Source organism: Tauraco erythrolophus, chromosome 2 (assembly GCF_009769465.1).
Source record: "Tauraco erythrolophus isolate bTauEry1 chromosome 2, bTauEry1.pri, whole genome shotgun sequence".
NCBI classification, from domain to species: domain Eukaryota; kingdom Metazoa; phylum Chordata; class Aves; order Musophagiformes; family Musophagidae; genus Tauraco; species Tauraco erythrolophus.
The window spans coordinates 43893889-44145539 of NC_141466.1; the positions used below are offsets into that span (position 1 = coordinate 43893889).

The following is a 251651-nucleotide window of genomic DNA, read 5'->3' on the forward strand; positions in this document are numbered from 1 at the left end:
AACACCAATTAGAGTCAAGATGCAGAAAAAAATTGTTCTCTTCCAGGAAGAAGATGACTTTTCATTGTAGTTGAATCCTCATGTATTCATAAGACGCCAGGAGCAAAGAGGATTTTTTTAACTTTATAGAAAAAGTATATCTGCATTTTGAGTTTGTTTATTTGCTTGTTTTCAAGACAAAACACATTAAAGCTGTTTAAAAATAATACAAGTTTAACCTTACAAAACAGCACTTTGATATTCTTTGATATTTGATTCTAATTTGTAAAGGAAATTGATTAATTCATAGGTTTTGTTGAAATGTAATGTATGTTCAAATACTCTCAGTTTAGTACATGAACTGAATAGCTTTATACTTCCAGATAATTATATCAGTAATTCTGATACCAGTAACTGAAATAGCTAATGGCAATTACAATATAACATCTACCAGGCTTTGTTGTAGACAGACGTAGGTTCCATAAGAATCAAGGACAAAATATAGGTGTTGCTTTTTCAACAGAATACTAGCTACACATGTAGTGTTTCCAGTTAAATTCCAGTCTTAGTGACTTGTCTTATTGTAGCATCACTAAAAAAAGTATGAATGAAAATTTTTACTAGCATATAATAAAGAATATATACTGATTTTAAAAATTAGAAGAAACAGTTTAAATCAATTCTCCTCATGAATGGCAGGATCTGGTAGTGCAGCTTTTGTTACAGTTCTGAGAGGTAGTGATAACAGTAAGGTTTAGCTAACTGGAAATGACAGACAAGAATCCCATAATCAGCTTACCATGATTAAATATTCATATAAGTAAACAAATTCTCCTCTTTAAGAACAACTTTAAATTGGATACACTACAGATCTCACAGCATCTGGAATTCTTCATTGATAAATGAAGCACTAAGCATATCCATAAAACATGTTCTTTTGATTAATTCAGATGCACTTAATGCATCTCAGTACTCTGCTTTTATTTGAAGGAACAAAATAGCAGAAACTTGCTGCTTTGTCATGGGCAAGTTACGCAGTCCCAAAGAGACTAAAATATAGTATACAGAAATGCAAAACAAGTGGCTCCAGTGGCAGCTACCTACATTTTCCTACTTGAGTAGAAAAAGAAAGGTCTGATATTATGGCAAGGACATGATTGTAAGGATTTTTTTGTTGCTGTTTTAACTGCTGTTAAAAAAATGAGGTAACCAGTAGGTGAAATATGGTACTGAACAATCAGATCCAGAGGCTCCATAGAGTATTCCCATGATTCAAATTGCTCTTTCTTACAACGGGTGGGGAACTGATGCAGAAACCCTTCATAGGCTTTGAATATCACACGATCTGGAGCTTTTGAAGAGACACAGCTCTATTTTCTAGCTGGTTTGTTGCAAGACAAATTCTAGCATCTGAAAGGAAGTGTCTTTGGTATTTTGTCCACACAAAAGTACGTACAGCTCTTGATTGGGTGCTTTTAAAGGCCCCTGAGAAAGTGGTTAATCTTAGTCAAAGCTCTCAAGCATTAGCAGCTATTAGAGGCCGGTGAGTATTGCGGAGAGTAGTTATTAGTCTCCTTGTGATCCAGTAACAAGTTTTTCACAGCAGCTGGCTTCTTCTAGCAAGTTCTTCTGTAAGAAAGTGTATTATTTATAGGCAGAAACTCTACAAAGTGCCGTAGCATCTGAAGGCTAGAGTGGGCTGACATCACCCGGTCCTGACAACAGGCAAGGGAGAATTCCAACACCATATGCCTTCATCTGCAAAACGCCTACTTCTGAGTGTAAGTGCCCCATAAAATTAAAATTATCTTCTTGCCGAATTCAGAGTCATTTGCAAATCTGCTTCTGTTAAACAAGTGCAGAAATGAGATTAATGAAGTAATGAAATTAACTCTGCTCCAAACCAGTTTTATCTTCTGACTCTTTCAGCAGGTTCTGAATTTTTGTGACTCCTTCGCAATCATATATTCACAGGACCCTAGTCAAAACCGTTTATCATCTTTCCTGTAGCAAACACAAGTTCTCTTTTGCTGTAGAAGCATTGTTCTTTTTACGACATCTGGAGATAAGACAAAGTCAAACATCATTTAAAAAAAAAAACATATAATGCTTAGCTTCGTTCTTTTTTCATTGTTTCTTTAACTACTTCATGTCAACTAGTTTGAAGATGTGAAACATATCCTAAAAAATTCACAATACCTTGGAAAAGTGATGCTTTCATGTTGTATCCCCAGGTTTTGTTATTAGCATCATTCTTGTTCTAATTATCAAATGTACATGCTGTAGACAGACTGAGATCCTCCGCAGTGTCTAGAGGTGATACTACAGGAGAGACACAACTCACTTTTACAGAATGCTCACATGATCTTTTATCGCTCCTCTGGTAATGAAGAATCAGCGGTAAGTCAATTAAAAGTGTTAAAGCTATTGGCAGACTAACAAGTAAATACTGACAGCGTGGCAAGTTAAGAACCTCATCTTGGTATCAAAGCAAGAAGGATGGTTCAATGGAGGTGTAACAGAGGACTGAAAGTTACCGTGGAGATAGCCAAGGACAAAGCCACCCTGTCAGCGCAGCCCACAGGGATGTTAATTCTCACTCTTGTGAGAATCCAAAAAAGGAAACACAACAAGAATGTGCTGCATTTCTCTAGCTGAGGTATGGACAGTGCAAATGCAGATTTCTGAGATGCGATGATATGCATATATACACACATATAAATGTTTCTTGCTGTATTTTTCACTACAGGGAGGGTCGAACATCAATTACGTAGATTTTTTTTTAAATGGGTTTGCTTAAAAGCTTGCAGCATCTGAAAAAGCTATGGAAACTTTTCGTTCAAGCTGTGTCATCCAGGACATTTTGTAGCTTTCCAAAATGGTATAAACAGGACAATACAAAGCCAGGGACAGATTGTTATTCCTTTTCTCTGACTGACACAAAAGACTTGCAGGAGGAAGGAAATTGTGCTGTGACTCATGCACCATCAAGTGACTATTCGTGGCACACAATGGGTTCCATATATCCCTGGGAAAAAGAGAACAGCAATATTTAAAACAAACAAATTTCATGGCATTATCAGCCCATCGGGAAGTCATTCAGCTCCAGAAAGTTCATTTTGATTTTGAAATCATAATTCTCTGCCAAATCCTGGTCAGGTTCATCTTTCTTTTCCATTGCAGCAGGCTCAGATGCCTGCAATGTGTTACACAACTGTTTCCCTTAAACCCAACGACTGAGCTTTGTTATCAGAGCAATGTTCAGAAACACTACTTCAGCCTAAAATTGAATGAAAATCTATTTTCACCTTTTATATTGAGTACATTTGCTTCTCCACCAGGGTAAGAAGACTATCAGAGGCACACAGCGCTTAAAAGTATTATTGATTTTTAGAAATTAAAGCCAGTTTCACATAGCTCTGGGCTTCGATGAGTCACAAAACCCCATCAACAGTTTGTTCAGATGTTTTTTGTTCCTGGAAGACAGTGACAGGTTCCTGTGAACTGACAGGTGCAAATGTATTCAGTGTGAAAACTTCTGAAGGAATTTTTGAAGGGGAACTCAGCAGAAAGAGGCTGATTTTAACTAACCCACAACCAGCTGAGTACAGAGACCAATTTGTAGTGAAATGGGGTCATCACATGAGGGAAGTCTGAGATTTAAACCTGCAGATGTTTGTGCTGGATGCTTATCTGAACCTCTGGAGTCTTAAAGGAGTGCTTTAAGAAAGGTATTTCATAAGAACAGAAATTTTTCTTTTCTTATGACACTTCCACCTCATAGAAATGCAAAAAAATTCCCAGAGCGCAATCCCCAGGTCAGCACTTTTTCATCTTGCTTGTTTCAGAATATGTAAAGATGACTAAAGTGGAAACACAATTTAAAAATGAAAGAAAAAACAACTTAGAGAAATAAAGCCCTGCTTGAAATCAGACACGTTCAGATATGGAAAATATCTGGTTTCATACTATATCAGTAAGCAAAATGCTATCATTACAGGCTACCACCAAAATAATGAAGTTATTACTCAGACATAGGCCACTGATTCTCAGTGCCCCACCCTATATCAAGAAATCATCAGGCATTCTGAAAATAGTGAAGTGCACAAAGCTACGCAGCAAAGAGCGAGGAAGAACACCACAAATGTTTCCTCCTAGAATTCTTCATAGATATCTCTCACTGCCAACCAAACTGTGTGGGACTACTTGCAGGATCTACAGTTATATCTGGAGGACTTCCTATCTGGCATGAGTTAATTAAGGCATGTCTCCTGCCCAACTCTAACGTGTAACTCTTCCCCTTTTCCACTTAGAGACTGTCCATAAAATCTTAAAAATTTAGTGAGTTTTGCTTTTCCCTCATTGTAATATTTGTTCTCGTCATCATTATTGTCATCACGAGATCCAGATTGCAAGGCATTCTCTTCTCAGCATACAAACTCTCACCAGCATTTCATACAAGTGGGTGCTTTGTGTGGTTTGGGCTGCTGTTAGTAGCCTATTGGGACATCCCAGCAGATAGCAGTATCATAGGATAGTTAAGATGTGGAGGAATCTCTGGAAGTCCCTAGTCTGGCTCCGTGCTCAAAGGAGGATCAGTTACGGGGTTCCTCAGGGCTTTATCCGGTTGGGTCTTGAAAATCTCCAGGGACAGAGACTGCATCATCTTTCTGAGCAGCCTAGTCTCCCACTTAGCTGTTCTCATGGTGAAAAATCTTCTCTTTTTATTTATATGTATTGATTTTTAATTCTTATTTTATTTTTTTTTTAATTTATTTATTTATTTATTGCTAGTCTAGCTCTCTCATTTCATCTTATGCCTGCTGTCTCATATCTTATTGCCACACAGCACCGTGAGGAGCCTGTCTCCATCTTCTACTACTCTGCACCAGCCTTCAGCCTTCGGACTTCTGAACCTTCTGCCATTTCTCTATAAAGCTCTATTTAGGATTCACTCCTCTCTCATTACATCTTTCTAAAGGCTATTTGCCTTTTACTGTTGATCAAAGGAGGATGTTTTTTTCCTTTCCCTTGCTGCACATATCTGTAAGTTATCTAAGTAGTTCTTCTTGGGTTTAGGAAACTACATTCTTCCCATCTGGGAAAGTAAATTCATAAAAACTCATAAGAGTGTCCTCTCCAGCATCAAAGTAAGAATTTTAATTCTGAGTACCGAGCAACTTTGGAGAAATGCTGAGAAATCCCAGGCTCTATAAGTTGAGGCAGGACGTATTCCTGTACCAAGTAGCAGGGTGCAATGGGTGTGCCTCACTTCACAATGCAGATGTAGGAGAGCAGCTGATGAGTTGAAGTATGAATATGGGAGTGGTCTTCATGCTTCATGTAAAGATGATGTTACTGGAGTTCTTTCATTTGCAAACTTTACGTGGTAACAGCATTGTTATACATTTCAGTATAGGATTCAGGCATCTATCTGAAGCTAGCACTGTTTACCTTTCAGATGGGCTGAAACTGCAGTTGGACTTCATTGATAGTTTGTCTGAGATTCGGTAAGCTACTCACCTCATTTCTAAGATGTTTCTTACCCTCAGTTTTGTGCTCCAGTTCCAGGCCTCAAAATCATACCATTTAAAAGCTTTAAAGCAAGCAATTACAATTTAATACTTAAATAATCTGTATAAAAAAATGGATCTAAGATCATCTATAAAATGGCACTCAAGGGACAGCAGGTCCAGGTTATACACACTGTTTTCAAAAGCTCTCTTTCAGACCATATGAGTGATTTGCACACCAGCATAAATCATTGCTTTCTCAGCAAGTACATTCCTTTAAACTGGTATTAATGTCAAATTTATACTCATAAAAGCATGCAGACTGAAAGAATAAGTGACAGGCATTGATTTAATTTCTTGTCATGCATATATTTGCATAGTATTTACAGATTAATAAGTGAGACATACCTTGTGTAAATCAATAGCTACCCTCCCTGTATAGTATAAACTTCATTAGTCATGGTCTTACACTATGTTGAATGAAACATTAAAGATACAAGTAAAATGACTATGGATTGCTTTGAAGGACATAGGGAAGGTCATTGTCTTAGAAAGATAGAACAGAGACGTACAGGATTTCACAAACTTCACTCTCTGTCTTTTTCACCATTATTTCACATTCTCTTACCTGTTTCCCATTCTGTCAAACACAGATGACAGTATCTCAGAGGGTCATTGTGAGGTGTTCGTAAATGTTTGAGGAAAGGATAATTACTTTACAGGAATGGATGCCTTCTAGTTTACAGTGTCATTAGGCCACTTCCTCACCTTGTAGATCCATATGAAGTGATTACCTACGTTTCAAGGAAAGTAGGCTTCATAATAAACAAAGGACAGCATTTGCTTCCCATTGCCCCAGAGGATTTTATCACAATACCTTGATATCACGATTCATTTGTGATTACTGTTATAGATCAAGACAACATAACTTTAGACTGATTCTGCTTTCTTTACTCAAACAAGCCTTTCTGTGGAAAACACTCACCATATGGGGAAACATCGAGAAGCCCTGTAATTTCATTTCTGCAAAGCATATTGAGGACAAACAGGGTAAGGAGGCAGGGAGATGGAAGACTTGTGTTGCACTCAGCAAAACACAGCACCTGCTTTGTCCCAGGGGAACGCTGCCAGCAACAAGAAGTTTGGTCAATCTGGAGGTCATGTTGGCATGACTGCCACTGACTACCACTGGCCAGCTGTGTGATATAATGAACACTGGACTAAGGCTATCCCAGCTAACACATAGCACAGAATTTTTGCTTTTTCATAACCGAACAAAGCCAAAGTTGACAAAACCTTGGGGTTGAATTCCAGTAAAGAAAAGACAACCAGGAGAGGTCATAGAGCTCTATGTTTTTGAGAACTTGTCTTTCACCTGAAAATGTGAACTTGGAAACAGGAGAAAGATACTGAAAGGGTATCTAGGCTGTTCTGCTCCTAGAGAGAATGCAGTGGAAGCTGTGAGCCCTCATTTCTCAAGTTGAGCACAGAAAGCCGATGAATTCATGAAGATAAAATTTGACCAGAAAAAAAACCTCACCATGCCCTGCCTGATCCTATAAACCCTGGCACATTGCACCACAAGATCTAATCTTTTATAGTTGACAGCACTATTGGTGCTTCATAATATGAAAGAAAATAAATCCTCAAGGAAAAAAATAAAGCTCATATAAAAGCATGGTTTAACTTTTGTTTTACTTCTCAAACACCTTTTGCTCACCCTGACTGATCTTAGCCAGATCAAATGGAAAACAAATCTCCACAGAAATAACACAGCTGTCTTTCTGGGCTCTCAGATCCTTTGGAGGGGTGGAGAGGGCACTCAGAATTTAAAAGTGTTATTTTCTGCTCCTCTCTTCCCTCCTTCTCAATATCCAAAAAAAAACAGAGCGTAGAAATGAGGTTGAAACCCTTAAAACTAAGAAAGGTAAAACTTCCAAGTTTCTTAGCAAAACGGAGAAGTAAAAAGAATAGTAGCGCTAATGGCAGCAGGAAAATTCAAACACGGAGCTTTCTAAAAGGGCTTAAATATAAACTTGCAAGCATGCCCAGTCTTAATATTGAGTCCTCAAAGAAGATTCTGAGGACATGAGAGGGGGAATAAACACAACAAAAGAGGTCAGAGGTCTTCTGTCATCTTTTATCCAGGAGAGAAACATGGATGGAAAACAAATAGAGCAAGAGACGGGCTGTCTGGCAGCCATAAGCATCTACAGCTACACTAATGTAGGAAGCTGAGCAATGGATGGGGAAACAGGATGGCAAGACTGGCCATTGGATCTTACCGCATTTGTCACACTATGTGAATGAAAACAGCAAAAGCAAATGGAAAATCTCTCCTCTGGGGGAAATACCAGACTGTGCATTGACAGAAACCTAATACAGGAATTTGGAAATAATTTGGAAATACATCGCTAGAAAACAAGGGGCCAAGAGGAGAATAGCACAGCACTGCAGGTACTAAACTAAAAGCAAAGTCAGAACCTAGGCACCTGAAGCAATAAGGAACATTAACTCACTCTGGTCTACACACATGCACAACTACGCTTCCAGGAACCCACCAGTACTCAAATAAGCCACAACCGTAACACAGAAATGAATAGTTAGGTACCCAGCCTGACTGATGCCATTCCAGGTGAGGCATCATAAGTCTCTAAGGGGGAAGATTTCTTTTCATATCATGTTTCTAATGGCTATTTTTGTTATTGTTGTTCAACATCTACAACAAAAACACCAGAAAGTTGTACTGAACAGCAAACTGAAACATGCCTACAGCAAGAGACACCTTTTTAAACTTCCATCTCACTCATGTCTGTCTACGTGAATAATGTCACCATGTCACTGCCTATCCTGCATTCTATTACAGCATATTCTTCCCTCACTTTTATTATGCTATTCCATTTCAACTTGATGAATTATCTATATTACTTTTTTTGAGAAACATTCCCTCTAGGGATGGACATACTTAGTTTAGAAAGTTTCCAATAGAAAGAGGAAAATAAAAGGGGAAGAGAAAAAGAAACTTCCACAGTTACGCTTTTTTTAAGATGCTCTTGGGAGCAGGACATAATTATCCATGTTCTACGATTGCCAGCCAACTCTTAGCAGAAGTAATGTATTTAGGGCAATGAAATTTAGTGGTACCAAGAAGCAATGCTCAGGCAAGACCAGACAGAAGGAAAAAGGAGTCTGTAAGCAAGAGCAAGAGAGGGAAGCTGAAAACACAAGATGAGGTCCCAGGTAAGTAGTTTTCATTGGCGCTGAGTTTTTTCTAGTCTTTTCTCAGCTGTTCCACAAATGACACGCTTATTCAACCAAAGATAAGATGCTCAATAGCATTCTCTTTGAAAGTGGTGCAAAATATCAAAATAACTTGCTGCACAGCAGCCATTAGCAGAAACATAAACGGATATGCTCTGAGTTACGTAGTAAAGCATGTTTCCTGTCTGATAGAGACCAATCTGTGACTCTATGGATATAGTTTTCACTTTTTCTTCCTCTCTAGCCTGAGAAAAGAAAAGAACAAATAACCCATGCTAAGTCACCTTCTCTTTGTGGGTATAGTTATCGACAGATTTTGTTTTATTTCTGCATTCCAGCAGACTTTAACAACCCTTGGTGGTAAGACCTTTTTTCCCTTCTGCAGTGCTAAGAACTGAGAATTCCACAGGCCAGGCATGCATGGTTTAGCTTGTTTGCTGTTGTTACAGCAGCCTATACTTATATGTGGATATGGAAACCCATTCCCATAGCGTCAGCCTTCAATAAAATTTTAATGCTGAACATAGAAGCTTCTGCTCTGTTGGGTTACTGCAGACATGCTTTTATGCACAGAGATCTGTTTTGTCACCATAGTAATTTTGGACAAGGAGACCCTACAGACATTTTTTGTTTAAAAGTAAAAACAAAAAAGTTATTTTGGGAAAATAAGTTCCACCAGCTGAGCTGAGTTTCAAATAAATCTGTGACTAATAATACGTGTGTTCTGCTACTGTGAAAATCTTTATAGGACTAATCAGTCCTTGAGGAACCATAAGCCAACTTTGCCAAGTAGGATGATTGCAATACAAAACCTCCTATTTACCCTTTCTTCATACTTGTTTGTTTTAATTCAGTTTACCACTAATTAGTTTTTAATAATTGTTAATACTTAAAATTCAAGAGTGTCTATTTGTTTAGAATTAGAAAAAATTTTCCTACGCATTCAGTTAGAATGTAAACCAATCTGTGCCCAAGCTTCAAAATTCAGTATGTATCACAAAAGTTTTACTTTTTTAATGCCAATTTTTTTTCCTTTTCAAAGGTATGGATCATTGCTATATGCTTCCTTACTTAAAGGGAATGATCCACTTAGACAGCGTGGTAGCTTCCCATTGCTAAAGAAGTCTGCAAGGCTTAAACTGGATCAAGGTAGTATGAACAGTCCTGCGCACTGCAACAACAGCTCTTACTGAAGACTCAATACGATAAGTTCTAGACTCATAGTTGTCCCATCCCACTCAGTGGGATCGGGGTGGTGATCTTTTTTAATCCTCTGAGCAGTATCCAGGAGTCATGACAATGACCCAAGAGGTTAGGCTAAAAATAAAGCTTTACTTAGGATGCAGCAAAATTGCAAAAGATGGTAACTCTGAATGACATAACTTTTAACGCAGTGAGGTTACAACGGATATTAACTTGGCAAAATTTACAACAATGTAATGTCTGTTGCTAAATTACAAAACATAGCAGATTGACAAAACTTACGACAGCGTTGCCATTATGTGCTTATAGATCAAGCCAAAGATAGAGAAGGAAGTGTATGAAAACAGATGGAGAGATAAGAGAAAAGAGAAAAGATATCATCACCCTTGGATCCAGTGGCGTCTCTGCTGGCGGTCGGGTTCCTCTGGTGATGGATGCGCACTGAGAGGCTTACCCATACTCCTTTTATCTTTGGGTGCCTGTCATCCCTCCTCAGGGGAGGAGTATTGTTGTGAATGCACAGTTGTTCTTCACAAAAGTTCTTGAAATGGGTCTCGAAGATGTGAGGGGTCCTGGTGGTCAACTCATCTCCCTTTATCGCCATGACCATGGTATGACATTTTCAGGCATACGTGCAGTCATTTCTCATGAAAGTTCTTGAAATAAGTCTGGGGGATGCAGGGGGTTCTGGTGGTCAGTTCACACACACATCCCCCTTTATTGCCATGACTACTGGGCACATGTGCCCTTAGCCTCAGGTCAAGACAGGGAGTCAATGGAGAAGGTGGCACTGCCCTGCCTGTACAAGACATGCTGTTATCTGCCGCTCCCTCACTTCTGTGGGGCTGCAAAAACTGTTTAAGGCATTCCCCATATATCCCTCATTGAGTGAGAAAAGTACAAAGCATTCAAGTGTCTCTGTCTCGGTTTCTCAAGATGGATGTTTGTGACCACCACTCACTCCGACCTGGAGTCTCCTCATTTGTTTTGAGCCTGCAGACATTTCTTTGTGTTTTTCATTCTCCATGATCTTATAAGGAAATTGTATGTGTTTCCATTCATCTCAGAACATATTGGCTGAGTTCTCTGTGGATATGGGACATTCACAGATGTGTTTCTGCAGTGGCCATATGATCTTGTTGCCCAGTTGCAACTTGGCTACAATAAGGCTGAGACAAACACCACTTCTCCAATGACTTTTCTCTAAAAAGCAGAGAGCATAGAGGTTCATTATTGCCTCATTGAGAGAAGTTGCTTGTGAGTGCACAAGCTAGATCTGTCGCTTCTTTCTAATTGTAGATGCAGATCAGTTTAAAGACATTATGATGGATCTCAGAGAGCTCTAAAGTGGGGAAAAATACTTTTTCCTTTTCCAAGGCTTCCTCTCCAGGAGATGTGTCCTCAATTTTCATTGCTCAGCACACTACATTTTATCAAGGGACAGCACAAAGAAGCTCATCAGCACTTTGACCCTTGTCTTGCAGGGCTTCAAAAATCTGAAACACTCTCACAATCAGAAAAAAAGATTTAGAAGTTGGTTTGGTAAAAAATATCTCTTTGGTCCATGTTATTTATCAACACTCATGACCTAGAAAAGCCATTTGTTAAGAAGAGGACTTTACTGTTTGACTCAAGAATTTATTTGATGTAATTCCATCCATTCCACACTGCCTTTCTCCCCCCAAAAAAATCCTATTTCACTGAACACTGGAAAAATAAACTGTGAACAGGCTATTTCCTTAGAGAAACCCTGATGTTTATCTCAACAGTGAGTTCATTGACTACAAATCTCTACCTCTTTTATTTCAAAGTCACATTTTGAACTTCTTTTTTCTGGTCTTTAACTACATCTGCTGTACATAGGACATCAGGGCACAGGAGCACTTTTACCCACTGCACAGAGCTCATGTCGTGGTTTAGGCCACTCCGGCAACTAAACGTCACACATCCACTCACTCACTCACCCTCACCCCCAGGGGATGAGGAAGAGGATTAAAGGGGAAAAGGGAAAGAGACCCGTGGGTTGAGATAAGAACAATTTAATACTACTACTAATTTAATATACAAATATATACATATACAATGATAATAATATATGCAAACAAGTGATGCACGGTGTAATTGCTCACCAGCCCTTGACCAAAGCCCTCCCATCCTGGACTAATGACCCTAAAGCACATAAGTCCCGACACCACAATCCCGGATGAGCAAGAGGCCGGGGCGGGGGGGGGGGGGGTGCGCATGGAGAGAGAGAGGGGGGGCGGAGAGAGAGAGAGAGAGCATTCCGCGAGTCTGAGAGTGAGAGCCCTAGAAGAGCAAAGGCCCTTCTTTCCGGCTGACCCTCATTTTATACTGGACATGATGCTGCATGATATGGAATATTTCATTGCCCAGTTTGGCCCTCAATCCTAAATTTAAGTAAAAATCACAAGGAGAGTCATGGACCCTCTGTCCCAGCCGTGCTCCCCCCTATCCTGTTGTGCTCCTGCACACTGGCAAGAACATGGCAGCTGAAAAGTCCTTGATGTCTCAGCACCAACTATAAACATCAGTGCACTATCAACACTCTTCTCACAATGAGTCCCAGACTAAAACTAAAACACAGAGCTCTTCTAGTGGTTAAAAAGAAGAACTAACTCTGTCCCAGCTGAAACCAGGACATCTCACCATGCAATTCAATAAACTAGGCAGTAGTCCCCACTATGTACAGCTGTCTCATGGCAAAAAGTTCAGTCACCTTCATTAAATTCAACAGGAGTGCTTATCGCATTCCTTACTTTTAAGAAAACCTCCCATAGTTTGAGAGCAAAGACTTCTTTTATAGTGACCATTAGCACCTTCCAGCACATTAAAAGAGAGGCTGCTCCCAAGCATTCATACCCCTTTCAGAGAGCCACACTCACACCACTCAAGACTTTAACTTCGAGGACTAAAGTCCCTTCGCAGCAGGTGACCCCAGTGAGCTGATGGGTGCCCTTTTTGACTCCTCGCTCACACACGCACTTACTCTTGGGCTCTTCCATTTCCTTTGGACTCGACCTGTAGCAGAGTCTCAGGCTTCAAATCTTAAAAATTTCAGTTGGTACAGCTGGAAAAAACAGCTCGAGCTGGGTGCCTCCAGAGAGAGACCCCAGACAAAGAAAACTCTGGACAATTATACCCTTACAACCTATGCACTCGCCCCTCAGGGTTCTTCATGTGCCCTTTTGGTCCAATGGTGGTTTCTGGTCTGGAGTCTTTTAGCATTTTACTGGATTCTTTCTCTGTCCTCAGGCAGGCAGGTGTCCTGATTTCGGCTGGGACAGAGTTGGTTTCTCTTTCCAGCAGCTAGAAGAGCTCTGTGTTTTGGTTTTAGTCTGGAACTCATTATGAGAAGAATGTTGGTAGCACACTGATGTTTATAGTTGGCTCCCCTTGTGATTTGAATTTAGGTTTAGGACTGAGGGCCAAATTGGCCAATGAAGTATTCCATATCATGCAGCGTCATGTCCAGTATAAGAATGAGGGTCAGCCAGAAAGAAGGGTCTTTGCTCTTCCAGGGCTATCACTCTTGGACTCACGGAATGCTCTTTCTCTCTCTCTTTTTCTTCTCGGGCCTCTCCCTCATCCGGGATTGCGGTGTCAGGACTTATCTACCTGGAGATTGTTAGTCTGAGATGGGCTGAGCCTTGTCACCAGGTTGTGAGCAATTACACTGTGCATCACTTGTTTGTATGTATTATTATCATTATACCTATACCTATTATTATTATTATACCTGTTGTTATACCTATTATTATTATTAATTGTTGTTGTTGTTGTGGTTGGTTGTTGTTGTTGTTATTATTATTATTATTATTTTCTTCTTATCCCAATCCACAAGTATCCTTCCCTTTTTCTCTTTATTTCTTGTCCCCATCCTCTGGGGGTCGGGGAGGGTGAGCAACAGGGAGGGTGAGCAAGCAGCTGTGCGGCATTTAGTTGTCAACCAGACAGCAGGTCATCAACTGTTCTTATCTTGCTGAGTTGTGTTGTCAACATTATTCTCATGCTAAATCCAAAGCGAAGCACTGTACCAGCTACTAAGAAGAAAATTAACTCTATACCAGCCGAAAGCCTATCTAGGAGAAAGTTCACAGCTTGTGGCATCAGAATCCATTATCACATTTCCGTAAGTTTCCGCGCATATTCTCTTGGGATGACAAATTATTACACCATTTAATATGCTTACTCTTTGCTCCATAAAAAGGATTATCATATTCTTAGTTGGGAGTTTAATTACTTATAATCTTGACTTTTTTGGTCTAAGTACCCTTATGTTTCACACAGGGGAAAAAGAAATTCTGGAGGTGCCTTGTAACTTCATTACTTTTTCCGGCTGGATGTCTTCTTACAGATTAGAAGTCAACTTTTGTTTTAACTCTGACTGGAATGAGTCTGTTCTTAGGTAGAAGGCTACCCACTTGAGTACTGACAGTCTTTACATTTCTACCTTTCCTCTCAAAATGAGTCTTGCAATTATTGGGAAAGAATGGTAAAGCATTGTTATACATAGAGTCATTATAATTACACCTAGCCAAAAGCAAAAACAGTGGAGGTGGAATAGCCTAGAGGTAGGGCTTTGCATTTGGCTAGGTTAAGTTAGATACTCAAATTAATTGCCAGCTGTACGCTTACTTGAGGAGACTCTGTTCTCTGAGGCCACCTTTGCTCACTTAGAATTAGTAGGGGGATTCAGACTGGAGCTTTATAGACTGAAACTAAAAGAGGATGCTGCAGCCCATTCTTAGTGGGGGTTCCATGCCTTTGAAATTCATACTTTTCTCTTTGCTTGAAACCGCCTCACTCTGATGACCTCCAGATTACATTGCACAATCTCATTTTTTCCAGAACTTTGTACACAGTAGGAGAGAGGACACTAAAAATGTTCAAAGGAATTATTTTTCAGCAGGGATGTCTTTCAGTGCTGCACTTAGGATATGTTATATATTATGTCAAAAGTTTTGGGTGCGCATGCAGAAAACGTCCTTTTAGTGTTCCAGAAATCTACATAAACACATAAATTTAGACTGTATAATGAACTGCAACTTTCAAAATAAATGTACATTTTCAAAGTTACATTTATATTTCAAGTAATGACCATTTCACTAAAATCTGAGTAACGATCAGGTAATGACTATTTCACTGCATTGAAACAGTAGAAACTGAAAAAATCAGAGATTGTATTTACAGGTTCCTAGAACTTTTTTTTTTTTTAAGCATTATCATCTTAGCAAGAAATTTCATCCACAGCGAATGAGAAAATGGTAAAATGAATAGCTTTATATACAGGGCACTTTTTTGTAGTCTGATTACTCAACAGTTCCTTGGTCAAAAGAAATTAGAGGCACTAAATTTTATGAATTTCTTGAGAGCCTTTAACACGTAGTTCCAATTATTAAAGGTGCTAGGCCGAGATAATGTAGATTATTTCTGTCTTTTAAAGGTCCCTGAATAACATTCAAGTACCTGGTACAGTCTTGAAGAAGCTAAGGTATGACTGTCTTCCGTAACCAAATCTGTCCCCTCTCGACCCTATATTCGATAGGTACATCTGTTCTCTTTTGACCCATGATAAGGTAATAAACTTTCAGATCTCAGTGTGGCCTGTGCTGGCTGAAACGATCGCAGTTCTGTAGAAGAGTAATTTTTCTAGAGAAACAACGCTGCAGACTTAAAACACACAGAGCATATAAACCAAGTTAATTGGGCACATAATGATTCTTGAGCCATAAGGTTAAGTATCGAGAAACACGGAGATAAACAAATCCCATACACCAGACTACAGTTCATGCCATGTTGTAATTGATGTAATACACTGCCTAGCTTTTCTTCAGAGAGAAAGAAGTGTTAGGAAGGGAAGTGAAGCAAATCATGCGGTACGTTAACTGAAACAATAGTCATCGTATTAATTTGATAAAGTGCTGTATCAGAGCACTCCCTCTAACCTTGCAAGAATTTATCACATAACTATTTCACAGTTCAAATCTACTGGATTTAGCTCCTAATAAGAAGAGACATTAAGCCCTGTGAAAAAAACTGACCAAGCTCTCTGTAGAAATAACACATTTTGCAACTATGATATTGCACTGCTGATTTTGATTTTTAAGAAATTAGTGGTAACAGAGGCTCTGTCTGAATATAACAGTATTTCCAGAACCAGCTATTCTGAATGCAGGACCACAGTCTATTGTTAATAGGTCAGAGTCTCACAGTTTTGGAGGATTTTTGTCTGTCAATAGCTGTTTACTTGTCATATTTAGGTCTTTATACAATACCAGAACAGTCAAACAAGTCCAATCTATTTTATTAGTTTTAGTTGTTTTTCCAAGGCATTTCCAGTTTCCCTTTCTTCTGCTATAGCTATTCTTTTGATTTAAAACTGGAAGCTGTTCTTTAAACACTGAAAATTTTTACTGCTTCTTAGTAATATATGTTTAGGCTTCCCATTCATTTTATTTAGTATGTATTGTAGGTATACATTTTCTAAACATCTAAAGATCTAAAATCTGCTTTCAGAGGTTAAAGCATCTGGTTCACAGATACCTCCTTTCACCCACCTGCCATCCAGGATTGTTCAGTTTGAAACAGAAAACAGCTCCTTACACTATTAATAGGCTTTCTTGTCAATTAGAACAATATAGCAATTGTTATAAACTCAACTATAACAATAATGAACATTTCTTCAGCACAATCAAAACCAGGAATTTTACAGTAACAGAAGATAAAATAACAGCTTGAATCCAGGATTAAAATATTTATTTCATGCCACATACAAGTGATGCTTATGAAACACTCACTAAACTTGAAAATTTAAGCAAAGCTCGGAATGCTTTCTAGGGCTCTAGGATAGGTCGTTTAAGGCTATAGACTGAGTGTTTTATACTTTTCTACAAAAGGCTGCTTGTAGTTGTGTCATGGTTGTTCTGATGGCCCTGATTGCTCTTCTTCATTTAGTTGTTGTGATGGCCCTGATTGCTCTTCTTCATCTTCTAACTTTTGTATATATTTTCTTTTCCTTACGGGGGCAACTGATACCGTTGTAGTCTGAGTAGCTATAGTGCTTGTCGAGATGGTAAGCACAATAACGCAAGAAATAAACTGATATACACCCCTAAATGGCCGATTGACTTTGAGTATATATATAATTAAACATATATTCAGGAGACCTTGCAGCAAAATCAAACTGGTTAAATTATTCCAATGATGTTCAGCGTCATCAAAATTGACATAAGCTTTTGTGAATGAAAAGTCACCGGTATAATTGGCGATGATATCCGCCAGGTGACTCTCAAAATTAATAAACGAGTTCCACATCACCATCCCCCTCTGCACCGCCGAATACAAAGACTGAGCCGGTCCCAGCACCAATGATCTTATCAGAGTTACACCGTACAGTATAGCAAAACCCTTAATTACCGATAACATACTTTTCGTGCCGGTCCAACACCCAGAGCCAGAAAACCGCAAAAACATTCCACCTAGCATCATATAAGGTAAATAAGGCAATAAATTATACATGTCCAGTAACATGTACGCAAGCATAACAAACAGCATTCCAGTCAGCAACATCGTTATCTCAACCCCTTCGAGCCCCATGTTGGGTGCCAAAAGAACTGTCGTGGTTTTAGGCTGATCCAGCAACTAAAACTCACACAGTCGCTCCTTCTCCAGTAAAGTGGAGAGGAGAAAAATATAATAAAGGAACTGAGGGTCGAAACAAGAACAGAGGGAGAACCCACCAACCATGGCCCCGGGCAACACAGACTGGGCTTTCTTACAAGCAAAACAATTTATTAATGGTTACTTAAAAGGACAAAGGGAAACAAAACCGGTTACTTGAGAGGATAAAAAGAAACAAAACCAGATCTCAAAACTGACACCTTCCTTCCCCCCCCACCCCCCTTTCCTTTTCCTCCCGGCTCTACCTCCTCCCCCCAGCGGCACAGGGGACAGGGACCAGGGGAGTGCAGGTCAGTTCATTCCGTGCTGTTACTGCTGCTTCTTTCTTAAAGGAAGAGGAGTCCTTTCACCCTTTCCCCACTCCAGTGGATCCCCTACTCACGAGGAAAAATCCACAAACTTCTCCAGTATGAGTCCAGCCCACAGGAAACAATCCTTCCCCATGGATTGCTCCAGTGTGGGTTTTACCACAGTCTCGGATTCTTACGGAGTTGTAGCCACTCGCTCCAGCGTGGGTCGTCACGCAGACTCCAGATGCCTCTCTACCTTGTCCTGTGTCCCAACACGACCGTCCTCAGGCTCAGGCATCTTCTCTCCACGGGCTGCGAGTGGGTCTCTGCTCCACCGAGGCCGTCCTGGTTGCAGGGGGGCCGCCTGCCATCTCACCACCAGCTTCAGGGGAAACTCAGCTCCGGCACACCTCCTCCCGCTCCATCCTCACTGACCTGGTGTCAATGCGGCTGTTTCTCTCAGATCTCAGTCCTCTCCAGGTGAACTCAGCCCAGTGGGCACCCCGGGAGCGGGGCGCTTCCCAAGTTCCCCAGCCAGCTCTGCCGCCGCCATCCTCAATGGGCAGCGCCGGCCCGATGCAGGCAGCTGCCTGGCCGGGAGCCAGGGAGCGGGGGCAGTGCCCTCCTCCCTTCTCTCCTTGCTCCTGGGCAAAGCACCTTTTCTGGTTCCTTTGTCCCAACTTAAATAGGGCAATTCGCAGAGGCACCGATTGGCTCAACCCCGAGGGGGATGGGAGTCCGATCTGGTGGCCAGAACCAAGTCTAACCCGGTTCCAAAACCAGGGGGTCACAGGGAGCAAAGCCCCTCTCCTGCCACCAGAAACCCCACCCCCCCACACATCAAACCATGACAAGTTGTCACCTTACTTTCTCTGCACAATACATTTATGCAGCTTGACACAGGGTGACGTTAAGTACTACATTCTAGAAATGTGGGTATATGCGTGCTACTAAATAAACGTGAGAAAAGAGAAAATGCAAACAGCCCTTAGCTTGCAGACATGAGCAGGCATTCCACATAAAATGGCAGAGGAGATTTCTTTGCTGCTGCAAAGTACAGAAAATAAAAGAAATCAGTAAGGGTGTCATCTAAAGTATAATTTGTATACCTGAAATGTCATAAACACCTCAAGTTTCCTGACTACAGTCGTGCACACAAATGCCCACTTTTTCGCTGCTTAGAAATTCTGTCATTGTGGCTGATCTGGCTATTCAACTGAACTGAAGTCTGTCTCCTTTTAAGGGAATTTCTTCCAAAGTTAGTAATATCTTTGAATCCAAGCTCAAAAGGGACTTGATCTAATAAGTATTCAGCAAGTTTATCCCACATTGTCCTGCAGAATGCCTATTAAAAATAGGGAAATAGTGAAAGAAAAGGAGTGGTACCTTCCTTTTGCCTTGCTGCAGCTTCATGATTGGGATACCTCCCCAAAGCAGAGTGAAGAGATGCCCCTGTGACAGTCGTCAACATAAAGGGGTGCTGACCATTGCTCCCCTCCCTTACAGAGAAGTTGCACGCATTTCTATAAAAAAGCCTAAATAAAATTAAAGGGGTTTTTTCTTGTATCATTTGCAGCAAAACGCAAAGAGCTGATTCTGGAAGACACACAGGGGAAGCGATCCTGCTTTCAACCTTGCCTCCAGAACTACTCATCCTGGGATGAGAAACAGGAGTCATTCAGCTGGAGAGGACTGAGGCGGTGTTTCTCAAAAATAAATTGGGACTCTAAAGAGCTCATCCAATGCTGGGATCCTCATCTTTGCACTTTTAGATGCAGCGGGTTGTTTTTGTAAGTTGTTTGATATCATTTTCTAATTTTAAAGTTACAGATCGTAACTATAAATAGCAGACAGTCAAAATCGTAAGAACGGAGGACTGGAAAGCCTCTAAGCACAGTCAGATATTTTGAAGCATTCCTGGACCATCCCTAGCAAGTGTTTGTTTCAGCTGTTCTTGAAAATCTCTGACGTCACCAGCTCCTTAACACAGTCTCTTCTGAACTTTCACAATTTTAACAATAAGAAAGGTTTTCTTAATATACACCTTAAGCCATCTGTTCTTCAAATTCAATGGCTTTCTTCTTTTCTTTTTTCCCAGAGACTATGTGAAATAGTTGATTACAGGTATCTTTATAAGAACCTTTAACATCTTAGAATATTACTCCAGTCCCTCCTTAGTTTTCCATACTTTCAAAAAAACAACTGCAGTTCTTTCAACTTTTTTTGTTGCATAAATCTCTCATAATTACTAATGCTCTTTCCTGGATGTTCTCCAATTTGTTTACATATTTCCTGAGGTTTGGTACACAATGCTGGACACAGTTCTCCAGATAACCTCACTAGCACCAAGTGAAGTGAAATAATTACCTCCCCTGTCTGACATAACCTCATCCTTATAATAGTAATTGCAGAATGAGGTTACGTTGCTGGCAACAGCATTGTTTCTTGGCCTTATTTACATGCATCTCATATTGCAGTCCCCTGCCATTATCAGCAGCACTGTTGTCTACTTATTTCCACCTTGCAGTATTTGTGTTTGATACTGCCCTCTGAAGAACAGTGCTTTGTGTTTGACCTTATTTCGTATTGTTGATATCAGAGCATTACTTCACACCATGAGCTCAAATGAAGGATTTTGCAGATGCTGTTTAGATGCCTTTTCCTTATAACACTTTGGGTGAAGATTACATGCATTTCTGTGATTTTCTATTTATTATTGGTGTGATCAAGATCTAATCATCACCATATTTTCGTACTCCCTTCACACTTTTCATCCAGCCACCCGCATTTTCATTCTCTCAGTATTTTATTTTTTTTTTTAGTTCTTGTTCTCTTTCACTTGGAGGAAAACAGAGAAACATTAATATTTTTTCTTAGCATGGTAGAATAAAGGTCACCCTTGACAACATGAAAGTATTATGAAATGCACCTGAACTAAGAAAGAAAATAACAGTTTGCACAGAAAATGGAAAAATATACAAATTGAGACTGAAGCTCTGAAGCTGATTCCATTGACATCTATCATTTAACTTAAATAAGAGATTTTGTGAGTTAATTCATATCACAGGACTATTTAATATAATGTGGAAGTTGTTATCTTGTCATCGAGGAAGAGGTGAAGGAGAATATGTTACCTCTTCTAGTTCACTAAAACACCTGACCTGTTGGAAAGTGTCTTTCAAAGGGAAAAAGACCAAAGATGCTGTTAACAGTGGATCTTTACCTACAAAGCCAAGCCAAAAGGAACAAGTAGAAAATTTCTCCTGAGAATTTGCATAATGATTATTCTTTTGACAGCTGTTTTGTGATTAAATAGCACAGAAAACCATTAGGAGTTTCCAACCAACAGGTGAAAATTGTTGTGAATACCAAGGGAAAGAGCATCTGGAAAAAAGCAAGAATGAAATGACATGTTTAGAAGAAAGGAGAACAAGTAAATAAAAACAGTGGTATTTAGGAAGATAGATTTTTAACGTATTGAGGAAATTTCAAGATACAGGCTCCTGAAAGGCTAATCAGGGTGGAAATCTGTTAAAGAGTTCCTTGAAGAAAGTATATTAAATGTATATATCACAGCAGAAAGAAAAGTGTAGCCAACAGACTGATGTGGCTAAATCACGAGTGCTTTATGGACTTCAAATGCAAGGAGGAGATATGCTGCAATGATAACAAGGTCAGCTTAAAAGATACAAAGACAAAAATTAACATTACAAGTAGAGAGAAAAAACAAGATACAAACCAGAGTGAAACTAACAAAAAACATGAAGAATGGGAGTCTGTGTGTCCCCCTGTGTTTGTGTTTTAAAAGTTTTTCTCACCTGGAAGTTATCCATACTCACCTTGACCTCCCTTAATGCAATTTTGTATGTTTTTCTTGTTCTGTCATCCTGACATAAAGAACAGGTTTTTTCATCAGTCTTTTACGTATCTAAAAAATACAGTATGCTTTCATTTGACCTTTTCTTCTAATCATAGAACCATAGAACCATAGAATCATAGAGTCATAGAATGGTTTGGGTTGGAAGGAAACTTAAAGATAAACTAGTTCCAACCCCCCCTGACATGGGCAGGGACAACTTCCACTACACCAGGTTGCCCAAAGCCTCATCCAACCTGGCCTTGAAGAATTCCAGGAATGGGGCATTCACAACATCTCTGGCAACCTGTTCCAGTGCCTCACCACTCTCAGAGGGAAGAATTTCTTCCTTATATCTAATCTAAATCTACCCTCTTTCAGTTTAAAGCCATTATCTCTTGTCCTATCACTACATGCCCCTGTAAAAAGTACCTCTCCAGCTTTCCTGTAGGCCCCCTTTAGGTACTGGAAAGCTGCTATAAGATCACCCCAGAGCCTTCTCTTCTCCAGGCTGAACAGACCCAACTCTCTCAGCCTGTCTTCAGAGGAGAGGTGCTCCAGCCCTCGGATCATCTTCGTGGCCCTCCTCTGGACTCACTCCAGTAGCTCCATGTCCTTCTTGTGTTGGAGACTCCAGAGCTGAACGCAGTATTCCAGATGGGGTCACACAAGAGTAGAGGAGAGGGGCAGAATCACCTCCCTCGACCTGCTGGCCACTCTTCTTTTGATGCAGCCCAGGATACAGTTGGCTTTCTGGTCTGCAAGTGCACATTGCCGGCTCATGTTGAGCTTCTCATCAACCAACACACACGAGTCCTTCTCCTCCGAGCTGCTCTCAATCCATTCTCCGCCCAGCCTGTATTTGTGCTTTGGATTTCCCCCACCCATGTGCAGAACCTTGCACTTGGCCTTGTTGAACTTCACGAGGTTCTCACAGGTCCATCTCTCCAGCCTGTCAAGGTCCCTCTGGATGATATCCCTTCCCTCCAGCATGTCCACAACACCACACAGCTTGGTGTCATCAGTAAACTTGCTGAGGGTCCTCTCAATCCCACTGTCCATGTCGCCAACAAAGATGTTAAACAGCACTGGCCGCAATACCGAACCCTGAGGAAAACATTTTGTTACCAGTCTCCACTTGGACATTGAACCGTTGACCGCAACTCTTTGAGTTCGACCATCCAGCCAATTCCTTATCCACCAAGTGATCCATCCATCAAATCTCTGTGTCTCCAATTTAGAGACAACTATGTTGCATGGGACATTGTCGAATGCTTTGGACAAGTCCAGGTAGATGACGTCAGTAGCTCTTCCCTTATCCACCAACACCGTAACCCCATCGTAGAAGGCCACCAAATTTGTCAGGCAGGATTTGCCCTTAGTGAAGCCATGTTGACTGTCACCAGTCATCTTCTTATTTTCCACAGGCCTTAGCATAGTTTCCAGGAGCATCTGCTCCATGATCTTGCTGGGCCCAGAGGTGAGACTGAATGGTCCGTAGTTCCCTAGGTCTTCCTTTTTTCCCCTTTTTAAAAACGGGGGCTATGTTTCCCCTTTTCCAATCAGTGGGAACTTCACCAGACTGCCATGACTTCTCAGATATGATGGATAGTGGCTTAGCAACATCGTCTGCCCATTCCCTCAGGACCTTCGGATGCACCTCATATAGAAGCTTTTCTTGTTGCCCTTGATGTCCCCGGTCACATTTAACTCTATCAGGGCTTTAGCTTTCCTATCCTGATCCCTGGCTGCTCAGATGATTTCTCTGTATTCCTCCCAGGCTACCTGTCCTTGCTTGCACCCTCTGTAGGCTTCCCATTTGCACTTTAGTTTCTCCAGGAGCTCCTTGTTCATCCATGCAGGCCTCCTGGTGTTTTTGCCTGAATTCCTCTTTGCTGGGATACACTGGTCCTGAGCTTGGAAGAGGTGATCCTTGATCCTTTGGTTGGACTGGATGATCTCTAAGGTCTTTTCCAACCTAGAAAATCTATGAATTTTCTAATTGGGCTAAATTAGAAGGGCTAAAGGGCTGGAGCACCTTTCCTATGAGGACAGGCTGTTCAGCCTGGAGAAGAGGAGGCTCCGGGGTGACCTTATAGCGGTCTTCCAGTACCTCAAGGGGGCCTACAGGAAAGATGGGGAGAGGCTATTCAGGAGGGCCAGTTGTGATAGGACAAGGGTAATGGTTTTAAAATAGAGGGAGGTAGATTCAGATTGGATATTAGGAAAAAATTTTTTACCATGAGAGTTGTAGAACACTGGAACAGGTTGCCCAGAGAGGTGGTGGATGCTCCATCCCTGGAGACGTTCAAGGCCAGATTGGATGAGGCCCTGAGCAACCTGATCTAGTTGGAGATATCCCTGTTCCTTGCAGGGGGGTTGGACTAGATGACCTTTGAAGGTCCCTTCCAGCCCTAACCATTCTATGATTCTATGAATATTATTCAGCTTTCTTGGGCCCCTTTTCCCTCCAGGGTTTTATCCCATTGTAATCTTCTAAGCAGATCCTTGAAAAGGCTAAAGTCTACTTACCTGAAATCCAGGGTAGTGAGTTTGCTAAGCACCCTCCTTGCCTCCCTAAGTATCTTGAACTCCATCCTTTCGTGGTCGCTACAACCAAGGCTGCCCTTGAGCTTCACATTCCCCACCAGGCCCTCCTTGTTGGTGAGAACAAGGTCCAGCATAACATCTCTCCTCTTTGGTTCCTCTATTGTTTAATTAATCCCTAATTACATTATCAATTTGCATTTTCTCCATGGGATCATAACTTCATTCAGTACAGGAGTTGTTATTCAGTATTTTGTTTTAACCTTCTTGTTCAGTTTCTGATTCAGATTTTTTCTTCTTTTCCTTTTTTTTTTATTAAACTCATATACGAAAGCTTTGCCGAGATCAGAAAATTATTTATTTATTCCCTCCTGGTTTTTTCCTTTGAGATGTACTGCATTTGAGCGTTTTAGAAGCATTAATTAATTTCTCTCCACAATACAGTTGTTGTGAGATAAATGCTATTCTTTTTTCACAGAATAGTTGGGAAGCTGAGGCACAGATATCCAAGTTAAAATTGTTAAATGCTTTTATTAGTTGCTGATTCCCAAGTTTAACCAAATAGAATCATGATTGTTCATATTTTATGCAAGCTTAAAGCACAGTTCCAGCAGGCATAGCTGGACATGTCAAGCACTATCCACTCTAGCAAATATGTCACTTGGTGTGACATACTGGGAACACATTCCTGGCCTAACAATTGTAACTGACTTACCCAGTGCCGCGCAGTAGCTCTCTGACAGAGGCAGGAATAAATCATAGTTTTACAAAACAGCACTCTACTCCCTTAAGCATCAATCAATGATTATGTAATAAAGATCATATCACTATGTATAGGAGACTAAAAGTTGTATGATTAACCATATCCCTGGTGTGCTGTATCCTGATTCCGTAACTTCCACAGTATTCTTCTAAAGAACGGTCAGACGTTCTCAGGAGAGATGTGGGGAACACAGAGGAAGAAGTCTTGCTCTGCTCACTTCTGATATTTGATATTACAGTAACCCCATGAAAAGGAGACCCTCCAGGGAAAATTTCAGTAATTTCAGACTGAGTTGTATCTTGTCCAAATCTGCCAATTGACACAAAACACTAATAAGCTCTGGACTATAGGAATAGATTCCTACATTCAGGAAAATATTTGCCTGCACTGGGATCTGCTCACTAAATATTTTACCTAATGTCAAGACTTCCTGTAAAAATAGGGAATTCATGGTCTTTTTGAAAAATATTAATAAAATAAACAAGTCGTACATAAATTACAATTTAAAAAACTGAGCAAAATGTAGATTATAGTTTGAATTTAGGTTTCTGATTTTGGTTTAAACATAAGGTATCCTGAGAAATCTCTCTGTTGTCAACAACAGACAACATTCTCAAGCTCCTCATTTGTATTGTGTCCGGACCAGATGAGATTCAGTGTTGGCCTGGTGTCAGACTTTTCTTGATGTAAAATTTCCATGCTGCTCATATACCACGATGCCAGATGCAGCCAGATTAGTAATAGAAACAGTGTGTCGTTGGAAAGTAGATTCCTGACTCCGGAGTCAGAAAAAATAATTTGCTCGTGGCTATGGAATGGCACATTTGTTCCTACCAGGAAATTTTAACACAGCTGGATGGATTCACAAAATCTGCTTATCACATGTGATTTGCAGGTCATCCAACACAATCATCTGTGAGTTTGTTTCTTCCACACCATCCTAGATGGCAAAAATCAAAACACAATGGATTTAGCAAACCCATCCTACCTACGCAGCACAACAGAGAAGAAGGCTGTACAGGATGAGTAGGCATGTTATATGGGACAGACCATGGTCCCCCATTCTGGCTGGTTACCTGACCTGAAGGCAGATGCTGTGGCCAGGCGCCCAGACCCAGTCAGCAGCCTAGAAGACACAACACATGACAGGTCAAGGCAAATTCCTTTTTATGAGAGCATGTAGTGATAGTACAAAGGGCAATGGCCTTAAACTGAAAGAGGCCATTTGATTAGACCTAAAGAAGAAATTCTTCCCTCTGAGAGCAGTGAGGCACTGGAACAGGGTGTCCAGAGAAGCTGTGGAAGCCCCATCCCTGGAAATGTTCAAGGCCAGGTTGGATGAGGCTTTGAGCAAGCTGATCAAGTGGATGGTGTCCCTGCCCATGGCAGGGGGGGTGGAACTAGATGATCTTTGAGGTCCCTTCCAACCCAAACCGTTCTATGATTCTATGATAAAAAAATCAGGCCTGGCCAAAGCTCAAGAAGTTCCGATTTGTCTACAGTAAGCAAAGGTACCATGCAAAAGATGAGTGTTTCTTGGCAGGTCAGGAATCATAGTCAAAAAGTGAGTTTTTAAGATGGAAGAGCAGCAAGGCTTAGGGAGTTGGGCTGGAGATGAGGTCAACAGCAGGACTTGAGACATCCCTCACAGTCTGAGGGTGTCTGCTTCACACAAACACGCCTACCTGCCATCCACATGCTGCCTACAGCAGCACACAAGAACCGATAGCCAGGAGTCACATCCAGAGGACATCTCTCCCTGAGGCAAGCTGTGACTCTTGACAGGCAGGACCTCCCACCAACAGGAAAGCAGCTTCTGAAGTCGCCCACGCTTGATGGTTTCCATTTCATGACATCCCAGTACCCAGCATCGCACAGAGAGGAAAACATCTATCTAATCAGGTCCTAGGTCCAAACACAAAAACGATCCACTGGAGCAGTGTGATGCACGCATAACTCAAACACTTCAAAAGCAAAAAATGTCATAAATATGAGAATAGTCATTTCAATAGTTATGGATTTACAGTTCTATTTGGCTTTAAATAAGAATTAGTTCCCTCATTCTTTTACCTTTTAAATGTCAAAACTGACACAGTGAGAGTGTTATTGAATCCTGACAAAAATATCAGAAAAATAATGAAAAATGAGTAGAACTTTGATAGCTGCATCTGATCCCCAACATCACAAGAGACTTAGGAAAGTAGCTACAGTGTTAGAATGATCTTTTATATGAAAATAGTATAATTTTATTTTTTGGATCTAAGACTTGCAACATCACACAGAAGGAAATAATCTGTGCATGGTAAGGAAGCCTGTGTGGATGACAGAAACACGTCTTCATACATATTCCCAGCTAAATTCCAGCCAGAGCGGACAAACTCTATGTAAACCATGAACAGAGTACAAATAAGCAATCTAGGACCACAGTGAGCAAAACAACCTAAACTCAGAGCTACCAAACTGTTCCAGAAAATATATGCAGGCATTCAGTTATCTCTGCGGGAGTTGTTGGAACTGGCACAGATCTGGCCTCTGCTCCCAGACAATTTCTGGGCTTAATCAGGAATTAGCACAGGCCAAAAATGATGCTCACTGGGCACGCCAGGTAGTGAAGGAAATATTTTAATAGTGAGTTGTTAGAAGGTCACTTCCAGTTAGTCATTCTCAGTGCCAGACGACAGTCTTGAACACATCTAATTTACCAGTATGGACACAGCTGAAGCGTCTGTAAACTGTTCTGATGTAGAATCATAGGAAGCTGTCGTTAACAAGTCTGTAATCAAGCAGCCACTGGCAACTTCAGCATGAGTAGCTTGCAGCGTTGCCCAGGTGCCTGTCTCCACAGAAGGACGTGCCAAAGCAAACCGTGACAGGGTTAATAGTCCTTTTCAGGACAAAGTCATCCGGATCCTTTTCAACTGCCTTCACTCATAAATTAAACTAATCCTGTTAGATTTAAACTCATCCGGATTAGGAATAAAGGCCACCATGGGCATTGACATTCTCTGCAACAGAAAATAAACCCCAGAGGACAGATTTAAAAGGCAGCACAGGGACAGAAGTTTCTGACTCTTTTAACTATGTGCAGAGGACACCTAACTGCACTTGAACATGGATCTATCCAATGGCCAGAATAGGACAGCAATACATCTGTTCCTAATTTTAGATAAAACGTTTTCTTCACTATAAAGAATTAAGCCAAAGTAGAGTGTGACAAAATTGAATGTTCCTGTATCATTTGGCATCCAATGATAGGACAAGGGGAAATGGATATAAGCTGGAACACAGGAGGTTCCGCTTACATAGGGAAGAACTTCTTCCCAGTAAGGGTAACAGAACACTGGAACAGGCTGCCCAGAGAGGTTGTGGAGTCTCCTTCTCTGGAGATGTTCAAAACCCACCTGAACGCGTTCTTGTGTGATCTGATCTAGGTGGTCCTGCTCCAGCAGGGGGATTGGACTAGATGATCGTTTGAGGTCCCTTTCAATCCCTAACATTCTGTGATTCTGTATTTTTGTGCTGTAGTTGCAGAGTGAGTAAGGTAAGCAGAAGAGAAACAAAACCAGAAATTATCACATTGCCTTTGGATAAGTAAATGACCTGCATCTTCCTTTCCAACTTGATCATATCTACTAGGAGATTTGAAAAACAGCATTTTAATATTTTTGCTAATTATTCAGTCCTTCCCATGATTCTAGGTATAAGCCAGCAGTAACTGAAAATAACAGAAATCCAAGATACGTTATTTTTAAGTTATGTATCTAGATCATGCTGAACAATTAATATAGAAAGCTTTACAGGCTTTCTTGCACTGATTCTATTTCAATTCTCCCTGGGACACCACTGAGAAATAAAATCTCCTGTTATGACAAAATGAGTGTGCAGATCTACTGACCTCATTTAGACGTCTTTTAAAAATGCCAGGGGAAAATTAGACACATCATCTGTTTTCTCCAGCACCATTTTCAGTCAGATGTTTTCAACCTGTGAAGCCCTAAAAGCATTTCAGAGAAATGCAGAGACCCTTGTAGAGCAAATTTAAGCCTATTCCAGCTTGGTTTTCATGACTGTCTTTTTCAGACCCTTTTAGACATAGGCAATTTACCATCAAACTTTAAGTTGCAAATCAGTGTTCAAATAGAAACAAAAATATGTCACCTTTCCATTTTACCATAAAAGAATATTTTTCAGGAAAATTACAGCTGCCAAAATAGGCAGTGACTTCCATCTCCATGTGATCCAACCCATTCATTGCTTTGCAATGCTTCTGAATGACCAAAAGGTCGAGATGTTCACATGAGATACTATAGATTTATGTCAATGAGGAGCCATGTTCAGAAGCAAACGTGCAGGCCACTCCTGTCCACCCTAGTATGATAGCACCTTAGAGTTTACTCAGCAGAGCTGGGAAGGAAGCATCAGTATTGCTCTTAAGCCTTGTGCTACTTCGACTTTATGAATCAGAAACCGGCTGATATTTCTGTAATGCAGTCCGTATAAGGCATTGCTGTTTCATATATCACTCAATCCTACAACCAGTTTCTACATTAAAAGATGACTTCCCCCTCCATTCATCTCTTCTCCCAAGAAATTATCATTCTTTCAGAGGTTTTTAGTTCTGCTGGATGTTTTTCTTGGGACTAGAAAAATTACTATGCCTCTCTCTGTTCATATATGTGTCCTATCCACTCCTACTCAAAATCAAGGGAGGTTTATTTCACAGAACCACAGAAAAGAGATTCTGAAAAGCTGTCTGATCTCCTCTTTACTCCAAACCATGGTATTGCATCCAGTTCAGACCATTTCATCCTTTCATTCCTGACATGTATCCTCCTCTATACAGGGAAATACTACCTTCCCTACAAATGTGGTATATTCTTATCATCCCTTGGACAAGCAGTTCTTTGCGTGGTCTTCCACATCATTAACTCAGCCCCACTCTGCGTCACTCCTTGGTAGACAGCCATAGCTGACCCTGCACCTGCTTGCTACCTGCCTTGTTCTTCAGGTTGCTTTCTGCTCCTCATATCTTTGCACTGAAGAGTATCGCCATCATCTTCCACAAACAGATGTACCCAGTTCACCTTCTACAGGATCCACCCACACTTGTTATGACTTTCTCCAGAGTTCTCTATAAATATAATCCAAAATAATAAAAAAAAAAAAAAGTACACTGCACATTTACTGCAATATATAATTTGCAAGGAGAGGCACGATCAGCACATTGTTTTAAATATAGAATCTGATTTTCTCCTCATCTACAGAATACATTAATCCTGCAGAACAGCAGGTAACACTGTAGGAAATAATGTCGCAATATTGTAGCAGTCACATAGGAAATCACAATGCAGGACCTTACAGACGGAGGTCATTTTATTTTTAAACAAAACCAATTTCATTCATTCATCCTCTTCTTCTCATATCCACATACTCACAATACCAAAATGTGTGAGCTCAAGTCATCTGTCCAGCACCCAGGCAAGAGGCCATGTATATGCAGGTGCTGTGCTTAGGAGTCCTTGAAATGACATGGGGAACAAGGAATATGTCCTGGTTTTGGCTGGGATAGAGTTAGTTTTCTTCTTAGTAGCTAGAATAGTGTGATGTTTTGATTTAGTATGGGATTTGGTATGAGAAGAATGCTGACAACATACCGATGGTTTTAGTTGTTGCTAAGGAAATCAAGAACTTTTCAGCTTCCCATGTTTTGCCAGCATGCAGGTGCACAACGAGCTGGGAGGGACCACAGCCAGAACAAAGGAACTTTAGCTCCTAGTGAGGATTTGAGTTAAGGCTTAGAACTGACGCCCAAATTTGCCAATGGAATATTCCATATGATGCAACATGATGATCAGTGTGTAGATGAGGGTTGGCCGGGGGACTTGGGCTCTCCAAAATGCTCTTTCGGGCTCTCTCTTCTTCAGGGTTGCAGTTTCAGGATCTCTATTCTTTGGGATCACTAGCCAGGGACAGGATAGGCATTGGTCAGCTGGTGGTGAGCAGTTGCCCAGTGCATCACTCATTTGTATATATTATTATATACAATAATGAAGGTGCACAAGTCCATGGGACTGATGAGATCCATCCACGGGTCCTGAAGGAACTGGCGGATGAAGTTGCCAAGCCACTGGCCATTGTATTTGAGAAGTCGTGGTGGTCTGGCGAGGTCCCCGATGACTGGAAGAGAGGGAACATAACCCCCATATTTAAAAAGGGGAACAAGGAGGACCCGGGCAACTACAGGCCGGTCAGCCTCACCTCTGTGCCTGGCAAGGTCATGGAGCAGATTCTCCTGGGAACCATGCTAAGGCACATGGAGACCAAGGAGGTGGTGGGTGACAGCCAACATGGCTTCACCAAAGGCAGATCGTGCCTGACCAACTTGGTAGCCTTTTATGATGGGGTGACTGCATCAGTGGACAAGGGTCGACCAATGGATATCATCTACCTGGACTTGTGCAAAGCTTTTGACACTGTCCCGCACGACATTCTTCTCTCTAAACTAGAGAGGCATGGGTTTGATGGATGGACCACTCGGTAGATAAGGAATTGGCTCAATGGCCGCACTCAGAGAGTAGTGGTCAACGGCTCGATGTCCAAGTGGAGACCGGTCACGAGTGGCGTCCCTCAGGGGTCCGTGTTGGGCCCGGCCCTCTTCAACATCTTTGTCGGTGACGTGGACAGTGGCATGGAGTGCACCCTCAGCAAGTTCGCCGATGACACCAAGCTGTGTGGTGCCGTCGACACGCTGGAAGGGAGGGATGCCATCCAGAGGGACCTCGACAGGCTGGAGAGGTGGGCCCGTGTCAACCTCATGAAGTTCACCCAGGCCAAATGCAAGGTCCTACATCTGGGTCGTGGCAATCCCAGGCACAAATACAGACTGGGTGGTGAATGGATCGAGAGCAGCCCTGAGGAGAAGGACTTGGGAGTACTGGTGGACGAGAACCTCAATATGAGCCGGCAATGTGCTCTTGCGGCCCAGAAGGCCAACCGCGTCCTGGGCTGCATCAAGAGGAGCGTGGCCAGCAGGTCGAGAGAGGTGATTCTTCCCCTCTACTCTGCCCTCATGAGACCTCACCTGGAGTACTGCATCCAGTTCTGGAGCCCCCAACATAAGAAGGACATGGACCAGTTGGAGAGGGTCCAGAGGAGGGCCACGAAGATGATAAGAGGGCTGGAGCACCTTTCCTATGAGGACAGGCTGAAAGAGTTGGGGCTGTTCAGCCTGGAGAAGAGGAGGCTCCGGGGTGACCTTATAGCGGTCTTCCAGTACCTCAAGGGGGCCTACAGGAAAGATGGGGAGAGGCTGTTCAGGAGGGCCTGTTGTGATAGGACAAGGGGTAATAGTTTTAAAATAGAGGGAGGTAGATTCAGATTGGATATTAGGAAAAAATTTTTACCACGAGAGTTGTAGAACACTGGAACAGGTTGCCCAGAGAGGTGGTGGATGCTCCATCCCTGGAGACGTTCAAGGCCAGGTTGGACGAGGCCCTGAGCAACCTGATCTAGTTGGAGATATCCCTGTTCCTTGCAGGGGGGTTGGACTAGATGACCTTTGAAGGTCCCTTCCAGCCCTAACCATTCTATGATTCTATGATTCTATGATTATCAGTTTAATTTTTATTTTTATAATTGTTACTTTTAATTTTATTTTATTTCAATCATTAATTTTTTCTTATCTCAACCCACAAGACTCCTTCCCTTCTCCCCTTCGATTCTGTCCCCCATTCACCAGGGCTGAGGGATGGTGAGCGAGTGACTGCGTGGTGTTCAGTTGCCAATGGGGTTAAATCACAATAGAACACCAGCTGTCAAGTCCTCCTCACATCTTCTGGGTTCATCTTATGCTAGCGATGTGCTGGTTTAAGATATAACTTTTTGTACCCATTACGAACTGATAGTTTCTCCGTCTCCTTCATCCACCTCTGTGAGTCATCAGGATTTGCTCATTGTCCTGTATCTCCCTGTGTTGGTGGGAAGTTGCAGGTAGATGGCTTGCCAGTCATCAATATGCTTCCTTCTCACAGCCCTTCTCCTGACTTTCTCTCATTGTTTCTATGCCCAGACATTCCCATTTCTGCAACGACTATAACATCATCTAGACAAGAAAGTTTCCAGGCCTCCAGGTTGTACTATACATTTGGAATATGTATAGTATACATACATATATGAGAGTTCAATAATGGTTATTTCTTGAGAAGAGGGTGCCTAAAATAACTGTTGGGCATGTAAGGTGGTTTGAATGTGTACCCAAAGATGACATTAGTCATCTTGGAGTATTGCGTCCAGTTCTGGAGTCCCCAACATAAGAAGGACATGGACCAGTTGGAGAGGGTCCAGAGGAGGGCCACGAAGATGATAAGAGGGCTGGAGCACCTTTCCTATGAGGACAGGCTGAAAGAGTTGGGGCTGTTCAGCCTGGAGAAGAGGAGGCTCCGGGGTGACCTTATAGCGGTCTTCCAGTACCTCAAGGGGGCCTACAAGAAAGATGGGGAGAGGCTGTTCAGGAGGGCCAGTTGTGATAGGACAAGGGGTAATGGTTTTAAAATAGAGGGAGGTAGATTCAGATTGGATATTAGGAAAAAATTTTTTACCATGAGAGTTGTAGAACACTGGAACAGGTTGCCCAGAGAGGTGGTGGATGCTCCATCCCTGGAGACGTTCAAGGCCCGGTTGGATGAGGCCCTGAGCAACCTGATCTAGTTGGAGATATCCCTGTTCCTTGCAGGGGGGTTGGACTAGATGACCTTTGAAGGTCCCTTCCAGCCCTAACGATTCTATGATTACTCGTGACTCCATCCTATGACAAGGACATGCTTATTCCACCGGTGCAAACAGCCCACTATGAGTAGCAGGAAATTACAGGAATGCAAATTGAGTTTTTTTCGCTTGCTGCTCTCAAGGTTCATTTATATTTTTCAGAGCCAGTGAAAAATTCCATCTAGGGCAATGCATTACTCTTAAGTAAATCGATTGTTAGGAAGTTTCCAGCAATAATCATAATTACTTTAGCACTGAATAAGACAAAAACATACCCATAAAAATACTTTCAGGCAATTATTTCCACAGAAGATCACACACATTGGCAAATAAAAAACTATTGATAGGAAACTGGTATACTTACAGGTTTCTCTACGTGCTTACAGCATTCGAGCTAACACATAGAAATTGTGAGCTGAATAGGAAATAGTCTTCTGCATTAACCATTCAAAATCTAGAAATAAAAGTTAACAGACAACAGATTACTCACTTTATATATTTCTTGCTTGCTTCAGATCCTTTGCACTTCCCCACTCTCAAAACTCAGTGTCTCTGAGCATCAAGCCACCCGATGCTGCCTAAACACTACTATGGGATGTCTTCCACTCAGTACCTCCTAATTCTTAACACCTAACCTTCTCTTCCAAGTATTAGCAATAGCCCTGCCATAAAGTTGAAGTTTATTGTACTGGGCACTACACATACCATATTACTCAGCTCAAACCCTGCTTCTTACAAGAAAAGACCACAGACAATAACTTTCCCCTTCAGCAACTCACCAAACTCGTATTATGTCTCCAACTTTCAAAAAAAAAAAGTTACTTCTCTGCCACAGAGTAGCTAGAGCTCAGGCTTCTTATAACTCCAAGCTACCATGGCTGCATACAGTATCAATGCAGTAACAATATCTTTTTTAACAAATTAAAATAAAAAAAAAATAATGAGAGTATAGGTACTTGTATGCATGTCCTTCTGGGTGAATAAAATATTAAAACAATATGTGGGCGATGTTTACTCACCCTTCCTATTCTAGCCTAGCCTAGCCTAGCCTAGCCTAGCCTAGCCTAGCCTACCCTACCCTACCCTACCCTACCCTATGCTACTCTTTTTAGTAGGGTCTGCTGCAATAGGACAAGGGGTAATGATTTTAAACTAAAAGAGGGTAGATTTAGACTGCACATAAGGAAGAAATTTTTACAGTGAGGGTGGTGAGGCACTGGAACAGGTTGCCCAAAGAGGTGGTAGATGTCCTATCCCTGGAAGTGTTCAAGGCCAGGTTGGATGAGGCTTTGAGCAACCTGATCTAGTGGAAGGTTCCCTGCCCATGGCAGGAGGTTTGGAACTAGATGATCTGAAAGGTCCCTTCCAATCCAGACAATTCTATGATTCTACAATGTAATGACAGCAGATCTTCTGCTGTCATGTCTCCAGATTACAAGCTGAGAATCTGTGTCATGGAAGTGGCTGTGATTAACAATTTGCACTGTATCAGAGTAGTGACAGCCAACAGCAAGTTGCAGTCCCGCTATGGAAAATCAGAAGCCTGTGCACATGGAGGGAGACTAGAAGAAACAGCCCTTCAATCTCCTCTTGAATAAATAACTTACATTATTGTGCAGCTAATCATACACCACCTTGCAAAAGAAAACATCTGCAATATTCACTTCATAAACACTGTGCACATGAAGTTTTTGTCTGGTTTGTTGTTTTGGCTTTTTTCACATGTTTCATAAAAGTGCAGTAATGGAAGCGAAGACTTTTTTCTTTTTGCATAAAACAAGACTGCAGAGCAAGATTACATCTGCCAGAAATGATGTATCTTTGCCTCCACGCAATGCACTGACTGCTTGACAAACAAAAACCATCCTGATAGTGTCACAACTCCATACAGTTGTGATGGAGTGCTGCTTTTCAAGCAGAGCTCTGATTTATCTCAGTCTATGAAAAAAGCCATGCAGAGCAGGGCAATTTCAGAGCGAACACTCCTCTGCAGACACAGAAGAACACACATCATGAATTTCTGCATATGGCACTGCCACTCCTCTAGCTGTTGTAGGGCTTGTTCCCACCGTGCTCACATCCTGCTCACTCAGATGGAGGTGAAGAAGAGCCTGACGGGAAGCAGATTTCACTCTTTATGGATATAGGCGAACATTTCATTGTGTATGTCCTGGATACAAAATTATCATTCAGCCCAAGTAGTTGTGTTTCTCATGTGTACAAACAATAATAAATGTTTGTATGGATCTGAAGATGATCACTTTTAAAGGAAGGTGTTTTATCAGAGCATCCTTACTATGGAGAGAATCCTACTTAAGGCATTGAATATTTTAATAATGTCATCTTAGGGAGAAAAATATTATAGAGCTGATATTACTATGTGGGCCAGCCAGAAGCGGGGTTTCAGGGCTGGAAAATTCCGCCATGTTATTCACTGAGGCAATAAAAGTGACAGCAGCAAAAGTCACCTTTTTGCTGTACACTCCTGGCTGAGCTTTGTCAGAACACATGATTAGAGAGATATAACAATTCAGCATTGCAAAGATCAGATGAAAGAAAAATGGGGTGGATCTGCTCGCTTTAAGCTGCTTGCAGTGAAATGACAGCAACTATAAGAAAGAAATTTCAGGAGCACTTGAGACACTTCAAACTTGACGTAGATATAACTGCAGAATTTCTCCTTTTTCCTCTGAACTCAGTGGGCATTAAGGGTGCTCAGCACCTTGCAGGAGCAAATCCTTTTGTTCCCCTGCTTGTCATGCATGTCTGCCTTTCAGATATTCTTTGCTGCCTCCATGGTGTCTCCCTGCTACCCTCTTATTCCATAAATGTGCTCTATTTAGAAATATGTTCCCGTGCATGTCATAGGCAGGTCTGCACACACTCTAGCTGTTGGTTTTCTTGTCAAAATCTGTACACTTCACACTTTCTGTTGTTTTTGTCTAAGCACAGCAGTGCTTCCGTGTTCAAGTGCCTAAATATAGCCTTTCCTGTGACCCTCTTCAGCTGTGAGAGAAAACAGGCAGCTGTCCTGGTGGGGACAGAAGAGCTCGGGAGCATGGGGCTCCAAACACTCGCTGCTGGCTGTACTATCTACTGCACTTTGTCAGCCCACCAAAGACCAAGAAGTGGGCATATGTCCAGCAGGAAGCATTTGTAGGATGATTGCCCTGCTCTGTGTCAGTTCTCTTCAGTAACCATCCCGTGTTACATGATGGGCAGGTCTACTTTTACCCGAGCTTTTGGTTTGTGTGTCAAGACATATATACTTCTGCTTTTTGTGTCTGAATAAAGAATATGGAAAGAAATACAGGCTTCCATGGCTTAGCCTAGCACACTTTTTTCAACGCATATAATATTATCAGAGAAATATCATTAAGGTGTTAAAACCTCTGTGCAACGACATAAAGTTCAGGGTGTCAAGAACCATGCACCAGACACCATTTGCTCCAGAGCTGCCACCTTGCTTTAGGAGAGCAAAGTCTCTTAAAACAATCGGCAGCAGGATTATTTTTGGTCTTGAGCAAGGCCACCTGCATGTCCTCTAAACTAGGAGGGCAAAAATGATCCTGTGTCTCCCCGTGGCACTGGAAACGGTGCGGTCCACTGGAGTGAGCGCAGGGTTGGCAGCAAGGAAGTCCTGAGCTGTAACTAATCGGACACAAGCGACTGATTCATTATGTGGCCTTAGGCAAACCCCTTCACTCCACTGCTTTCCTTTCCCCATCTGTAAAGTGAGAACAGCAACATGCACTTTGTGGGGATGCTGCGACTGTGGGCTGCAGTGATGTCAGTGCCTCCCAGCCACCCTTTCCAATGAAACCTTAGCCTGCCCACACAGAAAGCAAAGCCAGTTCATTCCCATAGTGCAGGCTCAATGGAGCAAAAACAGAACTGTGCAGAGGAAATTACCAAATTAGAAAGAAGAAAGCAGAGCCTGGAAAACAGAGGCTGAAAAGGCATTGCATTCAAAGAGGCATCGACTCCTTTGGGATTTACTAAGCCTCCTCTGGCAGATCATAAATTCTGCTTTTTCTACCCCTATTTAAAAGTTTTGGCAAAGCCCATGTGGTGAATAATTTACCTGAGGTGGAACTTAAAAGCCATTTGATGTGACTGTGATTCTGACAAAAATCAGAAGGGAATTTTTTTGCAGACGTTTGAGCCAACATTATCAAATCCATAAACAATATCAATTTTCTGTATATGTCATGTTTCTCTTCTGACTGGTTCTTACTATCAGCAAGCAGCCTTCATTTTTTACAGAGTACTGCAAAATGCAATAGGTATTATCAAGAAAAGAAAACATAACAATGACTGAGGCAGTCCATCAAAGCCTGTCATGTTTTAACTGAGTCTCAACCACAGCAAACAGCAAAATGCGCCAACACCAGCAACTGAAGGAAGATGCATTTACAAGATAAAACTTGCCTTCTCCATGCTAAAGTACTCACTAGAGCAGATGAAGGGTGTACACAATCATTGCTGGGAGCATGTGGCTGGCGATGAGGTGTTCCTACAGCCACAATATTGGGGAGTAAGGGACGTTTCTGTCCCATTCTCCGTCCCTATGCGACAAGATATCTGTGATATGTCTTCTGACTCTGCCATTCTCTGCCAAGTCAATCCTCTCATTTGCTTCCTTAAAAACCACCTCTCTATGCTGAGAAATGTTGCGTTCTAAAGCAGCAACATCAGCGTGTTAAACTCTACTCTTACGAAGAAGCTGGCTGCAAGCGTCACAGATGTACAAGCAAGGTGCGCAGCCTGAACATGTCCACCTGTTTTGGCCATTCCCTTGTCTTTAGTAGACTGATCACATAAAATTAAAACTAACTGCAGGTTATTGGAGGGAATGCTGAAATGCATTGTGGTGAACTATTCTAAGCAGATAGTCCACAACTTATAGAGCCACAGATTTAACCAGGGGAGGAAGGAATTTTCAGACAAATGTTTTACACATAACTGTGCACTTAATTGAGTGTAGTTGTACTGAAACTTCTCTTTGATTGAATCCATTTTTCTCCTTTTTGGACACTTCTTTACAGGCTACCTGGATCCCTGTCAATGGCTTAGGAATGATCTTCTGCACTTACCTGACAGATACTGTCATTACTCAACTGATTCACATAGAATTATGATAATTACATCTATTAATCTGCCAGTACCTCTACAACCCATGTTCCTCTCTTCAGTATAATTAATTTTGTCTATTTACAGACTCCTCACCTATTTTTGCTCCTAGCTGAGTCACCAGTCCCAATACAGTGACATTTAGAGTTTCTTTAAACTCTCTTGTTGACATCTATTCTGTACCTGTTGTATGAATTTCAAGAGGAGGTCTGCTGTGACTTTCTCTGGAGATCTATGGAAACCCCTCTGATTCTTCTTTCAACCAAAACTGATACATTGGGAAAGCAAGGTGGAGGGCACACTCCTTGTATGTCTGGCTCATATATGATCATTGCACAGAATAAGCCTTTGGAGTAACCCTACCAAATAAAAATTACTTTCTTGCAGCAGAGAATGGTATAGCAAGTGTCCCAAATCATGCAACTCTCTGACTGGGCACTGCAGTTGCCTGACAACGTTAGAAGACAATTACTATGCAAAGCAGGGAAATGTAATCTGACAGCACAAAGGTTTAACTGGAAACAGAACTATCTGCATTACAACAGATTGCCCTGCATCACACACCGTGATATTTGCATACACAAACCCCTGTCTAGGTTAAACAGTCCTGCTGTAGTTTTGCCCATAGTGGGAACTCCATGCTAAATTGTGACAGGAACAAGAGAAAAAGCGTGAAGAAAGGAGATGGCTATTTTCATTCCATCTTATTTGATGCATTAAGTGTAGTTTTTCCTGTTCTGCGTCAATAATTTATAGTAATTCTATGCAGTGCCTTCAAGATCCATTTGCAGGAAGTTTGGTGCCAGATCACTCCCTTTCAGCTGTACAGCAAATTCCCCTTAGAGTCCTCAACACTGATTTTCCAATCGCTACGTGGAGGGCTAAGGATGAACCAGCAGGTCACCAGGACATCAGCCACAAAAAGGGCCCAGAGGTATTTGGAAGTATCACAGAGGATGAGATTGAATCGTTGGAGGCCTTTGTGCACAGCCATTGCAAATCCAGCAGTCTCAAACCACAGAAAGGGCTTCTTCATCTGCTTCAAACTAGGGTCTGAGGCAAGCCACTGCGGCACATGAGGCTCTTCTGAAAGGTTAAGCAATTTATTTTTCATGTCCATGAATGTACATGGGCCTTGGGAACAAATTCCATCTCCCTCTCCACTTCTGTTCAGCCCTGATACATGTTAAACTACATAATACATGGCTAAAGCCATTGCCAGGCTGCCTCACAGCTCTCTGCCTGTTTTTCCAGTTTCAAAACATTAATCATATAGGAAAAATATGCAGAAGAAATATTTGGCACATATTCAAAAACAAATAGTCAAAGGAATAAAGGGGTGGGTATGTTGGGACTACTTATCACAGTCTCTCCTACAAAAAGCCTAGAAAACAAAGATTAGAGTTGCTGAGCAATTATTTCAAAAATAAGGTGCAAAAGGAGGTGAGGAAACTGGTGCGATCATTAAAACTATGCAGATAATAGCAGGCTGTTGTCAGCACCTTAATCATAATCTATAGTACAGCAACAAATAGTGGCTTCATTTTGTCACAAGGTCACAATCAACGGCAAGGTGCTGTCGTACCAGCATGAAGACTGTGGGATAGATGCTGTGGTTCAGGAGACCATTGTTCCTTCCTAGCTCCCAGAGGAAAGGATTTTGCTGCTGGAGTGTGTTTGTGCTAAATTATCACACTCACATTAGCCAGTGGAAGAGCAGTGTGATTTTACCCACTCCCCTTCTCTTGCCCATTTGCTCCCAAATGATGGGAACAAAGTAAAATATTTTCCCAAATATCCCTGCCTGGCCAGACCCAATTTCCTAAATAACACCATATGAGGCCAGCAAGACAGGTAGCTCATAGGCACAAGACCCAGGTCTCTCCAATGCCTGAGTTGTCTAACACTGTTCTGAAAGAAGAGTCTTGCAACTCTGGTATGATGCTGATGAAATATTACCATCATTCCTCCTGAAAGTGAATCAATTTATCACTCTGTTGTTGGCTTTTATTCCAGAAATTCCAGATACGAAGTGAAAAATAACATGGTGCTAAATATTTTGCAGTAATAAATTAATATAATTACAGATTTAATACTACCTATAAAATGTTCTTTCTCGGGAGAAAACAGGTATTTTTCTACTGTTGTGATATTCCTGGCAGTTGATAGAAATGCAAAGTTAAACAATAGAACCTCCTTTAATTTCACAGTCTGTGATTCTTTCATAAAACTTTTAAAGATCAATTATGTCCCATCAATGCAGAAGTCAGGCTGAACTAAGTGATTTATGTATAAATAGCCTTATACAGTGAACTACTGTAGAACGAGCAATTCATTTGTTAAAATGTGCATTCAAAGAACTGTTCTTTTTGGCACTGTATTACACTTTACCATTACATTAATCTTTCTAATTCTTCATATTTTCTGTCGTGGAGGCATGTCTTTGTACACATAGCTCTGTCTGACTTTCATAAAACTTGTGAAACTGAATAAAATAGAAATTGAAATCAGAGGGCAATTGTTTACTGATGGGCCTTTGCAATATCCCAAACACAAAACGAAAACAGTGAATTAATGCTTTTCAAAGCCACTCTCATTTTTTAGGTTTATCTCACAGTCAGTTTGTTTAAGATGACAAAAAAAAAAAAAAAAAAAAAAAAAAAAAAGATTAATCTGCTTTCTTTTCCCCTGCAAAAAGAGAGAAAATGTTTGCATCCCAGTAGAAACTGGAAGCATGACTGGGTGTGAATTTTGAAGAAATGAGATTGCAATAGTTCGCTGGGCCTTTCAAACTAAATTGAAGGCTTGCTTAAAAACTGAAGGCACTTTTCCTCATCTGGAGCAGAGATGAGTGCCCACTATCCTGCTGGCGACTCTCAGGCAAGTTTCTGAAAACCCATTCTCCAGCTTGGAGAAGCTGGAAATATCAAGTAACCAACATCTGGTGGTAGAGCTCGTGTGCTCTGGTGAGAGCTGGAGAGAATTTTATCTGCCTTATTTTCAGCTCTACAGTCCATAGTAATCAGTCATTTTCGCCAGGTGCCTCAATGCGTTGCAACAAGGCAGGCAGTCCCCACAGCTAACGGAGAGTGGGGAGGAACAGGGAGCCCTTCTGGATCCAGCATTTCTCTCCTGTTGCAAGGCAGCTGCCAAGCTGTCACGCTGCAAAGGTGAGGTCAGGAGAAGAGCTGAAGGGCAGGATACATCCCAGCAAGTGTTACAGCAGAGCCCTGTCCCAGTTGTCTATTCAAAGAAGTCACAAAGTGTCAGCACAAGACTTCATGAATCAGAAATGGTCTACAAAGTCAGTATCCAACCAGATCTTCAGAAGTATTTTTGGACTAGCTTATAAAGTATACACGCATACCAGTAAAACTGGTTTTATTTCACATTTTCAACTGAAGAATTATATTCATAATGGCTCTTTAATCAGGCAGGTATTTTGATTTTGCTGTTGACGAGTCCTGCAAGTCCAGACTCAAAACTATACACGATCCAAATGCTAAAGTAACAAAGAAATCCTATTGCAGAGGAAAGAAATGGGCAGTATCTATTCAGTTAATATCTAACAGAGCAAAGCATCAACATTTGCAAATCCTTTTTGTATTCTTAAATCTATGATCCAGTGGAGTAAACGAGTTGAGATATATCTTTAAAATCTCCCTGTGAAGTAAAGGGTTGGAGCATATTGCAGCAATACAAAGCTTATTGCACATCTAAAGCTATTACCTACAAGAAGCAGTCACAACACAGTCATACCCAACAAAACCTCACTAGAAAACCAAAAAAGAGTAGGTTTTTCCACCAGCAGTAGGATGACCATGGTGGAGAGCATGAGAGAAACTAGAAAACATGTTTCTCTCTGGGTCTGTTTCGTTGCTGTTTGTCTACCAGTGGTGTGGTTGAGCCCCTCAGCACTGCAGAAAAGAGACCCTTCAGGCTGCTTCGTGCTGTGCCGATGGACAGTGGACGGATCACCCTATACTTGGTCCAGCTCAGCCCCCTCTCTCTTTCACAATGGTGCCGTGGGGGGTGGAGACCAGAATGTGCCTATCTCAGTGCATTGCAAGAAGTTACAATCAAAAACAAGAAAAAACCCAACCATAAAGGCTTAGAGCCCTGTATCCAGCAACCATCAGCTCTTAGCAGAATGAAAGAATTGGAACTTTTTTCTTATGAGACCAGTATTTTTACGAAAACCCTCATCTTTTCCAACCTAAACAATTCTATGATTCTATCATAAGAACAGTCTTTTATCAGAGGCACTTCCACTGCTATGTCCTTACATGCTCTGAGCACTAGGTACTTACAGAAATTCATGTTTTATTGATCAGCCCGTACTTAAGTCTAGCTAATTGATGGTACCAGTTATTCAACCAGTTGGTAGAGGAGAAATTTTAAATCATGCTGAAACACAAACATGACTCACAAGACCATACTCTTTCCAGATACTATGGAAGTGCTAGAGCATCACAACCTACAGTTCAAATACAGAAAAAAAAAAAAGAAAAACCAAGCAGAACGGCTCTGACTACATACTGCTCTGCATCCTGTAATCATTTACATATGTACAAAATGTAATGAGCCGAACGAAAGCGATGTTTTTCATCCACTTTCCAGTGACACCATGTGAGGTACCCATCCAGGCAGGTCACTTAGGAGCACATATCACTTCCAGCATACAAGCAATGTAATTCTACTTCAACCCAACAGGGTAGTGAGACTGGGGCCTAAATAACCACTTGCCATACAAGACAAAGCAAAAGACAGCATTTTCTATTAGATAACCATTTTAACCTCTTCTTTAAGCAAACAGAGCGCAAACTGAAGGTTCAGTCTAGCTGGCAGAAAAGCTCATTTCATTACTAACGGGAATTTAACCTGTAGGAAACAGGAGGGGAGGCAAATTAATTTTGAACATGCCTATCTGAACACATGGTCGCAGCACTCGGAGAGGCACCTCACTTAGAGGTCCCTGGCGACAATGAGAAAAGTTTTACTAATTTCCCTTGAAGAATAGCAGAGGCGGGAAGGAAATGACTCCCTGCTACTCTCCAGTCTGAAAGGGGCTGCAACACAGATACAGGCAGTGACAGCAGAGTAACCCTTAACAGAGGCTGCTTCTTTCCCATAAGCAGCCTGGAGGTGGAAAGGAGTTTCTGCAATGCTGCCTCCATGGGGCTGGTCCCTCCTGCCCCCATACGAAGGCAAGGCTCTCCTTGAGGACTTCTTGTACTGAGAGGTTTCCCACCCCATCTCGGATGCAGGGGAGCTGAGTGACCAGCGCTATCCCTAGACAAGACACAGCCAAACACACTTCCGAGGGCAGAGATGGCAGGAAAGGGTATTAACCCTCTTTCTTCCTGGGGAAAGGGTATTAACCCTCTTTCTTCCTGGAAGGACTGAGGTTGGATGGTGCGTGAGGATGGCCAGTAACCTCCCTATGGTAAAGAGAGGGTGAGAGTCTCCATAACTGCTGCATTACTTGTGCTACTGTATAGTAACGTAACAGGTAGGGAGGTTTTGTCCTCTTTTCTCTGCTATGCTGAGCTTCTTCCTGAGCTGTTCCTTTGTACTGCTGCAGTTTTGCTTGTCTTCGCAAAGCAGAGGAGTACCAGCATCTCTTGTGGCTTAGGAAGAACCGTAAAAATCCTGGTTTGAAAGGACCTCTGGGCCTGCTGCCTGGCTGCTTCAGGCAGCAAAGGATTCGCAGGCTATTGAATTACGGTCTTCTGTGGCTGAGGGGAGCAGCAAGGGAATGTCACGGTCGCTGGCTGATAGCGCAGCTGCTGAAGCATCTTTTTACAGATTTTAAACTTCAGCTGTCTCTCCTGTAGTAGCTGTGTTGCATAAACAGCACAGGCGGTGTCTTACCTTTCAAACTAGCATCCGAATACTGAAAGCAACTCAGCCTCATGTCTGCTGGTGTTAGTCTAAAGGTATATATAAATGTATATATACTCCTGCACTACGGAATTATGTTAAGCACACATACAAAAATGTGATCATGCCTTATATAAGGCAAGCACGTTTACAAAAGGTATCACAACACATATACCTCTAAAGTCCTATGGAATCGTCCATATCAACATTATAGACTATAGAACAGAAATAGGGGGTTGATTATTTGAATACAAAATATTTATAGCTTTTGATTTTAAAATTATATATGTCTAGTCTTTAGAAAATGATGCAGGTATGCACAAAAATGTGAGTCTATGTGTATATACCTAAAATATCACATGTGTATATGTACTGTACATATAAAATCACACACAGTATGTATATATATAGATACGTACCACTCTCTGTAATATGCATGTGTTTTTATGCGAGAAGAGAACCTAACAGCCTGTTTCCAGGGAAATTACAGCTAAGGTCCTTAAGCACATCTCTCCTCTGTGCACAGGAAGAATGTTTGAGGGGGGACAGGGGAGTGTGGAAATACGGCTGTAGTATGATCTCACACTTGCATGCAAGACGCAAGTTTGCAAGACTATGAAGAAGGCAAGGATATACTTTTTCCTCCAGCTTCCAGTGGCTGCTGAGATCAGATTCTGTGAACCAGGAGACGTTTCCTCTCATAGACACAAGACGTCACCAAGTTGCTGGTGACTCCCATCTTGCTCCTCAGCAAAGTCTTCCACCAAATTGAAGAACTAGCACCATTTTGAAGGTAGCAATGAAAACGTTTCTAAAAGCAGCAGTGAAGTGGAAATGAACCTACTTCCTCTCTTCCCCCTTTGACAACCTGACGTACCACACAGTCATATATATGCATATTATCTCCCATTATATTTATGAATCTGTATATAAACACCCAACATAGAGTGGTTCCACAGGAGTTTAGGACAAAGAGTTAAAAGCATGTAAAAACAAACACACTTCTACAGATGCACAGATTATCTAGGGCTCTGCTACTCACGAGCACAACAAATGCAAATGAATGGAGAAAACTGCACAAAGCTGTGCCTTTTACCTATTTTATTTATTTATAACATTTATGGAGGGTTTTGCAAAGCTAATTCTCAATTGTTACTTGCCATTTTACAAGCATGTTTAACATCTGCCGCGTCAGGTAAATGTGTAGCTATTTACTCTTCTGTAGAGATGGTTCTGATTACATAAAGGAGCAGGTGTATTTCTTGGGTAATGCAGCTGAAACAGAAATATTTTGTCCCAGGGGAAACCAGCCATGATCTATGAAATGTGCTGAGGATACAGGATGCAGTGCTTACTAAGAAAGTCTCAACAAATTCCCTTGCAAGGTGTGCAACCTCTGTACGTCGGGAGCATCACCACCAGGTACCTGAACATGCTGCAATGAAATTATTGCACTGACAATTGCAGACTGTTCTTTCAATGCGGAGGCCAACATCAATTTTCCTTCTCAGCAAGAGAGACTAACTAAGTCCTTTTTTTTTTCTCTCTCCCTCTGTCTCACAGAAACGCACACACTTTGCATACAACAGCCTTTTATAGGCTCTTCTGTCTTTTGGGGACGATAGATGCCCTGACTCTGCAGCTGGCCAGGACCCTGCTGTGCAGCTTTGTTACTGTAATGGTTATGAACTGTGCCCAAAACCTTCGCTTTCTGCTCCTGTGCCAATACCGTCTTTTGCTCTGAGTGCTCTTCTCCATGTTTAACCTCAAATTACAGCCCATATCCATCACTGTCTGCCCTGATGATGTTCTCCTCCTCCATGATCAGTGTTCAGCTCCCTGATCGTACTCACAGCCACCTGTTGCACCTTTCTCCATTTCAGTTTAGCTTAGCTTTCCTTTTATCCAGCCAAAATACATCACCTCCAAGCCATATCACACACATAGGCAGCCTGTCTTTGGATGAAGTTACCTTAGAGTATTTAATACATAATTTGGTAGCTCAGTCCTTAATGGGCTCTACTCTGGCTTCAGGCGGATCTAGTCAAGGTATGTTAATTAGCAAGCAGTCAGATCTATGAAATATTGGCCCGCTAATTATCCACTGAAAATTTTCATCTTACTGAACCATTTTTGAGCCCATCTAAATTGCTTCTCGTCAGCCCAGTAGGGTTGTTTCAAAGGTAGAGATCGGTAAGTACAAGGAGGGTGAACCTCACTAATGAAAAACCCTCCCTGAGAGTAGTATGCAAATAGGATTTGTTTCATCCTTTATAGTCAGCAACACAAAATGTTGTATGGCTGCCCCACTCGTTAGAGCAAAGGCATCATGCTGGATACACACGCTGCCCTCGATCCCTGTTGCTTTGCTCCTCAGTAAAATTCATGCTCTGGAAGAACTGTGTGGTCAATATAGCTCACTGAGCAACACGGCACAGAGGAACAAGGTTTTTGCAGAGCATATAGAGTCACGCTGCAGCCTTCTCACTTCTGAAAGCCCGAGCAGTTTCCAAACGTTGTACCTTTCCTTGTACACTCTGCTCACAATCTGGGAATTCATAAAAGGGTTTTAGTTCAGAATCACGCAGAAAGGGCAATGAAATACTGCCCTGCTGGCACAGTTCAGTGCTAGGTGCTCTGACTTAATAAATTGTGAGAAACCACAGGCTCCTGCCTGATGGAGAACTTCCTCGGTGGATTTTTAACAGCCCTTTGATCCGAGGCTTCACGGTGTGATGCACAGATTGACTGAAAGACACAATGATGTTACTGAAGTTTGAGTGTTGTTTGATTGGTACAGAATTGTACTAGCTCCCCTTGTCTCCTGTGCCATTTAATTTAGTCTTTCTTGAGCTTCTTGCCTGGTATTTCTGATCATGCAGCAGATTTTTGTAAAGGCCAGGGGGCTGGAAGGGGATGCAGGACATAGGATTGTTCTCAATCTTTTGCAAATGCAGTGGCCCACCACTGTATTTCTTTTGTGGTGGTGCTTTCCTGGAGTTTTCCTCCATTCTTCCATCACATTTGTACAAGTACATTCAGAGATGAGAATTCAGAAAAAAATAAATATATGAGCACAGACCTTGCAGGAGGTGAGTTTGTCATTATTCTCTTTAATGGCATTGATTTCCTTTTCATTTTCACTGCTGAAGAGAAAGGAAGAACTGTAAATAAGAGAATAATGCTACTGTCACACTGATATACTGTAATGAACAGCACAATACGCCCTGAATGAAAGCAGCTCTGCAAAACTACCATTTCCAGGGTCATAGGTGATGTATTTATGGAGTTTTACTTTTTTCCTGGCTTATTGTGTAATGGAATCATTGAAATGCAGAAGCAGAAGGTGCTGAAGGGGTCACATAGGATGGCCCTCAGTGAGATGTTTAACTTTCTCCTCCGAGGATGGAGGAGTTTGTCATCCCACCACACCTCCCCTGGTGTTTGAGGACCAAGGCTGTGGGTGCAGAAAGCCCAGTTTGTCAGAGTGCAGTTTGAGCCGCACTTACCCAGCATGTTCCTACTGCTCTGAGAGCAGCCCTGGACTCACGTGGTGAGGGCCAGCTGAGGAAGACTTTGGCCCAGAGTAGACCACTGCTGCACCAGAATAACTGACCCCCAGAATGAGCTTTAGGGCAAGCCAGATACAGACACCAGGCTGAAAACTTCTCATCTACCTTATCTCTCCTTATAACAAGATACAGTCTCTGTCTCCAGACCCCCACACATCCAATTTGCTTGCATGAACTTAACCCAAGAAGCTCTATAACTGTGCATGTTGCATTTACTCTAGAGAGAAAGATTTTCCTAATACCTAAAACAATATTCTCTTGATGTAAATTATACTAATTTATTCTGGTCTCTCAGCAGAAAGTAAACCACGGCATAAATTATTAGTTCCAGAGAGATCCTTTTTCGTGCTCCAAGATAAAGTCTGACCGTAAGCAATCTGAGACTTACACTTTTCAAGTGGGACTGTCATAAACATAATCCAGCAAGAAGGCAAGGAGAGAAAACTTTGCCATTTCTCAATGAGAAAGATGCTTGGAAACACCTCTTTTTAGGGTGATGCTGAGACACAAGTGAGTAACTTCCAGCAATCCCACATGATAGGGTCAGAGACAGTCTGAGAAGATGACCTCGAAAACTTGGTCTGGAGACAATCTGTGACAACAGAAAGTAAATATGAACAGAAATATTTCCTAACATAACTGTTTGGAGATACTTGAGGTCATCAGTGAGTTAGACTCAAAAGGCATAAAGCTATTTGCACTTATTCAACCAAATCCCATCTAAAAATACCTCTATGAAAAAGGGGACTAGAGGAGGGGCAGGGGGGTAACCACCAGGTTAAGCTAATTAACAGGGTTAAAAAAAAAAAAAAAAGCCACAGAGGCATTTGTTTTGTCATTGCAACGGAAGCCCAGAGGATATTGTGAATTCTTCTCGACTTCAGCAGAGTACCACTCATAGGAATTTTGCCCGTGTCCTGTCTAGCAATCATATGCTCACATTTGACTTGATCCTGGTCACAGTTCTTTAATCCTTCTTATAGACCAGACTTTACTGAAAGAGATTATTGTACAGCAAGGTCTTTTCTATTCCCCTTGCTGTATTTATCTCTCCGGAGACTTGTGCAGGAAACCAATCAGAGCATCAGCTTGTTTCCGTCTGTGTGCAGAAACATGAAAGGTTATGAGTTTCACTGCTCAAGACTGCCTTATAGGCCAGTATTTTAAATAAAGTCATTTGAAAGAGAACTAAACATCAGTAAACGTCATAAACTTCCTTGAAGAGAATGTATTCTTCTGCAACTTAAACTTAGTTACAAGGCTGAATATACAGTTAACTTTATTATAGACTTGCAACAGAGGGAAGAAGTAAATGCCATGATGTCATGTTGAGATAGACCTTTATGTGAAAGAAAAAAATACATATGTGAAATTCTGAAGTACTTGGAGGCAGTGAACCCAAGCATTAGTGTCCTGACAGGGAATTTATGTGATACCCAGGTTTATCTGTCCTTATGGGGTCAAAGCTTTTATACTGGTGGCTTAAAAGTATGGGTTTAGTTTTCGTTCTCACAAGAGTTTTATAATGCTGCCTTCCTGAATATTTCTTTGCCTATCAAGCATTCACAGACAGAGTAGGAATAAAGATCAATGTATTTTCAACTTACATGGTACATTTGTTACAGATTATGCCGTTTTGAAGACAGACAACAAGCCTCAGAGCATGACTGTGAAGCAGACCTTCAGCCAGAAGGTGAGTTCTGCCTATAGAAGATGTACAAGAAAATATATTTAGATGAAGAATTGTTGCATGTCAGACATTAAACAACAGACAGAAGGAAAGCCATGAGGAGAAATAGCAATGAGTTAACTGTACACCAAGAAATGCAAGCTGGGTCTACTTGAAGATCATCTGAGGACAACTCGAAGAGCTGATACACCAGGAAACCACTGACTCTTCAGTATCAGTTCTCCTCAGCTCGTACCTGTCAGTGTGACTGTAAGTTGCTGGCCATATTTCTGTAGAATAAGCTCTACAAGTAGTTGGAGGGGTTTTGTACATGTATATTAGTTACCAAAGAAAGACAAGGGCAGAAAAGAGGAAAGTAGCAGTCGAGCAGAAGGAAAAGATGTTGAGGGTAGTAGGGTAGGCAGGAGACACGAGAGCTGCAAGAGTAGGAGCCTTGGGCTCTGGGCCATGCTAAGCATGCAGAACACAAATGAGAAATGCTTCAAAAACATGATCATCACCTAGAAGTCTAAGGCGAGGCAGATATCGTCTGAAGCCACAGCAGCAAACTAAGGGCTTGATAGACTGGCTGGGCCTGGAGCAGCAGCCCAGCAAGGGCCAAGGAGCTGTGAGATGGTCGTGGATAAAATGGGCTTTGAATCTTCCAGGGCAAGTCTGTAATATGGATATGTTTGGATTACTGAAGGTGAGTAAAAGATCATGCTGGTCTGGATTACATCGACTTGAAACACTGCTTCACTGGGTAAAATGGGCTCCACAGAGCCTCCAGGTCCTATGGGAACATATGAATGCAGCGAGGTACAAAGGAAATACCACCACCTTTCCCAGGCAATGCAATTCAAACTGACGTACATCACTCTGAACCCCTCTCCCAAAAAATTTGCATTTACAAAATGAGCAACTCGCACTTGCAGTTCATATCTTTATTGCCTGATCTGAACATTGGTTGCTTAATCTCTAATGCTTTTCTTAGAAAGTTTCTAGATACCAATGCTGTCATCCTGCAGAAGAGGAAATGGATACCTGGAAGGCTGCGTAATGTGGTTTAGAAGCAGAAGGAAGACCAAAGTCCAGCTCTCCCTCACAGCAGCACAATATTTGCAGGTAGCTTCAGTGACATGAAATTTAACTGACATGATAATGTAACCGAATGCTGCTAGCTTGTGCGCGCCTGCCAAAATCAAACTGTCTCTCACGTCGATGTGCTCAGTGGCATCACGCAGCTCTTGAACGAGAGGAGTACATCAGCACCACCTCCTGGCAGCTGCCGAGCTCCAGAGATTCATGAACAGCAGAAGAGGAAAAAATCTGACCTCTGCATAGGAAAAACACAACCATGCTGTCCATGCACTAGCGTTAACATCTCAAATTCCTACAATAGTCTTTTGATCCCAAGGTAACAGGGTATATCTCTGCTAATTGGGAGTGATGGTTTAAAAGACAGGCAATACCTTAAATGAATGCGGGGCACTATGGTAGGGAGCAGGATGAGACATGAACACATCAAGACGCACATCCTTGACACATAAGGACTAGAGTGAAGCAAGCCCGAAAGCTCTCCACACATCACACATTGTCATCTGAAAATCAAAACACTCTGAAACTTTAGTGCAACGGCCTGAGAGAGGTTTCAAAATGTGTATAAGCAGTCTTTACAGTAAGAAATTCTGAGTACATCCATGCTTTGCTTGCTCCTCAGATCAGCATAGCCAAGACTGTGGTCTCCTTACAAAAGCCAGAAAAGCAATGTCAATATTTGTCTGGAGCAGAGAGAAAAAGCAATTCAAAGATAAGTGCCGGCAGTTTCCTTCAGACAGTGTTGGATCCTGTACTTGAACATGACGGCCTCGCAAAGGGCAGCACGTTGATTATCAGCACTACGAAAAGCACCAAGACAGCTTCCTTCCTCTTTCTTTGCACACTTGACAGTGCAAAATGATGATGTAGGAGGGAAATCACTGAGCATAAAATACTCGCTGCCTCTCAAAACTTAAATAGAGAAAAAAAGAAAGAAACTCTTGCAATAACAAATGAAATTATATGATACTCATGCCAGTGTTTCAAGCTGTGATATTACTCAAACAGAACTGCTGGTAACCAGGAGGAGGGCCAGCTGGCAAACTGAAACCTGTTTATGCCTATGGGAAAGATTAAAGTCCTAAAACAGGGAAAACAAAACTTATCATTTTTAACTAAAACTGGAAAAAAAAAAAAAAAAAAAAAAAGGAGAAATCCTGAGTTTAATATCTCAGAAGGAAGCTGCTGCAAACTTCAGCATTTCATGAAAGCTGAACAGCGAACTCTCAGGATCTGCATAGAGGGCTTCTAATTTGAAGGTTAGAAAATTAATTTTCTCACTTCCAAATTTCAGTGAAAAGGTTCTCAAGAGCCCTTTTCTTTTTCTGGTTTATATAGCTCTCTTCACTTTCTTGTTGCCAATTACAACTTCTAATATGCATCAATAGAAGAGATATGTGCACACATATTAGCAAGGGCTAGCGTCTTTTTTTCCTGACAAAAACACAAAGCCTTTATTTTTATAATGACTTAATTTATTAGTAATTTTCAAAAGTTATTTAAGAATGACTTCTGCTCATTTACTAAAAAAAATGTCACGAGTGAACTTGGTTTCTGTGGGAGTACAGAATGACACTCTAAGGACAGACTTGGTCCCTCTGCAATTCAGCCTTTGAAGAAGAGTCGCCTGGGCAAATCCCACTGTGGTGCTGCAATAGGCAAGCGCTTTATGTTCCGTTAAACCTGGGGAGATAAATGTTTTTCCCTGGTTCAAAGCTAAATCTCCCAGATCCTAGTCTAAAAGTTAAGCTGATCAGGGAATAAATCAATATCTAAATCTGCCTGGAATCAGGAGGAGGGAATATTAGCAAGATATGTCACAAGTTCTATGTCTCACCTACCACTTCTCAAGCATATTAAATACAAGGTATACCATCTTTACCCAAAAATCAGTTGTTTTTCTAGTCAGGAAGAATGACAGTCAGAGACTACACAGCACACATACATGATAAAAAGACAGATAAGTAGGTCAACCTCTACTTGAGTGTACGATATTTCTTTACCTTCCATCTCAAAAGAATAACAAGTCGACTTCCTGACTGGATGTCCAACCCTATTTCAAGCCCCAGACTTTCCTGAGTGGTTGATACTGAACCTTAAAATTAAGGAAGAGGGGATGGATCAGTCCCAGAGCTGTCCATGGCTCCATCTCAGGTGTATACATGTTGTTGGTGGCACTGAAGACCATAAGGTAGAAAATACTTGTCTTTATCATTCATACCCAACTTTCTGTCTAATTACTCAATGCTTTCAAAAGCTAAGAATGAAGTTTTGCTTCAGTTTGTGCAGTAAGCTGTTGTGCAAAATCAGAGGTTTTATGAGAGAGAGGTGAGACAACCTTCTTCACTAAGACGCTTAAAGCAAACAACCATCTGAAGACATCGGGCACCTCATTGTAGCAGATGCATCTTTTCTACGTGTATATTTAAACATATGATAAAGTACAGCATAAGTTTGAAGAGTGAGACAGTAAGCATTCGTGTTCCCAGGCTTGGCAACACTTGTTCAAGTCTGTTATAAACAGCAGGATACAAGCATTGGTTTTATTTATCAGTCCTATAAAGAAGAATAATTGCCATTATTAAAAGGCCTAAGTAGCTGGAAATGAATTCAGGGCAAATACTGACGAACAAAAGCACAGCCCCTAAATGTTGTGCTTACAACACTTTGGTAAATTAGAAATAAATAAACAATTTCTTAATGACAAACAGACATATAAATACAATAGCTGTTTTCTCTTAAAAGAGGCCTAAAGATCAACTGCGAAGTTTGACTTACTAAAACATACTCCTGTTTTGCCATGAAATGAAATAATTCAAGTTAGAAACTTTTAATTAAAAGTGCTTTATAAATTGCATTCATTATGTACATTTGCAGTGATATATTTCTTTGCTCTCTAAAGCAATCTGTTTTCCTTGGTTCCTCTTTTTTTCCACTTAATAAATTATCCTCATTTACACAAAATGTTGATGCTAAACTCTTTATTAATAGGATAAATACAGACTTCAGTAACAACAAATTATGTGGTGTCACTATTAAATGATCTGCCCCTTCCCAGCTTAAGTTCACTGTTCAACACCAAGCCTGCCAATGGTTCAGCAACTGCTTTTTGCAGCAAAGCACAAGAAACATTTAAAGCAAAGCTTTCAAGAATTACTCCTTTGGGGTGGTCTAGCACAATCTGAAGTTTCCTGTGCCTTATTTCAAAACAGGACTGTGAGCACTTCCCCTCGCTGCACTGACCTTTCTCCCACTATGCTGCAGGGGATTAGGATGGTGACAGGCTGAAATGACTCTGTGTTTTAGCTGATTTCAACAGTTTGACATTTAAACACATTTAAGATGTGAGCCCCCAAATAATATATTATGTTTTGTCACAGATTTCGCTACTACACCAGATGCCACATCCTTACAGAGGCCACACAGAGATAGCTCAACAGAAAGGGGAAAAGACTGCTTCCATTGTAGCATTAACAAGCTGCAATGCACATGCAAAACTAGCAGAGTATCTTGCTTTTCTTATAAAAAAAAATATTTTTTTCCTGTTAAATACATCATGGCTCTACCAATAATTGTAGTCCAGCTACTATGCCACACAGCTTCAAATCGGTGTACTACAAGTGAGGTACTTAAGTCTGTGTGTGGGCACCTAAACACAGCTGTTTTGGTTTGGTACTGCACACAGTGACTCAGAAAGTCAAGGGAAATTAACTGCTTGGCAGAAAAGTGCACTCATCTGTAGTTAGTGAAGCACAGAACTCCCCTGGATAAGTCTATGTGAACTACTGTAGTCCTAAAGGAATTTTTTACCTGAAACCACGGTATCAAAAAAAAAAGTTTGAATTTTTCGGCCATTATCTCACGGGCTCTGCCTTGTCTTTTATTATGCCACTGATAACTTGATCACTGTAAAGACCCACACTTTGACACAGATTAGAAATCACCCTTAAGCAACAGCCCAGTCCAGCCTTCTCAAGACTAATTCCGGCTTTCAAGTGTTCTCGGTTTATTCACAGGACTGATCTCAAGCCAGCTGGTGGCAATGTCCACGCATTTCCCCTGTACCATCATCAACCCTTGCACACCTTGTTCCTATTTCTGGGAGCATGCCAGAGAAGAGCCTGCAAACGACCAAGAAGTTAAGCATGCCAGGCATCCACTTGTTGAAGATTGGGAACAACTGCAAGGTTTCCCTCTCCCTGGAGAGTTGCTGATTTTTTCAAAACAACTGCAGCAGCCTGCCTGCAGCTATCACATTTTTCCACAGCAGATGAGAACAATCCTTTCCAAACTTGCACCTTTCTCTGCCACTGTTCCTCCCAGCTATCAGTTGGACATTGCAAAACAAGAATAAAACCTCAGGACATGGCCTTCAATAGCCTCAAACACTCCCAGCTCTGACATCTGGGGGGATAAAGAGAAAACTGCTACCTTATGCAAAAAACAGGGGACAAGGAGGAAGAAATGGAAGGACTAGGTTAGGACAAGAAATGGCTAAAGACCTGGTAAGAAGACAAAAGAAGCTAAAAAGACTGAAATTAGCCGAGAAAGAGGACTGACTTCAGAGGACTGAGGAAGAGATCGTGATAGACATAGTCAAGAAGGATCTCTAATCACCAAATTTCAAAATGCAGAGCTAACTCCAGCTTCCTAAACCTCACCACTCCCCTGAGGGCACTTTTCGTTCTCCTTTACTTCTGGTAAACACAGGTGACGACAATCTGCTATCAGTTATTCTACTGCTCAAGTGACAAAGATCTGTGTGATAGAAGGCTCCAGTTCTGTCCATGGACAATTTCTCAAGTGAAAATTTCTGGGTATTTTTGTTTGACTCCTAAAAACCCAAGAACACACAGACATTTCTTCTGAAGAATCAGTAAGGCTGAAAAGTCAAGGATTTAAAAGTTTAAAAACGGTAGAATTAAGATTTTACAGAGCACCACTTTGTGCAAATTCACTATGATACAGTTAGTAAATACAGGGTTATATGACATCATGTTTTTTACAGGCTCTACCACACCATTTAGTGAATAAAATAAACAGTACTCTACTAAACAAACACATTATGTTTCCATTGTTCAGTGTGATGTCCTGTTCAGTTGTATGCTGCAACATTGTTTAACAACAGACACAGTGGGGCTGGGACTCATGTAGGCATGATGAGTCTACATCTGCACTTGGTGTAGGCATCCATTCCGGAGCTGGCCACCTACCTTCTTTTTAAGGCAATGAAGAGGAAATAGGCAGTTTTAGGAAGCAATTCTTGAGACCCTCAATTGAAACGGATACATTCAACTTGGATATTGGGGAGACGGGCTTTTTACAAGGGTGTGTAGTGATAGGACAAGGGGCAATGGCTTTAAACTGAAAGAGGAGAGATTTTGATTAGATATAAGGAACACATTTTTTACAATGACAGTGGTGAAACACTGGAACAGATTGCCTAGAGATGTTGGGGATGCCCCATCCCTGGAAGTGTTCAAGGCCAGGTTGGACGAGGCTTTGAGCAACCCGGTGTAGTGGAGGGTGTCCCTGCCCATGGCAGGGGGGTTGAAACTAGCTGATCTTTAAGATCCCTTCCAACACAAGCCATTTTATGATTCTATGATATATCCAGTCAGGTGCTAAAAAATTATACTTTTAGAGCCAGTGGTCATCTGAGAAAAGTCAGCGGAGAAGCAATCACCAGCAGTTTTGTGATAGAGTCCAGGAAAGACTGTCTCCTTCCAGGGCAATATTATTCCCTCACCTAAGAATACATTCTTTCTCTAATTTACAGTTCTCTCTCCTTCAGTTTTGGCATTTCCTATTTTTAGGCGATTTTGCAACTCAATGACCCTCAGGATGCAGGCCGTGCGTGTGCATAACAAAGGTATGAGGGCGAAGACGAAGGCTGCTTCATTGCTATTACATGCAAAGGCACTCCCCATTGCTTTAGGACTGCTGCAGCTGACCTCCGAAGGGTCATCAAACAGGCAAAGCTTATTTGCTCTGCATGGGCAGTGGAGGTTTTATAGCAATTTCAAAGGTGTTTACCATCTTCATCCTAACAGAGAAAAAGCAGACTGGAGAGCTGATCAAATTGTAGCCTGAGAAAACAGAGAGGCTGTCAAGAAAGGGGTCAAGATCTCCAGAAAAATCACATGCTTAGTTTCATTAAGGAATAGGGAAGTCCACCACTTGACAGGACTCTCTTTTTCTGTCCCTGGCCTGTCCCACACCAAAAAAGCAATTTTTTCTCCCTTTACAGATATTCATTTTAATGTAATATATATTTAATTCTATTAGCACCCTGAAATTCCCTCCTGAAACGCCCTGCCCTCTGCCACCCTGCAGGCAGGAGCCCTGGCAAAGGCTGGGCTTTGTCATGTCAGACTATGAAGAAATCATAAAGTGCAGGAAGCGTAAAAAAAAAAAGAGTGGCCTGGCTTGCAACAATCTTTTAGCAAAACGCCAGCATCTTCAGACTGAAGATGAGTTCAGCCACAGAGCTCAGCAGAGCCAGTTACATGTGCTTGAAAATGAGGTACTTGGTGGGCATACCTAGATACAGAAAATGAACTGCCTGACGAGGAAAATTAATGTAACCACAAAGCTAATGAGTACTATCACCATCTGTTTCTTCATATTTCTTGATGACATTTTTGACATGAAGCTTAGCCTGGAATGGAAGATATATAAATATATATTTCATTTGGCAGCCTGACCTACTTAAACAGCGTATTACTTTCATGGATACAGGATTTACAAATGTCTCTGGAGACTAGAAACTCTTGATAATCCTCAGCGCTGTAATTGATCTTACTTGCTGGCCTTTTGCATTCGTATCACTTCAGTCTCTCATATGTCAAATAATTCAACCTTCTTATTTTCTGATTGCAAAGAATTAGGCTTGACTCACGTTTTTTTCAGTAGCATGAGCCTGCAGAGCAAAGAAATGGTAACAGCAGGCTCCTGTGTGGTAGATCACTTTTGTGACAGCGTTTTGTTCTTGCTGTGAGTGTTACTACACTAGTGCCTATTTATATTTTATTGAATAAGCCAAAGTGTGAATTCCAAAAATAAAAGCACAAATGTTTCTTTTATGGGGAAAAATAGTGGTTGTCAAATACATGTACTTATTTTTGAGGGCATGAGTGAGTTAATAGCATGTCTAACCTTTAATAAGGAAGAGTATCTGTGCTATTCAAATACTCCAGAAGGGCAGGTATCTCTTCTTATGCAAGAGCTTGACACAACATAAAAAGAATTTAACCACTAAACATGGACTCATTGACTGTTTTCCCAGGAGAAGCTGTACTTGCAGTATGTTTTACATCTGTAGTATGTTAGCCCCTGTCAAACAAAATATTCCTCATAAACACATGGAAAGGTCGTTTTAATTTCCCTGTAAGTAGATCGACTTGAAAGTACTTGGCAGAGGAACGCTGGTGACAACCTGTCAGCACTAACCACATTTTCAAGATTTCTCTGATTAGCCTTTCAAATCTATATGAGCTATTCTAGAGTAAATCTGTAGAAAATACAACTGGAAGAGATCCTGAAATATCCCTCAGCTTGAGTTAAATGAGAGGTCCCCTGGCTCTTGCCCCTAGAAGGGAGAAATTGCTGTACAGTATTACACCCACCAGGCAGACTTTCCCTGAAGTCATCCTTCCTACTCGCCAAGGAGAGCAGTGAGGCCACAAGACTGGACACAATGGTGGCAGCTGTGGGCTCTGTGCCCCATTCCTGCTGCTCTCCTCCATCCCAGTCAGTGGTGGCCATGTGCCCCTGTTTCTCAAGGTCTTTCTCACCTCTCTACACCCTAAGGGAATTTCATGCTCCAAACCAGTACCAGTGGCTGTGTACACTGGAGTTAAGACCAAACAAGCAATGATCACGTATGGCCTAATACTTAATAGCCCACTACAAGATATCAAATATTCCTAATGCTGCCCTACATTTCCAGACTCGATTGCCAACATAAGCAAGCTAATCTTTGTGTTTTACAAAAGATGGCTGTTCCAAACATACATCATACAAAAAACATGGCAGAAGGTGTTATTTTTAATATTTTTACAAGTTGGGGGTTTTTTGCTAGCATGTTTGTGTTTGAGATACAGAGAACAGTATATATCACAGTGTTCAAAGGGCACGTTCAGCTTGTGGTTTGGCAAAAACCCTGCTTGGAGACATACTCAAGGTTTTCTGCCTTTGACAGCTTTATGCTCTTGTTATCAGCATGTTCATCTTCTCTTGGGGTTTTAGCATTCTGAATGTTCCTGCTACGGTGTCTTCAAATCAAAATAATGAGACACAAACAGGCACTATCTTACATATGTCATTGTCGGTAATTGACAGGGGCTGCTTACTTGTAGACCCTCATGGCTGTAACCCAGGCAAAGAGCTTAAACTCTGTATTGAACCATAACTCTAAATTTAGAACCATTACGGTCCTTTATTAATAATAGTAATACTCAGCACTTGCATATAGCAGTGCCTTTTATAGTACAATCTTGAATGTGCAGTGAAAGCACTAAATAAGCCACAAAACACCCTTGGGTAGTTCAGAATTATTATTACCCCTTAATTTTACAAAGGAGCTTCAAGAAGTCTTTTTCTTTTTTTTTTTTTCAATAGCAACCATTACTGCTTCATCTAAATGTTTGCAAGGAAAACCAGGTCTGCCTAGCTAAGTTGTTAGTAGGTTTTGTGGACCACTCTGCTTTGATTCATAAATTCTAATGCCATGAAGAATTACTGTGATCGCCTAGTCTAACCTCACGGGTAATACAAGACTATTCTTTCTGGCTGGAATATAGAAATTACACAGGTCTGTAGAGCAGTATTATATCTATACCATTACTACACGCATTATACGCTCTACAAACATGTCACACACACCGTCTAAGTAAATCAGTCCTGTTAGAATCAAATGAGATTATTGTGACCTGTCAATCTCTCTTATAAATTCATTTCACAGTTGACCTTCCTCAACTGAGTACATGTTATTGCCAGCACCCACACCGCAGCACGATGGTTTATTGAGAGTGGACTCTATTCATGCACCACCATGGCTAAACACTGCAGAGGTTTGTTGCAATTAGAGTAGCATGAAGCTTGGTGTCTCATTGCCCAGATTGAATTATGTCTTTACTGGGAGCAGAATATTTACTGTTCGACAATAAAAGATGATAGATGTCTGCAAGGAATATTTTGTAACAATTACCCTGTGCCACGTGCTCCCCATTAGCATAGCAATGAACTACTCTCTTCTGAGATAATGTGAAGGAAAATCTACCACAGAGATTTTCTCTCTCCTTTTATATTTGACTCATTTCAAACATACAAGATGTGAGAATAAAACAGAGTGGGCAAGACAAAGCCATTATGACAATGCGTGAGTACATGCATAAATTCACCGGAGAACAATAGGATGAGGGAAAATCAATGAATGTAAACAGTGGAGGTACAGGTCCACTAGAAGGATGTATATATACCACAGCAAATTGAAACTGTTCTTTTTATTGGTTTGCTTAATTCTATAGAGGGATAATTCTGTTCATACTCGCTTCAAGGGAGATACGCCACATGGAAATCACCAAGCACTGTATTTTTACTATTCAGAAGTGTTTTCCATTAGACATATATACAGGATTTTTCCTATTCAAAAACCTTTTCCTGGGAGCCTTTTTATCCATTGTTGAAGCAGTGGCTGATGACATATCAGTGGGAAGACCCACTGTGGACACCAGATTGGGCTTCTAAATGTATTTCTTTTTCATCAGAACATGGAGGTTCTGATGAATAGCAGCAGTGTAACAGCAGCATTCCAGATTTTGAGAGAACATACTGTCAAACTGCTTGCAAATAAACCCCAGGAAATGAAAAGAGAAGATACAAAGAAATGGTGGGGGAAAAGACTTTTCCTACTCACAGCTTCTTGCCAACAAATAGAAATGCTTGGGGAAGGTTATTGTACTCAATGGTAGAGATATAACTGGAATGTGACTTCGTAACATTTTTTTCTTTTGCTTTCAGTAGAAACGAAGCAGACCTTTCAGGGTCTCACATACAGAGAACAAAAAAAATACATGTCTTAACTCCCAATCTGCCTTCCAATAAACCCTGGAACAAGAAAAGAAACACACACAGGGCATGTGTTAAATCGATACTTTCAATGTTCAGCAGAAAGGAAAGATGTTAAAAATTTTGTTGCTGTTAAACTAGCTGTAATTACAATAACAAGGAAAGAGAGAAGACAGGGAAAAGAGAGTACTAAATTAAAAGAACATAGAAACTAGGGTTCTGAATAGAACTATAGAAACTAGAAACATAGAAACATAGAAACAAAATAGAACATAGAAACTACTGAATTCTTCCTGCCTAGTATGTGAAAAGGTTCTTTTTGCTGGGAATAGTCTAGTACTCCTTCTCAGTCAATGGTGCTAGTTGCAGAACTTGCTCTGTCCCTCAAGAAGAGGGTAAAAAAGATATTGGAAGACTGCAAGCATTTATGGGATCTCTGAAAGAAGCTAGTGCTCAGCATGGTTTTAATCATAGCATCCTCCACATGAGGATTCATGTGTTAAGTATATGTACTTGACATCTCTGGACAGAAGGGCTCAGGCAACAGGACTTAGAGTTATAGAATTATAGAATAATTCTTGCTTATATGTAGTATGAATCTACCCTCTTTTAGTTTAAAATCCTTACCTCTTGTCCTATCACAACAGGCCCTGCTAAAAGTTTGTCCCCATCTTTCTTCTAGGCCCCGCTTTAGGTTCTGGAAGGCTGCAATAAGGTCTGTCTGGAGCCTTTCTTCTCCAAACTGAACAACACCAGCTCTCTCAGCCTATCTTCAGAGGAGAGGTGTTACATCCCTCTGATCATTTTTGTGGCACTTGTCTGGACCCGCTCCATGTCTTTCCTATGCTGAGGACTCCAGAGCTGGACACAGCACTCCAGATGAGATCTCATGAGAGCAAAGTAGAGGGGGCAGAATCATCTCCCTTGACCTGCTGGCCACACTTTTTTTGGTGTAGCCCAGGATACGGTTGGCTTTCTGAGCTGCAAGTGCTCACTGTCAGCTCATATCCGGCTTTTCATCCACCAGTACCCCTAAATCCTTTTTAGTAGGGCTGCTCTCAATCCCTTAATCCTCTAGCCTGTTTTGATATCAAGAATTGTCCTGATCCTCATGCAGGATCTTGCACTTGGCCTTGTCGAACCTCATGAGATTCACATGGGCCCACCTCTCGAGCTTGTCAGGTCCCTCTGGATAGCATCCTGTCTCTCAGACATGTCAACTGCACCACTCAGCTTGGTATTGTCTACAAAACTTGCGGAGAGTGTGCTTAATCCCACTATGTCATTGATTAAGATATTAAATAGTACTGGTCTGAATACAGTCCCCTGAGGGACACCACTCATCACCGATCTCTATCTGGACATCGTCAGTGGACCATTAGCCTCTGGATGAGACCATCCAAACAATTCCTCATTCACCGAACAGTTCATCTATTAAATCCATATCTTTCCAATTTAGAGAGAAGGATATTGTGGGGAAACATGCCAAAGGCCTTACGGAATTCCAGATAGACAACATGCACAGCTCTTTCTTTTTCCACTGATGTAGTCATACATCATAGAAGGCCACTAGGTTGATCAGGCAGGACTTACCCTTGGTGAAGCCAGGCTAGCTGTCTCAAATCACTTCCCTGTCCTCTATGTGCCTTAGCATAGCTTCTAGGAGAATCTGTTCCATGATCTTCCCCGGAACAGAGGTGAGTCTGGCAGGTCAGTAGCTCCCAGGGTCCTCCTTTCCACCCTTTTTAAAAATAGGTACAATGTTTCCCTTTTTCCAGTCAGCTGGCATTTAACCTGACTGCCATGACTTTTCAAATATCATGGAGAGCGGCTTGACAACTACATCAGTGAATTTGCTCAGGACTCTGGGATGCATTTCATCAGGTCCCATAGACTTATGTGTATTCAGGTTCCTCATCTTCACAAACCTGATCTTCACTTGCAGTGGGAAAGTTTCTCCCCCAGTCCCTGCGTTGTGGTCCATCCAACTGAGAGGTGTGGGAAGACAGATTGCCAGTGAAGATTCGAGAAAAAAAGTTGTTGAATACCTCAGCCTTCTCATCATCCATTGTTACCAGTTTGACAGTCTTGCTCAGCAGGGAGGATTCACTTTCTTTGACCTTCCTTTTCTGGCTGACATACCTGTGGAAGCCCTTCTTATTATTCTTTGCATCTCTTGCCAAGTTCAGCTCCATCCACACCTTGGCCTTCCTGACCCCATCCCTACACAGCCAGGCAGTGTCCTTATACTCTTTCCTGCTCTTCCCAGGCTATCTGTCCCTGTTTCCACTGCCTGTACATTTCCTTCTTGCCCTTTAGTTCGACCAGCAGGTCTTGACTCTGCCATGCTGGTCTCTTGTCTTCTTTACCTGATTTCTTACATGTGGGGATCCAAAGCTCTTGTGCTGTATGGAAAAGTGTCCTTAAAGATCTTCTGGGGGGATGAGGGGCAGCTGTCCAGGGAGTCCTATTGACTAATTCCTTCAACAGTGAAAGTTGACTTTCCTAAAATTCAGGGTCCTGACCCAAATCCCTCAAGACTGCGAACTCCACCAGTGCGTGATCACTGCAGCCCAGGCTGCCTCCAATCATGACATCACCGATTAGCTCACTTGCATTGGTGACAATCAGGTCCAGCATCACATTCCCTCTGGCAGGGTTGTCTATTACCTGGCTTAAGAAGTTATCCCCAATACACTCCAGGAGTCTCCTGGATTGCCTACAGCTCGCCGTGTTAATTTTCCAGCAGATGCTGGGGTGGTTGAAGTCTCCAGCAGGATGAGATCCTGTGAGTATGATGCTTCCTGTAGCTGGAGTAAGAAGGCTTTGTCAATAGGGTCCCCTTGATGGGGCAGCCTCTAGTAGACACCAACCACAAGGTTTCCTTTTGTTGCCTTGTTCTCTAATTCTCACCCATAAGATTTCAATCTGCTTGTGGCTACTCTTCAGACACAGCTCTTCACATTCAAACCATTTCTTGATGTAGAGGGCAATGCCTCCGCTCTGCCTTCCTCACCCGTCCCTTCCTAACAGCTTGTAGCTATCGCTAGTTGCACTCCAGTCATGGGATTTGTCACATCAAGCTTCAGTAATGGCAACTAGGTCACAGTTTTCTAGCAACACAGTGGCTTCCAACTCGCCCTTTTTGTTGCCCATGTTGCATCCAGTGGTGTAAAGGCATTTCAGCTGGGCTGTCAGACCTGTCACCTTAGAGGAACATCCCTTAATTCCTTTGAAGTGTTTCACTGGTGTTTCCCTCTTGGCTCCTGTTACCTCAGGAGTCCCTGGCTCATCTCCATAAGACTTGAAGTGTGCTCCAGTGTAGCCAGCACCCCTCAGATCAACAGATTGAAGGCCCTTGCTAGCATCCAGTCCCTCTAACCTTGGTGTGTCATCCCACAGCTTGTCATGGGCAAGCCTGATACTATTTCCTTCCCACTTGAAGTCTAGTTTAAAGCTGTGTCAATGAGCCCCACTAGCTCATGAATAAAGACTGACTTACCAAATGAGCAAAAAGACTTGCCGAATGAAAGGCTAAGACCACAAATTATTCCACTCTGTGAAATCAAAGTCTTGACAGTTATTTGTCAGAACTGCTGAGTGCCTTTTCTGACAGGACTCTTTAGGACATACTGTCTTGAGAGTAATGGAGGGTGCATTAACTTTTGAAGGTGGCAGAAGTGCGAGTACAAGAATAAAGGAGCTTCTACAGAGACAGCACTGCAATACAATTGCAACGGAAAGGGGAAAAAATCAATCCTACAAAGTACCGTGGACTTTGATGTTTCGATCTCTGCTTTTCCTGCATAGAAGCATGTGAGGTTTTTTTCTTTTGATGCATTTTCAGTTAAAATGTCACTCTTTTTTTTCAGGTAGAGAAAACACCAGGTTTTATGCTCTTCAGAACGTATATGACCAAAAAGCAAATCATCTGTAATACAAGACATATGTCTTATTACCTCTGACACACATGGACACAATTCTTACACTTATAGCTAGAAGACTTTGTCATTGATTTGTTACTGAGAGCTCCCATGAGGTCAATGAAAGCCTGGAAAACATGGACATATGTTTCAGTCTTGCCCTTGGTTGGGTAGTTACCGACACCTTCCTTATCCAAGATTAAAGCTTCTTTATCACATTTTGTGTTTCAAAGATATAAGTTATTTTAAAGTAATTGACAGAGATAGTGATCTCTGGAATTAAGATAGGTGTGATTTGCATGCACATCTGCTTTGCTATAAATTGTTGGCAAGGAAATGCAGTATCTGATCATCCTTGTGTTATATTTAATATACTTACAGGGAGAAATATGTGAATAATAAACTAATTTAATAGAGAAGAGGGAGGGAAGGAGGGAAGGAAGGAGGGAAGGAGGGAAGGAGGGAAGGAAGGAAGGAAGGAAGGAAGGAAGGAAGGAAGGAAGGAAGGAAGGAAGGAAGGAAGGAAGGAAGGAAGGAAGGAAGGAAGGAAGGAAGGAAGGAAGGAAGGAAGGAAGGAAGGAAGGAAGGAAGGAAGGAAGGAAGGAAGGAAGGAAGGAAGGAAGGAAGGGAGGAAGGGAGGAAGGGAGGAAGGGAGGGAGGAAGGAAGGGAGGAAGGAAGGAAGGAAGGAAGGGAGGAAGGAAGGGAGGAAGGAAGGGAGGGAGGAAGGAAGGAAGGAAGGGAGGAAGGGAGGAAGGGAGGAAGGAGAGAAGGTTGGCCTAGCCTCTAAAAAAAGACAGAATGACACTATCAGAACTTGTACAAAAGCTCTTAGTGATTTTCTTCTGTATTGAAAGGTTTGATCTTTTGGATGATAATACCAGTGCAACTGCAGCAGTATTTCCAGACATCTAAGGATGTTTCTAAGACACAATTTTTGGGTTTAGTTAGGTGTTGCTGAGATAGAATTTAAATCAAAGCTCTCACATGTCTATTATTTCACATACGTACACCTTCAACTTAGAAAAATACATTGCCTGAACTGCATAGCATGACTCCTTTAACTTTTTCTTGTGTAAGACTCACTCAAGGTGAGTTAAATTCAACATTCATAAAAGTTTCAGGCAAGTCCTACTTTTCTCAATGCAGTTCAAACTGGAATGCACTCTGGCCAATTTAAGACATTTCTGTTGTAAATGAAGCTAAAATTATTGATCTATAAGGTCCTGCAAGGTCCTGCACGTGTGTCAAGGCAATCCCAAGCACAAATACAGGCTGGGTGGAGAATGGATTGAGAGCAGCCCTGAGGAAAAGGACTTGGGAGTGCTGGTTGATGAGAACCTCAACATGAGCCGGCAATGTGCGCTTGCAGCCCAGAAAGCCAACTGTATCCTGGGCTGCATCCAAAGAAGCGTGGCCAGCAGGTCGAGGGAGGTGATTGTGCCCCTCTACTCAGCTCTCATTGAGACCCCACCTGGAATACCACATTCAGCTCTGGAGTCCCCAACACAAGAAGGACATGGAGCTGCTGGAGCGAGTCCAGAGGAGGGCCACGAAGATGATCTGAGGGCTGGAGCACCTCTCCTGTGAAGACAGGCTGAGAGAGTTGGGATTGTTCAGCCTGGAGAAGCGAAGGCTCCGGGGTCATCTTATTGCAGCCTTCCAGTAATTAAAGGGGGCCTACAGGAAAGCTGGAGAGGTGCTTTTTACAAGGGCATATAGTGATAGGACAAGGAGCAATGGCTTTAAACTGAAAGAGGGCAGATATAGATTAGATATAAGGAAGAAATTTTTCACTCTGAGGGTGGTGAGGCACTGGAACAGATTGCCTAGAGAAGCTGTGTCTGCCCCATCCCTGGAAGTGTTCAAGGTCAGGTTGGATGAGGCTTTGGGCAACCTGGTGTAGTGGAGAGTTTCCCTGCCCGTGGCAGGGGGTTGGAATTATATGATTTTGAGGTCCCTTCCAACCCTAACCATTCTATGATTCTATGTTTTTGCACAGTCAAATATAACATAATGGTTTGTAATAATGAGGAATATTCTTTAAGGATAGGATACAGACAGGATACATACTCTTTAAGGATAGGCACACCCTCCTTTGGGTTAAAAACTGGCTGGATGGCCGGGCCCAAAGAGTGGTGGTAAATGGGGCTAAATCCAGCTGGAGGCCGGTCACCAGTGGGGTTCCCCAGGGCTCAGTGCTGGGTCCAGTTCTGTTTAACGTCTTTATCAATGACCTGGATGAGGGGATTGAATGTACCCTCAGTAAATTTGCGGACGACACCAAGCTGGGAGGCTGTGTCGATCTGCTCGAGGATAGGGAGGCCCTTCAGAGGGATTTGAACAGACTGGATCGTTGGGCTGAGGCCAATGGCATGAGCTTTAATAAGGCCAAGTGCAGAGTCCTTCACTTGGGGTATAAAAACCCCAAGCATCGCTATAGGCTCGGGGAAGAGTGGCTGGAAAGCTGCCTGGCAGAGAAGGACCTGGGGGTCTTGGTTGACTACCGGCTTGATATGAGCCAGCAGTGTGCCCAGGTGGCCAAAAAGGCCAATGGGATACTGGCGTGTATCAAAAATAGTGTAACCAGCAGGAATAGGGAAGTGATTCTGCCCCTGTACTTGGCACTGGTGAGGCCGCACCTGGAATATTGTGTCCAGTTTTGGGCCCCTCGCTTTAAGAGAGATATTGAGCTCCTGGAGCGAGTCCAAAGAAGGGCGACTAAACTGGTCAAGGGGCTGGAAAATAAAACTTATGAGGAGCGGCTGAGGGAGTTGGGGTTGTTTAGCCTGGAGAAGAGGAGGCTGAGGGGAGACCTGATTACAGCCTACAAATACTTGAGAAAAGATGGTGGGGAGGTAGGGGAAGGGCTCTTTACATTAGTGTTGGGTGATAGAACAAGAGGAAATGGGTATAAGCATAGTCAGGGGAGATTCAGGTTGGATGTTAGGAAGTATTTCTTCTCTGAAAGGGTTGTCAGCCTCTGGAATAGGCTGCCCAGGGAGGTGGTTGAGTCCCCATCCCTGGATGTGTTTAAGAATAGGGTGGATGATCTACCTGGGGATATGGTTTAATGGGGATTAGGGACGGTTGGACTTGATGATCTCTAAGGTCTTTTCCAACCTAGAAATCTATGAATCTATGAATTAAATTTTTATCCAACATCCAGCAAAATTAGAATATTTCTTTTACTATCCCCTCCATCAAGAAAAGCCCATATTCATTTGCAGCAAGTTTTCAGTTTGATTGCTGTGTATTCAAAATCAAAAACTTTCTAGTGATTCTATTTTTAGTATTAATTGACAAAGGATTATAATAGACATCTAGGTGCCAACACTTTTAAAACTTATTTTAGTAGGCGCTGCAAAAAATCCCAATCTCTGCCACAAGAATCGTAAACTAAAAGACATAAAAGGCAGCCAAGGAAAACAAGGATGTTACAAACAAAAACGCGAGGGGGCACGATGGAAGGTTAACAGTGATTATTTCCTGTAACAGCTGTTTGAAATGTCGGGCATTTAACTTTGGCAAAGCAAAACTGAGAACGATATGAATATCAGAGGAAAATAGTAAAAAGGCCACAGGGAGGTATGAAGATGGTTTAGGAAGAAATGGAAAGGTCCGGAAAGGAAATTAAAGGCTATGAAGATTCCTCTGAAGAAAGGAGAAGGCCTGAGGGATAAGAAAATCTGAAACTCACTGTTGAAAGCAGTCATAGCCCAAGGTTAAGCAGAAGCTGAGAGGGCAGAAGACAGTCTGTAACCACTGCTGTCAGGTTAATTGTACAAAATCATCTGTGCTACACTGCCCACCACCTGCTTGTCAAGTCCTTCCACTGGCTTAAAACATAGATTGTAAACCATTCAGAAAAAAGACCATCTTTTACATGAAGATTTTGTAATTTTGTAGTTAGCAGAATGGAACAGTGATTTCTAATTCGAGTCTTCTGCAACACGAGGTCCATTATTAATCACAAAATTGTACAGCCCTCTGCAGCCGTTTGTTTACACTGCATGGTTAATGCAGTGATTTTCCTCCTATGGCTTACAGACTCCTAGGAAATTCATATTTCTAGGTCCACAAAAAGTAACTAAAACCAGCATTCTGTTATAAACAGAGTAGTAAGTAGACTATGCAGGAATTCGTAGCTCTCCTAGCAAGTGCTGAAGAATTAATACATTGAAAAAAAACATCAAAATTACTGGGTGTGCATCATTTTTCAATAGCCAGCGAAAGAAAAAGAGAGACTGTGCCTTTATGGACAGGACATGTCTGTGCCTTGTTAGGACACTGAGGAGTGGAGGAGATCCCATGAGCTCCTGTCACCTCATGCCAGGACCCTGCCTGCTGCTGTTTTTTCTCTGCAGGTAGCAGAGGTGTGTCCCTGCAGGCGACAGTGCACAGATTGGATTAAGTCTTCACAATTTGCATAATCTCTATATTTTTGTTGCATGCCTGTAATTGGAGAAACAATACCCTTTGTCTAATCAAACATACACTGAAGATGGTTCTCTTGGCAGAGTGGGTTTTTGACTACCACTTCAGATGTATCAAGGGCTTAAGAACAGGGAAAGAGAAGAAACAGTTGTGCAATCTCTTATATTTGGATGAATATCTTTCATTTTAAGAAATGCAGCCCTTGGAAAGTTGTTAAGCAGAGCAGGTCAGAGTGTTACCAGCTCATCCTTCCTGACCCACTGTACATTCATACTGTCCATGTTCATTTTATAGACTCAGACAGAGACACTATAGTAGGCAAAAATGCTAGCTACGTATTCATTAGAAACACGCCTTTGATTGTTGGCCTGTTTTCATTACTGATTATTCTTGTTTCTACATGGTTTATAAGACCCTCCTGTCTAGTAACACATTTCAGTGGTTTTTTCCCCTGTATGTTTTAGGAAGATCTTCATTGGGTTTTTTAATGTTGCTTATTTTTAATCATTCAAAGGAGGCATTCCCACAATGTTTTTGTGTGTTTTCATATGATATGAGGAAAACCCAAGTTGTCGTTTTAAAAAGGTCTGGTTTTCAAATAGGTAATATCAGATGTGAAAATACAACAGAGAGTTCAGCTGTAAGAGTTTCTATATATTCGTAAATAACAGTAGGTATAGGGTCACCAAAACCAGATTTTTAATAATGACATTATAAAAAATAAGCATCTAACCTGAAAGGAACCTTGAGAGACAATGTAATCCATTTGTTACTTTTAAGTAGGCTCAAATGTACCTACAATATTCCTGACAGATGCTTGTCTAACCTAATCTTAACAATGCACCGCAATGGAACTCTCAAAACCTTTCTGAGTAACCTGTTTCCATGAATAAGTACCCCTTTAACATCAGAAAGTTTTAGAGGATTTTTTTGTTTTACCGTTTCATCCAAACTTGCCTTGCTGCACTGGAAGTCCATTTCTTTTTGTCCTATCCAGAAAGAACAAAAATTAATATTCTTAGGAACTGTTTTTCTCTTCTTCAGAATAAGAATAAAAACCTCCTCTCCCTAGGAAGATAAAGATAGGTACTAAGTTTTAGTTCCTTTAGAATTTCATTTACCCTCCACAAATTCCCAAAGATTAATAATGACTCTTGATTAATTTGCCAGTTCTTCCAATATCTTGGCACAGATATCATGATCGAGATAACCTGTTAAACTGCTTTAAGTGTTCTTCCATCTGTCTTCCCACTGGTCTAACATAAGCCTTCATCCACTTATTCCCAATTTAAATAGCAGTTGGCCAAGTGATGATCTCATGAACGAAGCTAAGAAAGCTTTAAATATTTCTATATTTTAGGTTTCATCTGTCTATAACTTTCTGTCTTTACTGAGTGGAAGGTTTTTCTTCCTGCCATTGAACATATATAATTATATATTTTACACTGCATGTTCTTGGTTTGCTTATCTTTGCATGCCTTGTTTTTTCTGAATTTTTTCTCTTATTCCTATTTTATTCTTTACAATTCATCCTTAGTAACTTGATCAAATCTCCACATCCACTCTTTTTAGACTTAGAATTTGCTTTTAGCTAACCTTTTTTTATAGCACTTTCTATTCTTCCTCCTCATTGAAATGATTCATACCTGAACATTTAATATAACTTCTCAGGGAACTGCCAACTATTCCTAACTCCTTTTTCCATCTCAGACTCGCCTCCTGTGATTAGCAGTACCACCGCAGCTGTAAATCTGAAACCGCATGCAGAAACCTAACACAACCTTTGCACATAGCAGGGAATGAATTTCAGAAGTGAGAAATGACTTGCAGAACAAATATGAACTCTGTCTATATATATGAACTGGGGAAAGTCTCCTTTCAAATGGTACATGAATTTGTCAGGTTTTGAAACGTGTAATGATGGGTTAATGTTACCGCACTGAATCCCAGCAGGCAATGCTGAAGAATATAGACTTTCATAAAATATATTACTACAATTCAGGCAGCTGCATGGAGAATTAGAAGCAATTTTAAAGTTTAAGACAGCTTCTCTGAATGGCAAGAGTCAGCTTAATAAAAGTTTCCCTTGTTGGGACATAGTATCTGCTAGATGTCAGGATGACATGCTTTCACTTTAAATAGTAAATGTTAATTATGAATTTACTTAACAGATAACAGACAAAGGTATTTCCAACTTACCTTTGTCATACAGAAGTTTGGACATTGCCATCGGGACAGAAGTGAGGCTCACTGAAATCTGTGCAAAGCCTCAGAGTTACCTCAATGGGCTCTAGATCCACCTTTAATGTGTACAAGAGAATGTGAAGTGAAAAACTTGAAGGTAAATATCATCAAAGCACTACTGAAGAGCTCTGCAGTCACACAGACTTGTTAACCAAGCAGAGGTACATGGCATAGCTGCTCAGACACAGAGAAATAAATAAAGTCTATCCCATGAGTCAAGTCTGAGAAAAGAATAAATAGGCGATGATGTAGAAAGATCTATGGAGTTGTTTATCCTGTTGGTGTTGAGCCAAGTTATGACTATTGGAGAACATATCATTCAAGTGACTTTTATACTGCTGTATAATGGACTGATTAAATAGGTTTATAAAACATTAAAGAATGTAGAAAAACTGCTACAGATTAACAAAAAAGGTTTGACAAAGCTTTGGGAAAGAGGAAAAAAGATCTGAAAAGATATAGAGAACTCTGTAGGCATGCAGGAAGTTACACTCCTCAAGTCCTTGACATCCTCACTACAAGAGACTTACAAGTGTGTACATGCCACTTGCTCAAAAAATTGAAAATCCAGAAAGGTAAGTTGAAATTTGTCAGGAATCTTCATAAAAGCACACAGATTTGCAGGCTGTATGATAAGACATGAATATGCATTTTTTAAAAATGAAATTACAATATCTTTTCTACTTGAAATATAAAAAGGTGATATTTAGAGCACATCTTGTCTTCTGGAGACCATCATGATTCCAGACAGAAACAGATTTCGGTTTAATAGCATCACATCTGTTTTCAGATAAAGCCAGTTAGTCCTACCCATACCAGCCAAGCAAAGAGTTTAGTGCCTTTAACAAATAACTTAATGCAACCCAAAAAGTAAATAGTAACAAGACAACAGTGCTCTGAGAGAAGAGAAAATAAATAACTGCATCCAACAGCAGCTCAGCATTCCCCCATTAAAGTAACTGCCAAAATATATTATTCTCTTAAAAGACATGATATTGTGAAGTGCCAAACTGAGCCAGACACCTGAGCCACGTATAGATTTCCCTTCTGCCAAAAGTTTCATACACTGCTCTCCCTTTTAAGGGAGCACTAGATTATTCAAAACTCAAAGAGAACACAATGCTAGAAAAAGCTGGTGAGAAACAAGTAGATATTTCTTGGCATTATTGCGGTTCACACATTTTGTTCTTAGGTACTTAGAAATAACTGAATCAACATTAAAGATATTGAGAGAGCACTGGGGTTTTACACAAGTTCAGGGCATAAAGGTAACTTTAAAGGAAATATCTAAAGAATGACAGCTTAAAGGTTTCATCTTTTTTTTTTTTTTAAGGTCACACAGGTTTTTAGTTACTTGAAGAAAAAATCATTTTGAAGCCATTTCTGTGGCACCAGAGGATTGCAGTGTGAGGCTTGAGCCCAGCAGCGTCAGGAATTTCCTACCCCATGGCACGATGAAGGCCAAGCTCCTTTTACTAGCGTGGAAGCTGAACTTACATCTAATGATCAGCAGCTTATAAACATGTATAAAATATCTACACTTCAACCCGGGCATTGCTTTGAGCTTTGCTATACGTACTTCTGGAACAGAGAGATGACCTTCAGGGTACCTACTGTCCTTGGAAGAGTCAGAGAGGGAATCATTTGGCCCAACGGGTTTAATTAGTGCTTCTACAAGAAAAATGAAAGGACTGAAACTGCCTTTTCCTATTCAAGAGCATTCTCTATTACCCTATCTGTCCACACAAAAGTCATGGTCTACTTTTTATTCTTCTCTTAGATCTATCCCTTCCAAAACAAACACTTTTGGACTTAGCTGTACAAAATGCTTATGTTCAGTCCTCGGTCTATAAGTGCCAGTAGCAATACCACAAGATGGATGAACCCAGACCTTGGTCATATGTTATTGTAAATATTTACAGTACAAAGAGTTATGCTACTGCATTTGGAAAATGAGATATTCTGATAGCATCATGGTACTTACACAACCAGATGTTTATGATCAAATTAGGAAAAGGTTATGCAGCCTGTGGGAATGACTCAAGAGGAGCTCGAGGTACTCCCAGAGAGTAAAAAGCTGCAGGTTACCTCTTCCCAGCTGACATTTGGCAACAGACCACATACACTTCCAGTCATTTGCATTGCAAAGTGAACAACAGGCATATAAATCACCTAAAATCTCCGACGTTCACCTGACAGTGCTATAAAGAGTAGATGATTAACAGCACTTAGCTATGACTAAGATAGAAGTGACATGAGGTTTACTCCATGTTATACAGTTGAAATTTCATTTTTGTTTTGCTTCAGGAAATGGTTAGAGTTTACAGGCTGCCTGGAAATTGGGATGTTTTAAGAGAATGTACCGAAGCGCATTGATCCGAAGGATATCGAACCTATTCTTTCCCAGCGGTGCATAGCAAGTGACCTTACCTGATTGCACAAGTCTACTGCTCTTCTATTAATACTTTACAACTCATGGTTCCAGTTTTCATCTGTATTAAATATATCATGAATCTTTAACTTGAGAAGCAGCCAGCTGATATACAGGACTCTGTAATGTATTGAAACTCCTCTGTTGTTTGAAATTGTGGTTAGCTCCTGGGCAAGCAAGGGCTCTCTGCTGGAATATGCAGTTAGAAAAAGCAGTGACAGGTAGATTTCTTAGTTAAAAAAAAAAAAACAAACCACACTCAAATACACTTTAGGCAAGTCATCATGAATATATGAACATATGAACCGACCAGCAGCCTTTATTGATGGCAAATTATTCCCCTAAATATCCCAGAAGCACAGGACATTCTCAGCACCTAGCTCTGTCTTTTAGCATTTAGTGAGTGAGATTATGTCATGACCAGCTGCTTCACAGAGTATATACAACATTTTAACTAAAAATTACATTACTTTTTTTCTTTGTTCCTTAGCCAATGATCTCAAACCCCTACACGACCTAGTGCTTGACGGAACACCTATGCGTTCTCTGCAGTAAGATGTGAAACAGAGACCCAGACTCAGAATTGTCCTTTAGCACTGAACTTTTGTCTGAGAAATATATATTTAATTATTTGGTGGGGTTTCATCTGTCATATCCATCATTATTGTGTTAGTATAACTAACAAGAATTTTCAGAAGATCCAATAACCTAAGCAGCAAAAGTTCTGTTAATTATTTGATGCAAACGCTGTCCATAGCATGAGGGCAATTTTTGTCCTTGTTATTCCAATCACTGGAAACAGGTATGGAAAATTTGATATTTTAGCTTCTCATTTTGTTTTTGAAGCAGCAAAGTGTCAGCCATTATTAACTATGTGCAAGGTACCTGAATACAAATGAGAAAGGAAACGTCAAGAAAACCTTATCTATAGCAGTGCTAACAGATATCCATATGGACAAGAATAGCCAGAACAGTGTCTACCACTCCTTTTCAACAAGATAAAGTCCCTGTAGTTTAAACTTTAAAAAAAAATAAAAAAATCTTTTTCTAACAAAGTTGTAGTGACAACTTGTAGCCAATTTATAGTTAATACAGATAAATATAGATTTATCTACTTCAGTTCTCCATCGATGAAAATTGACGAGAGGATAGTGATTGTTAAAGCAGGTGTTATGCTGAAGAAAAATGGATTAGTATTGTAATCTTCAAAGAAGGGCTTTATGTTTCCTTCACAAAACTTGTGCCTGGAAATGTCCATGGGGCTGCAATGCTTTGCACACAGGTTTGTCAAGTTCAACTTGGGATGGGCAGGACAAGGAAAATTAATCCATGCCCTGGTTTTTCTCTTCTTGAGAAATAGTTATGAGAACTTCAGCATGTCCTGCCAGAAATACAGCTATTGAGTATGCAGCCGAAACCATCCCGTGCCCGCTGGCAGGAGAAGGAACGAGTGCCTGCGGCCACACCGGGGCAGACAGGGCAGCCCAAATCCCAGCCTGAGGGAGGGGGGATGCACAGAGTCCTCTCCCACCTTCCCTCCTCCCTTGTTTCCACTATACTTTCTGTTGTAAAAGAACAACAGAAGATCAGCCTGCAGTTTCTCCGTAAATTGCTCTCCCCTGTCTGCAGCCTGTCTGGGCTGGACAAGAGTGGGACAGGGAAGAACAGCTTTGCTGTGCTGCAGCTGGCAGCTGAGCAAAACTGCGCCTGAGCATCCTCTGAGCCTGGCTGGATTAATGAGCCCTGGCCTGCTGGGTGGAGGATGTTTATTGCTAAAATAATCTGGGGCCCTGAGAAGCCAGTGTTTCCCCCAGGCACAGGAGTCTGCTGCAACTATTTCAGTTTTCCAATACCGATTTTTTTCATAAGTAAGTCTCATAAATAAATTTCTCCATAAAAAAACACAGGAGTTTTGCTTTTCTCATGGATGCTTTGAAAGCTCGCAGGTAAGCCTGGAAAGGTTTACAAATTCCCATTTTTCAGTTCCAATACCTGCAATGGGATATGATTTTACATGGGAACTTAAACAACATGTTTTACATTTTTTTAAGGGATCTTTAAATATGCCTGAACATACACTCTCCTGGCTAACAAAATCCACATTTGTGGTATTTTGCATACCTGGTTTCTGATGCTGTGGCACAAACTAGTTGTTTGCTGAGGGAATTAGACACTAACAAAACTTCCTAATAAATCTGTGCTGTTCAAAAACCCAAAATAAACCAAAACTCCAGAGGTTTACACAGATTTAATTTCCTTTCACAGTAACCTTGCCAAGTAATTCCTTTTCTGTAGTGATCCCTGCACACCACCAAACTTTGTGTGAAGACCAGAGGTCTACTTTATGGCAATAGCACTGCTTTACTGTTTCATTCCCTGAAAGAGTGAAACTAGAGCAGTGGAGGCTCATCTTTGCCCATTGGAGTAACGGCATTGCATTGACATGAATTATATTAAACCTTACCATTAAAAGAAAAGGGTATTTGGTGTATACAAAGGAACACTCACTGTCTTTGCCTTCACACCTCTTACCCAGAAACTATGGCCCTGTGACCATGAGAGCTGGACTCAAGGGGAAATGTGCTGTCCCCTGTGTTACCTCTTACTGATGGATGCTATTCACAATATAGTTATAAAATGTTTAAAACTGACCCTAACTTCTACAATGAAACATTATTTCATGCTGCGGAGGAAATGGTCATACATGAAGTAGTGTCATCCACATGCCTGAAAGTTTCATTCATCTTCAAGGTGGGGTCTCAGTGATATGTCTCTAACAGAACCTTGTTTCAAAAACCACTCAGCTTTGCAAACCCACTCTGTACAAACAGCATCAAAGGGTTTGCCATTTCTTCATGATTTACTTGAGAGTTTTTAATTTCACAAATAAGGAGATGGGTATTTCTGACTTCAGCTCCTTCTATGTTACTCCTAAGTCATACACAACCTCCATCACTGAAGTTTTCACAGGCTATGTCCTTTCTCTGTGCCTTTCGTGTCCTTCCACAGATGTAAGTGGGGGACTCAACTTGGCACCACAAACCAGAACTTATTTAAGTTTTGTAACTTTATTCTTTTGTGTTGGGAAAGTCAGAAGAAAATCCATTTCAGTCCTTTCCAGATGCAGCTGCAGGGCCAAGAGTAAGAAGAAAATAAGCAGAAAAAATTTAGGACATTCATCCGCAATGGGCAAAACTAAATCCAAATCTGTATACACACAGAAAGTGAAATTGTTCCATAAGAATGTACCACTTCTATATATTAGCTCTCTAGAGATAAACTGCCCTTTAAGACATGAATTCTGGACATTGCGGGTAAGCAAGGAGAGAATGAAATTCCAATTACTCACCTTGAGCACTAAGAGAAAAACTCAGAAAATAAACATACCACTTCTACTGTCCCTATCACCCTACCAATACACAAGGGGCAGAGAGAGTCTGTGATAAAGGGGATCCCCTTCAAGGTCATGTCACCATAATAGGGATGTTTTGTATTTTTGTTCTCTTTTATCCTGAGGCTACTACCCCTCTAGTCACTGCAGAAAAGAGTATGTTGCTACTTACAAATGAAGAGTAACCTAATACAGTTTTATTACCAGGCTCTGGTAAACTGGGAAACAGATAAACAATGACTCAAGAAAAAAAGCTCTTATCTACTTAATGTAGACAAGTGAGCATATGAACAAGAGGCCAAGGGGAGTCTCTGGTGGAAAGCAACCAGCTCTGAACTTTGAACCAATGCAATGGTCACAAGAGACTTTCATGAGGATTGCAGCATGCTGGAAGACAAAGAAAAAAGAGGATGTTGTATGGGAGAAAAACACACTGGAAAAAATATTTGCCTGTTTGATAGAAATACATTAAGAAAAAAATAGAAAAAACAAGTTCAATTCCTCAGAGTGTAAAGACAGGACATCATCAAAAACTACAGAGTAAATGTTAAACTGTGAAAAGCATACCAGATAGGGAAGTTCTATGTTTAACTAGGTTAGAGGGTACTATATGTTTTTAGCCAACCTTCATTTTATCTCACATACTAACACACACTCACCTGTGAAAAGTATGGGTTTGACCATTTACAATGATTCCAAGGATCAGCTGCAGATCATTTCCCACCACCAAACAGGTCCCCAGAAGTCCCCACCAGGCTGGGGAAGAGCCTCTGACGCCGGGTCACTCAGCACAGCACCTCTGGTGACAAGGAGAGGCGAAGGCCATCCCTCCTCTCCATTGCTCCTGCCCTTCCACCTGCGTGGCACAGCTGCTCATGGAACTGTGCTCAGAAACGAACTGCTCGGAAATTAAATGCTCCAGACTGAAATAACCCTCCCAGATGAATTACCTGAAAGGCCGCAAGCTTTACCTCCAGTGGTCTGTTAAAAACATCCTTTTATCTTTTCTCCAACTAGAGCTGTAATCACTGCTTAGGCGTGCTACTGTTAGAAAACAAAATTTGTGGATTTTACGCTTTTTATGGAGATTTGCATATTTTTTCTGGACCTCCTGGGAATTTTGCTATGGCCATATAGAGCAGAGCCCATACCAGGCAGGACCATAAAGCAGCATCTGAAGGAATCAGCTACAAAGAACAAGCTAGAGGAGTCTATGAAGTGCCGATCACCCCAAGACTGAAAAAATAGCTTTATGTGCAAATTAGAAATATTCCTGGAAGCATGTTTGCTCTGCAACACTAAAAGCTTAATTCACTTGATGACTTTGAATAAGAATAAACAGAACTGTTCTCATTTTTAAATACAAAAGATACAACTGCATTGCATTATCTTCCAGTTAGTAACGCTTGCTGAATAATTATATTTTATTGTATCTCATTCTTTTAATATCCTTTTTCTGGAGAAATAAGCAGCATGCATGATTATAGGCAAGCAACCATGTCCGCTCCGGTGTATTCCATAAAGAAGCATAATTTGTGATCACTATTAATTATTTACCAGATTAGTTACTGGACAGTAAGAGGAGAGCTCCTTCTTTTCCTTCTCAGTGGCAGAGGATGAAGAAATGAGGAGCGGCAAGTGTTAGAGCAGCATCACATTGCACAACAGAAATGCCAGTGCTGCCCCACAGAGTCTGCAGTCCAACACTAGAATTCTTCTAAAATATTTTTGGCATTTTACCTGTAAACACACAATATTTTTGAGCAGTAGGGAGCAGGGAAAGGGGTAAGGAAGAGGTTTCCACCTGACGTGAGATAGAGGTGACCCGAGAGTCACCATGCCAGGCCCAGTCAGAAGAGGACACCTCCAGCATTGACAGAAATGATTTACAGCTCTCGTTTGCTTCTTCCCTTCCCTCGTAAATAAGATAACCGGCACATCATTGCTGGGACACTCCTAGACCTCTTGAAAACTGCTGGCATTTCACAGCTAAAGACAGGAATTACATGATGAAATGGGTCATTAAATACAGCAGCTGCTTTTATTGTAGCACATTAACTTCTGTGTTATTCTGGAAAAAATGCTTACGCTTGGGCTGAGTCCATGCTCCATTCCTCCCAAGCCAGCTGCTGAGCTTAAACCATTTGTCAAACATTAGGGAGTCAGATCCACACTATCAGAGGTCACTGACTGCCTCATACATTCATTTGCTATAATATTATTTTTTTTTAAGCATTCAAGGCACTTCTTTACACAAATCCGCGCAGGGTACCTGGCTCCATTTCTTGTAATGTCATACAGCACTTATGGCACCTGTCAACATCTGTAGCTGCTCCCCAGGTAATCTGGGAGGTGACCCTCAAGGAATAATAGTCCTGCTGAGGGAGTAGCTTCTTAGATTTGGAGCTTCGGGTTTTAGGTTTAAGGTAAACATACTGCACTTGTATCTGTCAGCCCAGCTGATTTTTCCAACACACGTTGAAAGACCTTGTGGGATTCACAGAGCAGGTGGTGCACATGGGGGTCTGGGAAATGAGACTGGGGCTTTTGTTTTCCAGAAAAGACACAGCACACATTTTATGGAAGGACAACAGAGCACAACTGAGAAAGTATAAAAGGAGGTAAAGGGGGGAGGAGGAGACAGACATCCTAAAAGTCCACCTCACAGCATGCTCAGTGGTAAAATCAGATCCTTTAACTTCTGATCAGATGGATGCTTGGAGCTTACCTTTTTGTTTCTGCTTGAGGAAACTCTGTGCTGATGCTCAGATGAATAGTCTCACATCTAACGTGAACTTTCAGTTTATGGAAATACAACTATTAACATTTCAACTGCTTTTATCAAGAGTAATTTTGATGCCAGATAAGAGCTGTTCAGCATTATTTCATTGGAAGGTTTTCTTTTCCCACAACTGCAATAGGTTTTCATATCAAAGGAAAAAATAATGCAACAAAGATAGAAAGAGAGTAACTCCACAGAACAGATGTGCGCCGGGATTCTTCAGAATAACCTTATTAAAAGGATTTTGTACTGGGATGTCCTCCATCTTCTTTTTCAGATTTTTTCTGAGTGTGAGTCTAGATATTGGCATTGCAATGGGACAGTCATCCATTGCACCTACCTCTACATGATCAAGTGCTACAGTCCAAGGAGGAGACTTTTAAAGATAAAGGTGCAACAGCTTCGTACACCACAGCATTGTCCTACAGCCTAGAGTGCCCTCAGCAGGTGTTGTCAGGGCCATGTACACACCTCCTCCTCCTTTGGCACAGACACTACAGACACAGGCTGGAAGAGCCACTGCCAGGTCAGAATGTAACTCCCCACAGCATCCCCCTTGCACCAGAGAGGGCTGGGTAGTGAGGGAAAGCTTCCCTTGGAAACGGGAAGAAGATGAAAAAAGAAAAGGATCTGCAGAAACCAGCAGTCCAGCTTCTCTTAAGCATCGGTAAGCCAGGAAGCGATTTCCATCCCCATTACAGTAATTTGTTTTTTCACTCTGTCTGACAGACCCATTTCCTCACCACAGCATAACCTCTCGCAGCTGCCGGGGCAGCAGACAGGACAGGATGCCTCATGCCACCCGTGCTGGGAACGCATCTCAGTATTTTCCACCAGCTGCTACATCTTCTCTTGACCTAACCTCAGCATAAACCACACTGTTTAAGGTTTTCAAAGCCATCAAAAGCATGGAGCCATCTTGCTTCCTCTTGGCAATGTGGACAACACAGCCGTATAGGACAGAGGACTAACCAAAGACAGGGCAGGAAGATGGAAGGGGACTGGCGACGAGATGGAGGGCCAGCACAGCAGCAGCCTTGGAGAGCTTCCTGCACTTTTGGTAGAGGGATGGAGGACGAGGGAGTTGCAGGGAGAGGAAGGACCAGCCAGGGCCACCCCTCTCACACACAGCACGGCAGCTGCTGCAGCGGCTCTGCCAGGGACAGAGCTTGGCAACAAGGCCATGGTCATGTCCCTGATTTCCTAGGCACCTGCCTCCTCCGTTTATGCATGAAACTACACTTCTTGATCTTCTTTGGCCCCCTTTCTTTGGCTCCAGTGAGTTAATGAATCGGATGAGGTCACACAAGCCTGCTCCTCCCATGTCACTCACCAGCTGAGGTGGCAGCAATTAAAAGCTGGGGGTTGATACTTTTTAAACCCGTCTAACAGAGGGGCAGAGCTCCTGTGCTCATACTCTTCCACAGCAAAGGAAATTATACCTTAACCCTCGAAGTTAAACACCTATTTCTCCCCAGTTTCAAAAACCTTAGCGATGAACCAGAATCTGAAGCTTACTCCAACAAGGAGATTTACTAACTGCTACTTTGGGCTACTGAAATGTAAATTAAAATCTCTTAGGGCTGCGTTCTTGCAATTTAATTTTAGGCTGTGCAGAGCTGTGGAGGAATGCCAGGGAACAATCTCCCTCCCCTTGTAGGAAAGTCAGATTAAAATACGGAGGCTGGTTTACAGTCTTTCGTGCTGCCATTCACCCCACACCACCTGTGTCAAACAAATGGCTGGGAATCAGGTGGTCATCAATGACTCTCAGAAACGTCAATGAATTTTACATGCAGACTTCATACCTTGTACTGGGTACCAAAATCACTTCTCTGCATGAGTCCTCTATGGTGGAGCTGAAGAGAACCGGTGATTTATACCTGTGAACCACCAACCATGCAAGTATCCGCATCGGAGCAAAACAAGTGAAGCTTCCTGCAGAAAGTCTATGTGGGTGGGAAGAAAACATATTTCATCTAGAGCTGCTGAAATTGCCAGATCCGGGGTTTGTGGACTGTGTGGTGGGAATTCGGAATTTAGAGTTCCTCTGCTAAACACGATGATATGAGATGAGAGAATTAATGCTAAATTATCACCAAATTATTTCCCATTGTAAATCAGAAAAGAAATTTAAAAATCAGTCTTTTCCCCTCACCACAATAGAAGTGAAGCAAGGGAAGAAGCCTGGAAGGAGCAAATGTTCTTCAGAAGCCATTAGAATAAAACACAGAATAATTTCAAAGACCAAACATTTGTCCCCTCTTCTGCCTACCCCACTCCGTTGCCAGTGTGCAGGATCATTTCCACAGAGTCAGAGCAAGCACGTGGGGCAAAAGCATGATCTCATCGGTCTGTGACAGCCCTGCACATCAGGCCTCTTTTCCCAAAATTGCTACTGAACAAATACTCCCCAAACACAGTATTATGAGCGAGAGGCTGCTCCCAGCACCCCAACTCCAGTATCCCGCTAGCCTAGAAACATGGAGACATCATCATTCACTGTTAGCTCAGTCTGTGGCAAAATCAATACCTGAGGCTACAAATGAGCCTACATGTTGGTCCACTCCAGGAAAAAAAAAAAAAAAAAAGGCAGTCAGCACCTAGGTTTCTTACTCATTTTTGGAGACCCCACCATCACCAGTGTTACAGAGACACCAGAACTATTTCATCACTCTCCATGCAAGTCATATTTGCCAGCCACAACCACAAGAAGACTGCACCATGTGAGTGTCTTGTACAATGTCCTTGCAGACTCCCTCCAGATCAGATTAGGGAATGCCATAAAAAGGCCATTGCCAAAGGAAGAAAGCAAATCCATATAACCTGACTGTTATCAAAGAAATGTGTCCAGCCTACATTAGTAAAACTAGGAAAAAGTACCATATTGCATCCCAAAAAGAAAAATCCATGCAACAAAATGTTCGTTTAACACTGCTGACTGTACCAGAGCAGTAATCCATCCTCAGAAATTAGGACCAGAGAAACAGAATTTCTCCGGTGCTTCAGTCTTGTCACTCCTCAAACCCTCTCCATCCCTCCGTGACCACGAACCTGCTCCATTTCCCACCTCTCCTTATCGCAAGTCTCTCCTCATTGCTTTTTGGGTCCCAAAGGGCAGCACTGGGACATCTGGGAGGAATTTTGGAGGGTTTTGAAAGCAAGGTCACTAGAGGTGCGTTTCACCACCGCCACCTTCGACAGCAAAAATAAGTCTGTGATCACAATGAGTTTGTCTGATTATGGGTGTCTATTAAATATGCTGAAAGTACAGGGAGCAACAAATACTCTGATTTATTGTAACAGGCACTGGTCTCCATTTATAAAAACTTGAATTTGTGCTGTACAGTGGTTCGATAAAAAGCCTCGGTAAGTCATTCGCTATCCAATAGTTACATTGAGTTATCACATGAGCAGCCATTACTCAAGGTGACAGTCTCAGCACAACAAGCCCCTATTGAGAGCACTTGAGTTTATGTCAACATGAAACAGATGAACCTAATGGATATCCGCCTGGATGAACCCGGAGTCTGCACGTAGACACAAGCCCGACTGTAAACAGTGGGACAAATCGACCGAGCAGTGCATCTCTCCAACATTGCACTCTGCACAATAAGACTGACATCTTTCTGCATTTATTTAGATAAGCCTGAGATTCAGTTGATTTTTTTTTTTGAGGGATTGGGAAGCAAAAATAACTCCTAATTAACAGCCACCAGTCACATTTAGCAATGTTTAGCATTGGAGGCAGCAGTACCCTTTCAAAAGTGATGGAAGAAAGCTTGGCTTTGATTTTCTCCATCTGACCTGATCTGCCTGGCACATCGGGACATGAAAATACTCAAAATCAGCAGCCCACTTTTGGGGAAGAAAGGGTCTCTGCCCAGTTCTGGTTCAGGTTAGATCAATCTTAGAGAGTATTCTAACATAAAATCTATAATCTTCTTCAGCTAATATAGTAAGCTTATCTATTTTATCAAAGATCATGAAAGGTAAGATTTTTAAAGCTGCTAGCTGAGAAAGATCAGGATTTCCTCTGTGGTTCTCTCTTGGTTAGGAGATCATAAAACCACAGAATCTTAGAATGGTTAGAGCTGGAAGGGACCTCAAAGATCATCTACTTCCAACCCCTCTGCCATAGGCAGGGGCACCCTCCACTACACCAGGTTGCTCAAAGCCTCATCCAACCTGGCCTTGAACACTTCCAGGGATGGGGCATCCACAGCTTCTCTGGGCAACCTGTTCCAGTGCCTCACCACCCTCGAGTGAGGAATTTCTTCCTTATATCTAATCTAAATCTGCCCTCTTTCAGTTTAAATCCATTGCCCCTTGTCCTATCACTACACACCCTTGTAAAAAGTCCCTCTCCAGCTTTCCTGTAGGCCCCCTTTAAGTACTGGAAGGCTGCCCAGAGCCTTCTCTTCTCCAGGCTGAACAGCCCCAACTTTCTCAGAACTTTCTTCAAAAGAGAGGTGCTCCAGCCCTCGGATCATCTTTGTGGCCCTCCTCTGGACCCGCTCCAGTAGCTCCATGTCCTTCTTGTGTTGGGGACTCCAGAGCTGAACGCAGTATTCCGGGTGGGGTCTCACGAAAGCAGAGTAGAGGGGCAGAATCACCTCCCTTGGCCTGCTGGCCACACTGCTTTGGATGCAGCCCAGGATACAGTTGGCTATGTGGGCTGCAAGCGCACATTGCCGGCTCATGTTTAGCTTCTCATCCACCAGCACTCCCAGGTCCTTTCCCTCTGGGCTGCTCTCAATCCATTCTCCGCCCAGCCTGTATTTGTGCTTGGAATTGCCCTGACATCACTTTTTCTGAGCTGATCTCAAATTATTTTTATTAAAACCTATGGCTGAGCCTCATGGTGCAAAGAGAAGATTCATTCCTAAACCAAGAATAGTAGAGAACAAATAAATGCACATCAGTTATTTTTGTACTGCCAAAGTTATTTCATTGTCATTTTCTAGCACACAATTCTCTAAATTACATACAGAAATTTCCTCCTCCTTCTAAAAAAAGTAGTGAAACTCAATGCCTGAAAGCAGAGTATTCATCTTCTGACTTCTTTTACTGCAGTTTTAGGCTTTTATATCTTCACTGCATATTAGAAGGGGGGGGGGGTGGGGAACAGTAAGTAGCTAGTGAGATTGATTTCTGGAGCTGTTATTTAGTCTGTGGGGGTTTTTCAGCAATTAGTACAACGTAGCCATTAGGGAACAGTCACATTTTGTGTTCGCTTCATAGTGCCATGTGTTCGGCGAGGGATTAGCCAAATTACCACAATCTGTGTTGTCAGGGCCACAACCACTTTCCATCCGTCTTGGCACAGCCCTTCAAGCGGGGGGCTGCATGGCATGGCCCTGCACCACTGCACCCCCAGCCTCTGCCGTGCCACTGCCCCCAGAGCAGGGTCCAGCCAAGGCCAGCCCCAGCCTCTGCCAGCTCCTCTGGCCCCACGGCCAGCGCTGCTCTGGCAGAGTCAGGAGGCAGCAAGAGGCTGAGAAAGTCCACTTCGCCACAGGCACGGAGGAAACATCAGCACAGACAAGTCGGAGGAAAATTACATCTATCTGGAGTGGTTTATTTGGAGCTTTGTTTAAAAGGAACGTGAGGCAGGTGGGGAAAGAGTAAATCCGCGGTGAGAAGCGAACTGAGATAACAAATAAGAAGACAATACTGAACTCTCTTCTTCAGGGAGCACATTAATACTCTTATCTAACAGTATGTCCCTTTAGCGATAACACACTGGAAACAATTCAAAATTATATTAGTATAAATAAGAGGTAGCTGTTACCAGAGCTCTGTTTAAATGACAAAGCTCTCTATTAACATGAATTCATTAGTATCCTCTTCCCTGGATGTGTATATCTAATTTGCAACTGAATTATTTGGAGGGTTTATGCTATATGCGACCTCAACCTGATGCTGCAGTACTTTCACTGCCAGCGAACCAGGTGGTGGGAGGGTTGAGGAGCAGGCTCCCCTCTGAACCATCACCAAGCACCCTGGTACAGCAACTTCGGTATTTGATCAGGCAAAACTCCTTTAAAAGGCGATGGTCATTTGCAGAGAGAGTAAAGAGCAGGAGATTAGAGCCCTGCTGTGCGCCACAGCCACGAGAAATTACACCGTTTCTCTCTGTCCAAAGATGGAGAACGGCACTTAGAGAAACAAGCAAGAAACAAGAGCAAAATTGGTCGAGTCATCCTCCATCCGTCACAATGTCTGCAGCTTCCTTCTCAAGGCAGGCAAGATGATGATAAATACAGCGTGGGCATATTACACTGTGTCTTTTTCCTGAGCCGCAGATAAAGCTGCCTGCAGGGTCTGCCTCCCGGGAAGCAAATGCCAAGGAGAAACCCAGGGAAAACAAAGGCAGCCGGTTAATTGAGTGATGTCCATGTCCCTCACCAGACATGATCCTACAGAATGGAGCATGCAGACCCAATCTGGCACTGTTTACAAACACGATGCAACTGGCATCATTTGAATATCGCTGTAGCAGGTGAGCACACGTATAGGCTGGGAAGGAAATAGCGTTTTTATTGACTGACAGATTGCAGTACTACGTTACATTGAACATCCCATTAAAAACGGAGTGAGCCCTGCCTAAAATATGGCACTGTGCAAAGGTAGCAGTACAGTGGTCATTTTATCAAGGTTAAGGCTACTTAGTAAAGCTTTGCTGGAACAGCTATGTTGGTTATGAGTGTTAAATAGATAAATAAATAAATACAAATCGTATCTCAAAGCCAGCTTAGCTCTGCCAGGGGAACCCCTAGAGTAGGTACAGATAGGCTTTTATCAGCTTAGTTGGGCTGTTCGAGGAAATTGTGTAACAAAAGTGGCATCTGTACCTGCACCTTTACTGCAGGGCTCAGTAGACAAGTGACACCAGCACAGCCGCTGCATGTGTGCACGTACCTATAGATAACGTGTCTGTATGTACATATCCTGACTCTCAAGTCCTGGTTCCAGCCACAGCCACAGCCTTTGACTGATTCTGGGGCACGCACATCCCCAGCAGCTCCTGACAGCAGTGACAGTCACTCCACTGCCCACTGCCACCTCCCTTTGCTCTGCGCTTCCAGCCTGCCTAAAACCAGATCAATAAAGTACAACAGGCATAAAAAGTTATTATGCATGCAAAAAATCAACACTTTGGTCCTGAAGATTTTGTGGGGTTCTGAATTACATCTCTGCTAATTATACATCTAGTTTTCCTCACTCTGACAGCTTCACGACTGGCATTTGTTTGCCCCTGATTTCTGCACTGAGCTTCCATCTCTACAGAAACCAGTGCTCAAGTACTCATAGAATACCAAATAGTCACCAAATACCATAAAGAGTAACTGTTCTGTGTTGTCAAAAACAAAGGCTGAAGAAGGCCCCATGAAAGATGATATCACTTAAAGACTTTCAAGGGATATTGTAGAATGGCCAAATGAGTCTGTATGGGATGACTTTTCCGTCTTGCAAAGATTTTTCAGTCTTTGGGTTTGTTTTTTTTCATCCTGATGAAAAGGGATTTGAAAAAAAACCTGGAGATCATGTATTTCTCCAAAATGACTACTATACCAACCAGAACATGTATCCCAAATGAGAAAAACGTGAATTAAATCCCCCCTCTGTCTCTTTCAAACCAAGAATTTCCCTTCAAAAACTCATTCCCTCTAAAAAATATGTTTCATAAGTAAGTAAAAAAAAAAAATTTCAGGAGCTTCTTTACCTTACCTCCGACATAAAAATTCTGCTCTGGACTATCAGTCAAGGAGTAAAATGATAGCAACTCATATTTAGAGTAGAAGCATCAACGCTCATGTCAGCTTCTGGTCCTGAGGAGCTCTGAGCCAGTGCTTGGGTTACGTTGGCTCAGCCATCCCAGCCGCCCAGGAGGAGCTTTACTGAAACAATATATAATGAGAAACTGGAGATATTTTTTCTATTTGTTACGTCAGGTGGGCACTGCATAGGCTGAAGAGCAATGAGGAAACATCTGCAGAGCATTCACACATATGACACTCCACATTTTTAGACACCACAAGCTAACAGTGCTAGCAGAAGCTTTACATTCTCCTCTAGTTTCATAAATCTGAGGGCCTATATAACTCTCAGTATCCCTTAAATTCTACCTTACGTTTGGACAGAACCAGCACAGTGTTTTTTCATTGACTAAATGTTACAGAGAGCCATAAGACTCCTTGGATGGAGCGCGGTTGGGAATGCACTTTGGAGAAGTAAATATATTACCGGTAATTATGACACTGCCCATGAACATGTACAGAGAACACCAACGTTTAGATGACTAACAAAAACTTATTTACTGCACACGGACACCCTTGTTCAGTTATAGCCAGGCGTTTCTCAAGCACTCCTGAGCTTGAGGCTTTGATAGCAAATGGACGAGTTGAGGGAGAGATTGGAAAGTGGACAACTATCTGAGAAGAAGTTCTGTTAAGCAGAAGGTATTGATATTTCTTACAGGAGAGAGAAATGCTTTCTTGGCTTCTCCTTCAACACAGCTAAATCTGGCGGGAGCAACCAGCAGAAGGAGGACCCTGCCCCAGGTGTTGTGCTGTGCCAGGCAGCTCATGCTCCATCCGTGGTCATCGTTGATGTTGGTTTTCAGAAGCTTGCTCATTCTTGCAGAAGTAGGCTGCTCTTTAAAAACAAACAAACAAACAAACAAACAAACAAACAAAAGAAACAACAAACAAAAAACCCACCTCCAATGCACAGAACAGATGGAAAGCATGAAATTTTGCATGGAAAAGTGAGGGGAGGATTACCAAAAAGTCACTTTTCAGTTATTAACTTCTTCCAAAGTCTGAAGAAAAGTTAACATAATATTTCTGCAGTTGCTTCAGCCAGCTCACATTCTTAGAATTCCTAGAAATTATAATTTTCAAAACAGTGTTTAAAGGCCACACCGGATTCCAGTCTTTTTTAATCATGAGACAGAATAATCACAGCAGATAAGGCTAGAAAGAGGCCAAACCCCACTGAAGTTGAAAGATATCTCCAAAAGCTCGGGTAGGATTTGGTCCAGTGTGTGCCTTGTACTCCAGCCATCCCAAAGGCTGCTGGTAACAACACGGTACGATTGTTCTTTTTTAATAGCGAGAGTCACACGAATTGATAAATGCTGCCTCATTCGAAAGCCGGGTGCTTAGTCCCTGACTCTAATAACACTCTGCAGATTGAGACTGATTAACTGACAGGCATTTTTGGGATATCTAGTGATGAATACCAACAACAAAGTGAAATGTCAGCAAGTGAGTGAAATATATTGCAAGGCTTACGTGGATTATGAGAAGTTGTATTACCAAACAAAAGCATGAAGTCAAGGGATAAGCAAGTGTAGAATCAGAGCATCCAGCAGGATGGTGACAATCAAGTCCAGGGAGATAATTTTATAAACATAGTTTTAATAGCTTTGCTTGGATTCTCATCTTTTCTTGTACAACCAGTAGCTTTTTCAGAGATCGTGTTAGTAATCAACTCGAGTAGAAGTGGCAACGTGAGCAGAAAAGAGGCTGTGCAGAGGAATAGTAAGATTGAAGAAAAGCAAAATTAGAATTTCCCTGCTGCCTGCTAATGACTTAATGACCTCAAATGTGATCCATGGGGGGCTGGAAAAGGAAGCTCTCTTTTGAAATTCAAGCAGAAGCTGCGTATCTGTTATGCTAATTTCCAGACACTAATGTGATCAATTTTATATATAAACAACAATTTCATTTGTCATTTCATACTCAAGTTGCAATCCTTTTCTGTAAAAAAAAATACCGGCAAGTAAATAATAATGTCCTTTAAGCTAGAATTGTGCCTCTGGTGTCATCCAGAAAACAAGTTGTGTTAATTGCCCAGCTGCAATGACATGAAAATAAACACATCTGTTCATGAGCAATTGCCTGTTCTTATGTACCTGTTACTGAGCTCATCATATGCACCATCTTACATTTATAATGAGGCTGGACAGAAAAGGAAAAACTCTGCTTAACAAAATGGTTCGTATTTCACCGCTGAGATTTATAGAATCATAGAATGGTTGGGGTTGGAAAGGACCTCAAACATCATCTAGTTCCAACCCCCCTGCCATGGGCAGGGACACCCTCCACTACACCAGGTTGCCCAAAGCCTCATCCAACCTGGCCTTGAACACTTCCAGGGATGAGGCATCTACAACTTCTCTGGGCAACCTGTTCCAGTGCCTCACCACTCTCGGAGTGAGGAATTTCTTCCTTATATCTAATCTAAATCTATCCTCTTTCAGTTTAAAGCCATTAACCCTTGTCTTATCACTACATACCCTTGTAAAATAATCCCTGTCGAGCTTTCCTGTAGGCCTCCTTTAAGTACTGGAAAGCTGCAATAAGATCACCCTGGAGCCTTCTCTCCTCCAGGCTGAATAGCCCCAACTCTCTCAGCCTGTCTTCAGAGGAGAGGAGTTCCAGCCCTCGGATCATCTTTGTGGCCCTCCTCTGGACTCGCTCCAGCAGCTCCATGTCCTTCTTGTGTTGGGGACTCCAGAGCTGAAGGCCATATTCCAGATGGGGTCTCACAAGAGTAGAGTAGAGGGGCACAATCATCTCCCTCGACCTGCTGGCCAAGCTTCTTTGGATGCCGCTCAGGACACGTTTGGCTTTCTGGGCTGCCAGCACACATTGCCGGCTCATGTTGAGGTTCTCATCAACCAGCACTCCCAAGTCCTTTTCCTCAGGGCTGCTCTCAAACCATTTCCCGCCAGTTGTAAGGATGAGTTGAAACAACTGTGCACGACTTTGGGAAGGGACAGGAGAAAAACACAGTGGTGAGATAATTTCTGCAGATATCCAGTGTTAAATCACCATTCCTTGAGACGTCTGATTTCTCAGCAGTTCCCCAGCCATGATAGTGTGCAATCAATATTCCACCTTCCACGTATAAATGAAATGACTGGCTTCCAATTTGCAGCCTCTAAACCCCTAAGGAGCACATAGAGTGATTTTACGTTGACCAAGAAAGGGGATTACAAAAGCAAGCTCTTGTACTCTACATATGGTTGGGTTGGGAGGATTTTTGGTGTCTACAAATAGCTAGAAATTGAAGTTTTCTAAATGAAGTTTTAAACAGGCTAATGGGAGTGGTAACCACTCAAAATTGTGAGGCTTGACCTGCAGTCCCATAAAACCAGTGCAAGCACCACTGCCTCAAAGGCTCCCTCAACCTTTTGGCTGCACATACCAAGCCAGAAGCTGAGGAGCTTTTTAACAGACATCTCCTTGAAACATTTGTCCAAAACTTTCAATTTCAACAGATGAGAATTTCCCTGCATCAAAAAACTTCTAATCACGTGTAATAAAACACAGGCATACGTAGTTTGCACAAAGCACTTCAATGCTTGGGTTTTGTAAGTTTAAAATCAACAATTCAAGCAGAAAATTGAAAAAAGCATCAGTGTAGTGAAAGATTACAACCAAGTAGAACGATCATAGATTATTATGAGAATAAATATATATTCTTTTTAAACATGGTAAAGTCTGATTTCACATTTAAGCAATCGTTTCATTATAACAGCGCTTAAATACCTGTAATTACAGGTTGATTTCTAATGTTCAGACCATTTTATATGCACATGTAAGGTAAACATCAGATATAAATCCCAGGCAGCGATTATTTTTAATAGTGCAATTATTTTCTTATTGTAATCACTAGGGTATAATTCCTGTTAAACTATTCAGCATTCCTTGAGAAAGTTAAGTAAAAATCAATGTGATTTACTTGAAGATAAGGGCTTCCCAGTTCTGCTCTCTCCCTTTTCTCCCTATCGCTGCTCAAGCAAACATAAATGTGTATTAGCTTAGGGGAGAATCAATGAAATTATATTAAGTTTGCAATTCAGCCAAGTATCTGCAAATTCAACTAATTATTTATATTTTGAGTCCTGTTGATGCTGGTGTTATTGAAAGGCTCAACAGTCCATCTCTTTAATGTAAGTAACATCTGAGGTTTTTACACTCCCGTTTCATTAAAGCTGAAACATTTTGAGGCCGAGTTAAGTGGCTTATGGTTTTCTAATTATTTACTGGAAATTGTGAAAAAAAGTTTGGTCTCCTGAAATACATTTTATAAAGTAGTACATTTTCAGCAAGTGCCAATGGCCTAGTACACACGCTGTATAAAAACATTTAGATGTTTAGACCTTATAAAATCATGAATGACTGCATTTATTTCCCACAGGGCTTCTCTGACCTCTTGGTGGAGGTGAGAAAGCAGTGGTTCCCTCCAGACCCCGCACAGTTAGTCCTGCTCCAGGAAGTAAAAAAAAAACCCAAACATCAAAACCCATCATTCTCTCTATGCCAGTAGTAAGAACACAATTAGCCTGATGTTAGTAAACACGAATAGGGATGAGGAAAGCCTGCCCAAAGACTGTAGAGCAAGGAATTTCAACTTGTAATATGACAAACACTGGTGCAAATACCTCAAAATCAATTTGAATTCACAAGGATGAGTTGACCGCAAAGACCTACCCTCCCACAGTTGCTAAACACCCTGCGACATTTATCAGAGGAGTGCAGGTAATGACCTCACTTCTGCTTGGCAGATTACATTCTGCCTCCATGAACTCACCTTTAAAATTTCAAAGGGATTGCACATTATTCATTTCCTGTTTCAAAATATCCATTATTAGCAAAAATGACATTTCGGTAGAGAGAGAAACGATTTCAATGTAATCTGCAAATCAATTTGTAAGGATTTCAGCAAAGCAATTAGGGGAATTTCTGGACTACAAACACTGTGTAATGTGAGATTTCATCTTGACTGATAGACCTGTCAGGATTTCCATCCAAAAATACAGCTGCGTTTCCCTCCCCTCCATCCTACCTTTTCATAAGTTATATCTGAAAGTTTTGTTCTTTCCTGTATTTATTATTGGCGTCTTGGCACTTTACCCAATTTTAATCCATTTTAAACCTCCTGTTGTCCCACCGAAACAGATGCCAAGCAGGACTGGAGAAAAAGGACAAATTGATGCCATATGTACAGTGCTCAGGAGCCACCGAAAAGAAACGCAAATCCAATTAAACCTCCAAGACGTACAGAGAGCTCGTTGGGCAGGGGAAAGCACGGCTGACCAAAGCTGACTTTGGGTACATCATGCAGTCTGCAGGATGACAACCAATCTCAACGTTTCCTAAGAAAATAGGCAAAATGCAGGACCACAAGTTACAGGTTCTGCCAAAAGGCCCCAGGGCATAATTTTAGGAAGCTATATGTTTTTTCGGGGCCGGGGGTGGGGGGGAGTTAACTTTTTTTTTTGCCTCTTTTCCTCCAAGTGCTGTGAATTCATAGTTGTGTTCCAGTTTCTTTCGAACTATGCACCAGAGATATCATAAATACCAACCTTGCTGCGAACTCATTAAGACTCGGATATTTTCCAGCCTTTAAAAAAATGAATTCCTTTCACATTTGTAGGTTGTGCTGTCTCGCTAGCAGCTCCCTCTGAAAGATTCTCTGACATCCCAAGCTGAGTGCAAATAAAATCGAAACCTTAATTCATCCTCTGTCTTCTCCTCCAGTTCTTTGTTAGAAGAATATCATATCCACAATGCTGTATGTTTGGCCCCATACCTCAAGGGTCATCTCCAGCTCCCTCCTCCCTCTCTTACAGCCCACATCAGTCAAATCTGTTAAGATCTATTATTTTTCTTTTCCTCCTTGGAGGCAGTCATGTCCTGGTTTGATTATAGCACTTTTCTTTCCAGGGCCCTTCATCACTATAACTTTTTCTAGTCCATATAAAACCAATCTTCCTTTCTGCCTTGTGAATCCTCTCAAACCTAGCTGGTAGGTTAGTTTAGTTAGATAAACTAAACTTAGTTTAAGTAATTAAACCTTGAAACCTTGATAAAGAAATGTCTTATGAGGAGCTGGCATCCACACACCAAGCCTAGCTCTTGTTTTGACCTGTACGCCTTTGCATCGTATCGCTAGGGTAGGAGAGAAATTCATGAAGCATTTAAACAATTTCCAGAGCTTTTGTGTTGGAAACAGAAATAAACAGAACAGCTGAGCTGGTCAAAAGCATCCAGCTGGGATCCTTTTCCCTAAGCTTCAGACACAGCCATGCTGGCTGCATTGGGAGGGAACGCAAGCACAGATAAACAGAACATTCAAAATAATTAGATACCCGCAACACTGCAAATCACTTAAATAGGGGCTTCCACAGTCTGAGAGTCAGATGGAGCTGTTCATGACAGATTTTTTTGTGGCTCCATCTGAACTGACTATTAAATCGAACAACGGAGCAGAAGAGTGAACTCAAGGCAACAGCAGCCTCCACCATCCATGCAGTCAGAAGGAAGTTTTCATTTCCTACTCTATGTACACCATGTTGCAGCCCTTACACACAGACAGTACACGGCCCTTAGGAGCAAAGTAAAGGATATGTTATGATATGGGAGCGGGAACAGTTCCAGGAGAAGTGGAAGTACAGGACATTTGAAGGTAATATCAAATGGCAGATAGAAGTTTAGCATCCACGGACCAATGTGAAATCCAAAGCATTACTGAATCAGCAACTAGGAGTGCCCCAAACATCCAGAATTTTTAGCCTCAAGATGTTAGAAGAGACCACCTGGAATATTTGTTTCTATTTTAATCCAAAGTTATTGCTCAAGTAAAATACACCTTTACACATTAAGTGCTCGGAAAGAGAACTTTTATCATTGCAGGCAAGCTTAAAGAATTCAGCTGAGACAATCTTCTCAATACGCTACACAAATTGGGAGATGCAATCCACATGGTATAGACTGGTACAAATGGGCCAGAACTAGGGCTAAAGAGGGATGGTTCCCTCTGCCTTGCAGGTGAGGTGGGTAGGCAATTTGCCACAGATCACCAGGGAAATCCATGGCCACATCTGAAATTGAATGCAAACTCTCTTGAGCCCTGCAGCATGGTCTCAGAGTGGCAAGAAAGGTGATGGTTGGTGTATCGGAGCTAACAGCAGCTTTAGATAGAAAATTGTGTATTTGCACCCTTCCCCACAACTTTCCAGAGAGAGCACACTATTTTAGAGGTATGACCAGAGAAGTCTAGATATAGGCTCAGCCTCACCAAAATATCACTATAAATGGCTAGAGGGTTTTGTAATCAGGTCGAAATTCTGGAAATATTTGGCCTTAAGCTCACATCTGGAATTAAATTCTGGCAGTTTCTGGTAAGCAGGCAAGACAATGTTTTTCTTATCATATCTTAATAGTCTTCCTATCACCTCCCAGTTCACCAAGGCAAAACCCTATTCCATCTGCCTCTGATGTCACGTGAACCTTTTTTTCTTGGCAGGATTACCCACCTAGCCCCCACTTACTGGACTTCATCACGCAAGCTGAATACTGTGCCTGCTTACACAGCCTGAAGATGTGACTCTGCAGATTTTCAATATTCTCTTTGCAAACCATTCTGTACCCTTTTGTAACAGCAGTAGACAAAACTGTTTTCCCCTCCAGGCCCTGGAGTATTTTCATTTCTTAAATATTGAGTAAAACAAATAAAAAATCATGTTTAGTGACTGCTTTTACATATACTTATGCCTAAGAGATGCCATTTTGTGGTGCATTAATGAGAAATTATATGTGTATGTCAGAAGACAGAAGCAGTAAGTTTTGCCCGCAGCCTGTTGTGACAAAGCATTTATTTCTGAATGTATTCATCCACCATCCGCAGCTCACCGTGCAACCTGACAGCTGCCACGGGTGGTGTGACCTCCTGAGCAATCCTCGTTAGTACAGCTTCTTACCCTATCATTTAAGAAAAAGAAAGGACTACAGAATAGCTCCCAAATGTGCACCTTTCCCTACAGCTAAAATTCAAGGGAGGAGGCAAGAGACAGAACATCTGGCAAAGAACAGTATATTTTGTATGTTAATTGGCAGTGGAGAGCAAATAAAACATGTTCTGGAAAATAGAAAATTGACTTCTTCCAAATCAGCAGAGATTGTAGGAATATATGCCTACCCTGGAAAGGAAAAACAAGTGACTGACTGCATACAAGAGTGTACCCAGCCAAAGGCAAGGCAGCTCCCCAGCCTGGACACTGTTGAGCAGGCAGAGGAAGCACTCCATCCTCCAAAAAGGCTGGGGTTCCTGGATAAGGGAAGCACCTTCCCTTCGGTATAGACTTCAGGCGTTATTTAAGGGACTAAAGGCAAAAAAATATTTTGCCTTTTCGACTTTTTTGTTTGGTAGCTTTTTAGGCTCTTTGATGCTGTGTCCTTGGAACTGAAAGCTCAAAACGCAACTACAGGAAACTGAATTTTTATTCTTCGCCAGTCTTTTGTCAGGAAGAAAAGCATTTGCTTACTGAACTACCTGTGGAGAAACACAATGTAACAGTTCAATCACTCATTCCAAATCAGAAATACAAGGTAAAAGTCAAACAACCGGGAGCATGTTCAAGGATCATAAATTTCCTTATGCAACTCCATTTCTCTAACAAGCTTCTGTTCCTGAAAGTACTACTGGAAAAAAAAAAAAAAAAAGTTCTCCTTTGAAGTAAATTCTAGAAGAATTTCTGGCAGAAGGAAAGTGATAAAATGACCAGAGAACTGTTTTGAGCATGTTTTCAGTGCTCATGAAATATATTGAACGTATTTAACTGACAGTTCTGTAAAATAAAAAATCCTATGGCTAGGAAGAGCTGAACAGGAGACAGAATATGCTTCTTGCTTAGCTCCAGGCATGTCTCTTTAACCCAAAGTCATTATGTCAGAAATCAATCAATTACCCATTTTGGATATTCAAGTGTCCAAAAATTGCCAGTCATAAATGATCAGGTTGCATTTAAACCATTAACAGGAACAGGAGTTTTCCTATTCCTTAGTCAATCAAATCCGCCAAGCAAAAGATATTTTTGTTGCTTTGTTTGGCTGAGTAATAATTTACCTATTACAAATGCTGAATAGTTACTTAACGATTATAAAATAATAATTAGAATATGAAATAGACCAGTTTTATGGCATCAATCCAGAAATCATTTGCTGCAGCACATAAGCTAGTGTATGAAATTTGCTGAAGCCAGAGTTTCGCTTCGGCTGTAAAATCACGAGACTAGAATACAAAACAGTGTTCAAATACAAAGACATGTATGAACCTTAAATACCTGTGTTTAGAGACTATGAGATCTGTGATGCTCAGGACAAGAGAAAGTGTTTACAAAGTCTACACAATCCCATTCTTTGGTCGACCGGCAATTATAAAAATAATTTATATTTGGGGCGTTTCATTTCATCTTCAAGATCTCCTGCAGAGGAGTATGGTGATAAAACATGGGACTTGCTTTGCCTTTCACAGCACTGAAATCCATCAAGTATCTGTATACAGTCCAAAGGGACGATAAATCGTGTTTGTCACACCTACAACCAATCTTCTGAAAACAAAAGTAATAGTTCACAGAACCTCAGATGCCCTATATTTATCCTTTCTCTGAGAGCTAGAAGTGAAGACAGAACCCACCCTTTTTTTTTTTCCAATGAACATATTTTTTAATAGACCAGGTTTTTTTAATAGTAGATTTCTTACTACAGCTGAAGCTTTTGTTTGAGGCAGATGATATTTGAAGTGTTTTAAACAGAGCACTCTGGGCTCCATGGAGTGGCCTCAACTACACTTCTTATAAATGAAGTTATTATATTAATCTCAACATTCATCATGAAGCATGACAAAGTTTAAAATGCCTTAGATTTGTTATGAAAAACAGTATTATGAAAAATCCTTCCTATTATATCTGTTTAATTTACTACCTCCTTCTACACACACATTCTAGTTACAAGACATATTTGTTTTCTTCATCCGTAAATATTAGAATATGAGAACTTAAATTAGAAAAAATATGTGCTGTTGCAAACTCTTAGTTACAGAATTACTTGCTTCCACCGCATTGCCTAGATAATTCACTGATCTATATACCCTAATAAATACTCACAAGGGTCAGTCTCAAGCACAGATCCTTATCAGGCAGATGTATTTGAGGCATCTCAGTTTCTGGAGCCAAGAAAACACAAGAGAGTCATTTTCTCTGCATCACGTCCAGCCACCTTTCATTATTCCCAGCCAAAATTACCAGGTACTCAATTACAGCTGAGTTAGCTGGCAGCAGCAGCTTTCACGAAGGTTCACCATGAGATGTGAACTCGTGCCTCTGGATGTGTACTGAGACTCATTAGCCACTCTGCAAGAGTGACTGAGTAAGTCTCTGGAGCACCAGGACTGAAAACACAACTTGAAGTCTGGGGTAGAGATAAACCACATACAAAAAAGACATAGGAAGAAGTACCAGAGAACATCCACGTGCAGAAATATTAAACACAGGAGGACTCTCTAGTTTAGCAAAGCAATAACTGGGGAAGGGTACTGCTAGGACCTGTTATACTCAGAAGATGAAAAAAACAGTTAGTTGCTGTTGCTCATCATGCAACACAACGATACGGTCAGGCACCGAGCGTAAAATAATAAAAAGGAAGCGTTTTTTTCACATAATACACACTCACATTACAGGAACTACTGTTACGCAAGCATGCAAAGCTAAAAAATATAAATTACTTCAAAAATTGCTTTAAAAATTCATGGACTGCCTAGAGAAGAATCATTGCCTGCTTGTCCCCTTCCTTTTCCTAAGCATCTGGCCAGTTACAGTTGCCAGGGATGAGATACGAACTAAGAAGCTATAGGACTCACTCACTTAGCTTCATTAGGTAGAAAGCACTCATCTCAGTTCAAAAAGCTCAGGGGGTTCAAAGGAGCAGCAATAACAATGAAAATTTAAGATTTGCTGGTCAGAATAAATAATATACTGAATAGGCAATGAGTATACATCAAATTTGTTACTGCCATTCTATGCTACGAGAATTAGACCTGGGATTGAGAGATTGCAAGCAGCTCCAGTATTTCTCACCTGAATTACAGAGCTTCTTTCAAACAGCAGGCCTTTCAAAACAGAAGGAATCATGACTAGTTTGTGTGCCTAATATTTTTATTTGGATTGAAATGAGCAAAGAAATCCAGGCTCTAGTTGTCCTTGCGATCACACATAAATGCAACTTAGTGCACCAAAACCCAATACATTAAAACAATCTTTACAAATAATTATGAACTGACAACTAAGAGCTAACATAGCTGAAATGACAAATTAGAAATGTCATCTCATTATGTGTTTTAGCCAGTGTCACTCAAAGCCAATGTAGCTTTATTCACATCAAATTAGAATTGCGAGCTACCATGGAATTTTTTTCCTTGAACAAGGCAGAGCTGAAAGCTCTGCAAAGCTTTCCATAAACTATCTGTACGTGCCATTAATGTTGGCCATGGGAGCAGGGCTGCTGTGTGTCAAAATGCTCACATGACGGAAGCGTGTCTTTGGAAAACAAACATCAAGGCTGATATAAAGGCCTTTTCTACTCTGACTAAAAGATTACAAAGCTGAATGAAGGAGACTTGGGCGCCAATAAAACGAAGACCTGGGCTCTTCTTTCTCCAGAAGACCCAGGCAAGAGAACGAGTAGAGCTTTCTGCACTCTGAGGAAAGAGCAACATCATGAATGGAGGTCTTGTCAGGCACCAAAGCATCCTTCTCAAGTAGGTATATGTGAAACAGAAGTGTAGTACATGGAACAGTATGTTTCAAAATGATCCTTATGAACCTTGAGGGGAACAAAAAAAAAAAAGAATTCTCACTTGGTTCTACTTTCTGTTCCATCAGCGGTCAATATTTGCTGCTGGCTGTACCTCCTTCTCAGCTAACTGTCTTAAACTCCTCCTTTCTGCTTTCTTCGAGCAGGTATCACTGAATCTGCATTGTTTTTGCAGATGTAGAAATGTTCATACAGCTTTCCTGGGCAGTGGCTTTTGAACTGCTGTCACTCAGAGACTTCTGCATTCAACACAATTAGTGACCGGATCAGCAAGAGGGACAACAGCTCCTCTCCTTTAGCTTGGACATTGCTAGTTGAGACCAAGTCTATGAAACGGTACCGTGCACGACAGACCCAAGCTGTTGGATCCATTTTCATTTACGTGCATCAGTAAAACCTTAAAATGAATGTCCTTAAGGTGTTATCACCACCTGGGAAGGTGCAGACAGTTTGTAATTCAGCCTGCACACCTGCCTAAAATTCAGGAGCATCCAGCTGGTTTCGAGGAATGGCTGGGATTCCTGTGCCTTTTGTTACTGCTGCTATGTCACATCAATAACGTAAGACGAGAAGTGAGGGCCCCTATTCAAACAAGAGCTTTTGCATCGTTAAGGATCTTGAAAAGTTTGTGGACAGCAAGAGAACTCAGGCAGTAAGAGAGGCACAGGCTTCAGCTCAGGGTTATTTAGCATGTAATTTGATTTCATGTGTTTTCCTGCTTTGTATGCATTGATTTCAAATCCTTCCTCAGTACCCATTTCTGCCACAATAGCTATGGTAAATTGCCAGCTCATATTGGATAGGCGAGTGGCCAGCTGAGACTATGGATATAATTAACGTGTCTATTTTAACAACCCACCTCAAACCTTCAATTTATACAACAATGCATCTATGTAAAAACTCCTTTTCATTTTTTTTTTTTATCATCTGCCCATCATATTCGTTACATTCGCTCATCACAACACTTCATAATTTAAATTGTAAGCTGTTGAGGACAAAAAACATATTCTGTCTTGCTATATTCTTGTGCAGTGAGACCACGAACAATGAGACCTTGCCACAATAGCTCCTCTGGAAATTAATAAACATAACATTATTATAACATTCCAACCATTTCCTTATCATTTTGAAGTATCTTTTTTCCTCTATTTTTTAAGCAGGGCAATGGAAGCCGCGGTCTGATTTGCATTCAAACGTGAATAGAATCATAGAATGGCTAGGGTTGGAAGGGACCTTAAAGATCATCTAGTTCCAACCCCCCTGCCACAGGCAGGGAAATCCTCCACTACACCAGGTTGCCCAAAGCCTCATCTAACCTGGCCTTGAACAATTCCAGGGATGGGGCATCCACAACTTCTCTGGGCAACCTGTTCCAGTGCTTCACCACCCTCAATGTAAAAAATTTCTTCCTTATATCTAATCAAAATCTCCCCTCTTTCAGTTTGAATCCATTGCCCCTTGTCCTATCACTACACGCCCTTGTAAAAAGTCCCTCTCCAGCTTTCCTGTAGGCCCCCTTTAGGTACTGGAAAGCTGTTATAAGATCACCCTGGAATAAGGTGCCAAGTGCTGCACGTCTCTGCACTTTGCACCGTGTGCTCCTTACAGCATGCAGCTTCCATAGAGAAGAGCAGTTGTGGCAGTAGCAGAGTAAATGAATCCAGACAGTTTTTGTCCTTCAGGGAAAGACACCTTGTTTTTCTCATGCTCCAGTCTGCTGATGCTCCAAAGTCAGAGGATAGCAATCCGCACTACACGGCTTCTCAGTATAGTGATGGAGATCAGAAGTGGAAATTGTAGTGTTCTTCGGGAAAAAACGATCTTTCATACAACATTCATTGAGCAAAACACTGCAACTGTGGTGAGTAGTTGTCTTTTAAGCAACCTTTGGCTTCCCACAGGCCAATGAAGGAAGCAGACAGGTCTTTACGCATTCCTGGTGCATAAGTTCCCTCCTCCCGATTCCCTGAACACAGAACACACAAAATGAGAAAATGACAACAGGAAGTTCATCTGAATGTTTCCATTCAGCCAAACATGTTTCAAAGAGCAAACCTGACATCAAAAACCCATCTAGGGAGTGTTTTCCACCAAAACCTGCTCAGAGAAAGCACACACAAACGGAAAAAAGCCTGCTGCCTGCCAAAGGGAAAAAGCTCTTGGGGTTAAATCACCCATCCATTAGCAGCTGTGAATGGTACCAACAGCCTGTAATCATGAGTGCTATGCCCTGACATGATTATTTCACAGAGACTAGTTTAGAAGTATATCTGTATTAGACTTCAGTCTTCCACCTGGCAGAACAAACAGGCGCAGAGTGACCCAGGGCTTTCATCATTCTCCCTCCACAGGCACAATTCGGTGATCCAGCTAATTCATGCTGCAGATTCTGCTCAGCAAAGCGCTGCAAATTATCCACATAAGCAAAAAAAAAAAAAAAAAAAAAATCACTTCCAGAGAGTAGATTTAGGTTAAGCATCATTCAAGGATTTGCATGCAAGACTCTCACCACAGTGAACCACGAAGACATTAATACCGTGACACATTGAAAAGAGATGCCAAACGTGTTTGTTTGTTTATTTATTTAGAGGACAGAGAAGAGCCAACTTTAATTCCCTAAACAATCGTTCGGTGACAACTGAAAATCAAAACTCTTAAAAAAAGTACCCAGGAATAGCATGTGGTGCTGACGTTTGTTTGGTTTTAATTAAAATGTTTAGACATCTGGACTTGAAGAGAACGCCAACAACCTTCAACTTACTGGTAGAGAGAGGAAATATCGTGCCTCTAGTATATTCCTACCACTTAATTTTAGTTTACATGATTAAAAACATTAGTCCCAATCAACTTGATTATCTCATTACGTAGCTATATATCGAGCATTCAGCATTGCGCAAGATCTCTGAGTTTTCTAAGCAGCGGGTCAGGGTACTGGCATGGTCCACCTGCCTGGCAGACCTGAGTTCATAACCCTCAGCTGAAAAAAGTCACGAAGAACAACTACTTTAGTCTGCTCCTCTGAATCGCAGCTCTGTTAAGACATCAGCTGATACCGATTGCAGTATAAATCTTGCTCAGTAGAGTAGAAAGGGCCTATTCACTTCTTTATAATGTCAGTTTAACGACATCTGTTAGAAATGGTCTTTACTAAAGCTTGGGATGCACTCATTTAGACATTTCTTCCAGGTTTATCGACAACATCAGGTCTAAGTAATTAAATGTTCTCTATAGTTATGATGATTAAGAAGGTGACAATCAAATGACTAACACTACATACAGGAGTACTACTTTCTTTTCTGTTTTAAGATATTGTTCTTGCAGGCTACAGAAACACTTCTCAGGTAATTTTGGTTAAAAAAAATGGTTCTCACAGCCATTCCCAATGAGGAAGAATAGTGACTTGGTCAGATTTACGCCTACTAACATGAAGGGAAGAAAGTAACTTATTAGGAACACACTTCATCACTGGCAATAAGCTCCAACTGACTTTAAGAAACTTTAACAAGAGACTGTAATTAAGAAGTGCAGCACTTTTTCAAACAGTTTAAATGTGATTAAAAACTTTTTAAAAAATTCTTTTAACATTATCCAGAAATACAGGATTATTACAGCTGAAGAGTGGAAGTAAAATTTTTCAAGTAAATTCTAATAAGGAAAAAAAAGCATTTCTAGAGTTTGTTGCACATTCAAAAACAAGATCAACTACTAACTAGCCTTTTGAGAAACTGGATCTGAACTCAGAAGAGAGAGTGTTGGTGGCTGGGACTACTGCAGAGATTTGAACAGCATTCCTGGAGAACTGGGCTTAGTGTGTTTTAAATTCTGCAGAACAGATAATTTAATAACTATTGAACCTATCATGTAATGAAATAATCATGTGGCAAGAACAGTCCTTGCAAAAATATGAAAGATCTGTTACCACTACAGCTATTGTTTTTTCAGATATAAAACCCATTTATCAAAAGCACTTTACCAGAACCAGTTATACAGCTTTATGGTACACAGAGATATGATTTTTCCCTGCCAGATCTGTATTTAAGCACCTTAAGTAAGTGTCACACAGGTGAACTGCTTTAAAATAGTCTTCAGCTACCTACAGGAAACAAGCAGCTCTTCTCTTCTCGTCCATCTAACTTGATATGTGCTGGGAGCCTGCAGTTAAAAAGAGTGACCATCTCATCAAATCTGCTTGATAATCGATTTGGAAATGCCAGTTTGGTGGCTGTGCTTCAGATTAGCTTTGGCCTTCAGTTTGGAAGTAATTAAGCAGGCTGAATCTCCTACTGTTCTTATTTCTGATAAGGATAGTGAGCTTGGTTTGGTTTTCCCTCAGAAGTGAAGTCCCATTTGCACATGCTCCCAAAACAATTTGGAGACTAAAAGAAAAACATTTCATCTAGAACTGGCATAAATGTATCATCATGAGGCCTCCTGAGGGTAAGAGGGGAAGTTCTAAAGAAAGTTGGTCAAACGTATTTAGAAGAAAACTCAGATTTTTTTTAATCTATATGCACGCATTTCATTTGGTGGGAACTTTAGAAGGGCAAAGGGAGGAGTTAATTTCATATGGCCTACGAAAGTCTTTAAAACTTTTATTGTGCAGGAATTTTTTTCTGGCTGATGCCTGAAGAGAAAATGAAGTGGCACTCTTCAAACCAAAATTGCAAAATCCTGAGGTTTCAAGGTAAGGCCTTACATATCTCATGCAAGTCAGTTTAAGCCAAAATATAGAAGCAATAGACAGAAAGTCCACAAAAATCAGTGATTAAATTAAGAAGGACATTCAAATATATTTTTCCATTGCCTCACATATTTTAAATGTTTACAATAAAAAATTCTAATAGTCTTTAATTTTTTAAATGTGAGAATTATTTTTTCAAGGATCATTGCTAAAATTACTGAGTAGAAATAGGGAGAAAGAGTACTGCACTTCTGTCATATATCCTTGCACTCAGCAAATTACTATATCTGCGCTACCAATACATTCAACTATTATACCTCTTATTACACATTCTACAACTGATTTGAAACATATATTCAAATAACACAATTTACTTTTCCTATTCGTATGTTGATTTAGATATTTATACTTGTTATTCTTGATACGCTGTCAGAGGGATGAAATTCTGAGAAGCAAGACCTTAGATGAACATCCAAAACGAAATGAGAAGTTCCCTCAACTGGTAGAAAATACACTTCTATTAACACTAGATCCTGAAAAGTGCAGTTTTACAATCCTCCCTTAGGACATAATAAAGAGAAAAATGTGATCAGTTGAAGATACAATTTAACTTCAACAGTGCCTCCTGATTTAAGAGAGATAAAGTTTAAGAAACCTCTAAACTCCTTTCTAAGTCCTAGTGTCAAGGATTCTTTTTCCATTCAGAATCACATAGCAACAGAAATTATAACTATTCTTTACCTACAGCATGTAGGTAGAGCTTTACATCTTTTTAACTATGCTCACACAGCAGATATCAGAATAGAATTAATGTCATTCAGCAGGTTTCCTGGTATTTTTCTACAGCCAACCATTTATCTGAAAACTGTAGTTGGCCAAACCACTGACACTCCCAAGACCTCAACACTGTGTACCTGAATCACATGGTTCTAACTCTTAGGTCTGGCTACTTAGATTGCCTCTATATTCTACCCAAAGCACTAGAGCAGCTGTCTGAACCAAGGACACTCTGCAGCTTGGAGGATTAGATTCTTATCAAACATAAAAATAAATCCTAGTGTCACAGACTTTAATGGCCAAAAGGGCCAGTTGGATCATCTACTTTGAACAGTACAACACAGACCATTACATTTAATCCAGTAGTTCATGTATCAATTTGACTAGTTCAGGTTGAGCAAAGACACTTCTTCTGGTCTAACTTGATTTTTACTGAAATTCACTTCATAAGTGCTGTCATTAAGCACAGCAGAGGCCTTCTGTTTGTGTAACACGTCCCATGATACAACTCTGATCCTGAGTAGAACATAATGTTCTTGTGAAAAATAAATATTAAGGTTATGCCATGTCTGCTTCTGCTATACTAATGTCCTTCTCATTATGTCATATTCTTGAACCATGTTAATTAAGGTTTATGATTATATGACAAAACATCTTCAACTTTGCTGAGAACTTGCATTTCAGCTAGAAACACAGCATCTTGTGATGCTTTCATTGTAGTTATCATTTTTCAAGAGCTATTGAGAGTTCATACATCTTCCTGCTTTTTGGAGCCTAATCACCAATCCCTGCTCTCCCTCGACAGATCTATGTCAGTATCACCTTCCTATCTCCAGCTATTGATTTACTTTTCACCTACCCTAACCCACTTCTAAAGTCTTCCAGAGCTTCTTCTTTTAACAAGTCAGTATTTAGGTATCTATTTCCATATATTTCCCAGCTACAATTCACTCTTGACATCATTCCAAGCATTTTTGTACCTGTTTTCCAGTGGATTTACCTCCATAAACGCTTCAGGTTCCTTAGGGAACAGAATCGTACCCATTGATCGTAACAACCTTTGTCTAATTCAAATGCCTTAGATCACCAGCATTTGGTGGATTTAAACAAATCTTAGCAAATATGTGAGCTAAGGGGTGAAAGTCTTTCTTTTAGTTTCTGCAAACTAAATACCAAAGGTAGAAGTTTTGATGTCGAAATGAAGTACTTTCGGTAACAGCATGAAGAGTACAGATCAAAACGGAAAGAAAAGTTTGTACTCTCGAAAGGAGCTGTTTAAATCAGAGACCCACTGACATGAACTAGACTTCTGATACAGGTGGGCCAGTGAAGGATGGTAACATTTTGTACAGTCTGATGGAGTAATAAACATAGAAGCGATAATAAAGCATGAAAGGCAGTGACTGGCAAACACAGCAGCGAGGATGGGCTACTCTGCTGAAGTGAACTAAGTAGTGGATTTCACAGCAGTTCCAAACCCCACCGTCAGCAACATATATGATGTAGTAGATAAGGAGGAAGACACAGGATGGTGAAATAAGGAGACTGTCAACAGCAGAAGTTAGTTAAAAGACGCCAGCTATTCAGCAGACCAACAATGCAGTAAAAAGAGGAAACAACAACAAAACCCATATAATGACCTAAAAAGATAAAGTGATTCTTTTGTAGATTTTTAAGAGACTTCAGAGACAGATTTTAGAGTATGCTACATATGCTTTAAAAAGAATAATTCTTAAGTATCATGATGTGAAATCTACCCAAAAAAAACACTCAGATATTGTGCCCTTGACTACATGTCCAGCTGTTACTCATCACATGTTTCTGGTACGCACTTGGGAAAACAAGGAAAGCATCAGTAACTGCAACAGGATAGGCTTATCCAAAAGCTCTGAATTACGTCTGCCGTGCCCAAATGGTTTAGGTACATGTAGGGAAGAAACAAAAAGTGTAAATGAACTCTTAATTTTTACATTTTTGCAACAAATCTGGGCTTGGAAGCCAGAAGGTAATAGCAACCCAGATAACAGAAATGTCCTCGAGAGGCCAACATGTCTAAATAAAACTAAAAACTTCTTGCCACAGGTGTAAGGTTTAAGTGATTTCCTTCCTTAGTTACAGTAAAAAAAAAAAACCCAGGGAGATAACTCTGCATTTCTGGAATCCTTTTATTGTATTTAGCATATTATCAGATTTGTGGGGAAAATACTCCAACAGCATGACATAAAATACCAGCTCTACTTAGAGCTTCCACCCACCACACGGTGGCTGCTGCTTGACTGAATGCGTTTGTGCGTTAGGTGACTTGGGCTTTGGGGGAATGGGTGGAATTTAGGTGAACCAAAGCTGCATTCATATGGCTGTTTAGCTTAGCAGGACACAGGAGGCTCCAGCCACTGAGCAAACTTTAAAATTGAAAAGGAATACACACTAACAAGCTTTTAGCTTCTTCAAGATGAGTCAGTTGGTGGAGCATCAGCTTTTTGGATTACCTTCTTACATACAGATGTCTGAACTCTGCTTATGTTCTGTTTCAAGCACCAAAACCAGCTCTCTAAAGTTAATGTCAAAGTCTACAATTAGGAAGCTGATTTCCCTCAGCTCCTCTTGTAGAAGAGAGACAGACAGACGCCTTCAGAAAGTAATTTTGATCTTAAGAAAGTCTACTTAATTACCATCCAGATACAGCAAAAAAGAAAATACCACAAACTTTAGCTTTGCAATTTATTAATTAAGAAGAAACGTATAAATGTGACCATAAAATGGGATAAAAATATTTTAACATTTTGAAGAAAAACAAAAAAGGTAAGTCTGACAAAAATCACCTAATAATTGGGAAGGAACTTTCATTTCCCATCCTTCAACATGCCATATAAAACAGTACCCTAAAGCAGCAAGAATAAGTACTGGATTCAATTATGCTTCAGTATCTTATCATTCTTTAGCCTATTCAAAGCAGTAAATGCCTGTGTCTTCCAGGTAGTGAAGTGCATATTCCTTAGTATAGGGACAAATCCAGCTAAAGAAGGGAAAGAATGAAAGAAGAAAGAAAAAAACCAAAACCAAACCAACCAACCAAAAAAAAAAAAACAAAAACAAAACCCCTCCAGCTGCTTAGTCTTCAGTGAAGTATGCCTCCAGTCCCTCCAGTTCTGCATCAGTTGTTGTATTTGAAGAGGTGGGAGTAGAATTCGAATTCATGCTTTCCTGATTATTACTTTTTTGTTGAGAATTTCCTGAATTACTTAGTTCCTTCTTCGGTTCTCTACCACCACTTAATAGCCTTTGACTCTCTGTAAAATATTGATTAGGATGATTCAAAGAAAAGCCAATGTCATCAACCTGCACATAAAAGGAAAGGAACACTGAGTTATTATATTTATTTCAAAGGTCATAGTTTTCACATTCAAGAATAAATTAATTAGCAGTGTAATAAGTTCTGATTTTGTAGAGGAAAAAGGCATCAGCTTGTAAATACTACCCCAGTAAATATTAGCATGACACAGATTTACTTTAATCACAAAATTTCTTCCTTCATGCTATAAATAAAACAACTGCTTTGGAATACTCAAACAATATTTCACACTCTCTTTGCTGTAGTAAAGAAAAATAACACCCCAAAATATATAAAACAATATAAGTAGAATGGCACACCTTTCCAGATATAGACAATGAAACCTACACATTAAAACAGTATTTCCATACCCAAAAGAGGGACTGAGGCAAGTCTAGAGTGCAAATGGCAGTAGGGAATACTACTAAAAGTTGTAACAACTGCACAATGTAAATCTGGATCTTAAGTACCAGTGTGAAACTGTGAATGGAAATGGGTAGCTTCACCTCCTTCCCTGTTTTCTCCAGTAGCCACAAATGCAGTGTTTATCAGGAAGCAGGCTAAGTCAGAAGCCCAACAGATTAAGTTTATCTCTGCTCCATCAGTGCCAACATCATTATCCTGAAACTAGATGCACATCCAACACCAAAGCACATCTAGTCTTCAATGGTAAAGAATATAGAAACCTAGCATAAATTGCAGAATATTTTTATTGCTCCTTTCTACTTAGCAGGCGCATTCGTTCAGATCTTTAATTATTTGATGAATGAACATGCAATTGCTGCTCATCAAATATTTCAAATCGACAAAGCTTTCAAAGTAAGCTGTTCTGGTGTATTCACCCCAAACCTCAGTTACAACCTTTGTGTCTCTTTTCAGGGCGCTCAGAAGTTGGAAATGCTTACTTTAAAAGGTGCTTCCACCTCATATTGAGGCAATCTGCACCTTTTATCTGCCTGTCAGTTCACGTGAATACTAAGAACATTTTAAGAAAAATAAAAAACATTGGAAAACTTCCCAAATCTGGGACACGAGAAACCAAGGAAGACTAAGAGTTGCATACTGGTAATTTTCTGCTCCCACTATCTTCCCTTTCTGCCATAAGGGTGAGGCCAATTCCAGCATAACAGGCAACTCTGCACACATACAGCGCCTCAGGAGGGCATATACTGCGACTGATTTAATTTGCCAAAAAACATCAGTTTAAATTTCAGCCACTTGTGAAAAATCATAAAGCAGAGGATCAATGTGTGCTCTAAATGGAACCCTGATTAAATGCATTACCACTGCCCAGCTTAGCTCCATCAGAATACGGCGACACGTCTAACAAAGTGTAATTCAGACACAAAGAAGACATTAGCAACTGTAGTAAGTGACCTTGCTTGAAACATCTTAAAAATAAGTGACAGGCCTAGCACACTAATTTGGTACTCAAAATAAAAGGCACAAAGAGAGAAAAAAAAAAAGGGGGGGGAAGAAACTCAAAGCCACCACTGAATTTCATTTCAGTCTTATCTGGACGAGTTTCATCCAGTCAGCTTTCATCCGTGCTCCAATTTCCATTATGTGAGAACTAAATTACTTCTTTACACCAAAAAGGCTTAAAAAGAAGTGATACAGTGAAAAGCTGCCTTTCCTAGAAGCAGTTTTTAATTAGTTCTAGGGTTTTTAACCTTAAAAATCTCAGTTTCTTCAGACTAATTTAAGATTCACTTTGTAACTCTTTTGTTCTAAACTCCTCTCTCCCCAACAAATTGGAATAAGCTGTAGAAGCAGTTCATTGTATGAATCGAGCCTACAACCACGTTTTCAGCAGTGATCGATGGTAAATTTGGCTAAAAGCTATTTACAGGTTGCTAGTTAAAATCACAGTACGATTCCACGCACCATTTCTCCTTTTGGAACTTGAATGCTACTAAAATAAAGTTCTACTGGATGAAGCTTAGATAACTGTTTTAATAAAAAGAATTCTGCCCATTCATACTCTCGCCTTTTTTTGAGAGCCTAAAGAGATAAAGGGGAAGTTTTGTTCATAATTCTCATCTTCGTTTGCGATATTCTGTTCTGTGTAATGTTCAACAAGGGTCAGTGAGCATTCCTCTGAATAAAAATATTCTGCTCTGGCTGGAAATACACAAGAAATTTGACTATAAACATGGAGGTGATACACAAATTTCCTGGCTTTCTTATGTTAGACTGCTCATCTTACTTTACTTAAGATTTAAAATGTTTTTAGGTAATATAGATCAAGGCACATCAATTTTAAAAGCTTCACCAACTTACAGTTAAGTTACCTGAAACTTACTACTAGAAAAGGAGAAACTACATTTCTCTAAGAGCTTTATCCATTCACACTTGTAAACCCATCTGGAATCCACTATGCCCAAAGAAAAAAGTATTTTCTGTGCAGTCAAAAATTTAAGCTTATAACATGTATTGACCCAAGTGAAAAGGCTTGTCACTTCAGACAGAACTGTTTATTCCATCTAGTAGGTGATGCTAGCACAATACTTTTTTTTTTTGGATTCAACACATTTTGCACATACTGGCTATCATACAAACTAGTTTTGTATTTCTACTATAGCAAATATTGTTTTGAAAAACATGAGCCAATCATTTTGTAGCTGTAGTATCTTTGGGTTTTAACTAAGAACTTTTAAAATGATAGCTGATAATGCTACAGCTGATATTACAGAAAAACTATATGGAGCTACAGTAAATTACATCAATTAATCACATCCTTAAAAAAAAAAGTCCAGTGTTCTTGCTATTTGCTCACAAAGAACTAAGAAAAATGAGTTTTGCATATAATTTTAAATAAACTATTCAGAAGTAATTCTTCTGTACCAGAAAGTTTCCTATGTGTAAGATTTCGTTTACTTCTTAAAAATACACAAGGATTGTAAAATATCAGTACTCAAGAATAAAATGTTTAGAGATAAATATTAAAATATAAATAATCAGCTGTTACAGCTGTTACTAACAAGAACCTAATACAGCAATATCCACGTAAACAACGTTAACATTATCAGTTCCTTTGGAATATAGCTTAGTAACACAGGCCCTAGCCAGTTAGGCTTTCTTATTTAACCATAATGCTCAGGCTCTTATAACAGTGGATCTGTACACAACAGATTTTAAAGCACTAATTACTTCTACAGGCACACTGACACAAGAACATTTATTTAACCTACTAATAGTTCATAGCTGATATCATCAATCTCTTTTACTTGACTGCATATACATAGCCAAGATCTCCAAACTGTTTGGACTGGAAATATTTCTCTCTATTTTGAGTCACCATCCAATTCTACCAACTAAAGTAAAATAAAATCTTGCTGGTATTGTGACTGTGAAAGGCACTCCTCACTACTGTGACTATGTATTTTGGGTTATGGTTAAACTGATTATATTTTCATGGTGTCTCATTTCCACTTTACATAGGGTGCCTTCTGTCCTCACTTTAGTACAAAACAAAAACTTACCTGAAAGGGATAATGAACATGAAATAGCTTACTATGAACTCAAGTACAAATATGAGAACTTCTAAAAGTTATGATGCTTTCTACATGGCTTAAAATCCAAATTTGACCATCAAGAAAGACACTTTTGTGTTTTCGTGTTGTTTGATTGAATGCTTATGCTAGTTACCATATAAACATGGTTTCTTCCTGATTTTTGTTAAAATATGATAATGTTTGAAAATACCCTACAGGCCATTCAGTCATACTTCTATCAAGTTAAAACACTTTCTTTTCTCCACATATATAGGACAGTTTGTCTTGATCAAGTTACAGCGTTCTTATTTAGAAAATAACTTTTCCAGAAAGGAGTATCCCCTAATATCCTAGAACTTGGAAAATATGGTAGAACCATTTATGTGCTATACATTGCACTTTCCTTTCCCACAGTTATTGAAAGACTTGACAAATTGCATATGTGTACATTCCCTTAACACACTATCTCCTGCCTGAAGACAACGCACTGGACCGTATAAATGACGGTTGCTTTTGTTCTGTGGTTGTGAGACAGTGGAATGAAAGTTCGGGAGAGGTGTACCATTAATAAGCCCAGTCTACACAGAATAGGCAGAGAAGCAGCTTTTAGGTAACCTGTGCTATTCGAACCAGTAGCACTGAGGTGCAAAGACACACTCCCCATCCCCTACCCCAAAAAAACAGGCGTAAATATTCTCACCCTAGTCCAGCAGGATTTATTAGCACAGTTTTAGCATCAAGCACTAGACTACTGAAGCCAACAGCAAAGCTGCTGCCAGCATGAGCATAAGATGCAGTAGAAAATTGAGAGAGGATGATGGGGAGGAAATGCAAAGAGAGTCCTTAAGAAGACATAGCGTGCAACTAACTCTATGAATTTGGAAAAACATCATAATCTTAAACAAGTCTCCACTACAAAGTCATTTGTAGCAGATCTAACCCACATAGGCACTGTAACTTTCAATAATTATAGGTAACACTAACAACTCTGCCCAACACATATCAAACACTTTTTCAGTAAAATTTTTACATAATTAAAGCTGAAATTCTCCATGTGAGCCAGTTCATTATTTATAGGAAAATTTTACTTAAGATTGTTCACCTGTTTGAAGAAACAGCAACAATCAATGTTATGCTGACTGATACTTCAGAAATTTCCTTCACTGAAAAGCTCTGCTAGTGATATACAAGAAAGTAAGGGTTTGATTGTCTGATCAGATGTCATCAGCTTCAGAGACACATCTTTTGACCACTCCATAGGGAAAAAAAAAAAAAACTAAAGCATATAGTTGTAGGACAGAAAAATCATTCCGAGCAGGCTGGTAACAAGTTTAGTAGCTAAATTCTCTAAAAAAATTGCCCTTATAAGCATGTTTCATTCAAACCACATAAAGTGCCCTTCTGTGCATTCTGCTTTCTCTCACTGAAGTAAGAGATTTATCAACAGCGAAGCAGAAAGATGACTCAGTGCAAGCAGCAGAGACAGGTATTTATATTAAAAAAAGACTGGAAAAATCCTTTTCTGGAATTTGCCATAGAAGAATGGAAAGGCAGCTTTCCTAAAACACAACAGATCTTCAGCGGTGTGCAGATTTATCTTTTGGTAAATGTTGACCTTGGGGTCTATAGACATCTTGGAAAAATTTTATTTCTACTGACGTAGCCTTACGTAGGGCATGTTATCTAAATTTCAAATTTTATTTAATTTTTAATTTCTTCTTTTATCATTTTCTAAGACTGTAAGACAAAGTGTTCCTCTCAAATTACAGCTGCAAAGACAACATGGATATAGGTTCAGAGTATACCTTTACTATACATTCACACATATGATTGCTGGACATTTAGGGAGACAAATACGTCCATTTAAATCAAATGTGAAAATCAGTGAGAGTAAAAAAGTCAATGGTAGTTGTCTCTAGGTGGGTCATCTAATCCTCATCCATATCTTTAGCAATGCTGTTTCATATTCTGATGTTTGAAATGGATGCTTCAATTGTTTGAGTTGTGGAGAGAATGAAGGTGTAAGATGAGCTGCACTCCACTTTTTTCTTGATAACAAAGAATCTAGATCCAATGCAAAAACTGGTTCTTTGAATCAAGAAATCACACAGGAGATGGACTGCAGCCGTTCACTATTTTATAGTTTTGTGGAGGATCTTACTTTAGTATGTTACAGAAGCTTATGGTCAGGCAAACATGAAAGCTCTGAGAATGTTCATCTAGATTTAAAAGCTAATCACACAAGATCAAAGACATGAAAAAACATCAAGTGAAAATTAACAGTATTAACTATGTACATACTGGAAGATTAGAGTTTTAGTTAAACTTGTTAGACCCATTTTGTTTACTTTTTAAAGATATATCTCAAAATACCAATGCATAAAGGGTTAAAAACCACAATTTGTTTAAAAATAGGATATTGAAAAACATGAATGGCTTGAAATAGACAGAATTCAACAATATTGACATTTTCAGGAAGAACGCATAATGTTTTACCATATCTTGTAACCATCAAGGTATTAATAACATCAATACATAAATGCATATAATTACAAAAGAAGATTTGAAGTATATTTTATATTATTGCAATGAAAACTAACAAGGCAAGACAGCTAATGATGGACGTGAAAACTGCAAATAGTCTCTGGACTTCATACATGATTTCCAAGGCCTTCCTCAAGACAAAGACAGTGATAGTTCAACAAAAATGAGTAGCTACTTACGTCATGCGTCAACTCAAAGTACTTCTGACAGGCCAGCTGGTAATGCATGCCCTTCACCAATTCCAGGATCTATACAGAGAGAGAAAACCAAAATGGATTCAGAAGCAGCACACCTACATCTCATTGATACCTACCTTGACAAGGTATTTCACAATAGTATTGTATATACATCACAGAACTTTGCAGCACAAGACATCTTTGACATCTCTGTATCCTGCTAATAACTGACAACATTTAGACACACTATGGTTCTTTAAAAATAACCTGGCTACATTAAAAACAAGATAAAACCACAAGAAGATACGTCAGGTCCTTAAAATGTAATTTCAATACTCTTAACTTCAAGAGTAAGTTGGATCTATATTTTGGTAATATAATAGTGACAGTTATTGTCAAACTATCATATTGCAACATCTCTTCCATAATTGCAGACATAAATCTAGTAATTCAAGTGGTTGAAGCATGAAGCAATCAAGTACACAATTTGTATTTTTATTTTCTACATTACTAGTACATGTAGATGCAAAAAAAAAATACTACTGTGCTCCCATCAAGAAAATGTAATGCAAATCCGTTAGACAAGTATCTGTGAGAGGGGAATGCTTTTACCTTCAATCAGATTTGTCCCTTTTGAAATGAAGTTATTTCTAGACGAGCTCGGCAGAATATGTGAGTGAATAGCCTCTTTTCAACACCTATTAGGAAAATCATCCCATCTTTTGTAAATATAATTTGCTTCCCAACTCTACTTCAGGTAATCTCTTCCGTGCTGTATAAAGTCCCGTTCTTATCACCAGCATGCAATGCTGGTTGAAATTTTTTAAAGTTTCTTCACTTCCTTCCTCCTTTACATAATCAAAATGTATGTTCTCTCTGCTTATCAAACAGAGAAAATTGCTGGAATTAAGAGATAGCCTCACAGTAGAAGGAAAAACAGTTTTCAAGAAACGTTAATTTCAAGCCCCTTTCCCAAAGTTGACCTTTATGTCAAACACAGCAATACGCTCCAGCTTAAGTCCCTGCTGTACTCATTATTGGATGCTGCCTTGTATTTATTGACAGATGTATAAATAAATTACATTTGCTGAATGGGTAAAACCAGCAATACTTTGCCAGGAAAGTACTTAGCTGCATTCTTTCTAATAGCCCAACTGATTATTTTTCTATCCCTCTCGCCACCTCCCGTTAAATCTTCTGTAAAAGACCAAGGCCAAGGCCAACTAGGCAATCAAGTCTGAAATCTGACACTATCTCTGTGAGTGGTTTGGTTTGGTTTTGTTTTGGTTTACCTCCTCTTTCCTTTGAAATTGACTGAAAAAAATAGTGTCATGTTAAGGAGATAAGGATTGAAGAAAACTCATTTATTCTCAACACTTCAATTACATATTGCCTTATGTTTTCCTCTTTTTGTTCTTTACTATAAAAGTTACACCATGTAAAAGACCTACCTCTATTTTTAAGTGCTAACCACATTGTATGCATATACTTTTTTTAAAAGTATATTTCACATAATTTGAAGTAATGATCAGAAGACCTATATACCTGTTGGTTAGTTTAAAGAAAAACTTGCAATGTTCTTTAGCAGTCAAGACTTCTCTAACCTGAATTTTCCAGCTGAAATAAGTCAACTAATTTAAACTATTTCATAAATACTTTAGGTTTTCTCCAAATTAATCTGCATTTAATCAAGATTACATCTAAGATAAATTATATAAATAAAAAGTTCTCTACGTTCAGGTATAAACATACTTTAAGTCTCAGAACTTTAAATAAGCAAACAAAAACTTAAGTATGGACAAATTCTGAGTATAAACTCCAAAAGTTTGAAAGCATCAAGGTCCTCTTGTAATTTAAGAGAACTTTTTGAAAAAGCTGATCTGTTAAAAGGCTAGTCATTCTCACTCTGAGGTTTGTTTAACTTTCCAATCACAGACCACAAAGTTATAGATGCTTTTTGTATCAATGATGCCATTATTCAACTATCCTGAAAAGCGTAGAAGACAAGGATTATCAAAACTAGCTTTTGATTTACTAACTCACAGTGACTCACAGGATGAGAGGTCAAGCTGCTGTTGTCTTCTCTGACAGTTCAGTAGAAAAATGGTAACTTCAGGAGACAGATACCAGAAGAGGGATTGCTGACCAACACAGCACAGATGATGACAGAATAAAGGGGCACTTATAAATAAATTCCAGTTTTGTAAGAGAGGTTATTCTGAGCAAACTATTCTGAAACCAAGCCCATTTAAGCCCTTGACCCATCCATAAGGTGGAGAAGAGGACTTCATTGAATCAGTACTGCTGAGATATGAAAGCTATAATGCTCCTGAAGGACTTTAAATTCTTAAAAGAGCAACCATGTTATTTTGCAGCAGCTTGATCTTTATTGCCACGCTACAATGCAGTTTCACCAAGGAACTACTGTCCTACTCCCTCTAGACTCCTCCTCAGATCTCTCAGAGGCTGCTGTTAGGTCACCACACAGATTTTTCTGCTGTGCCACTATGCAGACATGTGTCTTGGAGAACAGCTGTTAGAGGAACCTCTACCAGCATTCTCCAGTGAAATTTGGTAACGAGGTCTTCATTGCGCTCCTTTTCCCTGACATTGATAGAGTGCTCCATAGAACAGAACGCTCACCAGAACAGACCAGAGACTTCCATCTAGTTTGTTAAATTTATTAATGTACATGATTGCACTGGTATTCATCATCTTACTCCTGCTCCTTTACGCTCTCCACCACAACACCTCCCCAACTTTGACCACTTGGGCAATTTCAGCCAAATTTGACAGCTAGAGATGACAAAGCTATACAATTCCTACATGTTGATTACAAGCTGTGGTTGGGCAGAAAAAACAGAGCAACATTTGTGGCTCATTCAGGGAAAAGCAATTATAATTCAGCTCTACCCACTCTGAGAGGCGGCCAGAAGGCAGCCAAACCAGCACATACGTAACTTTGAACTGGTCACATCACAGGAGACCAGATTCACCTTCTGCACATATGATGAGGTTGAGGAATAAGGGGCAAATTAAACATATGCAAAAAAGAATAGGTTGAGAAGATTAACTGGCTTTAATAGGGAAGAAGTTGCTAAGAGAAGAAACAAAAAAAAGGTTAAAAATTGTGATCGAATGGAGCCCAGCTAGAAAGGAGTCCTCCGTGTGAAGAAAAACTAACAATCTTCTATTTAAATAAAACAGAATTATAATTCATAATAAGTGTTACCTTTCCTAATACGTTTGTGTGCATAATGAAAGCAAGCTTGCAGCTGTTTTTCACTAGTGTTACTCAGAAGCACACCTCAACTCACAACTACATTAATTCATAGCTGCATTCTTTTGCATATATATATATATATATAAAGACATTCACACTAAATTGCTTTATTTTGCAAGTAAAGGTACATATAATCAAGGACTCTCTTAGCTCTTATGTGCCTTTTCTTTCACTGCCATCTGCAACTTGCTTTTCTGATGTTGCTTTACTGACTACTAATGAAGTTAAGATGATGTTTGGCAGCTGTACACAGCCACCTGCGTTATAGATCCTTGGCATTGAAAGCTAAGATGTTGCATAGCAGGATAGTTTGGGCTCTGTAATTACCCACTGTTATTTTCACGTACTTAAAGTCGGTTTGTTTTATTTGAAAATTGCAGAATTACCTTACATTTTCAAAACGAAAATCTTTCTGCTATAGATTTAGTTAAGTTTGAATCATTTCTAACTTTATTTCGATGGTGACTAAAGATACAATTGGAGGCAACTGCTGGAACATTTCCGAACACATTCCAGTTTTCTTCTGTTTTCAAGTCATTTTGTGACCAGTCAGCATTAAGTCCTGGCCCAGGACTCCCCAGTGCCCTTTGCTTTCTGGTCAGTACAGGCATCTGTTGTTTTTGTAGCTTTTGGATATTTCCTTTATATTTTAAACTAATATTGAAGGTTTCATGTTTACAATGTATACATGTATAGTACAATTTTCTCAGATTTCAGCTCTGTTTTCCCCCAAGGACTCACTTACAGGCTAGAAAATCATTGTTACAGCTTTGCCAGAGCTCCTGTTCCTTTTACACTCTTTGACTTCGTCTGTAGTGAAGAGTTCTTGATTGCAGCGCTCAGCATTTTCCATGGTAATATTTAAGGCATCATAACAGATCAATTTCTCCCCTGTAATTTGCCTCACAACTGTCAAAAAACAAAACTCACTTGCATTCTAGTACACTTTATAAAGGTAAAAGGAAGAGGCAGTCATGATCCAGAAGAAGGTATTTTATTAATGTCTCTTAAAAATACCTACGTTTTTTGCTCCATTTTTATTGTGTAGGTTTTCTAGCCTGAAGTTCTTATTTTGTGTATGTCAGTAAGGAAATCATTAAATACTTAACAAAAGAATTAGTGAGTGTCTGAATAAAAACAGTATGTCAATATGTGCCTATATTTGCTGCAGCAATCCCTGGGCAACTTATTAAATGATGACAGACATTAATTTAAACTGATTTAATCATTTTAAAAAGAAACAACTCTAATGCCAGCTGGTTTTGTTTGCTTGGTTGTGGGCTATTTTTCAAAGGTTTATACAGTCTACAGCTAAAAGTCAATGGTGTGAATGTTAAAGGCAAGAGAGGTTAATACATCTGGGTATTCCACTTCCCTGATTTCACATAGTTTTAAAATAGCACTATAAAAATGTACATTTTACGATAGCCAAATTTTTTGGCTATTTCTCAGTGACACATTTTCATTTGCCCAGCAAATCCTGCATGAGTTTACAGCCACCTATTCTAAAAGGCAGTCATGCCTGGTTTAAGATGTGACAGATAACCCACACTGCTCTGTTGCAAGGAAATGCTCAGTCAAAGTCTGGAATGTTATCAAGTATGAAAAGCAAACATTTGAAATACTTTAAAATAAAAGAAGTTACAAAATAAATAAAATTCAAGTACTTGCTTCATGTACATTCTAAGTTTGCAACATAACAGTTTCAAGAACAAGGAGCTGAAACATTTTTATTTCATATGCTCATTCTTTGTGTTCCTGTTTTCTCATCCTGAACTGTTTAATCTCTTTAACATTTTTTATGTGCTTCTTTTTTCCTTCTTTCTCTTCTAAATAAGAATTTCATAAGTAGTTTAATGCACCATAAATTGAAGCTGTTGAAGTGTGAAGACACAGCCCCTAATTCTGTCCACCCATTCCTGCCCTGTGAGAATGAACCTCATTCTTCTTCATCCTCCCCAGGTAAACCTACAGTTGGATAATCTTTTTAATCTATTTTACCATGTAGTTATAAGGCCAGCATAAGGAAAAGAATGGAAACTCAACAGGCAGGGATGAACAGAGCGTAAAGTGCCCTCCACACCTGCAGGGCATGTTTAGGCTGATTAATTGCTCCTGGATCTAACTAAAGTCTAAGATTTGGCTAATGAATTTAAATACTTCTGCATTGGACACACTGAATGAATGCTATTCATCTCTAACAACAGGAGAAAAAAAAAAGTGTTTTAACTCTACTTCTCATTTTATTTGTTCTAAAAGCACATTTGACTGAGTACTGGCACAGGTCACCCAGAGCGGCTGTGGAGTCTCCATCCTTGGATATATTAAAAACCCATCTGGACACAGTCCTGGGCAACAGGCTCTAGATGATCCTTCTTGAGCAGCTAGTTGGACAAGATGACTTCCAGAGGCATGTTCCAAACTCAGCTATTCTGTGATTCCATAATAAACACTCTTAATAGCACCTGACCATATATTTTAATTACATCCTTTTGGTGGTTCAAATATCAAATCCAAACTTCAAGAGATATATTTTCTAGTTCAACTTTTAATAATTTAATCAACAATTTAATAAAACATCTACCTTATGTACTTTCAAATGTGCTCTATGTATAATAAAATCTGTCCACATGCTCTAAAACTCTTCTGTATTTCTACAGTCTTTTATTATCAAACAGGTTGGATGTGCTTCTCACTGAGTTTCTGCATCTTTCAGCATTCTCTCATTCTCTTTCAAGTCTTCTCCTATGCTGTTTTTTTTTACTGTCACAAGGTCATCCATCAGTCCGGCAGTTCAACATATACACTTTTTTTCTTACCAGTACCTATATCAGATTTTTTAACAGTCCACTCATTTAATCACATACAGCCTTTTTAACATTACAATCTCACCTGACAATAGCTAGATATACCCTTTTATTTCTAATATTTGTTTCGACTTTTCAGCAATAAACTGAAGACTGGGAAAATTTAGTAGTCTGAAATATCATACTTTGAAAATTTTTTAAATAATTCATTTTAAGCCATGTCATGTTAAGATGTTGTAAGTCATCTTAAGATGTGAAGCCACATCATGTTAATACTCTACAGTATTCTATGCATTGATGGTGCCAGTAATACTAACACCACAGCATCAACAAATACACCCTAAAAGAGTCACTGGGGTTGATCAAGAGATACTATATCAGTGATCAGAGTAGGTGAGAACTTCAATAGCAGAAAAGAAGGCTTAGCATTGGCTGATTAAATTTGTATTTGTATCTGCTCAGCTTACGTGCAAAAGTAGACCCAGTGAAATCAATAAGCATGTCCATACTTGAAAAATAAACCAAACGCATGACAAACAAGGCACACATTTTAGCTGAGAAACTGTAAAAGTGTAGTGTCAAAATACAGGGTCTAGAGCATAAATAAGTATAAACTCAGTTAAAATGGAGGAGACATACTCCTAACACACAAGTATTATTCTCAAAATAATGGAAATGCTGAACACTGTCTCCTATCAATAAATGTTCCCCATCTATAGAAAAATATGGGGAAACTTTCAGCATTCGTATTTACACAAATTTACAACAGACTGTCACAAAGATTTATTTTCACTATGAAGTCTCCTTGAATAATCTTACTTCCAAGACTTTTACACTGTCCACTTAGAAAGATTTAATCACTTTGAAAGATTTAATAATTTTAAAGCATTTACAGGTTTTGAGGTAGTAAAGACAATAACTACCTCAATAAGGAGTATTAACTCACCATTTGAGAAACCTGAATGATGAACATTCTATAGATCAAAGGTATAATGCTTTTTTAAAATTTCTTGGCAGAAAATGTGTAAGGGTACCCTGTTTTAAGATTTGAGGTTTAAGTAGTTAATTTATTGGGGAAAGAATCCTACCACAAAAATCTACAAAATCGGTGTTCTAAGTAAAAATACGAATTCTGTGAAAAGAGGCAAATTAATAAATATGAAGTGCCATATGATATCATCATCAATTAAATATTTATTACAGCCACAAGTCAAAAAAGACAAGACTTAAAATCAGAATTGTTGAAAGGAATTTTAAGGAGCTTTGATGCATCAGATTTCACTGTAATAATAAAATGTGTATCACAGGAGGTTTGTCTATATCAAGAATATCAATTGTTCTTGTATTTTTGTTTGTTTTATATATTTCCACAAAAAATATGGATTTAATGAAAGAACTCTTATTTAATCTCTTAACTAAGAAAAGCTTCTTATTTAAATAGTACTTGCTCTTATTTATGGGATCGAGTGCACCTTCAGCAAGTTTGTTGACGACACCAAGTTGTGTGGTGTTGTGGACACGCTGGAGGGAAGGGATGCCATCCAGAGGGACCTTGACAGGCTGGAGAGGTGACAACCTAATGAAGTTCAACAAGGCCAAGAGCAAGGTCCTGCACATGCATCAGGGCAATTCCAAGCATAAGTACAGGCTGGGCAGAGAATGGATTGAGAGCAGCCCTGAGGAAAAGGACTTGGGAGTGCTGGTGGATGAGAAGCTCAACATGAGCCCAGAGAAGTTGTGGATGCCCCATCCCTGGCAGTGTTCAAAGCCAGGTTGGATGAGGCTTTGGGCAACCTGGTGTAGTGGAGGATTTCCCTGCCCATGAGAGGGGGGTTGGAACTAGATGATCTTTGAGGTCCCTTCCAACCCTAACCATTCTATGATTCTATGATTCTAATGTGTGCTGGCAGCCCAGAAAGCCAAACATTTTCTGGGCTGCATTCAAAGAAGCATGGCCAGCAGGTCAAGGGAGGTGATTGTGCCCCTCTACTCTGTTCTCGTGAGACCCCACCTAGAATACTGTTTTTTCAGCTCTGGAGTCCCCAACACAAGAAAGACATGGAGCTGCTGGAGCGGGTCCAGAGGAGGGCCACAAAGATGATCCGAGGGCTGGAACATCTCTGCTATGAAGACAGGCTGAGAGAAGTGGGGCTGTTCAGCCTGGAGAAGAGAAGGCTCTGGGGTGATCTTATAGCAGCCTTCTAGTACTTAAAGGGGGCCTACAGGAAAGCTGGAGAGGGACTTTTTACAAGGGCATGTAGTGATAGGACAAGGGGCAATGGATTCAAACTGAAAGAGGGGAGATTTCCATTAGATCTAGGGAAGAAATTCTTCCCTCTCAGGGTGGTGAGGCACTAGAACATGTTGCCCAGAGAAGTTGTAGATGCCCCATCCCTGGAAGTGTTCAAGGCTGGGTTGGATGAGGCTTTGGGCAACCTGGTGTAGTGGAGGGTTTCCCTGCCCATTGCAGGGGAGTTGGAACTAGATGATCTTTGAGGTCCCTTCCAACTCAAACCATTCTATGATTTAATCAGAACTTACAAAAGCACTACCATGAAGATGACTGATATTAGGGCAAAATTCTTCAGCTGCAAGGGAAAATGTTTTTAGAGCTAGCAATGATCTAAAACTTTTCTAATATTAGATCATCAGAAGGGAGAGTGTGGGGTTTTTATTCATGGAAACGTGTAGCCGTATCAGAGGCCCAGGCATCAACTGGCTTATTTATTTCCATCTCTGTGAAGACTCTCTAATGCCCCAAAACACTAAATTTGTGTGAACATTGGCCAAAGTTCAATGACTCAATCAAAATCTTTAAATTAAACCAATTATGGGAAAAGGCAGCTTTTTAAATTAAGAGAACAATTCTAGTAGAAAGAACATTCTTCCTTCTGAAGTTATCTACTGCGTATTTACATGTTTTTTCTTTAGGTAAAAGTGCTTAATTGGAGCAAAAGCAAAAAGGATGAATCTAGCTTCTCTGTTTCTCCTGATTGTAGAATCAGAAATGTTTACTACCTTTTGCTTTTGCTATTGCGATAGCAGTGAACTGCGAAAAAGGAAATTTATCCAATAAAATTTTCAGAAACAAATAATAGATATTTTGAAATAACTCTAATTCAAAGCCTATCATAACTATTTTTCTATTTGAGATATGTAAGAAACATATTACTATGCACTTAGTATAGCACCAAAACCGATGGATTTATCTTAACATATGCTTTAATCTTTATATTCTTCAAATTGATTAGCTATTGTCAAAGCTGGTTCAATAAAAATTTTACATGATTAGCAGTATACCAAAGAGAGAAATGAAGCGTGATCTAAAATATATTATAAATTCAAATTATATACAATCACACATCAGATGCTCAGTTAACTATATTACTTCTCAAAAAAACATTTTTAAAACAAACAGAAAAAGCTACTATCACAAATAAAGAAATAGCCTAACATAAGGAAAATGTACATAAGGAAATAAATACAGGTCAAATAATTCAGTTCTTGGAATAAACATCAGGATTAATTCTCTCTGCTTCAGGCTATATAATAACCAGGCAAGACTAGGAAGTCATCTGCTATATTCCCTCAGGAAGATAACTTCAGCAGATACAATCTCAGACAAGACACAGCCCCAGAAAATCTGGACTGTGATAGCAGGCTGGATCTAGACACTTGACAGTAAGCAGATTCACATATTCAAATGTTTTGATCACTTTTTTTCATTACTGACTGTTCTACAAAATGACTGCAATGAAAGCAGTCCAATGCTCAGACTGACTACTGAAGTCACGTGAGGTCTGGCAGTATTTGCTCTGCACCATCATCCAAGGTCCAGCTTTCCTTTTTCACACCTAACTCATGCACACAGTGCCCTTCTGGAAAAGCACTGTGAGGATGGGGTTTGTTTCCATCACAGACCAGCCAAATGCTTTATCTGTATGAAGAAACTCAGGAATTTCATGGTCTTGAGAACGTAAAAGAAAAAGGTGTACTCCCTATCTCAAGAGTACGAAGGACAGTCCTACAAACAGAAGAATGAGAACAGCACCGGAAAACTAACCATCTTGGGTAAAATTGCAACCATATGGGCTGGACATTAGCCCACATTCTGGCTCATATAACAACCATGAGGAACAAGCTTGCTTCATAAACAAGAAAGGGGTTTGGTCATGGGCTTGAAGGGAAGACATGTGAGTACTTTAAAATCACAGATTAAAATCCCAGTGGGAGACCAATTCATGACCATGTAGCTAAATTCAAAATAAACTTACGGAAAACCATGCAATGTTTACATAAAAATCAACAGGTCTGAAAAATTAAAAATTTTGAACAGAGAAGGCCAGTACTTGAGAAACTAAAGAAAAGCTCCATGTTATTCAAATCCAAGAAATATCCCAAAACAAGCAAGATAAAAAACACTGCAAAAGATTGAAAAGAACATTAATAGATGTATTCTGACAGTGTCAGATTGAAGTACACACTCTTGCTGTTGAAAAAAAGAACTAAATGCTTGACCAGAGAAGAATGCAGTTTACCACAGAAAACCAACTACTATCTACATTGCAAACAGAGTGCCTCAAGGACAAGTGAAGCATTTATTGAAAGTCCTAACAATAAATTGCAGGAACAGACAAAGTCCTCGGGTTCTGAATGGACAGACAGGGAAAGAAAACAGAAAACAAGGTGCAGCACACATCATTTGGAAAGAATCACAGAAACAGATGGCATAAATGGAAAACACAGCAAGGGAAACTCATCCAAACCAATGGGTTGCTGTATACCCTTGATGAACACAATATATTTAGGAATAAGACATATTTCTTCTGCTGATAGACAGCACAAAGAACATTGAAAAGAAATACATAAAGCGTCAGAAGAGCATTGTCCTATGACAACACCTGGGACTCTCATCAGAGAAAAAAAAAAAGTCCTCAAGATTAGTTTGTCAGCAGGACCTTGATGGATATTTAAAAAAATGTTGTGAACAAATGAAAAAGAAACATCTTTAAACAGTAACAGTTCTGATCCAGATAACTACATATGAACTGGAGATAGATAATAAGAGTTCAACAGACAGGTATGAAAAATAAGGGCCCCCAAACAAGAAACACAAGCCTCCAGGTACTACTAATACAGACATATGCTAAGTCCTCGTCCAACTCAGACCTGAACACCTGTACTCACCCTTGCACAAATTAAGGTTAAGACACCAGCTGTTTCATTTGGGGTACAACGTAGCCACCAATGTAAAATCCTTTGTGCATGGCCTGAGCTGCCATGGCATCTCCAGCCCCTCTGGCCAGGACTGCATCAACATCCTGACTGATGCTCCAGGAAGGCCTGATGAGTTTCCAGCCAATCTCTGCTTCAGAATGAGAATTTAATCTCAGTAGGGAACAGAAATTGTTGAGCTTTCAACCCCTTAAAGCAAGAGAAATTTTTATTACTGCTCACCTGAAGAAAAAGCATGATGTAGTCCTCTCACAAATACCATTTACCCAGAAGAGGGCCCTGGAGTATCTGGTTCAACAAAAACTATGTGACTGTACAGAAGTTTCAAAAAGAACAAAAGACTTTGTGAGCACATGAACAGATCTGTAGGTGAGAGCTCTGAGGATCTCATGACCTTGTGCACAGACATGCTCCTTGAGACCTAGCATGAAGATGTCTTTTTTTTAAAAAATCTTATTTGTTTCCATGACAATGCTACATAACAGATTCACACACTGTCAAACATAAGAAAAATTTTAGGGAAGGAACCATTCACCCAAGAGGTCTCCTGGGTACAGATACAGGCACATTCTTGAAAAGAAGTATGCCTTACGCTTATAGTATATAAGCAATCTGTATCTCTGAAAATATTTAGTTTGTGTGAAAAATTTATTACTAAATAGAATAAAGATTAATCTCCTAAAATTTAGCCATCACTATAAGTAAAAACCTACAGTCCACGTAAAACATTAATACTATCTCAAAGTTTTTGCCCAACTTCCTCTTTGTTGGGATGCACCACTCCTGAGCTCAGAGGAGTTGATCCTTGAATATTAACCAGCTTTCTTGGGCCTCTTTTCCCCCCAGGGCTTTATCCCATGAGACACTACCAAGAGATCCCTGAAGAGGCCAAAGTCTGCTCTCCTGAAATCCAGGGTAGTGAGCTTGCTGCGCACCCTCCTTGCCTCCCTAAGGATCTCGAACTCCACCATTTCATGGTCACTGCAGCCAAGGCTGCCCTTGAGCTCCACATTCCCAACGAGATCCTCCTTGCCTGGAGGACAGGAACAGAAATAACTGGCACTTCTTGTTAGATTCCAAGATGGACAGTTCAATTTTGGCGCGCCTCATTTGTAAAAGGTGACTTCTGAGATACCATTTTGCACTACATGCAAGCCATTAAACATGTAGGTCTATGGTTTCAGTGATCAGTGCATTATTTTCACAGCTCTTGCAGTATTTTATTTTGCTGATACAGAACATGGTAGTGATATCATATCTGCTCTAAATAGAGAGGCTAAAAGGATAAATTGATTCAGGAGCAGAAAGCCCGGTGTGTTACCTTTCACCACGATTTTTAGAATGCTGTAATTTGCACTCAACAGGGAATGTAAGTCTTGAGCTTTCATTTGAATTCCTTAAAGCAGCTCCTTAGCCACAGAGAGAAGCATGCATCACTACTAACCTGGAAAGCAGAAGTCTACTGTTCGCATGATCTAACACCTGTTATCATTGCAGGGAGTCTCATAACTCCCTCACTCAGTATCACCATCAAGTAAGCTGGGAAACAGTCAAGCAAATAAGTTTTGGTTCAAGTTATTTTTGCACAGATTTCATATGGAGCCTTGTAAAATATCCAAACCTGAATTTTCAAACTGTCTGGCATGAACCTGCTAGCTAGCTGCAATTGATACAGGCTGGTTGTAAATTTTAGTAACGTTTGAACTAAACAAAACTGACAAGTTCTGATCTTCCCATTAGTATAGAGATATGACACAGAACTACCAGTTAGGAACCTGACCACAGGTTTTGCAGACAGACTATTTAGATTAAGAAAAATGGGGGCGTAGGAGCCCAGGAAGATGAGGGTGAAGATCCTGGGAAGTTGAGGATGATCCTGGAGATCAGAGATGCACGGAGATGAATGCTGGGGAATGCCCTGGGACCACAGTCTGTAATGCCCAAGACTGTTAACTGCAAACAACTGCCAAGCACATACTGACATGACTTTCTGCCCCATCCTCCCAGACCAGCAGTGATTCTCTTACTGGGAAAGAAAGTTGAGACCTCAGTAAACACACCACCAGAGTCGGGAGCAAGTGAGGGACTGTGTGAGACAATCAAGCAGGGGTATAGTTCTAATCTCCTTGATTCTTAAAAAAAACAAACAAACAAAAAAAACCAATCCAAACCAGTATCCAGATCCACTACAGGCTATCATTTACTGTCTCATCTGTGACACCATCACACACATTTGTTCATGATTCAATTACTTTGCACGCTGTCTTTTATTAGGTGGATGTAAGACTTCCACTCATTGCAGACAGTTCAGAGTTCTCGAAAATTGGTGTAAAATGCCTGCTCCTTTTGAGTTTGCTGACCTGTGCATGTGGCCACTTGAGTGTCCCCTCAGTCCAGAAACAAGCATTTATCTCTACCACAACCAGGCAGAGAGAACTGAAAAAGCATTTAGGTACATATATCAATCTGGTTTTGACAACGCAGAAGGGAATTTTTCACTTTGTGACAACCTGCTCGTCTAGAGCATATAGAGCAAGAGAAGACACTAAATGAAGTCACATTTGAAGGCAGCAAAAGAATTTTGGAACAAAGCATGGAACAAGTGTAAGAGACCCTGAGCCCCAGGAAAGACATACCATTTATTAAAATACATAGCTGAAAGGTCAAGCTCCAAATCATCCATTAAAAATAGGAATCTGTCATGTTGTAAGGAAGCTCTCATTTGATCTGGAGTTAACAGGAGGTCTAACAGACTCAAAGGGTATGGTTTGCGTGAATGTCAGCCTTGAGGCCCAGATACTGGGAAAGCAATTATATCAGAGGCTTCAGAAGACTGACAAACCATCCACCCCTAATAACCATTCACCAAGCTAAAGAAAAAACAACATTTCTGATGCTCAGCAACTATCACCAGCACCAGAGAAGACTCTGAAAAGCCACAATCTGGACTGAAAGATCCTTAACTGTTATTAGTCAAGCAAATGTTATTGAATCACACAAATGCAGCAACGAGGAATGGCAGCAATAAGATCTGTACGAGATCTTGATGACAAATGTGAACCAATACTCCTCCTCTTCTCCTACTGAATATCTCAAAGACTGTCTGATGTAAAGGATCAATTTCTGAAGACCCAGCCACAGCCAACTTTTTTTTTTTTTTTTTTCCATTATCATTAGTTTTCAGGCGGACATGTTTTGGTTTGGGTTTGTTTTGGTTTAACATTAGGAGTGGCCACTGCAGAGCCCTGTACCCTGACTGCCCTTAAGCTGACACCACAAAATTTGTGCACAGCAAAGTGTCCATTTCCAGGCAAAGCAGATGCTGATGGAGACAGTTTTCCTTAGTCACTTTTTATACAAAAATTTAAGACTCCTAGTGAATCCCAATCCTACTTCACAACCAAAAACACACACACACAAAAGATAACTAGAACCCAATTCACATCAAGTAGGGAACTATGTTAAATACAAAGATACTGAAGATTCTTCACCAAAGAAATAACTTCTACTAGATCCTACCAACACATAGCAAGGCAGCTAAAACAGTAAATCCTAACCAGTCTTTCCAATGATTAGCAGGATAAAAATCTCAAGAGCAGCATCATTTTTTGATGCCTACAAAAAAAGAAAAAAGCCAAAGGAATATATCTCTAGTGCCTGACAAATATACAGAAGACAGTCAAATGCTTATTTATATGAACCAGGAGAAAAGAATAATAATAAATAAATAAATAAATTTAAAAAAACTTTTTTGCTAAACTGACTCAGCTTAACTCTCACCCATATGTCTTCCTCCAATGAAGATGACTGCATCTTTTTATAGCCTTAACGTCTTGCTAGAGCAAGCAATGGGAGTCACAGTCCTTCAGTATACATGTCAAAGTTCCAATTTCTGTGTTGTCCTTGTTTTATATAAGATAAGATTTCAATTTAATGTTACCTTTTTAAAAGCTGCTAAAAACCTCTGCTTAATTTCACTAGGCATTTCATGTTCTCTTGTTTAGGGGAAGTTAGAGCAATGGATGATTAAGAATGTATGTTTTTTAGAAGTTTGCTACAGAAAACAACTACTTATGTCTACTGACTACACAGCAGAGTCTTCCACAAATCACTGCAAGAATAAAAATAAGTTCTCTAAAACATTGCCAGATTCATTTATACTTTTTTTTTTAATCACAGTGCAGTAAAACAAAGTAAAACAAAATTCTGCATTGTATCCACTATGGTAATAAACTCATAATATTAAATAATAAAAGGTGATGGCAATAATCAACACATCAGTGGGAACACTGGAGCCAGAAAGCCAAGATTCTAGTTTAAAACTTTTATAAGAAGAGATATTTCACAATACATACTGACAAATTGCATATAACATTCCTACACAAATAGAAAGTAACATTGAAAAGCAGTGCCTTATTAATGAAAGTGCCAAACAAAATACACCTTACCTGAGTTATTCCACTGGGAGGGATTCTGTAGGACTGCAGCTTCTGCTTCAACAGCTCAGGATCACTGTGGCGGAATGGGCACCCTGACAGCAAAAAAACCAAGCAAGCTCACAAACAAGGCTGTTTACCCAGGAGTTAGAGCAGTAAGGCACTCAAGAGACCAGCTAAGCTGTTCCTAATTGTCTAACAGCTTATCAGCTTATTAATAAGAAAGTTAATTGCCCATGTGTACAATTGCATATTTTTCGTTGTTTTTTTTTTTTTTTTTAATAATTATTCCACTGCATGGTTATCAGGGCACCACAGGCTCAAGAGTTACGTAAAATATCCCAACATAAACAGGCCATAATTCTCATACACTGACAGGAAAAGAGTTTTAGTTAGTTCCTTACTAACCACAATGATGCTGGTACATTTAATAGCTGCGAAAAAAAACAGGCAAAGACGAGTAATGAGAGCCAATTGGTCTTTAAAGCATCGTCTTTTGTAAAAATAGTACTTTAGAAATACCTTAGAAAGTTCCACCACCTTATTAAGTAGAGTGGAGGATTTTGTCCCAGAATTATTTTTGAGACACAACTGAATGAACAACTTAGTACTAGAATAACAATGGTGAAGCTGGTGCAGGTTTTCCATGTTTAGTCATAGAGGAGAGGTAGAAGGCTTTAAAGTACCCTAGCAAACTTCAAGAATTTCTGTATGATTGAATTCATATCTCAAAACACCTCTAATTGGTCATTTTTTAAAGCATCTATGCATTTAAAGTCTCCTTGCACTGCATGACACAATGTATATAAAACCAGAAGCTATCAAGTGCTATCTAAAGAGAACAGTGCAAGACCACCGTAGCCTTAACATAAAATACATAATTCAAGAGACTACAGGAGGGAGTAACTTCTCTAGCCAAGGGTTTCCACTGTTTTTAAACTTTTTTTTTGTTTTACAGAACTCACCATGATAATCCCCTTGACTTGGTGGATTGGACATGATAATCTTCATGCAGCTGTATGGGGTATAATCAGTTCTCTTTCCTTCTTTCCCATAGCTGTGGCGAATGCTGTAAGCATACCCCTTGTCAAACTAAATAAAAACAAAAGAATAAATTCTTACACACTGTGCCAGTAATTCTATCTGCTCTGCAAACAGAAATATTGGATAACAAAATAAATCTTACAAACATATTCAAACTGAGAAAAATAAAAATCCAGTTGCTTGCTGCTACCTTTGATTTTTATATTACATGGACTTGTATATGTACATATACGTGTTCAACAGACACATCACAAGATAAGTGTGTAACTGCATTGATTTAAGGACTTTTCAGCTGATGCAGTAACAATTTTAAAGATAAGATGAGTTAAAGATCAGAATTTTGAACGCCACAACGTTAATAAATGCAGAAACTACAGTAGTTTTAAATTTTACACAAATGTCCATAAACTGATTGCTTTATCAGAGCAAAAAAAGTAGAAATACAGGATTTCTTTACTCCGGTTCACGTTCTGGTTCTCCTAAAGCATAATGCTTCACCTACACTTTGTTTCAGCGCTGAAGTTCAATTTATTACATTCTAAAATGGAGTATACTTCACTTGTACAAAAGAGAAAGATTTTAGCAAATCTCTTTTGTCTACTGATAGACTACCAACTTCTCCAATAAAATGAAATCTTGTAAAGTAATATAGATGAAAACAAACATTCATCTTGGCAGCTGAGTACAGTGCTATCAATATATCATTTTAGGTAAGTCCTATGGAGAACATTCAACGACATGAGTTTATATGTGGCAATGGATGACATATGACAACTGTGCTCTTGCTCAATTCAAAATTTTAGCATTAACCTTATGTAAACTTCTGTGTCTGAATTATATATAAACAACTTCCATAAGAATTTGGTTTTTTCTCAAAAATCGCTCTAAAATAATTTTTTACTCTGATATTTTACTAATATAAGGCAATGAAATATACTGAGAAAAATCATTAAAATATACAACTGGTAACTGTACTACTTGAAGAAAACTTTCATTTCTATAGGTAGAAGTAGTTCCAAATACTAATTCAGAATATTCGGATATCTATGAAATACCTTGACCTTCTGAAACATGTCTAAAATAAAACAGAAAAATAAATATATTTTTCTTCATCTAAAACACTTCAGTGTTTTTGAAAAATACAAATAATGGAAAACACAATCATAACATAATATGTAAATATATAATAAATGTGTATAAAAACATTCTCAAACACAACCTTTGAGAATTAAATCCTAAATCACATTTGATTCTGGAAGGGTAAAAAAGAAACTTCTCTATCAAGATGCTGGTCATTATCAAGTCAATGTATCAAGAAAACTAATATCCAGCACTCCTTCCAAATAAGGCTTAAGACGTTCCAAGCTCTGAACAAACATTGACTAATTAATCCTTACTGTGCATTTGACAAAGTGACTTTATCCCATTTTAAAAGATTTTTAAGAGAGAGAGAGAGAAAACAGATAGCATTGTATTTTCCAGCACAGCCACAGACAGGATCCAGCAGGTAGCAATACTCCTTTTGAGTCAATCCTTTTGCCCAGGAGAGAAAAGAACTGCTTGGTTGAACAGTAAATCAACACCATTTTTGCTCACAACGGAGAGTTGAGCTTAACAACTCTGCATTGGAAAGAAGAGTAAGTCTGTATGAGGACCTGCTGTAGGTGTGTGAATATACTGGGGAAGGGCCAGGGGAACAGGTACCCTCCCCTTCGCAGGACAAGAAGCAAATGCTGGCTGAGTTCTGCTGCTGCTGCTCCTGCAGGAGCTGCAAATGATATATTTACTCCTGAAAAATAGCAAACATCAAATACAAAGACGTGCATATTTTAATTCCCAACCTCTGAGTGAACCTGTTAAACTGAAGATGGTGTCTGTGATCCTATAGTCACCTATTCTTTCATCCAGAAGCTCTGGAACCTTTCCTCCTCCTTTGCAAAAGATGAATGAAAACGTATTTCATTTGCTTAACAAAGGGTATTTGAGCAAGCAATTAACCTAGGTTAAATTAGTTTTTTTGTAATGGAAAAGCAAATCTTGAATGCTTCAGGATGTACTGCTTAGTTTGCCAGAAAATTAACACCCCTCTTCAACAGTTCTGTATACTAAAAATCTTGAGCTGTACTTTTCACATCACTTGCCTTAATGCCCACAGAAATTACTTTTACTACCTAACTCATTAATTTATGCTGAGAAACAGCTCTTGCAGTAAATAGAAACAACAGCTACATAAAAATACAACACGGCCTTGGGACAGGTTGGATATTTTCTCCTCACTTTCTTGTAACCTTGTTTGGATCTCAGTTTTCACAGTGGCAGATGGAAGAGAAAAACAACACAAATACATGGTGCAAGTTAGCACACGCAGAGTGTGCTTCACTAGGAGCTCTCTCATCCTTGTGATTCAGCGTTTCTTATAATTGATTAAGGAAACAGGATTTTAGCAGTGCCAATATCCAACAGGCTGTGTGGTCATCCTCAGTGGGAAGAAACCAAGAATTGCAGCATTTAATTTCAGAAAACACATCCTGAGGAACAACCCTCTCTGGACATTGAGGGATGAACTCAATGACCAGGCTCGAGCTTTTCCAATACTATTACTCTAGGACACGCACAAAGAAAAATCCCCTTCAGAATCAGTTCTTTCTGCCAGCAAAAGCACCCAGGTATAATCAGACATGTTTGAAATATGCAGAAACAAGGAGGCAGAGGTAGGGAACTGTCCCTTTCTATTTATTCTAACACCCCCAAATTGAAGTGGAAGGATTTTCACAGTTCCTTGAACAAAATAAACAAATTATGTGCAGCACACATCATGAATGTAGGTGTTTGCAGGGTCATTCTAATTGCTTATAAATTGCTTGGGTTTAAACTAGTTCAGAAAAACAGTTTAAAAACCTGTAAAACTACTGTTACAGTATATTTTAACTGCAATCTACTATCAGGTCATTATGGGGAAAAAAAAAAAAAAACAACCCACACACAAAACCAAACAAATGTAAAAGGTCAAAACTCAAACCAAGTGATTTGAAAATCACTTTTTTGGTGATGGCCCTATAAGAACTTTTGAGGATTTTATTGAAGCCTGATATGAACTTGCTTAACAATAACAATGCTGCAAGTGTGTATGTACATTTCCCTTGTACTCTGTGTGACAGTTTCTATTGAGAAGAAAGAAAAGAATACAAAGGCAAAAAATGATTCTATTATCATAGAAAAACTGGATATGCGCATATATCCCACCATAGTTTGTGCTAAATATCGGTGGAAACTTACTGCCAAAGTTACAACAAAATGCAATGTTAAAGCAACATCATTACATTATTGAGTATCCACATGTACTAGATCACCTACTGCTGGGAATACTTGAGAGCAGGGATTCTCTGCAACTTTTTAATGGTATGGCCCACATCTCAATTATCTCAGATATTTTTCTTCTTCTTAGCTCTCTGAGCTTTCCAAAATCTGCAAGGCATTTGTAACTTATGTGCTTGGTGGATGGGCCATGGCTTTGGTGAGGGAGAAAGGGATCAAGGAACATACCTCGTTTAAGCAATGAACTGGTTCACATTGAAGCCAAGAAGCTGAAGCAAAAACAACCCTTTAACAACATCTCTACCAAAATTTGTCCCTTTCATGTTGGAATGTGCAAATCTCTGGATTAGCAGCAGTGTGATCTTTTTAGAAGAGTGTAAGTCAACTGCCTGAGCTTTAACTTGATCCTTGAAGATACAAAGGTTTTTAAGGATCTGGAGGATGCATGTGATGCCTGGTCTGAAGTGCACTGCTGATGACAAGTGGGTAGTTTTGAGGTTTTATACCTCTGTATTTATAGCATGGAACAGAGGTGTCCAGTACATGGTACTGAATATACTAATGATGATCCTGGGTATCCCAGAACAGGTGACACTGAGGCTTTTCTTTGATTTCTTCTCCCTATATGAAACTAAGCTCTTAGCTCTGATTAGTGAGATTAAACCAGTAGTCCAAAGCCAGAGTCAAGGAGGCTGGGGGACAATACACTGGGAACAGGTAAGTGTACTATAGCAAGGACATTTTCTTTTTCTGTGGTATATCCACACAAGTATCAGACTAATGCGGATTAGTTTGCCTTGTAACTGTTAGTTAAGACACATATACTATATTAGACAGCCTTCACTAGAAGACGTACAAGTTACAAATTAAGGTGTAAGATAAGGTACAAATAAAAAGGTTTATTAAAAAAAGGATATATAAGCTATAAATTTCCAACTGGTATAGCCTAATACCAGATTACTATGTTCCAGATAGGAATTTAAGGAAATGCTATTTTCAATAAGTTCTGATCACATAAATGCACACAAGATCTTTGGATATGGAATGAGGATGCACATCAAATGAACCATTTGGCAGGTATACGCTCTCCTTTGAAGAAAAGTTTTCATCAAACAAAGCAGGGGAGGATGGGTCATTCGTGCCTCAATTATCAATTCCATGCAGCTGAATAAAAGAGAACAATTGTTCAAAAGAGAACAATTACAAATAACATTCCCAAGGCATTCCAGCCACTGCAGAATAAGCAACTATCATCACTGAGAGTTACTTTCCCAATATCACTTGTTGTATTTGCAGATTAGTACCTAGAAATAGAAGTAGGTCCTCCATAAATTTGTTATCAATTCTGATATTCAGCATACGTATTAGGATGGAAAATAATTTGCTGACAGGTCTTCCAAGCCCAGCGTGCTCTGGTTCACACTTTCGCAAAACCTTCATGTTTAACTACTTTCATACACATGTAAGTTTTTATGCATCTATTCCTTACAGTACTTGGGGATTTATTTATTTAAAAGTCTAACAACTAAGCAAAATGACTGTAGTAATTTTGTCTAGCTTCTTGGCTGACCACCAGATTAGTTCCAACTCTGCAAAATTCAAAGCAGTAATGGTTTAACACCTTTTTTTAAACAGCCATCAAGTAATTTCCTGCCTAAAATTGTTGAGCCTGTATGGATAACAGCTTCAAATTCATAGATTTATCGCACAAACTTATGTATCTTCTGAAATAATTGGTTCACCTCTTCATTCATTTCCTAGGCAGTTGCTCAAATCACTACTGTTGACACTGCTTAGTTGGCATATCTATTTCCAAGCAACTTTTTTTTTTTTAAGCTCACTCTTAAAATAACCTCAAGTTGAGGTTATCTTTTCCCAACCATGGTTGTCATTTAGGAGCGCAAATAAATGCTTCTCCATCTGCCAATGACAAAAAGTTTCAATTTATCCTAAATTCTCAACTTGTAGCATGATTTCTATGCTTTAAGGTACAGATCAGAGACATCAGCTAAAATTGAGCTGAAAAATTCTAATAGGTTGTGCAGCAGTCATTATATATCGATTCACAAGTACAAAAAACCTCTTCTCCTCCCATTTCAGATTTTCCAAATCACATGAGGCAAGAACTGCTTTGCCCTGGAGATGGTTCCATCTACCAGGAGGAAATTAGAAAAGTTTTGATCAGTCAAATTCCTTGTATACTCCAGACCACTCATGCAAAAATATGACAAAGTAGGCTTTTACTTCCAGTTGTCTAAGCTTGCTTTAATGACTTAGCTAAATATATGATTTATGTACACTATTTCTCCACACATTTACATGGACCAAGACTTTGAACCAGGAAAAGTATAAAATAAACTACAACAGGCTGCCTTCTGCCTTAAAACACTGCATCAAACTACCAGCACAACATCTCCTAAAAAAGTTTTTCTTAGGCTCACACTTAGCCATCTATTAAAGATTTTATCAGCTACTTCAAGACACTGCAATATTTCTTTCTTTCTGTATCTAAGTTTTCAATACTTTTTCTTTTTAGTCTGTTGATGTTTCACGTATGTTATACTGAAGAAATTCAGACACAGAAGATGCATTTCAAAACATATGGTCAAAGGAGAGACGCTTCAATTCAGATTTCATTGTCTGGAGCAAACAATGAAGGAGCTGCTTTCAAACAGAAGCCTCTGAACAAGAAACTGTGACTGTTCTTTTGTAGACTGCCACTCAAATAAACTTTCCATGGGTATAACAGCTTCTGGTAGTCATAAAGGTAAACACTACTTTAAAAACTACTTTAAACAACAATTAAGAGCATGTAAAATTGTGACTTCATTTTAATGCTCACCAGTAAGAGTAGGGAAAAAAAAAACCCACCACATCAAGAGTTTTATTATAATCCTTGACTGATTTCTACTTCTGGTAAACTGAAATGTCGTCATGATTACAGAATTATACAGTAGTCTTTGTTTACAGATTATTTCTACAGAACATGATATGATCCCCTTAGCATAATGACCTGTCTTCTTGGCATAATATCACCCATACACAGTATTTTTCTTGAATAAAAAGATATAACTGTCTGAAAGAAATAAATTCTTTCTGTATTACACTGCACCGATTTCCTAATTCTTTATGGGATTACAATGCCTAAGTCATTTCATGTAGTATTCCACTAATTAGATCAATCATTTCCTCTAATATCACTAATACTTAAAAACAAGACAAACTTCGAAAAAGATGAAAATTCTATGTATCTATGAATATCACTGTTTTGATATTCTCAAGAACGATTATTTTTTCTAAGTATTTGCTTAACCCTACTGCAAAATTTTCAGTGAGTAACACTATCAAAAAAAAGAAAAGTCTGAGAGAAAGAACAGGCGTTTTAGGGCAAAAATCAGTTTTTGGGTGACAATTCCATTAACAAAATAATACACAATCTTATCAAAAGTACTGGAAGATTCATGCTGGCAGTTCAGCGTGTTACTGAACATAAGAGGTGTAAATTCCTTGTCATATCAAATGAAACAACTACACAAAGAAATAGTCATGTTTATGAACTGTAATCAAGAATTATAAGGAGATTGGAAATTAGAGTAAGAAAATAAATATTTTAGATGGTAATTAACACTCAACAGGTGATGACAACTTCTGTTGCTTTGGTTTTAAGCAGAATAAAATATTAAATTTTATTTTAAACTAGAATTAAACAGCTGTATTAAAATGGCAATATTTGACAGCACCATGAGAGATCCCGTGTTTTTCTTAAGTATCTATAAAAATATGGTGGTACTTTCCTTCAAACAAAAAATGAACATTCAATAAAGTCGATTATTGTAAATGTGTTTGGTTTTCAACAGACTTCTGCAGACTATTCTCTAAGGTTTTAAGGAACTCTTAAGAAAAGTCTTTCTAATATCAGAGAACAATCTTGAACCATTTCCTAAACATTTACTCCATAACATACTCATTTAGAAAGTTTAATATGAATGAAAAAAAAAAAGAAAAAATATCCAATAATTGATTTCTAAAGCTAGGAATCTCATCCAGTCAGGGAAAAAAAAAACCCACATCGTGCTTCTGGTACTCTATGAATTACAAGCACACCAAGGCCTTTCAGATTTTTCTGCTGATGTTTTTCAATCAGTGTTCTCACATTTCAATATTCAGAGAAGTTAACGGATCTAACTTGGAAGTGTATCTTTCAGTGGAAGGTAAGCAGTAAATTAACAGAGTTATTCCTTTCGTCAGAAGCAGCAAACAGAGAATAAGAGTCCCCAAAACATTCGATGGCAAACGAGAACACAGAAAGCATTATCACTGAAAGAGACGTAAAAGTCTTAACAGATTGCAAAGTAGACAGAAATTTGGCATGTGGTACAATGAAAAAAACACTAAGAAAGTTAAACAGAAGTAGAATAGTAACTAACTGTGTGCATCTGTAGGAATAAGATCCAGCTCCAGACATCTAAATCCAGACGTCTCCCATTATTGTCAATGGAGGTCAATGCAGTCAGAGCAGCCTGCGGAGCAATTCAATTTACCCTAACGTAGGCAACCAGAGGCTCATTAAATAAATCATCCTCTAGACACTATTGACTGTATAGGCTAGATCTCTATTGATCATAATGGCAGCTTAGGATCCCAGTGTAAAGAATATATATACCAAAGAGAAAAGAAATTCAGTAAGTCTGTATCAGAATTGGGAGAAATCCATACTTATGTGTATACCACTGCAGCACGTATTACAGGTTTTCAGAGAAGATGGATGAAGACTGGACAGGGACTCCTGCAAAGTCCAAAGACTAAATTCCTACTGCTTCTCCAAGCTCAATCAATACTCTAAACAACAGTGGCCGCACTCAGAGAGTAGTGGTCAACGGCTCAATGTCCAAGTGGAGACCGGTCACAAGTGGCGTCCCTCAGGGGTCCGTGTTGGGCCCGGCCCTCTTCAACATCTTTGTCGGTGACGTGGACAGTGGCATGGAGTGCACCCTCAGCAAGTTCGCCGATGACACCAAGCTGTGTGGTGCTGTCGACACGCTGGAAGGGAGGGATGCCATCCAGAGGGACCTTGACAGGCTGGAGAGGTGGGCCCGTACCAACCTCATGAAGTTTAACCAGGCCAAATGCAAGGTCCTACATCTGGGTCGTGGCAATCCCAGGCATAAATACAGACTGGGCGGAGAATGGATCGAGAGCAGCCCTGAGGAGAAGGACTTGGGAGTACTGGTGGACGAGAAGCTCAATATGAGCCGGCAATGTGCTCTTGCGGCCCAGAAGGCCAACCGCGTCCTGGGCTGCATCAAGAGGAGCGTGGCCAGCAGGTCGAGGGAGGTGATTCTTCCCCTCTACTCTGCCCTCGTGAGACCTCACCTGGAGTACTGCGTCCAGTTCTGGAGCCCCCAACATAAGAAGGACATGGACCAGTTGGAGAGGGTCCAGAGGAGGGCCACGAAGATGATAAGAGGGCTGGAGCACCTCTCCTATGAGGACAGGCTGAAAGAGTTGGGGCTGTTCGGCCTGGAGAAGAGGAGGCTCCGGGGTGACCTTATAGCGGTCTTCCAGTACCTCAAGGGGGCCTACAGGAAAGATGGGGAGAGGCTGTTCAGGAGGGCCAGTTATGATAGGACAAGGGGTAATGGTTTTAAAATAGAGGGAGGTAGGTTCAGGTTGGATATTAGGAAAAAATTTTTTACTATGAGAGTGGTAGAACACTGGAACAGGTTGCCCAGAGAGGTGGTGGATGCTCCATCCCTGGAGACGTTCAAGGCCAGGTTGGACAAGGCCCTGAGCAACCTGATCTAGTTGGAGATATCCCTGTTCCTTGCAGGGGGGTTGGACTAGATGACCTTTGAAGGTCCCTTCCAGCCCTAACCATTCTATGATTCTAACAGTGCTCTCATATGATGTTCTATAGTTTTATTTAACCACAGTGAACATGTAATGCGTTTACAGTCTCATGTAGCTCATGATCTAGTATACTGTACCACATCTGTAACTTAGATCAGCACGTACAATAAAAACCTAAATGTATAGGGAAGAAATCGGAAAGAAAACCAATGTCAGCAGAGAGACATGTTGTCACTTTGTGAAGAATCCTGAAACGTATCCAACTGGACTCTGGTTATAAGATCAACCAGCACTAAAATGCAGGACTAGGACATGAGGTTTAGACTGTATGCTGACAGAGGGTTTTACTCTCACTAACCTGTCGCAACATCTCTAAAGCTGTGGATGAAAAGACAGAAGCATTCGGTAGACAAGACTGCAACAGGTCAAAGTGACAGCCAAATGGACTTTGGAAGAGATTTCAAGCCACTACACCCTAGCTATGTGGGATATCTTCACCTTTGTAGAAAACAGTCCAATGTGTTATCACGTCCAATTTTTATCATTTAACTCAACAGTCTGGCATAGCAGGCTCCTTCATTCTAGTAACAATAATTTTCCTCATAAGGAAGGAGAAAGAGCATATCAGAAAGCAAAGCTACCCAAGCAGCCATACTACAAACTGGAAATTTAGCAGAGTGTGATGACTCCCAGCTTGCTGGGATAGCAGACGAGAAACTCATAAATGAGAGAGGGTCTGAGGAAAAATTGTCTCAGCCATTCTAGACAATCAAAATTAGCAGGACCTGTCTCATTTTGAACAGGACTCTTGGCATTAAAACAAGACGCACGTTCAACCACAGCACCAGAAATGAGTCCAAAGGAACAGTGCATAGTGATCTGCTCTTGAAGAGCACTGCTGCTGCCCCAGGCTGCAATTCATTAAATAAGTGTAAGATACCCTGATATGCTGATTAGTAATTTAAGGCCTGAGAAAATAAAGTTTCAGAGGGAAATACATCGAAGCATGATTGAGTTTAATACGCATCTACATTAGCTGCAGGGTATAATTAAAACTACATCACTCTCTTAAATCTACATAATTATGTCCTAAAGACACTTTGTCTTTAGTATCTTTAGCTTTACTGATCACCCAGTAAGTACCTTGGGTTTAAAAGGTCAGGCAATATTTTTTTAAAGTAAAACACATCCTTGCAAGTAAAAGGGTAAAAGTGTAAGGTTTTGGTTGGTTTTATTCCTTCTAGTGCTCAGAACTCCAGATGTGGCAGGCAAAACAAAACTCTAACGCGCGCTTGAAAGAAAACAGTACCAAGTGAAGTTGCAGATTATTCCCTGCCAAAAGGTAAAGGGAATTGCAGCATCTACCACTGCGGGTGGGGGGAAAAGTCAAAAATGGCTAATTTTGGAAATGCAAATAACTCCATTAATTGATACTAAAAAGCATCATTAATTTGAGGGGGTGAAGGAGTGGGCATCCCTTGACCAGTGAATATTCTACCTGCAAATTTAAATGCCACCCAAGTTAACTAGTTGAATTCAGTAGCACAACATTATGCACCACTTACTATGTATGATTATTCTTACTTCAATTTTTAAAACTTCTGAATACAGTTAAATCATGTGCAGGCTATATATACATATATACACACACACTCTCTAAATTTTTTTTCATTTATTTATGTATTTATATTTATATAACGTTCTAAGTTAACAGTACTTTTTCAGCGATGATTACATACATTGCATATGAGTAGAAATGGCAAAAAAAAATATTACTTTGATCTTATTTTGTTGAAGTAAGTGGTAGGACATTCCTACCATGTATCACAAAGAACAACTAATCTTATATTCACATCTGATTTCTCATTATCTGACTTCTTATATGTCAACTGGAGCTAGGATCTGCTTCATTTACTTGCCTGATTTTGAAAAAAAAAAAAAGTAAAATGGATTATGACAGAAGGAGTCACAGAACACATCTATATTCTTCATTTAATAAAGTGGTCAGAGCAGCAATACCTACAAACTTGTACACATTTGTGTGAGTATTGTGAACAATGTAGATATTACTGGCAAATCCCTTTGCAGAAAAGTCAGGATTAAGTAGAAATAGTATCAACTGCTTTGCAACACTTGTCAATCGTATCACACCGTAATGTCCATAAATACAACAGGGCATGTTATTTTAATGACAGCAATTCCATACTACTATGTCCTAATAAAAATCACCATCTGATGCAAACAACTTTAAACTATTTTAACTTGATCTCACAATGCTTAATTAAACAGGAAGCAAACAGCTACCTCTAGCTCCAATTAGATGAGCTAATTTTCTGCAGTCTTTCCAGAATGATTGTGTCCACAGCACTAAACAGAAGTAACACTGACCACACTGATAGTGGTCACACAGTGTGACCTGGCCACACTCTCCAGTCACGGGCCAGGGTTATATGTCTCCAGGCATTGCTAATATTCTCTACATTTGACACAGTCAGTGAGGAATCTTACCCCAGCCCCTTCCCAGGACTTAGCAGAATTTAACAGGACTCTGCAAGAAGTTATTCACATTTGATCATAGAATCATTGAATCACTTAGGTTGGAAAAGACCTTTAAGATCACTGAGTCCAACTGTAAACCTAACACTGCCAAGTCTACCACTAAACTATGTCCCTAGAGGCCATAATTCTTGGAACACAATCAAATGCAATCCCTGTGAGCGTGCTTTCTCCATCCTCTCACTTCCAGAATCCATTACAGATCTCTTCCCTACTGCTTTGGTCAACAGACATGAAAAACAAATTGAAGAAACCAAATCATGCAGACAAGCGTGTCAGTAATATGCCAACAGTACTCATCTGAGTGTTTCAAAATTCTGAAGTACTCCACAAGAGAAGGGAACAGAATGCTAGCAAACACAAATGAAGGCACACAGAGGAAAAATTCCCATCTATGAAACACAACTTTAAATAAAAATGGTAATATATGATAGCAAGAATCTTGCATAGATTTAACATACACACTGTGATACACTTAATGCCAAAAATAACCCCATTTTAATGCCAACTGAAGTTTATTTATGGATATTATGATTATTTGGACTAAACTCTATGGCCAGATCACAGAGGTTTTGCAATAAATTCCTACTTTTCAAGCTCAGCTATAACCATTCATATGGAACCAAACGGGGAGGAGTAATAGCTGTCCACAACGTAAGTCCTCAGCATGCTTTTTCAGTCATTCGAGTCCAACTCCTCACTGCTTCTTATTAGCAAATTACCGTAGCCAAAGGAAAGAAAACACAATCCATACATTTCTGGCTTCAAGTCATGCTTTTAATTCTCATGCCTAGTTGTATAAATTTTGACTACAAAACAAATCGACTTAAAACATGTTGTTTGCATACTGTTTATTAAAATATATAACAAACTCCAGACTATGTTCTTGTGCCAAGATCACACCAGCTAATCGATCTCAGCAGCTGTCTCTCTTTACATGAAGATCATCTTCAACAACAGTTATGCCTCATTTGAACAACGCATCTGTTAACCTCCAGGCTTCAATTTATATGAAAAAAACCCCAAACATTAAGGAAGGTATATGAAAGCATATCTCCTGACGATTGATTCACTATCTTAAAGCTGATTCCTGGAGACTAACACGACTAATATGAGTTCAGACTATGGACTTTTTAACTTGGTATTCAGTGTATCACTATGGCAAAGGCTGTTCAGCTCCTAACAATCAGCATCTCGGTTGAGTCACTTCGCAGTTTTGCACAAATACTCTGATGTCATAGATCTAGTTGTTCAGAGGAACGCCATAAAGGACTATAAAAAACCCCAAACCCAAACAAATAAAAAAACCCCACACAACAATAACCCAAACCCCAAACCAAAACCACATATACTGAAATCTAAAAGTCCTTTCTTTTAGCCTTTGGGGTTGAACTTAAGTATTAATTTTTACTTCAAGCCTACATGCCTACGATGCATTTGGACCACCTAGTGTCTTGAAACCCCCATAACAATTGCATATCACTGTTTTTTTCTTCAAACTTGCATTTAAAGAAAAGGTTTAATGGTGTAATGTAAATTCAATAGCAAATTTGGGAATCAAAATGAGTAATATAAATTAAATTTTCATGTTTCTTCTGACAAATCACTTTTAGCCTGCTATTAAAGCAATTTCATGAGCTAACTTTTTTTGTAGAATACAAAAAAAACCCCAAACCATTTGGAAACATATCCTTAAAGAATTTTGACTTTTTTATGCTCAGTTATACTAGGTAAGCATAGCCATTCAACATATAATAATGTTATGAATAGAATGTTATTTTGCCAATATAGAATAAAAATGATTCGCTCCAAATCCTTAAAATTCACTTGTTCTGTCTCACTACAACTAGAGTATGAAATGATAATTTCCAAATAATGAAAGAGAAATATAAATAGTAAGTGGTTCTACTGAAGCTAATTTTTACAGTCGCTGGTGGAAGGAAAAATGAATTCTGTTTCATTTTATGATAAGTTTAATACAAACACACAATTTAATCAAGAACTTGACTATCTAGTTCCCTGATAACCAATGAAAGCAAGGGCAATATGCTCAACTATATTAATGCTTATAATGACATATTCTTCCACTTCTACAGAATTCAGGAGGATAAGATTTTATAGTTAATATATGCTGCACTATTATTACATTTTTTTTATATCTTAGAAGACAGCAAACATTTTCTTAAAGTCCTATAGTAGCCTTTATACATCTCAGGAGAATTCAAGCCTGATCATCATGTATTTGCATTACAGTACTACCAATGTACAATTAAAAAAAGATCAGATTTTAATCTGTATAGAGGTATTTCAACTGTATTTGTATATTTGTCTCTCAGATGTTAAATATTGTGGCTTCTTATTCAACATGTCACTCAAGGCTGCAGATCTGTAAAGTTTAAATAACTCAAGAATAAAAGTAGCAAATGACATCCAATTAGAGAATTATAATTAAAAATGTGACAGAATAAAGATCCTTTTCTGATTTATGAATCAAAATATGATCCAAAAATAGTAGGGGCAAGTAAAAAAAGAATCTAGCTGTAAATCAACCCCCGAACAAACAATAAAGTAAAATACCAAAACCAAACGTAATCAACTGACTGATAAAGAAAATATTCCTGGGGATTCAAGGAGGTGGAGGTTGTTTTAAAGAACCACTACATCATTCATGCGTTATAAATTGCACTGGGGATAGTTGTGTATGCTTAAAAGCACCGTCCTGCAGATTATCAAGTGCCTAATTCTCTTCTCATTTAAATACAAAGGTTTTTTTATAATGTAATGGTATAGACTTACAAAGTGTTATAGTATAAGCGCTTGTAATTTACATCTATACATTATTTGTTTATTCCTTATGATCTTGTCTCCCTCCTGTGGTTGGCCCTCATAAAAATGTACTTCTACCTGTACTCAGACCTGTATGCAGAATCACAGGATAATTCAAGCTGGAAAGGACCTTGAGAGGTCTCCAGTTCAAGCTTCCCCTCACGGAATTTCTGGTTGAGCCTGGTAGAAATATTCACCAACAGCTGTTTGCAACCAAGGTAAAGTCTCACTCCTGAAACCAGATTTAAGGATCTCCTAAAATCAACTGGAAAACAAGTGAAAGAGCCAAGAAATTCAAATCACTGGAACTTTCTCATTGGGATGTATCTTCATCCCAAAGTTTCATCACTTCTTAACAGAGTAGGAGATGTATTCCTTTGCATACTGATGCAGTATACTGCTACCAAGTTGTCTGTCCTCAGTTTCACACCTTATCATCATGTGTGGAAGAAATATCCAGAATATATTAATAATCAACTGAAGCTCAAAAGCTTCATTGTGAAAGGTTTGCTTCTTTACTAATCACAGACCCTGAGCAAGGTTAAGTCTGAGCAAATTTTCCTCTTCCTTCTTCCAGGAAAACATCTGTCATGAGGACCTTCACCAGCAGGAAGAGATGAAGAGGCATACCTCAGTCAGGAACCTCTGACAACTAGAAAACAACCTGATCATTGCCTATTGTGATCAACTTGAAAACAACAAGCCACATGAAACTGCTGTAAGATGATCTGGAAAATTAAGCCAGGAAAAATAAGAGGTTTCACCAGTCTCAGTGCTACCCCATCTCCCACAAAAGAGTCCTAGAACACAAGGGCTAAAGAGCTCTATCTCGTTCTCAGTAACAAGTCACGAGGACAAGAAAGCTGTTCTGTCATCAGGATAATTTTGTAAATATAGTAACAATTAAGTTTTGGAAATTTATTTTTTAGAAAAAAAAAACAAAAACCAAAACAAAATAAACAAACTAGTGCACAATTTTCAGATGCACTTCAGTAGCATATGCCACAATAATAAAAATCTGTGCAATATCAAATTGCAATATCAAAGAAATTACTTTACAACACAGAAGTGCATGACTAGCAACTGCCTCTTTTGTAAAAACTGGTAATCAGTACTAGAAAAGAGCATTTTGTACCACTGTGCACCAAATACTGCTAAGAAAAAGAATATATATCACAAGTATATATGTAGCAAAGAAAAGCAGGAAGTGATGGGTTGTCTTAAAGTCATCCATCTGTATCAAAACCTTGATTCCAGGCTATTAGCTAAAGAAGTAACTGAATAATGCCTTCAAGAAATTAATTCGGCTTTTATTCTTTTCTTTGCTCTAAACACAGCATCACATTTCAAGTCTCCAATTTCACATTAAGAGACTAATCATATAAATAGATCTGAAAACAATTAACAGCCAAGTAACTATCTCCGCTATAAGAGGATTTTATTTTCAACTATCAGAGCATTTTTACAACTTTACTGTAATTATTTAATTTGTCTTGAATGATCTTATTACTTTCTTGTTTCAAGTATTTTAAAAGCATACTGGGGCTATCCTCGTCTCTTTTGGGATAGGAGGGAGTTATTTTTTAAGCAACAAGAACAGGATGTGAAAGAAACTATGGTAATTAGTATCTCTTTAGAGTAAGATTACACTTTATAGAAAAAACAAACCAGCCTTAAAATAACACCAAGGTTATGAAGCCAACCTGCATAACCATTCAGTCAGAAGTAATGCACCTACCTCCATTTGACGGTTGATCCTATCATCTGAACAACAATAATTTACCATTTAGGCACACTTAGCCTAGCAATTTGCAGAGTAATTTTAATTACAGTTCCTAAAGGAAAAAAGTTTTATTTTGCACTTTGCATTTGTGTCTGTTGTGAGCATGCAGTACGTGATTATCTTCCCCTCAAACACCAGTTTCAGTGTTTTCTTTGTAGGCACTACTTGATTCTTTTTTTTCCCCACCAAGTACATGATTTCGCATTTACAATATCCTTTACAGATTCCTCTCTAAAGGTAAAATAGTGTTTCTTAAAAGCTTTTCTACAGTGTTTTTATCAACGAGCCCTGGGGTATGTCCACATCAGTGTTTCAGAGCACAGGAGATCTTTTCGGTGCAATTTTTCCTTATGCCTATGCTCAGCCTGCTGGTAAGCACTCCAGTGCACTGCTGATGGGCTCAAGGTAACTTCCCGCTGAAGACTGAAGTTGCATGCCAAGAATTCTTAGGATTGAGAACCCCCATAAATGTTGCAGCCATTTAAGACAAACGTGAACACACAATTTTGAAACCATAACCATTTGCAGCAAATTGAACACTCCCTCTTTGCAATTTACCACTCAGTAATGAATAATTAACCTTTGTCTTTAGCAAGTATCATGCATGTATCTTCACAGTGCTCCAGTAAGGCAAAACAGTATAATTATCTCCACTCTACACAAAAGGAGAAATGGCATGAGTGTCAGAAAACAAAAGTGTCAAAAGAAGAAAGTACTAATAAGAATTGTATTAATCTTCATTTTTGTCAGGATATCAAACATTATATGACATTTCACTGTGAAAAATCACAGGCCACAGACTTAAGTTACAGGTGTAAAAAATCGGCCTATTTTTTTTGACCCTAGTCTGAAATTGGTTTTCTAGAAATTGAGAAGAATGAAAATTACATGGAAACAGTAGCCTGCTTGTGAAAAATGCAGTAATTACAAAGCCTTGCTTCATTCACAATATGCTTTTTAATGTTTGAAGCAAAACACACGATCATAAAACTTCATTTACTTCTAGGGCCTATCAAGAGAGATGCTGTAGTAGAAAGTCATAACTTTGTGACTGAAAACAGGATCCAAGGTGCGTACATGTATTCACACATGCGTGTATATCTCGGGTCAAAGCACAAGTAGGTGGAATCGGACCTGTTCACACAGTATTTTTTAAAAACAAAAATAATAAATGTGTATATTTACATTGTTATTGTTTCTGACAACTTGTTTTCACTCTTTCAATTTTCTTTAAGCACAGGAAATTGCAACTGAAAAGTCTGTATTTTCCTGTATTCAACTAGTAATTCATTGGCATTGAACTGTGAAATTTAAGTTATTACCTCTCTTCAAATCCTTTCTTGAAACCTTTGTAAAGGGAATGCATTTTGGATTTTGTTTTTAACAAAATACATATCTCCTCTTAAATCATATCTCATTTAAGGAGCTAGATTTAGAGAGGTTTAGGTACTCATTCAAATCATACCTTCAAATCCCCATCCCAAAAACTCTGCAGACCAGTTCATCTCTCTTCCGGGACTCGAAAGAGACATATGAACTATACTTAACTGTAACCAGCATTACTTTTTTGCCTTGTATCTCATATAAATATCCATGTCCCAGAGAATCTAAGCTAAAAAAAGATTGTCTACCAAACACTTCAACATACTTCAGAGTACTCTGGAATGCTGAGATCTCATAATATCAAATGCAAAGTATCAAAGTCCAAACAAAACAGACATAAGGTCTGAAACTGCCCTAACACACACCACAGGCCAAACAGAGATGGATGAGAGAGGAAGCCTGCTTGATTCTATCTAGGCTGTTCAATGTAAGGAGCAGGTCACAAATCTCCAAAAATTAGCATACATTTTTCATGCTCTCAGACAGCACATGTATATTACACTTTCCTCACTCACGATACTCTCAAAAATTTTAGCAAGGTTTCAGCCAATGACTAATATGTAAAAAATACAGCCCATTGCACAGAACAGCATTTTCTCACTATTTCCTTGAACATATCCTTCTGTCTCCGTTCACCTCCAGTTTCTTCTTTTATTCTTAGACTGTAAATTTGCTAAGGCAAGTTCACCTCACACATAGCTGTCCAATTAATTTATTTTTTTAATTAACCAACAAAAAAGGCTAACTTTGCCTTTCAGATAGTACTGTCTGTGGTTGCTTAACTGCTTGGTGAATTTATTTAGTCACATAGTGCCTGTATTTCATGAAGGTTTCATTGATTTCCTAGTGATTTAGTGATAAAGTACGATTTTTCTAGTCGTCATTTACAAAAAGTCTCTTTATGGCTTGCCTTTTTTCTCCATGCTTCAGGAGAATGACCAACAAAATGAATAAATCATAATCAAGGAGAGAAACAAAAATCCACCTTAAAAAGACATTACTGTGCCTTTTGACCAATTACCTACTTTAACAACTATCTATTCAAATATGTAGCACAATGTACACATCAACTACATCCTCACATTCACATATTTAGATATTTTTCATTTGTTAAATTACCTTGTCTGCATCTACTTTTCCTCTGATAAATTCTTTCTTCCAAAATTCCAGTGCTTGTTCCAGAGTCAAGCCGATGCCTTTTAAGAACAGTCCGTACTGCATACGGCCTCCGTGACGGAGATGATGGTTATCACGTAGGGCTTTGTGCAACTGGCGCATGCAAAGCGGGAACGACTTCACAGAAAGCTGTCAAGAGAAAAATTGGTGTCTAAGGCATACTGATCTTTTAATTCGTAGGATACATGCTTATTGTGATTATTAATTAGCTCCACTTGAAAATGCCAATGGCTGGAAGAATCATAGAATCATAGAATGGTTAGGGCTGGAAGGGACCTTCAAAGGTCATCTAGTCCAACCCCCCTGCAAGGAACAGGGATATCTCCAACTAGATCAGGTTGCTCAGGGCCTTGTCCAACCTGGCCTTGAACGTCTCCAGGGATGGAGCATCCACCACCTCTCTGGGCAACCTGTTCCAGTGTTCTACCACTCTCATAGTAAAAAATTTTTTCCTAATATCCAACCTGAATCTACCTCCCTCTATTTTAAAACCATTACCCCTTGTCCTATCATAACTGGCCCTCCTGAACAGCCTCTCCCCATCTTTCCTGTAGGCCCCCTTGAGGTACTGGAAGACCGCTATAAGGTCACCCCGGAGCCTCCTCTTCTCCAGGCTGAACAGCCCCAACTCTTTCAGCCTGTCCTCATAGGAAAGGTGCTCCAGCCCTCTTATCATCTTCGTGGCCCTCCTCTGGACTCTCTCCAACTGGTCCATGTCCTTCTTATGTTGGGGACTCCAGAACTGGACGCAGTACTCCAGGTGAGGTCTCACGAGGGCAGAGTAGAGGGGGAGAATCACCTCCCTCGACCTGCTGGCCACGCTCCTCTTGATGCAGCCCAGGACGCGGTTGGCCTTCTGGGCCGCAAGAGCACATTGCCGGCTCATATTGAGCTTCTCGTCCACCAGTACTCCCAAGTCCTTCTCCTCAGGGCTGCTCTCGATCCAATCACCACCCAGTCTGTATTTATGCCTGGGATTGCCACGACCCAGATGTAGGACCTTGCATTTGGCCTGGTTAAACTTCATGAGGTTGGTACGGGCCCACCTCTCCAGCCTGTCAAGGTCCCTCTGGATGGCATCCCTCCCTTCCAGCGTGTCGACGGCACCACACAGCTTGGTGTCATCGGCGAACTTGCTGAGGGTGCACTCCATGCCACTGTCCACGTCACCGACAAAGATGTTGAAGAGGGCCGGGCCCAACACGGACCCCTGAGGGACGCCACTTGTGACCGGTCTCCACTTGGACATTGAGCCGTTGACCACTACTCTCTGAGTGCGGCCATTGAGCCAATTCCTTATCCACCGAGTGGTCCATCCATCACACCCATGACTCTCTAATTTAGAGAGAAGAATGTCGTGCGGGACAGTGTCAAAAGCTTTGCACAAGTCCAGGTAGATGACATCCATTGGTCGACCCTTGTCCACCGATGCTGTCACCCCATCGTAAAAGGCCACCAAGTTGGTCAGGCACGATCTGCCTTTGGTGAAGCCATGTTGGCTGTCACCCACCACCTCCTTGCTCTCCATGTGCCTTAGCATGGTTCCCAGGAGAATCTGCTCCATGACCTTGCCAGGCACAGAGGTGAGGCTGACCGGTCTGTAGTTGCCCGGGTCCTCCTTGTTCCCCTTTTTAAAAATGGGGGTTATGTTCCCTCTCTTCCAGTCATCTGGGACCTCGCCAGACCGCCACGACTTCTCGAATACAATAGCCAGTGGCTTGGCAACTTCATCCGCCAGTTCCTTCAGGACCCGCGGATGGATCTCATCAGGTCCCATGGACTTGTGCACCTTCAAGTTCCTCAGATGTTCTCGAACCTGGTCTTCAAGTACAGTGGGCGGTGGTTCATCCTCACAGTCCCTGCTAGTTCTTTCCACAGCTTGGGTGGTAAGACAAGAGGCTTTACCATTGAAGACTGAGGCAAAAAATTCATTGAGTACCTCAGCCTTCTCTATGTCCCGGGTAAAGAAAAGAAAAGAAAGATAAGATATGATTGTGCAGAGCGTCTTGAGACTGATGATAACACAAGTGTGACCGTAAGCCATCAAATCCAATAACCATCTCAAGAACAGAATCCAAAAGACAGAGTAATACAGGTGGTACTATCAGACAATCTTCAGCTACAAAGTAACACAGGCTTAATTGCTGTCAGGAAAAATATATCAACTGTTCCATTACTATGTTTCTTGCTTCCTCCTTGTTTTAGCCTCTGGAATGGCAAGGTCACCTTTGTTAAGAGTTTTTGAGGGTTGGGGGAGGGGATGGCTTTTTTTAAACACCTTTGAAAAACTACAAGCAGGAGTAAAATCCATTGTGACTGACCTGCAAGTTTTTTCCCCCTGAAGAATTATTTTATAATTTTTAAAAATTTATTTCTTATAAGCAAGATCTCAGAAATAAAAAAAAAGTAACATTCACATCTACTTGGGCTTTGCATTTTTATTTTTAATAAATGGAGTCATGCCATGGAATTCACTACCAAAGGAACACTGTCATGGTTAAGATGGACATCAAAAACCCTGATTTCTAAAGTTCAGATGAAGGAGGAGTTGTAATGTGTTTTTAATTGTCTCTGCACCATTGATGTGGTTTTACAAGCCATTTAATTTACTTCCGTGTTTTGAAAAACCCTTCTGGAAGTCAGAAGTCGAAAAAAGAGCATTGAAAATACTAATATTGCAACGCAATAAACAAAAACTAAACATCGCAGGTTGCAAAATTATTAAATAAGAAAATTTTGTTAAACTCTGTTTATAATTATATTAGGTATTTGTGAAAGTACACAAAATTAAGCAGTAAATTAAGCAATTCATTATAGTTCCAGTCTAAATCCTTATTATATGCATTTTCAGTTAATTCTGCTCCATTTTAAACCTTATCACAATCTCATTCAAGTAGTTCTCAAGACTTACAAAGCAAATACGAATGAAAAAAAAAGATAAAGGCTATATAGGTTGTCTGTACGTAGAGTACTTGAATTTAAAAAGTTACGTATCAACATACAATATAATTCAATAAATACAGAGGACTTACAGTATCGATCTGGTCCAGAGAAATTTTTCCAGTGTTCTTTTGCACACTGTAATCTGGACCAACGTAAGAATGGCTGAAAAACAAAGCAAACAGTACAGCATCATGTAAAACTGTTCAAAAAAAGTGGGGGGTTTTAACTTTACAAATTTAGAAATAAATTATTTTATCAATTAAGGGCTGCAAATATTTTATATCTGGCAAAACCAAGAAAACAGTATTTGACAGTCATGTATGTAATGAAGATTTATAAGGCCAACATGAGTGTCAACATGGTAAAGAAACCCTCCCAACCTTTATCCCAAAGGAGTGGTGAGGGGTCATTCAGAATTCAGATCACAGGATCATGCTACTGTTGAGGTTGAGAGATCTCTGAAGATCATCTAGTCCAACCCCCTGCTCAAAAGAGAGTTAACTACAGCAGGTTGCTTAGCATCTTATCAAGCTGTGTTCTGAGCGTCTCCAAGGACAGAAACTGCACAACCTTCTGAGCAACCTGTTCCGGTGTTTGACCACTCTGCATTAAAAAAGTGTTTTCTTATGTTTAAGAGGAATTTCCTGTATACCAGTCTGTGCTCATTGCCTTCTGGTCTATCACTGGATAACACTGAGAAGAGCCTTGCTCTGTCTTCTTTACTTCCCTTTATCAGACACCTATTTATACGCACCGGTAAGATTCACACACAATCCCTCCTGAAATTTATATCCTCCAGGCTGAACAATCTCAGCCCTCTCAGCCTTTCCTCGTATGTACTGGGGAGCCCAGGATCAGACACAGGTCTCCAGATGTGGCCTCACCAGCGCTAAGCAGAGGGGAAGGATCATCTCCCTTGACCTGCTGGGAGTGCTTTTTCTAATGCCACCTAAGAGGCTGTTAGTTTTCTTTGCTTCAAGGGTACACTGGTGGCTCACAGTCACCTAGTTGTCCGCCAGGACCCTACAGTCCTCTTCTGCAACCCTGTTTCACAGCCATTCAGCTCTCAGCCTATACTGGTAGACGGGGTTATTCCTCCCCAGATGCAGAACTTGGTGTTTCCCTTTGTTGAACTTCGTAGAGTTCCTGTTAGCCCATTTCTCCAGCCCGTTCATCTCAAACACAGCACATCCATCTGGTGTAAATCATTCCTCCCAGTTTTGTATCATCTGAGACTTGCTGAGTGCACATTCTGTCCCATCACCTAGGACATTAAAGAAGCTAAACAAGGACTTTTTACAAGGGAATGTAGTGACAGGACACAAGGTAATGGCTTTAAACTGAAAGAGGGCAGATTTAGATTAGAGATAAGGAAGAGATTTTTCAGTCTGAGGGTGGTGAGGCACTGGAACAGGTTGCCTAGAGAAGTTGTGGATGCCCCATCCCTGGAAGTGTTCAAGGCCAGGTTGGAGGAGGCTTTGGGCAACCTAGTGTAGTGGAGGGTTTCCCTGCCCATGGCAGGGGGGTTGGAACTAGATGATCTTTGAGGTCCCTTCCAACTCTACCCATTCTATGATTCTATGATAATACAGGAATCAGTATCAATCCCTGAGGTACCCCGCTAGTGATTGGCCTCCAGCTAGTCTTAATGCCTCTGATGACAAATCTTTGAGCACTGCACTTCAGCCAGTCTTCATCCCAGCTCACTGTCCATTTACTTCGTCCATACTTCATCAGTTGTCGATAAGTATGTTACAAGAGACAGTGTCAAAAACCTTGCTAAAGTCAAGATAAATGACATCCACTGCTTTTCTCCCCATCTGTTGAGCCTTCTATGATAAAATGACCAGGCTATGAGGTCAATTGAGCATAATTTCCCATTCATAAATCCACGCTCGCCACTCATGATCACCTTCTTGTCCTTCACATGTCTGGAATGGAAATGAGGCTGACGACCAGCCTATAGTTCATAGAATCATAGAATGGTTAGGGCTGGAAGGGACCTTCAAAGGTCATCTAGTCCAACCCCCCTGCAAGGAACAGGGATATCTCCAACTAGATCAGGTTGCTCAGGGCCTTGTCCAACCTGGCCTTGAACATCTCCAGGGATGGAGCATCCACCACCTCTCTGGGCAACCTGTTCCAGTGTTCTACCACTCTCATGGTAAAAAATTTTTTCCTAATATCCAACCTGAACCTACCTCCCTCTATTTTAAAACCGTTACCCCTTGTCCTATCATAACTGGCCCTCCTGAACAGCCTCTCCCCATCTTTCCTGTAGGCCCCCTTGAGGTACTGGAAGACCGCTATAAGGTCACCCCGGAGCCTCCTCTTCTCCAGGCTGAACAGCCCCAACTCTTTCAGCCTGTCCTCATAGGAAAGGTGCTCCAGCCCTCTTATCATCTTCGTGGCCCTCCTCTGGACTCTCTCCAACTGGTCCATGTCCTTCTTATGTTGGGGACTCCAGAACTGGACGCAGTACTCCAAGTGAGGTCTCACGAGGGCAGAGTAAGTTCCATGGATCCTTCTCCACTCTTCTGTGAAGGCAGGGTTCACTTTTGGTTTCTTCCAGTAATCAAGAACCCCTTTTCTGCTTTGCTACTTGTGTAGCATTTAAAAAAAACCCAAACAAACAAAGAACCTAATGTATCACTATGGCGATAGAATCATAGAATGGTTTGGGTTGGAAAGGACCTTAAAGGTCATTTAGTTGCAACACTTATTGTGAGGGAGAAGTAGAAACTCAAAAACTACTTCAGTGTACCAATAAAAAAGCTGGGAAGGCTTTTACTGCACTACTCACACACAAATGTTAACTCCTGACAGTAGCTGTCTAGCCAAAACAGCACAGGACTTTGCATGTGCTGCCTCATCTTTCATTCATACTGCAATGAAGCTACTTCTGATACCTAGGCTAAGTTAAGGTGACCCTACACTACAGCAGAGACAGTCACGTAGACATTGACACTAAAGTAATTTCAAGTCAAATACAAGCATCTAATGTCCAGTTTTTACTTTTAAATATATAGACTTCTTGAATGAGGATATATGCAGGGCTGCAGAATATGCCAAGAGAAATGCTTACAGCAGAACCCAGCCAAACTCAAGAGTTGACAGTATAGCATGTAATAAAGCAAACAAGGGCTTTGGATATAGAATATTGGCCCACAAATCAGGTTGCAAAGTCTGGGTAACAACAAATTTCTTTGAGTAAGAGGGATTTTGCATGAAAATTACAAAGATCATTTCTTAAATCTTTTGAAGGCGTGTAAAGGTTAGCTGTAGAAAAAAAGGAATTTAACTAAATGATGATAGTAGGTGCTACAGATTATTTTGTGATATACTGTGAAGTGTGAAAAGCATATAGCTAAGAGTTGATTTTACTACAGTAAAATAGCTTGTTTAATCATACCTGTATTCATTCGTTCTTTAGTCTTATTTCTGACACGCACTGGAGCACTAGGCAAGCTTACTGTACTTACTAGATTTTTTTTTTCATTACATAACAATGGATAAATAATTAAAAATATTTGAGCTGTGCATGTCTATTACTACTGATTCCACTAAAGAAGTATCTAAATTTCCTTGTAGAACCAGAACTACATGACATCACTTGGGCAAACTACAAACAAAACAAAAATCATAGTCCCAAAAATATTACAATCAAATCATAGAACAACACAAAACAGCTGTTGTTTAGGCAACCTTTTTTTCTCCCCCCCCCCCCCCCCCCCCCCCCCCCCCCCCCCCAGTAAAACAACCAATTAGGAAAATGACCATTCAGTCAGTTATCACATCCCAGGATGAGTTCTGGTAACTTCTTAAGCTGCTCTACCATAACCACTTTAGATCATCTGCTTGTATCCTACAGTATTTCTTAGAATCATACCAATATTGAAAAAAATTGCTAAGCTAAAGAAAAGCACTTCTTTCTAGCATCTGTAGAAAGGATTGGCCTGGGAAGACGAGGTCTGAAGAGAAGACATAAAAGTTTTCCTATACAATAAGTGGACAAGATAAGACTTCAAAAGTTATTGCTGAAAAGAGGACATACTCTCTGAATCTTGCTGACCATTATGTCTAGACTTGGTAGAAAACTTTATTGCAAGAGCAGAAAACTCAATGCCAAAGGCTGGGAGGGGAGGGGGAAGACATTTTACTTTTCAGACTCTGAAAAGCTCAAATATTCTCAGCATGGTAAGCCATCAGGAAAAGTTTTTCATGTTCCCTTACTTTTACACTAAAAAGTAGCATATGACCTTGGCAAGGTCAAAATTCCTCGATACCTCACACCACTCACCAAAGAGCTGAATCCTACAAACTGCCTTCAAAAGCGGTGCTCTGAAAAAGAGTATGCTTTACCCACCCAGAATATGTGGTAGACTGGAGCTGGGCATAAAGAAGCCAGCACGAGTCATGCAGCCCTCAGCAGCTAAGCTGTTGGATTCTTGTCCCAAGGATCTCAAGGGACCAGAGCTTTTGGGTTTGCAATTTTAGGTGCCAGGTCTTCTGATTTTCTACAGCAGAGATTCTCCAGGTCCCTTGATTTCATCACAAGAAAAATCACACTGCTTTCTCCATGGATTGCCATTATTTTCTCTAAACTTCTATTAAAAATATCAATAACCTTGCAAAAAAAGAAAAATAAAATTTAGACTAGCCTTTGTTGTATGATCAATGGTCCTCATTTTTTCATGTCATTAAAAATTGCCAAACAGCTTCCTACTGCTGGCTTGAAAACACATTACAACACAAACCAACCAGGCTTGTGATCGCTTTTGCTTTCTTCTCCTATTTTTTGCTTACAGTTTTAGCTCTTATTTTGGACTCATCCTTTCTTTTATTCCACGCAGCTTCTGAGATTACTTCCTGATCAAGCTTCTTACTCACCTAGAAATATCCATAGTTCTCATTTCTTTTTTGGTTTACTGGAATGCAAGCAGCAATGTCTTCACTTTTCACTTAAAAAACAGTTTTATTTTACCTCCATATATAAATTCCTGTCTCTTTCCATTCAGCCTGACTCAATCACTCAACACCTGCTTTTCTAAAATCCAAAATCTTAGCTACCAAAAGTTTTCTAAACATATCTTGCAACTAAAATCAATACATACATTCGCATTGCTGTTGACCAAGAAGAAACCTCCTCTACATCAATGTTTCCAAGAATGAGATCTATGTCTGTCAAATAAACAACTGTGGGACTGTTCTGAAAAATACTGTATTATTCACAGAATTGTAAGTTTATCATTAGATTTAGTGAAGATATGAAGGGCACTTTGTAGATGTTAAGGATAGTGAATTACACCAGTCTATTAAGGTGTACATTCTTCTTTACTTGCTTGTGAGATGAGCATAAGTGAGAAGGACGGTGAACATGTCTGCATGAGTATTGTGTTATCCATTAAAAAAATCCAGTCTTGCAAAACATTTGGTTTCTGTATCAACCTTCTGAACTACCAGTTGATGACAGAGTGAATAGAATCATATAAATGTGTGCTGTAAGGCATGTTAGAAGACTTTTTAGTCCCAGGCTCCACTTTAGTGGAGTCCTAAGTAGGACTATTGCTGACACTAGTCAGGTGAGCCATGGCTTTTTCTAGCTGAATCCTAAACATCTCCATGAACTGAGATTCCACATCTCTGGGCAATTTGCTACACTATCATTCTAGCATAGACATTTTTCCTAATGTCCAATCTAAACCTCTCAAGCTGCCATATGTGACCACTGTCATTTGTTACAACCTCTGACACCACCAAGAATGATGCCATGATGTTTGTCCTTCAAACAGTTGTAAGCTGCTATTTCATCATCCTTAAGCCTCCTCTTCACCAGGCTAAACAAAGTCAGCTCAGCTTCTCCTTATAATCCATGTACAGGCACCATCCTATAGTAGTTTGATGGGATTACATACGACCTTTTTTTTCTATCTTTGAAAGTATTCCTGCTGAAGATTTTAAACAGTAGAGTGTTACAACCCTGTAATTTCATCACAAAACCAATATAAACTCCTTTGAAAGCAGGAGTTGCAGAAGTGTTCTTCTCATGCATTTAGACATAAAGTTTCCATTTCTATTAAATTGCTCAAGTTTTAGCAATTCAAATCTCCTGGTAGTCTACTGTGAGCAAGTGAAATCCCTAAGCACAATCTTACATCAAATATTTTAACATTTTAAATAAAAATGTTCTGGGTTTTTTTTATCTAGTACAATTAATATTAGAAAGCATCACTGAAACAGAATAGGACAACGAGGACCAAAGTCACAGATGAAATACATATTTAGTCCAGAAGAGTCCAATTACAAAATACGTTATGTTCATTTTAAAAAACAGGCACGGATTAAAATATCTATGCAGACATAATCCACAGTAAAATGACCTTTTCTGAGGACTAGCTAATTTAAAAGCCACAAGCAGATATGAGTAGCTGCTAAAAAACATGTGGGGCATTAATAACCAAACAGTGCTCTGTAACCTTCAATTGTATGCTCTTTTCACACGTTTCTATCTAAGCTTTTGCTCCCCTGATAAAGCTCTATTGATATATGCCAAAAATAAAATACTGCTGTAAGAATTCACAAAATGAAGGTGGAACTAATATTCTCCCTTCTTATGAGCAAGATGAAGCAAAAACGAATCACAGATTCACAGAAATAAGTAACACAGAAGCCCTATTTGGTCACCTGTCTGTTCACTGTCAGAGCTTGTTTTTCAAGTTCTAAGGTTTGATGCATTTTGTCTATTTTAAAGGAACTTTCAAAAAGGCAACTTGGAAATATTTGTGTAGTTTTTTCAATTGGTGACAAAACGTACTGGGAATGGCATCATAGGTAAATAAGCAGAGATACAATGAAAGCTATTTTTCCTACTCCGATTTATACTAAAAGCAATAAAACATGAAACTGTTGCTACATAACAAAAATTAAAATACTTTTTTAAAAATCAAAATAAAATGTCAGACTTTGGGTACAGGTACCTCAAGCAGTAGAGCACCATAGGAAATAAAGAGCATGCTAACTAGAGCTGTTGTCTAATTCGAGTGCAGTGCTGTCATGATGGAGCCTCATCGCTTCCATTTCTAATTCATCCAACATCATTTCAGTGATCTTCATGCAAAGCTGTATGTGTTCCAAAACAAAGCTTTCATAACTGACATTCAATACTTAAGTAAATTTCTACCCTTAGAGATATTAAAATTTCAACTGAATAAATACCTGAGCAACCCAGTCTAACTGGATCTGCATTAAGCAAGGGGCTACATTAAACGATCTCCAGAGGTTCACTCCAAGCTAAATTATTCAATTATTCTAAGCAGATGCATCTCTCTCACTGTATGGTCTTTGTCCTCCTGCACATCACCATAGTAAGAAAACTCTCCCAAACAATATAAAGTGGTAAAAAGCAATCACGTATATAAGAAAGAGACGAGATCTACGCTTAACCTGAAGAACATCAGAAAAGTATTTTTTCTTACTCTTCATCCCCAAATACATTCAAAGAAAGTAGAAAGCTTCTGTATACTGTATACTACGAAGAGAGAGGCAGACTATTTCAGCTGTGTTGTAGAGCACTCTTAATGGTTCACATTTTCACCTCTCCCCTTAGGTCCATTAAAAGAAGAAAATAGGACTCCATTCATCAATGACAAGAGAAATCTTCCAAAAAAGATCGTAAAGCATGAAATATTCGCAGCAAGTAAAGCCCATGCTCTGAGCAGTGTAATTTGGAATCTGTTTTGTTCATAAAGAAGCTTAACAACTTTGCACTTACTATAAAAAAAAGGTTTTATAAAAGCTACAAATATTTTCTTATTACTTAGAAGCAACTCTGGCTCTGTAAACTATGTTTCATGCCATTTCTAAAACTTTCGCTAAATTGAAGGGATGCTTTCGGGGATTTTTTTTTTTCCAGTCAAAGCCAATAGCACAGATGAGGTATCTGAAAAGAAAATTGCAGCTAAAACATTCTACTAATGCAATTATTTCAATCTGTATGAAAGAATACACTCATGCTTTCAGTTTTTGCTACCTGAGATGATTAAGCAGAGGTTGTAGTCTCTCGTCAGACTGTATGGAAGGTAGCGCTCGTGCTGTCAGCTAGAAGAAAACAAAAGTTCAATTAATAAAATATTAGCTTCAAAAAAAAAATTATAGCACAAAGCAGGAATGATGTAAGTAATCACTCTGCATTTCTACAACTTCACACAACATTGGGCAAGACATAATTTCTCCTATTAAAAATAACTAAGTACAGCCTTTCAGAATCTGATGTTAGCAGAAATACTTACAAAAAGTTACTGAGTTGAACAGTGAAAAGTATTTTGCCTAAAATTACAATGTTATTTGCATTAAACAGCAAGACATCATTGAAAGTGGTATGCTTTTTTCCAAACATTTGGACTAGAAGTCTTATTCTATCTAGACAGCCTTCTAGTAATGACATAATGTAAATATAGTCCATTAAGTCCCATTATATACATTTGTACAGAAAAATTCATTAAGATTCAGTCCTATATGACTTTTATATAGACATGTCTCTGTGTACATGGTTTTTTCAAGTGGGCATAACCTGTATTTTGCACTTCAACTGTTCTAAATTAAATACATACTTTTGTCTTAACTCATATTACTACTAAAAAGATCACACTTTTTCTGAAAAAATAAACCTGGCAGTCTATAAATTAACAAGCAGATGTCACATTACTACAGAATACGAGTTAACTGGTATATTAACTAAAATAATTTGAAAATATATGTATTAAATTTGCTTAATATCAGTACACAGGTGTCTAGCTTCACCTATAAAAGTTACAAACATAGCAGTTCTGATACTCCTGACATATATCTAATATTAAATATTTAATATAACATGCATTTCATCATTCTATTGCTGCTAAGTGAGGCTGTATTTTGAAATGTACCTTCATAAAAATTTAAAACTTCAACATATTTCACGTTGTATAAATCACCATCAAGTTCTTAAGTATTTTACAGGTAACTTAAAATTGCATGCATACAGTTATACGTACTCTTTAATTAAAAAACCTTATTTAAAAAACAAATCAAAACAAAAAACTTCTAGCACCTACAAGGTAGCTTCACTGTGCTATCCCCAACACGCAAGTAAAGGTAAACACTGAAGTTGGGCTAATTAGCAGGCTGCAGCTTCTATTTATAGCCCACAAATAAATATACCCCAGAAAAAGCTGCGCTCAGTATTTGGGTTCAGGGGGTTACAGTTATGTAATATGTAGTATTTATATACAGTTATATAATATGTAGCATTTCGGTTCAGGGGCTTACAAATATGTAACTGTAAGAAACTCCAAAGAATCATAGAATTATGTAATAGATTAGATTGGAAGGGATCTTAAAGATCATCTAGTTCCAACCCTCCTGCCACTTAGCAGGGACATCTTCCACTAGACCAGGTTGCCCAAAGTCTCATCCAACCTGGCCCTGAACACTTCCAGCGATGGGGCATCTACAACTTCTCTGGGCAACCTGTTCCAGTGTCTCACCACCCTCAGAGTGAAAAATTTCTTCCTTATATCTAACCTAAATCTACTCTCAGTTTAAAGCCATTACCCCTTGTCCTATCACTACATGCCCTTGTAAAAAGTCCCTCTCCAGCTTTCTTGTAGGCCCCCTTTAAGTGCTGGAAGGCTGCTATAAGATCCCTCCGGAGCCTTCTCTTCTCCAGGCCGGACAACCCAACTTCAGTAGAAGTCAATGAGGCCAAAAGCTAGCAATCTCGTGCCTCAAGTTAGCAACACCAAGCACCAGATAAACAAGAGGAGGTTCAAAACAGCTAGCTTGTCAAATGAAAGTTGAAGCTACTGAACACAAGGACTGTGGGGAAGAAGGAACGGGCCGTTTCTGCTGTTAAGCCAGCCTCAGCCTGTAGCAATCACTGCTTCAAAACGCAGCTCTTCTCAGTCTTGGGTAACCAAATGTCCTCATCGGATCTGACTGCTGCAGTAAAGGTAACTCAGGCAGTCTCAACAATCCACTCATCTTTATTTTCTTTTTTTTTTTTTTTTTTTAAAAAAGACTGGTATCTTGGCAATTAAAGCATTATCCATGTTCCTTTATTTTATGGAGCTAGATTGAGAGGTATACTGTATACTAAAAATTCATTAAGCTCCATATTTATCCAGAAGTTTCTTTTGATAAAAAACTCATTTCCTTACCACTGAGCATTAAAGGCCAATATAAGTACTGTTCTATATTCATGTCCTCTAATCTTGTTTTAAACACAATCAGAAACTAGAAAATATTTCTGAAGAGAACTCAGAAGCCTTCTAAACATTGGCCAACATCAGAATAGAGCCTGAATTATCTGAAATACCATCTGCTTCTCTTTCTAGCAATAACTTAACAGAAACAATATTTGTGTGCACACTCACATACAGACATATATTTTCACATGAGATATGCACACACTATTTTTCTCTACACAGTATTTTAAATATTCCATTTAATCAGAAAAAAAAAGAAGCACTTTTTTCCTCATTAACAATGCATTTATGACAAGATGGTGTTTTGAAATATAACTGGGCAACGGCCTAAGAAGTAAAAAACAGTAAAATTCAAAACCTGCAAAAGTATTTATATTATTGTCAAAGTATTATATACACAATAAACTACATTGTTACATAAATATTGGTTTTATAACAGTATATCTGTTCATTGGCAATCTGGGACACTCGTTGGAATTGAGGTAGAACCAAGAACTAGCAATCTTGGTGTTTAACCAAGTTTTTTCTTCATGTTGTGATGAAAGAATATGGAAGAAGTGGCCTATGCTGCCTCTTTTGGCAACCACCAATAAAGGAGAAAAAAACCAATCCCTTGAAGTTACAAGAGAATCCACATGGCCAGTGTTTTTCTCATTTTTTTTTTTTCTTACTGTCTTGGGTTTCACCAATGATTATGGAATCTACAAATATTAGGAGTAAAATGAATCCCCATTTTCCTCCATTATGTTGCCTGGAAGGACAAGATAAAGTTCTCTAGAGAACAATGCTCTTGTGAAAATGAAGATCTTACACCTTTCAACTCTTACTACAAACACTTTGTAAAGTTAGTTCAAATGCGTATTTTCAGGAAGATGTGGGATCCTCACGACAGTTTTTTTCTATCTAAAACTAAGGATAGTTTCCCTTAAACACAGCTGAGGAGACCTCATTTAGAAGAGCCCATTAAAATATTTGAACAATTTTAATTGAAAAAGCACATTTTACTTCAACTTACCTAGACTGTAAAAATAAAAGGTAAAATTTTAATGTATAAAGTCATTCCTCACAACCGTATTTTTTCTAATTGAGTCACTGTAAATAAAATTAGCTTTTACAAAGGTGGTGGTAAATTCATGCTAGTGCTTTAAACAGCTAAAAATTTTATGTCCTTTCTCAACAGTAGTTTTCTAGAAGAAAAAGATAATCCCAATTACAGAATCCAAACTGATATTCTGCAGACTTTTTCCCATCACTGTGAAATGTAACTTAGACAAATGCCTGCAAGCACAGCCTTGCCTTCATCTCTATATAGTACTCAACACAACGATCATCTTACTAGAAAATAAAAGCAAAAACGTGCTATTCGATATTTTAGATACATGGAAGACATCAAAATGCTGTCAACTCAGGAGCATAGCTCCAAACTCTAATCATGCTGAAACAGTTTAATTTAGAGAGAATATAAAACACTACAGACTTGATATATTTCCAGTCCCAAGGCCTGGATGATGAGAGGAGTGGGCAGCGAGCCGCAGGCAGAACATGCACACACCTCTATTAAGCTGAGATGGTGAAAGCTGGGGTGAGTGACACAGATCATCAAAGTAAATTAAGCACCATGTTATCAATATCACACAACATCTAAAATTGAGAAAGGAGGAAGAATACTTAACAATATAAGGAAAAGGAATGAAAAAACTGAAAGCTGAAATGACAACTTATGTCAAACTTCATACTAGCTTTAGTACCAGACTTACCAGTGTCTTTGCTGCAATTTGGATTGTCAACGGTTTAAAAAAAAAAAAAAAGGCATTGGAGGGAAAAATCAAACCAGAATCTTCATACATTTAAAGAAACCAGAATTTCTAAAAGTAAGCTTTCCAAAGTTTAGACAAAATTCAGTAATACTTTTACGCACTCTTGTAGAAGACGACCAAGAAGTTGAGTTGTTCTTTTCTATTGAGCCCTACACAAAAATCACATTGCTAGTGTTCACTGTGCTGCATTTGAGGCAAGTAAACAGGACGTTTTCATGTGGCATGAAGAAGGCAACTATTTGAGAATGCAGAAAGCATGTGATGACTGGAAAACTACATCAATGTATTTAAGATGTGGCAGTGATACTTCAGGTAATAAGGAAGGTAAAAGGATGACAACTTATAGGTTGATGTCTAAGAATCAGTCTGTTTTTCTCGCCACTCCCCTCTCAACATGAGACCAGCACATAAAATTGCAAGTTATCACAGATTTACTATAAACCTTAAAAAAAGTTAACTTGATGCAAAGCCTGAAGTTAAGTAGCAGCTCCACATGCTATCAGGAAGGTAATGACATTTTTATACATGGCAATTAAGAACGAGATTATCATGTCTCAATTAACTTGTCTCTACTTTTCAGAATTGTGTGAATTTCTTGATTTTGAAGTTATGATGTGAGAGTTATTTGCTCTCTAAGTGTTTTTCTGTGCAAAAAAGATAAGAGAATTTTTACTTTCATAAAGAGTTTACTTTCTAAATGAGATGTCCTAATTAGTTGTATTGCACAAGAAAATTTTACTATGCTGTCAGACCGTTTGATGAATATCTTTTAAAAAAAAAAATAACATTACATTGGATATCATTGAGAAAAATGACACAGAAGGTTTAGGAGGGAAAAACAGAAAGAAGGGTTTTGTGGCAAAGGTTACTTTTAGCTGAAGCTGGCTACTGCATTACTCCAGGCTCTTTCTACAACTTACCAGGGGGAAAGAAAACATTTGAGTGCATTAGAGAACCTAAAATGTAAATTATTAGCAAGATTATTTCCTTATCAACTGCTAGGCACTCCTGGAACAAGCAGTGTCTGAAGGCATGGTGTCCACATGTGCATCCACAGCCTGTGATTTGCCACTACGCAATTTGTCAAGCCTAACTTTTTTTTTTTTTTTAAATATCCTAGAACTACCTGTTCTGGCATTCATTCGATTTCTTTCATATCTTAATGAATACCGTACAAGCAGGCTTAGCGTGCTTTTGCCTCCTCAATTCTTTGAAAACCCAGATGGGCAGGATTACATCATACGGGACTCGTTTTTAAAAGGGAGGGTGACTGCACTGTGAATATGTCTAGGGACTCAAGGATCCTCTAGGTATCTCAAAGAATGCTCAATCCCTCTAAAGCTACCTTGCTTTATCCCCCAAGAAATTCTTCCTTCATAACTCCAAGCTTTATAACAAAACTTACTCGAAGGAGGCTTGCAGGGACTTTGAACGGAGGACTGCTCTATCAAGTGCTACACGCACCTCTGAAATACAAAGCACTTAAAGATGAGCCCATGGTTTCCAGCAGGCACTCTGCAGTTCTAGGAAATCCAGGCACTTCCCTACAGTGAGTACCTAAATTATTTAACCTGTATCTCCACTGGCATTTCCAGAACAAACATCACCTCCATACTTGCTCCACTACTCCATGTAACGACGTCTGGATTAAGACCAGGCATAGGTTTGGGAGCCTTCTGCGGCATAGATGAAAATATTTTCCTAGAATGTTTTTCTCAGTTTATTTCTGCTACAACAGTTATACCACTAACAAAGAGTTTGAAGGAAAGGCTCTAATCCAAAAGCAAAGATGAAATAAGGTTAAAGTAGGGATTGATCAAGGCAGCCATAAAAACTAAAGAAAAAGCTTTAACAAAAACACCCAAAACCAACGAACAGAAAAAAGTCAGTTACCTTTACCATCTGCAAAAGTCTGCCATCACCTGTGACCTTACAACATCATGCCCAGCAATAAAAACGAGAGGCAGTTTTTCCAAAGCAGCCATTGCTCAGAGCCTGGCTAGGCACCCATCTGCTGGTGGTGAGCATCAATTGTATTTTTTTTCCATTTTTCCCCTTCACTTAATAAACTGCCTTTACCTCAATCCATGAGTTCTCTTATTTTTACCCTTCCTGAATCTCTTCCCCATCCCTCGAGGAAGGTTGGCAGAGGGGCATTCCCGACAGTCCAGGTCAATCCACCACATACATATACAAACTCATTTCACATCAAGAAGTAGCTGATAAGTTTCAGCTTATGCACAGATTTCACAGTATTTTGAAAGCTTAGGTGTCTATCTTACAGGAATCCAAAAAGAGCTGTTAATAGTTTGTACAAAATCTACTGACGGTGGTTCTACACCACATCCTTTTACTTTTTACACTCAACAGCAAGTCCTCCCTATAAACGGAGGCAATTTTTTTTTAAAAAAATATATATATATATATTCCAAACTTGGGAGGCAGGGGGGAGAGGGGATAAAATAAAAAAGAGAATGTATGTGTTTAACAAGAAGCTAAGACACAAAGGGTCAAAATCCACTATAAATGAAGTCTTTTATATCCCCTTAAAAAAGAGAAAGTTGATTACTAGACACAAAAAATTGAATTTCTACCCCCACTCCTAAATGTTTCCCCAGTAATTTAGAAACCTGACCTGAAGAAGCCACCTCCAAAAGTATAAGTATAATCACCATATACATTTGAAATGGTACTAACAAATTATACTAATTTTAATTATCAAATTTATTAATTTAGAGTACTTTTTTTTATACCCACCCAAATAGGTCAAATAAAAATGCAGGAAGACTTTGTGCTCACAATATGTAGTATTACACATCAGCTAATTTTTCCTTTCAATTGCAGATCTCCCTACAATTCTCCTGTACAATCATTTTAAGACTTCACTAGTCCAGTACTGGACTTCAACTTTTAAGTTGGAGAGATCACATCCAGGTTAGTTGCTTTTCCATTTTATTTTTAATTGCTCTAATTAAACAAACTGGTACCAAAACTAGTTTTAAATGCTACTGGTGACAACAATGACACGACAATTATATGGTCTTTAATACTACCTAATAAATGTTTTCTAACGTTAGTGCAACAGTTTCTAAGCCTTGGTGAAAGTCAACCAAGGTTCATACGACCTGTTCTCCACCAATAGAAATTTAAAAAAAAGGAAAAAAATGAAGCAGACTTGAAGCAATTACACTATTAACAGCAGCAAGAAATAACAGGACACTGTGACAACAAAGTGCACAGATGAAAAAAGAAAAGCAGAAGAATATGGAGTGTTTACGTTATAAAATTTCATTGCCCAATTCTAAATCTTTCCATCTTTGTAGCTGCACTGACAAAACTAGTAGATCAAGCAAAGCAGAAACCTCTATGACATGTGTATTGTATGCTGATTTTAAGGATTTAGAAATAACACTCCTATATTCCACGCTCTAACTCCAACTAAATGTCATTAATGAATTAGTGAAGAACACCTACAGCAAATTCCTTTAACAGTGATTTTGATGCAGCGTAGAAAAACTGAAGTTGTTGAGCTTTTGTTAGATTTCAATTAGATAACTAGCAAGCCAATTCTAGAAAGTAACAAGAACGCAGAAATTAGAAATAAGAGTATTAGAAGGGAAACAAAACCCTGCGTGTTTGGAATCTTATACTACAGGTTACAGACAACATTTTAATGAGAATTAAATTCACATTGTGAAGGCTCTTTGGTCTTGCTATTATATGTACTGATGACAGAAGAAATGAAGCATTAGGTAGCTAAAAGGTTGCATATAGAAAGGAAATTTCTATTTAGAAAGCAAAGAAACAAACCATGGATTAGTGTAATTTTTTACTGTATTCTGTACTCTTTAGTCTGTTTTGCAACTATTTGTTCCTATGATACACTTCAACGCCTTTAGCACTACAGGCAACCCCTTCCTGCATTTCTATTTCCCAGTTGTTACAATAAGAAAGAAGAGAGCATAACGAAAACCAAAATGACTTCGGACATCAGAACCTCAATTTCAGCCCTCCAAGTAAAACTTTATTGCTTTAATGCAATTTAACAAATATTTTTGTAAAGAGAAGAAAGAAACAGTGTCTATGTAAGATGAACAATTCCACATATTCAGAGTGAACACATCACTTAAATGCTTCCTTAATAATGCTGTATGGATCTAAAAAAACTGACCAAACTTAGGTCAGACGTGAGATTATTATGGTTAGGACTTTGAAAGTTAAAAGAGAATCTATTTCAGTCTTTCAATGCTGCCTAAGGAATAAGCCATAACTTCCATGTTTTCTATTTCATTTGTTTTGTAATATGCCATTTCACAGAATGTGCCCTTCTTGTTAAAATGTCTTAACTGTGACCTTTGCTTTCTGTTAGCTCATCTTAAAAACTTTAAAAAAGTTTCCTATTCACTGCTGCCCTGAAACACTTAGATAATTCTTCCCTGTCTGCTCTGATAGGAGCAATACATACGTGATGGTTCAGAGCAGCATTTGTTACTAGCCCAAAGGGTTACAGTGGCATGGTGTGTTGTCTAAAAGGAAAAACAAAGGCACGAAAGTTTAGATTGTTTGCTAGAACTGGTTTTGATTAGTATGAACTGCAGTATTACAAACTTATTGCCAAAGTTATACAAGATATTTTTTGACTGAAGTTGGAGCAGACAGTGAAAAAGATATTAAACTTGTGGGCTATTTCTAAACAGCCTGTAAGAGACATTTAAAAAAAAATAACAACAAAAAAAAACCACACTATTATCCAGCAGGCTTAAACTTAGCAGAAACTTACACCTCTACTGGATTTTGACAACTTTGTGTAGGCAATAGCAACTATACCATAGCTTAATTAGTGTTAACAAGTGAGTAGAAGATGAATACATGAACTAAACAAAAATAAGAGACACGTGGTTCTATGGATTTAGACCTCACAGGAACCTTCTCAAGGTGAACATGCTACCATGTTTCTGTAAGGTCACATTAAGATTACCCCAACAGTGAAAGGTGTTAACACTACATCCTGCTGGAAGTTTTAATAAAAGTGACTTTTTGCAGGAATGTTTCTGTGATCAGTCAGAAACAAACTTAGCTTAAATTTGAGCTAAAGCAGGATCTGACGCGGGAAGAGGAAACTCCTTTCGCTTGTGCTACAGATGCAAACCACTCCAATTTTTCCTGAAATTCTTCAAACTTGCTGTTAAAGGTCCTGATATGAACAATTCATCTCCATCAAAGACTAAATAACAAGCCTATTTTCAGGAATTTAAAATCTATTTATCTAACAAACTTTGGCAGAAAACAGAGGTGATGTTAACTGCATTGCTCCTCAAACCATTCAATTCTTAGATAATGATTGAAAATTATTATGCTGTACATCTATTAGAAACAGAAAGTCTTCCCTTCTTACACCTCTGACTATGGTCTACTTGTTCCAGTTAAATGTGTCACCCAGCTGAGTATGAGCCTGCACAGCAGTGAGGTGCAAGAGGGACATAAGGTAAAAGAAATGGAAATAAACATATGAGTAAAACATAACATTGTAGTAATACCTGCTGCAGTAACACATCCAAAGTAACTGTATGCAACTGGAAATTATCTTTTGTGGAATGAATCAAAATTATGTTTTAGTCTGGTAATCCAACACTACTTTACCTATTCACATCTTTCTCTTGATTTTTTTTGAAAGAGAGACTACATTTAGAGATACTTATTTAACACTACTAGGGACTACACTTGTTCCAACTAACTCCTTAATACCAAACAAGCTTTATTCAAGAGATGTTTGGCCAGCAACATTTTAAGGCTTTTTCCAGAGGTAACCACTCTGTAAGAGTATCAGCTTTTATGTAACTAAAACCAGACATCTGCATCTTTTTATTGACAACACAATAGCCACGATACATCTGAGAGTTAGAAATACAGACCCCAGCTTTCCCCCCCTCACTAGGATATCTGAAAAATGAGAGGGGACAGCACGGTGTTTTCTGTTACAAGTGTTTTACCTTAATTCAGGATTTTTCTCCTTACCCCTAGTCTATCTAGATTAGCTATCCTCCTGGAGTCTCTGCTTGATCAAAAGAAAAAAGCGTCTCCAGGAGATGCTACAAAAGCATTTGGGAGGCTTTTCTCCCCTTACCCTCATACTAAGATACATAACAGGTTAAAAATACCGCTGGAGAAACATCTTAGTTCTACTTACAAAAGGACTGTGTCATAACCTTCACTATGTTATTATAGATATACTATACACAAAAAAGTACTCTTTTCATATTTATAGTATTTAGGACCAACCATACTGTAAACATACTGAGTATGTGCCAGTAACAGGCCTTTAAGTCTCAGTTCCCCATACTGAGTTCACAAGTGTTACTCAATGTATATAATAAAGACCATACTTTTATTTAAAAAGAGAGGTTCTTCTATATACTGACATCTTATTTCAAACATAAATCTCTCAGGCAAAATCTTTTTCCCCACTGCAAACTGATTGTCTTCAGAGACAAACTCTGGTTTTGATGCACCTTTTATTCCGGAATACAGCCTAAATGGGGGAAGTAACAGTCATGAAAGGCTTCTTAAGACATTTCTCTCTGATTAGAAGCATTGTTGATGAACAGGAATTTTAAAACTTTAAAATAACTTCATTTTGAACAAAACCTGGATTTTAGCAAGTCATTCGCTAAAAGTAGTATTAAAGGATGCGAACTTTCCAGTAAGGCAGCCTATTTTTCTATCTTGCATTTTAATGCACCAGGCACCAAAATAATTGCCTTAAATTAAATTTAAAATACAATGCCTAGAAAAGTTTTGTACTTCTGAGAAAGTCTTAATATTGCTTTATTTTGCCTTTTAAGATATTTCAGAATGATAACCTCACATGGTCTTCCAAACTGTACAATTTTGCAGCCACCACTAAGAAGTCAGGAGATGCAGATATTGCCAGAACCCAAGAATTCATTTTAATTTCCAGAGAAGCTCCTTCAACATCCAACTAAGTTGCAGGCTGCCTTGTACCAAGAAAAACTGATTTGATTTTGAAACATCAGCTATCTTGCTAATGTTATAACAAAATGTCACAATGCAAATGCTATGCAGCTGGGGAACCTGAAGTAAGAGAAGAGTGTTTGCGTGCTGCTATGCTGCTGTACCTAGACAGTTGACATTTTAGCACTGATCAATTTTATTTTGAAAAAAAGTTGTATTTTAACCTTTCACAGCATGTTACAAATCTCAAGTGCTGTACAAAATTAATAAGTAATTTTTGCCAAGGCTTTTTCAGCTATTAAAAGTTATTTCAGCAGCACTTATACTGAAATAAGTGTGATAAAAACAAAGCAAACAATTAATATTACATTTATTCTAAGTGTTTGCTCACAATCTATATGAACAGATAAAACATTTTTCAAAACTAACAAAGCTAAGCGAAAATGTTTTCAACACTACAAAACGTTTTTTGCAATGGGCCAATATAGCTTACTACAGAGAGCATTTAGATAATTTTCATACAGTACCACCAAACGCATGGAAGAATGGAAATAAATAATACAGATTGGCATTACTGGGCTCTTCATACCGATGTAACAACTAAGGGACATTTTCAAAGCACAGGAAAAAATTTCCCTCGTGAATCTGTAGGGGTTGATAAAAGTGTCAACACAAGGCTGAAGTTGGTTTTGTGGGGGAGTTTTTGTTTGTTTTGTTTTTCTCATTAAATAAAACTCCCCTCTTCTGCTCCTGCACTCTCACACACACACCCCTTCACAGTAACACAAATCAGCCCAAAGAAAGCCACAGAGAATGCAAAGTGGCCTTATTATGTCTTAAGGAAAGCAAATTAAAGACAATAGCTAACTCATGACTTAAACACAGAAATTCAAGTTATAGTCTTGTAATTTTCTTATTTTAGACTCTAAAGGGGAGAGCACGACAGTTATCATCAGTGTTGCTTAAATGCTATATCTAACAATTTAAAAGCCATATATAAATATAAATTGTATTATAAAATATCTATTCTAAATTATATATATTGTGTGTATGTGTGTATATATATATAACGTTAATGTATATTTATATTTAGTCAGTTAAGTCAAGCTGCCAAAGGACAAATCTTCCATGGCAGGAGAAACAAATTAACAGTTGTGAAGAACTTCCCTGCTAGCATGTCCTAGATTTACCTAATACTTTAAGAACTCAGAAGAACGCGAACTCCGTTAATTTCATCTCAGCATTTGTCAAATGCATTCAGAATAATAACTAATGTTTTCCTGAGGCATTTGCTTCTGAAAGGAATTGATTTCTTTTTTCCATTTGGAAATGTCTAGCTTTCATATTCACATTGAGGTATAAATAACATCTGGGTTGAAGATTAATATTTAGTCTTTCAAGCACATTTTTTCAATAATTAAACCTTGTTTAATTGGTAAGTGAACTGTTGCTGGTTTTTTGCATCATTATTACTTGTGGATATACTCATTTCACTTGCATGTTAGGGTGAAAGTATGTAAATGAACTCATCTCTTGTACTTTTTTGCTTTCTAACATGAAGCTGAAGTTGACAGTTACCAAGATGCTCATTAGATTTTCCCTCAAAACAGATGATTAATTCCATCTTTCTTACAACAGTGTATAGTGTCTTTCAGGCTTTAATGATATGCAGATTGAAGTAACCACTTAGAAAGCTACCTTGTCAGCAAAATCCAAATCTTCTGTTAAATAATACTGCTTCTCATAATTGTGAAGGTTCTTCAGTGATTTTATCAACTGTTTCACCACTCACTTGCTCTTTACCGGTAGCTTTCTCAACTTTCTATTTAGTCCTCGCTCTTTTCAGTATCTAGCTCCAGGTACCCAGTAATTTTAAAACTAAGTAAATAGCTTACTGGAACACTTGTCTTCACAGCAAGCCTAGAAAATGAAAAATATATTTCACTACCAGCTTTTGATATATGCAAATATTTCTCTCTCTCTTCAATACTGCTTACTTACTGTTCTTTGGCTGCAAGCAGATCCTTTCTTTCTTTTTCTGGTATTATTTATGAACAGAAGCTTCTCCATTTTGCTGGTTTTCTCCCAGGTTCACAGACTAAGTATTGATTCCAGTACGCCAAGGTAACCTGGCATCTGTTCTTCAGTTCAACTATACAGTGCTGCTTTAATTAACTTGCATCAATGGAGCGTTATTGAAGGGGAAGAGAAGGTCACTCAGACGACAGAGATTTCCCCAAGGTTTTAATGTTATGATTTTGAAGTTTCCCCCCTTCTTCCTTCCACTTATGAGAAGGAAATTAAGAAAACCAACATCTCTGCATGATTTGGTAGAACTTACTAGCCAATACCACACAAGAACCAATCAGTTAGAAAGCATGCAAGACTCATTATTGCTTCATTAAGCACCCTCAAAGCCACTGTCAGAAACCATGGCAGGTTTTTCCCATCACACATCAGTCCAGCACTAATGCTATGTTCCAATACTGCTTTAAGAACAACAACCACCAATGCTGGAGACAATATGCAGTCAAAAAGAGAACAAACAATCATCTATATACTCAGCCGATCCACTTGATTAAAATCTCATTTTCCATACTCATCACTACTACTACAGGGCTGCTTCTATTTTTCTACAACGTAGATCATCATAAAAATCTTGAGTTAAAAAGCTGTTACGAGGTTATTAGTCTTGACAAACCTTATTCCTAAAGCCCTATGCCTTTCAGAAGGCACTAAAGAGAATAAATACATCTGCCACTGTATAGAAATCAGTTATTGTAAATCAGTTTTACTACAGAACTTCAGAGAAGATATTTCATCACCAGCCAACCTCTTACTTTCAAACCTCAAACAAAGGCACTGGAAATTCAGTGTCTTAGTCTCTCAACATGCGGTACTACTTGGAAATAATTGTTTTGTTGCTAAGATTTAGAAAATATCCATCTCGTAAAAGTAAAAAGGTATTTAGAATACTTTTGCTCAGTTATGCTTATTTTACAATATTGTGGGGTTTTTTTAAGAAGCAAAATCCAATCTTGCCAACCTTTGAAAGAGTTTTAAGCCCTAGCTTCCCATACGTTCAAGTACCAGTGATTACTTTCTTATCTTTATTGAATAGAGCTAAAAACATGACAGGCACTCACATTTCATGCTGCTAAAAACTAGCATTAATCAGAGACTACATATCATCATTTTCAAATATGTTACTTCATCTCAACTCTCAATTGCCAGCAACAGCAATGACATTCCCCAAATATGAGTAAGAGTTAACATTCAAATATTTTCTTTCCAAAACAGAAAAGGACATTCACATTAAGGAAAATCACTAGCAACTCCAACAATATGCAATTTATTAATTCCCTTTTTTTAAATGTTGACTATTTAAGGTAGCAATTATTACAAATATTTTACTTCTGAATAAAAACGCACTCTGACATAAAAACACTTCCCACAGGACTAAAGTTCATGAAGCAGACAATGAAGCCTTAAAAAAAATATACTCAATTATAAACCACAATATTGTCACCTTAACTATGGCAGTGAGACTTCCATTTGACCTCCTTTTAAGGCCTGTAGCTTGGTGCTTTTAAGTACGAGCAGAAGTGCACGCAGCAACCTGCTACAGTGAAGCTGAAACTGGTGAGCTTCAAGGTCCAAGGATGTTCTCCTTCTCAGCCCATCACAGCCAGGCTGCTGTCACCCCCGATGCTAGTCCCAGCTAGTAGCAAGGCTGACCATGTACCCCTCATGCACACACAGAGTACAGACAGCACTGGTCACCAGAACACCACCACAAACACAAGAACAGACACCACACACAGACACCACAAATGGTCTGATCTGTTCACATGTGTTGGCTGTTGTCCTGACACTTGTCCTCGAAGCTGGCTTGGACATCAGCCCCTGCTGCCACTGACTCCCAAACCCTCTGCTCTCTCCAGTATTCTGCCCCCAGACCTATGGGCTTTGGCTCTCCGACCCCTGAAGCTACCCACCAGCTACACTGGATTGATGCTCACTAGCACCACACGCACACAGAACAGAGAATCCTCAACTAGGCAAATAATTAGGAATAGTGTTTAGTAAGACAGATTTTCTTATTAAGCTATTACTGCAGACATATGGCACTGGACACAAGCCTAATGATCAGCAGATTTCTTATGCTCCGTTTTCCTGCCTTTGGCTTTTCCCCTAGACAATCCACAATAAGTTTTACACACCCCGACAAGCCCTCTCAAACATCCCATAATAAGTTCGCTCTTTTCCTTGAGGCACATGACAGTCTTGTTTCCCTCAAGGCTTTGAGCTGCTCCTTCAATGGTCCATCGACCAATAGTCTGATAGTTTTGGTCTTTGGTATCTTCTTAATTATCTGCCATTCTTCAGAGTTTGCGTATCTCAGTGTTTAATTTATTACTTCTCCTAGTTTTTCATGCTGAACAGCCATTAACCAGACATGCTTGTGTAAGGATATGTGGAATTTAACAATAGTTCCCAAGTTCAACAATTAGATGTGTTTTGCCCCTAATTGTTAACAAATAACAATGGCAATAGCACTATTTTTTACAGAACTAGTAAGAAAGATGACCACTTATGGATGTGCTAAAGGAGAGAATACGCAGAAGAAACCACAGCCCAGCTCAGTCCAGATTGATACAAAACCTCAATTGCAGTTTTTGAAGCATTACGATGCAAACTCAGACTGCTTCACCAGACAGTTTGGCAAGATCTTGGATCTTAAAGCACGTATACAATGAGACATGAACATGGGAAAAACATGAGCTGTGGACAATAACTTCTCCTGGCTTGTTTATATCCATCCTGCATGCAATGATACTGTAAAGAAATGTAAAACACGGAGCATACTCATGAAAAAAAAAATATGGCTATTCGACAAAGACGTCTTTCCTGAATACATCTGGTATAGAAGAGTGACGTTGTACACAAACAAGGATGCTGTAAAGTGGCAAATACTGTACTCCATACAGACCTGCTAAAGACTGCCCGAATCACTAAAGCCAATGCAGAGAAGCTGAGAAAGTAAAAATCACTATTAAGTTATGAGCTATAGTAGTAACGGCAGACTTAGTCCCTTAGTCAAGTGAACTGGCTCTGCCACCTCTTCCTTCTACTTCTCTACCTAATCACAGAACTGTTGAGGTGGGAAGACACATCTCTGGAGGTGATGGAAGGGACTTCCTCCAGAGGTTATCTGGTCCAATCTCCATGCTCAAGCAGGGCCATCTAGAGTCGGTTGCCTAGGATCTCGTCCAGCTGGCTTTTGAATATCTCCAAGGTGTGACATTCCACAACCTCTCTGGGCAACCTGTGCCCGTGCTCAGTCACCCTCAAGTATTTATATACATTGATAAGATCGCTCTGAGCCATGCCTTCTCCAGGTTGAACAGTCCCAGCTCACTCAGCCTTTCCTCACAGGCAAGATGCTCCAGTCTCTTCATCATTTTAGTGGCCTTTTGCTGGACTTTCCCCAGTATGTCCATATCTCTCTTGTACTGGGGAGCCCAGAACTGGTCATGGTACTCCAGGTGTGGCCTCACCAGTACTGAGAAGAGGGGAATGATCATATCCCTTGATGTGGCAGCAACACTCCTCCCAGTGCAGTCCCATTAGAACTCTTTGCCACAAGGGAACACTTCTAATACTCAATTTTGTCTAGACAGAGCTTTAGCCAAAGAAGGCCAAAGATGAATATCAACTATTTCAGTCGTCCAACATGACATCCTCATCCTACACATACTCGTCTAAGTAAGCCTCCTACTGGATTCAAATACATAGTTAACAGAAAATACCCTGGACCTGAAATCCAACGACTCAAGGTAAAGGGCAATCGCACAGAGAACTATACACAATGACCTCCCATAACAGAATCTTATATATAGGCTAGCAAATCCACTCCTAACTAGAGTATAAAGGCAATTCAACCCTTTCCTAAAGACGAATGCTATGAAAAGCATTACATCTAATACCATCAACACACTGTACAATTCAGTCTCCATGTCCCCTCTGGACAATAACTAGTACAGCTTCACTGACAAACTCATTTTCAACCAAAGTAGGTCTAGAAAATCAAAAGGTAAGTGAATACCATGACAAATATTTTGCACATTTTTCCCAGAGAAAATGAGGCTAGAGTGATCCTGCTATTTACACTCATCTTAAAGTGTCACAATAACTTCTGTCCATCTTGACCAATCTCACCACATTTGAAAGAGAAAAGAATCTGAAGACGCTAAGTTCTAACAAGTTTCATGGGAAAATATTAGGTGAAAGACACTATTATCTCTCAGAAAGCAAAGCACTACAAAAAAAAAGATAAACTGCAAAGACTACAGCAAAGACTCTACAAGGAGAATGTGTTATGTGTCAATTACAACAGAATTTTCAGAGTTTTCAGTTTGTTAAACGCTAAAGTATCCAAACAACAAAATAATCGCAGGTAACTAGCCCCCCTGCTCAAATAGCAATGTAATTGAAAAGACCAGCAGACAAATATGGAACAATTAACTAGTAATTGAGGTGTGTCTACAACTTTCAAGGACAGATTTCAAGAAAAGGCCACTAGCAAAATATCAGAGGGAACTATTAGAACCATGACCCTCACCAGCCTGTATTTTTTGCTGACTACTGGTCATCTGTAAGAAAGTCTGAAAGCTGCTCCTGTTAGCTAACACATCTGACTTACTGTGAGATGACTAATGAAATAATTAGACAGTGAACGAATAAACTCACGTAATGACTGCTGCACAAGGGTTGAAAAAGACTATGGAGTCCAGCAACCAAGAGTGTATAGGACTGAAAGATGTAAGTGGCTGTTTGAAACCAACTGAACATGCAAAAGAAGAATACCCAACCCAAGGAAGTGCCAAACCAGGTATTACCACCACCGTTCAAGAGAGAAGCTACTTTACAATAATGTCCTCAAATAACGGGGGCAGTAAAAAAAAGCTTTTATGAAGAACATACTCCTCAAGCATCCGTCTTTCAATAGATAACAGTATCCATTTTCTAAAGCAAGACCAACATATTGTAAGGCAAAACCTGTGAGTAAATATCTTTTTTATTCTTTGTATTATTGTATCATTCTTCAAACCACAGCTTATGATCCATTGGGAACCCCGAGAATGTACAATGGGTATTGGCCAAGTATCTGATGGCAACAGACAGCAGAAGTTTGGATCCTCCTGAATTACAGCAGTCCACCACCCTTGGGGCAGAGGAATACAGGATATAATTGCTATCAGCAGAGGATCAGAGGCTATAATAACTAGTTCAAGCATTTATAGTAGCCAAGGAACTCCTGCTGCTAGCATCAAATCTGTTTCACCATGGCAGCTGAGTAAAGGTAAAGCCCTAAAGGATCTAAGCTGCTCACAACTACTTGTAGCACGCTTTCATATCACAAAATAACCTGTGTAGAGGAAGACGACACGAAGTACATAAAAAGCTACCTTCCACATAGTTGAGCAAAGCCAGTGTTAAATATAGTATCATAGTCAGACATAAATATGGATCAGTCTTGTTCTGGGTAGTTTATCAACACAGCAATAGCAAATAATAGCAAATAATCATTTGTCATTAAGATTCAATTTACTAATTCTTTTGCAGATTGGTTTGATGTAACACTTGGACACCAGAAGACTCCAGTGATTTTCTAACTAAACTGTGACCAAATATGTTTAGTGACACTTTTTTTTTTAAATACTCATTGAATACTTTCTTATTTCATGAAACACACTGGTGACAAATCCTATGAAGCATCCTCCTGTAGCACTCAACATATTCCATCATCCCTAGCACCATAAAAAACATGAGTCCAAATCTGCACAGCTCTTAAAATTTAATTTCGCTTTTTACAACACTTTCTCTAAAGGCTACTCAAAACCGTGTGAAACTCTACACTCCATTTTGCGTAAGAAAACGAGCTTCTTTTCACACTAACTTCTGAACTCACCAAGACAGAGCCTGTAGAGAATATTCAAGCAGAAGGAAAATTGTCTAGGAGGACACTGCCAATAAGGTTATTGAGGTTGGGAAAATAAAATTGTTTTCAAATACATACAAGAGACCATAGAAGAGATTAGGAGAAAAAGGAAAACAGCTCTGATACAATGCTAAAGCAATCAAAGTCACCTCACAGCCCGTATATGACATTGTTTTGGGAAGAAAGGATTAATGGAAAATTATTTGTCTAAAAGATTATCTCTGCTCTTTAAGGTCAACTTGATAAGTCAAAATGGAAGGGCACATGCAACAAAACATTAACTTCTTTATTTTATTTTTTTATTACAAACTTTCTGCACCTAATGCCTTTAATAAGCAACAGATGAAAACAACTGTATATTGTCTGAGCCTGCTTGGAAGTATCACTCAGAAAACAAGACTTTGACTGCATGTGTCCAGCTCTAACTCACTACATGGTCCTAGTATACAGTGGGGAAATGAGGAAAGCACAGACAATTCTTCTGAGGTTAAGCTTGCCCAAAAGACTACATTTGCCTTGCTCTAATGGTTTAGGTATGCCCAGGACAAAAACAAAGGTGCATGGATGAACTCTTAACAGCTTTATGTTCTTACAACACATTTGGGTCAGAAAACCAAAAGCTGATAGCACCTCAGGTAACAACAGCAAGTGGGCTTAAGATACGGTGAACGTCGAAGACATAACATCACCAACCAGGCGACTGACAACTTACGCCAAATGTCTAAATTAGAAAACAATAAATAAGTGAAAAATAATAGCCTTGGTTAGGAGAAAGCAACACATCCATGAACATCCAATGCTGTAAAAAGCTGAGCCCAAGGGGTAAACACTATGCACAGAAGCCAGGCCACGAGCCAAGACCTGAACCCCTTGACCAGCCAGAGTGCCCTGTTTGTACAGAGTTCATGGCACCAGTCACAGCTTGACAAGAGGAGAAGACAACTTGTTTGATGTGACTCTATTCTTCACAGAATGTGTGAGCAGGTTGTAAAATACAAACCTTGAAACATTTTGGTGGGTGGACCTTGACTAAGGGCCAAACTCGCACCCAGCCATTCACATATTCCCTCTACTCAACAGCAGAGTGGGAGAAAATAGATTGCAAAGCTCAGGGGTCGCTGACCAATTACTGTTACAGGCAAAACAGACCCAACTTGGGGAAAAGGGATTTAACGTATTGACAGTTAAAATAGATCTGGATGGTGAAAACAAAAGACAAAAATCAAAACACGACCCCCTCTCTCCTTTCCACGCTCAACTTCACTCTTGTATTCATAATTCCTTTACCCAACCCTGCCAAGTGGTGCAGGGTGGATGGGAAACGAAGAAAGTAAATCAAAATCAGCATGCAGTGTTTTGTTTAAGAAATTGCAATGTTTTTAACTACGTGCTTAAAACGGCATATTGACGGTATGCTGTCATGCAGGCTTTTTACTTGTTTTTTATTATTATTATTTTACAGAATATGCAAGGAAAGTCACAGAATTCCATCAGGACTTCTGGGTACAAATATATTGTCCTGGTTTCGGATGGTGATAAAACGCAAGTTATGCAAGCTAATCAGTCAAATCTAGAGGTAACAAAATTTAAAACCCCAAGATATTCTTCATAAAACATCGTTGTTAAACTCAAATACTACATTTCAAAAACTTAGTAACTAAGCAGGTAAGACATCTCAGGGTCTTTTCAAATTAAAATACAGCAAAGATGTTTAAAATAGTATGTTTAATTTTTGCATATTACCAAATATTCAGAAACAAGAATCTGCTAATTCCTACATCTGTTTTCAATAAAAATGCCACTGTTTTTTACATAGTCCTAATGGTTAACCAAGTATACTTAAGAAACAACCGCCCTCAAAACAAACAGACAAACAAGATCTGAAACAAACAAAACCAAAAAGGACCTTTACATGACAGCCTATTCTTCTCAAAAGAAACTGGAATCTCTATCAAAAAACCCATGAACTTTAGGTTGTTAGAGACATTCTGTTAGTGTTTTTAAGCTTCCTTATGTGTTTCAGAGAATTTTTAATGACTTAATTGATATAAAGAAGACTGAGTAATTCCTCATCTTTTTGAGAAAAGTACTCAGGACTGATAGGTACCTTGAAAAGGTCTAATGAGCAAATAGAAATTTAAACCATTCTCATCACCATTCACCTTGTTCATTAGTGAGGCAAATCTTGGAATGACATATTCAGAACTTCATTACTCAAATATCTGGAGAAGAGAAGGCTCCAGGGACACCTCCTAGCAGCCTTTCAGCACTTAAAGGGGGCCTGCAAGAAAGCTGGAGAGGGACTTTTTACAAGGGTGTTTAGTGATAAGACAAGGGGTAATGGCTTTAAACTGAAAGAGGATAGATTTAGATTAGATATAAGGAAGAAATTCTTCACTCTGAGGGTGGTGAGGCACTGGAACAGGTTGCCCAGAGAAGCTGTGGATGCCCCATTCCTGGAAATGTTCAAGGCCAGGTTGGATGAGGCTTTGAGCAACCTGGTCTAGTGAAAAGTGACCCTGCCAGTGGCAGGGGAGTTGAAACTAGATGATATTTAAGGTGTCTTCCAACCCAAACCATTGTATGACTCTATGACTCCCAGTTGCCAGCACAACCCAGCATAATATAGTTAAAATTGAAGACCTTTTGCAAACTCTACATGTAAGATCCTTTCCTCCTTTTCCCATGATAGGTTTAAGATAGGGGTCTGTGAAAGTCAGGTCAGTTAAAAAAATCTGAACAGTTCAGAACTGGGGGTATGAATGTTATGTGTCCCATCCCTGGAAGGGTTCAAGGCCAGGTTGGATGACACTTTGAGCAACCTGGTGTAGTGGAAGGTGTCCGTGCCCATGGCAGGGTGGTTGGAACTAGATGATCTTTGAGGTCCCTTCCAACCCAAACCATTCTATGATTCTACAATCCTCTCCTTGAAAAGTTTAAGACAGAACCTTGTGATATTATCTAAAAGCTGAAATATGTCTTTTCTATAAGAAACCTGACGTGCAATTTCATAGCTGTGTTGGCAAGAATAAAAATCTGGGACTGGAAACAGTACCATATTGACTCCAGAGCATCAGGAATAGGCTGTGCTCTTCATACAGTATCAAATGCAGGACATCTCCCTAAACATCCAACTGGTAAAACGGCACCTGCAGAGATCCAATGAGCTACATTTGCAGGAAAAAAAAATCAAACACACACAGAGATCTTAAACCACTCAAAGAATGTGTAGAATACTAGTCAGATTAAGACTAGGTGTGATCAATACAACCATGTCAAGGTCATGAACAATGCTCTGAACACAGGATGGCTCTTACAGCCAGATATCCATTGATGATGATACACCTGCAGTATTTCAGGTTATAGAAGACTTCAGGGAACCTGAAAGGATGCTGAAGGAAAATGCCCAAGCAACAATCTTAGAAAGCTCAAAAGACATGAAAACAGAAGCAGAGTTTGCAAAATGGATGAGTAGCTAGATGATTAATAATACAGTTTTCTGTTTTATAGATAAGTCCAAACAGCATTACTTTCCAAGATCAGCGTTAGTTGGTAAAAAAAAAAAAAAAAATCATAGAATCATAGAATCATAGAATGGTTAGGGCTGGAAGGGACCTTCAAAGGTCATCTAGTCCAACCCCCCTGCAACAAACAGGGATATCTCCAACTAGATCAGGTTGCTCAGGGCCTCGTCCAACCTGGCCTTGAATGTCTCCAGGGATGGAGCATCCACCACCTCCTGAGAGAAAGAATCACTGAGTTTCCAAAGATGATACAAAGCTTTTAACGTATATATTAAAAAAAGGAACAAGAAGTGCCCATTTAATAAGAATACAATGATATCAGGAACAAAATTAACTAAGACACTAAGGAAAGAAAACAAGAACAGGAATGGCCCATAAAAATCAATGCTAAGCAGTCTCAACAATAATTAAGAGAAAAACATAATTGTTCATTTATGGTCAGATACTTGGTTTAGTTGATGCTAAACCTTATGGAATGTAGTTTAATGACTGAAAGATTAACCTATATAGTCATAAAATCATGGACTAAACATAGCATTACCTCAAGACACTGAAAACTTTGAGTGCACCAGGTGATATCTACTACACTAGAATAAAAAACAGAATGAGCTACGCATCACAAATACATAAAAGCCTAGTACCTGTAAAATGACATATGCAAGCAGATTAATGAGGCTACTGTCAAGACGTCATCAGAATTTTTAAATGTTGATCATTTCTTAACTTTTGGTTATCAGCTCACACTGCCAGATACAGGGAAATTAATCACAGAACTAAAAATTAATGATGTTTAATGAAATGCTTATTTGCATTTGGTGTATACCAGAAGAATAAAATCAATGTCATTTACATTCCACCTTAGACCAAATACAACACATTTTTCTTTAGAATTAAGAAGTCAATCCCACGTCTTCCTCTTCTCCTTAAAGGAATACCATTGCTATACAGAAAGGCTGCGTTTCAGGCACAGTTTTCCTGCATTATCTCGTTCAGCACTCTCGCGGTGCCCTCTGATGGCCAAGGCCAGAAAGTGCAGCTACAACCTCTCAGGTCAATTAAGCATCTGGACACATCTACATTGTCAGCATCACGTGTCAGTCAAGAACCGTAAGAAAAATGCATTGACAATTTGATTGTAAGCAAAACTACATGCAACAGCAAGCCAGAATTTTCTCCCAAACCTCACTCCATTAACTGCGGGTTGATCAGAACTAAATCTGCCACCATAGCTTACAAAGAGAGTCAGCTTATAAAGCATGAAACTGATAAAGTTGCTCCAAACTCCACACTCAACAAGCAAAGCGTCCAATTAGACTGCGTGATACAAGATATAGAGCTGCAGTGACCTGGAGAGAAGGCTTATACACAGTGTTCAATTTTCAGTATTTTGTCTGGGTTTGCTTTTCTGAAAGTGAAAGGTTCCATGAATTCAAGCCCAACACAGAAAATGATGCTTTCACAGAGCTCAATTTAAAGAGCTGAATAAAGACTTCCGACATACAAAAAAAAAAAAAAATTTAAAAGCTAACTTAAACATTGACAGAATTACCCAAAAGTATTTTTCAATTTCCACACTTTGCATTTTGAATCCTGCAAACATAGAAAACTTTTGAGTCCAATTATGCAGTCAATGAAGTATAATTGCTGTACCATTTCCAAGTAATACTAGAAGTGCATAGTTTAATTATGTTTGTTAAGTGACAGGACACAGTAAACACAAGAAGTAATATTACAAATTGCCTTTTCAAATTTCCAAAAGTAAACAGAAATAAATTAGATCTTAAGTATTTTAGCTTCAAAGAGTATTGCTACAAATTAGAGACAAATGCAAGTTAGAGAGCAATTCCATTCTCTCTATTTTCTGTTCAACTTCGCCAACAAAGTTCCCGGATATTTATGCCTTACAAAGATTATTCAAGGAAGTGAAGAACTATCAAGCAGTCAAAAAGAATTAAAGGATCTACCAAGACACCTCCTCACATGCAATCCATGGAAGCTGATGGGATGTACCTGAGGGTGCTGACGTTATGAGCCTGCTCTCCATCATTGCTGAAAGCCAATGCAACCAGGAGAGACTCCTGTTGACTTGAAGGCAAATCTTGCACCCGTCTTCTGACAGAGCAAGAAGGATGACTGGGGAACAACAGGCCAGCCAGCCTCACTTCAGACCCTGGGAAAGTCACAGAGCAAGTCTTGGAATGCACTTCTGGGCACACAATGGAGAAGGTCATCAGGAACAGCCATCATGGACTTACCAGGGGTAAATAATTTTTATTTTATTAATTTACTATTAACCAACTTGGCTGCCTTCTGAGACAAAATGAGTAGATCTCTGACTAAAGAGCAGTGGATGTCATTTGCCTTGGCTTTAACAAGACTTTTAACAAGACATTTGGCACAGCATTCTACAGTATCCTACTGTATCTAAGCTGCAGTCCAGGTTAAGTTGACTACTAGATGGGTGAAAAGCCATTGGAACATTTTAGTGATCCTAACCATAAGATCATTGTACAGCAAGGAGTTGAGGATTCCCTGAGCAGTAAACATGAGCAGGTGCAGGCCTGGGCTCTGCTATGCTGCATGTTTAACTTGGCCTTCTGGTCTGTGTAGTGCCACACATATCCACAGGATGAAAACTTACGTGGCTAATTGTCACGAAGCAGCCTGTGGGCAACTCCCAACAGCAATGGCACCCCCCGCGTGTCCTTGTCTTTATTTAAAAGTGTGGCCATAAATTCTCATGTGAACACATAGACACGATGAACAGAAAATCCTGTAAGGGCTCAGAAGTAAAAATGCAGTAACCTTTCACAGACAGGATCTGCACAGTGATACGTGCCCTGGTTGGTGGCTCATTTGATGCCCCACAACTCTTGAGTTCCCTATCAGTACTATCCTCTCTTTATCATATTACCTCTAATAAATGGCATTTTAAGCAACCCTTTACTGAGTCTGACTGCTTTTCTTACTGAGATCAAAACAAACCAGCAACTCCTGATGAAAAACAGTCATCAGGCTCAAAGGGTAGTGGTTAACGTTTTGTAGACTACCTGGAGGTCAGTTACAAGTGCAGTTCCTCAAGTGCCTATCCTCAGAGCTACGCTGTTTAATATCTTTACCAATTACCTAGAGCAGCCAAAATGCATCTTCATTAGGTTCATAAAAACACCAGTTTGGGGAAAGCAGTCTGCACTGAAGAGCAGTGCTGCCATTCAGGGGGATCTAAACAGGCTGGAGGGTTGAGCTAACAAAAACCTCATTAAATTTACCAAGCACAACTGGAAAGTCCTGTATCTATGACAAAATAAATACCTGCATTGGCACAGGATGGTGGCCAACTCGCTGGGGAACAGCTCTTCTGGAAAGGACCTGAAGACCTGGTAAACTCAACTTCGTCAGTAAAGACAGGCAGAAAGCACAAAGGGTAGAATTCTACTAAATTTGCTCCAGTTTATCAACACCTTTCTTGTATCGTGAGCCCCAAAATTGGACACAGTATTCTAGATGTGGTCTAATGAGTGTCAAGTAAAGGAGGATCCCTTCCCTCTACCTACCTACTGTACTTCTGTTGATACAGCCCAAGATACTGTTGACCTCTGCTGCCAAGGTGCTCTGCTGGCTCACGCTGTGCCTACTGTTTGCTTAGATGTGAACTAATGGCCTCTCCGCTTTCTTTGCAGGCTCTACCAGCGTTATCCTACGCTATAAGAAAAATATATAGATGGACAGAAATGCCTAATCGTTTTTCATGAGGAAGTTTACTGATAATGAAAATCATGGGTTACTCCTCAGTCTAGATTTAGGCAAAGGTACAATCATTAGATGATTCACAACACTCTCCTCTTTATTCCTCTCAAAAAACCTCCAGATCAAAAGTCCAACTGGAGTTACTATTTAAAACTGAGTACAACTAATCAATTTTAGAGTAACATTAGTGATGAAGTATTGTAACGGTGGAAAGAGAAAGTAACTACCAGTATCAAGATGTCTCCTCTCCAATGCCCTTTGTTGCTTATACAGGAGCATCAGAGAACATACCAAATTTAAAAGCAGATTAGCCCCAAGATTCTAATTTTTTCTGTAAAAAACATCTAGAGAAACAATTTCAGTAAAGTCTAGAAACAAAAAGAAATAGTTTAATTTCCCTCTGAAATTCCACTTATTCAAACATCTAACAAGGCAAAATGTTATTATATGTGACAGGTAAGAGACTGATTTTAAATTTAAATATATTCTAAACTAATTCATAGCTCTTATTCTTTACCCTACATCTTCTGTTACATTTCTTTTACTTATTTGTTCATGCAAAACAAAATAACATTGATTGAGAAACAAGTTTTTTGGTTTTGTTACCAAAGGGCATTACGTCACTAGCGTTCTACAGTAGAGCCTGGGAGACTCAACTCTTCCAAAAATTACTTTAAAATCTTATCATTTGGAATAAGAACCAATTAACAGTTTTATTTATTCACATTGACAACTGGTGGGATTCTTCCCACTTTTTTAAGAAGTAATTCAACATTTTCACATACTTCAAAAAGAATTCTTCTGATTCACAGTTCAGTTTTAAAGAGAGGGTGGGTCAGTGTTGGGACTTCCACATTTTTTCATTTATTTTTATTGTCTATACATTAAAAGGATGGTGTAAAAAGAAACACAAATCCTTTGGGATTAACAAAGCTGGTAACAGAACAACCTTCACCTCATTTTGGCAGCACAACTAGGAAAACAACAGGGAAAACTCAAGGGGTTTTCTATTACTTAAGACGCTCTAAGCACTAGATCCAAATTTAATCCATTTCTTTCATAGGTACATATATATACAAAGGCTGTAGTCATTAATAAACCATGTAATTTTGCTTAACTCATGACAGATGATAATAAAAGCCTTTGCTTTCTGGTATTTGTTCAAGACTACAGATTATTTAAATTGAACATCAATCCTTACAAACAGAAAAATACTAGTATTTACATAAAAAGGAATTGTTTACATAAATACAGAAAAAAAATCTAGCTAAAAAGATCTTTCACAAGCTACATGTAAATTGAAACTGTACATCTTCATTGGTCTGTTTCTCTCTGATACTACATCTCATTTTCTGCCTTTCTACGACTCATCCACTGAACAGCTAATTCAGTGTCCCCTCAAAACCTACAGAGCACATACAAGCTTCTACAAAATTTCACTTATAGCTGGAGACTTTCCGGTGACCCTGGATGCTGAATAAATTCATCACCACCTTTCAAAATCCATTTTTACTACAAAACATCTATATTACAATACTTTTGCGCCTCCTCCCTCAGACAGATGAGGCATCATCAGACAGATGAGATGATACAAAACATTATATATATATACTTACACTTGACACACTACCAAACGTACTTAACCCATGTAGAAGCTATGGAAAACCTCTCCTGCTTTTCTGTTTCACAGTAAGAAAAGATCCAAGGAGTAACAAAAACCAGCTGAGGTAAGGCCATACAGACATGCCTACTAATGTAGAGAACTTTTATACTTTATACTTTTTTTTTTGTATGCTTTTATACTAATCGCTACTAGACCATCTACTCTTTACACACCTCAAGAGAAAAGAAAGCCACTTCAGACAAAGAAATTTCAGTTCATAGCCATGTCAAAGTCCTTCACATGAAGCTACTGTCATTCTTCAGGACTCCAGTGCTTATAAATTCAGGCAGGCTTGAAACACTGACAGATTAAGGTAGACTTGTAAAGGTGGAACACAGCAGCACGAGGCCTCTTTTAAGGAAAGCTAACTCAGTAATGTTTGCACACATGGAAATGTAAGGCTACACACCTCAATAAGGAATGGAAAATAAACCAGAAAGTACACTCCCTAGCCAGAGGTAGCTTGCATCAGTGGGTCAGTAGTTCCCTGTAAGTCACTAATTCAGGAATTTAGCAAAATAATATATAGAGCGAACTATAAAACAACCTGAGATAATCCAGCAGGAGGTATAATGAAAAGAAACTCCAAACCAGCCAACAAAAGCCTTTCACAATCCATATCGGGTACCCAAGAGAAATTTAACAAGAAACAGCTGGAGGGGAGGGAATCAGTTGAGCTTAAGACACTGATTACCCAACTTCAAAATGTATCCATGCCATCAAGATATTCAGGGATAAAGTAGTGCCCTCCTGGGGCAGGTAAGGTGCTGGCTACTGGGAGGAAAGACAGTAATGATCCAGTAGGAGCCTGGCAGCAGAGCACAGGCAACGCAGAGGCACCTGATGCTCTACGGTAGACAAGTAGCTGTTCCAATAAGGATCTGCTGCTTCACAAGCCAGAGCTGCAAAATGAAGTCTCAGCGGGAAGGGAGAGAGCCAGGCAGGGTACACCAACAGGCACAGTACTACCAGAGCCAGGTTTAACTACTCTAGCACTATATTTGCAGCCTAATTTAATCATGTTTCTAATATTTCAGGAAGACAGCACTCCAGCTATTTCAGTGACAGCCTGTACAGACTGCCCATAAGACACCAGGGTGTGTTTTTATCATAAAAATTCTGCTCAGTTGTATTGCCTCTGAAACATACCCTACTTTCCTATTACCAGGAAAAAGCCATGCTGACAATAATCTTCATTTACAAAAAATGTCCACTTACTCTCCAGTATAAATATGCAAATTAGCAATTAATTGGAGAAGAAGTACATTAACAGATGAAATTCCCTTTAGGAAACTGCAGTAAAATGGAAAGTCATACAATGAGCCTACACAGAAATCTGCTGCAACACCAGTAACAGTGACTAGCATTTCTAAAAATACTCACTTCATCTATATTTAAAATAGTTTAAAAATAAATATTCAAGAAGTTCAAAAAGTATATTGCTACAGTTTTTCTTAAAAGACTTCAAAACACTTGAGCTGTGCAATCAGTAAAATTAGTGGTTTTTTTAAATTAGTCTTACAGCAGAATTTTTTAAACATGTCTTGGCAAAGGCATTTCTGAGATGAGACTTGTGCATACTTTATTCTTACACTTGCTGCTTAAAGAAGTGCTCCAACCTCCAGAAAGATTCTATACATTAAATAAGCAACTGTCATCTGATACAATATCGGCTGTTCAATTTATTTCATGTCTGACTTTGAGCTACTGACAGTTATTTCCCGTTTTTCCTTCTGATTGAAAAAAGGATTTGAGATTTAGTCTTTCTCCAATAGTCAGCCAATTTTTATCATTAGTACATATGGTGAACACATGTTAACATCACATATGTGATGTACATTCACTGGCTCAGGTTACTGTAAAACTTTACTCAGGAGAATAGCCACTCTCCATATTTCACAGAGAAACGTACGAGAAAAAAAACAATCGTGTAATTGGAAAGGTAGTCATCACAATTTTTAGTAATTCAACCTATTTCTTTTTGTCTGCTCCATAAACTCGCATTTAACATTTTAAAACACCTCCTCTTCCTATCCTACATTCTGTACTTGCTGCAGCCTTTTTGCTGTTAATTCAAATAGTTAATTCAAACTGTAATCATAACTGAAGATACTGCAGCTTAATTTAGGTCTCAAAAAAACTTGCATGACTCCAGTTCTTTCTTGAATACTTAATCTGTCACTCACTGCCATGTATGTTGCTTTCAACAGCTACAAGACCTACTGATATCATGATGTCTACTAACAGCAAGTCCTATGAGCACCTGTACTTGGTATGCTATAAAATATTTGTTATTTATAAACAAGGTGCAACTTTTTTGATATCTGTACAGTAGGTTTATAAAAATGTGCAACATGCTAGCCAGAATTTAACATCTAACAAAGGGTCACGAGAAGCAGGGGTTACAGACAATGGAGATAATGAAAAATCACCATGGTGAATGCAGGTGCATTGGTTTTGATTCTTCCGACATAAAGAATTTTTTAGGATTATATTGCAAAGTTTTCAAGAAGTTCCTCTTCTCCTTACTTCCAAACCAGCTTTCAGCAAGACAGCAAAGCAAAAAAAAAGAATCACTCTGAAGAGCAAATGCAAGAAGGGCACTCTAAAGTGTAATGAAGAAATTGAGGAGAATCCCAAAAAACTTCACATTTCATTCAACACACAAGGCTTGAGATTTGCAGAACATGAGTTGAAGCAAGAAAAAGTCCAATTTTAAGAACTGGGCAAGAGCATGTACTCCATAGAGCCTTCAAATAAAGGAAATTTTAATTTGTCTAACAGAAGTGATGAAATGAGTTACCAGAACAATTAGACAAAGAGGCAATTAAGAATAAGCACATTATTTATATTCTACAGGAATTTCAAATTTAGCATAAATACTTGCAAAGTTTAAGTCATAAACGGTTTGAATGTTAGGACAAAAGTGGCAAGCTCTTTAGAAATTTTATGAAAACGTAACTTTCAGGATTTGATCACGTTTCTTCAAAAATGTCAGTGAGGCAGCACTGTTCTTTTCAACAGTCATGAACGTAATAATCCATTTATTAAGCCCAGTGAATATCTGTTTTGTTCTAAAAGCAATTACATCACTTGAAAGAATTGGTTTAGAGAAAACACATCTAAGATTTATGCTCTTTTACAGAATCCTGCAATGTCGTAGGCAAGATTCAATATATTCATTTCAAGGGAAGTTTATGATTTACTGTACATAGCAGAGGTAGGTAAATTGTGTCTCTTGAACCACACATAAAACTAGTAAGTGGTTGAAACTTGGATTTCAGTAATGAACCTCTACTAATGTATAGACAGGTAGGAAATCCAAGTTCCCACTATTACAGAAGAGATTCAACTAGCATTATTGAGATACATGAATCAAGTTTCCCTGGGAAACAATCGCTAATATAAAACAGTCTCATTCCACAGTGAAACACGGAAGGCTGAGGAGCACACTAGGTGCATCTTCACTGGCAGTTCAGATGGCTCCCCGTGTCACTCAAGTCCTGCTCCACTTGTGGTCCACAGGAAACATCAGCTAGATCACTTATCAGTTAGCTTCCACAAATTTCACTAGTTTTCTCCAAGAAAAAGACAAAACACAGTTGACAAGATAGTTTGTCACTAACTTCAGCAAAACAGCTATCACGTAGCAACTGTCTATGGGTCACAGAAGATCAGAAGAAAACAGTCAGGAGAAAACTCAAATTTCTAACACAGAGTCCTCTTGCTGTTTACTTACCAACCAGATGCCATTACGGTTCTTTCTTTCTGGCTACAGTGCATCATTCTCAAATTACTGTTACCAGCATATTAATAAATTGTTGTCACATGACACTAAACAGGTACTATATTAAACTGACACATTTCCAGGTTTTTACATCTATCACATAACATAGAAAAAATTATACTTCCTGCTAATATATCCTATTCCAATAGTTTTTCTGAAATTTGGGGAACATCTCAAAAGTTAAACAAGCCTACCAGATGCTTCAAATCATGTACATCTTGCATTGTTAGTTTTACCATCATGAAACACCTACGTTAATTTGAAGATGGAAGTATTTCCCTACAAATCAAGCTGAATAGGATCATGCAAAGATCACAGCAATTGTTTACAGTGCAAATTTAGCACTTAACAAAATCTTATACTTTGTAGTTGATCCAAGAAGCAGAGAGAATAGAAAGACAAAATACTGAATTCAGTCAAATTTCATTTAGCCTCCTAGTATTATTTGTAATTACACAAGTACAGGCTGGGTGGAGAATGGATTGAGAGCAGCCCTGAGGAAAAGGACTTGGGAGTGCAGGTGGATGAGAAGCTCAACATGAGCCAGCAATGTGCGCTCGCAGCCCAGAAAGCCAACCGTATCCTGGGCTGCATCCAAAGAAGAGTGGCCAGTAGGTCAAAGGAGGTGATTCTGCCCCTCTACTCTGCTCTCGTGAGACCCCACCTAGAATACCGCATTCAGCTCTGGAGTACCCAGCACAAGAACGACATGGAGCTGCTGGAGCAGGTCCAGAGGGCCACAAAGATGATCCGAGGGCTGGAACTCCTCTCCTCTGAAGACAGGCTGAGAGAGTTGGGGCTATTCAGCCTGGAGAAGAGAAGGCTCCAGGGTGATCTTATTACAGCTTTCCAGTAATTAAAGGGTGCCTACAGGAAAGCTGGAGAGGGACTTTTTACAAGGGTGTGTAGTGATAGGACAAAGGGCAATGGATTTAAACTGAAAGAGAGGAGATTTAGATTGGATATAAGGAAGAAATTCTTCACTCAGAGGGTGGTGAGGCACTGGAACAGGTTGCCTAGAGAAGCTGTGTCTGCCCCATCCCTGGAAGTGTTCAAGGCCAGGCTGGATGAGGCTTTGGGCAACCTGGTGTAGTGGAGGGTGTCCCTGCCCATGTCAGGGGGGTTGGAACTAGATGATCTTTGAGGTCCCTTCCAACCCTAACCATTCTATGATTCTATGATTATTTTATGCTAGCAATCTATGTTGTCTCTAAAAGAAACACATGTACTTCAGTTAGCAGAGGAGATAAAACACTGAAGGGCAGATATTAGGAAACAGTCAATAATGGGACAATCAAGGTGCCATGGCAAAAAGAAGGTCCACAAAGAAATGTCTAATGAGTTTCCCTGCCTTGCAGGTAACTATTTCGCATAGAGGCTTGAATCCTCTCTGACACACAAACACACACTCAAAGTCACTTCCCTTGATTTCGCTTCTCCCACCCAAAATACTAGCATTTTATTCAGTAGTCCTGTGACTTAGACAATGACCTTACAACATACCACTGCTCAGAAATGAAGACCAGCTGCTTCTCTGTAAACCTCTCAAAGGAAACTTTCATCTGAGAGATTCAGAGGACAAAGTCACTGTAATCACGTTTTACCCTGCATTGCCAAAGTTATTACCTTACTAACCTTGTATGTGCATATTATAAAAATCATCCATTTATGTTACAGTGAATTACTTTAAGTTAACACTGGGAACACAACACCTGAAATGAATTTCAAGTGACAAGACCATCATCAATCATACTTTCTCAACATTAATGCCACAACATAAAGCCTTCTGCTTCACTGCTTGAAAACTAGGTGTTTTAGGAAGAAAACATTTTGCAGGTGGTGCTGCGTATACTGATACTTTTCCCAAATTAGCAGGTTCTTTGAATGCATAGCATAAATCAACTGAAATAGCACATTTGAATAATATTTAAAAGACAAATCATTACAAATATTAGTAAAACTAGAAGCAACTTACTTGATCCACTTTTCTACATTTTGAAGATTACATCCCAAATAGGGAAAAGAATAGACAAAAAAACGCATTAAAATTAGAAAATCAGAGAGGTCTTCCTGTTGTCCTAAGTCCTCAAAAACTAACAGTTTGATTTGTAGACGTTTCATCAGATTACACAAGATGATACTGCAAAGTAAAAAAGTGTAGGCATTAAATTAAGAAGAAACGTGCTATCAACATTGTACATATTAACATTGGAATCTTGATTTCTTATGGTATCAGCTTGTGTTATTTTCAGTTAATATTTTAATTTGCAGATGGTTAGATCCTGTATAATGTTCTGACAAAGTAGTTTCACAAAAGCAACTTTTTGCAGTAGAGTTTATATAATATAAAGACCAGCTAAGTTAGTACTTCAACTGCTAGGTTCAAGATGAGGAAAAAAGGAGTTGGATTTAAATACAATTATGACAATTCTACTGAAAAACAGCCATTAGACTATGAATGGCAAGTTCAGTTATGCTATCATCGATAATGACAAATCTTTGTAAAATAAACTCCTCAAACCCACAATAAAAGCACTCATGCTACACAAGAATATTTACACATTCTCAAGTATTTGTTTATAGCTTTAAAATGTAACGTACAACAAGCACTAAAACTTAAGGACAAAGCATTTTCCGAACTGTAATGCTCGTTAACATAAGAATGACGTAATGATTCAATCTAGTTGATGCAAACACTGGCGCTAATGGAATTATCCCAGTCAGAGTCAGGTTTTTCATTATCTATTATCTGCACTTCTGGAATTTATCCAAAAGCTATTTCAGAAGAGTCCAGGAAACATGGCAGCTAACACGACTGCATGAGCTGGAACTAGGGTGCTGAACCTCCTTTCCTCCAGTATCCGGTCTCAGCAGATATATAAGCCTAGAGACCAAAAGTTAAAAGAATAGCCAAGGTTAACCCAGTACAACCTAAGAGCCAAACTCCCACTCAGCCCCTCACTCCCGCCCTCTCCTCAATGGGACAGGAGGGAAATAGGATGAAAAAGCTCATGAGTCACAATAAAAACAGTGAGATTGTTTACCAATAACCATCGAAGGCGAAACACACTTGACTTGGGGAAAATTAATGTAATTTACTGTCAATTAAAATAGACTCAGGTAGTAAGAAACAGAGATAAACATTAAAATAACACCTTTCCTCCCCTCTGTCTCAAGCCAAACTTTACTCCTTCACTCCAGACTTCTCCAGCCTCCCGCCCCAAGCAGTGCAGGGGGTGGAGGGCACGGGCAGCTTTGGTCAGTGCATAACATCTCCTCACTGTGGCTCCTGCCCTCTCACATATGTCCCTGCTCTGACATGGGCTCTCTCCCATGGACTGCAGTTCCTCAGGGGAAAAAAAAAAAAAAAAAAAAAAAAAATCACTTCAGCATGGACTGTCCACAGGCTGTGGTTCCTTTAGGAACTTGGCACGTGCTCCAGCGTGGGGTCCTCACAGATACCATGAAGATCTGCTCCAGCATCACGGAGCTGCTCCTCTGACCTTGTTGATCCCCCTGCTGCTTCTTGCTCCTTTTGGTTCCCTCCTCCTCTCTCTGTTGGACATTTTGCCGTTTCTTAAATACATTTTCCCTGAGCCACCACTGCCTCGGCCATAGGACTCGGCTGTGCCCTGCGGTGGGTCAGCTGGAACCGGCTGTGTCCCTCTTCTCACAGAGCCACCCCGCAGCCCCGCTGCCAGCGCTGGACACCGCACCCAGTACACAGGTTTAGGCAAGACTGCTTGTGTTATTTTAATAACAAAAAGAGCATTTTAGTGCTCAACCTAAAACCATAATGTCTATATAAAGGATTTGCTGATCAATCACACCGGAAGAGTGTTTGTATCAGGCACTGAGTACTAAATGGTAATAGGAGAAAAGTAGTTCAAACACCCTAAACTCATCTTGAGAAATTCCATCGTTTCTGGGGACGAGGCATCACAGGGAAGCTCACACTGAACGCCTCGGCACTTTGAGCAGGTGGGAGACGCTGCCCACCCCTCCGCCCATTGCACCACCACACTGGGCTGTAACTGTGGAGGCGAACTGCCGCTCAATGCAGAGTCCCGTCCAAACCAGCCAGACAACCGCTGATGCCATACTAAGTCACCTTCTCAACTATTTGAGCACGCTGCTCATAAAGGCAACTCTCAGCCTCTTCTCTCCTTTCCTCCTTTTTTCCCCACTTCAAATTCACCCAGAGCAATCTTCCTTTGTGCACTACTGAGTATAACACGGCTTTGATAAGGATATGCAGGTCTGAACCACAACACTAAGCCAAATATTCTAATTTCAAAAAATAAAAACAACTGTCCCTAAAAAAGTGAGACCCAATGCTGCCAGTAATTTCACAACTTAAGTTCACTACGTGGCTATAAATGAAATTACCAAAATGCAGCACAGCATCACTGCAGAAATGTTTATGTATTAGCGTAAACACAGTGAAACTCTCATTAATAAAATATAATGCAATTTGAATTAATAAAAATTTGGTTTAAGTTACTGAAAAAACGTAGAGCTAATATCACAACTTACATGAACTACAGAAAATGTTTAGGCCATCTACAGTTTAATCATCATTAATGGCACATGGAAGTTATTTACTATCGAATGGGTCAGAAAATACAGAAAGAAGGCCCTTGCAGTATTGACTTTACACATAAAATTAACTTCTTCAGTTGCGTTTGCAATTGTCAAGAAGTCTTGAACAGTATTAATTCCCCTTATTACTGAGCCTCAAGGAATAGACACATAGTCGAGATGTCAAACTTATTTTTAAAGGATGAAACAACACGACTGCTTCGTAAGCGTCACTAGTTAAGTGACTAAAGCATAACTCTGACTAAACTGAATTTGTGCCAGTGTCAACATAAAACTTTTTTTAAAAGTCAGTACTATGAATTATTTACTATTCTCTCAAAGTTCAGTATCAACACATCAATTCATTCTCATTATATTCCTCTTTTATAACTCCAGCTAGATCACCCTGTAACGTGCAGGACGCTGATGACACGAGCCTGTAATGTACTGAACAACATAACAAGGTTAGGCAACCACTCAAATTATCCAATGCTTTGGAGACCTAGGAAGAGAAGCTTTAGCACAAGCACACTCTCATAAAGTGTAACAGCTTCAGAGCACCTTGGAAAAGTCAGGTCAGGCCTTCATCATAAAAATCATTCCTGTGTAGGGATAATTCTTTCCAAAAACCTGTGTGCGCAACTGCTTCGAGTAGCACCAAACAACCTCTGAGAGGCAAAACATGCACTATAGTACAAATAATCAGTAACATTACACAAACAACCCACACCTGGAAAACTATGCTGCTTTACCATCGAAGAATTGAACCACTAATGAGTAAGAAAGACTCCTCAAAGCTACATACCTGAAAGACTCTCTTTCCACTATCTATATCCAAGGTACTTTGTCCCTTAGAAGCTTATAGCAGGCTGTCAAACCTAGAAGTATTGGCCAAAATCAAACTACCCCAGAGAAGACACCGGTATTTAGCCTAATTTTATGACCCTGTGAAGATAAAAACTCTTTCTTTAGAAATACCATTCAAGCCTAACTTGGATTATCACCCAATTCATTCTCAAATTCTAATAAAACAAGGGTTGTCCATTCGAGAGTGCTGAGAACAAAGCATAAATAGTCAGATGCTGCGAAAATACTAAAACGTACTCCCAAAAGCACGCATAAGTAATGCTTATCAAAGCAGTAATGTTATCAAATACATTCATTAAGAGAAAAATTAAATAACAAATCAGCGATGCTGTTTAAGGCCCTATTACTTCTTAATTGAGTCTGGCCGTGATGCACAACTTCTGTGCAAACTCACAAAGACCTCTACAGTGCCTGAAATTCAGCACATTTCTCTTGATAGATTTCTCCTTTGCAGCAGTCACAAACATCCATGTGCTACAAAAACGTTACCAAGCACTACTAAACCAGCTGTACTTGCAGAACTTGGGCCTAGATCAAATACTATTTCAACAACTACTTTTCAAAAACAATACTGGAAGTGTGCTACTGTGTCACAGCTTCTATTGAAATGTGCCTCTTCACTCCAGATAAGGCTGAGGAAAATTGTTAAAAATTACCCTCCTAATCAGTATGTTGTGGAACAGCAACCATTACCATCTTTAGATTTTAAAAAGATTCCTTACGTATAATCTTTTTTTAAAAGTGTATTCTTGTAGTTTCACTGAAATGCAATTGATGGCGATAGTTTTGTTCCAGTGAAAACTACACTAATTACCCAGCTACCAAGCATCACACACCAGTTATGCCTCTGTTTGGTATAACAGAATAACATCAGATTGACCTCTGTAAAACATGCTGCATTTTTGACCTTCATTTCCAAAAGACTCAATTTAATAATATTCCCAGCGTTTCTCAGCAGTGCACTGTGCTGGCTAAAATTGGATGAAACCACTTATTAAATGTGGTTTCGCAAACTAAATTAGTAATCAAAACCCCAAAACTTCAATCAGGAGCTTTGGAATAGGACAGAAATCACTAATCCTCTTTTATTCCTTACTCTGAAAATACGGTGAACTTCAATAAACAAAACGTATGTATTAAAACTAAATGCTAGTGCAAATCTGAAATACTGCAGTAACTTAAAACACAGCAGTTCTATAGAAGATCGTTTTCCAAGCTCATGAGTGTTAAAATTTCTAAACCATGAATACAGAGGATAACATAAATAAGTACTTTTTTACTACAAAGCAGTTATTGGCTTTAACAAAGTAATAAGGGTTAAATGAGTTATAAATAAGATAGTGTGTGTTCATAAGAAAAAGTTGCAGATTTTTCCTCAAACTGAAAAGTCGGGTAGCCTACTCATTACAGTTCCTACTTTTTCAGACTCCTCCTCAGCTACTCACGCAAAAGGCAAATTCCACAAGCTGTTGAAGCCTCTCATATTTAAATAGATGCAGATAACCTGCGTACTTAGCCACATTTCTATAGAACACAGTCATTGTTTTTAAATCCCACACAAGAGCTATCAGCAGGAACATTATGAATCAACTGAAATAAGGATGTCTCTAGTTGCAGTTGTATTAAAGAGTTCTAATGGAACTGTTCACATAAGATTGCCACGATTTTCACTGCACATTAAATAAACCCACAGACTCCAGTTATTAAATTAAAAAATTAGAAAATAGCATGCTAGCAGCTTCTTAAAGGAATGCACATGTTTGTTTACTAAACACTCATGGTCAACCTTCACACAGATGTGACATAGCAATATAAGGTTTTGAAAACATTTTTAAAAAGCAAACTATCTTCATGTTATTCAACGCTGTATTTTCTAGGACTCAAATTCTGTCCATTATACATGATCACCAACTTTCAAACCCTGTTAAGAATCTAATATTGTAAAACTAGCAATTCCTGAATTGATCTCCAAATTACTAATAGAAGAACATTCACATACACTATTTACCATAGGTGTCCTAAGTAGTTTTGATACCTGAAACATTCATACAATCAAGACTTTATTTTTGCCTGACATGTTCTGACTTATCCTCATTTCAGTTCTCACTAGCAAAAGAAAAAAAAACAACATAAATCACTATTTTACTTGTTTCAACAAAAAACTGTTGTAAAACATTGCACGAGAAAAGACTGATATGAAGAGAAAAACCAGCTGTCTGTATGGGGCTAACACTTTGAATGAAAGTCAAGTCACTCTCTATGTGGGAAACAATTTTAAAATCCTCTAGCATAAATTCCTTTACAAGGCACATCACACGCTAAATTCCAGTTGAAATTACTGAACTCTCAGCTCATAATGAATGTTTTTTTAGTGCTGTCAGTACTAGGGTTTCTGGTATTCTCCAGATGAAAGCAGATAAATTTAAAAATCCAAAAGGCTACTGTCCAAGAGCATCACTAAACAACGCAACAAAAGTTGCAAAAATCAGACTTTCTCAGACTTACCGCCAGCGCTTTGGATAACTTTGCTCTAAAGTTATTTGAAACAATCGCGTCAATCTCCTTAAGCGGCACATACGCAAAGCCGTCTTTAATAAACACTCTTCTGGCTCTAAATAGATCCACAGCATCTGCAAGTCCAACCTGAGAAAGAAGAAAAACCCACACTGTGGAACAGCAAATTAACGCAGTAACTATGTTTACAACCCTAAGATTCAAGACAGACCAGCAAAGCTTTAAGTCATTCTCTGTCTTTTAACAAAGCTCTATTCAGGCAAAAGGCAAAGGTTTTCAAATCAAATGTTTACTTTGGAATAGCCAATTGTTATTCCGGTGGAAAAAGTATTTTTTACTTAAAGTCATGCAACTGAGCAAAATAAGTTATTTTAAAGTTTGTATCTATAATTGTTAGCCCAATTATGTAGCTTTGAATTCCCTTACTGATTTGATATTTGAAAATGAACTTCCGTTGGCTTTCTGTTTCAGACATCTTGAAATGCGTGATTCGTGTAAGCTACATATAAAAGGTCTTGGAAACAGATCTGGAACCCAAACAACTTCACTCCAAAGAAGAATCATTAGATTGGCTACATTAGATACTTTTTTCCTCTCCCCATGCTCTCGTGCAAGAAGAATTTCAGACTAATACAATCAAACCAAACCTAGTTTCAGCAACAGACATTTGAGAATGTCTCCATCCTGAACAGGCTGTCAGCCAGGCAAGTTAGGTCATTTGTCTGGGAAATGTTACAACTTAAGACTGTGGCAAAAGACAAGGGATGGCAGGACAGAAGACATTAATGGTAGTTTGAAGCTCCATTCTCCCAGTCCCTCCCTTCTAGTCTTATACTGACACAAAGAAGAGGAACTCTCACTAGTCTCAGTTAACGTAGATAGTCTGATTAATTGGTAGCAACAGTACTACATAAACTTCAAATTAGTAACTCCAAGTTTAACTGAAAGTGAATGAATCTGTGGAACTTACCAATTTCTGCTTACCTTATAGAACATATGATCTTTTACTTTAACCGTAATGAGGCCAGGGGTTGAATAATACAGTTCATTTGCCAATTGATTTTTCAGGTCTTCACTAATCTAAAATTAAGAGCTTGTTTTAAAATTGCTGAAATACTTTGGAATAAGGCTTTTTATAATTAACATGAGCTAAAAGATAACTGTAAATATCTCATCACTTTAGTTGACAAGGAGAAAAGAATTAACATATTCACCAAGTAATCACTAATAATGAGTTAAGCAGAAATCAGCAAAACACTAGAAGGTCAAGTGTTAAATAACCTTCCTTTTGAAAAAGTAGTGTAGATTTTAAAATATAATAATTTTAAACATTAAAATAAGAACTACAAAACTTTTTTTTTAAAGTCAACCTCTTCAAAATAAAACTTGTGACAATCCTGCTCAAATCTAGGTTTACTGTATGCGTTAAAACGAAGCACGACTACTCAATGGTGGTTAGTAAGGACTTAAAAAACTTTGTCAGATTTTTAACAAAAACATCAGTTTCAACTTATTTTTGAATCCAGACTTCAAAAAAAAAGACATAATCATCTTATATTCACGAATTTATCTATCTCTCCTCTTTTTTGAGGAGCGAGAACAATGGTATACTAAATGTTCTCTAAATGTTAGTGCTTTTCTAGTTCTCAAAAAGGGTAAGTTAAGCACCAATGTTCTAATTTAACAACTTAAAGTATTTAAGCCAAAATTTCTAGCTTGAAAAATTACGTACATTACACTTCCTAATACAAAAACTTAAATACTGCATATACATAAATATATATATTATGCTTTTTGACTATGTAATGACACACCAAATACAGCAGAAAAGTCACACTTAAAATTAGCATATTGTAGTTATTTTTACTAGTCAATACATAATTTCTGGGTTTTATTCAACAGAAAACAATTAACAACAAAATTTGAAATCAAATTGTTTCACTTTAAATCACGATTAAGCTCAGACTTCAAAACCTGAAAAAAGAAGTAAATAAAAAATATTTACATCATAAATAATCAACTCTGATAAAACAAATCATACATGCTGGTAATCCAGCAATTATACCTACTAGTATCTTAACCACGTGCAACAACAGTCTTAAATATTTGCACAATATGTTGTTGATAAAGTATAACAGTAGTCCCTGACTGAAAGAGATTAAGTGTTAAGGAACTCAGAATACCTTCCCAAAACATAGATGGACACAGATGACACTAAAGTATAACACATTGTGTGACACTGCTCTACGTAAACAGGACGTGTCCTCCTATACCTACGGAGAGGTGATACAAGGCTGCAGTCAATAGCTTTTAGAGACTATTCAGGATCCGAGTCAAGGTTATCACATGCAACAGATACCCAGACTACACACACAAGATAAAAAAGGCACTCAGTGTCTTTCCTCTCCATGGAAAGGGATGTGCATAAGCAGTTCAGTTTCTTCTCTGAATGGGGCAGAATACCTAATTTGTTGACTAACCCTTCTAGGCCATTAAATGGGTATTTATACGAAACTTTTTTCCTTCTCAGTCAAAAAACTGAGAAAATTAAACAAAACAAAATATTTTTCTTGGAAGTCACAGGAAGGGCACTTCAATTTCAATTTGGAGGAGTAGCTCAGCAAAGCTCCTCTATGAAAGTGATTTGATAGATGCCCATGAAATGGGCAAGGCAGCGATGTCTAGAAGGCTTACAGTTACCCTGCCCGCATCTTGATGTAATCTGTAGTACTGTCTCAGGAAAATCAGCTTTAAAAAAATAATAATAAAGCTGCCAGCAAAGCAGAAGAATGAAACTTTGAAGACAGAGGAAATACACAATAGCATTATATTTCTGCATATGAAAATCTGATCATCAGGGAAAAACCAGTCTGTAAGGAAATCATTTTTCTTTAACAAAGTTTTAACAAAACAATTAAACGTGCTTGTGTAAATGATACAAGAAAGCACTTTCTATAAAACATTCTCACTAACAATCTTATTCTTGTTAGTTTTTGACAGATTCCCGCTTTTCAAACATGACTCCCTGGAACTATTAACAAACTTCACACACTGCTACCAAACCCCTGCTACTCCTTCCAGATGATATATTTCTTGTTTAAATAAATATAAATCTAAGTCACCACATCAGCCTGCAAGCTTGCCTTTCACCGAGTATATACCAAAGTTTTCATTTTAATTCCAGAATAGTGACTTCCATTTTTCAAATGTAACAGTTTTATGTTTTCGCAGTAGAAATTGCTTTTGAGAGCCCTGTCTACCACGTCATTCCATTCCCCCAGTGAAACTGCCTTCGAATAAAAACAGTACAACACATTGTATAGCTATAGTGGTTACAATTGCATTATTTCTTCTAGGATATCTCACTAAAAAAATGTCAAACCAAGCCAAGGATAGTTTGGGTTTTTTTTCCACAGAAAGCCATTCAAACAGTTCAGTGACTGTTTTACGGACAGACCTGCAATACTGGGAGGAGAACAAGAACAGGGAAAGGCAAGGATTCCTTGCTTCTTCGTTTTTTGAAAAAACGATTAGCTCATTTTCATCAACAAAACTATTTTATTCAGTATTACTTTTAATTTCAAGGGCTTTTTATCTTTTAATATACACATAAAATAATTATACTGCCTGACTCCAAACTTCACAAGCTGCCTAGATCCTTCTTTATTAGTAATTTGACCATATCAATCTTGTACAGATGTAAAGTCTCAATGATTTTAGATTTTCTTGCACCTCACCAGCTAAAAATTTAATACTATTGAGGTAAAAGTGATCCTGGTGAAATCTCCAGAAAAATAAGTTAATGGGCCATAATTAAAGATTTTTATAAGATTGTGGACAGTGTTACTGAAAATATAGTTTCATCAGAAATTGTATTTTTTTAAACAAACACAAATATTATTGCAAAGTAATATTTATTATATAAATAAATAATACTTATAAAGCTGTTAAATAATTTACTTCTTGCAGCCTCAAGTATCTTACAGGTTAGGCAAACTTTCAGCAGCAATTTGTTCCTTGCCTTTTCATCAAATTCTCATTGCCTTCATGTTTTCAGCTAACAGAGACAGAGGGAGAACAAGGATATTCCTAGTCCCTAACGAACACTGGGAGACTAATCCAGAATGCATTTAAAAATAAAACTTGCCTCCCTAAAGACCAGAACATTAAAAATAACCTTGCATTGGCATTAAAGATTTCACCATTTTCACATAAAATTGTGTAAAATTGACTGAAGAACCAATACAATGAAAATAAACTCCTTATAGCCCATAGCCTGGACCTCTGTATATAGAGCATTGTGAAACATGTATCCCAATTTTTCTTGGTTCATGGAAGCTGGAAAAGCTTTTTTGTTTTGTTTTTTCTTTTTTAGTATTAGTAAGAACACCATGGTTGGTACATTTAATAATTTCATCTCTAAAATGGCACCTGCAAGATATCATTCCAGTAATCACTAAAAAAATCAGACACAATTAAATACAGCTTTTAGGATTCTAATGAAGATCAGAAAGATAAACAAACTGCTTAACTTTTGACAGCACTCAATGATGTTCACCAGATAAAACACTCTGATGTTCAAAAGATTAACACCAAAATAAAAAGAATCAACAGAATTCTTCCAAGGGTGTCATCTGGTGCCCATTTGACCCTCCACACTGAACTGATCCAACTCTTTACTCCACACAAAGCAGTTCACTAGTTTTGCCTCCTAAATTTTTTGCCAGTTTAATAAACTGAAATGGTTTATCACCCAGTGAGTCCAAGGCACAAGCAAAGAACATTAACACCAGGAAAAGGCTCTTCTCTTTTTAGTGACAGTGGGTCACATATCATAGCTTGAAACAATTCAACACTTCATCATAAGTTTTTGAGACTTGGAAAAATTAGAAAAAAAAAAAGACATGAAAAGGGAAGGCATGAGCGGAAAGGAAGGAAGCAAGGATTTGGGACAAGTTGCATTATTTCTAGTTTTCTTGCTTTTTACATGCAGCTTATTCATTGATTTTAATCACAGAATTGTCCTGGAAACACAAAGACATATAAATTTAGATTAAAATATTAATAATTTAATATGTGAGGCTTAGTTAAACAAACACTGGCAGTGAGACAGTCCAAAAACTTCAAAATAAATTTGATATCTCTACCCTGTTTTAATGAAGAGATAAAAATGCATTACACATTATACTACTATACATGCACAACTACTTAATTTTGCTGTTTCTAAGTCTCTCAGTAAAGAACAAAAACTCAATGCACGAGTCCTTTTCTTCTCCAAGACTCAGCTTCAGGTATTTGTGTACGCTCATCCCTGCTGTCCTTAGAAAGTGAACTTTTTAAAACTTGTTTTTAGTCACTAAGCAGCCAGTACTCGAACAGCACAACACCCTTCTCAAAAAGAGACAGTGTCAGCCTCTCAGTACTGTGCTATATTGCAATTTTAAGTACCAAATAGATAAAACAATCATTTCCTTGTCAATTTCTATTGTCACACAGCACAGTACAAACTAGGCTAGAACTAGAATATAAAAGTATTAACCTAGATAGCATTACATTTAAGAATATAAAGAAAGTTTAAGTGTATATTCAGCTGGTTAACGAATACTGGCTTGATGAGGCAAGGACATCATTCCCAGCTGTCCTACCAATTAAGAGCACAAAGAGCCTTAAATAAAACATTCCAGAGGCTCATAAATCTGTAGTTCACAAATCTGATTTTAATGTTTCTTAAGAGATATCAATTCCATTTTGTCTAGGCACAAATGAATTAAGAATAAATTTGTATTTCCCATGGTACAACTCACTATTTTAGCTCAAGTTCAAGTTGCTGGCATCCCTAAACATATAAATGGCTACACTTGGGATTATTATGTATTCTTATCTATCAACCAAAATGTTGTTCAAGCTTTTTTTTTTAAGTCAGAAATGGACATAAAAAGGACATTTTATGGCTCTTCCTCAACTATGCAGCTAACTCATGGTTACCATAATCACAGAGAAATTCAGTGACACAAGTCCAGTTTCCTACATTCCTGTCAAACGCTCCCGTACGTCCATGAAAAGGAAAGCTGAACAAAGCTACTACTACAGATTATTCTAGAAACATCACCACACACATAGTAGAGTCGCACATGACTGAAAAGCTAATGGAATAGCCTTATGAGAAATATGGCAACAAGTTTTCTTCCATTTACAAATCAGGATGTTAACGTCAGACTCAATTTTATAGAAATGTGTTAACAAACGTTTCTCTAGATTCAATCACAGGATTAGCAGGGAAGAGTATTTCAGTGTTTACAGACCATTTTATGAAGTGTACATCCAAAACAGCAGCTAGTAAATTCTACTTGCAGTGTAATTACATCCTGCACAAACTATCCTATCAGCTTTTATGCTGCTGTACTAAGGAACTATATAAACATTTTCAAATGTTACTGCATTGTGCATGTGAAGAATAAACTCATTTTGAAAACATTCTTAACCTCAACCACTACAAAAGAACTTAACACCTTGATTATCCAAAGAACTTATTTTCTTCTTGAATAACATATGGATATAATTTTTTAAAATACATTATTGATTTCCCAATTTTCTCTTCCCTTATGGCCCAAAAGAATGTCTAAAATATTTATAGAAAAAGAGAGGATACCTGATGACACCATTCTCCTTGTCTATACTAAGTTTCTTCCAGGAATCCAAAACTAGCAATTGCTACGAACCAGGGATCTACAAGGATCAGGTTAGGAGTTGCTATTCATTCATCATTTGCAAGCTATTAGATAAATGGCAGGCAAGTGTCACCTGGTCAACCACTCAGTGCTGGAACACATTATCACACAAGTAGTGGGGGCACCCTTCCCACCTCTTCTGTCATAAGCTAAAGAATGTGGTGTAGAAGATACCTATTCTCCACTGCATTTCTGGTACAGCTGCCTTTTCATACTACTTTAGAAATCCAGAGTTGCAGCAGAACATCTGCCTCAGGATTCAGATTGTATTCCAAACGTTGTCTGGTTGTTTTGGGCTAGATTCAGAGGAAGAATGTTTTTATCCACCACCTCATTTTTACTGCAGTCTTTTTTGCAATTTTTATTTTAAAGCATGTAAGTTTTTCAAACCAGGAAGAGAATGTACTTCAAACCAGAAATAGCATGTATAGAAGCCAGTACAGAAGGATTCAACCTTACAGTGGACTCTACGGGTCCTATTTAACTCAAACCATGAACCACACAAAGCTATTTAGAAGAATCACAGTGCTCTAGTGCACTGAAGGGCACATAAGTAACTGTACAGCTTGTGTTTAGTTTGACTTTAGTTTCACAAGTCAATTTTAGGCAATAAAAGCCATCTTCTAAGGGTCCATTTAGATTTCTGCAGATAATCAGCATCTGTTTCTGATCAAACCGAGATTACCAAATCAAAACTTTTAATTAGCATTTTGCATAGTTTACAAACAGTTGTTCATTATGTTTATGAAGGTGAAAAGGGACATCCCCAATAACTATATATTATTCAATAACATTTATTACTGAATTCCACAATTTTATAGAACATCACCAATATCGTATGTGCAAATAAACACACGCAACTAGAGTTACTGCAGGAAAATGCTAGTTTTCTCCATGACTAATAACGAAGTCATGCTTATAGTTCAAGGATCGATAAGAGAAGGGTAGCTAGATAAAGACCCCTCCCTATCCACCCTGCCAGTGCACAAGAAAATAGCCAGTGCATTGTCTCCTCCTTCCAGCCAACACTTCTCTTTCAGGTTTATGAGATGTGTTTATATTCTCCTGTGGATCAAGCTTTATTTAAAAAGTCTGTAAGAGAATACTACAATTCATTTCAAGCCTAAACGTTTTAATCCAACCTCACCCCATCTACCCATCCCTCACAATATCAGCTGACTAGAATACTCAAGTTGTTTTGCAATCAACCCAGTTATTTTGGGTTGCAGCCAGTTAGTAAGACTGCTTTGCAAATTACATTACTTTGCAAACAGACCTGCCAGTTGGGGCAGTAAATCCTCAGACAGCAGTACAATGGCCTAACGTGCTGGTTGAACCGGATATTCCTACACTAATACTTCTGAGGAAAGAGGTCTCCCCAGGATTTTCTTCCTTGATACATAACTACAGTCAACTACAAGAGGTAGCCATAAACCTAGATATCAATGGTGGAGTTTTTTTTCTTTATCTGGAACAAAAACCTATTTTAAAAAAGCAGCAGTCAATTCTGTGACAAAGCTGCCACTTGGTTTCACTTAAATCCACCTTCTGAAACTTGAATGATTAAACTAAGAAATTCATTACTTCCTTTGAAATTAAGTACTTTAGGATGAGAGTAACTTGTTACATTTTTAAAGTGCTAACGGTATACACGTTTCATGGTCTTATTTAACAAATTCTAGCGTTTAAAAAGTAACCCTACTCCTAAGCCTTTCCACATACAATTTCGTATCTATTATGACTTTAAGCATAGAGCTAAGTGACAGAGTAAGTATTTTTAGCTTGCTTTGGCAACAAGGCACTATTTCCCACTTAGGCATGCATCACTTCGGACCTTTGCTGTCACCTGTAAGGCAAGCATCATTGGTTTTCAAGCAAAAGCACAAATGTAAGATTCAAGTAGCAGGAAACCAAGATAAAATTCAGAACCATCTCCTTCACAGATTCAAACTGCAGCCTACTCAGAGATAGTTACTGTTTTACCTTGGCACAAGTTTCCACACAGTAAAATTAGACTCTAGACAGTTTCCACTTTTAAGCATTCTTTCCCATCCTGTTCGAGAAAAGAAGAAATATTATTTGATGCCTCTGAAATACAAAGCCATAAATCCAATCAGAAGAACATTTTGGTTTATACGCCAAATGGATATCAAAATGGATAATTACAGTCACAGCCTTGTAGCGGCTGAACACAATATTGAGTATTTTCTTTCACCTGTATCTGTCCTTACTAAGGACACACACTAGTCCCATTCTCATTAATCCAAATCTGACTTTAGGATCTTCCGTACCCAATAAAGGCAGTCATAAGACATTTTTTCAAGAAGCTAAGCTACAAATATTTATACAACTGCCCCACTCCTGGGATAAATGGTTTTGAAGAAAGCATAATAGTGATATCAGAAAGTCTCTCATAGGAGTGCTCTGATCATAAAAATGGAAATTAAAGTAGTTTAATTTCTGCTGCTTAAAGCTGCTAAAAAAGTACTTCAACCACAACATCAAAGAGCTACTGTGGAAAAAAAAAAACTAACTCCACTAACACATTTTGCTCTTTCCTTTTATTTTGCAGTTCTTGTCTTTCCTCTCAAATGCTGGCAGATGCACTACAGAGCATTAGCTCCCCCAACTGACTATTCCCATCTACTGTTCTTTCTTCATTATTTTAATAAAAGGCTTTGGATCATAGTAGCGTGCTTTATAACAGCATTAAAAAAAAAAAAAAAAAAAAGATGGTTAATTTTGCAACAACTGGCAGTTACCCAAAAATAAGACATCTAACCTAGAAGTTATAAAAAAAAAGTCATAATATTTTTTTACATTTCGAGAGGCTTTTCAGAAGTGAAAAAGTTCTAAGATAATTTAAACTCCATCTTTTATGCTCTGTGGAGAAGAAACAGCAACACAGAAAGATGTATTCAAGAAGAAATATACTACACTTTGAAGTTTATTTCTTCTGCACACTACAGAAAGATAACACAGAACAGAAGCACTGCAGGGAATCTAAATTCAATTATACATCATCCTTATACCACAGATAAAGACATGATAATAACTATTAATTTTCATTTCTTGTGGAAGCAACAAAGAGGAAGTACATTTATTTCAAGGAACAAACAGTCTGAAGGGTCTGAAAAGATGAAGGAAAGGTCACAGGAAATCAGAACAGTCAAGACGATGACCAGAACATCACTGAAAAATAAATTTAGAATAAAACTTTACCTTCTATTCCATTCCACATTCCAGTATATCAAGTTAAATTCTTGGAAAGGTAGAGCAACAAATCAAAGCATCTGATAGCACTTAGGAAAAAAACACAAGAGACAAGTAAGAGCCACACTGATCTGTCAAAAAACAAACGGTGCTAAGCCAACCTCAGTGACTTTATGACAGTGCAAGAGACCTCAGGGACAGGGAAAAAAGCAGGTGTCATATTGTGTCAAAAGTCCTTAAAGTCACTCTCATAAGACTCTTTCACGAGCAAATGACCAAACAGTTCCACCAAGTCTCCTATAATCTGGGTGTAAAACGAATTGGAAAAGCCACGCATGGAAAAATTTAACTTAAACACAGAAGGAGGTATTAAGCCAAGTTTTATGATTATCCAATTTTAAACTAAAATCTAATATTTTAGTTACTAGCTTGTACGTTAAAATAGGAGCAGATTACATATTTAAATGTCATGACACTGGGGACACTGCAAGGGCTCTGGAGAAAGGGATCAGACAAGAAAATCTGGTCTAAACCTGAATGCTGTATTTCAGCAGAGACGTTGCAAAGTTCTACATCTAAGCCAGTTCTGTACAAACAGAGGAAGAGTTGACTCACTAAGAGCACTGAAAAGAGCAGGTATGAGACCTCCCCATCTCCAGCTTAGGAATTCCTATATCATGCTACCAAGGGTTGGGGGGAATGCAAAGAATACATGAATTTAATCTCCACGCCATCTTAGAATGGATAATAATCTGACCAGTTGACACTGCACTTAAAAAAAAGATGTTGCCCCATTAAAAAAAATGGCAAAGGACACTCACAGAAATTATAAACTACTACACACAAAGAAAGGCTAAAAGAAGAAACAAGAAGAAAGCATAATTAGAGTAATCTTATATGTAGAACGCAAATCCAAAGAGAAAAAAAAAAAGGAAAAAAACACCCACCTTTCTCAATTAGAACAAGAAGAAATAGACTTACGTTACTGGAAGGCAGTTAGGTTTGACATTAGGAAAAAAAGTTGTAAAGAAAGTAAAGCAGCAGAATGATGACCATCACTGAGATACACGAGTGTACAGGTGACAAGGCCCTTGCAAGCAAAGCTGCAAAGTTTTCATGCACAAGGCAAATGAAACAACTGTCATCTTCAAAGTGCTATGGAATGAGCCAAAGACGAAAAGAGAAGAAATGCACAGTGTTTTGAAAACAACCACAGACCATTTCGGTCCACATGAACAGGACAGAAACCCTTCAACAGCCCCCAGAGAGAGACAAAGTCTGACTGGTTAAGATGAACAAGTTTCGTGGCAAGTGCTCACAAGAACCATGTGGAAAGGAATCAGGAGTTCACTGTCTCTTCCAAATCAACACAAGACATATCACAGACCTACAGAGACCTTCAGCTGCAGATGCTGAAAGGACAGATCTTTCATTTGATGTCTAAGAACAAACTGGTAGATCTTGGACAGCTAAAATTGTGCAAGGCAAAGCAGAAAAGAAGATGAAGCACTTTGGGCAACCTGGTGTACTGGAAGATTTCTCTGCCCATGGCAGGGGGGTTGGAACTAGATGATCTTTAAGGTCCCTTCCAACACTAACCATTCTATGATTCTATGATTAAGCTCTCAGGTTGAGGGCTTCAAAGGAGATACCTCTGACAGTGCCAAGAAGTAAATGGCATTCTAAGGAAAAGTACAGCTTTGCTACACTCAACATAGCTAGGAGACCATCCAAAAGAAAAAGTAAGAAAGACAAAACAAAATGAAAACAAAGAGCTAGTAGCAAAAAAGTATTTTTAACTATCAGGTAAGGGTTGAAATCATAGTAACAGTGATACCACACATCCATGAAAAAGAAGAAAATTTGAAGAACTGAATCCTATTGCCCTCACCACAGAAAAAGAACAGGTAAGTTAAAATAATCAAAATATCCACAGCCGTACACAATGAGAGAAGAGAAGCACACCTGAGAAGACTACAAAATCATTTCAATAAAGGAAGAAAAAGCTGGAACTGAGAAACACCAGAAGGACCTTAAGTTGAAGTTAGGACAAAGAAAAAGCAAGCATTGTAACTGCTACACACAGTTAATTTAGTGACGAAGTACTGAATGTGATATAGGCAGGAGAGCTCATTACTTGAAGACAGATAATGAATTGTTAAATTTTCTTCAAAATTTAAATTCTGTCAAGATTATGAACAGCTTAAGCACATTATCAGTTTCACTGAAGCAGACTACGGCATGGAAGAATCTCCCAGAATTTAAGAGCAAAATTAGGCAATGCTTCTGCTGAGATTTGTAGACAGGAAGTAGGAATGCAAGATGCTGAGGGTTACTTTGTGACAGGATAAGGAGGACTAGACTGATTTGAGAAACAGGAGTATACAGGAAAATGAGTATGGCAGACCTGTTCCAGCAATCAGAAGTTAAAGGCCCCAGAATATGTGGCAGTTGTCTAAAAATTAATCAGATAAGTGACAGTTCTGATACGAAAAGCTTTATGAAAAGGCAAAGAAGAGGGAAGTTCTGTTCATTGTCATTTTAGGAAACAGAAGGATTGTGCAACATCTGAGGAAAAAGTCAAATTCATGGAAAGAAGGGTTAATAATTACAGAAACTAACATGTAATTTAAATTGATAAGGAATGAAAAGAAAGATAATTTAGACTTCTGCTATTAGAGTCTCCTTTTAAGGAAACATTACTGCAAATACTAATTTACAGTAACTGGTATGTTAGCTGCCAGTCCAGGGGGCTCCAATTCTTACTATTGAGTAAAGCTAAGATACCAGTATGATGAGGTAACTTTTGACACAATTGCTCCTTTAATGCAGTAAAGCATATATATTAGACATATATTAGAAGAAAAAAAAGTGTAAATAAAACTCTAAAGAGAATACTCTCATCACTTTTCCAAAATATCTTAAAACAAATGCTGAAAGAAGCAGAATATATTAGGGACACCTATTTATATTTCAGAAGCACACAAAAATCTAGCCTAAGATCTAGGAGTCACTGTGCAATATGACATGCACAAACACAGTCTTGAAGGGCAAGAAAAAGATGAGCAGCATAGAGTGAAGAAAGCCTAAATTTACTCAATTTTTATGGCTTCAGGTTATTATCATCATCATGATTAATTACTTCCCAAGTGTTAGGTCCTGTAAGACCAAATATGTGAACAACAGGAAGCTCGACACCTTAATTCAGGAATTTCTAGGAACATCAATGACCCAAATATCTTGCAGTTTTCCTCAAACATTTCTGGCAGAAATAAAATCAAGCACTCCTAACTTAAACAAAGGAAAACTTTAGATGCCCACGGCTTTTGGCAAGAAAGAAAAATGACTTCTGAGTTGAAGTCCAAGTAACACTTACCTGTAAAACCATTTACTTTATATAATTTCTTCATATACTGAAGAACTTACTTCGAGATTAAAATATTTTCTTCTATTACTATAATGTTTAAAATATTCACTATATTTCCCTTTAAATATCTTAAAATAGTGGCTTTTACTGCCAGAACTGTCAGGCACCATTGCTGTAATTACTCATTTATAGTAAGATCTTAATGCTTTAATCTCCTAAATTGATGTAAATCTCAACTGCACACCTGTGTTTGCATATTCTCTTTGATGAGTTCTGTCACCTTAAATGTCAGCATTTACTTCTCTTGAGTGCTGCTTAAGGATTTCCTGTGCTCCCTATGCGACTGACTTTGTACATAGACTACTTAATGTGCCTTGAGAGCTGAAAATTACATGTCATACATAAAAAGCTTCAGTATTTACCTGAGTGATGACAGCACTCTCTCCCAAAAACCTTTTTTCTTTCTTTTTATTTTTTTAAAGTACATAGAATACACTCAAAACATTCTGAAATATCTTCAGAACCATTCCATGATTCTCCCGTTATTGCGGCAGAAAACCATTCGACACATCAGGGGAAAATACTCTAAAAGTATAGATTAAAGATAGGCAAGCTCTAGAAGCAGGAAACAGATTAGTAAGCATTTTTTTTTCACTAAAAAGAAAGAGACAATTATACAGCAGAATCTTCTTCCTGTATTGAATGCTCCATATTCAAGTGTCAAGAAAGGCAACATAGCACTCCTTTCAGGACAAGGAAACATCAAAAGCAGGAAACTCTCACATTTGAACATATTCAAAGGCTGATAAACCACATAACACTAAAATAACATTAACTTATATGACCAGGTGAAAAAGGAGTGAGTTCTAGATCCATCCGTGCTGTTGGGTTTTTTTAAAAAACAAAAGTAAGCTTAGCTTTGAGGCAAGAGTATTTCTGTCAAACAGTAAGACAGTTAACCAGTCTTCCATTCTCTCTTAGGCAGCTCGCCAAAATTTGGTGGACACTTGACAGCAAGCCATCTATGAAGCATTACATAAAAATTCAACAGAAATACCCCACAACTGGCTATCAATTAGATGACACTGCTCTAAGAACACTACATATTAAATGAGCTAGTAAATATCTACAATAATATTTTTTCAAAATACTATTTCCTAAAAGTTGTTACCGTAAAAGTGTCCTGTAACAAATGCTGCTCCCAGGCTAAGCCTAACCACTCCCAGGAAAACATACAGTAGCGACTTCTATCAAATAATGTATCATGAAGCGAGTGAGCGTGTGTGCATACAAAATCATTTCTGTTTGCCCTCAAAACGTCTTACTACTGTCAAAGGTAAAGTTCCAAAGTTAAATTTCTCTAGTGTCTTTCTATGTACTGGAAAGAAGGCTATATTGTAAATATCACCTTTGACACCACGGTTCAACTACAACTTATTTCCTGAGGAAACACGGGGTAAATTCATTATTGTATTGAGAATTAAACAATTCAGTTGAGGGGGAAGCTATGCATGAAAAGTGTACAAATGATTTTGTTAAGATATTTCTATCTTCAGAACTGAATCTTTTTCAATTTTTAAAAAGATACCAAAAAGAACAGAAGAGATACATCTTAAAAAGTTTAAAATGTCTGAAGAGCACAAATCTTAATTTATTTTCTAAAACAATACCAACAGCTTTAAAGCTGTTTAGTTTAAAGCTGTTAGTGCTGCATTAGAAAATAAATGTCTGCATTAGAAAATAAATGATGGAAATGAACTAATTAAGACAGCTACTCACAGATATTATGAAGTACACTAGTCTGTATTGGTTTTGTACTATTTGCAAGCAAAACAGCACTTCATTAAAACACTTCCTTTTGCCAAAACAGAGTTGTGGCTTTGTATTTCAATTAAGAGCCCAACACTCATTACACTATACAGAATGCTTTAACCAAAAGGAATAAAGAAAACAGTTTCACTCCTGACCCAAACCATGGCCAAAAATCAAAAGCTGAAGCAAGTTATTGTCAGAGGCGTTGAATATATCCTCTCAGAAGTTGAGGCCATTAAGTTTTTCAAACTGAGAAGTAACAAGAGTAAAATTTCAAATAATCCTTATTAGTTTCTGTTCTTGGGCACAACCTCAGCCATTGCCACCAGTGACTGAAGAACCTCTTCTTATCCAACCTAACATATCCATTCTTAAAGAAAACAGCACTGCCTTTTACGTAACTTTTTTCTCCTTTACCATTTACAAGTAACTGGAAGAATATCAGTTGTCAGAGGCTCTAGCAGTCTCAATCTCAGTAATAGTCGAACATCTACATCAGAGTTTAAAATAAATGTAAACAACTAAAAATGTATAGAAGTGGCAACAAAGGAACCACATAGGGCTGTCATTTCATATGATGTACAGTTACGATTAACAGCTCACCATCACAAAAAACCAAAAATGTGTGAGAATGACATTACTCATTCCCACTCCCCCACTATTATTTCTGCTTTTTTTCTATCCTCTAACTTTGTTGATGTTTTATTCAATATCCCATGCTCTACCTCTTGCCCATGCTGGCATAAATTGGTAGGATAATATGAACATTAACATTTCAGAGCGGTATCAACTTTTGAGCACTGAACCAATGTTCCAGCAGGCTGAGCAGCAGCACTCCAGGTGCTGCCTGCACATCTTGCACACTTGTCAGAAAACAGATTGGCTAAAGCTATTTGCTGCAAGTGACTGAAATGCAATCTACTCGTTAGATTAGTTCAAAAAAGTCACTCAAATATAAACTCAAAGCAAACTTTAAGCTTTTTCAGAAAGTCCAGGTTCCAGAGGCTTCTCACAGAAATACTAAAGATGGACTAACTCAGTGCAGTGACAGCTTTGAAAAAACATTTCAAGGAAGAACTTACCTAAGCTTCAAATTTCCGTAATTTATACTAAATGTAGAAAACATTATTTTCACAAACACTGTAAAAATTTTCAATTATTATAAACCTATGCATATTCAGACACTAATTCATTATACTGAAGTCATCATCTTTGATCTGAATACTTTAAACAGTTTATAGCCTCCCTTTTACAAGTAAAGGGCATCTTTATAATCAGGTACAGCTCCTTAGAGCAACAAACCCCTTCCCATGTATTTTGCTCCATTAGCAATATAAATGTCAGTCACAGGACATAAGAAATCCTATCATAAAAGTGAAAACATTCATTTTCATTAGATTTCATTTCCATTTTTATTTTCAGAAAGTTCTTGTTCTTTGATAAAAATTCCCTTTAATGATGAGATCAGAACTACTATCATTTCTAAATTCTTCACAGCTGACTGTCATAAAAAAATTCAAAAACTTGCTAAGTAAGATCTTTGGCACTACAGTCTTCAAATGATATCTTAACAGCTGCTTAAACATTATCCCTGAGTGGGACTGAAGACTTCTGGATTCTATAAAGCAATAATTCTCAATCCATAATTCATAAAACCTCAGGAATTAGTCTGCAAAACCTCTGCAAAAAGCTGCAAGAATACACATCTCGCTTTCCCATGCACAGAAGCAAACAAGGAAAGGAGAGAAGTGAGACAGTTATTGAATTACCAGGGTTTAGCTTCACTTTGTTGTTGCTGTGTATGAAGACAACAGTGACAAAACTGTACAAGACAATCCGCTTATTCCTTCTCTCCACAAAAAAGTCGACCAGTTCTTTTATAAACTACCAAGAATCACTTCATTCTCAAGAATTGTGAACTGGAGACACGGCTATGTCAGACTACACCGGTGCCAGAACTTCAGCGGCTCTGACCTGTCTCGGATTGCAATTCTCAGATGCAGAGCCATTATTTACTGTCCTATAAAGAAATTTAACCAACTTTCTATTAACCAACTATCCTAACTTTCTTAGGATATCTTAAGCAATCAAAATCCAATAGGAGAATTCCTATCGGTTTACCAATACAGAAAGATTGTAATATCAGATCTTATTTCCTTTTCCTGGAGATCATTCCCTTTTCCAAGCGGAACACAAGGTTTGATTTCCATTTTGTTTTATGCACAGTAAGGCATGAAAACATTGTAACTTCTAACAGAGAAGTATGAAAAGCACAAGTTCATCTTCCTTTCCCTTTTAAAGCCTTTTACAAACACAACACCGAGAAAAAGAACACTGCTTTTACAGTGGCCCCTACACAGGTCTGAACTCCATGGTATTATTTCAGACATGTACGGAATTCCTTAGTAATATTCAAATATTTTATACATGATAGTGTGAGGAGGGATCAGCTTTGCTTAAATTCCCACCAGAATTGTAAGAAGGAAAACCAGTAAAAGCAGGGAAGTAGATTTTTTTCAATTAAATTATGTTTTGTTGCCTCAATCGGCATAAGAAAGTAATAACTTCTTAATCATTTTGACACATTGAAGGCACATTCAATAGCACAGAACCAAGCCACACACCCAGCTATTTCCAGCAACCTGTAAACATTAATTTATTCTCACAAGCCTGAATGCTGAAACTGTGACAAGACAATATGAGACTGGGGAATAAGCAGTGGAAATACAGCTCCACAAACACACCATTCGCTCAAAGGTCTGTTGAGCCAAAGAATGACATTTCCAATAGTCTGAGCCTCACAGACCCAGAAAAGCCCATGTGTTGCTGTCTAGCTAGACAAATTCCTTCTCAACACTGCACAAGTCATCTTTCATCATCAACGTACACTGGTGTCAGGTCTTTCAATCCAGCAATATACAATGCATGTCAGCCACATACTTTATAATATTTAAGTTCTTCAAAATAAGCAGTATTTTAACAGAAAGTTTTTTTAGTAGAATGATGACTGCACATTAATTTTAATTAATTTAAGTTTACTCTGACAGCTACAGGCAAAGCTGGACCTTTCTAACACAATAGTTCATAGCTGCAATGAAAAATTTTACTGAAATCAGTAATGCAGAAACTGCAATAGACATTTTCCTTTAATCCACTCAGACAAATGAAGCAGTATATTACAGCAGGAGCTCTTTTGTAATACCCCCAAAGCATTTCAAAAGCCACAGATTTGTCATTTTTAAGGTTTTCCATAAGCTGGTGAAGAACTAGAATAAAATTGTTAACTTGCTTCTGTAATTACACATTTTTCAGTTAAGTGTTGGTTGACTGAAGCAGACTGAACTTCTCCTGTTGCAGCACAAAACGACATCACTTAATCCTTGTTTCTGTGGCATGACTATTCTCCAAATTCAGAAGTTCTGTGTGGTTGTTTTTTAAAGCATCAAGGGCACTTTTGATTTTTTAAACAGAAGTAATAAAACTTGACTTAATGAGAATTTTAAAAAACACCAGGCACATGCTATATAACACAAATCCAAAACGTAACATACTTACAGCTTCAAAAGATAAGTTAACGTGTTCCAGGAATTTCTGCCGCAAACCTTCGGTCAGTTCATTGAAGCGATATCGCAAGAGATCCATTTCTTGTTGAAGGAACCAACGCCTGAGATCCTCACTGCAAAGAAATTATTTAAAAAAAAACATAATTCATTTTATGATTACACATTCCCTCTTTCTTTACGAAATAGATGTCAAACACAGTGAACATAGCATTAAATGTAGTCCTGACTTTGGCATGAGACCTACAAACAGAGGAGCTTGGAAGAGGAGGTAGGAAACCTTCGGGAAAGAGCACTCAGTCAGAAGATTTTTGAAGAGACAATGCAGAAAGAAGCACGATTGCAGATGTTTTGGAAGAAGAGGTAGTCAATCTCAACACTAAAAACTGCTCTGTAGGTATCAAAGCTATCACCTACTCAAATTACCAAAACAAGAAAACATTTCTTTCACGTCTACTACAATACACACAAGAGATGCTTGATTTTGGGGGGGTTTTTTTGTTTGTTTTTTGCTTAGGGAAACAAATGCAGTGTAAAGGTGATAATTAGGAAAAGAGTAAAATTGTCACATCCTAGGATTTTGTTACTGTGCAAGATGATCACAGAAGAACAGCAGATCAGTGATTACACACAAAATCAAGCATATATAGTTACTTTGGAGGCCAGCCAGTCTCTTCCTACTAATACACACGCCTATCTGGATTATTTCTACAATTGACAAACAAGCAGATGAGCTGGCTTACCTTACTGTATACGTCCAGCATATACGTTAAAACTGACTTTCCTAGGAACATCATTGTTAGGGAATTATTTAAGTTCATTTCTTCCCTTATGTCTCAGGAAAATTTTACATCATTTCTAAACCCAAATTACATCTTATACTCATTATTAACATTTTTTAAAATTGTACACACTCATTCCAGACACATATTAGTAATAACACTTATTATCAAAAACACAAGCTTAACTGAAAAGCAATGCCACTGTCATTAGATAAATAACCAAGCTGCTGCTGCTGAAGATGAGACAGTTGCAAGTAGTTGAAGTGTAGATGTTAGGAACATCTCCTCGTTTTTTGCCACTTAACTGTTTTGTGTACAGAATACTCAACTGTTTAAATCAGGTCAGTAGATTCCCAATTAGAAGAATAATAGAAAAGAACAGGCTCTTTCATATCAGGGAACAGCACTTGGGAGAGTGAGGAGAAATCCTCTTCAACCCCCAAGGAGCGGTAGGAACGATCAGCATATGTGCTATAAAGCATCAACATAGAAGTACTTCAGAAAGACATGAAAACGCTCCTAAATCTGGAGCCTAAGACTAGCAGCTCACATCCCACAATTAAATATGAGAGTTCAATTACCAACAACTAAGTGCTAATTTGTGAAAAGCCTGGGCGTGAGCCAGAGCTCTATTGTACTAGGCAACCAACACCAGAAGATTCCTCAGTGTTTAAGTTTCAAAAGGTAGACAGCGAGGGTAACATGGGTACAAAAAACTAGTAAATGCTAGTCAATGTAAAAGGCAGCAATTTCAGCACACAAGTCTAATTTATCATATGGAAAAAAAATGGCAGGACACAGAGAAAAGGTCTTCCTAAATTTGAGAAGGAACTTAAGTCTTTGTTATGTGACACAGATCAAAAAAAAAAAGAAAAAGTCACAAACCCACCCAAATAACAAAAGTATGTTTGAAACTTTCCTGAATAGAAGAGAGTTTTGCTGTCAGAGCAGAGGCAAGATTTATTTCTTCCATCTTAAGTACATAAAGTGAAGATTATGCTCCTGAGATTTTCAAGATTCTTCATAGCTAATCTGATAAAGCAAAAAGAGATGCAACAGACAGAAGCAGAAATGCATGGTCATGGCTAACGCGCAAGTAAAATTCTCTTTACAGCTGTGTTTGCCATGGAAGTGAATGAAACAAGATTATTCTATTTCCCGGTCTCGACAGATATAAGGGACATTACAAGGGGTGTGAAAGAAGAGTATGGATGAGACTGTTCACTCAAGATCGTACATATCGTATCTTAGCAATGTTATATGGGAATAAGCTTTGAAGTCTGGGATTTCAGAAGGCAAAAGGACAGTCAAGAGATGACGACTACTTTACAAATTTAAGTGACACGAATGGTGGGGCTGGCCACCTCTGACCATGTGAAAAACAAACCAAAACAATTCAATTTATAAGTGAGGACTGATGCAGACTAGGAAAAAAGCTGAAGTAAACTCCTACCCCTGGGTGGCACTGTTGGCCAACTAGAAATTTCAAAAGATGGTGTCACAGGAAAACAAGGCTGTAAACACAACTGCCTCGTAGGCCACAGGGAACTGAATTCAACCTATTTTGCAATTACATGCATTTAAGCACACTTTTTCAAACACTCCTACCTTATAGCTTCCATCAATTAACCTAATGATCCGTGCCAAGCTTATTTTTCTGACCTAACATGATAAAAAGCTTAAAGAGAACAGTATGCTCTAATTGCCTCCCAATTTCATCTTTTGGGGAACGTGCCAGTTTTAAAGCATGGAATATCTCATCCGGAAATAGCTGCTTTTCAAGAGAGAACAAAGAATGTTGGGTACAGGGTCACCTCACAGTGCTTAAGGATACTATTTTCTATTTTGTGAGTAAGCACTAAGTCCCTTCTCAAAGAAAAAAAAAAAGTAGCTTAAGTGGAAACTGACTATCAAGCTGCTTTATTGAAACACTGCATCAAACTACCTGTACTTAAACCAGGAACACAAAAATACATTTGCAAGTAGTTTAAAGAGTGCCCTGGAGCCCTATCCAAGGCTCCTCCTTCCTAAGGAGGGTTTTTTCCCCCTAAACTACAAAGCCAGGCTCTTTCCTGCTGATTCTATGGCCCAAAATAGCTTGTATTAATTTCTGCACAGTGGTTCACCTTCCATCAAGCTGCCCACCTCTGCCTTGCCTATTGCCTAACTCCTGAGATACTTCCCTGAAACATAGGGTTTGAATCATGTCTCCCATTTATTTCCTAAGCAAGCACTGCAGTCAAGGACGCTCTCATACAAAAGACAAGGATCTTTTAAAAGGATAGCTTGCAGAGAAAAAGCAAGCAGTCCAATTATCTGCATCTATCATTAATTCCAGGAGATTCCACAGCCATTATAGAGATGCAGGGCAGGGGGGTAAAGATACCACATCGGTGGCACAGGCAAATGTTGAGCCCAGTCCCTGCTTGGTTAGTTCTAACTGAGGCAGCCTTTTGCTCAGCAGGCTAGCCACTGTCATTCACGGTCATTCACGTCTGCCTTCCTTCTCAGCACAGTGGACAAAGCTTAGTGAATTCTGCTCCTGAACCAAATACCTAACCTTCAGGCTTTTGCTGCGTGGCTTGTACTGCCTTCTGTGAATCTGCCCCAAACTCCTTTTTCCTGAAGCCACAGACCAACCAAAAACAGATGCCTCTTGAATTCCAGATCAGATTCTTGTCACTAGACAATTCTACCTTTTGGAACAGCAGAACTTTCTTCAAGTGTGTCACTACCAACACCCTCAAAGTGTCTCATCTCCCACAGAAAAGTAATTGTCCCATCTAAATAATAACTAAATGCTTAAAGTAAAATTTCTCAAGAAAGGATAAGGAAAATCAACTGCCTATTCAAAACGCCACTAGCTGCATAATAAGAAACATTAAGTCTTCAGGGCCTTCTTAGTCCCAGGCTACTTAAGGATACTAACTTTTAGAGGTTTTTGATAGAAACTTACAATATAGGTAAAGCAAGATATTTTCTTGTAAAAATCAGCAGGACCAGTATGACTAAGGAAGGGCCTTTATATAGAATACACACAACAAACAAACACTAGAAAGAAACCAATATTACATTTGCTATTCATAATCACAAATAATACATGTACAATAGAGAAGAGTAGAAGGAACTTCAGCTGTAATTCTGTTATTCGGCTTGCTCCCTTTTTTCAGTATTTTAAACTGTACCGTCTCTGCATGGAAGGCTGCTATTGACCTTCACATCCACAACCTGTTCCTCTTTGTACATGCATCACAGATCCTGGCTCATCGACCCCGTACATCAATAAACTGTCTTCAGCACGGCCCCAATGTCCTTTGAAAGGGCAACATGATAGGATGTGAATAATCCAGGATTTCAAGGTGGTTCACCCAGTGCCTGTCACGGTGAGGCTTCCTCCATCTGGACGCTTTTGAGGCCTTTGCTGCTTCCTATTCTCATCAGATGTTGTGTAGCAGGCACCTCCCATGTTGTTAGCCACCTTGGTCTCTTCTCCAAGACTTGCCCCAAAACTCTCAACTGTTTCATGACCCATTCCAAGGAAAAGCCTCATCCATTCCAGGTCCACATCCTGGCCTAGAGCACAATCTCTCCTGCTTACTTTCCCGGCCTGTTTTTGTTTAGGAATCTGTATCCATCCACAGGGTTGCCAAGCATTGGAACAGGCTCCCCAGAGCCCGAGTTGGTTGAGTCACCATTCCTGGAGGTATTTAAAAGACGTGTAGGTGTGGTGCTTAGGGACATGGTTTAGTGGTGGACTTGGCAGTGTTAAGTTAACTGTTGGACTCAATGATCTTCAAGGTCTTTTCCAAACAAAACTATTCTATAGCAGCACTTCAGTCGTATCATAATATGTATTCTACCACACTCACCTAATTTAAACAAACCATATTGCAACTTAAAGTGCAATTGAACTAACAAGTCAAAACTGTACACACTTCATATTTGCCAGTTTTAATTCTGAAAAAGAACTGCAATGGCAAGGAGTCAGGAGTTTACACTGATGCATAATAAAGCTGCTAACGGACACAAAGCACTGACAACCTCTACAATTTCATCCAAAAACTATAGCTGAAGCAAAAAGAATGCACTTGACAGGATCAACTTTCTGCTTGAGATTTCACACAACAGAAAAATTACAGTGCAACCATCCACTGCCATGAATTTGGAAGTCAAGTAGAGTCAGTAGAGGAAACCTCAAATTCAGACAGTATTTTTAGTTTGCCAGAAACAAGGCTCTCTCTTTAGACAATAACATAAAGCCTATTTGCACAGTCAGGTCTTTGGTCAGTAATCAACAGTTTAAGCATATGCAGCAGTTAATTTAAATTAAATAATCAGTCACTGTGAATGCCTAACAAACACTTAATATTGGTGTGCTTTAATCTCAAAAAAGATGTCTAAAGGAAGAAACTCAAATCAACATTTTGTTCTTAAAGCCCAAAAGTTTGGTATTTTTTTAAATTATTACAAAATCCGCATATTATTTTGATCCCAAGCATCACAGCTGAAATCAGGTTCCGAGCCAAAAAACCTACTTTTTGAGCCCACCTCTCTATTTAGTAGCCATGTAACTCTAAAATATGTGTAATAAAGCAATGCAGTATCTGTATACATTTAAAATTAATAATCAGAGTACAGTGTAATCCAAAATGTACTTACGACTGACAGTAAGCAAGGCGTAGTATGAAATGAGAGATATGGTCTTTTCTTCTTGCCTCATAATCATCCTCAGCCAAAGCCTACAGAACATATTGTTACTATTTCAGAGAAATAATCTCTCCCACATTAAAAATCCATAATGAATTTATCATCGCTGTTCAACAGTGTCCTAATACGCATCTTTAAGACAATAAATGCAAGATTATTAAAGAAGGGGATCGTCCTAAAGACAGAAACCTATACTCCCAAAGACAAACTACATTTCTGACAAAATGACAGAATTTAAGTTTTAGGAATAGTATTTCATCACCTCTACTCTTATTCAGAATTCTTGAATGGTGTAATAGAAATAAAGTGCAAGAGAAGTCCCTTTTTTAATTTTTACTTACTTTGTAGGGAAACTTGAGTTTCCAGAGCTCAGACCCCAGCTTAGTTTTGTATGGCTCACTACTTCGTGCATAGCTCACACCAAGGTTTTCAACTACTTTGAGCACTGGAGAGAAAACAAAGCTCACGTTAGAGACAACATATTGAAAAGAAATCTAACTGTATCATGTCTTGGGAAACACACAAAGTGGGACAAGGCCACAGGAATTGCTTTTAGTGGTATGGAGAGCAAAGGGGTAAGAAATCCGGAGAATAAGGTGCGTCCCACAAGTCCTGAACAGCTCACCCAACTCTGGAATCCATACAGTCAACAAGGAAAGGGAGACAGCTAACTCTGATGGATCAGTCTCTGAACATAGGTTTCCACTGTAATGACAGAACCTTGGATTTAGTGGTTTTCAGGAGCTGAGGGGAATCCTTGCTCCCAGCCACAGCGATCTGAACCGCTGCACTGAGAGACATCAAATACGTCACAACACCTGGAAAGTGAAACATGCTTATAAAAACCACCAGTGTAAGCGAAAACTACACAGTCCCGACTGTTAGACACCAAACGCTCGTTGTGAAATATGTCACAGCTCTCTGAAACATCTAAAGCAACACGTTTTCCTTTAAAGGGGATTCATTACAGCACGACCAGGCTGCCAGTTCCCATTAATAACAGGCAAAGAGAGCATCTAGGCCCGCCAAAAAGACAAGACGTACACCCACGACAGGCAGAACCAAAAGCCTCGGGGGCCGGGGGTGGGGAGGGGAGGGACGGAGACACGGCCGGAGACGCTACTCACGCCTTAGGCGGTCGATGGCAAAGCTCTCAAACTCCACCAGAGAGATGTTTTCCGTGGGGGGCTCCAGGTAGAACTGCACGCTGTGCGGGTACAGTTCCCGCCGGTCCCCCGCCAGGCGCGCCTGCCTTTGCCTCACCCGGCCGCTGGAGAAATCCATTCTTCCCGCCGCAGGGCCTGGGGGCGACACGGGCGCTCAGCCACCAGGGAGGCAGCGCGGGGCGGGGGGGGGAGACGGCGGGAAGGGCCCGCCTGCCACCGAGCCGCGCCGGGGCTGCCTCCGGCGCCCTCCGGGAGTGCCCGACCCGCTGGGTGCCAGGGCAGCCGCCCCCGCCCGCCGCGCTAACGCCGAGCCCCCACCTGTCCCTGCCGCCGCCGCGCACCGACCGAGCGCCCCGGTTCCCGCGCACGGCCAGCCCCGCCCACTTCCGCCCCGCGCCCCGCCCCCCGGGCTACGCCTCCCGCGCGGCAATGGGGCGGTGACGGCGGAGCGCGCGCAGTGTCGGTGGGAGGTGCTCGCAGACGCCATGGCGGCTGCCGCTTCGTGCGGGTGCGGTTCGGCGGAGGCAGCCCCGCCCCCCCCAGTCCCAGTCCCTCTATGGTTCCTGGCCCGTCGTACCCAGATACCGAAACTGATTAAATGAGGCTTTTTGTCTGTTTTTTCTGACGGCGTGCGATACACTGTAACTAAGTTTCTGTCAGGTTGTCGTTTTCACGACTGAAGATATTTAGAAATATTTGCCACTAAATGAAACAAAAACCCCTTCCTCTTCTTGTTCCCCACTAAGCCTTGATGTAATGGGAGGCTAACGGGTGGCCGTGGGTGCCTGGGGTGGCGGTCCCTCCCACCCCCTGCCTGCCCACAGGCGCCTTCTGCCTTCACGACACTCGATGCTGAGTGTCGGTGCAGTAAAATGGCTCCCCGGGGGGCCGAAGCAGAGCCGCCAGCCGCCGCCCACTGCGGGAGCGCCATGCCCCGCCGAGCCTGCCCGCAGCACCCGGCCGCCATGGAGGGACCGGGGAGGGCCGAGGCGCCCGCGCTACTGCCGCCGAAGGGTCTACCCGGGGTGTCCTCCCGCAGCATCCAGCGCTTCCCGGGCCCTCTTGCCAACATGGTGGAAGGTGGCAGCGATTCTCGGCCTCTCTGTTTTACCACAACACGGCACTTGATGATGTTGATTAGGTTTTTTTTTCAACTCACATTGGATAACCCACTCCAGTTACCTTTCAAAACAAGGTGGCCACGTCCAAATTGCCTATGGAGAATAGTCCTGTGTTCATGTTAATTCTCAAACCGTGACGTGCGCTCCTTGGTCTGGGCTGAACCTCTGCCAAGGGACCATTTGTACAGTTTAATAGGACAGAAAATCAAGTTTCACTCTCCAGGGCTGCTCTTTAGTTTTCCAGGAAAAAACATGCTGTCAATATCTTTTTTTATATTTATATAATATTTTTATATTTAATCCAAAGCAATGTTGTATCTTTTTCTATATATATAAAGCAACTTTAACCCAAAGAAACTTTCTTCGAATAGCCAGGGCTTATACCTGCACAGTTTCTTCCCTTCTCCACTTGGCTGCCACACAGTTGCTCAGGAGTAGGAGTGAATCTGCCAAAATCCACCTAGGAGTTGCAAGAAGGCTGAGCTTTCGCCTTTGACTGACCAGTGTGGTAATATCCAAGAGGTTTACTGAGATTGGCAGTGCACCATCCAGGGCAGGTCAAGGAGTAAGGTAAGAGCTCGCACATTTGCTTTGAGTGCTATACCCAGCCTGGACCGGAGCAGGAGAGCAACAATGCTGAGGAGCACTCCACAGAAACCAGCAATGCTTTTCATTTTGATTTCATTTCAATCAATCTTTCAGACTTTGGCACATAAGCGATACCATGCTTTTAGAAACCATGGTATGCAGTTTGCTGTCCATCACCATTTCTTCTGTTGAACCATGTCCTGCTGATTTTTACAGGTCAGCAGCTATGTCTACATCTGGTTTTTTCCTCTTTTTTTTTTGTTTCACTACTATTTTTTTCCTCTAATGCTGAATACTGATCCTCAAACTGTCTGAAATTAGGTGACGACCTACCCTGTTTCTTTTTTTAAATTTAATTTATGCTAACATTATTGCAAAGTGTCATATGAGCACTTCAGCAGAAATTAAGAAGCGAAATAAACATCCATATTACTAGACTCAATTAAATCTTACAATGCAAAGCCTTATAAGGGGTTTGTCAGCCCTTTTGCACAAAAATCCTTTTCTTCGGAAAAGAAAACAGACAAAGTGAAAAGATACCATCTCAGTGGAAACCTCCCAAAGCCACAATTCAAACAATTTCATAAACCAAGCTTTCTTACTGACATATTTATTGAAACCTATAGACAGTTTCAATAGTATTTTGGTTACTTTTTTCCATGTATATTTTCATCATTTCCACAGTAACATTACCAGTAGGTAATGATTTTTGAAGAATATTTTAACAGAATCATTGATGTTGCAACAACCCACCTCACAAATGTTTTACCACAACATCCATATGGTCAGCTGTCAAACTGTCCCCGTCATCCCATCCAAACACAGTCCAATCCAGCATATCCCAACCTGTTCTGCTACCTAATTAACAAAACCCAAATTCCTTATTTGCATTAAATATATATCTTTGCACAGTTTCTACTCCCACTTTTGTTACACTAACTAGCAGAGTGCCCGAAGTTAATCCATCGGATCCCAGTTCTTCTCTTCTTGCATGACTACCACTGCTAATAGGAGGGTAAACATGGTGATGCCAATATTTAGTCTCTTTTTCAAGCTGCCCCATTCATCCATCGTGTCTGGGATGTTTGGATCTCTGCGGATGGCAGGGATTAGTACAAAATGTCCCCTCTCTGCTTCCAGCTCCCTTTCAGATCTTATTGTTAATTTACCCACAATGTTAGTTACTGCATGTATCATCAGTCTCACTGAATTCTCATGTAACTCAATCTTAATATATATTGTCTTCATAACTTGCTTTCTTGATGTTTTCACTTCTTAAAATATCAATCTTGAATATTTTTTTATCTTTTATTTACTCAAAATATTTCTTTATAGATTTTTCCGTCATTTAACTGGTCTGGCTTTTTCAAGTGTCTTGACAGGTTTACACTTTTCTTGTAGTGTATTTGTGTCATCGCTAGCCCAACTTCTCTTTGTATGTCTGTTTTGCAGTTCTCTGCTCCGTGCTTTTTGTTACTTCTTTAAATTTTCACCATCCAGGTTATATCGAGATTTTTTTTCTGACCAGAAAAAAATGTATGCACAGATACCTCTGTACTTACTATAAATAGCAGGGTAAATGTTCTGAGCTGGCCTTTAAATTCCTGCAGGCTCCAAACTGACTAAAGCATGAATCATGCACTGAAGAGAGGTTCAGGGGGCTATTTCAGTTGAATATGCTCTCGATCTCTCAGTGTTCATTTATTTAAGTGCAGAGTGATGATGGTCACATTCCTTGTGACACTCTTAAGTCTCTCTGGCTCCACTCGTACAGGGCTTTGGGATCCTGGATTTATTCCCCAAGTTCCCTGTCCAAGACTCTAGCACACAGGCAGAGGAAGCCTAGATATATCTTCACAATCTTCTCAATTTTATCCTGATAGGTAGGTCTATCGTCGACCTCTGCCTCTTACTGCATGCACCTTCTTCAGTATGTTTAGGCTGCTGTAGCGTATATGCTCACTGCATCCTTGTTCTGTGATATATCATATTTTCCATCCCTTAGCATCATTTTTCAGCCTACATATCAAGTAAGGAACTGCCCTATGCCTGTGCTAGGCTTCTCCAAAAGGATGCCACTCTTGTACTCTGTTGCAGGATATTCCATGTGCTTTGAATAATTTTGCCTGCCATGCTGGGGCTTGGGAGGGGAAGGGGGGGGGTGGGTGTGCCTGTTTTTTTTTTCTCCCTTGTTAATCTCCATCTGATAATTTTTGAGTATTCCATCAATGTTAGAGAGACGGGTTGAAGCCTCAAAGACAACAAGTACTCACAAATTTGAGAAATTAGAGCTCGGGTAAAGGAAAGAGAGAAAAATTCAGATTTCTGCCATGGGAAAGACAAACAGAACTCAGCCTCTTTTGTGTGCGGAGCAGCAGCGAGCAGCCAGTTAACACAAACATCCTGGCTGATCAGTGTAAATATAGCTTGAGCTCAGCCACTGCTCCATCGTCTTCAAACAAACAGAAAGGGGAAGGTTTGAACTATCAAGCATCAGGACTAAGAAAGTGGAATTAATTTGTAGACAATGTATTCTGCTGCACAAGGATCTCCTCCTTTTTCCGAGTATGTCTATCTGTATCATATTTAAATTGTGAAACATGCAAAGAAGTTTTTCAGTCTATCGGTATAGATACTGATTTTCTTGGAAATGATTGCCACTAAACTAATTTACAAGAAGAAAATGCTTTTGTTACATATAAAATTTAAGATTTGCTGCATTTCTAATACTCTTGAGATTGATCGAGTTTCTGCTTGTATAGCAGTAAAGAATAGGATCCTTTCTTATCCAGTAGTCTGTAGGTAATTGAAAGATTTCTTTAACCCCAAAAGTATTGCTGTCCAACAGGAAAACTAGACATAGCTATGTATCTAGGGTTTTTCTCTCTTGTTTTAATCATATAAAGAACTAATTGTGAGCATTCAGAATAATGCAAAAAAGGTGTAAAATATTTTTTTACAAGGATAATCTCTTATTGTCTGAAAATTTAAAAATATTATTCTGTCTCTGTTAAAAGAAACCCACTGCAGCTTAAGGATTTTCTTCAGCCTTTTTGGTGTTTATTTAGCGCTATTGAATAATACAGACTTGGCCAGGCAGATTTCCCATTTTAAGCCTATGACTTGATCCTGAAAAAATGTCCTGTTCAGTACTGACACACACTGAGTTTTCAAATACCCAGTCGCTGTGCAAAACAGCCTGCAACATTCTAACCTAAATCTAAGTGGCCAGCTGCCTTCCAGTTGCTAATAAATCTCTTGTGTTAGACTTACCCAGAGCACTGTCACCGTTACAAGTGAAAATCTCCTAAATAAACACCAGGGTGGGATCCAGTCTGCCTAATCTAGCCACTAAACCTGCACCTACTTTTTAAGGTCCTTTTTCTTTAAAGAGAATAGTTTTCCATAGGATGCTTGGAAAGAGGTAGGTATCCTGCTGACCTCCAAAAGTATATCCAGCCTGCCTAAATTTAGGTGTCTGGGTAGCTGATTTGTTTTCCATTTATCTACCTCAAATTTGTTTGGGGTTTATTTTTTTTTGTTTTCAGGGTTTGTGTTTTGTGGTCTTTTTCAAATATAAGTGATGCACAAAAGTGGGAACTTCAGTATTTTTGCAAGGTAGGGGAAAAAACTCTCCCTTGCATGTAATACTAGGTCCCGTTCCCCATTATGAACTGGTACCAGTATAAGGAGTCAGAGCTAACTCCTACGTTCCTTACGCAAGCAAAATTCCGAATTAATTGGAAGTTGCCTGAGCAAGACATATGAGATGAAGATGATTAACATAGTAGCTAATTCCTGAGTCACCTTCCTACTAGAAAGTAAATATATTACTTTGTCTTAGTTCTTAGTGTTTTGTCTTTATATTTCTATTGTCTTGTTCTAGCATTTCCTTTGGCTGAGACTTTGTGGAAGTTAAGCTAAAGAAGCAAAGTTTTTCAAAAAGTAACAGTGAAAAGTTCAAATAAAGGCTCCTCTCCCCATTAACCCTTGGCTAAAACTGCATTGGTTTCACTGGAAGCAGAACGTAGCCTCAGAATGTAAAACCTCAACCCCATCCTCCAGCACTGTGGACATCAGTTCCTACTGCAATGCTCCTTAAAATTCAGGGCTTGTTGATAAAACTGTTGACTTATCTTCAGACTACAGAGCTAGAATAACTATTGGCACCAGCATCTTGGCAATATTTCTTCAGATCACCTATGTGAATACATAGAAATCTGGTACACACGTTATTGTTCTGAAAACTACATGGTACCTTTGCATAACAAATTTCAGAAGCTGAGACTCATCCTGCTAACTTTTTAATAACTGTTCAATTGCCTACAATATAGCCACACTAAGTAGGAGAGATTACCATATTTATAATTCCAATTTGGAAACCAAGTTTATCAGTTGCGCAGCTATTAACAACACATTGCTTTCAAAACCACAAAGTTATCAGATATATTGAAGGCCAAACATTTTTATAGAAAATCTAGTAACAGTTAAACGGCAAGGGTGGACCACAGTGAATCTAAATGAATCCAGCTGATAAACCTTACTGTCATATTTTAGGTGGTATTGCTGCATTGCGAAAAAAAAGCAGCAGCATTTTTTTTCCTAGCGTATAGTGTCCCAAATGCTTTCAAAAGTGACTGTGTTCTCTTTATACATATTTAGCTTTTATGGACCCATTATTTACACGAGTATCTATGTGGTATTACACACTCCGGCCCCTGCAGATATGCCTTCTCAACTAACTGTATACAGTTAAATATGAGTACAAATGATGGCAGATGTGTAATAATATATTGAGTGTTGCGTACATGCGGAGGTGTTTAGTGCCTCACCAATTTATGATGATCTCTGCAATAACTTAACACTCCATGCTAGCAGGAGAAAGTTCTTCCAAAGTTTTCTAGACCAGACTTCAGGCAAAAGTAGACTTTGAAAGTAGAACAAAGCAAAGATCAGTCAGGCAGGTACAATGGTTACAATGGCAGTCATCACAGCTAAAAATCACTTAGTGTTTCTCCTTGCTCTTCTTGCTGTTCTCTAACAGCCTGAGTACTCTCTCGATTCCTCCCTTTCTGGATTGCATAGTAGAGTGTGCACACTCATCTGCCTTCACCTTGCAAGGAAAGCTACCAAGCAATAGGCACCTATAGGCAGAGTCTAGAGGGCAGGGAAATAAAAAAAAAAATGAGCGTAGTTTAACTGCAGCAAAATGGTCAGTTTCAGAGCAAAAATACTGGATTTTCCATTTCAGAGAGCCAGCTGAGTCTTGTTTTAGAAAAACAGAAAATTCACATGTGTTAGAGCTGCTGTAGTTTACAATCACCTACTATTTCAGAGATCTTTTCAACAATTCTAAAGACTGGAAGTCTCAAGTCAGCAGAGGACATTTTTTTCTATGAAGTCCACAGCTGGAGGGTCACATAGCACAAAGAGCTCTCAGAGTGGTTTAGTTTATGTGCTTTAGTTTAGAACTGTTTGTTGTATTCCAACAAATTTGTTAGATGTTTTATTGATTAAAAAAAGTTTCTGTCTTGTCTTTGTTCCCTGTACTGGCTCTGTATTGAATGAAAGCCTTGCTCTTGAGGACAAACAAACTTCCATGGCCAAAGGATCACCTAAGATTAAGGTCAATAATTATTTTCCTCAGGAATAAAGCATCTTTCTGACAAGAAAGTAAAAGATGACAGGGGCTTGGGGAGGCAGTTTTCCATGCTTTCACGTCAAGCACAGGAATATCTTTGCTTTCCTTTCTCTATCATAAATACAAATCGTTGAATAAATACAAATGTTTTTTAAAATAAAACAATACCATGCAGCAACAAAGCCCTGAACTTCACATACAGTTCTCCCTCTGGTAAGAGTGTGAGAGAAAGAATCCACCATATGGAACAAATTCATAATATTGCAGATATCCCTAGAAGTTGTCCACACAGTAGAGAGATAAGGCTAGTTGTGATGGGTTGACCCTGGCTGGAGGCCACAGCATCAATTGTTTACAGGCCCGGGAACATCTCCGTTTTGCTTTGTATGCCCACAGCAGCCTGCAAATTCTACACAGGGCACTGAAAAAGCTGAAGCGGTAGGAGGGGAGTACACAGCAAGCTGTCTTAAAAAGGGAGGGACAGTCCCAAGTGTCCTCAGAAGTATGATGGTTAGGCTGCCATCCCTACCTCCTCAGTCTCCTCATCTGCCATCCCAGTTCACTTACAACATCTCTCTGATAGTTTCTGGGCCCAAGGAACTCGTGGTGCTCATTTTCCCCATCCCCCTGGTATTTCCTTCCCCAGCTCTGTCTCCTGCATAGGCAGCACTTGTGTTAGTTACTGCCTGCACAGATCCCCCAGCTCCAAACGTGGACATCCGTCACTTGTAGGTAGCAGTAAATCAGTAGCTGGAGCAACAGTAGTAATCCCGTCCCCAACCAGCCTGGTGTCCTGGATAATGCCACCATAGTTCACTTCTTTCATAGAATCATAGAATGGTTAGGGCTGGAAGGGACCTTCAAAGGTCATCTAGTCCAACCCCCCTGCAAGGAACAGGGATATCTCCAACTAGATCAGGTTGCTCAGGGCCTCGTCCAACCTGGCCTTGAACGTCTCCAGGGATGGAGCATCCACCACCTCTCTGGGCAACCTGTTCCAGTGTTCTACAACTCTCATGGTAAAAAATTTTTTCCTAATATCCAATCTGAATCTACCTCCCTCTATTTTAAAACCATTACCCCTTGTCCTATCACAACAGGCCCTCCTGAACAGCCTCTCCCCATCTTTCCTGTAGGCCCCCTTGAGGTACTGGAAGACCGCTATAAGGTCACCCCGGAGCCTCCTCTTCTCCAGGCTGAACAGCCCCAACTCTTTCAGCCTGTCCTCATAGGAAAGGTGCTCCAGCCCTCTTATCATCTTCGTGGCCCTCCTCTGGACCCTCTCCAACTGGTCCATGTCCTTCTTATGTTGGGGGCTCCAGAACTGGACGCAGTACTCCAGGTGAGGTCTCACGAGGGCAGAGTAGAGGGGAAGAATCACCTCTCTCGACCTACTGGCCACGCTCCTCTTGATGCAGCCCAGGACGCGGTTGGCCTTCTGGGCCGCAAGAGCACATTGCCGTCTCATATTGAGCTTCTCGTCCACCAGTACTCCCAAGTCCTTCTCCTCAGGGCTGCTCTCGATCCATTCTCCGCCCAGTCTGTATTTGTGCCTGGGATTGCCACGACCCAGATGTAGGACCTTGCATTTGGCCTGGTTGAACTTCATGAGGTTGGTACGGGCCCACCTCTCCAGCCTGTCGAGGTCCCTCTGGATGGCATCCCTCCCTTCCAGCGTGTCGACGGCACCACACAGCTTGGTGTCATCGGCGAACTTGCTGAGGGTGCACTCCATGCCACTGTCCACGTCACCGACAAAGATGTTGAAGAGGGCCGGGCCCAACACGGACCCCTGAGGGACGCCACTCGTGACCGGTCTCCACTTGGACATTGAGCCGTTGACCACTACTCTCTGAGTGCGGCCATTGAGCCAATTCCTTATCCACCGAGTGGTCCATCCATCAAACCCATGCCTCTCTAGTTTAGAGAGAAGAATGTCATGCGGGACAGTGTCAAAAGCTTTGCACAAGTCCAGGTAGATGATATCCATTGGTCGACCCTTGTCCACCGATGCTGTCACCCCATCAAAAAAGGCCACCAAGTTGGTCAGGCACGATCTGCCTTTGGTGAAGCCATGTTGGCTGTCACCCACCACCTCCTTGCTCTCCATGTGCCTTAGCATGGTTCCCAGGAGAATCTGCTCCATGACCTTGCCAGGCACAGAGGTGAGGCTGACCGGCCTGTAGTTGCCCGGGTCCTCCTTGTTCCCCTTTTTAAAAATGGGGGTTATGTTCCCTCTCTTCCAGTCATCGGGGACCTCGCCAGACCGCCACGACTTCTCAAATACAATAGCCAGTGGCTTGGCAACTTCATCCGCCAGTTCCTTCAGGACCCGCGGATGGATCTCATCAGGTCCCATGGACTTGTGCACCTTCAAGTTTCCCTCACTCACAGCCTCATAGCCAACCTCATTTCTCTCCACGCTTCTTTTCACCATCATCAGACTTACTAACCTGCTCATTCTGCATCTCCAGGCACTTCACTGAACTTCTCCATTCAGCAGTCGCAACTGAAGTGATCTAGACCCTGTTCTTCACTCTGGCTCCATCTCAGCCTTGCCATCCAAGGAGTTCAGACTGTGCTGGAAAGAGGAGCAGAGCTCCCACCTCGCAGCCCTCTGCCCCTCCAAACGCAGGCATAGGCCAAATAGGCAACAGTGGCACAGCTGCACCTTCCTGGTGCAGTCTCCTGACAGTACTGAAATTCAAAGGAACACAAAGGGCTTTTCTGAAAATGCAGTGATGTGATGTATAAAAAGAATGCGGGGGGGGGAGGGGCGAGTAATGATATTTCAGATAGTTACAAATACATTTGCTCTTAGAGATTATTGGCTTTGGAAGCAAAAGCCTAGTACAACTTCCAATTTAATTTACCCTTTTTCATAGTGTTTTACTTCCAAGATTTTTATTGAGCGTTTTCCTCAAAGCCTGGTACAAAAATACCTGCTTTCACTCATAAGGTTCTTATCTCCCTCAGTAAGCTAAAGTTGGACTTACTAACTTTCTTTTTAATGTTGCAATGATAGACTCTTCAAAGTTCAAGTGTAATAGCCTGAACATAGATGAGTTTTCAGTAGCAGTCAAAGAAAACGTCAGAAACCCATTCTCCCTGGTATTTTTGAACTTCGAAAAGATTGAAACAAATGCTTGGCTGAGATTTTGCAAAACCAACCAAATTTTTATATCAATTTGGTTTTGCTATTGGGATTCTCTACTAGCTGGTTTGTCAGCCACATTTGTACTTCGGGATATTATCTTTCCCATGCTGCGTAGTACTAAGAAGCCAGTTGGCCAGAATCTTTGGATATTTGTAAAAGCTCCTTAGAAAATGAGATAGCTCTGGAAATATAACAATACAATTTCCATATTGTTTTTGTGATTGACAGATCATTTTCCATCAGTGACAATTTTCTATTTTAAATTGTGGTCTACTGATGATGAGTTGACTCTAAGATGCTTACTAGTGGCCTACAGAAAGAGACTGGTCACATGATTAGAAAATAATAAAATACGCTCTACGATATACCTTTTCTGCTTTGTTTTTTAATGTATTTCAGAGCCATAAGGAAATTTATTTAAACTGCCTACATATGACAGGTCATAGAATTTCATCCACTGTATAGATCCATACAACTAAAATTGGTCTAAGATATCTGGTTGAGGAATGAGTGGATCTTAGGTTCTTTCAGTTAAATCCAAATTTTCTGGAGTAAACTTGAAACAAAAGAGAGATCTAGTTGTACCAGAACTTAGTAAAGCCCACATGCTTTGGCTGCAAGAACACGGAACATACTACAGATCTGAAATTTGCATCAAGCCATTGCAAACAGTCTTTCAGATGAATAATTATTTATTCACATATGACAGCAAGACTGGGACTGGTAGAGAACACTGTTTATTTTCTTATATTTACTGAAACGTAGGGTTTCTTTTCCCTATGGTTTGTCTGTAACATCTTACAAAGTCAAATTTTGTTCTCTTGTTGCTTTTAACTAAGGGTAGCTTTTCTTAAGAGTAAATTGCTTTCCTCTCCTGCTTGCAACAGAAATACAGAAGACTTACAGAGCGCAGCCTGGTAAACACAGATGCGGAAAATTTCCACTGTGATCTGTACAGAGAAGTTCTAAAGTTGTCGGTATGTTTCCCAGTGGTTTTTTGCTTGTGTTGGTGCTAGTTAGTTCAAAGTTTCTTGCCTTATTTTCCTCCTTATGGGCGTAGACATAGATTTAGTTTTCATGTCTACATTGACATGACCTCAGCCTGACAGTACATTATGGGAAGCTGGAAGATTTATTGGCAGAAGAGAGCCTGTTGGAAAAAAAGCTGGGTAGTGGTAATTGGAGAATGAGTCAGTGTCTGGAGTCCAGCTGTGCTTGCTACACAGGCCTGACTATAGCTGAGTTACTTAGATTTCTTCAACTATCTGAAACTGGCTTTTTTAAAAAAGGGAATAGGCTTTATGTATGCTGGATACATTTTTAGCTGAGAACATTTGTATAAAGGCAGCAAAGTGTCTTCCTTCCTTCTTAACGTTGTTAGTATTGCAGTGAGCATAGGAGCCATGCTCTTGGAGGAGCAATTTGTTATACACGCACAAACCAGCATGTCTGAAAGATGTTGTGGCATCAACATCTCAAAATGCACCAATAGCAGTTTGATATGCAAAAAGTTCTGTGACTAATATTGTAAAAATACCTACATCCTGACTCTGGGAGGCAAAGCATTGCTATTTTTTATTCCACACACTTACAGTGGTAGAAGCTTAGGAAGCACAGCATCAATCCCTGGTTGGTATTATTTCAACTAGTTGAATTACGAGGCTCACTTCATCAACATGTCCAAAACTGAAGTTCTAACCTTTGAACAATACATTATTTTAAGGAAAAAGGCATTTATATGTCTTTAGAGAATATTGCCAAATTAAATACTGAATTTGAAGCAAATTTTATAAAACTAAGCTCTTATAAATCCATCATTTTTCTCTCTTTCGCCATACTAATAAAACCAGTTACTGTTAAGTGAAACATTCCTCGCAGATTGCAGCAAGAACTTCAAAGTGTTACGGTAGATATACGTTACCTAATTTTGTTGTCAAGACTGAAAGAAAAACAAAGACAAAATTACTCGTGAATCATTTACATTTTTCCATTTCCTTGCATTTTAATAACTCGTGAAAGTTTAGAAACATAATTAAGGTATTTTCTTTTTTTTTTTTTTTTTACATATGAGATCCATGAAAACAAAGATTTAAAACAAAAGAAACAGTGCAGACAAGCTATGACTATTTTGGACTACAGACACAGAGGTTAGGATGATAACAGCAGTACTATATGAGCCACAAAAAAGTCAGGAATGTTGACATTTATGAAAAAATCATCAACACCGGGGTTCTCATTTAATACAGAAAAAGCCTTTGGCAGTCAGCTAGAAAAACATTTTGAGGCAACACTCACATATTCAGGCTGAAATTTCGCCGGTGATACGATATCTAAAAGAGTTTCAGCTCATCAAAGTGTGACATAGTTGCCTAGTTTCTCATCTCAGTTTTTGGCTTATTCATTGCAATTATAATCATAGATAAGTAGACCAAGAGTTGAGGAGAGCAGACCTGACAAGATGGTGTATCTTATATTTGTTACAGGAGTTAATAACACTATTTCTAGAATTTAAATAAACTAAAATCAGAAGGGATAAGATAACAAGCTGTGTTATCCATTCCTCTCTGTCCCATTACTCCACACAGATGTTGCAAAACGATTAATTCCAGCTCTGTGTAGCCCTAAAGCTAGCAGTCCCTGCTGTGGTGCAGAGAGCTGGATTTCTGAGTAGCTTTGTTCCAGCTGCAAATGGAGAGGGACCCACACAGGCTGTGGGAATAGGTCCTTGACGACAGATCTCCCTAAAGCATCTGGGACCTGGCGTAGAACTCTCTATGGCATTAGAAGTACACCATCTCTCCTATAATTAGGAGATCACCTAGAACTTTGCTTTTTATGAATCACCGTCTCTTCTTTCCCCTAGCATGCCTACAACCTTCTGCTCCATTTCACACACAATCACCTCACCCTTCTGCCCATGCTTGTTTCCTAGGTCCTTGTCTTCCTCCTTGCCCAAAGAAGACAGTATCTGTGCTGAGCATAGCCTGGATGCTGATGAGCTAAGCAATGACTATCAAAACTGACAGATGATTTCTGCTGTCTTGCCTCTGGTGAACACACTCATTTATCTAAGTGTCTTTCTTCTACCTAGTTGCCAATTTTCAGACAGTATGTCGAATGTTTATCATCTTTGAGATGTTGATCTATCTATATCATTTGGTTTCTATCTATATTATTTGGAATGTACTTTTATTAGGAGGAATCATTCACTAGCATTACTGGCTGCCAACTCAAAGAATTCTTCTTCTGCAATTGTGTTAGCAACAGTCTGCAGTGTATTAGGTTGCAAAGGCAGTCAGTAGAGATCAGCTGCGTGGACAGCATTTGCCACTCAAATAGTGAGTCCCTATCTTCACCTCAAAATGTTGCATGAAATGACAATGCTGGTAGGTGATATGTTGCCCATCTTGCAAACTTATAGAATCATAGAATGATAGAATGGTTAGGGTTGGAAGGGAACTCAAAGATCATCTTGTTCCAACCCCCCTGCCATGGGCAGGGACACCCTCCACTACACCAGGTTGCCCAAAGCCTCATCCAACCTGGCCTTGAACACTTCCAGGGATGGGGCATTTACAATTTCTCTGGGCAACCTGTTCCAGTGTTTCACCACCCTCAGAGTGAAAAATTTCTTTCTTATATCTAATCTAAATCTACCCTCTTTCAGTTGTTTCTGATGAGGAAAAATCAAGACTTTTTATCATTATATTGCTTCTTCAGTTCTCTTGTATGCCTCAGAAGGTGTTTTATTGTAAGGTCCTTAAGAATTAGGACTATCAGAATTCAGTTCTATAGAATATTTCGTATCTCACATGGTTTCTCACACCATAGTTTCACATTATGATAAATTGAGCAGTGATGCTAGCATAGGTATATTTTCTTATTCCTGTGTGACGATGTGCCATGCTGTGAAGCAGGTCAGGGAACTGATTTGACTTTAGGGAAAAAAACTTAAGCGTTTTTTGAACACTAGTTCAGTTCATAATCCACTTTACATTGTGAACACACAAACGGTTGTTCCAGTGCAACTGAGTGAGAGGCAGAGCACAGGGAGGTGGACAGCAGTACCTTGAATATTTCCTTCAAATGTTAAGCTCCTACATACACTTACCTGTTTTCAAGGTATATGGAGCTGCTATGAATAGACAAACACTTTCTGTCTCCTTGCTTCCCATGCTGGGTCCCTGTCATGAGGAGATAAGAAGAAAAGAAGGAGAAGAAACGTAAGCTTGAAGTCTCAAGCTCCTTCTGCAGCTGAACCCCACTGCCCCTTGGACTTTCAGTTCACATTAGGAGCCTTAGCAGCCCGAATCTCTGGACCTACTCATAGTCCTTGCCCCAAAACACCACTTTCAAATGGCCTTCAGTTCTAGTTATGAGATCACACCCTAGCTTTGTCTTAGCTTACCAACAGTTTATCCTCTTAATTTCCTCAATATGCCTGTCCACAACTATTTAGCAGTTTCATCCAAGATATCCATATTTCCCAGCTACTCAGAGCAGTGCAGAGGCTGCTGATCTGAAGGCATTGCTCAAGGAAATAGAAAAGTCCACAGTTTTTTTAGTCCTTAGCATCACCTGTGTCATAGCTAGATATAAACCACACCCTCCTAATCATGCTCAGCAATGTCGTGTGAGGCTTCTTCCAGCCCGGAATTTTCAAGGGTTCACAGCAAGAGTCTACCCTGATTTGCATGACGGTATTTAATTCATGACTGTTGTATTGATCTGAAGATAATAAATAGTAACTCCTGTTTGTAGGGAGGCAAAGAGGAAAGTGAAATAAATAAAGAGATTCAAATGGTATTTCTGAATCCCTTTTCTTGAGAAACAAGGGAGTTCCCTGGATGAGAGCCAGGGTTAACTCAAGCCAGTCTGTTGGCTTCTCACAGGCATAATTCTTGCATTACCATAGTTATTCTACCTTGAATGTAGAATTAACTTTAACTATTGAAAATTCAAACATGAAGGGAAACATTAAATGATTGAGCCCCTTTTCTAAGCAACAAGAACATGTCCTCTTGACATTTTTCTTTCAAAAAAAGTTTGAGCTATGTGATGTTTTAGGAGAGAAATCAGTCCTGTATATTTTTTAAATGCAAGAGTCAAGTTCTAAAGGGAAAGTCAACATAATAAATGGGAAAGATAAAAAATAACTCCTACAAATGCTAGGGTGACTGATAATCAGTTAGTAGGCAAAGAGCCTTTGTACTGAAAGAAGTCTAAAGCTACTAGAGTAGAAAATATAAACGTAAAGCAAGAGGACCACAGTGCACTAGCCCCATAGGTGGGACATTGGATTAAAGTGCCAATATTCTTTCATAGCAACCATCACCAAGGACATCAGTTATATAAATGTGATATAAAAATGTGAACTTCTACAAATGAAGTGGGTTGCTTTCCATCTGTAATGTTGAAATGTTGAACTATTCAGTGAAAATATCAGTAGCCATTGATGCATCTTTTACAATCACTTTCTACACCTGTCCACTCACTAACATCAGGGCAAGACAGAACATCAGTTGGTTGTAGGTCTTTTTACACATTGTCATGGGTTAGGCTGACCCTCCCACACAGCCGGTCACTCCCCCTCCCCCATCCCCAGGAATGAGGGAGAGAATTAAAGGAGAAATGGGAAACCCGTGGGTTGAGATAAGAACAATTTAATACAGATGATTTAATACACAGTGTAGATGCTCACCACCCCCTCGTATGCGAAGCCCGTCTTGTCCCAAAGCTGCAATCCCGGACGAACGCGAGGCCCCGAAATAGAGAGGGGCAGAGAGGGAGAGACAGTACTCCGAGAGTGGGAGTACTGGGAGAGAGAGAAAAAAGAAAGAAAAACAATAGAGCAAAAGCGCAGCAAGCGCAAAAGAGCAGAAGCGGCGAAAGAGCCAAAGCGCAAAAGCCCTTCTGTCCGGCTGACCCTCACTTTTATACTGGGCATGACGCTGCATGATATGAAATACTAATTGGCCAGTTTGGCCCTCAATCTTAAGTTCCACCACAAATCACAAGGGGAATCGTGGCCCCCTTGTCCCAACTCTGCTCCCCCCTTATCCCGCTGTGCTTCTGCACTCCGGCACACTGAAAAGTCCTTGGAGTTTCACGTCCAACCACAAACATGAACTTGCTATCAGCATTCTTCTTAGAGCGAGCCTCTGAGTAAAACCAAAACACGGAGCTCTTCTAGCTGCTAAAAAGAAGAGCTAACCTGGTCCCAGCTAAAACTGGGACACACATATACATATCCATGTATCTATACAAAATGCAGGAGCTACAAATTCAGGAGCAGCCCAAGCATCTACTTACTGTGGCCTGTTTCTGACAGTGATCAGTACCAGATGCTGCAAAGGAAATTTCCACAGAATCCACGCAGTAAGCAATCATGGGATAACTGATATACAAGGACGGTTTCTTCCTAACTTTGCTGTTTAGCTGGTACATGCCTTCAAGAATGGCATCTTAGGCCCTTTCCAAATTCACTCTCTCCCATCACCTTAATGATGTATATGCTGTTTAGTGAACTCTGTCTCTTTCTTTCTGTACCCTGCTGCAAGCGTCCCCCATCACCAGGGCTTTAGCAATCTGTGTACCAAGGATCCACAGACCAGCTCTGACACCACAGCTGCACAACCTCTGCTCAGGTGGCCGAAAAAGAGCTGTGAGTCTGTACAGAAACAAGAAAAATAAAAATTACAGGTAAAGCTAGAACTGATGCAACAGGATTATTAGCAGCTCAAGGGTTCAAGAGGGAAAACACCATCATGGAAAAGTGTATAATCCTAAATTAAAATAGACAGGGAGGCCCAGGGGTTAGTCAGGAGCTACTGGGTCAAGTCACCAGTGTCACGAGTGTCAGTGGAGCTGGTGGTAGGTGGCAGCTCAGCAGCCTTGTGCATCTGTTGTGGGGAGCTGTGGGATCAACCTGCCCTCCCCATTGTGACTGATGTCTGGCTGGACAGCAAGGACCCTGGGTACCATATCTGGAGCTGTGAGTGTATTAATCCTTAACTTAAGAGGTCATTAAATCCAAACTATTTTTTGTGTGAGTCAATAAGCACTTGCTTAGTACTTGTAAACTGTGCATATCGTGCTTGCAGAAGATCCCAGGGTATGGCTACATATGCCCAAACAAACCAACTCAAATTAGGGACCATAACAACTGATGTGCACTTATTTCTGAAACCTACTGGGCCCTTAAAATCAGTAATTTATTGAACAATCAAACCCGTGGATTGTGTGTTATATAAAGCACTGGTGATGATTGTGTAAACTGAGAGAAGTTGCACATTTCTGAGTCTGTGCTGCAGATGCCCAACTGAAGCAAATCTTTTTCAACATGATGTTTTATATTATTTTTTAGTCTCTGCAAAACCAGCCAATTCCTACCACCAGATTTGCTCATACTGCAGTGATTCAACCCTTGGCATTTTTAGCAGATTCACCACAGGTCATTAGTTGCAACGTGTGTGTACAGTTTATTGAGTAGACAGCCCACAACTGTGCTGATTCTGTTTTTACAAGCATTTTTGTTCAGTTACACTGGACAAAGTACTCAGCAGGATAATATTTCATGAGGTCATCTTTTGCAGTAGTAATTTTTTTTCAGTAGTAATGAGAATTTCTGAAACAGAACATTGTTGCTAATTATTTTCACTCACCTAATTTAGCCATCTAAAGGTTAAGTGTCTAATTTAAGCTAATTAACGGCTGCCTCAGTGGTTACTTGAGAGAGAGAAGTCTCAGAGAGCAAAAGATCTCCAGTGTATTTTTGATACTTACTTTATCCCAAGACGAATCACCCTACAGGAGTCCTCCCTCTTTCTGCTGAGTACAGAGGTAGTTAAAATGATAAATTTAAGATGGATGCCCACTCTTGTTTTTATGCAGTGTACATACGAAGTTCTCTGCGATGGACTGCAAAGAAACGACATTTCACGGGCACATCTTGAAATCAAAGTCAGCTGATACATATTGTTTTAGAGATATAGGAAACAAGCTTGAGATCTTCTACCCCAAACCAAACAAAACCCCAGGTGTCTGTCTTTTGCATTGTTATGATGAAAGTTGGATGAAGCTTCACGGAATATAGTGAGCACAATGAGTCTTTTGCGTGGCTGTTCAGCTCAAGGTCGTTCTGCTTTTTTTTGGTGTTTTTTTTTTCTGGAGGCAAGGTGTGGAATTTCAGTAGGAGCCATCACCAAAAGCCCAGACCACAAGTTCACAAGTGAGGCTGTGAATACGTTTTTGCAGTTGGTCATTGTATTTCAAGAAGGATACATAAGACTGGAGAGTCCAACAACAAGTATAATCAAAGATCTAAAACCAAAAGATATAATAAAGTAGGGTTGTTTAGTTTAATAAAGAGAAGATTGATAGGGAAGAGTGGGAACCTGATGATTTTCAAAAACCATCACAGAGGAAAAGCAATGATCACAGTAAAGAAAATTTCAGGGTAGACATCAGGAAAAACCTTCTTATAGTAAAGAAGTGCTGGAGGGGCTTGCCAACTTTTCGTTACTGGAGCTTATTAAAACTAAATAAGACAAATGTCTATCAGAAATGACTTAGGCATAGGTGCTCTGCCCTAGGGAAAGGGAACAGAACAAATACATCCTTCCTCTATAATCTTTCATTATCTAAATAATTTCTTATTTATAATAAATTTATTTCTTATTTTTCTGTTTCTTATAATTTTCTTAGAAATAAGAAATGGGCTGACAGGAACCTCATGAAGTTCAGGAAAGGGAAGTGCAAAGTCCTGAACCTGGGGAAGAACAATCCCGGGCACCAGTACATGCTGGGGCCACCCAGCTGGAAAGCAGCTTTGCAGAAAAGGACCTGGGTGACCTGAAGGACACAAAGTTGATCATAAGCCAGCAGTGTGCCCATGCCACAAAGGTGGCTAATGTTATCTTGGGCTGCGTTACGAGGAGTGCTGCCAGTAGGCAGAGGAGGGTGATCCTTCCTCTCTACTCAGCACTGGTGGGGCCACACCTGAAGTGCTCTGTCCAGTTCTGGGCTCCCCAGTGCAAGAGAGATGGACACACTGGAGAGAGACCAGCATAGGGCCACAAAGATCATTAAGGGGCTGCAGCATCTCTCATATGAGGAAAGGCTGAGAGAGCTGGGACTGTTCAGCCTGAACAAGAGAAGGCTCAGAGAGGATCTTGCCAATGCATATAAACATCTGAAGGAAAGGTGCAAAGAGGACAGAGCCAGGCTCTTTTCAGTGGTGCCCAGTGACAGGATCAGAGGAAGTGTGGGCACAAACTGACACACAGGAGGTTCTGAACATCAGGAAACACTATTTCACTGTGAGGGTGACTGAGCACTGGCACAGGTTGCCCAGGGAGGTTGCAGATTCTCCATTCTTTGAGATACTCAAAACCCATCTGGACACGGTCCTGGGGAACCAGCTCTAGGTGGTCCTGCTTGAGCAGAGTGGTTGGACCAGATGACTTCCGGAGGTCCTTTCTAATCTTGACCTTTCTGTGATTCTGTAATCAATGAGGGGAGTAATAAGACCCACAGAACAATTTTGAATGTTACTGGAATTACTATTTCCCTATATGTATGTCTTTTTCTGACACCTGTATAAAGAGTTCCTGGTTTAGGTGTTCACGTTTATGGGCAGGATGGGATTAATCTGGGCCAAGAGCTGAAGAACACAAATAGCAGACAGCTTCTCAGAGGCAGAGTCTCTGCTCAACTTCCACTGACCTCCCTAGGAGTTAATGGTGTTTATCAGCCCACCAAATAAATGTTCCTTTTTTTTTTTTTTCTGACAGAATTTAAGCTTCTGCATAATAGGGGCTAAAACATAGCCTGTCAGACTGTCAAAATTGTGGTCTTTATTTCTCTAGAGCATGCCGAAGAAGAAAATCCTGAAGTAAATGATTGAAGATTTTGTTATAATCCTTATAACGTTTAAGTAAAACAAAGACTCTTTGTCTCACATACACTTAATTTTTACCAGTCCTCAGTTTACTTAAGCATTACAGAGAATATAACAAAATCTTCATTCACTGATACTTTAAAACATAACAAAAAAGGGGTTGCCAATTAAATAACTTTATTAGCATGTTCATAATACCATTTTGCATTCCTGTAATCTTTTTGTATTTTCTTTTTTGTTTTAATTTGATCTTTTTCCAATTGATAACTACATTTGACAATCTGAATCTACTCTACCTAAATACATAAACTCTGCTTTAAACCTTTCGTCAGGAACAAGAGTCAATGTTAAAAAAGAGATTTTTCAGATTCCGTATTTTCTCTTCTGCCTTGTGATACTAAAACCCAAACTTTCCTAACTCATGTGAACCTTCCCATCAAGTTAAGCTTGTCTACACCACCTTCCTAATTCCACCTCCTGCAGAATAATGCCTTCGTTTCAATCTGTCATATAAATGCAACTCATTGATTTCTTTCTTTACAGGCATGCCACAACCTGCCCTAACTTCCTTAAACTATTTCTAATGCGTTTACTGCTCTGTAAAGTGAAGTAAATATTTTGTTTCAGTTGTCAAAGATTCTTCTTTACGTATAGTCATTGTGAAAAAGACAGTCAATACTGTTACTGAGCATGTTTAGTGGGTGGTGTCTTAAGTGACGAGCAAGAATATGCACTCTGGAAGCACAAGGTTACCAAGGAAGACTGATATTTACCTGAAGGTATCAAGTATCAGTAAACAGTCATGACAATAAGCAACACAAAAATTATTGTGATTGCAAGATAAAAAAGCAAAGTTCTAAGTCTTCAGTAGCCACCAAAAATAATCTTTTCAATTCTCTACACATGAAATTTCAAGATAATCGATCATCTTTATGCCACAGCTTCTCCCCACACCACATGTAGATGCAATATTTCCTTTTTTGTCTTCTATTCTCTTTTTAGAAGACTCAATATTGCCATTGGCTATAAAACCCAGCCAGATCAAATGCTTCATTATATGTCTCTTAATTAAGCTAGTGAGAAATTTAACAGGGCCATTTTTTAATTTTCTCCTGCCACTCTACAGTAAAAATGCACTCCCCAATCTCCCAGTCACCTTTTAAAAACCTCATATAATGAGAAAGTGATATATTGAGCTCTTGATCCTTGCCATTTGACTAATACATTTTACTTTTATTCTTCCTTCAGGGGGGTGGAGATATTCAGTATAATGTTGTTATAGTTGCCCATTTGAAAGTCTTTTCCTGAAGAACATTTTACTATTTTTTCAGAAGATGATTTTATTTATGGAGCTTAATATGTCTTTGCTTTTATTACTGAAGGCTGTATCGCAGCAAGGCTCTAAAAGACAAACCCGAAAGTAGATTAGTTATCCCAACTGTTCAGACTTTCCAGACGCACATTGGCACTTCCTGAGTTTTGTTAGCTTTATTTCTAGGGGAAGGAAGGCTTGAAAAGTAATCCAGTAATAAAACCAAACCCCTTAGTACACTCTGGGAGCAAGAGTGTATGGAATAGAAAGGGAAAAAAATACAAGGCTTTTATTTTATCCCTGGGCCCATATAGGACAGTCATGTCATGTAATGGATGCCGTGTCAGAAGAAAGGGGTTTAGAATAAAAGCGGGGTCTCAAAATACAACTTGCGTTCAAAGAACAGGTTATTTCAATTATCTGACAGCAGAATTTACAAAGGTGAATTTATTAGTAGTGGAGATAAGCAATACCATCTGGGTGCTGTGTTCCTGTGGACTTAGGAACTAAGTTAAGAAGTGCAGTTTATCCTCAAAGAAACAGTACTGCTAAGAGGTAGACTTGGAATTTGGATCTGGTGATACCCTCATGCACAAACCCTCACATTTTCAAGATAAAGCCATCTCATCTCTAATCTAGCATAATTATGTTTGGCTAAATACAATTTCTAACCCAACTGATAGCAGAGGAGGAATCACTTTTTTTCAGCCCAAATTATTTTGACATGTCAGTCAATGTTGGATTTCCACATATTAGTTATCGCTTCCTCTGAAGCTCTGGTCTGCTTCTTTAGCAGAAGTTCAGCAACTCACCGTGCCACTAGGAAGTGAAGGGTGAGCTGTATTCATTTCAGCAGAGCCATTGGCAGAGAAAGTCAATCGCCGTGTTGACAGGAGCTATAGACAACCTATTTGTGTAAGGCAAGCCGCAGTGCTCTACCACGTTACCATGCCTCGCAGTGAAAAGCTATGCAGTAATTTCCTCCTCTTTTCCGTGATGTTTCAGTTGACGTCAATTTTTATCAATGTATATTTTCCATTGAAAGGTTAAGTTATATAGCTGACTCCAACAGGCATTTTGGGAAAATAACTTCTGAGCTTTCCTGAGGTTTGTAGTCATTTGGCAATGCACATGAACATCTGAAATGAATAAGACCTCTAACCCCGTCTCAGCTGTAACCGGTCATATAATGTAAATAAGCAATGTATGAATGTGAAAGAGAAAACAGGAAAAGTAAGTCACTGAGCTGATGTTCAGAAGTCACTTACAGTTTCATAGGTTTCTGGCTTTTTTCTTCCCTCCACTGTGATTTCTGATTTCTTGGACAGATATTTCTAAAACCACTAAAAGACCTACTTTACTCATAGACCACAAATCTTCTATATAATTCTACTTTATGAATTATTTTGATTATTTTCCTAAAATCAGCTAGATAGATATAGTCTCAGTCCTAGTCCAGTATAAAAATCTAGATGCATCAAAACAGTCCAGCAAAAAAGTCAACAAATAACACAGGTAAAAAAGGATAAAAGTCTGAGATGAAAAAAAATGTCTTTCATAAATTGTTTGTGAGAAGTATAGAGTGGGCTGCTCCCCAGGAAAGGCCAGCCAGGAGCCAGGGTGACAGCAAGGTGGCAGGTCACCGTCCTCACCAGCAAGGGCACAGTCCAACTGTGCCCGAGCAAGGAAAGCAGGGCAGCTCTGGTGATGGTAACCAAGGTCCATCACAGCCCTGGGATCAGGGCTAAAGGCAGGCATATCTCCAGTGTGGCTCAGGCGAGCACCAAGGTCAAGGTCTTGAGCTTAAATGCAGCTCCCAGGCAAAGAAGAGACCCTCCAAAAAAAGCATCTCGCAATGTTCCCAGCAGCCTGATCCCCACTTACGCGCTGCCCCGTACCAGAGCTGGCCTCCAGCCCAGGCAGCTAGCCCCTGCACGCTAGATTTCTCTTGGACCTCCATCTTTCAGCTTCTTCTTCTTCTTCTTCCCATGTCGAGGTCACAAAACAAACTTCAGTGTTTACCTAATCTTATATATGAAATGATTCAAAGTTAGGCAGAGAGTAACACTCCCCGGTCAGGATCTGCAGCAGCTACCACAGTGAGATGACTCAACCAGTCAATCACAAATGCCAAAGAAAGAAGTGTACCCAAAACATTTTCTCCTGTGTGGGTCTATTTTAATGGCTTTAGACAGCAAAACTAATTCCCATTTTAATGTGTCTTCATTTACTCAGGATTCAAAAAATCAGCTGCCTCTGGAGAAGTATGTCTTTCACAGAAAGATCAAATTTTTGAACACTCACCCAGGACCTGGGAAACCCTGAGTTCTTGTCATACTGCAGTTAGACAGGGTTTGAACTCACAACATCTAACTCTTAACATGCTTATGAATTTTTTTATATCCTCTTTTGAATATCCACTACCAAGGGGACAGGAAGGGAGCAGACAAAAAAAAGATACCTCCATAGTGACATGCTTATTTCGTAGCACAGACCTTGTCTTCTAATTACCTATCTACTTATATATTTTGTTTCGTTTCTGAGGTGATGTGTGTCCTTGGAGGGCTGTAAATTATTTCAAAGACTATAAATCAGCAGTGGATTCGCTGCCTCCAAACTGGCCCTCGGCTAAAATGCAGGCCTTAGGACGGGCTAGGCTCCATAGAAAACAAGGGCTTTGGTCCTGTCTGCGTGGCAATCTGACAGCAGCTCTGATGGACGCGCGCTGTCACTGCAGGACGGTGGGTACAGCATTCTGGATATGGCCTTTCTTTTCCTAGGCTCAGCACTAGTAATCTCCAAAATGGAAGACAATATGGTCCCACAAATGGGTGCCGGCTCCCTCACCCAAAACCTCTGTTGGACAATAGAAAGACTGGGCTGGGATGTAACTGTCACCTGGCCACAGGGGACACTGGCCCTGGTCGCTATCCAGCGGAGGACATAAAGGGCACTGTCCCATCCGAAATAGCACCTGCTAAACTCAGTGTTTTGGGTGAAGATGAGGTCTGTGATGCCAAACTCTACCTGTCTGCCCTAGCCTATAGGATGTTG

General features: G+C 39.5%; 1 protein-coding gene across 1 annotated transcript; it reads right to left on the reverse strand.

Moving 5' to 3' along the window:
- Positions 1–108750: 108750 nt before the first annotated feature.
- Positions 108751–226995, reverse strand: PRIM2 (DNA primase subunit 2). The gene is made up of 13 exons (XM_086608308.1): positions 226839–226995; positions 226053–226156; positions 225664–225743; positions 220218–220338; positions 202527–202622; positions 201534–201671; positions 161854–161921; positions 153914–153986; positions 150825–151010; positions 131914–132040; positions 130961–131043; positions 115191–115259; positions 108751–108978 (listed from the first exon to the last, which is right to left on the reverse strand). Exons 1-13 carry the CDS (start codon positions 226993–226995, stop codon positions 108751–108753), a joined length of 1530 nt encoding a protein of 509 aa, XP_086464434.1.
- Between the last annotated feature and the right edge of the window lie 24656 nt (positions 226996–251651).

Bases quoted from the DNA above. Each gene is read 5' to 3' on its own strand.
- PRIM2 (XM_086608308.1), bottom strand. From the start codon at position 226,995: ATGGATTTCTCCAGCGGCCGGGTGAGGCAAAGGCAGGCGCGCCTGGCG. The intron at 226,157-226,838 runs GTGAGTAGCGTC...TTTTCTCTCCAG, and splicing joins TGCCATCGACCGCCTAAGGC to TGCTCAAAGTAGTTGAAAAC. The intron at 151,011-153,913 runs GTAAGTCCTCTG...TTCTCTTGACAG, and splicing joins CTCTGGACCAGATCGATACT to CTTTCTGTGAAGTCGTTCCC.